The sequence below is a fragment of the Schistocerca cancellata genome, chromosome 6, assembly GCF_023864275.1.
Source record: "Schistocerca cancellata isolate TAMUIC-IGC-003103 chromosome 6, iqSchCanc2.1, whole genome shotgun sequence".
Lineage (NCBI taxonomy): Eukaryota > Metazoa > Arthropoda > Insecta > Orthoptera > Acrididae > Schistocerca > Schistocerca cancellata.
The window spans coordinates 282,882,742-283,171,099 of record NC_064631.1 but is presented as its reverse complement, the minus strand read 5'-3'; the positions used below and the strand labels follow the sequence as shown (position 1 = coordinate 283,171,099).

The 288,358-nt window shown below is 40.9% G+C and overlaps 3 protein-coding genes across 19 annotated transcripts; 1 reads left to right on the top strand and 2 right to left on the bottom strand.

Annotated features, from left to right (window-relative positions):
* Positions 1 to 45,963: 45,963 nt before the first annotated feature.
* LOC126191185 (DNA-binding protein P3A2) lies at positions 45,964 to 164,243 on the bottom strand. Of its 8 annotated transcripts, none has more exons than XM_049931960.1 (13): positions 164,148 to 164,243; positions 154,073 to 154,168; positions 151,718 to 151,840; positions 144,676 to 144,898; positions 130,935 to 131,059; positions 130,564 to 130,680; positions 111,746 to 112,054; positions 110,753 to 111,016; positions 82,267 to 82,404; positions 78,971 to 79,088; positions 66,343 to 66,458; positions 53,099 to 53,303; positions 45,964 to 53,020 (listed from the first exon to the last, which is right to left on the bottom strand). In XM_049931960.1, exons 4-13 carry the CDS (start codon positions 144,887 to 144,889, stop codon positions 52,845 to 52,847), a joined length of 1,782 nt encoding a protein of 593 aa, XP_049787917.1. In that variant the 5' UTR covers positions 144,890 to 144,898; positions 151,718 to 151,840; positions 154,073 to 154,168; positions 164,148 to 164,243; the 3' UTR covers positions 45,964 to 52,844. The 8 variants fall into 8 exon arrangements, with proteins under 8 accessions (XP_049787917.1, XP_049787922.1, XP_049787923.1 ...); XM_049931965.1 differs by lacking the exon at positions 164,148 to 164,243 and adding an exon at positions 163,784 to 163,964 and having other exon boundaries at positions 110,753 to 111,001; positions 144,694 to 144,898; XM_049931966.1 differs by lacking the exon at positions 164,148 to 164,243 and adding an exon at positions 163,784 to 163,960 and having other exon boundaries at positions 45,964 to 49,379.
* Positions 163,955 to 251,274, top strand: LOC126191188 (5-demethoxyubiquinone hydroxylase, mitochondrial). 7 transcript variants are annotated; one of them, XM_049931978.1, is made up of 4 exons: positions 163,955 to 164,091; positions 237,920 to 238,082; positions 242,705 to 242,854; positions 250,516 to 251,272. In XM_049931978.1, the coding sequence occupies exons 2-4, from the start codon at positions 237,920 to 237,922 to the stop codon at positions 250,797 to 250,799; spliced, it is 597 nt and encodes a 198-aa protein (XP_049787935.1). In that variant the 5' UTR covers positions 163,955 to 164,091; the 3' UTR covers positions 250,800 to 251,272. The 7 variants fall into 7 exon arrangements, with proteins under 7 accessions (XP_049787935.1, XP_049787932.1, XP_049787931.1 ...); XM_049931975.1 differs by lacking the exon at positions 163,955 to 164,091 and adding an exon at positions 164,131 to 164,234 and having other exon boundaries at positions 250,516 to 251,273; XM_049931974.1 differs by lacking the exon at positions 163,955 to 164,091 and adding an exon at positions 164,199 to 164,335 and having other exon boundaries at positions 250,516 to 251,271.
* On the bottom strand, positions 216,663 to 280,187 carry LOC126191187 (protein shifted-like). 4 transcript variants are annotated; one of them, XM_049931972.1, is made up of 8 exons: positions 280,165 to 280,187; positions 279,522 to 279,674; positions 279,222 to 279,319; positions 275,167 to 275,311; positions 274,522 to 274,665; positions 270,738 to 270,938; positions 221,586 to 221,681; positions 216,663 to 216,972 (listed from the first exon to the last, which is right to left on the bottom strand). In XM_049931972.1, the coding sequence occupies exons 2-8, from the start codon at positions 279,637 to 279,639 to the stop codon at positions 216,803 to 216,805; spliced, it is 972 nt and encodes a 323-aa protein (XP_049787929.1). In that variant the 5' UTR covers positions 279,640 to 279,674; positions 280,165 to 280,187; the 3' UTR covers positions 216,663 to 216,802. The 4 variants fall into 4 exon arrangements, with proteins under 4 accessions (XP_049787929.1, XP_049787927.1, XP_049787926.1 ...); XM_049931970.1 differs by having other exon boundaries at positions 280,038 to 280,176; XM_049931969.1 differs by lacking the exon at positions 280,165 to 280,187 and adding an exon at positions 279,825 to 280,028.
* Between the last annotated feature and the right edge of the window lie 8,171 nt (positions 280,188 to 288,358).

Sequence of the window (288,358 nt, the reverse complement as noted above, 5' to 3'; positions counted from 1 at the left end):
ACCACATTACCTCTTGCTTTTGGGTAGTCATATTTGCTGGAACAGCTATCACATCTATTGCTGTTTCCTGTCTCCCTAGTTCTGATTTTACTTCATTCTTTGTTCTTCCCCTCCTTTCTTTATTTTCTCATCCACCCTTCCCCCATGTTTTAAACACTTCGTTGATAGTCACTTATTGTTTCTCCAATTTTTTTATCAATTTTCACTATTATTGACTCTTTAATTTCTTTAATATCTTACTTTTGTTTCCTTTGCATTGCTTCCATTAATTACTTTGAAACAAATTCATGGAATGCAAATAACTTGGCTTCAGCCAACTTAGATCAAGATGTATTACCTATTGGTGACATGAAATTTTTGTTGGGCAAGGATTCAAAGCCCAATTTCCCACTTATCGTGTGAGCTTGCCTAAACTACTGGGTCATGTAGGTCTCCTGGATTGAAGCAAGCTTCTGTATGTCACACTGTCTACATCCCTATACCATAGTCTCCTACATTGATCACTAAATGCACATATGGAAATTTTGGTCAGCCCGGGAGGCATGCACTGATTACCTAATGGTTCAGATGACCGCTCGCAATAAGTGGGAAATCCAGATTTGAGTCCCAGTACAGCACAAATTTTTGTATGTCACCAGTAGATAGTATATCTACACCTAGGATATAAACTGTAGACTGGCAATGGTAAGGCAAGCATTTCTGAAGAAGAGAAATTTGTGAAACATTGAATATAGATTTAAGTGTCAGGAAGTCGATTCTGAAACTATTTGTATGGATGTGAAACGTGGACGATAAATCGTTTAGACAAGAAGAGAATAGAAGATTTCGAAATGTGGTGCTACAGAAGAATGCTGAAGATTAGATGGGTAGATCACATAACTAATGAGGAGGTATTGAATAGAATTGGAGAGAAGAGAAATTTGTGGCACAACTTGGCTAGAAGAAGGGATCAGTTGGTAGGGCATATTCTGAGGCATCAAGGGATCACCAATTTGGTACTGGAGGGTAGTGTGGAGGGTAAAAATCGTAGAGGGAGACCAAGAGATGAATACACTAAGCAGATTGAGAAGGATGTAGGTTGCAGTAGGTACTGGGAGATGAAGAAGCTTGCACAGGATACAGTAGCACGGAGAGCTGCATCAAACCGGTTTCTGGACTGAAGACCACAACAGCAATAAGTAGACTAAAATTAGGGATCACATCCTGAAGCATCAAGGAACTGTCAGTTTGGTAATGGAGGAAGTGTGGGGACACACACTTGTAGAGGTTAGACTAGAGTGACAAACTGCATCAAACCAGTCTTTGGACTGAAAACAACAACAGCAATAACAACAACAGTAATAATCACTGGTGAAAGAGTAAGGCCAGATCTATGCTTCATGGATGCTGTTAGCAAATTCCCTGCCAAGAACTTCATTAAGGAGTTACAGTCATTCCTAAGTGTTGCCAACTATTATCAGCACTTTGTCCCTGATTAAGCATGGTTTGTACGTTCTGAACTAAATTGTTAAAAGTGTTTCTGGTGCTGGCATTTGAAGCTGCTAAAACGTCAAGCTAGTCTGAAAGCCTGCCATGCCTGCAAGAAAGCAGTCGACACACAAACAGAGTCAAGTTATTGGAAGAGCACTCAACAATGGGATGTACAAAACCACGTGCATTCTTTTACCTCATGTAGGGAAAGCATATAATAGGAAACAGAAAATCCCATTAGCAGGGTTGGTTAGTTGATTGGTCAGTCGGTTGGTGTGGACTAAGCTGCAAAGTCATCAGTCTGTAATGGGACACCCTCCTCTAACACTACCTTTTATTTTTTTTTTTTTTTAATAGAAATAACCGAAACCATGTATACTAACGAATCTTGTATAGGTGAACATTCTCGGCTGTTTCACTGAAAGAATTTCATTTGATTTTGTATATGATGTATTATATTTCAGACTAAAATGTATAAAAAAAATTAAGTTGTCACAATTGATACAGCTAAATTTATTTTTCTTTTTAGACATATCTGGCATATTTAAAATTCATATTATTAATTGCTCAATCTAACGCCAATTATTAAATTTATTTCTTAATGTATTTATAAAATAATGATGTGGTTTAGTAAAGATTCTTCTTTTGTCAAGAAAGTATGTAAACACTTTTGCTTTGTAAATGGTTTGGAATATTGTGAATACCACATAATGTAAGTAGAACTGGGCATGCCTCTGATGCAGACAGACATATTTATGTATGTGATAGACACTAACAATGTAGTCTGAAATATTAAGTGGAAATCGTAAAAATGGTATGATATTTAATAATGTGACAAAGAGTAAAATTCAAGAAATATACAGGCAAATCTTAATCTGTTACTTAGTCATCACGAACCCACAATGTTAAATCAAAATTTCAGCCACAAGAATGTATCCCTAGATGCAAGACTTGGAGCCAACAACAAGAGAAAATGAAGATAGGTAAAAAGTTTTTCTTTTGTATATCTTACACCTCTTGAAGCTTTTGAAACTAATGAAGACACTAAGAAAAATTTAATAGTGATGTGTTGGAGCATAATATTACAAGTCCCCTCATCCATCAAGTGGCAAACTGAAGCAGTCATCAAAGGAAGGAGAAGAAAGGCAAATCCTGGAAAGTTGAGGTGTAACTAAAACATAAGAAACAGAGATAAATCCCTGAAAAAAGACAGCACAGACAAGTTGTTAAAAGATCAATCAAAATGTGGCACACCAAGAAATGAAAAAGAACAAAGAGAATAACAAAAAGGTGGAAAGAGCAGAGGCCAGGCTGGGCCACCCAGCAAAGGCCACCACAGGTCCCCTGGGAGGGGAGGGGGAAGCCGGAGAGGGGTGCCCGACCAACCCCGTATGCAGTCAATGATGCCAAAAAGCCGTACCTTACAGGGATGAATAGAAACCACTTTTGCGGGCAAAACAAAACACCAGGTCAGCCGAGTTGGCATTGTCTGCTAGCACCAGAGAGAGCATGTCAGGAATGTTCAGAAGCTGCCTCAAAGCAACAAAATTAGGGCAGTCTATGAGTAAGTGGGCCACCGTCAGGCACGCTCCGCATCAGCAGTGAGGGGGCTTATGTCTGAAAGCGTGGCCACAGGTCAGCCAAGTGTGACCAATGTGGAGTCTACAGAGGATGGTGGATTCCCTATAAGAAGCACCCAGAGAGGATTGCCACATTGTCATGGTCTCCTTAATTGTCCTTAGTTTGTTTGCAGAGATCAGGGCAGGCCATTCTGATTTCCAGACTTTCAGCAATCAACAGTGTATAAATGACCAAAGGTCCAGTTCTGGAACCCTCATTTCCAGACTTGGCACCCTGGTGGCCAACTTGGCCAACCAGTCAGCTCATTCATTTCCTGAAATCCAAATGTGACCACGGTGCAAACAAAAACGACTGGCCGCCCAGCTCTGTTGAGGTCTGAAGATCCTGGGTGAGGAGAGCAGCACAGGTCTATAGGCTGAATGCTGCTAAGGGAGTCACTACAGAGTAGGATACTCTTTACAGCGCAAGAATGAACGTGGCTAAGGGCTAATTAAATGGCCATCGATTTAGCAATGAAGACACTGCAGCCATTTGGCTAAGAGTGGGTTCACTACACTGTGCTCTTTCATCTGTTGTCGTCGAGCCATTGCTGAATACTGCTTCCGAAGACTGATACTTCTCAAGGACAACCAAAAACAGGTGGTGAAAAATTGTGGTGTCAGTGGAATCTTTTGGACCAAAGGAGATTTCGAGGCACATCCAAGTCGGGGCACAAGCCGTAGGAGCACATGCAATGTCTCCCTGACCAGAGGTGACTGTGGAGTAAGTTGCAGTTTTGAACAAATACACTAGAGGTATTCAGCAATTGTAAACCCAGTTCTGGGTCACTGTTGTGGAAGGCAGAGCTCCCTACCAGGAAAAAGAACATGGTAGTTGGGTTATTCAGGGAAGCTATGGACGTGTACAGCATAATTCAGCAGCTGTTGTTGTTGACACCTGATAGGAAATGGAGGGATTCCAGCCTCGACTAGTAGGCTGATCGCATGACTAGTTCGGAAGGTTCCTGTCGCAAGTCGGATGCCACAATGATGAATGGGGTCCAGTATCTGCAATTCTGAAGGTGATGCTGAATGATATGCAAGACTCCCATAAGCAAGATGGGACAGAATCAGGGCTTTGTAGAGCTGCAAAAGGGTAGAGTGATCCGCATCACAGCTAATGTTACTGTGACACAAAATTTATTGAGGTGTCACCAGCACTTACCTTAACTTGGTGGAGAGATGGGGAAGCCATGTCAGCTGGGAATTGAAGACTGGTCCCAGAAAGTAGTGCATCTCAACTACAGGAAGTAAGTGACGTCTAGGTAAAGCTCTGGGTGTGGGTGTGCAGTATGACAGCTACAGAAGTGCATGGCATTAGTTTTAGATGGCTGAAGACTGAAAACCATGGATGAGAATCCATGACTATACCTTTTGTATGGTGTCTGTAGGCGATGCTCAGTAACAACCACACTAGAGGAGCAATAACAAAAGCAAAACTTGTCTCCATAGAAGAAGGGCGATGCCAAAGACTCCACAGCCACCGCTAGACCATTGATGGCCACCAGAAAGAGGGCTCTCAGTACAGAGCCCTGCGTGGACCCATTCTTTGAATGTGGGGGTACTGAATGAAGCATCCACTTGAACCTGGAATGTACAGTGCAACAGGAAGTTCTTGACAAAAAGTGCAAGTGGACTCCGGAGACCCCACTCATGTAACCTAGTAAGGATGTAAGGATGTGGTGATGCCATGTCATATCATAAGCCTTCTGTAGGTTGAAAAAGACAGAAATGAGGAGCTGATGATGTTCTAAGGCCATTTAGGTGGTGGACACCAGGTGAACTAAATTATCAGCAGTGGAGCGGCCTTAGTGAAAACTGCCCTGAGATGCAGACAAAAGACCCCAAAACTCAAGGAGCCAATACAGCCAGTTGCTCACCATGCATTCGAGCAACTTACAGAGAATGTCAGTAAGGCTGATTGGGTGATAACTGTCCATCTTGAGGGGGTTATTACCCAGTTTCAGTTCTGTAACTATTGTGCTTTCTTGCAACTGAGATGGGAACTCACCCTAATTTTCAGATCCAATTAAAGAGGGCGAGGATGATATGCTGACATTCCCTGCAGAGATGTTTCAGTATTTGGTTGTGGATGCTGCCTGGCCCTGGGGCCTTATCAGGGAAATGTGTTAGGGCACTGGAGAGTTCCCCTTCACTGAGTGGAGCATTATATGGCTCCATGTGGCAGGTAGTGAAAGATAAGTACATTCGCTTCTCCCACTGTTTTATGAACCGTAAGGTGTAGTGCTAGCTCTCAGAGGCAGATGCAGGAGTGTAATGCTCAGCAAAATGCTCGCCGACAGTGTCTGGATTGGTATAAATGGCACCATCTAAGGAAATACTTGGTACCCCTGTGGGGGACTGGAAGCTGTAGAGTCCCTGATCTTTTCCCATACCTGTGATGGGGAAGTACGTGATCCAATGGTGGAAACATACCATCCCCAGGACTCTTGCTTTTGTCATTTTACGAGTTAGTGAACATGGGCATGGAGCCACTTAGAGTGAAGAAGAGGGGATGGCTCAGTTGGCTGTCAAAAGAATGGCTGCCGTTGTATGCTGAACAGCTGCATCAATACTGCCTCGCAATGAGGACATAAGGACGACAGCAGAGGTGAAACCATCCCAGTCAGCATTACGGACGGGCATTCAAGGGGAGCAGCGATGAAGGAGGGAGAGGAAGATCGGGAATGGATCACTATTGCAAAAGTCATCTGGGCCATCCAGTGGATAGATGATAGAATACTATGACTGCAAAAGGAGAGATCAATAGTTGAGTAAGTCCCATGTGCCCCACTGAAGTGTGTGGGGCTTGGAGCTCAAGAGACAGATCAAGTTGTTCCAGTAAAGTTTCAATGTCTTCACCATGGCCAGTGAACACTGTTGCACCCCACAAAGGGTTATGTGTGCTGATGTCACCCAAGACTAGGAATGGTGGGGGGAGGGGGAGGGAGCTGAGAGAGTAATGCATTCTGGGATATAACGTAGTTGGGAGGGAAGATAAACATTACAGGTGGTAAAATCCTGATGTGCCCATACCCGAACAGCCACATCCAAAGCCTTCAATGAAATATCAAGAGGCACAAGGTCACTGTATATAGAGTCCAGCACATATGTACAAACTCCACCCAACACCCTCTCATTGTCTGTATGATTCTTAAAGCCTCTGTAACCATGAAGGCAGGAGTCCAAGTTGCTGGAAACCACATTTTCTGGGTGGCAATCCAGAAAACGGAGTATGTGCTTAAAAGCTGCTGTAGCTCAGCCAGGTGGTGGAAAAATCTGTTACAATTCCATTGGAGTGACCTGGGGGGGGGGGGGGGGGGAGGAGGAGGAGGGGGAGATTATGACCCAGTGTCATGTACTACCACTGACTGAGATGTCAGGGGATCCACTGACAGAGGTTCTATGGCAAAATGTCTGGGTAGATCTGGTGCCTCATGGGCCACCAGGATCTCCATCTTGGTGGGGGCCACTGGAGTTTCCTTCACCTTTGAGGACTTCTTTATTCCATCTTCTCCTTAGAAGTTGAGGACTGAGTAGGTTTCCCTGAATCGGTTTCAAGTACAGAGAAGGAACAAGAAGTCCAACGGCGAGCAGCCTGTGCTTCCTTTAGCTACCGGCTAGCATCTGGCTACGGACCAGCAGGAACTGTGGAAGGAAGAGTTCCAAGGGACTTCTTTCCAGCTAGAGAAGCCGGAGGAGGATGAGGTGCTTCTGGCTGGGGGATGAGGATTGGTGTCTCCTGCAGGTGGGCAGCCAATACCCCTCCCAAAGTGGATGCAGTGGAAGCACCAGAAGGGCCCCAACTGCCTGGGTGTGGGGGCCAAGTATCAACGGACGGCTCTGAGGGCCCACTGCAAAAGGTGCAACAGAGGAAGGCACCATTGACAGAGAAGGTGATGAGGTTGCAACTTGTAGCATAATATTGCGTCATTTGTCTGGAATTTAGACACTCATACTTTTATCTGGCCTTTGATATGTGAGCTTATCCAGGGTGTTATACTACTGGATTTTCTTCTCAAGCTTAAAAACAGAGCAATCTGGTGAGTGGGGAGAGTGGAGCTCATTGTAATTTACACAGATGGGGAGAGGGGCACAAGGAATGTTCACGAGCAGCAAATGTCAACAATCCCTGCAGACAGGGGCAGCAGTGCAATGCGAAGACATATTTCTGAACTTCATACACCTGAAGCATCTCACAGGAGGAGGAACATAGGGTTTCACATAACACAGGTAGACCATCACCTTGGCTTTCTCAGGCAATGTATCACCTCCAAAAGCCAAGATAAAGGCCCCAGTAGCAACTCTGTTTTCCCTTGGTCCCTATGGACACGACAGATGAAGTGCACACCCCGTCACTCCAAGTTGGCCTGCAGCTCATTGTCAGATTGCAGTTCATGGGACATGATGTGTGGGACCATATTGAGACTTTTGTGGGGAGTGATAGTCATGGAAATGTCACCCACCTTTAGCAAGAGAGCAATGCCTGTGACTGGGCAGGCAATGACATTTTAATGAGGAGGGAACGGCTCTTCATCTTGGAGCTGGCTGCAACTTCCCTATAATTGTTCTCAATATTTTCAACAAAAAATAAAGACTTTATGGCCAAAAAGGTGTCCTTGTCAGTCCTGATGCAGAGAAAGTATTGGGGGGAGGTTTTTGCTCCTTGTCGTTTAGTACTGCATTCCTCCTATAGAATGGAAAGGGAAGGGAATCTTTGGGATTGTAATTTGTTGCATTGTACATCACCTTCCCAATTTGAAGAGACTGCTGGGGCCATGTGAGCACCAGCGGGAGAAAGTTTACGTCGCTTCATGTGCAAACTATCTGCTATGGTGTCACCGACTCCAAACAGGGGCTCTCCCCTTGGGTGCCACCCAGCTACAGCAATGGCTACCTGGCCAGTAATCCACTGCCAGGGGTCCCCGTGCCACAGTCATGATGGGCACATACTCCAGGGTATACATAGGGAGTGTGCAGCATAGGCATCAACAGTGCAAACCCTGCGTGGTCAGGGGTCTACCATTATGCAGGTACATGATGTCTCCCACAAAAAAAGGATGGCTACTGTGCTGGGCTTTGGATATACTACAATAGGAAGAAATCATGCCTGGTTGGAAGGGCACAGTGGCGGTGCATACACCACGGTGGGTGACATTCCCTGCACGACACGCAGTCCTGTAAAATTTGCAAAAGATGGCAGGTCAAGCCCAATGATGGGGACCATATAATTGTTAAAGGAAGGTGAAGATAGAACTGGGAGTAAACTATTAATCAAGACAAAAAATCATGAACCAAGTCCAAACAGGGTCTGCACCAAAAGGGGCATCAGACGGAAAGTCAGAGGAGGGAAGAGATAGTTGAAGTGTAAGTTTGCTGCACAGAAAGAGGAAGCAATGCTGTAAATGCTCCCATGTTGTTTGCAATCAAATGACTAAGTCACACTTAATTGAATTCGTAGTCATACAGTGGGAAACATACCTAGAGCCCAAGAATCTAAGCACTGTAACAATGATTTTCAATGTCAGCAAGCATGCCAGACATGGCTGTGATCGTGTATCAAACATTATGATGGATAGTCATAATGTTTTAATTAGCATCTCAAATAAATCAGACTGTAACCACGAAACTTGCTGATAGTGTTATTCCTTTTCTACATATTCAGTTTTCAATGATGGATGAATTAGCAGAGATCTCAGTTACAGAATGCTGCATTTTAACTATTTCGAAAATTTTCCATTTTGAAAATCAGTTGTCTAATCGTTATTCTGCTTGGATTGGGATGCCAGTGCAGTCGTTATGGTGAGTAGCAATTTATCTCTTTCCTTATACTGTTGATATTCCAACCTGGATTTTCCAATTTTTGAACAAGTCACTGAGTGTCATATCTGGAGAAATCAAGAGGGCGATGGGGAAGGGATGGGAAGCAAAATTTCATAGACCAATAAAGTGTAAATGTGTGACTGTGACCTATGCAGAATGAGCTAGGGTATTGTCGTGAAGTTGAAACAACCATTAGATAATTTTCCACAATACTAGTTTCTGACAAACACCTGTAACCTCATATGGAAATTCCAGTAGTAGCTCATATGACTGGTTACCCCTAATGAGCATAAAACTTCATGGCAGTCCTCAAAAGTCCTCAGCACCATGTTGTCCAATGGTCGCTGTATGTCCATTTTTTCATAGATGGTTTCAAACTTCAGTTGTTCAGTACACAATGTCAAATCAAACACCTTTCAGCTGTCTAAATTTCCAAATTGTTATTTTATTGGGCTATCAGTTTTGGTGCTATACCGACAATCAGCAGGTGATGTTTGAATTGATTGCTGTCTCAAATAGAAATCTACAGACACCAGTCTTTGAATGCAGGCCCCTATTTTGACTGGAATTGAGGTTGGAATCTTACTACACATTGGTCAGGAGGCCTGAAGATTGCATAATATATCGCCAAAAATGGTAGCCCAATAAAAGAAGAATCTGGAAAATTAGATGACTGAAAGGTGTTTGATTTGGCGTTTTGTCCAATGGTGGTTGGTTCTTCATCTTTTTCGGCTGAAGAATCATGTTTCCATTGCTAGCTTTGCTCCTTTAATTTGAATTTATAATGATACTCTCAGCACTTGTCCTTAATGATCAGGCAGTTCAAGAAAACATCTGGGTTGACCAGACACAGATACAGCATTTCTGCTGCCGTCTCAGTTCAGCAGACTTTCAGAATGAGTAGTCACAAAACCCAGTAGGTGGCAACCTTCCTCAAGTTCAAAATGTCATGCTCAACGTGGAAACTGATCCATGATGGATTTTCACTTTTTCCATTATCATCTCAATTGTAATAAGCTGGTCTACATGCAACAGGGCTCCCACTTCTGCTGCAATTTCCAGCTCTTCACAGATTGATTGTCTGCTGTTTTGTTCTTCACCAATCAGACTTATTTTGACCACTTTTTGGAAGCATTTTTGCCAGTTAGCTACTTTTTTATATGATGGTACATTGTTGCTGCACACTTCCATAAACTCAACATGGATGGTTGCAGCACTGTTCCCCTTCAAATGCAAAAAACCAATTACTGCATTATACTCCCTTATATGAAGCAGCTGTGCCATTTCATTTTTGACTCCTCTATCCACGTGTTATGATAGTGTTGTGAGGGTTTTAAGAGAGACAGAACTGCAAGCATGTATCTGGAAAAAAAAGTTTTTTAACTTTGTTAGTATGAAGTGAGGATTAAACTTTACAGCCACTCTGGTACAATGCACTCCTTCAGTTTTCCTCGAGTGACACCACAGCCAAATTGTTCTGAAGCAGAATCTCAATGCGGTTTGGAACAAAATGACTCAGAATGTTTACTCCCATCAATGAAGAGTTTAACTCTGTAGAGTCTCTCAGAATATTTGAGAACTGCCTGCCACATCCATGCAAATCACATACAGAATGACCTTCAGTTCATTGATGCAACTTAAAGTCAGCTATGCATTATTAGTTATGGTCAAAGGATCAAGATATTAAATGATATGGCATGTGCTCTGATATGGCATTTAATTATAACTTATCTTGTAGAACAGTTCTTAGAAGATTTGTACAATCATTCTGTCACAGGTGAAATGTGCTGGGCATTAAAAAATTGAAGTATTACTTTGTATCTAATGATGTGTATTTTTTAGGGTTTATTAATTACTTTGCGACAACTTTTTTATGTTAAGTAACTTGTATTGGTATATTATTTGTAATGGTATGTGACTAAAATTGGCACTCGGTACTGACTGTTGTCATTCATATCATCTGTACTGCAAGACAGCCTGGATGGCATGCCATAGTTGATGATGTTCAAGTCAGATTAAACACATGTGCAATAATGTTAATGCTATAATGTGTCACTGAGGTCCCTGGTGCAGCAGCCTGTTTGCTACAGCATGACACTATCTCCACTTCAGGTTCAGTCTTGTGAACATTGTATTGGTAAGTAGGAAAAGCCAAGGATAACCGCTGGAAGTGTCCGCAAAAGATGTATTTTGCTACGCCGGAAAGCGAGAACAAATGATAAAGACCTCATTCAACTTTTTGTCACCTTATGTCTTGAGTTCTCGTGGAGAGAGGACATGTTTAAATATGAGATGTGTGTAGTAGCTTTCACGGTATCAGAATAATAATTTCTGTCAGTGCAAAAATATGAGGCCTTTCTATTTTCTTCCGCACACCATGAAGAGGTCATGTCACACCTGCTGCCCGTATATGAGGAAGAAGTCCGATAAACGAAAATTACATTACCTACACAATCAAGAATCAGAAGTACTGCGGCGTCGGAAGAAGCAGCACCTAACAGAAGTGTGTAGATCTGGACAACATGGAAATAAGTTCAACTTAATATGGACTCAAAGGAGAGAAGATATAAAGTTACAGAATTTGGCCATTAATTGTAAAACAAAATAATTGACTTCTGGTTATAAAAAAAACTTCCTTATTTAGGTATTTTTATTATTACTAAAAATAATTTGCCCAACTGTCGACCCAGTGACATGACATGGAAAAAGTCATGAAACCAGTTGTGTAAATTATGCAACATTATTTATGACATTGTATAAAAATTTTGCATGTACTAATTATATTTTTAAAATGTTCACGTGCAACGTCACGACTGGGAGCAAAATAACCAGAACCAAAAATTCTTGTGAAGAAAGCTAATCCAAAAAGGAATCAAAAGGAATCGGAATTTGCAAAATATGGTGTTTGTTTCATCACAGTAAAGGTAGGACCACTACGCAACCAATTGCTTAGCTATGCTTAGTAGTGCCTCCTGCTTAATAATTAGATATATCTTTCCTTCATTTCCCTTCCAAAATGCAATGTAGTGAATTTTTTCAGAAATTTTTCGTAATGAGTAATGAGAGAAATGTTTGAAGTTTTTTGTTACAACATTTCGTGTGTAATAAAAAGTAGATAAACAACGCTTGACTACAAGTAAATCGTGTGTTTAAATTCACAACATAATGTATTTCAATTTTCTGTTTTCCAAAAACGTTAATTGTAATATTCAATCAAATATGGCACAAAAATCAGTTTCCATTATTGTTAACAATGGCGAAAACGCAATGAGCCAAGATGGTGTACAATCCGATAGATTGTGATATGTTGAATATGGCTCGAACTTGGGTTTCTCGCCATGTAAACAGCGGCTTTGTCGTGGCCTAATGGGAGACACTGTGTTGTTGTTAATGTGCGCCATCACAAGTACCAATACCCAGCGCCTCCACAAGAATAATGTCATGTAGACAAAGATGTAATTGGATGAATGACGAACACTAACTTCACTTAATGAAGGTTTATTCAGCACTTGTACATACAAGAGCGTGGAGAGAACTGTCTCCGGCCAGAGCACATACGGTATATATACAGGGTGTTACAAAAAGGTATGGCCAAACTTTCAGGAAACATTCCTCACACACAAAGAAAGAAAATATGTTATGTGGACATGTGTCCGGAAACGCTTACTTTCCATGTTAGAGCTCATTTTATTGCTTCTCTTCAAATCACATTAATCATGGAATGGAAACACACAGCAACAGAACGTACCAGTGTGACTGCAAACACTTTGTTACAGGAAATGTTCAAAATGTCCTCTGTTAGCGAGGATACATGCATCCACCCTCCGTCGCATGGAATCCCTGATGCGCTGATGCAGCCCGGGAGAATGGCGTGTTGTATCACAGCCATCCACAATACGAGCACGAAGAGTCTCTACATTTGATACCGGGGTTGCGTAGACAAGAGCTTTCAAATGCCCCCATAAATGAAAGTTAAGAGGGTTGAGCTTAGGAGAGCGTGGAGGCCATGGAATTGGTCCACCTCTACCAATCCATCGGTCACCGAATCTGTTGTTGAGAAGCACACGAACACTTTGACTGAAATGTGCAGGAGCTCCATCGCGCATGAACCACATGTTGTGTTGCACTTGTAAAGGCAAATGTTCTAGCAGCACAGGTAGAGTATCACTTATGAAATCATGATAACGTGCTCCATTGAGCGTAGGTGGACGAAACTAAAATGAGTTCTAACATGGAAATTAAGCGTTTCCGGACACATGTCCACATAACATCTTTTCTTTATTTGTGTGTGAGGAATGTTTCCTGAAAGTTTGGCCGTACCTTTTTGTAACACCCTGTATAGCTACAGAACATTCCAGTATAATGATTCTTGACATTTGTGGATACGTGTAGTAGAACGTACGTGAACCGAATATAGAAATTAAAATTAGCAAATGCTACCAAGTTGGAGCTGCACCAGATGCAAAACTCGACAATATACAACGCTGGAGTAACCAGAGGCCCAACAGAGGTCACAAGCCCATTGATTGTGTTAGGGAGGAACTTGAAACATAACATAGAAACCTGTATGATACAATTCTCCTGGACCCAAGGGGTGCTGAGTGAAGTGACATCAAGCCATGTCATATTCCCTATGTAGGTCAAAGAAGATCACAAGGTGCCATCAGTTAGTAAAAGCCTGCTGGATTGATATTAACAATCTGTGTCAATGGGCAGTTGCACAGTGTCTTTCCAGGAAGCCATACTGATACAGGGACAAAAAGCCCTGAAATTCAAGCACACAACGTAATTGGAAGCTTACTATCCTCTTTGAGCAGTTTACAAAGTACATTCATCAGGCTAATCGGCAGTAGCTGTCGAGAGATGTTGGGTTCTGCCTGGGCTTAAGTACGGGGATAACTATGCTGTCTCACCATTGTGAGGGGAAGGTATCAGTGAACCAAATGCGGTTGAGGACCCTGAGGAGATGTTGCCTCTGGGTAATGTCCAAGTGTTGGATCACCTGGTTGTGGATGGAATCTGGGCCTGAGGCTGTAAGAATTGCAAGAATTCCTGTTCAGTGAAGGATTCATTACAGGATTCATCTTGGTGGGGGTTGAAACAGAGGGGGATTTGTTCAACTCTGTGTTTCTGCTGGAGAAAGGTAGCAGCTTAGAAAGAGGATGCCGATGCCGATGCTGTTGTGAAGTGTGTTGCAAGGTGTTCTGCAAGGACCAATGGATCAGCACACAGGATCAGACATGTTTACAGTTGATTGCCATTGGCGGCCCAGAAGGCTATGGAGCTCGGACCAAGCCTTCGATGAAGAGGCATACATTCCAAAGGAGGGAGCGAAGTGCTCCCAAAATTCCTTCTTACTTTGACTGATAACGTAGCGAGCTTTAGCATGGAGACACTTATAAGTGACAAGGCTGGTCTCTGAAGGGTGTCATTTAAATCACTGCAGCACCCTTCTATGGTCCTGGATAGCGACTGCTACTTTCTTGATCCACCACAGTACTGGTCGACGACTAGGGAGACCTGTGGATAGGGGGATAGCAGTGCCAGCAGCAGGAAGAAGAGTGTCAGAGATGTCTTGCATACAGCCGGCCGCGGTGGTCTAGCGGTTCTAGGCGCTCAGTCCGGAACTGCGCGACTGCTACGGTCGCAGGTTCGAATCCTGCCTTGGGCATGGATGTGTGTGATGTCCTTAGGTTAGTTAGGTTTAAGTAGTTCTAAGTTCTGGGGGACTGATGACCACAGATGTTAAGTCCCATAGTGCTCAGAGCCATTTGAACCATTTTGTCTTGCACAACTGCATCAATGCAATCCAAGAGAGAGGCATCAAAGTCCAAAGCATACATATATAAAGGCCAATTAGCTCTACTGGATGCCCATCGCAGAGGCCTGCCGGCAGCAGGGGAACAATAGAATCACCAGAAAGTGTTCACTGTCACAAAGATCATCATAGGGTGAACAAAGTAGGGAAGCCACAATAGAGGGGAGGAGATCATGATAGCAGAAAAGGTACAGTGAACAGCACTGAAGTGGGTAGGGGAACTGTCATACAGGAGACAAAAATCAAAGTCTGTAAGAAGTTGGTCAATTAGAAGACCCCAACCTTTCAAAGTGGCACTCCGCCACAGGAGGTGGTGTGTACTGATGTCCCCGAATAGGAGGTATGGGAGCAGGAGTCGCTGTATTAAGGTAGGCAAGTAAACAGAAAGAAGTGGCCTACCTGGAGGAAGGTAGAAATTGCAAACGGTGATTGCAGGGGTTGTTCACTCTTGTACTGCTCTTGTTTCCATACTGGTATGAAGGGGGATCCAGCCACTAATGACTGGCATGAACCAAAGTGCAGACCCCTCCAGACACTATCCTGAGGCCGGCACGGTTCCGACAGAACACCCAATAACCATGAAATGTTGGAAAGTGAAGGTCATGGAAATGCATTTCTTGAAGAGCAAGACAGAATGCAAAATAACAGAAAACAAGTTGTTGTATTTCCGGTAGGTGACAGTAATATCTGTTGCAATTCCAGTGGATTATTGTGTGGTTAGAGACCAGGGTAGACATATAGAAGCTGACGAGAGTCATGTCAGCAGGTCAGTGGCCATCACTGACAATGGGGTGACATCCATATAAACTGGGTCTCATTGGGGATGAGGAGGAAGGGGCAAAGCCCCTGGGAAGTCAGGGAAGCCTTATTTTTGGCTTGCACTGCTTCTTTTTCACCATTGGAGGGAAGGCAGAGTGGGGGAATAGGAGGCAGCGATGTTGGGATCGGACAGAGAGCAAGCAGCTTTGGGCCCTCAGAGTGTGGGTCCATTGACTGACTTGAGGTTGCAGACTTACTACCTTGATAACATCGGGGAGGGGTGTTCTGAGAGGGAGGCCCATCCCTAACAGAGCCGGAGAAGAGGATGTCTTCTCTGGCTGAGGAGGAGGAGGAGGAGGAGGAGGAGGAGGAGGAGTCCCTTGAGGGGAAGGGGCAGGAGCCATTGGGACGGGAGGAAAGGGAAGGGGGCAGGATGGGGCAAAGGAGGAGGGGGCAGGAGTGAAAGTTGTAACTGAGGCAAAGGTGGAGGAGAGATGCACAGGGTGAAGTCCATTAGACTTCTTTCAGACCTCAAAGCAGCTGAGACAGTCAAGAATCTTTATTTCCTGAATTATTTTTTTCCTTTATATACATTGGACACTGGTGAGTAGGAAGACTGGAGATAGAGCAGTTTACACAGCTAAGTGGTGGGGTGAAAGGGCTTCCCACATGAAGAGGGCAGTCACAGTCACCACACGTGGGAATGGCATGGCATGGCATTGCATTGCATTGCAAGGACATGTGGCCGAACTTGAGGCAATGGAAGCAACGCTTGGGAGATGGAATATATCGTTTGATTTTGCATTTATGTATCATTACCTTGACCTTCTCAGGAAGGGTAGTCTCTCATATGCCACGATGAAAGTGCTGGTATCTACACAATTGTCCATAGGGCCGCTATGGACACGCTGGATGAAATGAATGCTATGTCATTCCAGGTTAGTCCTAAGGTCATCACCAGGTTGGAGGTCCTTATGGAAAATTACACCCTGTGTCATACTGAGTGACTTGAGAGGAGTGATATTCATGGGGATGTTTTCTAAATGGTCACAGGCATGGATGGAGGACAACTGATTGGAAGAAGTTGTCTTGATAAGAAGGGAGCCAGATCTCATCTTGCTTAACAACTCTGCTTGGTACAGACCAGGAACCTCAGAAACGGTTTAGCCACAAGCTGGTAGGCCTGGCCCTCCTCCCAGGGGGTAGCTGAGGAGGGCAAATGCCAAGAAGACAGAAACAGGAATCGAGACAGAACTATTTCTAGGAAGAGACGCAGCTGCAGCGGCCAGAATGTTTAACCCATTTCATGTGCGAAACATCCGCCCTGGTAACACCCCCCCCCCCCCCCCCCCACTTTGAACAGAGGCTCGCCTCGTGGGTTCCACCCAGTCACAGCAATGGCCACCTGGCAGGACGGTCATTGCCGGGAGTACGGATGGTGCGAAAAGATGACAACCACCCTAGGCTTGCACAAGGCATTCACAGCACAGGCACCATAAGTGTGATCCCTGTGGTGTCAGGAGGCTCAGCCAGATGGGGACATAACAGACGTAACACAAGGACTGGCTACTGAGGCTCGTGAACTAGCAAGGAGGTGAAAGAGCTATGGCGGGGAGGGAGGGGAAGTGGGCTAAAGGGAGAAGGAGAGGATGAGGAGGACCCATGGCAAAGACGCTAGGGAGGGAGGCAGTTCTTCCCCATCTGGCTCACGCTACAGATCTTAAATTTAGAGATCGAGGTCAAACCCCTGAGGGGAACCAAAGAAAGAAAAGGCAAAAAGGAGGAGGAAAAGCGAACCAGCCAAAATTGCAAGGCAAAGCAAAGGCAGAAGGATTGCTGGGCTGACAAAGAAGAACACCAAGAGAGGGAAAGAAAGGGGTAACTGGAAAGGTATAAGGGCAGGGAAGGAGAAGGAATAATAATGTAAAGCAGCTTGGAAAAGAAGAAAGACTGCTATAGCTTGGGCACCCGTGCGTGCCACACATGTACTCACAAAAGAATTGTGGGCCCCCTAGGGGCCAAACCTGTACAGCCCCTTCATTACTCCTGTTCCTGGATTTTTTTTAACTTTACAGCTTTCTTGTGAGGTTGTCCTACAACCTCCCATTGTCTGTTAGACCTATGGGTGAATTTCTTTAATTGCTCAATGTATCTGGAAATCTGTCCATGTACTTTCATCATTAATATGTCTCCCATTCAGTTTTCCTAACTCTACTCGCCAGCTGAGTGGGAGGCTGATCTCCCATTATTAGACACTACGTTTCCCCAACTTTGACATAGTAGTGGATCCTATAACTTAAACACCGTCTTCCTCCTTCTACACACCAATATCGCTGTCTACTAGTACGATTAGGATTAATAATATCACTTATGGCCTCCTTAGGAGAATCAGAAACCCTATTACTTTGAGATGAATGAGATCTCTTGAAATTCCTATTATCGAATGATTCCTGCTGCAGACTAGAACTACTGTTCCGACTAGAACTACTGTTCCATTTAATTATGCCCAATTCACCCTCTAAAACTGTTTCTATATTGGTGCTCACAACAAGTTTCCATTTCTTCAAAATATCTATACATATCTACATGGACATCAGAATGATCACTGTTTAAGAATTCATTTATGCTTTCTTTATAATCATTAAGATCCTCACTTATACTACACTTCAGCATTTCAAAATTATGACCCAGATCTTTAATCTTATTCTCCAAATCATGTTATATCAAATGATACTCTTTAATGTCAGACTCTACTTATTTGTTCAAAGCAAAACCCACATTTTCTACTGCTTCATTCCAGAGTATGTCTTTGATCTGATTTACTCTTTCCTCTAATCCACTGATTTGAATATTGAATTTTTGATTGTCTGAGTAAGAGTTTGCTGTCAATCTTTTCCAACATACTATCCTGTTGTTCAAATTCACGATTTACATCTGTCAATCTGTTAACTAAAACAGTCTTCTGCTGATAACTTTTAATAGTCTGTTACTTTATCTGCTGTAACAATTCTACTCTTGATCTCCACTTTTTACCATTTTGAAATGTTATGCGATAAATCCCTACACAGCAAATTATGATTAGCCCTCTTCATACAATCTTAAATGCTTATATTTACTAAATGACAAACTTTCCGCTGTCACACATTACCTAATTGAGACTGACTCGCAGCATGTGTGAGTGTATAGTGATACCAATGGATGATGCACTGACGATGTAAGCGGCAGTAACCTGGGAGGTGGCATCGGCAGTGGCTATAGCATTGGATGCAGAAACTGGTGAGGCTGTGGTGGTCATGACAGCAACTAATGACACTGAGGCAGTGGTGACAATGACTAAAAAGGCAGTGTAGGCTGCAGCAGCAACCAATGTGACAATGTCAGCTACAGCAGCATACAGAAACCTTACAGTTATCGCACCTCAGGCATGCCTCTGCTTGGCACCCCAGGTGATTGCTTGGGCCTTAAACTGGCACTGATGACCCACATCATGTAACAGATGCAACAAATGTTCAGTCTCTTGTCTCCATATGACTCCGTCAATGAAGATGAAAGATTAGAGACAGTAAGATAATATAAATTATATGCAATACCTTGCTGAAAAGCACACACTGTAACAAAATAGCCATTACTATGAAACCCGCTCCTTCACATGGGCTCTTTGGGTTCCTTGTTTCGATACCACTACCAAAGTTCATGGAGAGGAAATAGCTCTAAACATGTTCTTGATTTCTGCCAGCCTACTGCCCAAAACATTAGCTACTTCCCAGTTCACCTCTCCCTCCTTTCCAAATAAATAAAACATCCTGCCACATTTTCCTTCCAGATTGTTCACAGTTTACCTCTGCCCCATCTTGCTTCTTTTTCCTTTAACTATCTGATTTTTGTCTCATCAATGAGTCGACATTCACACTGTCATTACTCTTGACTTCTGGACTGTCTGTTAGGACACTTCAAACTTATCAGGTATTCAAATCTTGTGTGTTGAAAACAGTACACAGTTAATTTTACAAGAGTTCTGACTTGAGTCTTTCCTCGTTAACATTCCTAAATGTGTAAAAGTTGAGTGTTGTCAAGAAATAGGGGGATATTTCTTGAACAGTCATAACTGAAACCAATAGCTTTCAAAACATGGAATAATAAAATTGTAAAATGAAAGATATGCATTTCACAAAAAAGTAACAACACAGTTAATAGGGGATATAGGCACCCTAGCTAACACACATGTGCATATATGAAATTACAGGCCCTCTAATAGTCATTTCAAAAGCAGTCAGTCCAATTCCTGAGCAGCATGGTGATCTGGAAGAGTCTTCAGTGGTGACCAAAGGTCCACAGTTAGTATCTTCAATACAGGCATGCTGCATATGCTTCACACGTAGAACAGCACTGACAAGTCCATTCAGTGGATATCTTCATCTGCTATGCATAATTCATGAGATCAGATTATTGTGGATGGATATTATCGTTCATGAGGAAGTATAGACCAACTGCAAGCTTTGAAGTCACAAACGTGGTTGCGGTGCTTCAGATCTGAACATTGATAGTATTCTTTTAACTACTACATAAGAACGGACTCTCCAAACACTCATTCAACATCCTGTTTCTCCATCAGTCTGTTGTTTCTTTCCACAATGTTCCTACTCCCATTCCCTGACAATGATTATTATTTTGTAAACAGATGTGGTATTCATTTGGATAGTCCAATCTTGAGATAGTTTACTCTTGAGTAAATGAGGGCCTCTCTGTACCACTGGACTGGGACAATACTACCCGAGATTAGCACACACAATACACAGTTTCTCCTGTAATGGCAGCTTCTGAAGTAGCTATGAGTTTTGGAGACATTGTCTTCCACAAACTAATGAATTACACTGTGTACTTAATGCCGGATTTGTGCTCTGTTGTGAAACAGTAATTCTTGGTCACCCTTGTTCTTGCTTGTGATAAACATTTCTGTCTCTGAACTATATTTCCAACCACTGAAATGATAAAATGTGGTGCAATCAACAACACGAACTGTTGTCTGTGCCTGACATGCTTCAATGACTCTGCAAAGAAGAGGGTTCAAATGGTGACCATGGCATTTGTATTAAAATGTTGTGAAAGGGATAGATTGCTACTCCCCATAAAGTGGAAATGTTGAGTCGCAGACAGGCACAACAAAAGGACTGCTAAGTAAATAAGCTGTCAACTAGTGCCGATTTTCTGTGATATGTGCAGTTCCAATAAAAAGGGTCAAATGATTGTGTACAAACAGTAGAAATTCTGTATGTACTTGTTAAGGGACTACATTATACCAACTGATATAATGTCTTCTACTTCATTCACACTGATCATTTGCACATGCAGATGAAATATTACTGCTGGGCACTGCACCAGTCACACATAGTTTAGTGAAAAAATGAGTAAACAATCTTCAGTCCGGTGCTCTGCAGGTAGGAGGTTGCCTACCATATTCTATAGAAGAACCACCTTTTCCATTGCAAAATCTTACACAAATACCATACCGGCACATTAAGCATTTGCAATACATGCAGCATGCTTAAACAATACAATAGAATTGGAAACAATTCACAATCACAGTTAAAAATTCAATGATTAAACTCAAGTACAACTTCAAACCGAAAGTGAAAATTGATGATAAATAAATAAACCCATGGCAACTAGAGCACCAATATGTGAAAAGAAAACTTTGTATCTAACGAAGAAAAATTGGACACACTATATGGAATGTTTTAATTAAAATTGATCTGCACTCTCGCCTCCTAAAATATTTACTGTTTTTCCTGAATCACCCTGCTTATTTAACTGCAGCATCTAATACAGAAATATTCAGTTATTTTTATGGTAAATATGTCAGTCAAGCTCTTTCCAAAAAACAATGATTACTTTAAAACTTATGTAAGAGGGAGAATCGTAGTTGTTAATTATTGGCTGCATTATATCTACAAAGGTATATTAAATAATTAAAAACTGAAGCACAACACTTAAGACTTTTCTAACACAATCTGTTCTTCAACTGAACAGCAACTGGATTAAAAAAAATATTGTGCTTATTAATGATCCATTCATCAAACTTACTGGCCTCGTATTTGGTTTGTTCAGTCAGTCTTTGGGCAGTTCATGTTCGCGATGTTCACTACTATAAACAAATTCTCTTGGTTTGTTATATTATTAACTAATGGTTGTTTGGTTTGGGAGAGGGGACCAGACAGCGAGATCATCGGTCCCATCGAATTAGGGAAGGCTGGGAAAGGAAATCTGCCATTCCCTTTCTAAGGAGCCATCCTAGCATTTGCCTGAAGTGATTTACGGAAATCATGAAAAACCTAAATCAGGATGGTTGGATGCAGGTTTGAACCGTCATCCTCCCGAATGCGAGTGCAGTGTCCTAAGCACCGCACCACCTCGCTCGGTATATTAACTGTTCCATCAGAAACTAGACACCCTACAGATTGGGAAGTACAGTTCATCAATGGTTTTGATAGCGCCTTACAGTACGTACAGAGTACAACCTAGAATGGTACAAGGAACTCTTCTTTTGCTTCTCTTTACAGAATACATTACTGTCATTCTTAAATTATCCACTTGCAAACATCTTATAGACTATGGCAGTATACAAAACAAAATGGTATATCATTGTGCGAGAAAAGTGTATGATATGCTCCATTAGCTTACCCTAATAGATGAGGGTTTCTCTTGCAGCACAGGTAAATTACAGGCTAGCGCAGAAACTTTAAGAAAAAATGTTCTGCCTAGGGTATTTTCTTTAGGTGCCAGGGTTAATGAGTCATCAAGTGTGAATCAGACAACATCCTTCAGCAAGGTATACAACATTAAGTTTCACAAAAAACTGGAATGTCAGTATTACAACAAACAGTGATTTATTCTCACAAAATGTGTTTTTGTACACTTTACACAGTGAATAAATGTTGTCACAAGGATAGTGTGTAAGGACTATTGTCAAAGAAAAGTGCCAGTGAGTAGTAACAACACTCTACTCACAAGAATACCAAAATGTACACTGTAACTGCCTTTCCCTCCCGTTTCTCAGGTAAAAACATGACAGAGCTACCAACCTGGCCAGGTCTTCAGTTAGATTTACCAGGTAATACACAAGTGTGGTGGCAGGTTTGGACTCCACAGCTAGATGGCAGTACAAGATGGTGTAGCTGCTTATCAGTTGTTCCCTTCCAGCATCAAGTAGTGAGTGATGCACTGCACTGGGGCTCGTCTAACTGCAGCTGCAATCTGTAATGGTTGACATTGATTCTTGCCATCATGCTCACAGCAGTTGACTCTTTGCAGCAGATGCTTCCTTTACATCTTGGTACTAACAGTGCACACTTGAAACAAAGTCATGTGAAAGGCCGAGTGACCGCATGACCTCGGAGATGTAGTGTTCCATGCACCAAGACACCAACAAGATAAAATATGCTGATATTGCAAATTTTGCTGGTCCTGCCCTTGTCTGTCTCGTCAATAATCAATACAATGTCTGATGCTATCCCAGTCATGTGACCTGCCATGGTGATGAGAGAGTTCTTTTGCCTCATCAGAAGAATCAAGACACAGGTGTCGTACAATAATATTTTATATTTTGTGGTATCAGAAGTCAAGTAAACAAGAGAAAGGGCATAGGAGTGTGACATGGTTGTGACCTCGTACATACACTGCTGGCCACTAAAACTGCAGCACAGTAAAGGCTGCATGCAGCATATGTGGTGAACAGCATTGCAGCACAATCACATCAAGTAGATAGGTAAAGAAAGATTACAGAATCTGGTTTCCCACTCACAGCCAATCTGAACATTCGCCAGCACAAGCTGAAATATGTTAGTGGCAGGATCTTTTGGACAAGTCCGAAAGAACAGACACCACATAAATATAATTAAGGAGAGGATGGTCAATGATCTCTTCAGTGTGGATGCACAACCAGGCTCGAACTCTTATGGAAATTGGCAAAATGCCGCAGGTAATGATGATAATGAGCAATGGCACAACATTGGGTCTGACAGGAGGCTTGCTAGGGTAGTCCATACAATTGTGATGACCAGTGTCCAGATGGTTTACTGGTCAGAGCATCTGCGTAGTAAGCAGGAGACGTGGGTTTGAATTCCAATCTGGTACAAATTTTCAACTTTCCCCATTGACTTAAATCTATGCCCACTCACACCCCACGTCTGTAACTCCTTTGTGTCTGAATATAGAATTGTTGAGTTCATGAGAACCATACTCCACACTTCACAGGGTCTCAGGGCCTGTGGCCCGACACAACTATCACTTGACGTGACAGAAATATTGATCGCTTGGCTGCATAGCTTCTTCAACTAAGACACACACCTTGCATCAGAAAATGGGCTCATTCAGACAAAGACAAGTATCCACGAGAACAGTGCGTGTGACAGTGTCAGTAGGGCACCAATTGTTCCAGCTTTCTTTAATGTAGCAGCAGAGAAATGTGCCGTGCATAGTGTACCAAAAGACAACATTGGAGGCTAGCAATAGCACCTCAATGTGTTTTCAGTGAAGTCACGGTTCTGCATATAGCACTACAATGGATGCAGCCGTGTGTGGAGGATTTGTGGTGAAAAAATGTTGCCAGATTGAACTTTCCACTGTTATATGTATAGAGCCCCTCAAGTGATGGTACAGAGTATTCGAGAATGCAATATAATTACCTCTGGTTCACATAAACGCACGCGTGCGTGTGTGTTTAATTCCAATGAAGGCCTTTTCAGCCAAAAACTTACTTGTCTGACAGTCTGTTGTGCCTATCTGTAACTCGGCATCTTCGCTATATGGTGAGTAGTAATCTATCCTTTTCCGTACTAACATAAGAAAGGGAGCACTTGTATGCCAACAGTAATCCGTGTGGAGAATTGAGATGCATTACGTTCCTATAGTTGGTTAATATGAACACAACAATTTTATGCATGTATTACACTTCATATACTGACAATGCTTCTGACAGAAGGCAAAATAGCGAGTCATCACCAAGCCAAAACAAGAAGAGATGGGCGGGGGCAAGGGAGAGAAAGAAATGATGATTGAATCTCTATGTCTTGGTACTTTTCCTTTGCCACCAGTCAGTCCAAGGAATTGGCAATAAGAAATTGCTCCAGTTCTGGAATGAAGGGAAAAAATTCAAGATCATCAGATGGAATGTACAGGGAATGGTTAAAAAGCAACAGTAGGCTAACAGCAAACACATACCCCACTTCCAATGAAACCAAATCACTTTACATCTCACAAATACGTGGCCCAATTACTAGTAAATACTCCTGGAAATACATGTTACCAACTGTAAACCTTTTCTTGAGCATTCGGCTTCCTAGCTAAAATTTTTTAAGTAGTATAAACCTTTCAGGACACAAACATTTTGTCTTCAGCCACTGCCAACCTTAATCATCAAAAAATTCTGTTTTCAACATCAGTGCAGTTAATGAATGTTGCATTTTTTACAACTGAGCAGATAATTTTTGGTGTTAAGTAAGAATACTCAAGTATTCAACAGGTGCTTTCAGTTTTGATTACTCAAAAATTTAAAACATTCATTACTTGCATGGGTAATTTCTATTAGCACAGATGCTCAGTATGTATCACAGTAACTGAATTACAAGAGTAAGGTTGAGCTAGCTACCTTCACACCATTCTCCCTCCTGTTGCAGAGGGGTGCTTGGTTTGTCAGGACCCCCACGCACCTCTCTGACAGTACTAAAAAGAATTTGCACAGAAAGAAAGGAAACGTGTGTGCACAGTTCATTAGTGTGGGTTTTTAGATTATAGTTAAGCAGTTGTATACATTGTCAACAACCTCAGTGGCATTTATTTTCCAGTCAAATCCTCTGACAACATCTCATTTCTGTTTACTAATATTATTGACAATATAATTATCTCAATACCCTTTGCTAAATCTAAGTCTGGTTGAGAAAGGAGTGAAGTATATATCAACAAATTTCTCAAGTAATCCAACCATGGAAACAAAATGCTTGGACACAACATAAATGTGCTTAAATGCTACATGAAAACTTCCTTGCCTTCCATAGCTCACAAAACGTAAGTCAATATTTGCACAGGCACAACAAGTAATCAATTGCAAAGATTCATATAACCAGTATGTGCCCATATAAGAAATAAGTGTGTTACAAATTATGATCTATTGTTGTCCAAATAATAACAGTGATAATATTAAAAGTCTGATACTAATGGGCCATTGGGGGGGGGGGGGGGGGGGAGGGGGTGTTTATACTTCCTACCAAATGTATTTCATGTACAGTGTTTAAGGGAATATGTGTTATGCTCCTGGCATCTAGTAGCAGTCCACTGCACCTGCTGTAGTTTCTGTTTGTTGTGAATTATAGCCTTCAGGACTGTATGAAGTATACATCCCACCAAACAACAGTGTTTTTTTAATGGTCATTGGAAAGTATGCTTACAACAAAACTGATCCGTCATTTGTGGTAGCAGGCGTATGAAAACTGGTACAATAACCACTTTGTTTGCCATGGGATCACTATTGTTGTCAGAACACATTGCTTCGCTTCTGCAGTATACAATATTTTGACCTGTATCAGCTCATGTCTTTACTGTGTGATAAAGTTTCAAGGATTGTTTTCACATTTTGGTAAGCCAACTTTAACACTGGTAACAAATATTTTTAAAATAAAGTGAAAGAAAACATACAATAAAAACAGAAAACATGTTCATTACTTTTTTTATGTGTAATAGCAACACAACAGCTCACAAAAGGGAAGTGGGAAGTCAATTTACACCACAATATTAATACCTCACAAAAGGTGCTGTGGTGATCTATGTACCACCATAGTTTTTCTTTTTTAGGTCCTAAATCACAAAAATAAAATTATCAAAAAATAAATACAGTCAGTTGATCACAATTCTAATGTTGTTGTTGTGGTCTTCAGTCGACAGACTGGTTTGATGCACCTCTCTATGCTACTCTATCCTGTGCAAGCTGCTTCATCATAAGTAACTACTGGGGGTGAAGCTGATTCCTGCATGTGGTGCCCCTGCATAGGTATCTGAAATAGGTATAAACTGAACATCAGCATTCCAGAAGAACTTATGAGTTCAAACAAGATACGTTTAAATGAACGGTTCTTTTTAGAACCTGTTCTGACAGTTATTTCAGTAAATATTGAAGGCATGTCACAACCTAAGCAACAGCTGCTTCAAGAACTGTGCTGTGAACAGAAGTGAGATGTACTGTGCATACAAGAAACTCACAGAGATACCCAGCAAAAACAACCGAAAATACCTGGTTTGCAGCTAGCTGCAGAAATACCTCATGCTAAATATGGAAGTGCCGTTTTCATCAAGACAGAAATCCAGGTCTTGAGTGCCTACTGTACGAGGCGTGTTTTTTTAAGTAAGTACTGTTTCGAAATTTTAAAAAAAAGAAGGGCTAAGATATCTCAATAATTATATTTGTACATGGAAGCGTTTACCTTAATCTACACACTGACACCATTACAGTCTGATTCTTCCTTATTTATGTTGTGCACTGAGTGTTTAAGATGCCTCCAATAATCGTGAGTCCCACCGACTGTGAAGTCGGTTTCTAAGTGCTAAAGGCCTAAAAGTGATCGATATTCATCTTGAGATCTGTGCAGTTTACAGAGAAAACATTATGAGTGATGGAATGGTAAGAAAGTGGGTGAGAGCATTTAAAGATGGCCGCACAAATGTGCATGATGAACAACACAGTGGGCGCTTTATGATTTCCTCCTTGCGGGATGACTTTCCTAATGTTTCTTGTCATGTTCTGTAAGGTATTGTGACCGAGCACTTGAATTACCGAAAATTGTGTGCACGTTGGGTACCAAAAATGTTGACAGATGTCCACAAAACCAAACGTTTAGACAGTGCATTGACTTTCCTTGAGCAGTACCACAATGACAGTGATGATTTCTTAAGCGAAACTGTTGTGGGTGCTGAAACATGAGTGGCCTACGTCACACCAGAATCAAAGCAACAGTCCATGAAATTGCAGCATTCAGATTCACCCAGAAAAGTGAAGTTTAAGCAAACAATTTCTGCCCGGAAAATAATGTGCACAGTTTTTTGGGACAGAAAAGGAGTATTGCTTGCGGAATTTCTGCCTCGTAATGAGAATCAATGCAGCAGCTTACTGTAAGACACTGCACAATCTGCGCTGTTCAATTCAGAACAAAAGACGTGGCAAGTTGAGCAAGGGCATTGTTTTGCTGCAAGGCAATACCCGTCCGCATGTGGCAAATCAGACCAAAGATCTCACCACATCTTTTTGATGGGGAACTCTAGATCATCCTCCGTACAGCCCCAATCTTGCACCCAGTGACTACCATCTGTTCCTGCACTTGAAGAAACACCTGGTCAGTCAGCGTCCTCAAGACGATGACAAAGTCAAAACAGTGGTGATGCAGTGGTTAACAAGTCAGGCGGCAGACTTCTATGAGGAGGGTATTGAAAAACTGGTACAATGTTATGACAAGTGCCTCAATATTGATGGAAATTATCTAGAAAAGTAGATCGAGGTACAGGCTTTAATGAAAAAATAAAATTATTGAGATATCTTAGCACGTCATTTATTAATTTCAAAACGGTACTTACTTAAAAAACACACCTCGCACACATAACAGTAACATCAAGATCATCACCTTGGAACTCAGCAACTGTGTGATCACGTCAGTGTACAAGCCTCCTTCCGAAAAATTCTCCTTTGTTCCTCCTTAAAACTATGATTCGCGGAAGATATCTGTGGCAATAGAGGATTTTAATAGCCACAGCCATGCCTGGGGATACACTCGAGAAGATGAAAATGGTAAAGCTAACTCCCTCTCCCTCAAACTACCTCCATCCTTTGACAGTGGAAGCTGGCAACGAGGGTGTGACCCTGACCTCTTGTTTGTGAGTGAAAATGCAGTGCAACATTGCCACAAATCAGTATGTCATCCCATACTTAACACACAACATAGACCAATAATGTGCCGACTTCTCCCCATCATAAGATCCCGAGAAACTGGTTTTAGACGAAGGTATTATTTCAAGAAGGCAGATTGGCTGATACTTTCTAAAATGCTTGACGATAAAGTTCATACAATTAAGTCTGTGCCTAAAGAGTATGAACACTTTTGTTGAGCTTGTTAAATTCTGCTCGCGAGCATGTATCCCGAGAGGCTGCAAGACAAACTACCTGCAGGGCGTAACTTCAGAAACAGCTACATTGCTTGAGGAGTATTATACCCAATACAATGAAAACGCACTCAGTGAGGAAACCTCCCAAATAGCTAGATCTGTCCTCTCCTCAATCTCCGAGGCCAAGAGAACACAGTGGGATAAACTGATGGAAGACTGTGATATGAGTAGAAGTAGTCACGAGGCCTAGAGGCTTCTAAAACGCTTGAATAATGACCCTTCACAGACGAATATGCATGCAAATGTCCGAGCTGATCAAATTGCACACCAGCTCAGGGAAACCACCTTATTCAACCAGGCCTGGTAAGAAGACATGTGAGAGACGACCTGACCAAGAAACCAATACTCTGCTTCAATCATTTACCCAGACTGAGGTGGATCTCATTCTGAGTAAGTGCAAAAATGGGAAAGCGGCACGCCTTGATGATATAAGAGTGGAGCAGATAAAGAACTTTGGGCCGATAACAAAAGCGTGGCTGAGAGACCTAATGAACAACTGTGTCCTCTCCTGCAAGGTTCCTAAACTCTGGAGGAAAGCCAAAGTTATAGGTATCTGCAAGACAGGCAAGGACCAAATTGATCCTAAAAGCTACCGCCCTGTATCTCTCCTATGTCATCTGTATAAACTTCTTGAAAGACTCATCCTACACCGACTAACGGAGAAGCTAGAGACAATATACATTCCACAGCAGGCTGGATTCACACAGGGAAAGAGCTGCACATCTCAAGTGTTGAAACTAACACAGCACATCGAAGATGGTTTTGAAAGAGAAGAGATCACAGGAGCTGTTTTTATAGATCTAACAGCAGCTTATGACACAATTAATCATAGAAGACTTCTTATGCAGCTGTACAATGCACTAGAGACTACCAGCTAACCTGTTTCATAAGGAATCTCCTTGAAAATAGAAGATTTTTTGTCGAATTCCAGGGCAAAAGAAGCAGATGGAGATCACAGAAAAACGGATTCCCCAGGTAAGTGTGCTTGCTCCAGCTTTGTTTAACAATTACACAAATGATCAGCCACTACCTAAAGGAACACAGAGCTTCATCTATGCAGATGATTGTGCTATCACCGCCCAAGCCTGCTGCTTTGAAACTGTTGAAGAGAATCTGTTTAAAGCATTGAGAGAACTGTCAGCTTACTACAAGGAAAACAAGTTGAGACCAAATCCTGGAAGAACACACACTTGCGCTTTCCATCTTAAAAACCGGCAGGCAGCTAGAGCCCTCAAAATCACCTAGGAAGAAACATCACTAGAACACTGTACGTATCCCAAATACATAGGGGTCACCCTTGACCGTGCATTAACATATAAGAGGCACTGCCTAAATGGCAAGCAAAAACTGGCAGGCAGGAACAAAATCATCAGAAAGCTAACAGGCACAATGTGGGGAGCACATGCCAACACTGTGAGAACCTCTTCCCTTGCATTGTGTTACTCTGCCGGAGAATGTGCAAGCCCAATGTGGTTCAATTCTTGCCATACCAAAACAGTAGATGTCGCTCTTAATGATACTTGTCGAATCATCACCGGGTGCCTGAAGCCTACTCCTCTGGGTAAACTGTACAGCCTCTTGGGAATTCCCCCCCCCCCCCTCCCACCCCACAAAGTCCTTTGCTGTCTCTGACAGAATTACAATGTCATCGGCGAACCTCAAAGTTTTTATTTCTTCTCCATGGATTTTAATTCCTAGTCCAAATTTTTCTTTTCTTTTCTTTCCTTTACTGCTTGCTCAATATACAAATTCAGTAACATTGGGGTCAGGCTAAAACCCTGTCTCACTCCCTTCTCAACCACTGCTTCCCTTTCATTCCTCTTGGTGCTTATAACTGTCTTGTTTCTGTACGAATTGTACATAGTCTTTTGTTCCCTGTATGTGACCCCTGCCACCTTCAGAATTTGAGAGTATTCCAGTCAACATTTTCAAAAGCTTTCTCTAAGTCTACAAATGCTAGAAACGTAGGTTTGCCTTTCCTTAATCTATTTTCTAAGATAATTTGTAGGGTCAGTATTGCCTCAAGTGTTCCAACACGGAATCCAAACTGATCTTCCCCAAGGTCGGCTTATACTAGTTTTTCCATTCGTCTGTAAAGAATTGTTGTTAGTGTTTTGCAACTGTGACTTATTAAACTGGTAGTTTGGTAATTTTCACAACTGTCAACCAATTTTCACAACTGTCAACCACCACCTGCTTTCTTTGAGATTGGAATTATTATATTCTTCTTGAAGTCTGAAGGTATTTCACCTGCCTCATACATCTTGCTCACCAGATGGTAGAGTTTTGTCAGGACTGGCTCTTCCAAGGCTATCAGTAGTTTTAATGGAATGTTGTCTACTCAGGGGCCTTGTTTCAACTTGGGTCTTTCGGTGCTCTGTCAAATTCTTCATGCAGTATCATATCTCCCATTTCATTTTCCTCGACATCCTCTTTCATTTCCATAATATTGTCCTCATGTACATTACCCTTGTATAGAACCTCTATATACTCCTTCTACCTTTCTGCTTTCCCTTCTTTGCTTAGAACTGATTTTACATCTGAGCTCTTGATGTTCATACAAGTGGTTCTCTTTTCTCCAAAGGTCTCTTTAATTTTCCTGTAGGCAGTATCTATCTTACCCCTAGTGAGATAAGCCTCTACATCCTTACATTTATCCTCTAGCCATCCCTGCTTAGCCATTTTGCACTTCCTGTCGATCTCATTTTGGAGACGTTTGTATTCCTTTTTGCCTGCTTCATTTACTGCATTTTTATATTTTTGCCTTTCATCAATTAAATTCAATATCTCTTTTGTCACCCAAGGATTTCTACTAGCCCTTGTCTTTTTACCTACTTGATCCTCTGCTGCCTTCACTATTTCATCTCTCAAAGCTACCCATTCTTCAAATGGCTGAGCACTATGGGACTTAACATCTTAGGTCATAAGTCCCCTAGAACTTAGAACTAATTAAACCTAACTAACCTAAGGACATCACACACACCCATGCCCGAGGCAGGATTCGAACCTGCGACCGTACCAGTTCCGCGGTTCCGGACTGCAGCGCCAGAACCGCACGGCCACCGCGGCCGGCTACCCATTCTTCTTCTACTGTATTTCTTTCTACTGTTCTGGTCAATCATTCCCTAATGCTCTCTCTGAAACTCTCTACAACCTCTGGTTCTTTCAGTTTATCCAGGTCCCATCTCCTTAAATTCCCACCCTTTTACAGTTTCTTCTGTTTTAATCTGCAGTTCATAATCAACAAATTGTGGTCAGAGTCCACATCTGCCCCTGGAAATGTCTTACAATTTAAAACCTGCTTCCTGAATCTCTGTCTTACCATTACATAACCGATCTGAAACCTTCCAGTGTCTCCAGGACTCTTCCATGTGTAAAACCTTCTTTCACAATTCTTAAACCAAGTGTTAGCTATGATTAACTTATTCTCTGTGCACAATTCTAATTTTTTTGCTGACAAAAAAAAACACCTACAAAAGGGTTGACTATGATATTCATAATTGGAATAAAATATGTAAACCATAGTGATATGATATACTCTTAAGGAGGCAATGTCAAAGTTTAACATTTTGTTAACATATAATAGAAACTGGAGCACAATCTTGGGCTGGGTTTAATTATTGTAGTGCAAAATTTGTAACTAACAGATCACAGACATACATCAAGGACTTACATAAATATTTAAAAACTCAAAACCAAATTAAAATTATTATAAATCCTATGAATATTATGGCTCTGGGTTTGGAAGTATCTTGTCTCAACTCTTGTAACAATATCCATCTTAAGACTCCATCCTTGTACAGTTCGGTGGCAGTTACATTTCAGCAACTGTCAATATAATCAGGTAACTGTTCAGTATGTCAAGTGGAAGAACAAATGAATAGTGAATTAACAAATGCAGCATATGTTTTTACACATTAGTACGTTATGTAATTGTAGACTTTTTAAAAAGTGTATACAAAAAAGTTGAGTGACCTTGACATACCACATGTAATAAATCTTCTAACTCAAAGGTGATGTCGGATCTGACATCTTGTTTGTTTTTCTTTGCACAGGAAACCACATTTGTGTGTGTGTGTGTGTGTGTGTGTGTGTGTGTGTGTGTGTGATGAAACTTATTTATAAGGGGGAAAAAACCATTTTTTCGCCAAGTGTCATTTTACACGGCCTTGTGAAAAGTGACGTGACATTCCACTTTGTAGCAGGAAGGTTAATTATATGTATTTCCACATCACTCACTCAATATACAAAAAAACAATGAATGACATCAGTCTTCAGTACAAATTTTGCACCAATTAATGATTAATTTACCTTTGAATGGAAGCTTACATATGAAGTGAAATGTGACCAAACCTTATCTCCAGATTAACCTTCTGCCTGCAATTCAACTTCCGTTAACAACAATTTCTACACCCTATGACATCTTTAACATGCTGTCTACAGTCATTTATACTAACTGATCTACGCATCTGGCATTACCACATTTTGTGAGCTAATATCTAACTGATAAGAGGGCACCATGTGCTACCAAATGTGGTTTGCGGGTTTTAACTATTTCATATTGATGTTCGTGCCAAGATCTTACAACAATGAATAACCACAAACTGAATGTGCCCGTCTGGGTGTTTGAAATTTACATGCCTGAAAACATTATTTTAACCCTGTTTTGTTTAATCAGGGATACTGGTACAGCATACCGGTGCGTACTGCTACAAATCAAGCACTGGTAACAAGGATCTAGGTAGCTGAAGCGAAAAATGTGCAGAAAACCCAAGGAGTGCAGGAACACATTGAAAAGAAAGGAGAAAAAGTGCAAGCCAAGATAACTGCTTGTCAGTGGGTTAAAATGGCAAAGAAGGGCCCTTTGTTACAAAGCAGTCATGGGTCGGCAATGTATGAATTAATACAGAACTCTCTGGGTAGTGAATACTAGGTAATTAGTATCTTAGAAGTCAAGAACAGGATTCAGTGATGCCTCTCTCTTCATCTTTGTCTATCCTTGTCCTCAACAAAGACATGTCCCTGTCATCCTGGGGTCTGAGTGACGTGTTGCTTCTTTTTAACCCTCTTACAACCTATCCTCCTCTCTTTCTGAGGAAGCGACTGCCAGCTCCAAAAGCTCGGTATTATGTCACTTTTATATATGACTACCAACAGTACTACGTATTTCATCTCCTAATGGTACTGAGCAACAATTCTGTCTTATAATTTATTCATTTTCTCAACTGAATTTCCTTTGAGTCTCTGGGGAATTTTGTAAATTACATACGACACATCACAGAGTGCTTTTCAAACAAATGTGAAGACTGTGTCACTGAGTGACATGAAAAGTTCTGGATGAAGCATCCTGTTGAATGTGTTAATGCAGAGCTTCAGGAGTCGTTCACCAGATAGAGGCGACAGTTATGGGTGTGACTGACATGTTCTCGAACAATCACATGACAGATGCCGTGTCTAGAAATCCTGAGAGCCTATAGACTTCCAAGAGGAAGTGTTTTAAACTTAACAAAGCAATTGGAGAAGGCACTAAGACATGGAAATAACTGTGTGTAATGTTACCATACAGATTGCATCTTGCACAGGTCTGACTGAGGACATCTATAGTTACTGCTATCCGGTTCTGGTGTGATCCCATAACACTCCCACACGAACAGGACATAGCACAGCATTGATTTATACTTTATTTTTAATTCCAACTGTCTTTAATTAGAAACTTGTGAGCTACATCTTAAATAATTGTCTGACAAATGATGGTCAAAATGGCAGTGATAAATCATTCACAACATTCTGATTTAATTAAGAAAGTAAACACAAAATTTCACAGAATTGTAAATCCTGACTCAGTTCCACTATTCAGAGACAATTTACAGGATAAAAATGGGAAGAAGTTACCAAGGGCAAACAGTAGATGAGAAATTTAATTTTGTCCTAAAAATATTCTTATAACCTTATGATCCAGTTTTCCTTTACTATGGGTCAGGGACATTTACAATGGAAACTGAGGAAAATGGTGGCTAACTTGTAGGCAACATTATAGAAAGGAAAGAGAAAATAAATGGAAATAGGTAGGAGATATGATTTAGAGAAAGCTTTTCACAGTGCTGATTGGAATACATTATTCAAAATTCTGAAGATAACAGGGATAAAGTACAGGGAGCAAAGGGTTATCTGCAACTTATACAGTAACCAGACTACAGTTACAAGTCGAAAGACATATAACGAAAACTATGGTTGAGAAGCGAGTGACACAGAGTTGCAGCCCATTCGTGTTGCGGTTCAATCTGTATACTGATCAAGCAGTGAAGGAAACCAAGGAGAAATTTTGAAGAGAACTGAAGTTCAAGAATAAAAAGTAAAAACTTTGGTAGCTATTTGTTTATAACATTTTAACTCTGTCAGTAACAGCAAAGGACTTGGAAATCAGTTCGACAGAATTGATAGATTTGAAAGGAGGCTAGAAGGTGAACATCAATAACCAGAAAATAAGGGTAACAGAATACAGTGGAATAAAATCAGGTGATGCTGAGGGATTAGACTAGGAAACAGGAACGAAAAGCAGTAGAGTTTTGCCATTTGGGCAGCAAGGTAACTGATGATGGACGAAGTACACAGGATGCAAAATGTAGACTGGTAATAGAAAGTAAAGCATTTCTTGGAAAAGAGGAATTTGTTAACTTCTAATACAGGGTGGCCCATGGGAAGCAGTAAATTTTCATTTGGTTATTATGAGGCTTAGCATATATTTACACCAATATCACTTATATATTATTGTTCTATACACACTACCAATGCTTAAAACCCAAACAAAAGACTATTTCTTAAAAAGTACGTCATATAAACAGCTTCCATCACTGATGATGAATAACAAGATGTTCACAGAAGCTCCTTATTACATTCTCAATCATCTCTCACTCTCTCCAACATGAAAGACTGTCCTTGAGATGGCCCAAAAAGAAATCAGGGGCACCTCAGCGTATTTATTGAATTATGGGGTATACGAGTTGTAGCCCAAATCTTGCTGAAACTATACCGCATTTAAATGGCAATGTCATGCAGCTGTGGAATGAAGAAATTATTAATCAGGGTCACATACCACTTGGAACCGACACATACTGACTGGGCACTATTGTTCTCATTCTGTCCAGTAATTTTGGGCATAAATTGTGCCTACTTACTATATTTCTCAGCCATAACTGTTAAACTATTTGCAACTTACAAGGGTGAAACTTAAAGTCCCATTTCACAATACTCTGCAAAGACCTAAGAGGGATTTATAATCTGGAATGGTGACTGGCAGATTGCTGTAGGCTTTGCTGCTGATCTGCATGAACTTGTCTGATATTTTCTGGAGTCCTTAATCTTACAAAGATTTGTATTATGTAATTTCAGACCAACAATAATGTTTTACAGGTATCAAAAGTAAATTTCAATGGACATACCATAGAGGAGTCTCCATAGGTAAGGTTTAAAGGCATCCACATGGATAATAAACTTTGGTGGCACTGTGGTGACATGCAGACAGGATTGCCAATCATACTTTCACTCAATACTGTCCTACAGGATAATCTTCTGGTGCACTGCAGCTATGGTGAAAAAGTATTTATTCTACAGAAGTGTGCAATAAGACTTATGTAAATGTGATAACTAAACACATTGGACATGCCTCTTCAGGGACCTGTGGATCTCACACTTATGTGACAACACATATACTCCCTAATGCTATTTGTGGCTAGTAATTAGAGTTAATTTAGGAGGAACTCAGTAATTTACAACTACAATACTGGAAATAATTTCCATATAAATATGCAACCCTTTCTAGGGTTCATAAACGGGGTTTTATTTTTGGGTCAAAAGCCTGTAACAGGTTGCTTCTGGGCACCAGGCAAGAAATAGCAAACGCTCAAATACTTAAAAACATAGTAAAAGAAAACCTGATAAACCACTACTCCTATAATTTATAGGGAATCTTGCTCTCACGACTGTTTAGTTTGCATAGCTGATATTTGTGTTACATAGATCTTGAGTTTGTAAGTACGTACATAGAGACCTAGCGGTGCTGGATGAGAACAGCAACTGAGTAGTATAGGTGGTGGTCCAGTGGCTCTTTCAGAGCAGTTGTTTTTCTCCTAATGTACACATATAAATTAATTATGTAATTATCAGTTTCAGCAGATTAGCAGTAGTCAAACATTTGTCATCAAGCATACTTCGTAGAGGTAGCCAGGATTGGCTGTTTCTGCTTGGTAATGTATCATTTGATTAATTCCAAATCCCTGAAGCCTTTCCTTCATGATGAAATTTAGAAAACATGATGTGTGAATGAACAAATAAATGATGATTTGAGGTGAGTGACACTCAACATCACGGTCATCAGTGCCCTGACGAGAAGTCAGCATGCCAGTCTCATGGGTGGGAACGAAGACTGTCCCCACATGCGGACCAGTTTACAATGTATCTGCTTCCCTTCCCCACCAATTTAGGGAATAGGCCTAACAGTTTACAAAATTTCACCACCATTGTAACACTGGAATCAGTATCTGCGAGGATGGTGGTCAGATCTCCATTGAGACTGATGGCTGCTCTAATATCAGTATATGGGACATACGTTGCCAAAATGTGCTGAACTGAAAGTGGCATGTCACAAACTTCACAGAATGGTGGATCCTCCCACCAGAGGACGAAGCCTTGTGTTAAAGGGCTATGTCCGATACACAGTCTGGTAAGCAGAACCTCCATGCAGCAGTGAGGCTGACAAAGCCCGCCATGCCTTTTTGGTTGATTTGAGCGACTGCATTTTGTTTTCTGTCACCTGTAACCATTCAGTCTCACTGACGCATGTCAAAAAATGAGATGATGGCGTGCAACGGGATGGGACACTGATGGACAGCACCATCCCAACATGCTTCCTTGGCAGCTTTGTTGGCCGTGTCGTTTCCCTGTATCTCAATGTGGCCAGGTACCCAGCAAAAGATCACCTCCTTGCCATGTTATTGGAGCCGCTGTGAGGAGTCACGGATGAGCTGAATCAGCTGGTCTACTGGATACATTTGGTGAAGTGCTTGCAGTGCACAAAAAATTTGAAAACAAATGACTGGTTCAGCACTCAGGCCACATGGATTCACAATCCTAACAACTGTACGAAGTAGTGAGATGAAAACTGGCGCTTCTGATTTTTGCTACCTGAATGGTATTAATTTACTGCAGTATTTACATTCGTGCTTCTCGATCCTCTTCCACCACCGTTTCCCTTTCCACTGCCTTTCATTTTCTTTACATTACATTTTAAATCCACTTGCTATCCCTTCCAAACTCACCTTTTCCTTACCTTGCTTTTGGGATTCCTTCGTTGTTCTGTTATGTATGCTGCTTGTGATTTCCGTCACGTTACACCTTCTCTTTGATCTGTTGACTGCTAGTAGCTCATAATTAGTTGGTTGGTTGATTTGGGGGAGGGGAGCAAACAGCGAGGTCATTGGTTCCATCGGATTAGGGAACAATGTGGAAGGAAGTCGGCCGTGCCCTCTCAAAGTTGTTTCCTATTCTTTTCTGTATTTGGGAGTACAAAATTTGTTTTCATGGATACCAATCATCATCATTCTCTTCCTCATTATACATTCCCACTACATCACACACTGCACATACAATCTACAAGAATAAACACAATGAATACTCAGCAACAATTGTGTGCTCCCTGAAAATATTGTTTTCAGTAGCACATGGAGAAGAGACCAAACTGGACTTGATGACAGAGAAGACAACAACAACAACATTCTTGGGCTAACTGATGAGCATGTGAGGGTTAATGACTTCTGTACTTTCACTTTTGTTATACTGAAAAGTGTGCACACACACACACACACACACACACACACACACACACACACACACACACACACACACAAAACCTTCCAATACGACTGGCTTGGAGAATCTGTGGAAAGCAGACCACTGGTTTAAATTAATTACGACATATAACAGGAAACTGAACAAACCTCTGGCAATAACACTTGTAGACTTTAAGAAGACATATGATTGTCTCCACTAACCTTCAGAATTAAAAATTCTAAGGAATCAAAGACTTAACCCAGCACTAGTTTAACTAACAGAAATTGTCATAACCAGCATCAAATCGAAAGTCAAGTTTAGAGGAACAACTTCAAAACAATTCCCCACAAAAAGTTTTAAGACAGGTGATGGCCTACCATTATTACTATTCAACTGTACATTGGAAGATATGAGATAATGGTACAAGAATAATTCAAAGAAAATAGGGATTGGAAGCTCCGCAAGTGACAAGTTGAAACTGCCTGGTATTTGCTGCTGATCTTGCTCTCCTAGTCAACAATGTTCACGAAACTAGACAAGAAGTTAAATCACTTACAATAAATACTCGTAGTGCAGAAAATGAGTCTTAGAATATTGTCTGGGGGGAAAAAAAAATCCGTGTACGCTAACTCATCCACCACCTGCAAACGAAGTTACAAGAGAAAAACAGAAAATTACTTTTAACTATGTAAGTGAAATCATAACATACAACCTAAATGAGAAACTGATTTGATAAAACAGAATAATTTAACTACCAAAAACACAAACAGGCCTGTCTTAGCTGCAACATTAAAACACTGTTACACAACCAAAAACAGAACTGCTAGTCAGTACAGTCAGGAAGAAATACAAGTCATTCTTTGGTCATCTGATCAGAACACCATAAAACAGAACTGTAAGAGAATAACAGAATGATTGTGGGATATTAAGGCAACATTAAATGGATTACATACATTAGAGGAGGTATAAGGTAACTGAAAATTACAGTAAATGAAAAAGAAAATGTAGTGCAAGACACAAAAACCAGACTACAAAAGAAGTTCAGTGAAAGAACTACAGACTCTATATGTGGGGTTGACAGGAGAGCAAAAATCGCTTATATAACAATAATGTATAACTTACTTACATGCCCCCCCCCCCCCCCAACTACCACCACACATACCTCTGCACCTACAGTGTGACTATTTTGAGAGTGGTCTCTTTTGCTCCCAAATTATTTACATTCTGCCAGAAACTAACACTATTTATACTGTCTTTGTATAACTATTGTATTATAGATAACAACAGAAATTATTGGATATAGCAATCTGTAAAATAAAGGAAAAGCAACCACTCTTACCTGTAGCAGATCAATGTGTGGCTTTGTCTTTCCCTTACTTTACATATTGTATTATTTAACTGTTTAATACTAACTCCTCCTGTAAATCTTTGTATAATTGGCTAGAAGAGTCCTTTAAAGGCCATAAAATGCAAATAATAATAATAATACACTCCTGGAAATGGAAAAAAGAACACATTGACACCGGTGTGTCAGACCCACCATACTTGCTCCGGACACTGCGAGAGGGCTGTACAAGCAATGATCACACGCACGGCACAGCGGACACACCAGGAACCGCGGTGTTGGCCGTCGAATGGCGCTAGCTGCGCAGCATTTGTGCACCGCCGCCGTCAGTGTCAGCCAGTTTGCCGTGGCATACGGAGCTCCATCACAGTCTTTAACACTGGTAGCATGCCGCGACAGCGTGGACGTGAACCGTATGTGCAGTTGACGGACTTTGAGCGAGGGCGTATAGTGGGCATGCGAGAGGCTGGGTGGACGTACCGCCGAATTGCTCAACACGTGGGGCGTGAGGTCTCCACAGTACATCGATGTTGTCGCCAGTGGTTGGCGGAAGGTGCACGTGCCCGTCGACCTGGGACCGGACCGCAGCGACGCACGGATGCACGCCAAGACCGTAGGATCCTACGCAGTGCCATAGGGGACCGCACCGCCACTTCCCAGCAAATTAGGGACACTGTTGCTCCTGGGGTATCGGCGAGGACCATTCGCAACCGTCTCCATGAATCTGTGCTACTGTCCCGCACACTGTTAGGCCGTCTTCTGCTCACGCCCCAACATCGTGCAGCCCGCCTCCAGTGGTGTCGCGACAGGCGTGAATGGAGGGACGAATGGAGACGTGTCGTCTTCAGCGATGAGAGTCGCTTCTGCCTTGGTGCCAATGATGGTCGTATGCATGTTTGGCGCCGTGCAGGTGAGCGCCACAATCAGGACTGCATACGACCGAGGCACACAGGGCCAACACCCGGCATCATGGTGTGGGGAGCGATCTCCTACACTGGCCGTACACCACTGGTGATCGTCGAGGGGACACTGAATAGTGCACGGTACATCCAAACCGTCATCGAACCCATCGTTCTACCATTCCTAGACCGGCAAGGGAACTTGCTGTTCCAACAGGACAATGCACGTCCGCATGTATCCCGTGCCACCCAACGTGCTCTAGAAGGTGTAAGTCAACTACCCTGGCCAGCAAGATCTCCGGATCTGTCCCCCATTGAGCATGTTTGGGACTGGATGAAGCGTCGTCTCACGCGGTCTGCACGTCCAGCACGAACGCTGGTCCAACTGAGGCGCCAGGTGGAAATGGCATGGCAAGCCGTTCCACAGGACTACATCCAGCATCTCTACGGTCGTCTCCATGGGAGAATAGCAGCCTGCATTGCTGCGAAAGGTGGATATACACTGTACTAGTGCCGACATTGTGCATGCTCTGTTGCCTGTGTCTATGTGCCTGTGGTTCTGTCAGTGTGATCATGTGATGTATCTGACCCCAGGAATATGTCAATAAAGTTTCCCCTTCCTGGGACAATGAATTCACGGTGTTCTTATTTCAATTTCCAGGAGTGTAATAATAATAATAATAATAATAATAAACAAGTTAAGACTATCAAGGGTGTATAGTTAAAAACAGGCATTTTCAATTGACAAGAAAACAGAACTGATATCAGCACGGTCATTTCACTTTTAACAATTATTAGTTATACTGAATATTGGTTGACGTACTATCCATAACTCTCAGGACCAAACTAGCTCAGACCTGAAGCCTTAGATGAAATTCTGTACTTAATGCTTTCCACTTATAACACAGTTTTGACTTTCAACATTTTCCATAAGGATGTTGTTCATATTTAAAACAGTTAGACATCTCTTTAACGCAAGTTCTCTCTTGTATATGCAATGGGGCCTAATTAATTAGCAGAGAGAGACTATATATGTGTGTGTATGTAGATCCAGGGAGAATCAGATGTTCACTGACAAACTTGCAGTTGTTCAGGGATACCTTGATGTTAGGGAGCCATGGTATCTGGTGGCTCATTACAAAGTTTTTGCATTTCCTTCGGTTTCTTACCCCAATTAACTTTGTACGTGTACTGCACTGAAGTTAGTGCAAAACAGTGCAACTGTCAACAGTTTGTATGTGTCTCTTGCTTCCATTCACTCAAGGTACCTGCTGTTGATAACAGTTATATCCTCAAGTGCTGCTTGGTTCTGCATAGGGTTATGTTGTCCAGCAGTGTTAGTTGTACGTTAACAGTGATCCACAACAGTACTATGCATACCGTATTTACTCGAATCCAAGCCGCACTCGAATCTAAGCCGCACCTGAAAAATGAGACTCGAAATCAAGGAAAAAAAATTTTCCCGAATCCAAGCCGCACCTGAAATTTGAGACTCAAAATTCAAGGGGAGAGAAAAGTTTTAGGCAGCACCTCCAAATCGAAACAAAATTGGTCCATTGTAATATGAGACACAATTTAGGTCAAATGAATGACTATACAGCTACAGTAGTTTGGTTCGAGTCGTAAGCTTAGCAGCTAAGCTTTACCACGTAACCATTGCTATGCGTCAGGCGCTCCGTCCGTATTTATAAGGGTACCCTTCCTTTTACACGTGCTTCATCTGGTTTGAATTGATTGCTTATTTTTCTTTGATCTGATAAGGGCTGTCCTCTTTGTTATAGGTGCTCATGTCACTCTAAGCTGAAAATGCATTACTGTACTGTGTCATGCATTGTTTGTCACATTCTGATAATGAGTGTTTACGGCTTGTCGCCGCTCATGGCATGGCTTGCCTTTGTGCACGCTACCCCCGCTTACAATTTAAAAAAAAAAGAGAGAGGAATCGTCTCACTAGCGAAGCAATGGCAAGAGACTGCTATTAGTTGTTACTTACACTGCTGCTTACTTTGATAATGATCAACAAGAACCAAATAATAGACTGCGTACGATAGATGTTCTGAACGAGAGTTTAGCGAAAATTTTTCTCCGTTTGAAAATCTTTGCAGACGCCTCTTGAGTACCTTACATTCTGCACATAAATTAGAATCATCTTAGATTTAAAAATCTATTCAATTGCAGTGCTTCATTTCTGACTATATCACTATTAGGCATAAGAGTAATATGAATATAAACATGACATGATATGTATATTCTTCCTCGTTTGCTGTTGTCTCACTCTAGTTTTGTAGTTTATTAGGCAGACAGGATTTAAATGAAATAGCAGCAAACACGAAACAATACATGGCAAAATGTTTATATTCGTATTATTCTTATGGTGAAGAGAATACTGCATGTGATTCACAATTCATAAAAGTTCCTATTAGCAACCATCTCTTCTCACAGGTAGGAAAAAATTCAGAACGTAGAGTTGGCCATATTGACAAACATCCCAAACAGTCTCGCCAGTCGGATTTTCATAGGACATTGAAACGCTGCTACATTTGAAGATGAACAATACGGAATTTATATTTACTTCGTTGGATAATGTATGAGAATGCAGTGGTCGAAACTCGAGGCGGAGAGAAAAAGCTCGTCTTCCACCTTTTTTTTTTAATTTTTTTTACTGACTCAGAGGTTTTGGCGCCAGTATTGATCTTTGTGCCTGCAAAGCATTGCTGTGTAGTGCTACATATATTCGACGCGGAAGTTAGTTGTGGCGGCACCTACCAACATTTTTCAGAACTTCTGCTTACTTTGCACTCGATTCGAAGCCGCAGGTGGTTTTTTTTGATTACAAAAACTGGAAAAAAAGTGCGGCTTATATTCGAGTAAATACGGTAGGTTTACTGATGAAGAGCTGGCCAATATGCACCTTGGTATGGGTTCAGCGAATGCAATGGGAGAGCGGCACGATGATGGTACGCTGGCTGTTCCTGCACGTACATCAAGCACATCACAATACCTTTGTATCTGACGGATCTTGCGTTTCTCTGTTTATGAGTGTTGTACATTTAGGTTATTGCATATTACAGGCTGCTAAATTGTTGTGAATGTACTTTCACAGAAACTAAGGTGATTGTGCTGACAAATCAAATAAATCAGAATTATATTATTAATTTAGTACTTTGTAACGAGCCGCTGGAGACAACGGGTCCTTTATACCAAAATACTCAGGAGGTATTCCTGAACAGCCTCTGAAAATTTGTCAATTCTGGTTCACCCTGTTTACTGAGAATGTCTCTTAAGTCACCAGGCTCATTTTTTCTGTTGCCTTTGCAGACATCTGTACTTTCATTTCTGCAATAAACAGAAAATCCCATTACAAACAAAATGCCATCAAATGGAGTTTTATATGCTCTTTTGACAGAAAGGTCCCAAATTATATTTCATGATACATGTGAACAGGGACAGTAAAACATGAAAAATAGCCGGTATTCCAACAACACTTGTTTACAGCTGCGCACAGTGGTAGGAGGGGGAGAGGTGCAGTAGAGACTGACTGAGAACATGCCTTGTAACTGCAATACTTATACAGCCCACTACGGTGTAACTTCCCACATTCTTAACACGATTAACATTTACAGGATTTAAGGTTGTATCACTCCACACTAATCTGGTACAGTTCTTTCGTGCAGGCACATGTTACTCCTCCCACTCCCTTTTAAAAAATACCCACTATCTTTGAAGGCAAATAACAAACTGATATTTTTACTGACAATGGGCAATTACAAAATATGGAGACCAGCATTTGTTTGGGTTGACGAGGACTGGCAAAATTAGTACTGCCAATTGACACATACAACATGAAATTGATTTACTTCCTAGCTTTTAGAGGTAATAGTTCCTTCTTTGGGTGGTTAGAGGTGGAAAGTTGGGAAAGGTTGAAAAGGAAGGGGAGGTCACTCAGACTCCAGGATGAAATGGAACCCCCTGCACTGAACATGAGAACAGAGCAGGAGAGCTTTCCAAACTCTTGTCAATGTATATCTAGAATATAAATAACTTGGAAATGAACTAATGTCAATAAAGAGATCTCAATTTTATTTGAACCCCACAATTTGGTCATCTCGTACACAGACTATGAATCAGACAAAGAAAGCTGCACAGTCAAATATTCATTGAAAAGTATGCTATCCACAGGAACGCATTCTTGTGAATAGCTATAAGGAAACTAAAACAATTTAGTCAAAATAGGCATAGAGACTATCAACCCAACTTACGGATATACTGAAAATATAATGCACACAAATTGCAAGAAAAACTCACAATATCTGCTATCAGCATTACTGATGACTCTCCAGTCACAAATAATATTGATTTTACACATGAGGATACTATTCCAATATTATATACATAAAAGCACTTGTAAAAAGCATATAATGATTTAGAAGAGAAAAATTCGAGAAGAGAAAAACATCTATAAAATGACTGTATACAAGATGTTAATGAGGTCGTATTTAGCACTGCCAAAGAGTTTAGGACTGTGAAGCCAACTGTTACCAGCTTTTTGTGAGCAGAAAAAATTTACAAATATACAAAATGAATCTTTCATTCAGTAACAGAGGGAACATTGTTTTGATACGTCTTGGCAGACAAACTGTGCCAGCCTCGGGCTCCCAGACCCTTGCCTTTCACATGCAATGTTCTTTCTGACTGAGCTATCATGACCTGCCATTAAGACTTCATTTCAGCCAGTACCTCTCCTCTCTTTTTCAAACTTTATATCTCTCTTGCATACTTAGCAGAACTAGCATTCCTGGAAGAAAGCATATCCCTATTACACAAAAGCAAATCATGTAAGCACAGGTCTAAAATGAAGGACAAACTAAAATTCTAATTTGAATTTAGTCCAAATACATCTCAAGAACTATTTATGAACCTAAGGAATATGTTACTTGTTTTTCACTTCGTTTAAAATCTAAGATGGTGGCATGAAACAAAGATTTTCCCATTATGAAATAGGCAAATAAATGTAATTTCAGTGCTTTCCACTAATGTTTTTCAGTAAACCATTTATCACCATATTCTCGACTGTGAATGTCAACATAAAAAGTGAAGCACTCTCACTTATAAAAACCCATTTATATTCGTTACATTACTTCAATTTTCAGTATCTGAAGTAACATGATCAAGTATCGAGGTAGTAATTGAGAATTAAAAGAACAAATATTTTGAAAATTGTTTCTTAATTTATTTAACACACAGTTATCTGATATAGAATTGTTGAACATCAAATACTACACTATTAAATTCTTCCGTACAATGGTGTAGCTGAGAAAGAGAATAATGGCTTTTTTTCTACAATAGTAAAAAAAAGTCTGTTAGGTAATTTACACAAATAGCATGAACACATGCAACTGCCAGGTTGTATTATACAATTTCAGACACAAACAGCACTTATTCTTAAATAATTGCACATATTCATTACTGAGAGTTTTGAATTAAAAACTTACAAGTCACACGATTTCCAAGAATTACGGTCTAACTTGAAACATTCATCTTTGATCGCCACTACTCACTGCCCACAATATACAAGTAAAAACACAATACATCACATTCAGTACCTGAACACAGTATTTCGATGCTCTGAACGACCATTCTGCTCCTCTCATTTCATTCATCTCTTACAAACATTCATTAATTATTAACCCTTCCCCCCCCCCTCCCCACCTCTCTCCCTTTCGTAACACACGCACACAAATAAGTTATGATGGTAGGGACAGCACCCTGGGACTTAATGGTGTTTCCCCGGGATGTACTGAGTATTTGTTTCCATTTTATGCGTAATATTTCAATGTCCAACCCAGCCATCCTCTTCAGGCGCTAAGAGTTTTGCTGTTGAGCATCCTCACTACCATGGGCTCCTAGCAGTCTCTGTATTATTGTTCGCTCGCACCACTATTTGTAGCTGAGTTTGATTCCTGAGGCCCACTACACCATTTGAAGTTCTTTGGTTTTTCAAAGACTGTACTGATATTCTGTGAAATGCAAATTCTCTCAGTGTTTTCCAGCACTGGTGGAAGTGAAGGCCACTTAGATCTTAACAAATTGAGAACCAAACCACAAGTGTTGTTTAAACTGAAATCTCCAGCCTTGTTTATTACATTTTCTGACATCCATATTTCAATAAAAAACCTGTTAAACAGGGATGAAGTTTCAAATTAAAACTAGCTTGGGATCTGGCATGCAATTTATTAAGATCTTGCTGGCCACCACATCCACCAGAGATGAGAAATGCTGAGAGGATTTGCATTTCATGGAATATCTAGGCAGGCTCTGAAAAACAAAAGGGCACAGTTGGCATTGGGAATCAAACTATGCTACAAATACTGGCATGAGACCAATCCAGTTCACAGTCTGGATGGAGTCCAGGCAGCAAGTACACATAACAAAACTTGCAGCACCTGAACAGGATGACTGGGTTACTTGTTAAAATACTGTGCTCAAAATGGAAACAGCAGCTTGACAGAACAATTGGATGTACACAATTAATTAACCGCCCCGAGAAAACCTGAAAGATCACATCCTAGAACTTCATACACACCACAGAGTTATGGAATATGGGGACAGCATCTTTCTAAATGAAGGTCTTTTAGTTGCAACTGCAGTTATCTGCAGCCAGTTAAGTAACTATGAGAAAGCAATAAAGCTCTTCATTAACATGAAATCCTTAGTGTGAAGGCTGAGTACTGTAAAAATCTTTGGAGGGCTTGAAGTTGTTAACACACCTAAGTCCCATGTGATGCAATTTGTATCACTGTCTCCTTCTGTGCTGTATACATTTCGAAAAATAAATAACTAAATGCACTATTGTTGATCATTTCTAAAACAATCATGGTTAAAATGAAATTTCTGTGGGAAGAAGAAAATAAATCTTAATACTCACATAACAATACCACGTAAACAACATACATCAGAGGCTCTGTGATCTATATAACAGTGATTAAAACAACCAGACACAAAGTGATATGGGAATGACAATTGCTAATGAATAGACTTTTGAAAATGAAAATGTGATCTTTCAGAATGAATGTTATCCAAATTAATTGTCTGAATATCCCTCACCAACAACTGGACGTGCAAATGAGCACACGCATGCACGCTCATACACTCCCAAGCGCACGCACGTTTGCGCACTCGCTCTCGCACTCCTAAGCATGCACACGTTCGCGCACTCGCCACACACACACACACACACACACACACACACACACACACACACACACTTCTCTATTTTATTTATTCCTTTGTGCAGGGTGCCCACTCATATTTAACACTATTAGTAACAATTCTTCAGTCTTTCTCTTTTTTCATGTATGACTAAATTTATGGTACACAGACTGAATATGCAACGTTCACAAAATGTGACAGCTGACTCAATACCTAAGTTTACTACACTAAGTTCCAATTTTGAAAATAGCTAAAGATGCTTCCTTCTGCCATTGTCACTCGTTTCATGATTTGTTTATGAACCTCACCATCATTACATATTTTATTGAATTCCAACAAGCACAGAATACACAATCAAAGCTCAGTGTATCAGGCTTATGTGTTCATTCTTTTTCTGAATATTATATGTATTTATTCATTTTATTTTTAAAAAAATCTTTTATTGTAGCCTAACTGCACAGTGTTTTCACACCCTCACTATTACACTGTCAACTTTTTGACAAATTAAGTTTTCAAAATGTGCCAGGAGCAAAATGGTTTTTTATTCAGTGATACCACAAAAACATAATACAAGCAACAATGACCAGAAACATATTGGTCCTTTTGACAGCAACTCACAGACATCGCGCTTGTTAAATAGAACAGCAGCCCAAACACATTTTATCTTGTTTTGCATTTTTCAGCAACTGCACAAATCATTACTGTTTTTCCATGTGAGAGGACACCCTGTATTTAAGCTCACAAATATAAAATGTAAATATTTCCTATGGCACAAAGATCACAGGAAAATGACTATTCAGTGTCGTGCTTGCAATACATCAGTCTAAATGCATTATTTCATGAACTGTTCAGACATACCCACTGGTCCTCTGGACCATAGAGCTGAGGTTCACTGCTTCATAAAACCCTTTATATTTCTCATAGGTCACTTGTAATGAAAAACATGACTAGGTAGATGCATAACACATTCTACCACCCTCTCCTTCATCCAGTACTATAATACTTTCTAGTTATTTTACATTGTCTGATCAATCACATATTAACGAAAGTATATAACATAATTTGGTACTCACAACAAACTATACATTACACAATTAAAAAAAAAAACAACAGAACTGCACAATAAAGTGCGACAACAGAACATTTCACTATTTGTTGGAACAACAAAATAGTATGTAACACAATTTCAGCTGATACCTTTTTAAAGGAACTTCTTCAATTTTACCCTTGCTCCTGTTTTTAAAAATACCTGAACAACAAGAATAACTCCTACAAACAAAAACGAGAGCAACTGGCAACTTGCTTATTTATTCACTTTCAGTCACATATTAAGCTTCTTATGCCAAAGAAGAACATTACTGGAAGCTGCATATATTGTTGGCAGAGAACAGATCACCTCACATCTTAGGTTCATCCTGAAATAAGGGATTAAAGGCAGGCATTACTATCCCAATGGTGGTTTCTGTGCAAGTCAAGTGCAAGAACCAGTCACTGTATAATTAAAATTCACAAAAGTAAAGCAGAATACAACACAAACAGATGTGGGACAAAGAAGAACATATACTTAACAAAAAAGCTGAGGAAAACCTGACAAAACACAAGTGATAAAACAGATAATGAATCTCCAGCTTTTGAAAATTTATATGCCAGGCAGAAGAAGCCGAGACAGAATCTAAGAGAGAAAGGTGCAGGAAATTAAGCAAAAAGTAACTGTAGAATTTTAATTTCTGTTGGTATAGCCCACAGTGATTTCTGTCAATATCCATACCATCTGACTTGTCTAAATGAGGCTTAGAGGTGTAATTTCCAACTCTCTTGTATCACAGTATATCTCCCTCCTCCTCCTCCTCTTCCTCTTAACTAACTGCCTCATCACTAAGATTTTCAAAATTAGAGATTCAAGATATGTATCTTTTATTCACCTCACTTGTGTCTGATAGTTTTCCACTGCTTTCACATTTTATCAACTGGTAAGTAAATGTCCATTTCAGTCCAACAATCATTACTGCATTATTAAAAATTTTGTTAAGACACTCTTAGGTATATCAAATTACCAGACACACTATTACAATACATTAACAGTCACATGAACTGTTAACACTTCTACCAATTTCTAGCTATTGTGTTCTCATTACATTGCCTGGCTTATTAGGAATATCACATTTCATGCGAACATCATGCTTCTCCTAGAACTACAAACATATTCACAATGAATGTATGTCAGATGCGTAGTAACATATAGAATTTATGTTGCAGTAAATATGCCAAAATAATTCAAATCTTAAAGTTCTTTAAACATATTTCCCAAAATACTGATTCTTCATAATGATATGTGCCTGATGGAGAATTACACAGATGCCACAGTACAATGTTTACAGTGAATGGTTCTTCTAGTTTCCTCTGCAATCAACTGTTAATACAGTAATTTGCCTAGAAATAGTTCCCTAAAACAGACTGTTTTAAAGACAACAGGCACAAGTTAAAAGGTGACTCTACTACTGAAATCCAATGCACGCGTGCACGCGCACGACCACGCGCGCGCCACACACACACACACACACACACACACACACACACACACAGAGAGAGAGAGAGAGAGAGAGAGAGAGAGAGAGAGATATGGACCAGGATAGTAAGCATTCTCAGTATTCTAAAAGTGTCAAAGATTGATATATCTGCAATGAGGCAACAATATATGCAACAGTCCAGTACATTACTAGCAAAAACTGATAAAAGTTACTACTTCATTACAATTAATCAACATTTTGGTAACACAAACTTATTGTGTGTTGGTAAAAAATTTGGTAAAATTAACAATGTCAACAGAGTGCTGATGAGTTCATGCAACTTGCCTGTTACCCTCTACTTTTGGTGGAGCACGAAGTAAAATAACTGTACACTATAAACAGATCAACAAAGTATCACTAGCATTTTATACTAGAATGTATCATAAAATAAAGTTTCTTTGGTAACTTCATTCCCTGCATTTGCTCTTAATGAAGCACTTGGGAACATTATAATGTGCTTTCTGATACCAATTTCTGTTAGAAACCAGAAATAAGTAGAATAAAGACTGGTTGGATTTTATTATGTGCAATGGCTATTCCAACGCAGATGTCAGGTTGATATAAAAACAAGAGAAAATCTTAAATTTCTTTCCAGATGTCCAGTTTATGACATGGCACAAAACTGTAATGAATTCTGTTACCCTAAGAGGCTACTTATGCCTGAACAAACTCAACAGCATGCAAACACGAGGGCGGAAAAAACAAATGTTGTGATGACATTTGTGCAATTATAAGTTTCAGCACTGATTTACTGTTTCATGTTTTTGCAATGAAATGTGAATATGGAGAAGATACAGAAAAAGTGAAAGCTTTAAGCTAAGATATGACAAGCACAATACAAATTTATATCATACTGTGTAAAAATTTATAAATATTAACACTGCAAAGGATTTTCAATAATTTTTCATTATTTACAAATATTTATGGTACAAAAAAATGAAAATTCCAATAAAATACTTGCATAAAATATTAATTGTCACAAGTATTTACATCTGGGAACAAAACACTCAACCCTGACTGAATGTTCAAGTAATATAATTACTGTTTTATAGTGTAACTTATTTGGCCCACAAAACACTACAGCAGTGAGCAGTGGATTCCTGGTTGGCTGTAGACTTTGAAATTAGACGTTTATAGTTCTCACATGACCCAGCATATCATGTACAATTTATTGGTCTATCAAAGTAAACAAATGCTGTAAAGGAAAAATCACTACTGTGTAAAAATAATATTTCATGTACTGAGTCCATGGGAAATATTTTAACTATCACAAGATATTTAATACTAATCAAGAGAAAGACATTGTTTTTGGAAATGTCTTCAAGATTATACTTGATCCCAACAGAAAATGACAAACAACAACATGGTGATCTTTCTCTTTTAACATTAAAGCTCATGGAGATCTGTTTCCATAGCTCCTTAATAATATTAAAAACTTTATCTGGTATGTGAATGATTTAATTCCTATGAACAGATTTCATACACATATTTTGATAATCTCTGTGCAAGATAATGCTCACAGAAATTTGACCAAATAATTTGTATGCATAAGATTATTAGTTCTTGCAAATGAAGGTTGAAGAAACAAATATTATATATGACAGATGTAGTTTTCTTACCATGTAAGTGAGGAACACTTCACATCCACAACTCACAGCTGAAGTAATGTTGATGATTTTGTTTTGAAATAACTGAAGCTCTGTATTCATTACAAAGGGGAGGAAACATAGCACTCTGACCTCTGTCAGATCATAATGGTACCAATAACTTCAGAATTTTTAACTGATCTTTAACTTCAAATACTATAGTTGCACTCTACTAATACTGCAACATTAAATAAAAAGTGAAATTTTTTTCTGTAGCAGTATGTGTTACTAGATGACTGAATAAACAACATAGTTTTACAGATTAAATACCATACACATGTGATACTGCAACATTGAGTGAAACTCTCTGTTTAAAGCTACAGACTTTCTTCATGTGAGAGGAACACACACTTGTTGGTAGTGTCACTCTTCCAAAAGAGAAAGGTACCAAACCAAACTCTACGAGAAGGACTCACAAACTACAGCAGATGGAAAATAAACTACAAACTCCAAAACTCGTCCTGCATTTTGGACATATGGTACTGAGAGAGACAGAAACAGACAGTGGAGCTGTCACCTCTTGACGAGGCTCAAAACAGGTACTAATGTAAAGGAGTCTTCAATTATTTCTCCAGTTCTGGTGAAGTAACCCATTTTCAGGTATCCTCTGCAAGAGCTACACTCCACGACAACTCAAAGCCTTGAGATGACTAGGGGCCGTAAGTCGTCACTGATCAGAACTCGGTCCACCTGTACCGGACACTGATGTCGGAGCAGGTGCCTCTTCCTCTTTGACATCGATGCTGACCTCCACTACCGACGATTCTCCTGGGCCGACAGCCGCAGACCTCTTACCAGCCGGCGTGGTCGGTCTGTGAGGTGGGGTCTGCACTGATGCATTACCTGGAGTTGATGAGCTGTCCTTGAGAGACAGTAACTGCATTGTCGATCTGTGAGGAGGGGTATGTACAGCTGCATTACCTGGAGTTGGTGGGCTCTCTTTCAGAGACAGAACCTGCAGTAGCTGTGGTTCACCAGGGACACTAACTAGCTGGTGCGGTCCCAGCAACTGCTGGGGCGTTACTGTGATAGCCTCCACCTCTGTGGCAGCAGATGCATCACCCCCTGGCTCTGCCTTTGGTACCTGTACCATTGGTGTCACCACCTGGAACAGACGGTCTTCACCCTGCCGGGGAAGAACCATAACCTTGCTTACTGATTAGGTTTGAACACCAAGAGATGCAACCACATGCATCTTTACATAATTTCTGTCAATATTTTCAGCCTACTTTCAGAATGAAACTACAATATTCTGAATTTTTACTATACCTTTCAGACTTTTATTTAAATCATCCTGATAGTTAGTATACAGGGCAAAGTCAACTGATTAGGAAAGAGACTTTGTATTTTTGCACCACCATTTCAGTTTCATTCAGCAAGCAAATGGTGGAAGAGGTTTTCAATTTTCATTATTGATTGTATAGATTATATTTTAAAAAATAATCATAGTAATTATACAGCATGGATTATATAGGAAACACTTATGTATTTGAAAGTACAGACCATAACCTACAGGGTTTTTACCTTGTCTAAAGTAACATTGCTATGGACACATCCTGACAAACTTACAGTCAGCCACTTTACCATTTAAAACTGGTGAATGTCAGCCAATAATAATTAACTTATGCTTTTCACAAACAATATGACTGCCTGTTTACAGACAGCACACACATGTTTAAATATATTTTCACTGACAGTCTAATGAATAATTCTTGGTTAAACTTCGTTACGTAGGTAATATGCAATCCAATCAAAGTTTGCCCCGCATACTAAAACGTGTGTACCAAATATGTTGAACTGGTGATCATAAACTTACTTTAGTGATCAGTGCTTACTGAAGTCATATTTATTAAATCATAATTCCAACTGGTTTTTAGAAGTGCAGTTGTTTTATTTTTAGTGTACCTAAAAAATAACCAATACAGCAGAAAAATTTCCAAAAACTGGAGGCACTGTATTTAGTTACTTATTAGTATTCAGTCAGCTCCAAGTCAATTATTTCTGTTTCAACAAACGTAAATAGTCATTTCTACTTCACGCAATATTTATATTAATTTTTAATTAGTGACCAACTTTGACTTTAAATAAATAATGCATTATCTTTGTCTGTCATCAGTGATTTAAGAACTGTTTTACATGTAGATACTGGGAGGTTTCTCCATACAGCTGACACTTTTTGTTCCAGTCCAGCTCTAAATTCTTTGATTACCCTTTGTAGCAGCTCAATTGTCATTTGCATGTTGTTACACTTATGCATGTAGTAACTGGGTCTGTTGTCAAGAAACAAATCACAGGTTGCTGGGTACCAATCTCTTCAGTTGATGTTTTTACACTCTGGTTTATAAAATAATGCCTATAATTGGAATGACAACATTCTATATACTATCCATGATACCTTTATTTACAAATATCATAAAGATGACTTTTCCCCTCCTGATTAGCAATTAGTACCACATCTGAAAATACACAATGAACCAAAACTCAAAGCATGAAGCAATTTAAATCACAATAGCAATCTAGTCTGCCACTAACTGAAACTTATATACTCGTATGACCATCAAAATTATTACACAATGGAAGCAATAATTAAATCTGATGAGGCACGTGTTTCATTTCATGTTTACAAAAGAAATTATTTTTTAAAGGATTTATATCCCACCAGTATGCTAAGCTGAGGGAGAATTCTTAAAATGTAAATCGCAACTTCATAACACAACAGGCTTGTACTCTTGTTAACACCAAATTTCTATTCATATTTTCACACTGTTAAAGTAAGGAAACACTTCACCTTGCATTTTAATTCTGCTCTTTTAACTTTTCTTTTACTTGCCAAATCCTATAAATGCAAATTGATTTTTCATCCATCTTGCTTCATTATCAATTGCAATGTCAAAACTGCCTCTCTGATGCCTTTACCTTTCCTAAAGCATATCTGGTCATCATCTAACAGATCCTCAATTTTCTTTTCCATTCTTCTTTATATTATTCTCGGCAGCAACATGGATGCATGAGGTGTTAAACTGATTGTGCAATACTTCTCCCACTTGTTGACTCTTGCAATTTTGGGAATTGTATGGATGATTTTCCAAAAACCTGCCAGTCTCGTACATTCTACACGCTGTTGTGAATAACCATTTTGTTGCCACTTCCTTCAATGATTTTAGAAATTACAATAGAATGTTATCTATCCCTTCTGCCTTATTTGATTTTAAGTCTTCCAAAGCTATTCTAAACTCTGTTTCGACTACTGGGTCCCCTATCACTTCACTTCATAAGATAAGTCCTCCCTATTACAGAGGCCCTCGATCTACTCTTTCCATGTATCTGCTCTCTCCTCTTCATTTAACAATGGAATTCTAACTGCACTCTTAATGTGACTTCTATTTCTGTATTCTTGAACTTCCCAAAACATTTCTGTACTACCTTTTTATGTCGATCACCTGAAGTACTACTACTGTTACCCACAGTTTCTCCAGAGTTACCTTTCTTGAACCTATGTTTTTCTCTCCAGCTTCAGTGAGTGCCCTTCCAAGAGATGTTCATTCCTTTTCAACTGAAATGCCTTCTGAGATATTCATTATCACAGAATCTACAGACTCAGAAACATTCCAGTGTATCTCTTTATTCCTTAGCACACCTGTACCTCACTTCTTGGCACACGATGCTTCCCGACTAGTCTCTAAAACTTTAGCCTATTCTTAATCACTACTAAATTGTGATTCAAATCTACAATTGCTCCTGAGCAAGCCTTACAATCCAGTATCCAATTTCGGAATACCAATCTGACCCTGATATATTCTAACGGAAACCTTCCTGCATCTCTTAGCCTTTTCTACGTATACCTCTTCCTCTTGTGAGTCTGGAATAGAGTATTTGCTATTATTAGATGAAATTTATTGCAGAACTTAGTGTTTTTCCTCTTTTATTCTTAGTACCAACCCCATATTCTCCCGGAATCCTTTCTTCTATTTCCTTCCCTACAACCACATTTCAATAGCCCGTGGCTATTAGATTCTCATCTCCCAATAAATCCTCAAGTATCCATTCAATATTCTGATATACTTTCTCTGTTCCTCAGCTTCAGATTGTGACGTCTACATATATACCTGAACTATTGTTGTCCGTGTTTGTTTGCTGTCAATCCTTATCAGAAAAATCCTGTCTACGAACTACTCACGGTAACTACTCTCTGTCCTAGTCATAATGAAGCCTACTCTTGCTATACCATTTTCTGCATATTACCCTGTAATTGTAAGACCACAAATCCATGTCTTCTTCCCATTTAACTTTACTGACTACCACTATATCTGGATTGAGCCACAGCATTTCCCTTTTTGGATTTTCTAGCTTCCCTACCAAATTCAAACTTCTGATATTCCACACCCTAACTCATACAATATTATCCTTTTGTTGGTTATTCAATATTTTTTATCATGGTCACCTCCTCCTTGGCAACCCCCTCCCCTGCCAGAGATCTGAATGGATAACTTGTTGATTGATTTGGGGGAGGGGACCAAACAGCGAGGTCGTCGGTCACATTAGATTAGGGAAGGATGGGTAAGGAAGTTGGCCATGCCATTTCGAAGGCATCATTCCAGCATTTGCCTGAAGTGATTTAGGGAAAGGACGGAAAACCTAAATCAGGATGGCAGGACGTGGCTTTGAACAGTCATCCTCCCGAACGTGAGTACAGTGTGCTAGCAACTGTACCACTTCACGCAGTGGGGGACTAGTCCAGAATCTTTTACCAATGGAGAGATGATCATGACATTTTTTTTCAATTACAGGCCATGTGGTGTCACCGCCAGACACCACACTTGCTAGGTGGTAGCCTTTAAATCGGCCACGGTCCGTTAGTATACGTCGGACCCGCGTGTTGCCACTGTCAGTGATTGCAGACCGAGCGCCGCCACACGGCAGGTCTAGAGAGACTTCCTAGCACACGCCCCAGTTGTACAGCCGACTTTGCTAGAGATGGTTCACTGACAAATTACGCTCTCATTTGCCGAGACGATAGTTAGCATAGCCTTCAGCTACGTCATTTGCTACGACCTAGCAAGGCGCCATTAACATTTGCTATTTATCTTGTGATGCATGTGCCGTCAGACCGATGTTCACCAATTATGGATTTAAGTTAAGTATTCCAACAGCTACGACCTTTTTTGCTAAAATCTAACTTCCTTAAATGTTCCAGACCTCACGCCAGCCTGCGTGAGCTTAACGCATGCCTTTCGGCTACCAATCATAGTGGCTTGGCTGTCTTGCCAAGTCACAACAGGCCACATGTCCGGTGAGTACACATTGTATGTCTTTAATGCAGTGGTTTCCATTGCCTTCTGCATCCTCATGCCATTGATCATTGCTGATTCTTATGCCTTTTAGGGGCATCTTTCCATGCCAAGGACAAGAGTGTGCCATTAGCATCTGTCCGTCCCTCCACCCCCTTTGACAAGGCCATTGGCAGGTTGAAGGCAATTTCCTCTGCCGAAAGTTTTTGGCCACCACTGTTGGTGATTTTTATTCAAAATTTAAGCAGTGACACAGTTCAAACCCAGGATGGATGGTGTTTTGATTATCAAAGGTGCTACCCCTACACCAAAGGTGCACTATAAACACCAGTATAACAACATACTATCTGAGAGAAACATTAACATCCAATTAATTTTTAGACCTTTACTGTTTTTGGAAAATCACCTGTGTAAAGGGGTAAAATTGCAACAGATAAGTTAGTGCTGGGAGTACTGTATGTGACCTTGGACTTTTTGATGCAGAGAAAAATATGCAGTTTGAATATATTAATATATGGATGTGATTGTCATGAATTCTGTATGTGAAATTACTGAGCAACACTACTGGATACTGTGCAATATTTTACAATGAGTAGATATTAGTCTATTAGTGAATAAATGGAGATTTACAACAAATTATACAGCTAGTGTTTTTGTTTGAGAGATGTCAGCAAATATTAAACCTTTCTCCACAATATGAGGACCTTGGGAAACACACCCACACTTTTCAACTTGGAGGAGACCAACATGACCAAGGCTGAGTACAATACCTTTTTTATACACCATTTAGTCGTTCTTGCTGATGTGGAGTTTGTAAATCTCAAATCCTGTGAAACGCACTTGGCACTTCCAGACAAAAAAGCAGAATGCTGTTTCAATGCTAAAATTAAGTACAGGTTTGAAGCTTTCTTTTCTTTTCTTTTTTTTTTTTTTGTACTGCCTGAATATCAAATCCTTAAATAATCATTTCTTTCAGTCAATTTATCAAAGCATACAACAGACACTGAATCCAAAAGTTTAAATCTTTCTGCTGGACATCTATGACGACTTGATAATTTGTGCCAGACCTGGATATAAACCTTACTACAGCTTCAAAACTCTGCAACCGGAAAATGTCTGAAGGAGCATGTGGAAATAGTATCACAAATTTCATCAATTTGATGGAGGCACTGTGTAATCAGTTTTAACAGCTGATTTTGACCAAATCTGAAGTCACATACAGAATATTCATTTCCTAAATACTGATAAATGTATATACATACTGAATTTACATGTAACCGTAGATAGAAACAATACCAAAAGACAATAATACAAAAAAGCCTAACATGAGCACAATTCATGTTAGGGAAATGTTGTGGAAATAATAACTATGTAATAATTTTCTATGTATTGAAATGTACTGCTGACATTTAAAGGAATCAATAAGATCATCTAGATCTTTTGTAATTTGTGAAAACATACACATGAACAATGAGTGCAATGTAATTTAGCCAACATTACTACTGTCATATTTCAGTGTAATATTAACCCAAATGTATTTCTATTAAATGTTCTTAAACTTTTCATGTATTCAAAGCTACAGAAACAAATTAAAATATTAAAATTGTACAATTCATGGTTAGGGCATTATTAGGAAATGTAAACAAATCTAACATTCTGATAGCCTGGTGAGCCTATCTGTTTATATTATATGCCTAATATTAGATATTCATTCAGATCTTCCACCACTAGGCACCCTTGTGTGAACACTCATTAATTTTAAAGCACAGAAGAACCAGTTTTATAATTAGTTTACTGCTTCTCCCTGTCGCATCCTTTGGCTTAACCCCTGTTCAGGGAATTCAGTGAAACTGATGCTCATATTTTATCTCTCAATTTTCTAGAGAGATTCCATAAATTGCACTCCCAGTATCTCTCAGGCAGTTTCCTTTCAAGTTATGCAACTGGACATGAATATATGAGCTCCCTTGAATTTCATTGTTACCTATATTTTCCCTCCTGTACAAGAAGTCTTTCTCGTTTTCAACAAGGACATGTCTGCCTTGATAGCTGAGTGGTCAGTACTGCGGAATGCTATGGAAAGAGGCCCGGGTTCGATTCCCGGCTGGGTTGGAGATTTTCTCTGCTCAGGAACTGGGTGTCGTGTTATCATTATCATCATCATCATCATCATCATCATCTCATCCCCATCAACATGCAAGTCGCCATAGTGGAGGCAACTAAAAAAGACGTGTACCAGGCTTCCAGTCAAGCCAACGGAAGGCTCTAGCCACCAGACATTTTGTTTTTCAACAGGGACATTACTTTTGATAGGCTGTAAATTTTTAACTACGGTACTGCAATTGGATCAACATTTGTTTTATAGTTAGCTTTACTTTCTGGTCTAAAATCCTGGAAAATTACATACACTATCCCTTCTTCATTATACTCTGTAGTAAGCTTCCCTAATCTGTCCAAAAAGCAATTCCTCTCTTTTGACTTTATCTGCAAACTTGGACACTATACAACTACAATGAAACTCTGCTTTTACACTTTTGAAAATACTTAAGTGTAAAATCCGGGAAAATTTAAAATGTGGCAAACAACATTTTAAGCTGTAAAAGTTACATACAGGATACCCCCTAACACTTTATGTATGATTATATATACATAACAGGCATCAAAAGACTTGTCAGGGACTTGTTTATTATTAAATAAAATCCACTGATGTAGCTGGAACTGATAACTGTCAGGGAAGTAGCAATGTTTGACCCAATTCCATGTGTCACAACTGATGTTTTTGAAAGCCTGCAGCTGGTATTCATTATTTAAACAATGAAATACAGCACTAGTTATGTATTTTTTCATGCTTAGCACTATGCATTTTGAGAATTTTTTCTCATTGTCAAGTGCAAATATGTACATAAGTATTTTGTGTGGTGTTCGAATGTGTGTGATTCTGTGTCTCTTGCACTGTAGTCATCTTTTTGAGGTTATCAGTTATTGTGCCTCATCAGTTATGCAGAAAACAACAAACAAACAGACACACACACACACACACACACACACACACACACACACACACAAACTATCACTCACATTGTTTGTTTGCGTAACATCACAAAATGTACGTACGTAAATACCGCACTTGACAACAAGAATAAATTCTCGAAACAAGTTTTGCTCAGCATGAATAAAATATGTAACCGGCACTGTGTTTCCACTACAAACATTTGATCAACTCCAAGTGAATGACAGTGTTAACTAGTGCTCCAAGTGGCCATATGCCGAAACAAGCTCAATATGGTTCGACAAAGGTGTCACGATGAACACAGCAATCACAAAACTGCATTTGCACAGCAGAGACAGTTTGGAAATAGTCATGATATCTTCATTCGAATTAATCTAGTTACTCCCATCAGCTACCATGCCAAGTAGACCTTGGCAGCAGTGGGAGATATGGAGTGAATTGTCCGAACTTTTACATGTTTACCAGTTCAAATCTGCTGAGTAGAGTGCCCTGGTGGTGGAGTGGAGTGTTCCAGGTTAGGCTAAAGAATTAAGTATAGAAGAGAAGACAGAACTTTATGCATTTGTATGGGAATACTGTGGTATTCTCAGGGAAAGACCTGGAAGGGTGAACGATTATAAATGCACCTCGGGATTAAAACTCCATAACCTGGTCTTTAGAAAGCCCTATCGTATTCCCATTTGCAAAAGAGAAGAGGCGGTAGAGAACTTTAAAATAATAATAATAATAATAATAATAATAATAATAATAATAATAATAATAAAATGTAATAGCAGACAGTACAATAACCTGCTGGTTTTAGTATCTAAGACTGATGGGGGCATTAGATTAGTTCTCAACTCAAGACATCTGAAAAAAGTTTTAGAATTTGAGACTGACCATCCTGAAATAGACAAATTACTTAACAAGTTCAACAAAGTAAAATACATGACTTGCCTTGACTTGATATCTAGACATCAGACAGAATTGGAGGATGAATCCAGAAAATATAGTGTCTTAAAATATAATGCCTTCCCCTTCAACGACTACTGTGAGGTGCCTTTTGGAAAATATTTGTCAGTGGAAGAGTTTATAAGGGGGTTGGATTGTATACTGAGAAAATAATGAGTAAAAAAACTGACTATACACGTAGATGAAATTTTACTCTCAACCAAAACTTGGAAAAAATACAAGAGAACTTTGACGGAAATTGACGACAAAATGAGATGGGGAGGAAAGACATTGAAGCCATCCAAATGTAAATTTGCTCTCAAACACTGTAAGTTTCTGGGACATAGGATCACTAAAGGTAGGATTCTCTCTGAGAAAGATAGAGTGTAAGCAGTTGCTGATTTCCTTCCTCCTAGGACTAAGTAACAAGTTCAGTCATTTTTTGGTTTACTAGGGTTCTTTCACAAATACATGAAAAAACAAGCATTAAATGCACCATGTCTCAATAAATTGCTTACAAAGAATAGTGTCTGGGAATGGGTCAATGGATGCCAATCTGCATTTGATGATATCAAAGCACAGTTAATTATGAGATTACACAGACTTGACTTATCCATCCCTTTTTGCCTTTCAACTGACAGCAATGATTTTGGTTTGGTGGTTCATTTCTTACACACACACACACACACACACACACACACACACACACACACACACACACACAGAGAGAGAGAGAGAGAGAGAGAGAGAGAGAGAGAGAGAGAGAGAGAGAGAGAGAGGGGGGGGGGGGGGGGGGAGAGAAATACTCCATTTGAGAAGAAGAACTTCTGGCTATAAATGGAGATTCCAAAAATTTAGGAACTACTTATTGGGTCACCAAGTACAGGCACATAAGATCATAAAGCCTTCAGCTATATTCAAGAATGCAAACACTACCACACTAGACAGACTCAATGGACTATGTTTTTCCAGTAATTCAACTTTTCTGTAGAATACATTAAGGGGAGGGACAACATTGTGGCTGATGCCATATCCAGGTTACCAGTGGGAAATGTAAATGACACTGCAGATGGAAATCAAGAGAAAAAACTTCACCACCATGTAAATAAAGGGGTGAAAGAGGACAGGGATATTAGAATAATTTGCAATCAACTCGATGAAATTAGAACCATGACGACAATTGGAAGCTGGTAAGTAGTTATCTGGTGAAAAAGGGCCATGAAGAGGTACAACAATACTGTCAGGTTTTCAAGAGGATTCTTTTTTACAGGCACAGCCCTGTCAGTGATAGGTGGAGGGTTTGCTGGTCTGAAGAATACACAGACCTCTGAATACTTTACACTTACACCAGTTTTGGGCACTGTGAGTTCCTTAAGTGTACTCAAAAAAATATGGCAGTGTGTGTACTTTCATAACACTGTCTGCAGAGTAACAAAGTGCCTTACACCCTGTGACAGGTATGTAAGTGTCAAAGTTGATAATCACACCAATAGGGGCCATTTACAGAGTTTAATACCTAACAAGCAAATAGACCTCATGGGTACTGACTTGTAGGGTAATTACACAGAGCAGAAGGACGGTATTGCTACATTTTTGTAATGGCAGACCTATTCTCTAAGTTCATTAACATGTACCTTCCAAAGAAAGCAACCAGCAAGAAAAAAATTCAAAAACCAACTGAAGATTACTTTCATACACTACACCAAAAATGTTGCTTTCAGATAATGGAAGCCAGATCACATCCAAAACCTGGAAGGAGTTTACAAGTGAAAACGACATTAAACCTCAGTCAACTCTCCATCCTGTAATCCAAAAGAATGATACATGTGGGAAATAGGTAGACTGTGCAGGACCTATTGTAGAAGGGACCATTCCAACTGGTTAGAAAATACTGAAAACTTTTTAGACGCTGTAAACAGTCTGCAACATACCACCATATGATTCACACCCTATGAAATAATGTATGATAAACAACCTGCATATTTGAACAAAGAACAAGGCAATTTCAACTGTGCAACCACATCTCAGCAGAAGAGAGGGTGCACGTTGTCGGGGTAACTAAGAAGCAACATTGCAACAAAAGAAAACAAAGACATGATGGTAGGGTAAAATAAACTCAATTCAATGTTAGTGACTTGGACTTAAAAAAAATTATATAAGATCTAACTTCATAAAAAATTATATAAGATCTAACTTCATAAACAGTGATATCAAAAACTTCTTTGACATATACAATGGCCCATTTGAGGTTGTGGGAAATCCTCATTTTAATGCATACCAGTTCATCTATCCCAAATCAAGAAAACCGTTTGGGCTCAGAAATGTTACAAATTTACTACTTGATATGAACACTGATATCCACTTCGTTTTTACTTTATTATTTGTGTTCCAACAGTAGAAGAAATTTTTAAGAAGAATTTCAGTCTATCGCAGTGGGATGCATACTCTATGCTTCGTGTGTGTGGCATACACAAGGCCCTAACCATTTGGCATTTTCTTACACAGCTACAATGAAGTCACAAATTTGCACAAACACCTTTACTATATTTTACCTGACTTGAAACTTCATAAACACTTTAATGCAATTTGTTTATCAGTTATTTACTGTATGTCTATGAGCCTCATTTACACATTTGCATGTGTATTTGCTTACAAGGAAACACACTAACTAAAAACAGTACTGATGGTGGAAAATACTTTAATATTTCTATGTAAATATTTTTAGGATTTAAACAAAAGCAGCGATTCTCTGAGTCTGTGATCGGATTAATCATAAACTGATTTTTCAAATCTTCCAAAATGTGGAAACTCTGTGAATAAACTTAGAGGACAAATCTTGAGTTAACCCCTGCACATAAAACCCTTGCTTCCTAAATAACCTTGGGGGGGGGGGGGGGGGGAGACATCTATGAGCAAACACTGTTCCCAGTATTTCTACAAAAAGGGAACCAATCCAGTGACACTGAATATTAGATGATTTACCAGACATTTTTCTGATGTTATGTAATATTTTGATGAAAAGGTATTCTGATCTTGAACATATGTCATTCTACAGTTTACTACATGTTGTTTAACAATATTTTCTATATAACATTGTATCTTTTGAAATTTTTAATTCTGTTTAGGGATATATTTTTTGCATGTAAAAAATATTTGTTGTATTAATCAATTTTTCAATACAAATCAGTTCATTTTGTGAATCAGCTGTTCCATCTATCTGCTCTTAAAGGTCTTGCCCAATCTTCATAGTGTGCAAATTTTTCAGAAGCCGATTTCAACTGTATCTGAAGTCACATACAGAATATTAATTTCCTAAATACTGATGTCCAGATGCTGATGTATGTATATACATACTGAATTTACAAGCAAACACATGTAACCATAGATAGTAACAATATCAAAATACAATAATACAAAAACAGTTTAACATGAATGCAAATCACCTCAGGGAAATATTATGGAAATAGTAAATATGTAATAATGTTCTACGTATTGAAATGTACTGCTGACATTGGTAGGAATGAACAACATTATCTGGCTCTTTTGTAATTCGCAAAAACATAATCATAAGCAATGATTGATGCAATGTAATTTAGCAAACATTACTACAGTCATATTTCAATGCAGTATTAACCCAAATGTATTTCTATTAAATGTTCTTAAACCTTTCGTGTGTTCAAAGCTACAGAAACAAGTTAATATGTTAAAATTGTACAGTTAATGATGAGGGCATTATTAGGAAATGTAGATAAATCTAATTTTCTGATAACCAAGCCAGATACATAAGATTTGCCTATACCATGAAATTCTATATTTTATTTCATATCTCAACATGGAGTAGGAACTTTTTTTATTAATTAGTTTGGCTATAAGTAAAGGAAGAAGTAAATGAATTTTTGTTAAGTTGAACATCTCGTATTTCACTACAAAAACATAAAACTAATATGTGTGTGTGTGTGTGTGTGTGTGTGTGTGTGTGTGTGTGTGTGTGTGTGATGGCTGTTCCACCTGCCAGCATTGCTTTATGTGGGTGGCACTGAAAAACTGCCGTTATTAATACTAGAGAAGTTTAAAGCCAAATGTTATAAGAACATATAAAAACAATTTTACGCTACGACTTCAATAACATTAAATGACTGCAGAAGCTTTGCAAGGTTACATAGAAATTTAGATGCCAATGTAAGAGCAGAGGAAGAACAACTGTTCTTGTTGTGCTCTTTGGTCAGGAGACTGGTTTGATACAGCTCTCCATACTACTCTAGCCTGTGCCTGTGCCTGTGCCTGTGCAAGCCTTTTCATCTCTGAGTAAGTACTGAATCTGCTTACTGTATTCATCTCTGTCTCCCTCTATGATTTTTATTGACAAATGTGCCATCTCTCAGAAAGGAAATTTTGTATTTCCTACTAAATGCCGTAGTCTTCTGAACTTCTGGAGTTTTAGTTCAGAGAGCAATTTCTTTTCTACATAACGACTTCATTAACGGAAACTGATATTTGATTGGTTATTTACACATTGAAGCTAACCTATATTTTTAGCTTCCAGTACATGAAGAGTTTGGGATTAGAGAGGACTTACATGACCTAAGTCAGATTCTGCTCACTACTTCTGTGTAACTCAGTCACTCCTACCTAATTACTGAATACCCGGGTGACAGTACAGTATTTGACATAACCACTCAACAACGTAAGAGCTTGTACAAGACTCCAAATGTCATGTTTAACACACATGTAATTGTGACAGGGAGAATGCTGAAAACCACTACATACATATTTTTTATAGGTATGGAGAGTATAATAATACTACCCTAAACATTTTTAAATTACCAAGATCTTTCACCAGATGCTTACAAATAATACTCAAGAACACTATCCACATACTGCTACTACATAGCTGAATGTTAAGTAATGCTGCAGAATGTAATTTAATTCGTACTCACCTGCAAACTACCTGGCTCCCCTTGTGGATGGAGGTGTTGTAGATTTGCCACCACAGTTTGATACATTGATCCAGTGACTGGCACAGTTATCATTCCAGAGACAGATACTGGATAACCTAAAAGCAAGTTTGTAGGGTGAAGAGGACTGTTTTATGTCACACAAAATATAAACTTGTTAAATTGGCTTGTATCTGTGGTACATATCTTTCAGACAATCCAACAACATAATGGTTTGGTCGGAAACAACAGAAATACATATTAGACCTGTATATGATAGGAGGGGAGGGGGCAGACAGATAATAATGGGAGAGGGGGTGGGGGCAGACTTCATCACCCGCTTTTGCCTCCCCCCACCCCCCTCCTACCCCCATCCTCTCCAACAACCACTAATAGCATCATCAAACATCTATAGGTAGGTAGCTGTCTTTCCAAAATTTTGTTTATTAAAACGAAGTTATTAAGCAAACATCAGATATCAGTATTCAAGATGATATTATCTCACATTCCCACAATTATCTTCAGTCAGACCATCAAGCACTGTTCGTGAGGTTCTATATCTTCATGGACATACATACTCTGCAAGCCACTAAAGTACATGGCAGAGAGGAGAGTTCTTAGTATCACTACCACCCCCCACCCCCACCCCCTGTGGATATGGAGCACTTGCAGGTCACATATTCTATGAGAGTGATATGTAGGGAGGTAGTCAGATGTATATTCTCGGACTCCTCACTTAACGCTGATTCTTAAAATTTCTAAATAAGGATTTCATAGGATAGCGTGTGCCTATTTGCAAGCATTTACCAGTTTAGATTTTTCAGCATTTCATTGATGCTCTTCCCCAAATTAAACAAATCTGTGACCATTCATGCTACCCTTTTATGTGTATGTTCAATGTCCCCTGATTTAGTGGGTGCCTCTCAAACTTGAGCATTATTCTAGGATGTGTCATGCAAGCATTTTTTAAGCTATCTTGTTTGTTGACATACTGCATTTTCCTGGTGTACTAACAATGAACATGAGTCTGCCACCTACTTTACTGACAACCAAGCCTATGCGGTCATTCCATTTTAAGTGCCTACAAATTGTTATACCAAGATATTTGTATGGACTGACTATTCCAATTGTGACCCTAATAATATTTTAACAAGAAGAGACTACGCTTTCCTACTGTTAAGTCCACAATGTTACAGTTCAACATTTAATACAAGTTGTCAGTTTTTGTACAATTTTGTAAGCTTAAAAAGCACGGCCTGAATGAAAATTTATGCAATTTTTTTCAAAAGGTGCTGTCTTATAGATAATTGTATTGTCTGCGAAAGGTGTGACATTACTATTAGTCTCATCTCTTGGGTAACTAACTTTAACATGAAAAGCAAGATTCCAACACATCTGTATTTACTTCTACTTCTGTCAATGACTCTCCATCCATGCCCTTGCTACCAAGAATCCTCAATCCAGTTATAAATTTCATTTGACACCCAATATGTTCATACTTGTATAAGTGGTGAGGTACGGACTGAAAAGTCAAGAAATATTGCAGCCACTTGATAACCTCCTATAGCTTTCACAGGATGTCAGGTGAGAAAAGCTTAGTTGGATTTCACTACAGATGTTTTCGGAATGCATGCTGGTGGGAATGGAGCAGTTCATTCCGCCTGAAATATCTCATTACATTTAAGCTCATATGTTGTAAGATGTGGTACACTTCTGCTGTCCTCCTAGACGCACATGACCTGTGCTGTTTTTCAACAACTGGGCACAGTTTTATGATTAAGTGGACTATGATTCATTACAGTTCAAAGAGTAGCTAACTTGACTGCCAATTCTATATAGAATCTGGTGCAGAGTGCATTGAGCCATGTGTTCTTGTTCATTTTTAGTAATTTCAGTTGTTTCTCAATACCATGCACAAAAAACTGCATCACTTATGTTTGCAGTGCTACTTCATCTTCTTTTGTAGCGAAACATTTGAAAATGAAATTGAGTACTTCTGCTTTTTCTTTGCTACTCTTATTTACAATTCAAGAGTGTCACACCACAAGTTTGGTGTCAATGACAGCCTAGAATTTCTGTGGGTTTAGTGAGAGATCTTTTCAATGAGATCTGCTACGGTACTCACTGAAGATTTCATGCACTAGCCTCCTCACAACCAAACACATTACATTCAGGGTCTCAGTATGTAGAGCACCTAATGTGCAGCAGCTGCTGTTCTTTACAGTGAGTTTATACCACTGAGGACATCTTTCCAATGCTTGTTCAACTATTCCCGACCCACAGTTTCTCTACATGCTCTTGCCCAAAGAGAAATGTTTCAAGTTCCTTCCACTAACATGACACTAGGGCTTCTTTATCTACTTTACCGAACATGAGAAACTTTCTACTTGTTTTAGTTGCCAGTTATACTATACTAATAAATGTTGCTACCACTGCCTCATGTCACAAACACCAGTTCTGATTTGGATGTACATCCTAAAACATGTCAGGTCAATTTGTTGTAATTGATTTTATTTTCATTGTGAGTGGGTTTCAGAACTACAGTATAATCCTGCTTTTATGTTCCAGAAATTAATGATTTCTTGCCATTTACAACATTTTTTATTGATCCTGTCCAATTTCCCATGTCCACAATGTTAATTTGCACCTGATTTCGCGTCAACATATCCATTTGTTTAAAAATTTGCATCAGCCAGGAATCAAACCTGGGCCCCGCATGGGACAAACAAGCTTTCTACCACAGTGTCACACCGCCTACAGAAAAATCCACCTACTTCAGACTATTAACAACACTCAGAAAATGTCAAAGTCAGTTTTGTCGAGAAGTTTTGGGAGTGGTGTCTAACTGTTTTGGGTGTGACATACGAGTTCTGGACTTCACGCACCCTAAATTTAAAAAATTACAAAAACCCTATTGCCATATGGTCTCCTTGTAAGTGGATTTGAGTTTTTTGTCTACTACGATGACAGCACACCCTTCATTACCCATTAGTCTGTCCTTTTTATCTAAGCTTAGATTTACCCCAAAATCTCACTGCTACCAATTTGGAATTTTTTCCAGCTTGCTGTACCTTAGTCCAATTAAAATTACTTTGTAATTTCTCACAGTCACTGGTTACCTGAAACTATCCTCACATTGGCTGCCACTTGCCACTACAGTGTTGACAAACAGTCGACACACAAATACAGTAGGTTGCTTTACAAATGCTGTTAATGTGTAAACATGGAGCAAGGTTGAAGTCACAGCCACAACATATGACAGAAATGGGAGTGCTCTGTCAACAAATAGTTTTAAGTGACCAATGACTGAGCTACAGGTTTTGTAGCAGCGAATTTTAACTCATGCCCTGACCTAACCACAACCTCGTGATGTGCAAGGTATCCAAGAAAACAGAATTCAACAATCTGCTGCAAAACTAAAATAATGTTCGCTTTGTTCATCGCATTTAAGGGTAACCACTATTAGCAAACTCTAGACAGAAAAATTTTGTAATATATTTGAATGTATTGCCATCTTCTGCAGCAAAATTTCAGTTTTAGTGCTAAACGCATTGTAATTTCTCACAGTCACTGGTTACCTGAAACTATCCTCACATTGGTTACACGGGATGATGTGTTACCAATTGATGAGTATACTGGTTGGCACTTGGTTGCAGAATTGAGGCAACGCTAACAGATTCCAAACGACAACAGAATGATAGGAAAATGATGCGACAAAGTATTAGAAATAATTAAGTACATTTAAACCAATTAAATGAATAAAAAATGATAGTCTTTTGACAAGATTTTATTTTTCTAAAGCTTTTGCAGCATTTGACGAGATTTGAACCTTTGACCTTCTACTACACATTAGGTTTATACGATAACTACTAAGCTATGTCATTATACTGTAATAGGCTGTTGTATGTATGACTCTGGTGTCGCAGTCACAACAACTGACGGCCTTCAAAAATTCGGCTTCATTAAATGTCCTGTGAAGCTTATCGACCGTAAGCCAATCTCTGATCATAGTAACTGTATAAACGACACTGAATTGCATCTTATGCAGAAGGATCCAGTACTGCAACAATACTATGAAAACGATAGTTGCTACCCACCGTATGACGGAGATGCTCAGACGCAGGTAGGCACAACAATAGACTCTGTGGTAACCAGCTTCTGGCCAACAAGGCCTTTTTCGGAGACAGAAATTACACACACACACACACACACACACACACACACACACACAGACCGCAGTCATGTGTGTGCGAGTTGGGTTTGCGTGTATGTATGTTCAATCTCCAATGAAGGCCTTGTTGACCAAAAGCTCATTTTCTGACAGTCTTTTTGTTGTGCTTATCTGTGACTCAGCATTCCCGCTTTATGGTGAGTAAACATATCCTTTTCAAAATATTGTCAATGCCAAACAGTTCAGACATGACACTGAGCTCTCTGATTGGACGGAACCGGCTACAACACGTGAAGCATCAACTATCAAGTAATTTTAATTGGTCTACAGTATTAAACACACCTCACCACTTTTTAGGACTGCTTCTAGCTCTGGACTTTTAGTTGACAATGGTTCGGCAGTCAATCACTAGGATTTTTATCGGCTTATCTGCAGAGAGGGGACAGGGAGCCAAATTTCAATGCATCTTACATTAATACTTCAAGGTCTCTAACAGGTATCATTAACTGACATGGATGGCGAGGTCACCTAATCTATGTGCACTCTACACACCGTTCATTACAGCAGTCTCTGGTGTGTAGCACATGCCTGACCCATTTGCTGGACCCTTTACTTCTTAACCATACACCACAAGTCTAAGAGGCAGCATAGACCTGTCACAGAATCTTTGAAGTCTCTGCTTGGCTCAAAACCAGAGGGCCATGACCATTTTTAAGGACAATGTTGAAGATTGTGAGCTTCGCTGAAACATTGTGAGCAAGGATGGCACTCTCAACATCCTCTGCCAGTCACTGCAATGAGTCCAGCATGACTCACTGCCAGAGCCCAGGCTTTCTTCGTTCCAATATGCGCCATAATCTCATTGCATCCTGTTTTTTCAATGGTTAATGGAAAAGCCCCTTCAACATGTTAAATGAGGTGTCCATGGATACATACAGTGTGTGAAGTGATCCATCCCATCCCTTCTTGTCATTTCCATAAGGTCTGATAATATTCATCATAGGATTCAAGTGTTAGCGATCAACAGAACCCTAACCTTTAGAGTTTGTTTCCTCTTGAGATCGGACAATGCAGTTCCAGTTTCAGTGGGAGAGAATATCTCAGACCTGCCGGTAAGTGGGAAGATAGTAGTACCTTGAGTTATCCCTGGTCCCTGACTCCCCTCTGCGGGATGGATCCATAGGCCTGTCACTGACTGAAGCCTCACAGTCTAATAGTGAGTAGTTATAGGTACCATATTTCGTGAGAGAAGACAGTATCGACAGAGAATTATAAGTAATTGAGGCACCTTTGATATCCCTAACAAATGACTCTTGGTAGTTTGCCCAACACACCCATTTGTCACTACTTCCAATTGCTTGAAAGTAATCAGGGTGATTTCCAGCTGCTTGTGAACAGCAACTAATTAATTCTGTGTCCAAGAACAGTATTTACAATGGAATTGCAGTGTGGCTGGTGCAATGTTTATAACTAAATGGAACATAATATGATAGATATACAGGGTGGTCCACTTATTGTAACCGGACCAAATATCTCGCAAAATTAGTATCTAATGAAAAAATAAGAACAAGTCTGTTCGAGTGTAATGGGGGAAAACAGATGGCGCTATGGGTGGCCCACTAGACAGTGCTGCCAAAGCTCAAATTGATATAAACTGCATTTTTTAAAATATGTAACCCAATTTTTCAATACACATTTGTATAGTAGGTAAATAAATATGAATATTTGATTTGGAACATTTGTTTCGCTTTGTTATGGATGGCGCTGTAATATTCTGACAAATGTACCAATGCACCCGATAGCAGTGTGTGCAATTCATTACTTAAATTAGATATGATAATACACTTCTCCAGTCATAATAATTACACAGAAGACATAATCTTGATAAAATGGAAAGTTTAACAGTTGCAGAATAGGTAGATATGGTTTTTGTTTATGGCTATTGTGATCAAAATACTCAACAAGCCTGTGCTATGTATGTTGAGCGTTATCCCGACAGACGGCATCCATGTGTCCCGCCCTTTCATATTTAAAGAAACTGGAAGTGTTCAGCCAAAGAAGAAAACACAACCAAGAACTGCAACAAATGAAGATGCCCAAATAAGTGTTTTAGCTGCTGTTGAGGCTAATCTGCACATCAGTAGCAGACAAATTGAGCGAGAATCTGAATTTTCAAAAATGTCGGTTTTGAGAATTCTACATCATCATACATTTCACCCTTACGACATTTCTATGCACCAGGAATTGCATGGAAATGATTTGGAATGTTGTGTAAATTTTTGCCACTGGGCACAAATAAATTAAAGAGTTCTATTTAGTGAAGAAGAGTCACTCACCAAAAGACGTAACGCAAACTGGCATAACAAGCACTACTGGGCAATGGAAAATCTACAACGGATGCAACAAGTGGATCATCAGCAATCCTGGCAGGTTAATGCATGGTGTGGAATTATGGGAGGACATCTAATTGGCCCTTATTTTATCGATGGCAATCTAAATGTTTTACCGATTCTACAACAAGATGTTTAACTTCATGACATAATGGAGATGTACTTTCAACATGATGGATGTCCAGCACACAGCACACATGCAGTTGAAGCAGTATTAAATAGAATATTTAATGACAGGTGGACTGGTTGTAGAAGCACAATACCACGGCCTGCACGTTCACTGGACATTACATCTTCAGACTTCTTTCTTTGGGGTAAACTGAATGATATTTGTCATCATGATCCACTGACAATGCCTGAAAACATGCGTCAGCGAATTGTCAAAGCATGTACGACAATTACTGAAGGCGATCTCCTCGCTGTTGAGACGAATTTCGTTACGCGTATTACCAAATGCATTGAAGCTGAAGGACACCATTTTGAGCATTTATTACATTAATGAGGTTATTACGGTTGCTCATGCAGAAAAACAGCATGCATTCCCATAATTTATGATAAGGTCACAGAAGTAAATGTATCACATTGGAACAACAGAAATAATTTAAAAACCACATTATTACCAACTGTTCATCTAAATGGGTGAGGCATATTATAAGTGTTGGAATATTACAACGGCATTCGTCACAAAGTGAAACAAATGTACCAAATCAAACATTCATATTTATTTATGTACTATATGAATATGTAATAAAAATGGGGGTACCTATTTTTTTTTTAAAAATGCAATTTCTATCAATTTGACCTGTGGCAGCACCATCTAGTGGGCCATCCATAACGCCATCTGCTTCGCCCCCCCCCCCCCCCCCCAATCACTCTTAAGCTTCCCCAGAGTATCAAATATATATACTTTTCACCACATAAATACCAACTGAAATTAGTAACTAATAACTGCCTGAATAAAGATACCATACACACCAACTTTTGAAATGGGCTATCAGTAAAACTCGCGTGCGAGCAAAAAAAATCTAATGATTTTCGACATTACCCTGGCTTGACGAAAATAACAATATTCTGGGCTACAAAGTATAACAATACATGCTTTAAACAGGATACGTCAATGAAATTACATCTACTTACATCATACGCCAATGATTTGTATATGAACATAACAGTAAAGAAGAAATCCATGTTAAACAGCAGAAGGCATGGTGAATATTAGTTTGGAGCATACATGACTTCCTTGATAAATTAAGCACATATGCAGTAACTGAAAAGCGCTTTACACAAAAAACTTGTTTAACTTTACACAGGCAAGAAATAATATAATTCACACAGTGAATCGCATGATAGTTCAACTTTAAAGTCACAGTTGTGGCTTTTTAGCTTCCTGTAAAAAGTCTTGAGAAAATGTTTTGTCATAACAGGGAACAGAACCCCTGGTCTTCAAAATAGAAATAAGGCTCCAGACATTCATTCACTGGACATAGATTATCTGAACTCTGTTCTATTTTCTTTGCAATGCTGCACACACGTCCACATTGTGCATTGCTGTGGGATATGGTGAGAACAGAGAGCATTACTCTAGAAATTCGGTTATACTTAAGTAGTCCATTAGCTCCACGAATTCCTGATATTTGTGGCCAACTGGAATCACTTGCAGCATGTCCTCTACCTACGAGCAGTGAATTGCCTCTGAAGCTCATTCACCACCTAATCTGTAGTTCACTCTCTTTCTTGTATAACATTACATGAAATTTTCCCAAGAAAAAAGGAATGGGAGAAAACTGTGCATCTTCAATTTTGTCTAACCTAGCAATGTGAGCATGCTTTTAACACTTCACCCTTGAGTGGAAACTTGTAGATCATGTAGTCACAGGCAGTACAAACAGTTCCTCACTGATGAAAAGAAACGGTATTTATCTGTATCCTGGAGATCATTCACTATGTTTGAAGTCTGAATGCCAGTCACTAACTCATCATTACTTCCTTGCTTTTGAATGAAGTTGTACTTAACTTTGAACAATGATGAGCTTTTGACAATTTTGGGCTTAAACTTGGTGACCAACTGTTTTGGAAAATTCGTTAGAAGTCCTAATAAAAAGTGAACTTGTGGGGAAGAATTCTGAAGGGCACACATTCAATTTGTCACATACAGGAATAGTCACATGATGAAAAGTGCAGGCCTTGTTCAAGTTTTCAGCTGCTTGATTAATAAGGTGGCAAATGCAACCTACAATGGCAATAACTGGTTGAACTTCCTTCAGAACTGCTGAAACCCCATTTTTGTGTCCTATCACAACATGAGCAATGTTGGAGCACAATGCCACACAGTTTTCAATTTTTACGTTATGAAAACTCAGTTAAGATAACATCACTTTTTCCTGCAGAATATCATAGAATGTAACAACAACAGGATACAACTTGGCAGTCTTGTCATTGTTTCCACCCATTGCCAAGGAAAATGGCCCATTCTGAAGGCACGTAAAACTTCAGATGATGCATTCTTTGCCATTTTATTTATAGTGTAAGTCATTTTTGTGTGACCACAGCTATATTTCTTTGCAACTTCTGATGTTGTAAACATAATCTTAAATAAAGTACCAGCATGATCAGCCACAGCTAAGGGCACATTATGTTCCACCAAAAAGGAAGTAGACAAACACTCTGCTCTAATTACGTTACTGACATTTCCAGACATAGCAAAAAAGATGTTGATTTCTTGTTATCTCCCTTTGATTTAACATAATTTACTTGTTTACCACACTTCGCATGATTTCTTATACCATTTCTTCCACCATGTGCAATATTAATATCACGTCCACATACTGTGCAAAAGGCAAAATTTTCTGCCTTTCTTGATTTTAGTATGCAAGGAAAATTGACAGAATTTGATTCTTTAAATTTCTGGAAGCATTGTCTCTTGGTGGATTTATTCATGAATTCTACAACTGGAATATGTCACGATATGTATTGGGACATTGAAAGAAACCTGGATCACAGAATGTCACATAAAATAAAAACAAACACTCAAGGCAGTCAAACAATTCATTGAAACAAGTCAAAGCATACACAGTCTTAAACCATTAAATGAAAACACACACACACACACACACACACGCACACGCACGCACGCACGCACGCACTCGCGCGCGCGCGGGGTATGAATGAAATTAGTCTGCATGTGGTCAACAAATATGGATTAAACAACAAGCGAATGGAGCGAACAAAGACTTTGTGGAGCAGAGCCAGTCGATACACAAAATTCACAAGGAAGAACTGTTATCCCAGCTTTAAATTCAATTCCCGTGACAACACGAACATCACATGGTTAAAAGCACAAATCATATCAAAGAATGAGTTATTGACTATAGTAGACCTGCCTTCGGACCCACACTAACAATCGGCTATACAGAAGTGGGGCGATTATCGAATGTTAACATTTCAAATTTTTGTCTGCTATGTTGTAAAATGACACTGTGCATATGTAAAACTGTAAAATGCTGCAATTTCTGTAAATTTTACAGATAAACTGTAAAAGTTGGCAGATCTGGGATACTAATGCCAGAATTTCAAAATGTCTTAGAGAAGCACAAATATAGTTTACAGCTGATGAACAGCATGACTTTTGCTTGGAATTCTGAAATGTTGAAAAATGAATAAGCCTTGACGTAACCAATGACGATAATGGGAAAGAAACTATGTGGCATATACAATCTCACACAAATGAAGAACAAAGTTTGCTTATAAACATAAAATAAATGTGGAACATGCACAAGTTTTTACTTAACTGAATTTGCGACACCTTCTGCATTAACGTGCCAAAGATGAACACAGTAGCATCAGTTTATCTGAATCAAAATAGGAAAAACTGTGGAGCACTAAGAAAACAAGCCTTCTGTTTTTGGCTAAAGATGCAATTCTGAATCTGTTTCATTAAATGTTTTTTCCACATTGAAAGTGGCAAAAGAAATTTTTGCTGATTTGAAACAAAAATCGAAGCGTTTATGTTGAAGGACGCCAACATCATTTTAATAAACATATATACATGAGTGCTACATGAATGTGAAACTAATAAGAGTGTTACATTGAAATTCTAAATATTTGGGACGCAACTGCTGCAACCAACCTCAACATTATCGCACATGTCAATATGAGCAAAAGATGAAGGTAGCCTACAGCTTGATATTGTTTTGTTCTGTTCAATACAGTTTGTCTCAGCCTTTGAGCTGAAATTTGTGCATTCTATGTGATTATTCTTTAATGTTGTCTTGGGTGGAAGATATGCATTTATCTATTGTGAAGTACTATCTCGAGAAACTACACCTGACAGAAATTCGAAGTTTTGCAACTTGCTTTAAGTTCAGAAAGTGTAACTGTGCACTTCACAAAGCACAAAAATTTAGTATGCTATGACGAATCTGACAATGATTCATAATTTGAATCAGTCAAATACCTAGCTGTAACAATTGGTGTCAATATGAAATGTCTCAATCATTAGTAGAGCACGTGACAAAGTTTCTGTTTATTGGTAGCATACTGGAAGAAGTCAGTCAGTCAGAAAAGGAGATGACAAAACAATCACACAGTGTGTGTGTGTGTGTGTGTGTGTGTGTGTGTGTGTTTATTTTTGATGATGGCCTTGCTAGCCGAAAGCTTATTTGTGACAGTCTTTTTGTTGTGCCTATCTGCGACTCAGCATGTCCGTTATACAATATTGTTACATTCCACCCTGGATTTTTCAAGTGTGTATGATCTATACAAAATCAGACTAACAGGGTATAATGAACATACACAATGAAGGGCAGAATGAATGGTCATAGGTTTGCCTGACTCGTGAGATAGCATTGGAAATGCTGAAAAATCTGAACTAGGAGACACCCTCGGGTAATGCTCAAACTATCCCACTATAGCACATTTAAGTGCAAGGACAGGGTTACACTTAGAGCATTTCTGGGTAGGAACCCAAATATGTTGTACAAAGGGAACCTCTTGCCACACACTTCACAAGGACTTGCAGAATAAAAATGCAGATGTACATTTTGTTGAGTTTTCACCCAGCTGTTTGAAAGGATGTAGAAGCTCAAACAACTTCAACAATATCAGATGGACTGTAATAAGTTTTGTAAATCTTGAGTACAATCTGCTTTTGTCTCCCTTGATGTAATCTGAATATTCATCCTACTGTACAAGATAGGGGTTGGAAGTAGAAGTTGAGACTTAATGTTATACCAGGTGTAACATGTTTAAAAATGGATGACAATGTTTGTCCACTAGTGGAATAGTGAGTGAACAATATTAGCTTATGTTTTAAGCACTGAGGAGTCTACAGAATGATGGCTACGGAAACATTAAGAAGTCAGGTAATCTTCTAACAACTCTACATCGGGGAACACTGAATGAAACATTAAAACTACAAGGTAACTGCAGGTTTCAACTGATGTTCAATCAGTTTTATGAATCATTTCTAACAATGTGCCATACAGTGTCAACCAGCAAAGCACTGTTAATTAATGAGACTATTTTAGTTTCACATATTCTGTAAATATAATGTCATGATCAACACAGAACTATTCTCACGGTGAGACACTGGATGGATATATTAAATAATCAGACACAACCAATAATGCTATTTATTAAAAGCAAATTGTGGTGTTTATGATATACGAAGGGACAGTGTTTTCAATATAAGTACCACAAAATGAAAATGGTTCTTATCTTAACAAATCGATAACATTGTTTTAGATCATCATTAGATCAGACGAAAGTAAAATAGTTGTCTTTCTGTTATCTGTTTTGCTAAGAGAGTTGCAGTTGTTTCACATCATCACCCCAAAAAACTCCCACCGACACCAAAACTGGTCAACATCTTGTGTGGAGCACAATTTATGAAACAATAAATGTTAAGAGCAATCTGATGATGAACCCGTTGGTGCAGAACTGGTAAAGGTGCTATTTGTTTTTAATGAGTAGAATTTTATAAGAATTAACCTGTAACTCACTCTCGACTACTAAACTTTACACTACAAATCAGATGCAAGAATGGAAACCATCAGATAGTGTTGATGCTCACCATGACCATCCTCTGCAGTAAGAATGATCTGGCCATCCTGATTAAGAGTGGCTTCTGTTACACTGTTAAGGTCCACAGCCACATTTTCACCTTGACCTGGGCCAACTTCAGCCAGAGCCTGCAACCAGAACACAACAATTAATTGAAATGCAATCTTGTAATGTTAATTCTTTGACTGTAACGCCTAGGTAACAATCAAGCCTTGGATTTTGGGCAATTTTTTACAGTGTCCAAAACAATTAAGCATCCTTGCAAATACAGGTTGATGGCTACAGATGGCCAAAACTGTTTAACACACATGACACAAGGCTTTAATGACTTTGCTGACATATTTTTCATAGACTACTTCATTCTCCTAGGACAATTGTAGGAAGAGATGTCCTACTTGTAAACTGATCAACTGACAGTTCTTTGCATTACAAATTCCATCAACGAGGCACTATGTGGATGAGCACTATTGTGTGTAAGGAATACAGAATTACAAATGTCATTACTATATGGCAGAGTAAAAGTCAGATTATCATCTCTGCACTTTCTAAAACCACTTAGCTTTGTGTAGATTACCACAGATACTCCCAACACTTTATATAATCAAAATACGGGTTCATTCACAAACAAAAGTTGCTACATTTCATGCAAAGCTCTGCATAAGCTAGAAATCACCAGAGTACAAAAACTCAACCCTATGCAGAGCTCATACCCACGATGTTCTTGTGTCTAATGCATCAGTTTCTCAGTATTGTTTTGTTAACACAAGTTCCATAAGTAGGCAAAGACATAATTTTTACTGCTGACAGTTGCAAAAAATCCGTGTCCTACCTCTGCAAGATGCGTCTCTTAAAATGACTCTCATTCTACCAACTATTTCAAAAAGCTATTAGAATTGTCAGAATTTAGTTACTCACACAAGACCTTGTTGTGTTGTTCTTTGAATACTGCCCACTGTTTGAAACTGATACCACAGTATTGAAATTACACTTCTGAATACAGTAACTGGATTTGCTATCCCATGTTGTAACATCAATTTCTATGCTACCAATGACGCATTAGACTACAGATTTTGGTAACTGATGTTACAGAGACACCACCATAGCTCACACTGGATTAAGCAGTAGTACCAAATAACAAGAGCTCACCATACAGTGGACATGATGAATCTCATAGCCATGGCCTTACCGCTATTGAACACTACCTTCCCAATGCTTGACGGATTCCAAACCGACCACCTCCTTTCTATTCTATATGACCAACAATATCCTCCCCCACAATTACTTCTCCTTTGAAGCAATTAACTACAAACAAATCCAAGGTACAGCTAAGGGCACTCGCATGGCAGCTTCCTATGCCAACCTAATCGTGGACTATCTAAGGGAATCCCTTCTAAACATCCAGAGTTCCAAATCCCTCACCTGGTTCAGAGTCACGGATGACATCTTTGTGATCTGGATCGAGGGTGAGGATACCCTATCCACACTCCTCCAGAACCTCAACACCTTCTCCCTCATTCAATTCACCTGGCCCTACTCCACTCATCAAGCCACCTTACTCGATGTTGACCACTTCAAAGATGGCTACATCAGTACCTCTGTCCTTATCAAACCTACCAACCAGCAGCAATATCTCCAGTTTGACAGCTGCCACCCATTCCATACCGCTAAGTCCCTTCCAAAGAGCCAAGCCACCCATGGCCGTTACATCTGTAGGGACAAGCAGTCCCTTCCAAAATATACCGAGGGTCTTACAGAGGCCTTTACAAACCGTAATTACACTCCTAACCTCGTACAAAAGTAAATACACACGCCTTATCTTTCCAACACCTGACAATTCCCATAGTCCCACCGTCCAGCCACAAAGAAGCATTTCCCCCGTGATTTGGTACCACCCAGGGTTTTGATTACCTCTCGTCGTGCACTGAAATGAGGACTGTCTTACCCGCTACCCTTCCCACCACTCCCATAGTGGCATTCCGCTACCTTCCGAACCTATTAAATATCCTCGTCCAACCCTACACAACCCCTGCTCCCAACCCCTTGCCTGATGGCTCATACGCCTGTAACAGACCTAGATGCAAGACCCGTCCCATACATCCTCCTCCTCCCACCACCACCACCACCACCACCACCACCACCACCACCACCACCACCACCAGTCCAGTCCCATCAAACCAGTCAAGTGATCTACAAGCTAAGCTGCAACCAATGTGCTGCATTCTATGTGGTCATGATAACTGAATGGCCACCCACAAACTGTGGCCGAGAAACGATTGGACTACCACATTGCTGAGCATGCCGCCCAGCAAGATGGTGTTCACTTCAATGACTGCTTCACAGCCTGTGCTGTGTGGACCCTTCCCACCAACACCAGCTTTTCTGAATTGTGCAGGTGGGAACTGTCCCTGCAGTATACCCTACGTTCCCATAACCCTCCTGGTCTCAATCTTTGTTAGCCATTGTCCTTACCAAATGTAGCCTCTTCCCTGATCCCATTCAGCACCTCTACTCCAACGCATCCAGTCTTTTTAATTCCCTCCTTTCCTGTTACCCTGCTCTCCATCAAACCTCCAATGCCCTGCTCTTCACCTCGTCCCTGCACGTTTCAAGCAGCACTTTGCCGTCCCCCACCCATACCCTGCTATCTCTCCCTGAGACTGTGTGTGTGTGTGTGTGTGTGTGTGTGTGTGTGTGTGTGTGTGTGTAAGAGAGAGAGAGAATCTATTTCTGACAAAGGCTTATAGATTCTGACAAAGGCTTTGTTGGCTGAAAGCTAATTTTCTGCCAGTCTTTTTGTTGTGCCTTTCTGTGACTCAGTATCTCTGCTATATGGTGAGTAGCAACTATCCTTTTCATAACACTGTTACATTCCATCCTGGATTTTCCATTGTTTAAACAATGAAGAACTCTTTAGGGCTCCAATATGTGATGGCCATTGTGCCCTGGAGTGCATAAATGATGGCTAACGGAAGCTCCGACATCTCAATTGTGTGAAATGCTGAACTACACCATTTGCCATACTGACATGGGTGCTTGCTCTCCTACCACAGCAGCTGTCTTTAATTCCATTTCTCATCAAACAAACGTCATTCAATCTTATATGGTAAAAATGAAGATGATTTCGGAGTAAGAGATATGATAGCAATATGCGGCTTCTCATTTCTGTAAACCCTTCTTTAAAAATAACAAATAGATTTTTTTTTTGTGAGAATTCTCTAGCAGTGCTTATAGCACCATTGCAGTTTCAGCAATGGGTTTTATCCAGCTTTTGTAGGTTAAACATCAATTTATCTACAAACAGCTTACCGTGACACTCTGGACTTGAGCAGTTGTACCATCAGGTAATGTGATGATAGGATTATTTGGGTCCACCTGGATGATGGAGACTGTACCATCTGCATTGCTAATTGTCTGCAGAACTGCTGGAGCATACTGCGCTGTCACCTGTAATGTAAGCATTTAAATAATTTAAAATTTAGAAATGCGGCTGGTATAATGTTAAATATGTTATTGGAGAATCGTTCAGTGAGCTAAGGCCAAGTATTATGTTGACAAGATTGTTGAACACAGTGATTAATAATCAGTAATTATCAGTATAGTGTGAACATTTAATCAAATATTTTCAATTTGACATAACATTGTTTCAAGTATAAGGTAGCTTTGTGGGATAGAAACACCTTTGCCCTCAAGGTTTGTCTACATGTCTACTGTATTGTCCCTTCTCTCCTATCCATAACTCTTAGATGCTGCACATATGAAGGGTTCAGAATTTACACGGACCAAATCCATTAACCCTTTAACACTCGCAATATTTGATATGGTTCTGTTGTTAACAGATGCTGGCTAAATATTTGGACACTTCCATTATGCTCGAAACTCTCTGTAAGTAACCATTAGATTTGAACCTTATCGCCTAAAATACTGTAGCCAAACATTCTGTGGTCAAATATGTAGCCACTTTTGTTGAGGACAGCTTTCACTAGTTAGTGCTGCCACCTACCTGAACTGTGGCTAACTATTTGTTCAATGTTCATTCCACCATTTGGGGTGTCGCCTTTCATCAATGTTTCATAGAAAATGTTCAAAACCATGGAGCCGACTCTTTGTTTACACATTATTTGATACTGTATTTACACAGACACCATTTTCACGAAAGTTGTTATGAAATTTCAAGTTTTACAGTCATAAAAGAGTAAACAACTGATTTATGTTCTGTCAAGTGTTAATCTTTATGAAAATATCCGTGTTGTTCTCTGATCAAACTGCAGTAACAACTTTAGTGTCTGAGGTAAACTTTTGGCTGCTTACTGTTTCTTATGTTCTGCACTAACGAGTTACGGGAACAAATAAATTACTTGACGCATTAAGGCCTTACGACTTTACACCTACTTTTTCATGTTGTGAGTTTCCATGTATTTTGTGTCAAATTACGTGTTGTTACACATGACAAGTGTTATGTGTAATACAATTATGTTATTCGAAGGCTAAGTTCTCATTTATTTTTCTCATAGAGCGTCCAGAAACAATTATACGGCAGATGAACTAGAGAACCTCAGTGAAGAAGGCAGAAATTGCCCTATTGTAGAGACCAGTGATGATCAGCCTTTCAACTCTGATTTAGAAGCTGACAATGATGCAGACAATGTCAACAATATCACTGTGGCCAGTGTCAGCACAAGGTACCGTATTTACTTGAATCTAAGCCGCACTCGAATCTAAGCCGCACCTGAAAAATGAGACTCGAAATAAAGGAAAAAAAAAATTCCCAAATCTAAGCTGCACCTTAAATTTGAGACTCGAAATTCAAGGGGAGAGAAAAGTTTTACGCCGCACCTCCAAATCGAAACAAAGTTGGTCCATTGCAATATGAGACACAATTTAGGTCGAATGAATGATGATACACCTACAGTAGTTTGGTTCGAGTCGTAAGCTTAGCAGTTAAGCTTTACCAGGTAGCCATTGCTATGCGTCAGACGCTCTGTCTGTATTTATACTGGTACCCTTTCTTTTTCACGTGCTTCGTCTGGTTTGAATCAATTGCTTATTTTGCTTTGATCTGGTAAGTGCCGTTCTCTTTGTTATAGGTGTTTACGTCACACTAACCTGAAAATGCATTACTGTACTGTGTCGTGCATTGTTTGTCGCATTCTGATAGTGCGTGTTTACGGCCTGTCGGCGCTCGCAGCATAGCTTGCTTTTGTTCGCTACCGCCGCTTACAATTAAAAAAAAAAAAAAAAAAAAGAGAGGAATCGTCTCATTAGCGAAACAATGGCAAGAGAATGCTATTTGTTGTTACTTACACTGCTGCTTTCTTTGATAATGATCAACAAGAACCAAATAATAGACTGCGTATGATAGAACATGTTCTGAACGAGAGTTAGGCGAAAATTTTTCTCCGTTTGAAAATCTTTGCGACCGCTTCTTTAGTACATCAAATTCTGCACAGAAATTAGAGTCATCTTAGATTTAAAAAACTAGTCAGTTGCCGTGCTTCATTTCTGACTGTATCACTATTAGGCATAAGAATAATACGATTATAAACATGACACGATACGTATATTCTTCCGCGTTTGCTGTTGTCTCACTCTAGTTTCGTAGTTTATTAGGCAGACAGGATTTAAATGAGATAGCAGCAAACACGAAAGAATACATGGCAAAATGTTTATATTCGTATTATTTTTATGGTGAAGAGAATACTGTATGTGATTCACTTTTCATCAGGTTCTTATTAGCAACCATCACTTCTCACAGGTAGGAAAAAATTCAGAACGTAGAGTTGGCCATATTGACAAACATCCCAAACAGTCTTGCCAGTCGGATTTTCGTAGTACATTGTAATTCTGCTACATTCGAAGATGAACAATATGGAATTTATATTTACTTCGTTGGATAATGTATGAGAATGCAGTGGTCCAACAATACGGAATTTATATTTACTTCGTTGGATAATGTATGGGAATGCAGTGGTCGAAACTCGGGGCGGAGAGAAAAAGCTCGTCTTCCACCTTTTTTTTGAAACTTATTTACTAACGCAGAGGTTTTGGCGCCAGTATTTATATTTGTGCCTACAAAGCATGCCTGTGTAGCGCTACATATATTCGACGGCAGAACTTCCGTTTGCTTTGCACTCAATTCTAAGCCGAAGGCGGTTTTTTGGATTACAAAAACCGGAAAAAAAGTGCGGCTTAGATTCGAGTAAAAATACGGTAGTCAGCAGACAATGACGATCAGTTTGTATGATCAACAGAGAGGTGTTGATTTACATATTTCTGTTGCTGAACTGTAGGCCTTCCTTGGGGTTCTGAAAGTGATGGGGTAACATGTTTTACCAAGTTTTAAGCTTTACTAGTCAGCTGATGATGATTTTAGTGTGCCAAGAATTTCTAAGGTAATGTCACTTAAGAGATTTCCCAAAGTTATAAGAAACTGTCACATCAATGGCAGTGAAAAAATGCCACAAAGAGGTAGCCAACACTTTGACAAGCTGTACAAAGTTAGGTTGTTGGTAAAAAATCTTAATAAAGTTTACAACAGTGTTTTCAATCGTAGTAGATACTGGTCTGTAGACGAGTGCGTAGGTTTCAAAGATAGGACCTCTGTGAAATAATACATCCCTGAAGACTGTAAAGTGTGGTTTCAAGTTATGGAGCATTATCTTGTGCAAAAACAGGGTTTTTATTAGTATATGAGGTATATGAAGGGAAAAGTGCAGAAATTAATAAGTTTACCTTGGGTGAAGGATTAGTGCTAAGCTTGACAAATATGTTCCAGTCAAATGGTTACTGTGTCTTCAGATTCCCTCCCCCCCTCCCCGTCCAGCTATACCATTGCTTCAAAATTCTCTCTCTCTCGGACGCCTGTTTGCACACGGAACTACGAAGACAAACAGAAAATTTTACCCAAAACATATTCGTGCAAAGACACTTACCTAAAAATAGTCAGAAAGAGTCATTTTGCTTCAACAGGACAGTTAGCAGTCTGTAAATGGAAGGACAAAAGCAAAAAATGTCTTGTAATTGGATCAAATATTCACAATCCAAATGCACTGACGTTTGGCAGGAGGAGGAAAAAGTCTGGGGAGAAAGAGCACATTCCATGCCTTTTGTGTATACATGATAAAAACAAATACATGGGGAGTGTCGACCTGTTTCATCAACTTATGTCTTTCTACTCTATTTGCTCTAAGTTTAGGAGATTGTGGATGAAACTGTTATATTTTCTCATAGATTCTGCTACTGTGAACTCATACATTATATACAAGACAACTACGCAACTATCAACATTAAGAGAAAAGTCGATAACACGTTTTGAAATTCTGTAAGCTGCTCATAGATGAGCTGACAAAGTTATTGCAGTAGCCTACTGAAAGGGAGAAGACCAAATGTTGCAGTAACAAGTTCAAGTTACAAGACACAAAAGACAAGTGGCAAAGCTTAAAATCATTGCAGAAATTTACTGATGTTGGGAATCATTTACCAGTCAGCGGTAGAGGCAGAAGTACTTACTGAACCACAAAGAAAGTAGTCAAAAGGTCTAACATTATCTGCAAATCCTGTGAAGGGGCCTCGGGTATTGACTGTTTTGTATCATTTCATGGTTAATTTTGAGATTTTACATGTGCTGTAATAAATTCAGCATGGTGTTAAGAGACCTTTGTTTTTTAAACATTTATTGTATGGTTTAAAATTTACATTAAATTACATTCAGCAATTAAGCAATGTTTTCTTTTTGATACAGAATAAATAAACCAATATGAGTAAAGACAAGTTTAGGAGAAAGTGTCCATATATTTGGCCACTTTTTACATGCCGCTTTAAGGGAAAAGTTGTTAAATATTAAGCCACCCAATACTGAGAAAACTAAGAATAATAGTCACTAGACAATTACAGTGTTACCTTGACTGATATGGAATTAAATTTCCCAAAAACAGTCCCTCTGAATTAAGAAGAATAATTTGCCCATTCAGAGATAAATGTGGTGGATAAAAATTTAGCCTGCAAGTGTTAATGGTTTAAGTCAATTATAAGAGAAACAACTGAAAAGGTAAGCCACTTGCATTAATTAACGACATGATTTATGTAATTTTTGTGGTTTAGATATCTTTGGTGTTCAAATGGGCTATGATATTGGTTTATATCTTCTAACTATAGAACTACTGCTTGAGAATTGTTTGATATGACATAAGATTTATCATTAACATTAGTTTTACATTACAAAATATACAAATCTGGTTCCTACTATATTAACAAACAGAGCTTTCATATAATCAGATTTCAGAGAAGTGGTACTTAGAAAGCCTGTAGTACTACTACACTTTTCATAACTGTATATTAAAGTATTTCTATATCTACATCGATAACCCACAAGCCACTGTACCGTGTGTGGTGGAGGGTATCCTGTACCACTACTTGCCGTTTCCCCTCCTTCTGCATTCACAAATAGAGCACGGGAAAAACGACTATCTGTAAGCCTCCGTATGAGCACTAATTTCTTGTATCTTATCTTCATGGTCCTTATACGCTATGTATGCTGGTGGCAGAAGAATTGTCTAGCAGTCAGCCTGAAATGACTGTTCTCTGAATTCTCTCATTAGTATTTCTAAAAAAACAGCCCGCCTCTGAACTGCTTCAGTTTCTTCCTTCAATCTGACCTGGTAAGGATCCCAAACATTCGAGCAGCACTCAAGAATAGGTTGCACCAGCATCCTACGTGAGGTCTCCTTTACAGGTGACCCATTCTTTCCCTGAAATTTTCCCTTTAAACCGAAGCTGACCATTTGCCTTCCTTTCCACAGCTCTCACATGCTCGTTCCACCTCATGTTGCCCTGCAATGTTACACCCAGATATACAAATGACTTGATTGTGTCAAGCAGAACACTAGACATACTGTATCTGAATATTGCAGATTTTATCTTCCTACTCATCCACATTAACTTACATTTTTCTACATTTATGGCTGGCTGCCATTCATCACACCAACTGGAAATTTTGTGTAAGTCATCTTGTATCTTCCGACAATCACTCATGTTCAACAACTTATGGCACATCACAACATCTTCAGCAAACAACTGCAGACTGCTGCCCACCCTGTACACCAAATCATTTATGTTTATAGAGAACAACATTGGTCGTATCACACTTCACTGGGGCACTCCTGATGATATCCTTGTCTCCGAGGAACATGCGCCGTTGAGGACAACATACTGGGTTCTATTACTTAAGAAATCTGAGCCACTCACATATCTGTGAACTTCCTTAACATCTTAGTCATAAAACATGTTATCATTATCATCCTGCAAAGTTACATTACTGAAATGTGTTCAAATCACACTGAATGTTTTTGAAGTTTGCACGATGGTATTGGTGGCTTGTATGTGTGCATACTCAATGAAAGCAGGCTATCTGCATACCAGGCGACAGTGTTCAAATGGCTCTGAGCACTATGGAACTTAACATCTGAGGTCATTAGTCCCCTAGACTTAGAACTACTTAAACCTAACTAACCTAAAGACATCGCACACACCTATGCCCGAAGCAGGATTTAAACCTGCAACTGTACCAGCAGTGCAGTTCTGGACTGAAGCGCCTAGAATCGCTCGGCCAAAACGGCCAGCAGAGGACAGTGTGAGGCTATTTGAACCAGTGCAGTGAATATCCTCATGTTGGCACACAATGGCACCCATGTGGTGGAACCAAATGGTGCAGACAAGAGCCTGCTGGTGAGCCAAACTGTACAAGACACTGTTTGCCAGCACTGGCAGTTAATGATGGTCCGCACTGACAAGATCAAGGTACGCGTGCTGGTGATCTTTCTCGAACAATATTACAGAAACTATTCAGTAAAAAAATCTGATTTTTGTTATTTATTGCTCTATGTGTCAGCTTCATTATAAAGTGCCCATCATTTTGCTAACGGTCATAGTTACTGTGATATTTTGCATTTAAGTAATACATTGTATGAAATTCAAATAGGTTGGAATAAAAAAAATGGGGTTGCTATGTTTTCACTTTTGGTTGCCATTACATCATATACTGCTGCATATGAAATTTAGCTAACATACTGAATTTTTCTTTAAACTGTAGGTGGTTTATATGCGTCTCCAGTCTTGAGAAAATGGATTTTAAATGGTGCATTGAGGTCCACCCATGCATGCCACAATAGTGCAAAGAGAACTATTCATAAACCTGCATCATATTTCATAAATGGTTCTAGGCATCAAAACGAGGTTTTGGCAAGCTGTAATAAGGGGAGTCCTCTTGATGCAAACTTACGGACAAGTGTGAAGTGGCTGATACACAGTAAGCACAGTATGATGGCATCATTCTGAGAGATCTGGGGAGAAGTATGCCACATGTTGGTGGTGCCTTTGATTGATCTCGGCTTGTTAAGGGGCGTAGTAGCTTGCCATACCATATCCCAGGTTTTCAAACTTTGATATCGCAGTTGTAATTGTAGGTCTGTGCTAGATACTCAGAGTTCAAGTTTGTCTCATGCAGTTGCTTCTTTAGCTAATTTGTCAGCGAGTTCATTTCCTGGAATAACCACATGCCTCAGGGTCCAGATGAATGTTGCCATCATTCCAGAGCTGTGGAGAAAACTTGTAGGTCTTGGATGTAAGCAAACAAAACTTCTTTGGGTAGCACTGTATGCAGCTTATGGAGTCTCAAGAAACCCAATAAGCAGGGAGAGTTTTAATGAACTACAAAGCCCATGACATGGCAACCAATCATGCAGTGTATACGCTGCATGCACTCGGCAAAGAATACTTCTCGGACCCCTTTACATGTGCAAAAGCACCCAGGAATGTCAAGAGGCAGCTCTTATGTACACAGATGAGATGCGGCAGTCAGAGGTCCTTGCATAGAGCTTCCAATTGTATCTCTGCTGGTCTACCCATTTTTGGGTATTCTGCACGTAGTCTAAACTGTTGGTTGAGTAATACTCTATGTTGGACAGGTTCTAACAAACTCACAACAGATGGTACTACCAAGCCATAAGCGAAACACACGTAATCTAGACAGGAGCTTTGTAGGATTGGTACAGGTGCTGCTGAGAAATCTGAGGGCATTAAGTTTCCTTGTGCAAACTGAGCTGAGCTTTTGTACACAAGTTAACTTGTTGCCAAACAAAAGGCCTAAAAATCAAAGTTTCAACAACTTCTAATAACTGGTAACTGAAATGAAGTTCTGGGTGCAGGTGGACAGTCCTCAGGCTACGAAGGTGAATAATGCACGTCTTTGTATAAACAAATTGATATTCAAGACTCAAGGCCCAATTATATACTTTACATGTGGCCACTTGAAGTATACGTTCCGCGGTACACAATGGTGCAGAGCTGTGATACAGACAAAGATCGTCCACATACAGTGATGGTTAGACTAAGGCCCACTGCAGTCACTATTCCATTGATGGTGATTGTGAAGGGAGTTACTCTCAAAACCAACCCCTGAGGGGCCCTAGTTTCCTGTACGAGGTGCATTCAAGTTCTAAGGCCTCCGAGTTTTTTTCTCCAGACTGGAAAGAGATAGAAACATGCGCATTGTTTTAAAATGAGGCCGCGTTCATTGTCAATACGTCCCAGAGATGGCAGCACCGTATGGCAGATGGAATTTTACCGCCAGCGGAGAGAATGAGAACTGTTTTAAATACTTAAAATGGAGACTTTTCCTTACTTGAACGGCGCGCAATCATTCGTTTTCTGAATTTGCGTGGTGTGAAACCAATTGAAATTCATTGACAGTTGAAGGAGACATGTGGTGATGCAGTTATGGATGTGTCGAAAGTGCGTTCGTGGGAGCGACAGTTTAATGAAGGCAGAACATTGTGTGACAACAAACCGAAACAACCTCGGGCTCGCACAAGCCGGTCTGACGACATGATCGAGAAAGTGGAGAGAATTGTTTTGGGGGATCGCCGAATGACTGTTGAACAGATCGCCTCCAGAGTTGGCATTTCTGTGGGTTCTGTGCACACAACCCTGCACGACGACCTGAAAATGCGAAAAGTGTCATCCAGGTGGGTGCCATGAATGCTGACGGACGACCACACGGCTGCCTGTGTGGCATGTTGCTGAGCACTGTTGACGCGCAATGACAGCACGAATGGGACTTTCTTTTCGTCGGTTGTGACAATGGATGAGACGCGGATGCCATTTTTCAATCCAGAAACAAAGCGTCAGTCAGCTCAATGGAAGCACACAGATTCACCGCCACCAAAAAAATTTCGGGTAACCGCCAGTGTTGAAAAAATGATGGTGTCCATGTTCTGGGACGGCGAGGGCCTAATCCTTACCCATTGCGTTCCAAAGGGCACTACAGAAACAGGTGCATGCTACGAAAATGTTTTGAAGAACAATTTCCTTCCTGCACTGCAACAAAAACGTCCGGGAAGGGCTGCGCGTGTGCTGTTTCACCAAGACAACGCACCCGCACATCGAGCTAACGTTACGCAACAGTTTCTTCGTGATAACAACTCCGAAGTGATTCCTCATGCTCCCTACTCACCTGCCCTGGCTCCTAGTGACTTTTGGCTTTTAGCAACAATGAAAGACACTCTCCGTGGCCGCACGTTCACCAGCCGTGCTGCTATTGCTTCAGCGATTTTCCAGTGGTCAAAACAGACTCCTAAAGAAGCCTTCGCCGCTGCCATGGAATCATGGCGTCAGCATTGTGAAAAATGTGTACGTCTGCAGGGCGATTATGTCGAGAAGTAACACCAGTTTCATCGATTTCGGGTGAGTAGTTAATTAGAAAAAAAATCGGAGGCCTTAGAACTTGAATGCACCTCGTACATACAGTATGTCGAAGGCTGAACCTATCTGGACCTGAAACAGTTGGAGGAAGGAGAAATTCTTGATACAATGGATAGCAGCACTGTAAGCAATGTGATGGTGTCGGGTAGTATCAAATGTTTTCTGCAGATCAAAGGCGAGCAGATGTTGGCAATGAGAAAAAGCACTGCATACTGTAGATCTGAGATGAATCTGTTGGTTTGTGATGGACCGGAATGTTCAAAATGCAATAAATGTCCTCCGACTTCCAGGCACCAAAACAGGAGTCGATCGACCATTCTTTTAAATAAGTTACACAAACAGTTCGTTAGCCAGACTGGGCAAGAATCAGCCAAAATTTTAGGGTTTTTCCCTGTTTCAGGATAGGAATAATACCGTATTTATTCGAGTATAAGATGACCCTGAATATAAGACGACCCCATTTTTTTAAGAGGCTCCTTGAGAAAAAAATTATTTTTAAAATACTGTGACTAATCAAAATTACAAACTATTTTGTTGACACAACCCCCCCTCCCCCTTTTTCTTCTTCCTTCAAATACATATTGGATTTCACTTGTATACTGACATGATACTATTACACCATCTCTTGCTTCCAAACGTATCACTTGCCTGTCACTCACTCATTGGCTCTGTAGAAACAGCTGACACACCCCCTTTCATTCTTGTCACATGACCCAGCAAGTGTTGACAACATAGTAGCAAGATGTACATAACAAAGCCACTGGCCCCTATTTAGACTTTACTGTCTCCTGGAGAAACTACCTACTATTGTTGAGTATTTGTCCAATTTTAAAGTCACTTCAATTCCGACTACAAACAGATTCAGGCAAACTGCAGTTTAAATGTGATACATGTTCATAATAAGCCAAAGTATGTGGTATACATTACCACAGTTGGCAATATCATGAGATTTGTTGCTTACTCACCGCTCCCCTACCTGGAATTATCCAAGCTCTCAGCCAAGATTGTGTCACTGTTCCCTTCCAACCCTCCTGTAGTGCTGAGCTTGAGCAGCTGTGAAAAACAGACCACAATATCTTCTAATGTGCAGCTCATATGTAAAAACAACTAATACACAACTAAAAGAAAGCTAGTACGATTCAGTCCCATTCTTGAACTTTCACTCATCCTACGATCTAGTGACGCTTGTTGGTACTACCTCCATGACAAGTCTTGCCACTGTAATTTATTCTCACTATAACAATTACAGTCAGTTTAATATGATATTTCTTTTGTTAGACAGCCGTGTGGAGTGGCTGCGTGGTTTGAGGCACCATGTCACGGATTGCGCGGCCCCTCCTGCCAGAGGTTAGAGTCCTCCCTCGCGCATGGGTGTGTATGTTGTTCTTAACGTAAGTAAGTTTAAGTAGTGTATAAGTCTAGGGACCGATGACCTCAGCAGTTTGGTCCCTTAGGGATTCATACACACATTTTTGCTAAACATTTCATTCTAGATTGAGTTTCCTTCTTGTTTCAACTGAATGTCACCACTATGTTATAAAGCTGATTAAAAACTGGTAATGTTCTTACCTGGTATTCTAATATATGAACAGTGACTGAATTTCTCATTGTGATACAGTTAGTAAATCAGTCCCTCATAAACAAATAAAATATTGGTCTTGTTCTGAATCAACTAATGTTGTCTGAAGGACATTTCCATTTTTTAATGTTACCGTTACTTAAAAAGCGACATTAATGTTTGTATATGGTACCCATACATGTGAGAATTGTAAACCTGTTCCAATGCAACAAAAGCTTGTCAGATGATAGAATTTAATGCTATCTCCTCCTGTGTTTCACAAAATTGTCAAATTTTACTCAGAGCAATAGACTGTTGTAGTAGCTTTTTGATAGTTTCCTGCATATCTCTTGCACTAGTGCCATGCAAGTCAATGTCATATTATTGTTCGAGTGATGTTGATACTGCACAAGAGCTTTGGCATATCGAGAAATCTTCAGTCTGTTGGAATGTGAGTGCCATTTACCGACGAGCCCTGGCCTTTCAAATTATTCAAAATAAATCTGCATGTGACCTAAACAGGCAAAGCTTCATCTGAGGAAAATTTAAGATGGCCCCTATAAATGTACCCTTATATACTCTACTAAACTGCAGCAATTAGTTTAATCTGAGAATATAAGGTGACCCTGTATTAAAGAACCAGAGTGTGTGTTTCCTGATGTCACTGCTAAGGTGTTGAAGCATTTGATTATGGATTTTTTTGAGTCCACACACTGCATCTCAACACATTGATAAAGCATTGCAGAACTGTCATTCACTAAATGGAACACTGTATGATTCAAAGCCTTGTGCATGGAAGGATAAGGAGTTTTGCTCTGCCAGGTGTTTCAGGTCAAGAAGGTATGATGTCAGTTACTGTACGAGGAACGCGAGCAGCTGCTCCTGGGTCATCCGCTAAAATTTCATCCAGAGTACATGGCAGGCCAAGATCAATGCATAGTGTATTAAAATTCGGACAGGACATTAAAATGTGGCGTACCATCAGCACTTGCCCACATGGGCAGAACGGTGCCGGTGCAGCTGTGAGCAGATGGCGGTGGCTGAACCGGCAGTGTCCAATCCGTAACCGGGCCAAAACGACCTCCTCCCGCCAAAAAGGGCGTGAAGAGGTCATCCAAGCCATGGGGAGAGGTTTCAAGGCCTGAAGTTTGTTTTCAGTAAGCGTAGACCAACTGGCATGCCACAGCGATAAAATGCGCTGACAAATGACCCTGCTAAAATCAGATGGGGGCACACAACAAGAAGCTGTCCGAGGCTTGAGGACTGCAGCCTTGGCCGCGGCATCTGCAGCTTCGTTCCCAGGGATACCGACATGGCCAGGAACCCACATAAAGGTAACCGGAGAACCGTCCGCTGCCAGCTGCTGAAGAGAGCGTTGGATCCAGTGCATGAAAGGGTGAACTGGATACGGATCACTGAGGCTCTGGATGGCGCTCAGGGAATCAGAGCAGATGACATAAGCAGAATGTTGGTGGCAGCAGATGTAAAGAACAGCCTGATAGAGGGCAAACAGTTCAGCTGTGAAGACAGAACAATGGCCATGGAGCCGGTATTTGAAACTGTGTGCCCCGACAATAAAAGAACACCCGACGCCGTCATTGGTCTTGGAGCCATCTGCATAAATGAAGATAGCATTAATGAACTTTGAACGAAGTTCGACAAACCGTGAGTGGTATACCGAAGCTGGGGTATCCTCCTTTGAGAGCGAGCTGAGGTCAAGGTGAAGGTGAATGTGAATCTGAGCCTGGAGCCAAGGTGACGTTTGGCTCTCACCCACTCTAAAGGTTGCAGGGAGTGAAAAATCAAGGTGCCGACGGAGGCGACGAAAGCGAACTCCAGGGGGTAGCAAGGGCAGATACATACAACCCGTACTGACGGTCGAGAGTGTCATCAAAAAAGGAACGGTAAGACGGGTGGTCGGGCACTGATAATAGCCGACAGGCAAACCAACAAAGCAGTATATTGCGCTGGTAGGTTAGTGGAAATTCACCGGCTCAGCATGAAGATTCTTGACGGGACTAGTATAGAACGTCCGATTGCAAGACGTAACCCCCGATGTTGTATAGAGTTGAGGCGGCGTAAGGCCATGCAGAGGAGTATACAAAGCTCCCATAATCCAGCTTTGAGCGGACGATCGACCGATATAGGCGAAGTAGGACGGTTCGATCCGCTCCCCATGACGTACCGCTGAGAACACAGAGGACATTTAGGGAACGGGTACAACGGGCAGCCAAATATGACACATGTGGAGACCAGCTAAGTTTCCTGTCATATGTAAAAGACCTAAAAATTTTGTTGTCTTCACAAATGGGAGAGCAACGGGACCGAGATGTAAGGACGGTGTGAGAAACTCTTTGGAGTGCCAGAAGTTAATACAGACCGTTTTATCAACAGAAAAACTGAAGCCATTGGCGACACTCCAGGAGTAAAGACGGTCAAGACAACGCTGAAGACAGCGCTCCAGGAAACATGTACGCTGCACGCTGCTGTAGATGGTAAAATTGTCCACGAGAAGTGGGCCTGATACATCAGCTGGAGGCAATCCATTATTGGATTGACCACTATGGCAAAGAGAGTGACGCTGAAAACTGAGCCCTGTGGCACCCCATTCTCATGGCGAAAGGCGTCTGACAGGACAGAACCCACACATACCCTGAACTTTCGATCCATTAAAAATGCATGAATAAAAAGAGGGAGGCGACTGAAGGCCCCATGTATGCATGGTGCGGAGAATGCCCGCCCTCCAACAGGTGTCGTAAGCCTTCTCCAAATCAAAGAACACAGCCACTGTCTGGCACTTCTGCAAGAAGTTATTTATAATGAAGGTCGACAAGGTAACCAGATGGTCAACAGCAGAGCGGCACATACAAAATCCACATTGAACATTGGTAAGTAGGCGCAGAGATTCGAGCAGCCAAACCAAACAAGAGTTAACCATTCATTCCTTCACCATACAGACACAGCTGGTAAGGGAAATTGGTTGATAACTGGAAGGCAAGTGCTTGTCCTTCCCCGGCTTAGGAATTGGGACAACAATAGATTCGCACCAGTATGTGGGAACATGACCTTCAATCCAGATGCGATTATAAGTACGAAAAAGAAAACCTTTACCTGCAGCAGAAAGGTTCATCATCATCTGAATATGAATAGAATCAGGCCTCAGAGTGGAAGACCATGACCGGGCAAGTGCACTTTCGAGTTCCCGCATGGTGAATCAGGCATTATAACTTTCCTGAGTCTAGGAACGGAAGTTAGGTGGCCTTGCCTCCTCTGCCTGTTTTCGGGGGAGGAAGGCAAGGTGGTAATGAGCAGAGCTCGACACCTCTGCGAAAAATCGCCCGAAGGCATTGGAGACATCCTCAGGGGCCACAAGGACGTCATTCGCGACCGTCAAGCCAGAAACTGGTGAGTGGACCTTAGTGCCAGATAGCCGGCGCTGGCAACCCCTGACAACAGGAGGAGTAAAACTGTTGAAGGAGCTTGTGAAAGCAGCCCAGCTGGCTTTCTTGCTTTCTTTAATAACAAGACGACATTGTGCACATAATCGTTTATAATGAATACAATTTGCCATCGTAGGGTGGCGTTTAAAGATGTGTAAAGCACGTCAACGAGCACGTAAAGTGTCTCTACATGCTGCGGTCCACCAGGGGACCGGTACGCGATGTGGAGAAGAAGTAGTATGAGGGATGTAATATTCAGCAGCAGTGAGAATGACTTCCGTGAGGTGTGCGACCTGACTACCGCAGCTTGCAAAGTTTTGATACTGAAATGTCGCCCTGGATGAGAAGAGCCCCCAGTCTGCTTTGGAGATGTTCCAACTAGTTGAGCACGGAGATGGGGATGATGCAGGAGATGGATAACACAAGGGAAGTGGTCGCTCGAATACGTATCAGAAAGAGCGTACCACTCAAACCGGTGTGCAAGTTGGGTAGTACATATAGAGAGAGGTCTAAATGGGAATAGGTGTGAGTTGTGTCCGAAAGAAAAGTAGGGGCACCAGTATTGAGGCAGACAAGATTGAGCTGGTTGAAAAGGTCTGTCACCAGAAGGCCTCTCGGGCAGGATGCTGGAGAGCCCCAAAGGGGATGGTGGTCATTGAAGTCTCCAGTCAACAAAAATGGTGCAGGTAGCTGAGCAATAATTTGCATCACGTCTGCCCTAGTAACAGCAGACGACGATGGAGAGTAAACGGTACAAATGGAAAATGTGAAAGGGGGGAGAGTAATTCGGACGGCAACTGCCTGTAGATCGGTGTGCAATGTGATAAGATCGTAGTAGGTATCATCCTGGACCAGCAACATAACCCCACCATGAGCCGGAATACCTGCCACAGGGGGTATGTCAAAACGCACAGAAGTGTAGTGTGCCAAGGCAATTTGATCGCATGGGCGTGGCTTCGTTTCCTGGAGGGCTACGATGAGTGGACGGTGCAAGTGGAGCAGCAACTTTAAGTCCTCCGGCTGGAGCGAATGCCACAAATATTCCAATGAAGAAGTGCCATCCTGATAAGAAAAAGGAGAAGCAAGAAGGGGTCACCTCGAAGGCCACTGAGGGCCTGGCTTCAAGCGAGCACTGCTGCCGCTATCAATAGGTGGAGAGTCATCGTCCATTTTTTCAATAGTTTCGTCAGCCACCATGTTAAGATGGCCAGGAGGTGGTGCTTCCTCTGCCGGTGAACGGCCAGATGTTCGGCTACCAGCGGTGCGGCCAGGCGAAACGGATGACGGCCTTGGGCGGCAACCACTGGGTGGACCAGGAGAAGAAACACGCCGTGGCGGAGAAGGAGAACTTGGCTTTCTATGAGCCTTCTTGGAAGGTCGTTTAGTCGAAGTACTGGTTGACGGCTGGGAGTTCGGGGTACGTAGGAAGTCTTCACGGGACGGTTCCTTCTTGACAGCCCGTGCATCTGACTTCTGGGTCTTACTCTTGGCAGAAGCCGATGAAGGTGCTTGTGTCTTAGGGGTGACGGAAGGAAGAGGAGACTTTGACCGGGCGATCTTATCACTGGCCGAACAGATGACCGTAGTGCTAAAGGTCAGATCGCATGTCTGCGTCGACACTTCCCTGGTAGGCCAAGGAGAGGCGAGGACAGTACCGTATTTCCCCGTTGGGAGCAGCGTGGGCTTCCTACTAGCAAATAGCTTGCGAGCAGCCGGGGTGGACACTTTCTCTTTGACCCGAATTTCCTGCATACAGCGTTCATCCTTGTAGATGGGACAGTCACAGGAGGACGCTGCATGGTCACCCTGACAGTTCACCCAATAGGAGACGGAGGTGAACAGTCACCCTCATGGGCGTCCCTGCCACAAGTGAAGGATTTAGCCGCATTAGAACAAGACTGGCAGGTGTGATTAAAATGCTGACACTGGTAGCAGTGCATAGGTGTTGGGACATAGGGGCGAATAAAAATAACCTCATAGACCACTTTGATGCGCGATGGCAGCTCAACACTACCGAACGTCAAGAAAAATGTCCGGGTCAGTACAAGGTCATTGTCGACCTTTTTCATGACCCTATGGACAGCTGTCACGCCCTGCTCAGCGAGGAAAGACTGAATCTGCTCGTCAATCAATCCGTAGAGTGATCTAGAAGATACCGCACCACGCGACGAATTCAAAGTGCAGTGAGCCTCCACGCGGACAGGGAACGTGTACAGGAGTGTGGCCAGAAGGAGTTTTTGTGCCTGAAAGGCGCTCTCAGTTTCCAACAACAGGGTACCATTATGCATCCTGGTACAAGACTTGACAGGTCCGGCTATGGCATCTACGCCCTTCTGAATAACGAAAGGGCTGACAGATGAAAAATCCTTTCCGTCCTCAGATCTAGAAACTACGAGTAACTTTGGGGCAGGCGGTAGTACTTTTGTAACTGGTTGCTGGTCAAGTTTCCGTTTTTGGGCAGAAGTCGAGAGAGAAGAATAAGAGAAATTCATTGAGGATGAATCCTCCATGATTGCCAGCGTCTCCCGTGGCACACTCCTTCCTTGTGGGGACACTCTCAGAGGGCGCTCCCACCTTAGGTGGATGTTTACATCTCAGGTCACATCCCCCGAGAAACGGACAGAGGGGCCAATCGGCATGGTCGGAAGTTGTCAGCTCAGGCAATCACCCCTCACTGAGCCTGGCCTTTACCAGGGGGTAGGTGCGTGCCTTACTTGTCTATCCAGGGTGGGGAATTAGGCATTACCCCGTCACTGGCTACGCGTGCGAACGCGTGGGTCGGCCTTCAGGCACGCACAGGGAGGAAAGAAGAATAGGGAAAAAAAAGGGAGGGAGGGAGAAAAAGGACAGACTGTCTCAAATGCTCAGGCGGAGACCATAGGGTGGAGAAAAAGTCAAGGAGAAGTAGAAGTAGAAGTAGTCGGGGGAGGGGGGAGGAGGAGTCGAGGGGGGGTAGGAGAGGTCGGGGAGGGGGGGGGAAGGAGGACGAGGACGCGGAGGGGGGCGAGCACGCGGAGGGGGGCGGGGACGCGGGGGGGGGGGGGGCGAGGACGCGGGGGGGGGGGGCGAGGACGCGGGGGGGGGGCGAGGACGCGGGGAGGGGGGCGAGGACGCGGGGAGGGGGGCGAGGACGCGGGGAGGGGGGCGAGGACGCGGGGAGGGGGGCGAGGACGCGGGGAGGGGGGCGAGGACGCGGGGAGGGGGGCGAGGACGCGGGGAGGGGGGCGAGGACGCGGGGAGGGGGGCGAGGACGCGGGGAGGGGGGCGAGGACGCGGGGAGGGGGGCGAGGACGCGGGGAGGGGGGCGAGGACTCGGGGAGGGGGGCGAGGACGCGGGGAGGGGGGCGAGGACGCGGGGAGGGGGGCGAGGACGCGGGGAGGGGGGCGAGGACGCGGGGAGGGGGGCGAGGACGCGGGGAGGGGGGCGAGGACGCGGGGAGGGGGGCGAGGACGCGGGGAGGGGGGCGAGGACGCGGGGAGGGGGGCGAGGACGCGGGGAGGGGGGCGAGGACGCGGGGAGGGGGGCGAGGACGCGGGGAGGGGGGCGAGGACGCGGGGAGGGGGGCGAGGACGCGGGGAGGGGGGCGAGGACGCGGGGAGGGGGGCGAGGACGCGGAGGGGGGAGAGGACGCGGAGGGGGGCGAGGACGCGGAGGGAAGGCGAGGAGAAGAAGGCGAGGAGAAGAAGGCGAGGAGAAGAAGGCGAGGAGAAGAAGGCGAGGAGAAGAAGGCGAGGAGAAGAAGGCGAGGAGAAGAAGGCGAGGAGAAGAAGGCGAGGAGAAGAAGGCGAGGAGAAGAAGGCAAGGAGAAGAAGGCAAGGAGAAGAAGGCAAGGTAAAAGGTAAGGAAGACAGTGAGAGAGGGAGAAGGACAAAGAAAGTAAACAGACAAAGGAAGGAAGAAACCAGAATAAACGAAAAACCACAAATGTAATTAGTTGAACCATCCGTCTCAGGATGCAGGCGCAAACTACACTCTTGAGGGGGAGGGACTCCTTTTAGTCGCTTTTTACGACAGGCAGGAGTACCTCGGGCCTATTCTTACCTTGGACCCACAGGAGGGACTACTGTGGATGGAGGGTGGCCACAAATGCAGTGGAGTTTAGTCCCTACCTGAGACAATGGAATGTGGGCTCTGATACATGATACATACTTTTCCCACCATCTCTGCTTTCTCTTCTTTATTATGAGCTGCAGTTTTACTTGAGGTCTTTTGAATGCTGTTCCGCACAAGGATGGCGCTTTGTGTTGTAGAAGTGCCCATCAAAACTTTCTGGTAGCTGCAGCCATTTCTTCAGACCCAGCCATTTTTTCAGACCACTGTGGCGCAGGTAACCACTGGTATTGACACAAAGAATAGGATATTGTTATTTCCACAGTGTGTATAACTGTGTCAATAATACCCTGTACCACTCCTTTGATATCCTGCTCTTGACCGGTTTCAAAAGTCACTTTGATGGTGAAAGCTTGCCAGTTGGCTTTCCAAAGTGAGCAATGCAGTGTATGTTCCACTCATTGGTGATTTGACAAAGAGCGAATGATAGGAAAGTTTTTGCCTCCACAAGGGTTGTGATGGACACACCATTGGAACACGGGTGACGTACTTGGGCTGCAGACTGTAAGATCAATGGCCGAGTAAGTTCCATGGACCATACTGAAATGTGTTGCAGCTCCAGTGTTAAGGAGGCAGACTTGCAGTTCTGATATTAATTGTTCCATTACTTGACCCCTTTTAGATATGGTTTCATTGCATCAAAGAGGATTTTGGGCACAAGTCCCCCAGTAGCAGGAAATGTGGACACAGCCATTCAACTAGCTTGAACATCTGGTGATATGCTATAAACCTATTCAGAGATAGGTAGGTGTTCCATACTATTAGTGTAACTGAGACACATGAACACCCACAGCTCCTAACGCAGCGGTTACTGGCACCTGCTCACTGAAGGTGTCACAGCATTTGAAGGTACATACTCCTCCAGATGCCCTCTAGACATTAATGCAAGTTTTACAGTAGGACCTTGTAGCTTTTAATAGTAGTGAGTTGGGCATCTGAGAACCGTGTCTCCTGAAATGCCACACCAACTGCAGAGTAAGCAGCCATTAAGTGATGGAGTTCGGACACATGCTGATGATCGGCATTACAGTCCCATTGAAGGGAAGTCAGGGTTGGGATCTCAGCAAGCTGTGAATGGAAAATGAGAGTATGAATTACTTTTTTGCTGAGTCATGTTCCACCTGAAAGTGAGATTCTTCATATGTGCAGCCTCTAGGTAGATGGGAGACGAGACTGACAAGAAGAAAGAATTTGGCTTAATTTTTGATTTTATGTTCTTTTCCCAGTGAGATTTCGGGTTTCTGTGAGTGTTTTCCTGTCCCAACTACTGGGACAGAAGAGGACATACTTTTTTTATGACATCTACATCTACATCTACATCCACACTCCGCAAGCCACCTGACTGTGTGTAGCGGGGGTACCTTGAGTACCTCTATCGGTTCTCCCTTCTATTCCAGTCTCGTATTGTTCGTGGAAAGAAGGATTGTTGGTATGCCTCTGTGTGGGCTCTAATCTCTCTGATTTTATCCTCATGGTCTCTTCGCGAGATATACGTAGGAGGGAGCAATATACTGCTTGACTCTTCGGTGAAGGTATGTTCTCGAAACTTTAACAAAAGCCCATACCGAGCTACTGAGCGTCTCTCCTGCAGTCTTCCACTGGAGTTTATCTATCATCTCCGTAACACTTTCGCGATTCCTGAATGATCCTGTAACGAAGCGCGCTGCTCTCCGTTGGATCTTCTCTATCTCTTTTATCAACCCTATCTGGTACTGATCCAACACTGCTGAGCAGTATTCAAGCAGCGGGAGAACAAGCGTACTGTAACCTACTTCCTTTGTTTTCGGATTGCATTTCCTTAGGATTCTTCCAATGAATCTCAGTCTGGCACCTGCTTTACCGACGATCAACTTTATACGATCATTCCATTTTAAATCACTCCTAATGCGTACTCCCAGATAATTTATGGATTTAACTGCTTCCAGTTGCTGACCTGCTATTTCGTAGCTAAATGATAAGGGATCTACCTTTCTACGTACTCGCAGCACATTACACTTGTCTACATTGAGATTAAATTGTCATTCCTTGCACCATGCGTCAATTCGCTGCAGATCCTCCTGCATTTCAGTACAATTTTCCATTGTTACAACCTCTCGATATACCACAGCATCATCCGCAAAAGGCCTCAGTGAACTTCCGATGTCATCCACAATGTCATTTATGTATATTGTGAATAGCAACGGTCCTACGACACTCCCCTGCGGCACACCTGAAATCACTCTTACTTCGGAAGACTTGTCTCCATTGAGAATGACATGCTGCGTTCTGTTAGCTAGGAACTCTTCAATCCAATCACACAATTGGTCTGATAGTCCATATGCTCTTACTTCGTTCATTAAACGACTGTGGGGAACTGTATCGAACGCCTTGCGGAAGTCAAGAAACACAGCATCTACCTGGGAACCCGTGTCTATGGCACTCCGAGTCTCGTGCACGAATTGTGCGAGCTGGGTTTCACACGACCGTCTTTTTTGAAACCCATGCTGATTCCTACAGAGTAGATTTCTAGTCTCCAGAAAAATCATTATACTCTAACATAATACTTGTTCCAAAATTCTACAACTGATCGAAGTTAGAGATATAAGTCTATAGTTCTGCACATCTGTTCGACGTCCCTTCTTGAAAACGGTGATGACCTGTGCCCTTTTCCAATCCTTTGGAACGCTACGCTCTTCTAGAGACCTACGGTACACCGCTGCAAGAAGGGGGCAAGTTCCTTCGCGTACTCTGTGTAAAATCGAACTGGTATCCCATCAGGTCCAGCAACCTTTCTTCTTTTGAGCGATTTTAATTGTTTCTCTATCCCTCTGTCGTCTATTTCGATATCTACCATTTTGTCATTTTTGCGACAATCTAGAGAAGGAACTACAGTGCATCTCCCTCTGTGAAACAACTTTGGAAAAAGACATTTAGTATTTCGGCCTTTAGTCTGTCATCCTCTGTTTCAGTACCATTTTGGTCACAGAGTGTCTGGACATTTTGTTTTGATCCATCTACCGCTTTGACATAAGACCAGAATTTCTCAGGATTTTCTGCCAAGTCAGTACGCAGAACTTTACTTTCGAATTCATTGAACACCTCTCGCATAGCCCCCCCTCACACTACATTTCGCTTCGCGTAATTTTTGTTTGTCTGCAAGGCTTTGGCTATGTTTATGTTTGCTGTGAAGTTCTCTTTGCTTCTGCAGCAGTTTTCTAACTTGGTTGTTGTACCATGGTGGCTCTTTTCATCTCTTACAATCTTGCTTGGCACATACTCATCTAACGCATATTGTCAGCCACTGGTTGGTGATAGACTGCTGGTCTGCTTCATCCTGGAAGCAGGGCACCTTGGTAGGTGTCCCCTTCACTGATGATGATGATGATGATGATGAAAGAGGACACAGCATCTCTGGTTGCACCCAAGGTATGGCTACCACTGGTGCACTGCATTTGGGTGTCGAAGAGATGAAGTCCCCTCCCCTAACATACACTGACGTTTGGGTAGAACCAGGAGTCACTGTTTGCAGCCTTGTGTGGATTTCGACACATTTGCGAAATTTCACATCGTAACGATAGGGGGGAGCCACTTATACCTTTTCATATCATCTTTATACAACAGGTGGTCAAGCATTTTATATTCATTGTACTACTACTCTCTTGAAAACTGGATCTCGGCAAACAACAGGGGGAGCCTGACCTCATGTGTTGCCCTTTTGCATGTGCCACATGTAGCCTCCTTAGAACAGTGGGAGGACATGGGTTCAAAACTTTGACACCAAAAACATCTTGTGGGGAGGACAATTGCATCTGACGTCGCACCTATAAACCACAACCTTGACTTTCTCATGCAAAACATTTCCATGGAACACTAGAATGAAAGCTCCAGTGTACACCCTATTATCCTTAAATACTCTTTGGAGTTGCTTTGAGTCATCAGTCTTCTGACTGGTTTGATGTGGCCCACCATGAATTCCTCTCCTGTGCAAACCTCTTCACCTCAGAGTAGCACTTGCAACCTATGTCCTCAATTATTTGCTGGGTATATTCCAATCTCTGTCTTCCTCTACAGTTTTTACCCTCTACTGCTCTCTAGTACCACAGAAGTCATTCCCTGACGTCTTAACAGATGGCCTATCATCCTGTCCCTTCCCCTTGCCAGTGCTTTCCACATATTCCTTTCCTCTCCGATGCTCTGCAGAGCCACCTCATTCTTACCTTATTAGTTCATCTTATTTTCAACTTTTTTCAGTAGTACCACATCTCAAGTGCTTCTATTCTGGTTTTCCCACAGTCCATGTTTCACTAACATACAATGCTATGCTCCAAATGTATGTTCTCAGAAATTTCTTCCCCAAATTAAGGCCTATGTTTGATACTAGCAGAGGTAAGAAATGTTCGTTTTGCCAGTGCTAGAATGCTTTTTATGTCCTCCTTACTCCGAGTTATTTGGCTGCCTAGGTAGCAGAGTTCCTTAACTTCACCTGCTTTGTGATCGCCAATTCTGATATTAAGTCTCTCACTGTTCTCACTTCTGCTGTTTCTCATTACTTTTGTCTTTCTTCGACTTACTCTTAATCCATATTCTGTACTCATTAGACTGTTCATTCCGTTCAAAAGGTCCTGTAATTCTTCTTGACTTTCACTGCAGATAATGTCACCAGAGAATCTTAACAATGATATCCTTTCAGCTTGAATTTTAATTCCACTGTTGAACCTTTCTTTTACTTCCGTCACTGCTTCTTGGATGTACAAATTGAACAGTAAGGACTAAAGGCTACATCCCTCCTTAAAACCTTTTGTAATTGGAGTGAACAAGTCTTACCTCACAGACACATTCGACGTACTCTTTCAACCTACCTGCTCTCTCTCCTCTGTATTTAACAATGGAACTGGAACTCCCACTGCATTCTTAATGTTACTACCCTTCCTTTTAATTTCACGGATGGTTGTTTTGACTTTTCTATACGCTGAATCAGTCCTTCTGACAATCATTTCTTTTTAGATTTCTTCACACTTTTCCTGCAACCATTTTGCCTTAGCTTCCTTGCATTCCTATTTATTTAATTCCTTAGTGACTTATTTCTGTATTCCTGATTTTCCCAAACATTTTTGTACATACTTCCTTCATCGATCAACTCAATTATTTCTTCTGTTACCTAGGGTTTCTTCACAGCTACTCCCTCAAACCTACATTTTTCTCTCCAACTTCTGTTATTACCTTTTTCAGAGATGTCCATTACTCTTTAACTGAAATGCCTACTAAACTATTCATTACACAGTACCTATATCCTCAGAGAACTTGAAGCGTCTCTCTTCATTCCTTAGTACTTCTGTATCCCACTTCTTTGTGTGCTGGTTCTTTCTGACTGGTCTCTGAAACTTCAGCCTACTCTCCTTCACTACGAAATTGTGATCTGAGTCTATATCTGCTACTGAGTAAGCCTTAAAATTCAGTATCTGATTTTGGAATTGCTGCCTGAACTGAAATCTTCCCCTATCTCCCAGCCCTTTTTTAAAGTATTCCACCCCCTCTTGTGATTCTTTAACAGACAATTTGCTGTTACTAAATGAAATTTATTGCAGAACTTCATTAGTCTTTCTCCTCTTATTCCTAACACCAAGCCCATATTCCCCCATAACCCTTTCTTCTACTCCTTCCCCTACAACCGCATTCCAATATCCCATGACTATTAGACTTTCGTCTCCCTTTATGTACTGAACCACCCATTTAACATCCTCATATACTTTCTCTACCTCTTTATCTTCAGTTTGCGACGTCGGCATGTATATCTGAACTACTGTTGTAGGTGTTGGTTTGCTGTCGACTTTGATGAGAACACCACTATCACTGAACTGTTCCCAGTAACTCATTCTTTGTCCTGCCTTCCTCCTCATAAAGAATCTTACTTCTGTTGTAGCATTTACTGCTGCTGTTGATATTACCCTACACTTATCTGACCACAAACCCTCGTCTTCTTTACCTTTCACTACACTGACACAGCGGAGTGTACACAGTGTTACCTTACTAACATCCCAGTGCAGTTCCAATTGCAAACAGAATCCTGAAACAGTGGGTTATAAAGAGAGCAACTTAAGTCATCAGCTTATGAAAAAGCACATCCTCAGTATGAAAATAAATATGGAGTTCCTTCACTATCCTCATTTCACCAGCTATCAATGACACTTAAAAATAACAAAAAAAAAAAAAAAAAAATCTGCACGTTAACCATATGGAAGAATACTCTTCTCTTTGCATGTTGTCATTTCTCCAAAAATCGTTTCAATATCTTAAACCGTTTAGGAGATGCAGTAAATGTTATGAATAGTTCTCTTTTGCTTTATTTCGACGCACGTGGGTAGAACTGAATGCACTACATAAAATCTATTTTCTTGAGATTGGAGATACATATTGGCCTCCTCCTGAGTTAAAAGAAAAATTCAATGTGTTAGCTAAATTTCATAAGTAGCAATGTATGATCTCATACACACCAAATGCAAACTCATTGTCTGCTACATAAATGCAAGATATTACAATAACTATGATTATTAACCCTTGACGGGGCAGGATTTTCGAAACTCAAGCAGATGCGTGGCGTAATTTTTACACACGCACAGAATAGCTGTACTTATGTTACCAAGGTAAACGTATTAGCAAATTCACAGTTTAATCTTAATTTAATCACACAACAACAAAATTAACTTATATTGTATGAGCAAAATAACTGTTTCATAAAACAAAAATTAAAACTTTCACTGTATCACTCAGTGCAACACATAAGTGTTACACCCCAGTAATGACCCCCTTGGAGCATTAAACAGCATAGTTGCATCAGATCCCTTTCAAAGACTTATTTGACTGCTAATTATTTCGCAGACATTTGCCTCACTGTGAGATTGTTGTGCCAGTTCAGAATTCGGGTCTTTTCTTGTGTGTATCTTAATTGTTTTTCCTCACATAGCTCACTTTTTATTTAATATTACTGCTGATCACCCAGACATATGACATTATAAGTTATCCATTTGCCCTCTGCCAGGCACATAAGTATGAATTGCGGAGTAACCTTGCAGATGTAGATGTAGGATAGACTGCTGCTAACTGTAAAGATGACCGACTGAGTTGCAGACAGGCACAGTGAAAAGACTTTTAGCCAAAGTTTACTTTAGGGGAAGGAGGAGAGGGGGGTGGGGATAGAGGGGGGGAGAGGGGGTGGGGATAGAGGGGGAGAGAGGGTGTGGGGTGGGAGAGGGGGAGAAGGAGGGGGTGGGGAGAGGGAGGGGGTGGGGAGAGGGGGAGAGGGTGGGGAAAGGGGGAGGGGAGAGGAGGTGGGGAGAGGGGGGATAGAGAGGGTGCAAGAGGGGGGATAGAGAGGGTGCGAGAGGGGGGATAGAGAAGGGGCGAGAGGGGGGATAGAGAAGGGGCGAGAGGGGGGATAGGGAGGGGCCCAGAGGGGGGATAGGGAGGGGCCCAGAGGGGGGATAGGGAGGGGGGAGGGAGAGAGGGGGAGGGAGAGGGGGGAGGGAAGGAGAGAGGGGGGAGGGAGGGAGAGGTGGGAGGGAGGGGGAGAGGCGGGAGGGAGGGAAAGAGGGGGAGGGAGAGAGGGAAAGAGGGGGAGGGGGGGAGAGAGGGGGAGGGGTGAGAGGGGGAGGGGGGAGAGGGAGAGGGGGAGAGGGGGGAGGGGAGGGGGGAGGGGAGGGTCAGAGGGGGAGGGAGAGAGGGGGAGGGAGAGAGGGGGAGGGAGAGAGGGGCAGGGAGAGAGGGGCAGGGAGAGAGGGGCAGGGAGAGAGGGGCAGGGAGAGAGGGGCAGGGAGAGAGGGGCAGGGAGAGAGGGGCAGGGAGAGAGGGGCAGGGAGAGAGGGGCAGGGAGAGAGGGGGAGGGAGAGAGGGGGAGGGAGAGAGGGGGAGGGAGAGAGGGGGAGGGAGAGAGGGGGAGGGAGAGAGGGGGAGGGAGAGAGGGGGAGGGAGAGAGGGGGAGGGAGAGAGGGGGAGGGAGAGAGGGGGAGGGAGAGAGGGGGAGGGAGAGAGGGGGAGGGAGAGAGGGGGAGGGAGAGAGGGGGAGGGAGAGAGGGGGAGGGAGAGAGGGGGAGGGAGAGAGGGGGAGGGAGAGAGGGGGAGGGAGAGAGGGGGAGGGAGAGAGGGGGAGGGAGAGAGGGGGAGGGAGAGAGGGGGAGGGAGAGAGGGGGAGGGAGAGAGGGGGAGGGAGAGAGGGGGGAGGGAGAGAGGGGGAGGGAGAGAGGGGGAGGGAGAGAGGGGGAGGGAGAGAGGGGGAGGGAGAGAGGGGGAGGGAGAGAGGGGGAGGGAGAGAGGGGGAGGGAGAGAGGGGGAGGGAGAGAGGGGGAGGGAGAGAGGGGGAGGGAGAGAGGGGGAGGGAGAGAGGGGGAGGGAGAGAGGGGGAGGGAGAGAGGGGGGGAGAGAGGGGGGGAGAGAGGGGGGGAGAGAGGGGGAGGTTGAGAGGGGGAGGGAGAGAGGGGGAGGGAGGGAGGGGGAGGGAGAGAGGGGGAGGGAGGGAGGGGGAGGGAGAGAGGGGGAGGGAGAGAGGGGGAGGGAGAGAGGGGGAGGGAGAGAGGGGGAGGGAGAGAGGGGGAGGGAGAGAGGGGGAGGGAGAGAGGGGGAGGGAGAGAGGGGGAGGGAGAGAGGGGGAGGGAGAGAGGGGAGAGGGGGAGGGAGGGGGTGGAGAGAGGGGGAGGGAGGGAGGGAGGGAGAGAGGGGGAGGGAGGGAGGGAGGGAGAGAGGGGGAGGGAGGGAGGGAGAGAGGGGGAGGGAGGGAGGGAGGGAGAGAGGGGGAGGGAGGGAGGGAGAGAGAGGGGGAGGGGGAGGGAGAGAGGGGGGGAGGGGGAGGGAGGGGGTGGAGAGGGAGGGTGGAATTGGCCAAAAGCTACAATGTGTAAAAGTCTTTTTTTGTGTGCCTGCCTGCAACTCAATGGGTTATCTTTATGGCGATCAGCAATCTATCCTTTTCTTAATATTACAACCCAGAGTCTCCACTGATTTTGCCTAATGGATTTCCTTCTAGCCCACAACCTTGTGTTATTTTCCTTTATTACTACCTCTGAAGCATAATCTGTTACGTAAATGCAGAATGCCTTGAGCAGGTGTGCAGATTTTTTTAAACACAAGTGGGTCTGCGATATACTTTGTACCTACGTACAGGATAACTGTCTTTATGTTACCAAGGTAAAGTTGTATGAGTAACTTCACAATTTAATCTTAGTTTGTTCAATGATAAAATAAACTTATATGAGCTAATTCAATGTTGAATCAAATAACAATAAAATAAACTTTTATTGTATACTCTGTAGCCAAATACGAGTGTTACTCCCAGTAATGGCCTCCTTGGAGCATTAAACAGGACAGTATCATCAGATCCCTGCCAAATACTTATTGATTACTAACTGGAGACAAGTGCCTCATTGTGGAATTGTGCTGCTAGCTCGAAATATGGGTCATTTTCTTGCATGGATCATAAATTTTTTCTCACCTAGCTTGCTGTTTATTTTATATTATTGCTGCTCACTTGGACACAAGACAAAAAAACATCTGAAGCAAACAGGTATGCCATGAATTTGTAAGCACAATAAAAGAAGACTTGCGGACTCTGTTCTTTTAACTCTGAAAACAACTGGCTTATTTCCAAGTATAGAAGTCTAATGGCATATATTGGAGGAACTTTAACTATGGACTTGGACATTAGCAATGCTAAGTTCTACTAAACAGGAACAGTAAGCAATCTGTAAAGTATAATGTAAAATCAAATAACGTGATCCTTTATAAGATATTTAACACCAGAAGAGAAAAATAAACCTGTATTGCCTGTCTAAATACTTCTGAGAAACACTTCTCATTCACATTTAAGCTTGTAAATTTTCACACACTTAGATGTTTAACACAGACTATGTCTGTTCTCATTACATAATCTATTACACAGATCAAACAGGAAAACATATACTGTACTGTTGCCTGTGTTGCAGCAGACACTGAACTCCTATTCGCTGTTCCCACAATGGTCGCAGTACCAGTACTGGTAGCAGCAGTGCCCACAAGTGATGCTGAGCCAGTGTTACTAGAAGAGCTGCCAGAAACGACCGCTGTCACAGTCCCGTTGGCCTCTTCATCCTCACTGAATGCAGGGAGCAGATCTTCCCTCCCATGGTACTTGTAGCAGTTGATGACTATTTGGCGCAGAGCATGTGTCCACGATATCTGCAAATTGCGGCACTGCATCTCAGATGTACACGCTCCCAGCACTGCCCGCCAGAGTTTGACGGACAAGTAGGGCGGTACCATTGAATTCATAAGAAACACTTAAAAGTGTGATTCAGTAACAACAGTTACATGTAAATAAGGATGTGGGAACTGCATGCCAAATAAACAATTGCTGGTAAAAGTTAAAGCTGCAGTATTTGCTGCTTTCAATCAAAACTAACTGTTGTCAGCAATAACACAAGGAGAAAATAGTTTTACACACATCACATCTGCTTGCTGTGTGCTACAGACTATCAATTAATGCTTACTAATACTTTTGCTACCACAAAACCACAAAAAACTACTATTGCCACTACTTAATTGAACCAACAGGGACAACTCAAACAAAAATTTCATCACTGTACTGGATGAAGGATTAGGTTTCTTTTCTTTTGCGATTCATGACAAATTTGTTTCATGACAGTGTTTATGAACTGGTCACAATACTTACATATCTGTCCATGCTACTACCAACAATTGATTACAGAGTACATAACAAATTAATTTTGAAAAGAGAAATACTATAATTAAAAGAAAAATATCATTAAATTGGTATCTTTTTGAGAACCGTAGAGAGATTAACATGCAACTAAAAACTGGAATGGTGAGGTGCTGGAAACAATTTCCTTGGACCTTTTCCAAAGACTCCTAAACAGAAGGATGAATCAAGTGGGAGCAAGGGGAAAGGAGTTGTGAGCTAACCTTTTGCTTCTCATCCTCTGTGCGCGCATCCATACGCACATTTGCCCAAGGCAGTTCCTTGGGCCACCAAGGAGGTCTCGTCGACTCACGACCCCACCCTGGTTTCCCACGCCCTGTCGAATATTTGAGCATCAGAGGAATAAAGGCTCGCAGTTGTGCTTGAGTCATCTTTTCGACAGGCGTAGGGATACCATCGATGATAAGTGGAGGTAATTCATACAGCGACGGGTCTTCCTGGACGGGTGGTGGAGCTTGTTGTGCTAATGCAGATTCCAATTCATCCATTATCATTGTGCGGATGTTCCTCATCTGCAGAAAAATTGTGGACAATATCTAGTTCAGAAGATGAATTTTAGAGGTTAATGAAGAAGATAAAAGACATATTTCTCTGCAGCTAAGATGAGTCTTCAGTTTGAGCCAAACTTCTCATTCTTACACAAGTATAATACTGCATGAAATTATAAAACAATGTCCTCAGAATGTATGTAAATAATTTAACAAAAACAAGAAACTTCAAAATGAGCAATCCCAGTTTCTCTGTATAAAATAATTCAGTAACATACATAATGAAAAACTAAATAATCCACATTTGAAAGTAAGCATTTGTTGCCTTCGCAAATGGAAAGGCTCAATGATGCAAACCAATTACTATCTTGTTCCAATATGCGTAACAAAGTTGCTGAATGTTTGAATAAGATTCTGCTAGTTAGATGTGTGCAAATATAATACTCAGAATTTATTTTGCTGCGGTGAAAGTTATTATGTCCTGTTGTAGAGGCTTCTAATGTGTTTACAGTTCAAAAACTTTGTAAATAGGCGAAAGTATTTACAGCAACAGGGCATTAATGTCAACAACTTCACTGTGCCCCTCATCCAAACATATGCCACTATCCATTTAATTTTAATTCTGAATATGATTATGGAAAGACCTTGGTGGGATATAAGTAATGCAAGATAACAACTCTCTGAAAAGTTGAGGCATTGAGTTGTTGACTGAGAATGCTGCTAGCTTCCAGATGAATTCTTCTTCAGATCTGTGTAGGACACACACACACACACACACACACACACACACACACACACACCTCTGCATGGCTACATTATCCCAGCTGACTAATGTGCAAGCACTGCAGCTTCACTTGGATAAGGAGTCTTGTCAAGTGGAGTGGGTGAGGGGAGGAATGAGGATGTAAGCAGCATTAGGGAAGGGTGGCTGACAGTTTAGAGGGAGAGGAAGCAGGCTACAGGGGACAGGAATGTGGCACTGGTGAGTTCATTCTAGCACGAGGCAACTTCTATTCTCAACCCATTGCCACATGGGTCACACCCAGGTGTAAGACCTGTCCAATACAACACCCTGAACACCCTATGCCAATACTGTCACAGACGTATCCTACTTCATCAGAGGCAGGGCCTCCTTTGAAGGCAGTAATGTCACATATGTACCAGCTCTGTTGCAACTTCAGTAAAGTGTTTCACATACGCATGATCACGAACTGGGTGTACACCTGAATGATTGGCCACTACCAAACTGTGGCCAAGAGCAGAGCTAACCACCAAGTGGGGAAATACGAGGGGGGACCTAAAAGTAACAGAATTTAGTTGTGGTGGGGAGGGAGAGTGGAGGAATCCATTGTTCAACCAGATGTACATTACAGTCACGCCTGAGTCAGTGTGCGAAGTTGTGTCACTGTGAGTGCATCGATTTGCCCTTGAAAGTTTTTAATAAAATAACTTTTTCGTTTTCGCAAAAATGTGATGGCAGATTGCTGAGAGCAAGGCGCAGCTGTGAAATTTTGTTTTCTGTTGGGGAAATGTGCTGCAGAAACTAGTGTAATGCTGAGTGGTTTTCACATTTTAAAAATGGAGCACAGGTGACTGGTTCTTCCATCATGACAATGTGCTGGCCCACACCACCCTCTCCATAAAGCAGTTTTTGTCCAAAATCGGCATGACACCTATTGTCCACCAGCCCCATCCTCACCAGATCTACACCCTGTGATTTTTTTTTTTTTGTTCCCCAGACACAAAAGGGACATGGAAGAAAAACATTTTGACACTGTGGAGGAGGTAAAACAAAAATCGCTGGAAGGCATAAAGGACATCCTGATAAGTGGGAGAGGAGGGGCGCGGGAGAAAGGGGGCGCGGGAGAGGGAGCGGGATAGAAGGGGGGCATGGGGGAGAAGGGGGGCATGGGGGAGAAGGGGGGTGGGGGAGAAGGGGGGTGGGGGAGAAGGGGGGTGGGGGAGAAGGGGGTGGGGGAGAATTTGGAGTGGATGAGGGAAGGTGGAGGGGGAAGGGGGAGGTGGAGGAGGGAAGGGGAAGGGGAAGGGGGAGGTGGAGGAGGGATGGGGAAGGGGGAGGTGGAGGAGGGATGGGGAAGGGGGATATTTTACACATATCAAATTTATACGTAAGTTTATGCTGGTGCACAGAACAGGGATTTGAAAATATTCCTAAAAGCCACAATAAACAGCAAAATTAAAGTAGTGCCACAGCACCAAGAACTCAATGCTTGCACATATAAAATCTGAAGCTATGCCATAACGGTTCTGTTAACATCTATATCAAACACTAATTGCTTAAAATGACAGTGATTTTGGAAAGTCTGAAATGATGGAAATCAGTAGGTAGAAGCTGTAGGAACAATATTATTATAATGATTGGGGTAGGATCTAGTGAAATATACCTCCTCTAGATCACAGAAGAAGCAGCTGACTGGTCATCTGTTATCTACATAAGGTTACACCTGATCAAAAACCATCTCATCCACTGAAACAGTGCCCCGTTCACTAGGGTATTCACCTATTCTTAGCAAGGAATGTCCAACCTTCGTAGAACAAAAGAAATGACGTGAATATGTTACAATGTCTTATATGTCAAACAATTCAGACTACAACGCACAGTTGTTCTCAATCAATATGCTTTAATATCAGTTTATATGAGTGTTTCAAAAGTAACCTATCACAGTTTATAAAGCTGTATCAATCTAAAGCTTGGTCTGAGCAAGTTACTGCTTTACTATATATGATACTAATGAATGCAGTTTGCCCTTGCGTTCCTACCATCTATCTGTAAGATGAGCTAATCAATTTTGTGGAAACCAGTGTTTCGCATTGAATCTAAATCATGGAATAGCTTGACAATTTTCCTACACAGAACACATTGGCCTAGATGTGTGGCAGGGAAAAAAAAAAGTTCTAAGAACTATCACAAATTAAGACCATTAAGCCATACACTCTCCCATAAAGTGAGTCAAATGGGGAAAAACATAAACAAGTAATAATTTTAAACACAAAAAATGTTCCATATTCAAAGTTGTGAGTTATTTATTATTATGGTTATGAGGGGTACAATGACTGATGTTTAATGTTACTTTTGCCATTACTCTGTTGTTGTTGTTGTTGTTGTTGTTGTGGTCTTCAGTCCTGAGACTGGTTTGATGCAGCTTTCCATGCTACTCTATCCTGTGCAAGCTGCTGCATCTCCCAGTACCTACTGCAGCCTACATCCTTCTCAATCTGCTTAGTGTATTCATCTCTTGGTCTCCCTCTACAATTTTTACCCTCCACGCTGACCTCCAATACTAAATTGGTGATCCCTTGATGCCTCAGAACATGTCCTACCAACCGATCCCTTCATCTAGTAAATTTGTGCCACAAACTTCACTTCTCCCCAATCCTATTCAATACCACCTCATTAGTTATGTGATCTACCCACCTAATCTTCAACATTCTTATGTAACACCACATTTCGAAAGCTTCTACTCTCTTCTTGTCCAAACTATTTATTGTCCATGTTTCACTTCCATACATGGCTATACTTCATACAAATACTTTCAGGAATGACTTCCTGACATTTAAATCTATACTCTATGTTAACAAATTTCTCTTCTTCAGAAACGCTTTCCTTGCCATTGCCAGTCTACATTTTATATCCTCTCTACTTCAACCATCATCAGTTATTTTGCTCCCCAAATAGCAAAACTCCTTTACTACTTTAAGTGTCTCATTTCCTAATCTAATTCCCTCAGCATCACGTGACTTAATTCAACTACATTCCATTATCCTCTTTTTGCTTTTGTTGATGTTCATCTTATATCCTCCTTTCAAAACACTGTCCATTCCGTTCAACTGCTCTTCCAAGTCCTTTGCTGTCTCTGACAGAATTATAATGTCATCGGCAAACCTCAACGTTTTTATTTCTTCTCCATGGATTTTAATACCTACTCCGAATTTTTCTTTTGTTTCCTTCACTGCTTGCTCAATATACAGATTGAATAATATCGGGGAGAGACTACAACCTTGTCTCACTCCCTTCCCAACCACTGCTTCCCTTTCATGTCCCTTAACTCATAACTGCCATCTGGTTTCTGTACAAATTGTAAATAGCCTTTCGCTCCCTGTATTTTACCCCTGCCAACTTAAGAATTTGAAAGAGAGTATTCCAGTCAACATTGTCAAAAGCTTTCTCTAGGTCTACAAATGCTAGAAACGTACTCTGTATGAGCACCGAATTAAAATCTAAAAGTTGGAAAAGGTTTTCCTATTACAACACACAGGTGAGGCAATGTATTACGAAAAAGTTATTTGTACACTGAAATCTTTATATAATTCAACTACATATATGCAGTATTTTATAGTCAAGTGCACACCAATCCCAAAGACAACATTTAAATACTAGAACATTTTTTCTTAGTCAAATTAATAAATTCAATTATAAATTGTTTGGCAAGCAATGTAAAAGCCAAGTCATATCTATATCACCACAAAGCAGATCATGTAAGCAAAAACGTGTCAACTTTTGGGTAATGATGATCCCTCTATCTCCATCCTGGTCATGTGGCTGTTTTACTGCAAATGTACTTTTCAATATCGATATTAAGTTTGTAATTTGCAGTCATAACAAAAATTGCTTGTCATTAAATAACGAATACACTTATGGAATATGCCTTACTTTAATACACACCTGTGGAAAGGATACTCCAAGATAACAGGGTCATGTAAGATTTCTAACAGAACAAATTAGTGCAAGAAATGAACTGATATGGAGTACGCAAAAGTAAATACATACATCAAAAAAAGTTTTGCATCACTTCAGTTCTGAGAGTTCCGGAACCTGTACAGAATATTGGAATAGTGATCAACATAAATATCATTTCCGCCCTTTTTATTGCTCATGAAAACCACACATTGCATGTTGTACCACCATACAGCGAGACCTTCAGAGGTGGTGGTCCAGATTGCTGTACACACCGGTACCTCTAATACACAGTAGCACATTCTCTTGCATTCATCCATGCCTGTACTTGTCACAGTATACTATCCCCAAGTTCATCAAGGCACTGTTGGTCCATATTGTCCCACTTCAATTCGGTGTAGATCCCTCAGAGTGGTTGGTAGGACACGTCATCCATAAACAGCCCTTTTCAATCTGCCCCAGGCATGTTCGATGGGGTTCATGTCTGGACAACATGCTGGTCACTCTAGTAAAGTGATGATGTTATCCTGAAGGAAGTCATTCACAAGATGTGCACGATAGGGGCGCAATTGTCGTCCAGGAAGATGGATGCCCTGCCAATATCCTGACATGTTTGCACAATTGGTCGGAGGACGGCATTCACGTATCGTACAGCCGTTACAATAGCGCCTTTCATAACCACCAACAGTATATGTTGGCCCCCAGATAATGCCACCCCAGCAGGTAACCTCCACCTTGCTGCACTCGCTGGACAGTGTGTCTAAGGCATTCAGCATGACTGGGTTGCCTCCAAACACGTCTCAGACGACTGTCTAGTTGAAGGCATACGCGACACTCATCGTTGAAGAGAACGAGATGCCAATCCTGAGCAGTCCATTCAGCATGTTGTTGGGCCCATCTGTACCACACTGCATGGTGTCTTGGTTGCAAAGATGGACCTTACCATGGATGTCAGGAGTGAAGTTGTGCATCATGCAACCTACTGCACACACTTTGAATTTTAACACAACATCCTGTGGCTGCACAAAAAGCATTATTCAACATGGTGACATTGCTGTCAGGTTTCCTCCGAGCCATAACCCGTAGGTAGCGGTCATCCACTGCAATAGTAGCACTTGGGCGGCCTGAGCGAGGAATGTCATCGACAGTTCCTGTCTCTCTGTATCTCCTCCATGTCCAAACAACATTGTTTTGGATCACTCAGAGATGCCCTGACACTTCCTCTGTTGAGAGCCCTTCCTGGCACAAAGTAACAATGCGGATGCGATCAAACTGCAATATTGACCATCTAGGCATGGTTGAACTACAGACAACATGAGCCGTGTAACTCCTTCCTGGTGGAATGACTGGAACTGATCAGCTGTCGGACCTCCTGTGTGTCTGTGATACAATATCCACAGTCAACGTCTATCTTCAGGAGTTCTGGGAACCGGGGTGATGCAAAACTTTTTTTGATATGTGTATTTTTGTCAGCCAGTTTGCTATCAGTTACTGAAATCATTTAATTCTGTTTTAAAGTTACCCACATACTGGAAGAACAAAGACATGTTGAGTATTTTGAAGTGCATGGACTATCAGCTGATAAAGGAAACTATATTGTTTACTTTTGAAAGTGTAGCATGAGTTTACAAAGCTCATGTAGAAATCAAATGTGTTACATTCTAGTTAATGGCACCTATTTAATATTATTTGGGCTGTATCAGCAAAATGCAGACCTTTCAGCTATATGCCACTGAAATTTCAAAGCCATGATATTTGAGGGAAGATTCCTACTAGGTACTACAACACGGTCAACCAAAACTTGCAAAATAGCACGTGTGCACAATATGTTGATGTGCACATGAGGCACGACCCAGCCTACCTCACCACTATTTGGCAGTTCTTGGCTTTGCTTGGTCCTTCTCAGAACAAGTAATCATGAAGTGGCATTTCATGTAGCAGTGTGATGTGCCACTGTTTCTTCCAGCATATGGTGCAGATTTTTTGATCAACACAGCTTTCTCCACTTTGGCAGAATCACAGGGCCAATGCTGTTTATTCCTCACTATTTGCTCATGGTTTAAACAAAGTTTAAAGGTACAACTGTTGCAATGAATCACATACTCAAAAAGAGGGAGTCTAGTGAACCATTGTCAAAGGTCTTTAAAACCTCATGTGAATCACAGTCCTTTTTCAAAGAGAAGGATGATAGTTCTCAATGTCTATTATGCACCAAGATAATTGCTGGGCACTGCAAATTTGGTATAGAATGGCATTACAGCACAACACACACAGAATTTAAAGATTTAGTTGGCAATAAATGAGTAAACAAGTTGGTGAATCTAAGAGGATACAGTGCTGCATAACAAGCAAATCCTGGAGAACTACAGAAGGTTTGCAAAATTAGTCTTTCACAAGAAAAAATAACTCTCTGCGTAACTAATGGCAGCGGATGTCTATAGGCAGTAACTGACAATGCCATTGCACTCTTGCCCCAAGTCGACCAATGTTTCAGACATGGCACGACTTGCAATTTATGTTCATACACGTGAAAGAAGAACTGTTAGATTTGGTGCCATTGACAGACACAATGAGAGGGATCAATCTGCTCAAAACTGTTGAAGAGGCCATTGAAGCCATTGACCTGAATTGGAACATGTTGTTCTCAGTACTATCGATGGAGTGCCGGTGATTGGGGGGGGGGGGGGGGGGGGGGGTGTACAACAAAATAGGTTTGTTGTAGCATTGTTAAGCAAACTCTTTGTTCTAAACCTGCAGGTATGGAGGATGTCATTAAGTAGCTGGCCCGAAATGCAAATTTTCTAAGTGGAATGTGTTATTAGATTGTTTCAACAGTTTTTGATGAAATTAAATGATTAGTATGGAGACATTATTTACTATTATGAAGTACGTTGCTTAAGGTGAAGGGCATACTGGGAACAATTATTTGGTTTTAGGCCTGTTATTGTTCAATTTCTGTAGTAAAATGGATAGCAGGGACCAAAATCAGAAAATCCAAAATGGATTGCAGACTACAAATTTTTAGTAGACTTGACTGCACACTTGAGCATCTGTAGTAATGTATTTCAAGGTGTGAAGCAACTAGGCCTATATCTGAACTGATGGGAAAAGTGTATGTATTTCAAAAGAAAATCACAATCACATTGTGGAAGGAACAACTTCACACAAGAAACACTAGCCATTTTCCTTATGCCTCTGGTGTTAAAACGCTAATTTTGAAGACTTCATTTCCATGCTGAAAGAAATTCAGGAACAGTTTTCTAAACATTTTCATGACACTGCCAATCTCTCATCTGTGTCTGAGATAATACTGAGGGCATTTTCCTTTCCAGATGAAAGCACCCCCTCTGAATTTTCAAATGGAACTGATTAATCTCCAGCGTAATTCCCGATCAAAATAAAAATTCTTTTACATTAAAACTGTAAAAGACTTTTACTGTTTTCTTTTGGAGGAGCTTCACATCTCTATAATGAGACTGAAAAAGTGATATCTATGTTTGGATCAACATTTGTGTGAGTGAAAGGTATATTTCGATAACGAAACTAATTAAATCACGATTATGTGGTGTGTCACATACAATTCTATTGTAGTTTCAGTGAACCAAAAATAATAAATAATGGTGGTTTTTTGTGACATACAGGGTGTGTCAAAAAGAATCCTCTGATTTGGCATGTCTATAATTCTGAAACTAACATATGCAATGGATTTTGTTTTTTGATAAACTCAAAAAGCTTTTATTCATACTTTTTCATAGGTATTCAATATGCACCCCTTGAGATGCATGGCATGTGTCAATGCAGTATTCAAATTGTTCCCAGTATTCAAATTGTTCCCACACTGCAGCAAGCATGTTTTGAGTTACAGATTCCACAGCTGCTGTTATGTGATGTCTCAGTTCATTCATTACTGTTGATGTTGGAGGCACATAAACAGAGTTTTTTGCAAACCGCCACAAGAAATAATCACATATAATCAGATCCAGTGACCTTGGAGGCCAGTGATGTAAGGGTGAATCTTCTGGTCCAGTGTGACTGATCCATCGTTCAATAATCCTTTGATTTAAAAATTCCCGCACTTCCACATGCCAGTGTGACAGTGCCCATCTTGTTGGTAAGTGAAGTCATTCAAGTCAGTCTCCAACTGTGTGGGAAAAGAAAGTTCTCAAGAGTATTGCAATATGTGCTTCCTGTGACAGAGTTTTCAGCAAAGACAAATGGACCATACACCTTTTCCTGTGAAACTGCACAAAATGCATTAAATTTTGGAGAGTCCCTCTCATGTGTACAACTTCATGTGGTTGCTCTGTACCCCATATTTGCACATTATGACGGTTCAACTTCTCACTTAAATGAAATATTGCCTCATCACTAAACACTGAGCGTGGAGGAAAATTGTCACCCTCTGTCTTGCAGAAATGAAATACAGAATGCCCCACGTTATTTGTCAACTTCATGAAGATCTTGCAGTAGTTGAATTTTGTATGGTTTCATGTGTAAACATTGATGCAACACATGCTGAACGGACATTGGGGGCATATTGAGCTGCACGGCAAAACTGATTTCTGTGGAATCCTACTGAAACTGTGGCAGATGCGTTTGACATCTGTCAGAAACTCGGGGAAGGTCAGGCGATTTGTCTTTACACAAACAACCTGTTTCACAGGATTGCTCATGTGATAATCGATTGCTCTGTGCTGTAGGATGATCCACACCATACATAGTATGAAAGTCAAGCTGAATAGTTTTTTTACTGAACCCACACTGCACAAAACAAGGAACACAAAATGTTTTCTGTTGTCCCGACACCATTTTTACTAGCACTGAATTCACACACCTATCTCAAATAACGTAATAGTTATGTGTTTTTAATTGGATGATTCTTTTTGATACACTCTGTATTTTGTTGAGGGTTGTAATCAATGCAATATCAGTAGAAATATTCTAGGTAATAAAGTATAGTTTCTTTCACATGTAGCTTGCATTATTTCTTCCTTATTTCATGGCATGCAATAGAGACTATTTGTTTTTGTCTCTCTTTCTATACCTCAGTTTGAAATTTGTTAGAATTTTATGGGGAACATAATAGCACGTACAATATTTCTGGTGTACACGAACTTCATTTTATTTTTGTAGGTGTATTTTCTTGTATCTACAGTCAGTAATAGCATAATATTGCTGTTCATAATGTGTACATAGCTTCAGATTTATGAATTTCCTACTACAGCATATATGCCATTCAATGTTCCTTGCACCTTCTCTGCAATCCAAGGCAATGTGTTTGCAGTTTCTCCCCCTCTTCTCATTCAGACAGTGTGGCATGGTAGTGGGAGAAGTTTACAGTCATATTAGAGAGTTCTGCACACATGTCCCTGCATTACAGTCAAAAGCGGTATGTCAAGGTACCAATTAAACTCTCTATAGGCCACGTTATCTCTCCTTGGACTCATCCCCAGCCAGAAACAGAGAGTGTGAACTTCTGAAACCAAACAAAGGCCAGAAAAGAGGTAAATTATGACTGAGAATTAGTTCCAGTGAAGTACTGCTTCCCTACGCTGACAAAAGGTTTAATTATAGAATAAATCCTCCTAGCCTATCCACGGTCATATGGAGCAACATTGCGCTGAAGCGCCAAATAAACTGGTATAGGCATGCGTATTTAAATACAGAGAGATGTAAACAGGCCGAATATGGCACTGCCGTTGGCAACACCTGTATAAACACTAAGTGTCTGGCACAGTTGTTAGATCAGTTACTGTTGCTACAATGACAGGTTATCAAGATTTGGGTGAGTGTTACAGTTGGCGCACAGCGGGACACAGCAACTCCAAGGTACCAATGAATTGGGGATTTTCCTGTATGACCATTTGATGCGTGAACCGTGAATATAATGAACCCAGTAAAACATCAAATCTACAACATCGCTGTGGCCGGAAATAGATCCTGCAAGAATGGGACTGCTGATGACGACTGAAGAGAATCATTCAATGTAACATAAGTGCAACCCTTCCGAAAATTGCTGCAGATTTCAATGCTGGGCCATCAACAAGTGTCAGCGTGTGAACCATTAAACGAAACCTGATCGATATGGGCTTTCAGAGCCGCAGGCTCACTCTGACTGCACAACAAACCTTTACGCCTTGCCTGGGACTGCCAACACCGACAACGGACTGTTTATGACTGGAAACACGTTGCCTGGTCGGACGAGTCTCATTTCAAATTGTATCGAGTGGATGGATGTGTTTGGGTAAGGAGACAACCTCATGAATCCCTGGACCTTACATGTCGGCAGGGGACTGTTCAAGCTGGTGGAGGCTCTGTAATGGTGTGGGGGCATATGCAGCGGGAGTGATATGGGATCCCTGATGACACATCTAGATATGATTGACAGATGACACGAATGTAAGCATCTGTCTGATCACCTGCATCCATTCCCGTCCACTGTGCATCCCAATGGACTTGGGCAATTCCAGCAGGACAAAGTGACAACCCACACATCCAGAATTGCTACAGAGTGGCTCCAGGAACACTCTTCTGAGTTTAAACACTTCTGCTGTCAACCAAACTCCCCAGATTTGAACTTTATTGAGCATATCTGGGATGCCTTGCAACATACTGCTCACAAGATATCTCCAAACCTTCATAATCTTACTGTTTTATGAACAGCCCTGCAGGATCCACAGTGTCAATTCCCTCCAGCATTACTTCGGACATTAGTCAAGTCCATGCCACGTCATGTTGTGGCACTTATGCATGCCCGCGGGGGCCCTACACAATTTTAGAAGACAGCTGTACCAGTTTCATTGGCTTTTCAGTGTATTTTGAAAATCACAGAAAGCTTCACAGGTAAACAGCTATGGCTTACTGTCAACATATTTTCTCATCCAGGTGACCCACGAAACCCAGATAACAAAAAGTATGTTTGAAACCTTTTACTGGCACAAGGAAGTACTGTGAAGCAATCAAATTAAAGCAGAAACAACATTTTGAAAATATTATTAATTTGATAAATACATTCCAATTGTGGAGAAACTTGTGTACTAATGGGAAAAACCAGGCAAGACGACCCCTCACACACACACACACACACACACACACACACACACACACACACACACCACACACACACACACACCTCACCAAGAAAATATTTCCAGCTGTTACATCCTCAATAGTACTATCGTAAATATGAGCTGACATCTCTATATTACGTATCATTGAGTATATTGTTATGTTATGGAAAACAATAATGAAACTGAGGTACTGCACATTCTACACCTCTGTCACCAGTATGGCAATGCATACCAATACAGTGCACTCATTTGAGGAGTGTACCGTTCGGCTGCTCCAGGCCCCTACCAGAGGCCATTGACCTACATCTGCATCTGCATCCTGCAAACCACCATGAGGTGCATGGCAGAAGAGGTACATCCCACTCTCCAAGTTATTAGGGTTTCTCCCTGTTTCATTTCATATGGGGAGTGGGAAGAACGGTTGTCTGAATGTCTCAGTGTGTGCAGTAATTATTTAAATCTTATCCTCAGGATCCCTATGTGACGGATACATAGGGGATTGTAGTATATTCCTAGAGTCACCATTTAAAGCTGGTTCTTAAAACTTCGTTAACAGTCTTTCTTGGGATATTTTACGTGAAACTTTACTAATAGACTTTCTCGGGATAGTTTATGTCTATCTTCAAGAATCTTCCAGTTCAGTTCCTTCAGCATCTTTATGACTCTCTCCCATTCAATATGTCAAGCGAGAAAAGTGAAAGCTGGGTTTCACATGATCGATTATTTTCAGACACCATGCTGGTTGACATCAAGGAGGTCATTCTGTTCAAGATACCTCACTATGTTTTGAGCTCTGAATATGTTCTAAAGTATTACAACAAATCAATGTCAAGGACATTGGACAGTAGTTTTGTGGATCGCTTCTACTACCCTTCTTGTAGACAGAAGTGACCTGAGCTTTTTTTCCAAGAACCGGGCACAGTTTTTTGTTCAAGGGATTTATGGTAGATTGTAGTTAGAAGAGGGGCTAACTCAGCCACAAATTCAGTTTAGAGTCTGACAGTGAATCCGTTAGGCCCTGGAGCTTTGTTCAGTTTTAACGATGTCAGCTGTTTCTCAATATCACTGACACTAATTCCTTATTTCATTCATCTTTTCAGTGGTATGAGGATTAAACTGGGGCAATTTTCTTGGGCTTTCCTTTGTAAAGGAACATTTAAAAATCAAGTTAAGCATTTCAGCTTTTGCTTTACTACCCTCAGTGTCAGTTCCTGTCTCCTTTGCTAGGATCTGGACACTTTGGTGCCACTAACAGCCTTTACATAAGACCAAAATTGCAGCAAATTGATCTGCAGCCAATAGCAAGTGGCCTCTGGTGGGGAAAATGAGCCAGCAGTCTTGTGTATGTTCTCTAAACTGTATTGTACTTATGCTGCCACACTGTCACTTAACAAGAAGTTGGTTTCTTGTGCCAGTGTCTTTTACTGTGTTTGGCATTAGAACAGAAACTAACAAGAAGCTCTTCTTCCCAACACTGATCTATTGCTCGCGTCACAGAAGATGGCACTTCCACACATAAAGGCGAAGCAGTGAAGGGATGAGAACTGTGTATGCGTGGCAGCAGAGAGCAGGCAAACAAAGTCCATGCTGCCGAACTGAATTGCTGTGGGCAACAGTCAGGCTCATTTGCCTATGGTACATCAGATCTACGAGGGAAATAGTAAATATTAAAACCAATTTCGGTCAGTCATCATGAGAGAAATATTAACTCACGCCTTGACGACACTGCATCCAATGCTCTACACACTTACTCTGTATGAAGTCAGGAGGCAAACTTTGTGAAGATACTAAGTAAAATTTTTCTCAAAATGACAACTGTCAAATGACATGATCATTGAAACTGCTTGCTATAATCATCATTTATTGCAATTTGAACTGTATTATAAGTAAAAATTTAACACGCAACGAAGTTAACTTCAAGCACAAATCGAAATCATTATATTTGCTTGACAACTGTTTCTACACACAATAGGATTTCTAAAAATGTGTATAAGGTGTGTGTGTGTGTGTGTGTGTGTGTGTGTGTGTGTGTGTGTGTGTGTGTTGAGGTGTTTGACTCTAGTTTAGTGTAATCACTGCACATAAAAGAAGAATTATGTGGTAGAAAAGACTAATGAAAAGACTATCGTAATACTGGTTAGTAAGTTGTCAGTTTTCGCTGTTAATGGCCATTATCAGTATAAACTAACTCGTCTGACATTGCAGTCAGGGACCGCATTTATAATCAATTGAACAAGCAAACAATTAACCATCATCTGCGAATATCTCCAGGGAACGATGACCAATAACACTGAAAACCACCGATATCTCGACAAGTAACAGTTACTGTCATTTTAGGGTCTTATCTGGTTTGTGCCTTGAAAATGACAGGGGTTTACATGTGGAAATATTGGACTTTTGACAAATTTATCCAGCTGTATTCTTGTGTGTTATTAGAACATACAAAATGGTGGGAGAAGCTTAACTTCTAATTGGGCAATATGTTCAACATTATAGTCTGCATAATTCAAAGGATACAAAGTCCTAATCAAAATGGCTAGGAAATTCTCATTATTATGTATGCAACTGATATGTTGACAGAAAATTTTTAAACCACGAGTCTTTAAAACTAAGAAATATTATTACTTTGCACCAAAGTCTACATCACAATACCACCATACTTCTACTTGAATATGTTTCCGATCGATCTAATTGTAAATTTAGGATGATAAGTTCAAGGCTTATATGCATCATCACTTCCCTATCAAATTATTCTTTCTGAAGCTTTTCAGCTTGTCGCACACAAGGTGCCCACACTACATGTGGGGTGCTGCCTATTGCCTCATGCACAAGTGATTCAGTGAAAGTTATTATTATTATTTTTTCATTATGGACCGCATACAACTTAAGACTTATGGTGTTTCTTTTTCTTCCGTTCTTCCCAGTACTTCTTCATTTTCTCGCCAACTGCTCGTCTCTGCTCATCTGTCCACACTCAATTGGGTCGAGGTTTTGGCACATCTTCTTCATAGTTTGCATTTTCTATAAGTAGCCTTAAGTTATTCCTGTCACGTATTATTTCTTCTGTAACACCTATTTTGTTGGCGTCTCTTTACTGCTTCTATCCAACCTACAGTGTTTTTCAGCTTACTAACTTAATTAAAAATTTTCTTTGTAATCCGTGTTTCTTCCATTCTTTTTAAATGTCCATAAAATTTTAGCCGTCTCTTCCTCATTGTATCTGTGATCTTTTCTGTATTTTTGTATAAGTCTTCATTTCTCCTTTTAATCCACCTATTTTCCTTGTTTTTCTCAGGACCTAGAATTTTTCTTAATATTTTTCTCTCTCTTTTTTCTAGTTCTCTTAATTCGCCTTTCTTATTCAATGTTAGGCACTCTGATCCATATGTCGCTTGTGTCCTAATAACTGAATTATAATGTTTAATCTTTGCTTGTATGGATATTGATTTCTTATTGTAGTAGTTTTGTGTTAATTTATATGCAAATTCCAAATTTTTTATTCTTTCTTTATTTGTTGTGTTATCCAGTCCATTGGCTTGGATCCACTCCCCCAGGTATTTGAATTTATCAACTCTTTTATTTTTTCCATACTTTGTTTTCATAAACTTTTCTGTATTATGTTTGTGTTCTATATACTCGGTTTTTTCGTAGGATATTTTTAGCCCAGTCTTTTCAGCAATCTCGTGTAACATATCAAGCATAACTATTGCGTCTGTTCGGTTTTCAGTTATCAATGCCATATCATCCGCAAAGGCTAAATATTTTACTTCAAATTTGTTCTTTCCTTGGCCCATGCTTATACCCTTTGTGCCTCTGTTTTTTAATGTGTTTTCCCATGTTTTTACTACTTTACCTAAAACCAAGCTAATCTTTAATGCTTCCCCCCCCCCCCCCCCCCCACCTCCCAAATAGCCTTATTCATTGCCCAAATAAATTCAATATGTCTAAACTGACAGTGTTACGTGGGTAAATGCAAAACTGTGTGACCCCTTTCACACGCAAGGAAGTCAAGTTTGTACATTCTGTCATGTGACTTGTATAAATTAACGAACTGCAGGAAATCGGGACAAGTCTGGTTTACACTATGCTTAATATTTTTATTTTTAATCCAGGGAAGACTACCTACTTCTTTGGTGTTTATACTTGGTGTTTTCTCTGTAACAATTGAATTATAACTGGCAGTGACCGACAAGAATTGTGAATCACGTCACGAAACTAACAGCGTTCATTTCCGAATGGTAGTCACTGCTGTTTTTCTTACACATAAATACAAGTTTACTCTCAGAAACAAAACCAGAAGAAGAGTCAGCATGCAAAATAATTATCCGAGAACCTACTCATATTCCTATGAAAAATTTAAAATTGCCAGTGCCGTCACTCGTTTTCCAGCAGATCTTCCTGGAAAGATCCTAACTGACCTGTGTTTCATCAAGATTAATACACTGTTGAGCTACCTTCTCCTCTTGCATCATGAATGTTTATATGGGATGTAGTTCGTGCTGCACCTATGTCACGTCTTTGAACTAAAACCTCTTCTTAACATATCAGGAACCAATGTCTTTTAAAATTCTTTACATTGACGAACCGCTTACCACTGAAGCTAATTTTCTCCTGCATAACTGTAACACGTTTTTGTGATGTCAGGCATTCATCATTCACATGGAGCACTTTAAAACATTGTTGTTAAAACCATCCATTTGTGTTACAGGTTCCTTGCGATTTCGATGCTTTCCAGGTAACACGAAGCCAACTTACTGTTCCTACAGCTCTGATACTTTCGTTTACAATTCTCTTTTACAGTTCTCTTGCTGACATCACATAGTTCTGCAGTCTGTTCTTGTGTCTTCAAATGTCAACAGTAGGAGACCTGGTTTCAAAATCACATTTCAAAAAGCTATAAATGCGGTAAATAATCTCCACCATCTGCTTATGAAGCACTTCACATTTAATGCTGTCACCTGGAATTTTTTTTTTTTTTTTTTTTTTTTAATGGCATTTAAACATTTACAGATACACATTTACACCTATACTGGAAAAAAAATCACACACACGCCTCACAGTTGAACAAATAATTCACTTATCACAAAGTACAGCAACAATACAGCATGTAGGAGCGAGATTATCACTGTCTAGCTGTAACTTGGTGCTGGCCGCTCGGGAAGAGAATGAATATTACTGGTTGCCAGTGGCTAGTGGAAGGGGATGCGCAGAACGGCTGAAAACTGGACCACCCTCCAACGTGATGCAGACTATAGTTTTCAGTAAATGCCCATGACTATCAAACAATATTTGTAGTGTTGCCACACTGATGAAGATGACTTGCAAACTTCCAAATTTGCCAATATGACCAACATCATGACACGAAACATGATTATATACCTGTAAAAGTATTTCTGAAGCAGACAACATGTGATGAAACCTATGTTTGCAGTAATCTGAACCTTCCACAGACCAATGGATGAAGTGTTTAGTCAGCAACAACTTCATCCTAGATGGAGAACATGCTCGAAATGCAGAAGGAAGTCTGCCTTATACTTTCAAAGAAACCATTACAGCATTCTCCTTAAGCTATTTACGGAAATCACGAAAAACCTACATCAGGATGGCTGGACAGAGAGTCCAGTGTCTTTCCAATACACAACCTTACTCAGTGCCTTGAACAAGGAAGCCAAAAATTTTTTCTTGAAAGGGGTGAGAGTGAGACTTGTGCAAAAATATGGTGCAAGAAAGCACGAAGTATAAAACAGATACAATGAGGATGTATGTGAAGCCTTACTCAGAAGTAATGTTTTTCTCTTGCTCAAGTACTCCATTCCTCCAACTCTTCTCTTTAAACTGTGTGTGAAAATGAAAAACTCTAAAGATAATCCTTGACACACAAGACATCCCCAATCACACCAGGTGCCAAAAATTATCGTCATTTACTTTAACACATTGCTCCAACATCTAATTCTGAATAGTTTTTTTACCAAACACGTGCAATTAGTATTATACCCTTAACCCTCCATGAAGCTCATAGGAGGAACTTTCCTAAGCGATTAAAAACAATAACTCATACCCAAATTTTGGAAAGGCGTTTGAAGACACGCACAAGTAATGACTCCAAACTCAATGTGCAGATATCTTTCTCTGGAGCAGTGATGTGTGATGATCTGAGACCGTCACATTATTTGGAACACAGATCTTACAAATGCTTTAAATTTTTTGAGTGATTTATCTTCTGACTGGTTTGATGCAGCCTGCCACAAATTCCTCTCCTTGCCAACCTCTTCATCTCAGAGTAGCACTTGAAACCTTTGTCCTCAATTATTTGCTGGATGTATTCCAATCTCTATCTTCCTCTACAGTTTTTTCCCCCTCTAGTGCCATGGAAATTATTCCGTTATGTCTTAACAGATATCCTGTCATCTTGTCCCTTCTTTTTGTTAGTGTATTTTTATATATTTCTTTCCTCCCTGATTCTGCAGTAAACACCCTCATTCCTCTGAATACACACAGACAAAAAATACTTATTTCTCTCCATACTATTTGTGAGATCAACATTTTGCCTCAACTTATATTTCACTCCATTATCTTCCTCTATAATGTGCTGATATACTACTAAAATTTTTACCAAAGATAATCAGCCACACACTGCACCTTCTATTTTCTGAAAGTCATCCACACACTATCACTGTGTTACCACGGATTTGTTTCTACCTATAGATATGCTTTCACTTTTAATCAAAGAATTCTAAAATTAAGAATCAAGCAAATTACATTCTTACCACATCTTCTAGTGGTTTAGCCCCAAACACTTTGAAGCTGTTTTGGGGCTTGCCAGGCGTTGCTACAACTACAACAGCCTGCTGTCCTACCCTCGTCGCAAATTCATCGATTGTTTGCTGCAAACAGGAATAATTAGTTTTAGACTTAAGTTTATTGTCTTTCTACAATATAACATGCATACTCTTGCATGCCACAGTATTATGAAAAGTTACATAAACAAAAGAATAAATTCATCCTGCTATAAAAGTAAGCAAGGTTGCTTTCTTGTCACGCTAGAACACTGCACACATATTTAATGAGAATAACACACATTAATATTTCTTTTTTCCTATATCTTTGCTGGAAATGATGAATGTATTTTCCAACATACCCGTAACTTTCGAAGCAATCTATTCTGCTGCCTCTTCCTAATTGAGGGATTGGTCTCAAACGAGTGTGGTCGTTTGCGTTTCTTAGCCGATACTATGGCCGCTGCTGCTGCTACTCCCACAGGGCCTGTCAGCAAGAGCAAATGAATATATTGAACCACTGCATCTCAGTGTCAAAGCAGGATTCATTGAAGCCACAGCATTCAAGTGTTATGGCCTATGAGTTGCCCCTCTGAAATTACATAAATTGATGTCTGCCACTTCAATAAACTGTATGATAAATTTTATTATTCTGTATAGAAGATAATTTCATGGAAATTATTAAAACTGAACTTCTACACTGTTACTTTAAAAGTGAACACACACAATTTTATTGACTATGCAGACAGCACTAGTAATTAGCAAATTGTTACTTCATATTTCTTAGTAAAAAGTGCCACAATTTGTCATTTCAGATTAAGATATCAGTCCACAGCAGAGAATGTACAGTGCAGTGCAGAAGTGGGAAGCAGAAATTTGTCACATTCAGAGTGAGCAATTAAGTACAACCTTGTACTTTTCTTTCACTAATAACACACCTATTGTCACAATCCCACAGTTTTTTGTCATCAGTTCAAAAATGTGAACAATGGAGCTACCTCTGATACTGCCATAGTGATACAAAATGTGAGCACATTTCAAAGAGTGCATTACTTTATGAAGAGCGAATCAACGATCATGTAGGGCTATGACTAAGAAATACTGAGAGTGAGTAAAGTCATGGTTCAACTATGTTTCTGCTCCACCAATCTGTATCGTCTATTCAACACAGCCAGATAGAAATCTCCCCATGCAAAATCATTATAATTCAAAAGCAATTTTTTCCTAACAAACTCATACTTTTTTTTTTTTCTTTCCACTGTCACACCAAGGAGTGATACAATGTGTGATTAAAAAGTAACAGAAATTTTTGTTTTTCATAAAGAATATTTACTTATTCTTCAACATCAACTTTGTCCCCTTCAAAGTAATCCCTCTCAGATATAATACACTTTTGCCAGTGCTTTTTCCAATCTTGGAAGCACTTTTGGAACTCACTTCTCATTATGGTGTTCGGCTCCTTCAGTGATTCTGTTTTTATCTTATCAATGGTGGTAAAACGACATCCTTTCATGGCTCTCTTCAGTCTCAGGGATAGAAAGAAGTTGCAGGGGATCATGTCCAGCAACACGGTGGCTGAGGCAACATATCAGTTTCTTTTTTTGCCAAAGACTCATGAACAAGCAATGAGGTGAGAGCGGGAGCATTATTGTGATGCAATTTCCAGAAGTGGTTTTACCACAATTCTGGTCATTTCCTTCAGGTTCCTCCATGCAAACAGTACATAACTTCAAGGGGGTATTACTGATGGTCTGTACGACCTTAAGACAGGAACTCATGATGCACTATCCCACTGTAATCAAAGAAGACAGTGAACAGAACCTTCACAAGTGATTGACATTTGCGATTTATTTTCTTAGTGCTTCAGGTAGTTTCTATTGGAACGACTGGGTCTTGGTTTTGAAGTCGAACAAGTATACACACATTTTGTCATCTGTTATAACGTTCTTTAGTGAGTCTGGATCATTGACTTCACTCAGCAGGTTCTGAGTGGTGTATTTTTATATATAAAAAATTGGAAATCTGATATATAAAGCCAGTAAAATTAAAAACTTCCTCTCACTTTTTGATCACACTTCGTACATGCGTTTGGACGCTAATGTGAATAAAATAAAGTTGCTTATTTTGGCCAATGAAGAACTCTAGAAAATTACACCAAAGAACTCTCTACACTAAAAAGATTATTTTTTTGACATAATGTTTTGTAAGTGAAGACAATTCAGAACAGGGGCCTCCAGTAACAGTGAATTGGAAGAACTGTGTAGACAAGTTATACAATTTGTTCCACCCAAAATTTTGAGAGCCACAATTCAGCAGAGTAACAACCATAACCTACAAAGTTGAGGTTGTGATGTAAATGTTCAAATACTATTTCTTCTTCATGCAAAATCAGATTTTGAAATAGGACTGAGTTCAAGCTCACTAGATTTATCTTCCTGGAACTTACTTCTGTGAGGTATGTCATATACAAAAATCAGAATTCACAAATCTCATCTAGCAAGATAGCTGAAAGTTACAATTACAGTTACAATTAACAGCCCTTGCAGATACTTATTACTTATGGGCCTTACAACCTCAAAGAAGCTGAAAGTGTCTGAACAGAAAGACTTATTTTTCTGACAGTATTTCAAAATCAAAGTAAACAGTCTTTACTGAAGGATCCCAATTACATTCACCAAAATGACATGACTATTTTAATCGGAATTAAGCCGACTCACTGGTCATAGAAACTTGATTTCATGCTTTTACCAACATCTGTTCTTACAATAAAAAATGGTTCAAATGGCTCTGAGCACTATGTGACTTAACTTCTGAAGTCATCAGTCACATAGAACTTAGAACTAATGAAACCTAACTAAGCTAAGGACATCACACACATCCATGCCCGAGGCAGGATTCGAACCTGCAACTGTAGCGGTCGCTCGGCTCCAGACTGTAGCTCCTAGAACCGCACGGCCACTCCGGCCGGCGTTCTTACAATATAAAGCAACAACTGCTATATGCTGCCTGTATAATCAACTTACCTGGTATTCAAGTATCATCATATAATGACTGCAAATCATTTCTATGGAAATTCATGCATAGGTTTAGGCAGCATTAAAAGTAAAGAACATGTTATTTTAATGAGTGTTACCATATTACCTGATACTTGAGGCAATTTAAGTGAATACATACTATGTATCTGTAAAGTAATGAAACTGTGTGTGTGTGTGTGTGTGTGTGTGTGTGTGTGTGTGTGTGTGTGTGTGTGTGTGTGTATTTCGGGGGGGGGGGGGGGGGGGGGGGGGGCATAAGTGTCTACAGATTTAAATTTCCATGTTAGTTTCCCCACCACACTGCACAAACTTCTTTCGTAACATTGACACACCCTGTCAGTTTATAAAATAAGACAAGTAATGAAACATTAATTACATGTTAATGAGTGACTGGCAAGGATGAAACTTCCTGGCAGATTAAAACTGTGTGCCGAACCGAGACTCGAACTCGGGACCTTTACCTTTCGCGGGCAAGTGCTCTACCAACTGAGCTACTCAAGCACGACTCACGACCAGTCCCCCAAGCTTCAATTCTGCCAGTACCTCATCTCCTATCTTCCAAACTTCACAGAAGCTCTTCTGTGAACCTTGAAAAACTAGCACTCCTGGAAGAAAGCATACTGCGGGGACATAGCTTAGCCACAGCCTGGGGAATGTTTCCAGAATGAGATTTTACTCTGCAGCGAAGTGTGTGCTTGCCCGCGAAAGGCAAAGGTCCAGAGTTTGAGTCTTGGTCCGGCACACAGTTTTAATCAGCCAGGAAGTTTCATATCAAAGCACATTCCGCTGCAGAGTGAAAATATCATTCTGGAATAACAAGAATGTTTGCTAAACAAAATGTGAAATGTTTCTGGTCAAAACATGTTTCAAAGTTGCTGTTCATGGCAGTGGATCTTGTAAAAAAAAAAAAAAACTAGCATTTACAGAAACAGTCTCCTTACTTTACAGAAACATGTCTTACATGACAAATTCAAGTGTTTTGGTTGGGTGGGAGAGAAAGGGGGACAATCTGACTACAATTTCTGATGAACATTTGGTATCACTCATAAAATTTATTCAACTCTCCAGATATAAAAACAAATGTAACAATGTTTAAACACCAACACTCATACAAAGTTTTAACAAACATGGCATGCAAATCAAACTATTACAATGAAATAAAAATTGACTTAATGTTACCATGCACATTTGTACAAAAATGACTAGCGGTAAGTATCACTTATTACACTAATACTTAAGACAACACTAAAAACTAAACTGTTAGTAAGATCATTAGTAACTATTTTGCAACTAACCCCATTGTTTTTACTAAATAATAGCCCAAGAATAGATACAAACGGTAGCTCTACTAAGATATAAGGCAGATCCTGTAATGACACTTTTCCTAGGATCAAGTGAACCAATCAGGATAAGTCCAAATAAGCAAATTAGATGCTCATGCTTTTCAGTGGCTAGTATTTATAATGAAATGCTCGACTGATTGCTTTATGAGGAACAAATAAGGATATGAATCTCAGCAACTTGAATGGAAGAAATGTGGGGAGTGGAACTCTGCTACCTTCTGAATTAAATGTATTACACTACAAACACTCAGGCCTGTGCAAAGTTTGAGGTAAGCATGTTTGCCAATATTTGGCATTGTTTGCCAACCAATCAAACTCCTGGAGACCTGGAAGGCTCAGGTACAATGTACAGGGTTGATGGGAGATATTCAGCATATGTGGATTTATGGGACATTGATATGCCAATACAGATGAAACACTACTGATAATACTTCCATTACTTGATGTAGACACACTTCCATTGTAGAGGCAGGCTGATAATAGTGGAGCAAAGGAACTCGCATGACATCTTTAGCCCATGTGCCATGCGCAGTTACACCTCCACCTACACCTATCTACATTAAGTACGGCTAAGTGACAATGGCATGGACCCTTCAATCACAACTGCTTCTATTAATTTTAATTCAAGGAAAATAAATTACACAGTTTTGGAATTGAAGATAAGTTAATGGAGTTGGAAGATAAAGTAAACAAATGTGATAGAATAGGGTTATTCACAAGTAAAAAGTGAAGCCAAACATAATTGAATTCAGTATACATGTTTCATTACAAAGAAAACAACAAGGTGGAAATTCCTGAGTAGGGTTTGTTGCAAACAAGAAAATTAGAAACAATATTCCCGATCCTGAATGGGTTTCACAATGATAAAGCAAGATTTGTTTAAAAAAAATAAAAATAAAAGATATTCTATGAACATTTCTTAAGTCTGGACCTCAAAGTGCCTACAATCTGATGGGAAAGAAGAAAACCACTATAGAGTTACAGCAGCTGGAAAATAACAGCAAATTTCACTACAAGACGATAACAGTTCATTTTAAAGCAAAACAAAGATGACTCATACACTATACCAGAAATGGCAGAGGTCACACAACAGTAGAAAACAAATAGACTGTCGGGGATTAAAACCGCAACACCAATAAGGATAGTAAACAACGAAATTTTGCTTACTGTGCATATGCAGTATACTAGGAAAAATACATTATTAACCCTCAAGTGGGTGCGGCTGTGTATATAGTGCGTTAATCACATTGCCTTCTACTGTTCCATTGTTGTTTTACAACTGAGCCCATGTCAGATTCCAAGCTAGCAACACAGTCTCACAATGAGGCAATTGTCTCCAAGATAATTAGTAATCGAATAAGCAGTTAGCATGAATCAGATGCAATTGCACTCTTTATGCTTTGAGTAGGTCTTTACTGTGGAGTAATACTTTTATGATACCATACAGAGTGATATAATGAAAAATTTATTTTATTATTGTTTATAACAATGACTTAGCACATATAATGTAAGTTTATTTCATCATCGTTTAATTAAACTACAATCAAACTGATTTTGCTAATACATGTTACCCTTGGTAACAAAGGCAGCTATTCTTTACACGTGTACAAAGTGCGCCACATGCCTGCTCATGTCGTGAAAAATGGTATGCATCCTTGAAGATTAAATTTGTAGATGATCTGGGGGTATACGGGTGCGAAATTTGGTACACAGAGTTGGCAGCAATATAGGTCTAACCAGACTGATTATCAAGGTGAAATGAGCTCGAGTAACAGGTATGGGTGCATCATTCCATGCTTCTTCAACTCTATGCTAAGTTTGTCAGTCAAAGCGACTGGTGAAAGGTGGTATACTAGATTCTGAGCAACCAACCACTAGATGTTTTCAATGGGTGAAAGATCTGGAGAACCTGCTGGCCAGTGCAACAGTCTAACAACCTCTGTATCGAGGTAGGTGAAAGCAGCAAGGCAACATGCAGTCTTGTGTTATCTTGCAGAAAGATAGTGTCAGGAGACCTCCTAAATAACATACAACCACTGGTCTTAACGTGTCAGTAATGTAATGGCTGCTGGCCAAATTACTAGCTGTGAAAACAAAACCGGAGGTGATAGTGTTGTGTATGCAATGGCACACCATACCATCACAAAAGGTATGACAATGATAAATGGAATATGGCAATTACTGCCATCCTGGAAGCCTCCACACAAGGACACATTCATTGTGGTGCTGTACTTACAACCACGACTCATATGGATGGATGTGGAGCCACTCCCGTGTACAGTGTTATCGAGCATATCACTGTTGAGACACCCCTCTTTGCTGTTGCGTGATGGGAAGCTGTAAAACTGGTCACTGTGCAGCTCAAAACGTCATAAAACAGTGTGAAGAAATAAGCCCCTTTCCTGACTCAAAGTACCTGACATTGCTGTACAATCTCTCACAGCAGAGCAAGCTGTGTGTGTCCTCTCAGGTGCTACTGACATGGAGCTGCTGAGATGCTGCATCATCTTCATAGAGATGCCAACATTTAAGAAATCCATTAAATAATGTGCTGGATAGTACAAGCAGGGGAATTATGTGCATGTGAGTGGTAGTGGCAGGATATTTTGATGCATTGCTAAATCAGACATTACTACAAATCAACCCAAAATTGAAAAAATGCAGTATATTCAAAGCTTAATACAGAGCTTTCTTTTTACCTGCTAGAGTTTGATGTTGTCTCAAATCAGCACTATATTTCTGAAGTATAAGTTGAAGGCTCATGTTTTGAAAGAATACTCTAGTTGCCCCCTTAGCAGCTCCTGATTGTTAAAATTACACTGGTGACATGCTTTTTGTTTTGATGCCATGTGTTTGTGTGTTTAATTAGCACACCCATTTTTGTTCTCACACAACCATGCTCTGAAGCTACTTTCAAATCACCAACGTTTTCTTTAACAAACATCTTGCATCGTCACTGCATACTAAAGAGAAGTTGTGTTCAACAAGGAATGTCGTAAATAACAATTCTGCATTTGTTGTCAAACTTTCATCTTACAAGGATTCAGCAAAAACTGTTAAATTCTTGTTTGTGTCCCTCAGCTTCAGTGTACGTCAACAAATTTTGCTACCCACATATTTACAGCAATTGTCTCTTCCATCAGACAACTGAAAAATTCCAGCTATACACACTAATACGAAGCCCGTGTGAATCAGATTTGGAAGAGCGCAGTAGACAGGGCCATGCTTTCAAGTATTCTTCCCTGAATTTTTTTAACAATTCTTGGTTTCTTAACACTGTCACTAGTCCCTGTACTGTCATCACGCACTTTTGCTGCACCTGAAATTCTTTCATTGTTTATTTCAAAATCTTTTGAACATATTTTCCTGACACATGCCTAGTATGCAGTAGAAAAGAATTCTACATTAATGTGTTTATGATAAATGCAATAAACACTTGTTAACATGTCACACACACACACACACACACACACACACACACACACACACACACACACACACACACACCATTAACCACCAAACAGAACTCTACTACAATTTGTCATCGCAACACAACAAAGACATCTCTAGGAGGAGCTTGCCTGGAATAGTCATATGATTAGCAAAGATAACAACTGTGCAAGATATACCACTTCATATCTAGTTATACATTATGAAGGGTGAAGTCATATACCATACATTGCATTTGGTGAAATGAGAAGTCTACAAAGGGCAGAAAAGGACAAGTATACCAAGAAATATTGTTGAGAATTCAAGTTGTAACGAATGATTTTCTCTTGAGCATCCTTTTGAGCACTTTATACGCTTCCTCTCATAAATAAAAAAAAATTTTAAAAATATTAATTTTTGCTACATTATTCATAAAGTCATAATTACGGAAGGAAATTCGTAATTATTTGAATGATTTGTCATAGTTGGCATCTTTTTGTTAAGTATGCCCTACTGAACCCACCAATTCTATATTAACATGACAGCTGTAGGATCTCTACCAATGCAAGCAGCAATATCACAGAACAAAAAACTGCATTCTTGATAGGACGCGTCTTTCTAGTATCAACTTCCAATACATTTGGTAGAGGTTTCTCCTCCTTACACAAGGCATAAAATGAACTTCTCAAAAATAAACATTCAAATGCAATTTCTGAATGAGAAACCTTTTGCGTAAGATTTCCTTGTATACAGAATGTAAATAGCATCACTCCTGTCTGCCTGGTGTAGTTGCACTGAAATGCTAATTATTGGCATATTGCACTATGTAGTGCGCTTCATGTAAATTTGACATTTGCGATGTACCGCTTTCACAGTTCTGTCATTTTAATGGCCAGCAGTACACCAAAAACTTGGTAAGGACAAAAATGGAACTAAAAAAGGAACTGATAAGTTCAGCATCTTAGAAAATGAATGTTATGAAGACATGAAGGAGCAACATGAAGCAATAGATGAAGCCCATAATGCTTGGAAGCCCCAATCCAGTAAGATTTCAAATGGTTGCTGGTGAGCTAAGAACTTGTTTCCACAATCTTATTCAATGTGAAATAACTCATAGTATAAAGACCAGTCTCTTGTCATCCAAACACAGTTAAGGGTCTATGAAATACAAGACTGCAGAATGCCTATCAGATAAAGTAAGATGCATATGTTTCATGTGACAGATTTCAGACATGTAATGGAGGTAGAGGTGTGTGTGTGTGTGTGTGTGTGTGTGTGTGTGTGTGTGTGTGTGTGTGTGTGTGTGTGCTGTAGTTAATAATGACAACATTCTGCCAATGTGCTAAGCAAGAGCTATGGTCAGAATCTCAAATTCTTTGTGCCTACTAAAGCATGTATATGCATGCACAGTAGATGCATACATTTCACAATGACAATTGTACAATATGTTCACTATACATATGTTAATTAGTTGCGGAAACTAACATCTGAAACATTAACAGACGAACAGAAAATACCACACACACACATTTTCCAGCTGAATCAACAGTATCAAAACACTCACATATTATCAACTATGTATCTCCCTGTAAATAAACTACTGTAAAGAAGAAAAACATCATGCTTCTATACTACTCAATAAGCAAGTAAATGCAAATAAAGTTAAAAAAACCAAAACAATCATGACTGTTAAAACAGCCCCTCCCAACATGCATTGCGAAGACTCCACCACAGACCTATCCATTTCCAATGACAGCCACAGTGTGTGTAAAATGGCTAAAATGTCAACTGATGAGGCATATAAAAGGCATACCTGATGGAAAAAAATTAACTGTACAAGTAATAACACGGATCATGTAGTTATTTAAAAAACTGACGAAAAACCACTATATAATAAACAACTCTATTCCAAAATTATGTCCAAGATTGAGAAATAAACAGCCTTTCCTGGTGAAGAAAATCAACTGCACAAGAAAAGTGATAACCAACCTCCCCTTAATCATCTTCGGAAGACATTACATGAAATCACATCACACTCATGATGAAATGCATATAATGTAAAGATAACAGAAGACAGTGCGATTAAAACAGTTGCCACTCTCTGGGATAGTTAAGACGAAATAATTTTTAACTTGGAATAATTTTTCAACATGAAGAAACCTTGAAAAGGTGCATGGGGAGGGGAGAGAGGGGGGAGAGAGGGGAGAGAAAGGGGGGAGAGAGGGGCAGAAGAGGGAGGGAGAGGGAGGGAGAGGGGGAGAAGGGGGAGAGAGGGGGGAGAAGGGGGAGAGAGGGGGGAGAGGAGGGGGAGAGAGGGGGGAGAAGGGGGAGAGAGGGGGGAGAAGGGGGGAGAGAGGGGCGAAGGGGGGAGAGAGAGGGGCGAAGGGGGGGGAGAGAGGGGCGAAGGGGGGAGAGAGAGGGGCGAAGGGGGGAGAGAGAGGGGCGAAGGGGGGAGAGAGAGGGGCGAAGGGGGGAGAGAGAGGGGCGAAGGGGGGAGAGAGAGGGGCGAAGGGGGGAGAGAGAGGGGCGAAGGGGGGAGAGAGGGGGGCGAAGAGGGGAGAGAGGGAGGGAGAGGGGCGAAGGGGGAGAGAGAGGGGGGGAGAGAGGGGGGGAGAGGGAAGGGGGAGAGGGGAGAAGGGGGGCGAGGGGGGAGGAGGTGGGCGAGGGGGGAGAAGGGGGAGGGGGAGAGGGGGGAGAGGGGGGAGAGGGGGGAGAGGGGGGAGAGGGGGGAGAGGGGGGAGAGGGGGAGAAGGGGGAGAGGGGGAGAAGGGGGAGAGGGGGGAGAGGGGGAGAGGGGGAGAAGGGGGAGAGGGGGGAGAGGGGGGAGGGGGGGAGAAGGGGGAGAGGAGGGAGAAGGGGGAGAGGGGGGAGAGGGGGGAGAGGGGGGAGAGGGGGGAGAGGGGGGAGAGGGGGGAGAGGGGGGAGAGGGGGAGAGGGGGGAGAGGGGGGAGAGGGGGGAGAGGGGGGAGAAGGGGGGAGAAGGGGGGAGAAGGGGGAGAGGGGGAGAAGGGGGAGAGGGGGAGAAGGGGGAGAGGGGGAGAAGGGGGAGAGGGGGAGAGGGGAGAGGGGGAGAAGGGGGAGAAGGGGGAGAGGGGGAGAGGGGGAGAGGGGGAGAGGGGAGAGGGGGAGAAGGGGAGAAGGGGAGAAGGGGGAGAGGGGGAGAGGGGGAGAGGGGGAGAGGGGGAGAGGGGGAGAGGGGGAGAGGGGGGAGAAGGGGGAGAGGGGGGAGAAGGGGGAGAAGGGGGAGAGGGGGGAGAGGGGGGAGAGGGGGGAGAAGGGGGAGAGGGGGGAGAAGGGGGAGAGGGGGGAGAAGGGGGAGAGGGGGGAGAAGGGGGAGAGGGGGGAGAAGGGGGAGAGGGGGGAGAAGGGGGAGAGGGGGGAGAAGGGGGAGAGGGGGGAGAAGGGGGAGAGGGGGGAGAAGGGGGAGAGGGGGGAGAAGGGGGAGAAGGGGGAGAGGGGGGAGAAGGGGGGAGAGGGGGGAGAAGGGGGAGAGGGGGGAGAAGGGGGAGAGGGGGGGAGAGGGGGGGAGAAGGGGGAGAGGGGGGGAGAAGGGGGAGAGGGGGGGAGAAGGGGGAGAGGGGGGGAGAAGGGGGAGAGGGGGGGAGAAGGGGGAGAGGGGGGGGAGAAGGGGGAGAGGGGGGGAGAAGGGGGAGAGGGGGGGAGAAGGGGGAGAGGGGGGGAGAAGGGGGAGAGGGGGGGAGAAGGGGGAGAGGGGGGGAGAAGGGGGAGAGGGGGGGAGAAGGGGGAGAAGGGGGAGAGGGGGGGAGAAGGGGGAGAGGGGGGGAGAAGGGGGAGAGAGAATCATTGTAGGCAAACCTTGAAAACAGCACAGCAGATGAGGTTTTTCAATTTCAAATTTGGTGAAGACACTGCAAATCTTGACTAAAACCTGTTGTAGCCTCAGCTATTAACACTGGGTAATTTCCAGTGCATTCTGTATGCCTCTTATTCACAAATTGCATTTTTCTGCTACTGGATAACTTACTACACAGATTGCCCCCCCCCCCCCAAGAAAGCAAGGAAATAATCATATACAGTTATCTTTTATCCATGTTACACTAATATATATATTATTTATCCCGTTTTATTCCCTTCTGCTGTCATTACAATGGTCCCTGATCCCACTGTAATAGCTCCATTGGATGTATCAACATACATACACTACAGAAAAAAATTGGCCACAGTGTTATTTACTGGATCATTCCTGACTTGCTATATGGTATTACAGCAAAATTACAGGTAATCTTGAAGTATCAATTCAGTTTCTTCCACTATGTTACTAGTTAAATAAAATAAATTATCTTTAAATCACTTTAAATAAATATTGCTCCTTCCAATATTTATCTTCCAACACAGAACAGTGTTTACATGATAGTCATATGCATAAATATGAATGAGCCCATTAGGACTTCGTAAAGTAATTAGTGGCGTGCATTTGCCTTTGTTTGTGCCCATACTTTCATTCTTTTGCTGTGGGTTTCTTTTCTTTCTTGAGACCACGTTGTTCCAGTCTTCTTCTTTGGTTTCTCCTCTTGGTCAGCTTGCCACTTGTCAATTTTGGATCTGAAGATTTCCATTTTGGATACCCTCTGGTGTAATTCCTGCTAGTTTCAGATCTGTTTTGATTTTGCTAATCCATTTCATTGGGACTGTTTTAGATTTACTTCAACTATTTGCTTTGTAAGTCTGTCCGGATTCATTCTTTTGATGTGTTCATAGAATCTTAATCTGTGTTTTCTAATGCCACTGTGAATATTAGAGTAATGTTTGCGTTATATCCACAGATTAACACACATGTGCGAAGAAAATATTTTTATTAGGTGGAGCAAGGCCACCACTTAATTTTACAAAAAGATAAACTTCCTTTAAAAAAGCTGCTTCTCCTACCAAAATGTTATAACAAGCCAAATAATTAATCCACCTTATTGAATTGAACTATTATCAACTGATCTGAATTTACGCTCCTTTGTCGGGTTTTCTCTCGATGCTTTCGGTGGATGCTGAGGAAGTAGATGGGCGCAGAGTCAGGGTCATTGGCCAGCGTAGCAAAGACATGGCACCTGGACGTTCTGGCTGCGTCAACGTATCCTCTGGACAGCAGTCCGCAGCGAGTCGAAAGACGCCTGCTTCCCTTTCTTCCGGCTATTTAACACGGCGGCTCCAGCCTTCCTCCGCCGATTCCGGAGTGGTGATTGGCGGCTGTTGGAAATCCCTGACTGGTGGATGGTGATATCATAGTGTGACCAAACGCGCAGAAAAAAGGCTCGTGCACACGCGTAGTTCGCGACTGATTGAATGTTGGGCGGGAATGCCTCTAGCGCCAGCTGGTGGAACACGCTGGTACTACGTTGCAGGTGCCGCTTAACTCTCCCGCGGTAACTGACCATTGCGTTTGTGCAGCTGTGCGCACCACAGCAGTTTGATTTCCTGTTTGCCCCTAAGCCAATACTGTTCATCTACAAGTTGTGGACCTAAATTTTTTCTTATGATCTTCCGTTCCTTTTTCTGAAAGTTTTCTATGTCTGTTTTCCTGTTTAAAATTAGTGTCTCTGATCCATATAGGCATTCTGTTTTTATGACGGTAATGTAATGTCGTAGTTTTGTGTGCTTGAACATACTTTTTATTGGAGATATTTTGAGTGAGTTGATAAGCAATGTCCGTCTTCTGTCATCTGACTTGTTGGCTTTCACTTCTATTTCATTTTTCTGAATCGGTTTGCTGAGATATTTAAATTGTGGAACTCATTGATTTTATTTATTATTATTATTATTATTATTATTATTATTATTATTATTATTATTATTATTATTACAAGTTTTATCTACAGTCAGACCTCCAAATGGTCTTCCCTAGGTACAAAACTGTTTGTCTTGTAGATAATGTGAGCATATTTCATTTTTTGAAGCACTGAAATGATAAAGTAAACAGTACTAGACAAAATGGTGCTGTGAGAGTGATTCGTTTCTTGGGTTTTATAAAAAAATCTTGGTCAATTGAGCTTACATTTGAGACAAATATTCCAGCACCATGATGGGGTGAAATGTGTTATGAATCACCAAAAATGTACAGACATTGACCGGAAATATTGCCAGCACCAGGAATTAAGCTTCAAAGCTACATATATAACATAGTTATGTTAGAAAGACCAATGTTACAGCCAGTTATGAATGAAGAAGTAACTGACCATCTGTTACAGAAAAATTGGGTGACCATAACCAATATCCCCAGTGGACCATCGCAAGCACAAATTATAAACGTAATAAAACTAAAGACAAACAAAGCAAAGTGAAATCACCGTGTGTCTTTTGCCAACCTGCTGCGGCGAGCTGCGCTGTCACCTCATCATTCATAGCAGCGGCCATCAAGTCACCGCCTTCGACATATTGCGTGCTAGAGCCTGGGGAAGATGGACATCCATCATCATCTTCCTCATCAGTAACTACAGCATGAGCATGTGCTGTGTCTGCACCATGCAGCACAGTCAGCGAATCTGCTGTCTGTGCATTCATTGCAGACTCCTGTGGAAGCAAATAATTCATATCAACACGCACAGTCCAGATTTGTGGTAAGACTACCAACAGGTTCAGGACAAGAACAAAGTATTATTTAACAAGGAAATACAACTTTATGTGACATTCCATAAATATCAGTAGGGCAAACTACTTCATGCACATTAATATGTCATTCTATGTTTACTGCCACACCAACAACTTTGTGACTACATATAAGTTTCTCCAGAGATACACACAAGCATACCAAGTTTTTTTTATATTTAAAAAAACGTTTGTGTCACTTAGCAGTCAAATCAGAAATGTAAGCAGTTACTAATGACATTCTGTAAGAAATGTCTGGTGAGGTATTAAGAAAAGAAAGGAGTCTGAAGATATTGTTTCATTACAAGATATCAGAGTGGAAGGAAAGAAGTGCAAAAGGTGCCAGCAAAATAATTTACATAATGCCTGTGAAAGACAAGAAATCACTCAAAACTAGAAAAATGTTGTAATTGTTATAACTCACAAGAAATATAACAGACAAGAAAAAACAGCTGCAGGTCAAAAGTGCTCCCAGGTGTCAGGCCTTTCCTTAAGCTTACTTGGCTGTAGGAGTGTCTCAGTTGTGAAGAACAACTATATGAAAACTTCATGCATGATCCAGCATTTTTCCTCACATCTCAGTATTCGTTGATAGTTGGTTCCCACCCCAACAGCAATTGCTGTCTTATAGTAAGTGATATTTGTACAAAGTTCAGTTGAAATTGGTTCTGTGGTTCAGGAAGAGATGTGGAACATTTATTTTTTAAACACTGTTCTTACAGGTTTATCACAGGGACTGAAAAAATGTTCATGCAAAGAAGGAACTGCTTGAAAGTGGACTTGTTAATGTGGGGTTTTACTGTATCCCTGACACGAGTCATTGACAGACGTAGAAGTAACTTCTAGCATGTTCCACAGGAAGTGTAATGTGACCCATGATGTTTGTATTGTATATTAATGTCCTCACAGACAACAATAGTAACCCCAGACTTTTAACAGATGACACAGTTATCTATAAAGAAGCACTATCTGAAGAAAGCTGCACAAATGTCCAAACAGATTTTGATAGGATTTCAAAGTTGTGCAAAGACTGGAAACTTATTTTAAATGCTCAAGAAGGTAAAAATATGCACCTCACAAAACACAAAAATATATTATCCAATGACTACAGTATCAGTTACTAATGACTCATTACTGGAATCAGTAAATTCATACAAATGCCAGACCAAAATAATGTGTGGGGATGTGAAATCAAATGATCACATAGGCTCATTCATGAGTAAACAGGTCACAGACTTCTACTCATGCATACAATACTGCAAAAATGCCATTAGTTTACAATGGGTTTCTGCTTGCAAAATATCTGTGGAAGCCACTCTACACTATTGTTCAACTGTGTGAGTCGGGGACCCATATCACATAGGACTAACGGGGATACTGGACGCATACAAGGAAGTGCAACACAAATAGCTATGTGTTAGCTTAACTTATGGGAAACTTGGGAGAGCGTCAAGGAAATACCGAAAAAACCTGAACGGCCAGGCACTCAAAGACGGCGTCAACTATCCTGTGACCGCCTACTTTATATATATATATATATATATATATATATATATATATATATATATATATATATATATATATATTTGTAATAGAAGGAAACATTCCACGAAGGAAGGAAGGTAAGTCTTTCCGCTCCCGGGATTGGAATGACTCCTTACCCTCTCCCTTAAAACCCATATCCTTTTGTCTTTCCTTCTCCTTCCCTCTTTCCTGACGAGGCAACCGTTGGTTGCGAAAGCTTGGATTTTGTGTGTATGTTTGTGTTTGTTTGTGTGTCTGTCGACCTGCCAGCACTTTCATTTGGTAAGTCACATCATATATATATATATATATATATATATATATATATATATATATATATAAAGGAGCCATAAATGAGGAATCTAGGAATGCATTATACAGAGACAAGATTAGACCAATTACAGTCCACACACAAAGGCATTTAAGCAGCATTTATATGATCCATATGCAAATGGAATGGGAAGAAACTTTAAGACACAGTACAGTACAATGGGACGTAATGTTTGCCATGCACTTCACAGTGGGCTGCTGAGTATGGATGACGATGTAAATTTTGAAAATCTTTTAGCTTTATTTCAACACAACTGTACTAACAGACATTTAGAAACAAGGTACAGATTCAACCATGTGACGGAAGTGAAGAATATATGTGTCAATGCTACAGCTTCCATTACATTTAATCAGAACTGTGAGAACTTCATAACTGAAGGCGTAGTTAGTCATGGCAATTCCCTACTAGCAAAATTGTTCTTAGCTGTCCTGCAGGACCTCCGACCAGGAAATTAGGTAGTAATAGAATGTATTTTAATCACTTTCATTTTGCTGATAACACTGAGTTTTTGATCGATATGTAATGGAGATCCACACACAAGAAATTAGCAGGAAAAACAGAAAACAAACAGATGGACTAGCAAACACAGTGAAGTGAAAGACTTAATTATGACTGCAATGAAAATGGAATTGAGGTGAGCATGGCAGTTTGCCAGGTAAATGGAGTGTAGAGGAACCTAGGATGATCTTTACTGGATTCTGAGATATAAGAAAATACACTCCTGGAAATTGAAATAAGAACACCGTGAATTCATTGTCCCAGGAAGGGGAAACTTTCTTGACACATTCCTGGGGTCAGATACATCACATGATCACACTGACAGAACCACAGGCACAGACACAGGCAACAGAGCATGCACAATGTCGGCACTAGTACAGTGTATATCCACCTTTCGCAGCAATGCAGGCTGCTATTCTCCCATAGAGACGATCGTAGAGATGCTGGATGTAGTCCTGTGGAACGGCTTGCCATGCCATTTCCACCTGGTGCCTCAGTTGGACCAGCGTTCGTGCTGGACGTGCAGACCGCGTGAGACGACGCTTCATCCAGTCCCAAACATGCTCAATGGGGGACAGATCCGGAGATCTTGCTGGCCAGGGTAGTTGACTTACACCTTCTAGAGCACGTTGGGTGGCACGGGATACATGCGGACGTGCATTGTCCTGTTGGAACAGCAAGTTCCCTTGCCGGTCTAGGAATGGTAGAACGATGGGTTCGATGACGGTTTGGATGTACCGTGCACTATTCAGTGTCCCCTCGACGATCACCAGTGGTGTACGGCCAGTGTAGGAGATCGCTCCCCACACCATGATGCCGGATGTTGGCCCTGTGTGCCTCGGTCGTATGCAGTCCTGATTGTGGCGCTCACCTGCACGGCGCCAAACACGCATACGACCATCACTGGCACCAAGGCAGAAGTGACTCTCATCACTGAAGACGACACGTCTCCATTCGTCACTCCATTCACGCCTGTCGCGACACCACTGGAGGCGGGCTGCACGATGTTGGGGCGTGAGCGGAAGACGGCCTAACGGTGTGCGGGACCGTAGCCCAGCTTCATGGAGACGGTTGCGAATGGTCCTCGCCGATACCCCAGGAGCAACAGTGTCCCTAATTTGCTGGGAAGTGGCGGTGCGGTCCCCTACGGCACTGCTAGGATCCTACGGTCTTGGCGTGCATCCGTGCGTCGCTGCGGTCCGGTCCCAGGTCGACGGGCACGTGCACCTTCCGCCGACCACTGGCGACAACATCGATGTACTGTGGAGACCTCGCGCCCCACGTGTTGAGCAATTCGGCGGTACGTCCACCCGGCCTCCCGCATGCCCACTATACACCCTCGCTCAAAGTCCGTCAACTGCACATACGGTTCACGTCCACGCTGCCGCGGCATGCTACCAGTGTTAAAGACTGCGATGGAGCTCCGTATGCCACGGCAAACTGGCTGACACTGACGGCGGCGGTGCACAAATGCTGCGCAGCTAGCGCCATTCGACGGCCAACACCGCGGTTCCTGGTGTGTCCGCTGTGCCGTGCGTGTGATCATTGCTTGTACAGCCCTCTCGCAGTGTCCGGAGCAAGTATGGTGGGTCTGACACACCGGTGTCAATGTGTTCTTTTTTCCATTTCCAGGAGTGTAGAATGCATCATTGTCCTAACACAAGCGGAAAGATGACATTAAAATTAGAGGCAGGATCAAACATCTGAAGACCATGCTGCATGGGAAAGTCTAAAAAGAGACCTTTATTCACAAATGGATGTCAAGTAGCTAATGAAAATGACAAGATGTTGGCAACACTGCAACGACCCATATTTTAATGTCATGCTGACTTCCTTAAAACATGGTTTTATAATGGTACATACAACTTCCCTACAAGTTACTAAATATTACAAAACTGCACATAAATGAAAAGAAGTATTTGCTCATGTTAGCATTCTCAAAGAGTTTTGAACTGTGGTATTATCAAAGCATGCTTAAGGTAGAAAGAATATACACTCCTGGAAATTGAAATAAGAACACCGTGAATTCATTGTCCCAGGAAGGGCAAACTTTATTGACACATTCCTGGGGTCAGATACATCACATGATCACACTGACAGAACCACAGGCACGTAGACACAGGCAACAGAGCATGCACAATGTCGGCACTAGTACAGTGTATATCCACCTTTCGCAGCAATGCAGGCTGCTACTCTCCCATGGAGACGATCGTAGAGATGCTGGATGTAGTCTTGTGGAACGGCTTGCCATGCCATTTCCACCTGGCGCCTCAGATGGACCAGCGTTCGTGCTGGACGTGCAGACCGCGTGAGACGGCGCTTCATCCAGTCCCAAACATGCTCAATGGGGGACAGATCCGGAGATCTTGCTGGCCAGGGTAGTTGACTTACACCTTCTAGAGCACGTTGGGTGGCACGGGATACATGCGGACGTGCATTGTCCTGTTGGAACAGCAAGTTCCCTTGCCGGTCTAGGAATGGTAGAACGATGGGTTCGATGACTGTTTGGATGTACCGTGCACTATTCAGTGTCCCCTCGACGATCACCAGTGGTGTACGGCCAGTTTAGGAGATCGCTCCCCACACCATGATGCCAGGTGTTGGCCCTGTGTGCCTCGGTCGTATGCAGTCCTGATTGTGGCGCTCACCTGCACGGCGCCAAACACGCATACGACCATCATTGGCACCAAGGCAGAAGCGACTCTCATCGCTGAAGACGACACGTCTCCATTCGTCCCTCCATTCACGCCTGTCGCGACACCACTGGAGGCGGGCTGCACGATGTTGGGGCGTGAGCGGAAGACGGCCTAACGGTGTGCGGGACCGTAGCCCAGCTTCATGGAGACGGTTGCGAATGGTCCTCGCCGATACCCCAGGAGCAACAGTGTCCCTAATTTGCTGGGAAGTGGCGGTGCGGTCCCCTACGGCACTGCGTAGGATCCTACGGTCTTGGCGTGCATCCGTGCGTCGCTGCGGTCCGGTCCCAGGTCGACGGGCACGTGCACCTTCCGCCGACCACTGGCGACAACATCGATGTACCTTGGAGACCTCACGCCCCACGTGTTGAGCAATTCGGCGGTACGTCCACCCGGCCTCCCGCATGCCCACTATACGCCCTCGCTCAAAGTCCGTCAACTGCACATACGGTTCACGTCCACGCTGTCGCGGCATGCTACCAGTGTTAAAGACTGCGATGGAGCTCCGTATGCCACGGCAAACTGGCTGACACTGACGGCGGCGGTGCACAAATGCTGCGCAGCTAGCGCCATTCGACGGCCAACACCGCGGTTCCTGGTGTGTCCGCTGTGCCGTGCGTGTGATCATTGCTTGTACAGCCCTCTCGCAGTGTCCGGAGCAAGTATGGTGGGTCTGACACACCGGTGTCAATGTGTTCTTTTTTCCATTTCCAGGAGTGTATGTTAACAGAAAATCTTTGAGGCACTTCCTGTGAAAAAGACAGAGGCAATAAGAGCCAAATGTGAAATCCAACAGATCAAGTACAAAGGTGGTGTATGGGAAATAGGCATCTAATGCCAATGAACAGGTTTTTTGAGAAAAAGAAATTGCATGTGCACCCCCGCCCCATCTGCTCCAGTTCTTAATGCAAATCGTGACTGTACAATATGTAAAATAATTATGCAGTTCCTGATTAGATTTCATTTTCTTGAAAGACAATAAAAATTGTTATGGCAGCATGTGTGTACCCTTGGAAATCAAAAACTGATTTCTAGAGAATTTTGAAAGGAGTATCATTTGGTGTTCTTTAAATACAGTAGCAGTCTGCTGACTTGGGGAAGGCACATGAAAACTGTTTCAAACAAATACTGTAATATTTTAATAGTGGAGTAATAGTCGAAGTAAATTATTACAGAACTCCAATTGTGGTTATGATGGTTTTTTGTTTTGTTTTGTGAAGTGCACAAATTTAAATTTCTGAACCTCTAACGCAAGCTGCGTATCTTTACAATGCTTTGAAATATCATCAAGATCTAACTCAATATCTGTGTAGACATTTCATGTTGAAGATGGTTTTTGAGAGAGCACCAGCATGACAATTGTTTGCCTGAATGTTGATAAGATATTCTCCATCAAATGAAACTACCCTCTAGTCAGGATGCACCTTGCATATTTTGCAATTGGATCCAGTCATGTATCCAACAGCTCTTTTCTCCAGATTGATCAGTAGCCTAAAAGTAAATACGGAACTGAATTTTTAAGTGTGGGTATTGCAAAGAGAACTGAGAAAATGGTAGCTGCATAATCTATAATACAAGATTTTAATTAAATTTACCAACACTGGTACTTAAAAATCTCCTTTAAAATAATAAGTTATTGAAGTGACTTATAAGTCTGAAACAATAATAGTTCCTGGCAGTTTTCTGCATACTTACCAGATATCTCTCAGTAACTGCTTTACCAGTTCTAACATGTTACAGTGTCACATCACTCTGGTACTTCATATCAGCATAGAATTATTAGCCACATGAAACTGAGAAACATGGCACCTTATTTTGCTGCAAGTGAAAGAAAATGCCAAACTGAACAAACTACATATCAATAAATTTGTTAGGTCTACAGAAAATTATAACTGGCAAAAATTTTACAATCGGCACTAAACAAAAAGCATTCATCCAGCATAGACAGTATTCCACATAATGATAAGGAAGTTCAAATAAATGTGTCAACAATGGTTATACTATGTGTAGTTGAAAGTTAATGGATTAGGTTTTCCTGTTTCCATTCCACTAGCGCTTTTCAAGGACAACCTCACAGCTATCTTAATATATTTCTTATGTCAACAGTAGCACCACAATTGCCAATTTGATAGTTTCTATATATTAGACACCAATTTTGTCCAGCACGGTGCAGCATAATGCAATGGGGCAAATATATACATTACTGTCCTTTATGTAAACTAACGTTTTGCATACCACTGTAGCTCTGCTGTCTGTTTTAATATCTTTCTTTCATTTACTTCCCTATGGCTAAATGCTTCATACAAGTCTGAGATTACTATAAATATTTTCTGACACATTATTAATACACAATACAACGCTAAATTTCTGTTTATTGCAAACATAACTTAGTAGAAACCAATTTAATTTACTTGCATATACTTCAAAAATTTGTTTCACTATTACTATCATCAGTTGCATCATACACTAGGAATAAACATGTTTTACAAATCTCTGTATTAACTTCCAACAAGAAAAGATAGCTTTTTCAAATCCCAAACCAACAGATCTGACAAAAAATATCTATTGGTATGAATTATGTACTTCAATGCTGGCAAAATATTTGTTGTGTGAACACAGTAGTGAATAACAATAACTATTATTACATTTTATTACCTCACCTGAACAATTTAAGCTCTTTCAGAACAATAGTTGACAGACAGCTTCAGGAAGACTTCTGTAGGTGAATACAACTGATGCTCCTGATAATATACAAGGAGATTGCCACAGGCAAAGGAATTTGTCACATTTAGAGAATTGGTTTGAACAAAATGTGTTCCTGAATTATAAATACAAACAGGAAAACCAGTGTCACAATAATATGAAATCATAATGGATGAATGACACTAACGGAGACATATGTCCTACGATAATGGAATGAGGAAAGAGGCTCTCTTCCTCTTGAAGCTTTTTGGTCCATTTTATGTCACAGCTACACAGAAATGTGATGAAATCATGTCTTACAACTGTAACATGAATACCGTGAAAATGCGATGCACAAAAGTGATATATTGTATAATCACAATACCTAGTGGAAAGGTTCGCAGGAAATTTGCAAAACCATTTAGGTGTTTCGTTTCAGAGAGTTTCATTTGATGGAGAATATCTTATTAAATGAGTGGCAAGGCTTGCACAAAAGCAAAGTACCTTCAATAGAGTAATGGAGATACAATGAACTCATTGAAAATTACATTGGTCCCAGTGCTTCTACTTCTGACTGTAATGGTGACTAGCGAATCATTAAGACGTACTAGTAACAGACGCTGACAATGATGAATTTTGTCCTCCTTCTAGTTTTCACACAACTACAATAAAAATGAATTGTTACTTTAAAAAAAAAAGTTATAATGAAAGGTGACATGTATATGCCAGCAGAGGATATTACCAAGCACATAAAAATTATAAAGCTACTACAGTTCACATGAAATAATGAAGTGTTTGTTACCCCTGCAAACCACCTTGAAATAGTTAGTGGCTTTGGTGGGGATGGTGGTGGGGGAAAGTGAGTGAGTGACAGGAGCAGGTTGGGGGGGTGGGGTGTTTACCAATACTATAAGGAGGGAGGTGGTACTTACTTACCCCTCTACACTCTCCACCTTGGGGCAATCTGTGCTTGGGTCACAGCAAATTCTGTCTACTTCCCATATCCCTCTCCAAAGGGCTAAAGAAAATGTGAAAAATTACGTAAATATTTTTATTCCTTCAATAAATTATTTATTTCTGTCTATTTGTAGTCTTTACTATTCTTGTTACTATTTTTGATCTGCAATGCTAAAAGTTCTGATTGCTACACAGACTCCTTCGCACTCATATTCTTCAGTCATAAGACAAAATATCAGATCACTTCTCAGAGACAGTTAACTGAAATAACAGTTTAAGCCCCCTTAGTACTACAACTTTTTGCATCTGCTACATTATTACCTATGAATTATTGTGATAAAAAGATTTAAAAAAAAATATCAGTTTGGTACACCTGTTGTTCTATATTAATATATCTATAATTATACATACCACAAGGTCTCGAAAAGGAATTTATTCCGAACTGTGTCATAAGAATATGAATATCTTCTAGTTCACATTACAATCTGTCATGGTTCACAACCTCCCCTGTTATAAGGACAAAAAATTATATTAATAATGTTTTCACTCACCATTCAAAGTGCTTAAAGCCTCAGGTTTCAGTAAACACAGATCAAGATGAATATTTGAAATGCTCTGTGACCATAACTTAACTGACAATTACAACAGACACAATGAATAACAAGAACATAAAATTTAATTTAGCAAATGGCTGTGGCAAGAGACATTCCACCCACAATGCACCTCCTGCCAACATGATTAAGGGCTAATGATGAATCATGTTTCAGAGCAAAGAATGCCTTCTAACCAGAAGATTCATAATAGTAAAAGTGAGAAAACTAAAGAAGTAACTGACATCAGTTTGGCCAACAATCCTATAACAAGGTGAGAGGAATAATCACCTCAGTGGAAAGGAGGAGGAAAGAGAGTGCACATACAACAGTGGCTATCACTCCTACAGCTTGTGCACACCCATTTCGTTATAGTCAGAGTGTTAAAGAGGGGGACAATACCCACTATTCATTGGAGTGCTACCCCTAAAATGGAAAATAGGATACAGCAGAAAAATTGGGCTAACCACATCTAAAAGACAATTAAAAGAAGAGCTGCCAAAATAGCTAAGGGTGAGGATTCCCAAACCCAGTATGCAACGACAGGCATCCCAACTCCAAACAACCAGCTCTTGCACCAAAAGTAGTTTAAAATGTTATATCTGATAATAAAAACCCTTATCATGGAGAAAACAGGTAACCACTTCAATTGTGCTTGTGTCATCTGCCATCCTGACAGACAAAGAAATCTCCATGCTTAGCATGGAGAACAAAAAGGATGGGGTATTCCACCAGGATAAGAGCAACCACAATGTAGGGGTAGCTAGTTACATAAAATAGACCTATGGGTCAGTCTGGTATGACCAACTAAGAGGCAGCATATGATGGTGTATTCTTCTGGATCTTGACAGTGCACTGTTTATTAGGGGAAGCAATAGCCCATCAGATATCATTCCATCTCCGAGTGAGCAGAGGTTTCACCTCCACCTGAGATCATTGAACTAAATGTGGGATAAGTAATTGCTTCTCACGCCAAAGTTGGCCCGTTAATTCCCTGAGGTACCCACATGACTTGGAACCCAGGAAGACAACTGACCAGGTGGTATGATTATGATCAGAGTGAAAATCATAAATACCGGATATCACCAGGTGACAAGAGTAACATAGGTAATGATATGGAGACTGCTCGCTGACTCACTACATACTAGAATGAGGTTAAGAAAGACCCATTTTTATTACAGATGGCTGTGTTAACAGCTATCAGCTCCACACGTTTCCTACAATGGATGGTATTTCTGTCAAGCAGGATATGTAAAAGCATATCCTGTCTTCCTCCAGTAATTTTTGGGTTTGCAGACAGATCCCATCAACATTCTGCGAAGATATTTTGGCCCAGAGACGTCCGGCCATCCTCAGGTGAGTAGACGAAGTACTGAAGAGACCTGATGCAGTCAAGGTATTTATTGTGAATTCCATGCATGCAAATTGTACTGGTGGTTTACAGCACATGTGTTAGGAGGTGACATGTGCGAGGTAGTCAAGTAGTGTGTGCTGTCCTCAGTGGTGCAGTAAGTTTCCAGCTTCTGGGGCTCTGTACTAAGGAATCCATGGAAATACGTCTCGTTGACAATTTAATGATTGTGATAATGGCTTCCAGCTGGATAAAAACTGGAATTCAATTATTAAAATTATGACGTCACAGCGGAATCGACATGTTCAGTCAATACTCTGTGATTAGACTGTTCTTACTTCATCACTGAGGGCAGCACACACTTCTTGGCTGCCTCGCACATGTCACCTAATGCATGTGCTGTAAACTGCCAATACGATTCGCATGCATGGAATTCGCCATAAATACCACGACTGCATCAGGTCTCTTCAGTACTTCGCCTACTCGCCTGAGGATGGCCAGACGTCTCTGGGCTGAAATATCATGACAGAATGTTGATGGGATCGGGCTGAAAACCCGAAAATTACTGGAAGAAAAATTACACCGGGAAAATTTCAGAAGTCAAGTCATATCTGTCATATTCACAGTTTTAGAGCCATCAGTGTAAAAGATGGTAGCATCCTTAAACTACTAAAAATTGAAAGGAGCAGACAACAAAAGGTCAAGGGACGACAGATATCTTAGGACCCTGAAATAGATTGGTCTAATTCATGGCCTCTAAACCAAAAAAGGGGGTCCATGGGAAAACAAGGGGAGTACATTCTATGGAGAAGCGGAAGTCCTGGCAGAAGGTTGCGAGATGCGTTCGAACTTGTAATCCCACCTCAAGGCAGGTGTTGACCCTTTTATGGAAAGAGAATAGGGTATATGGATGATCAGGAAATTATCAACTAGTGATTGCATAGGAGACCATGAGCTGATACTGAAGAGAGAAGATGCCTGCTTTGGCAAGCAGACTGTCTACATAACTAGTCCAGAAAGCATCAATGGCCAGTCATATTCCAAGATGATAGACTGGGGACAACAATTTCAAATTGAAGATGCTCCTGAGCACTGGTATGCACTGAAATCCCCAATTGGGAGAAAAGGGCTGGGTGGAAAATGGTTGGATTAAGGTTTTAATCTCAAGATAAGTAAGTGCTCTGCCTGGAGACAAATGGCGATCATTAGGGCATCTGAACTTGCACTGCTATTGCTTCCAATTAGGTGTGGAGAGGAATCCACTCCCTGGTGATATCAATGTGAACCAAATTCCAGCCTCCTATAGATGCTCTCTTGGGGTCAGTATACTTCCAACAGAATATATGGGAAATTCAAAGATTTGGGGAATGGTCATCAGTCAGGTTTTTTCCTTGGAGAGCAACACATATAGGAGAACAAGAGGAAATTAGTAGTTGTAGGTCTGGCAAATGACAGTAATATTCATGGCAGTTCCACTGCATCATCACGTTGAGAGTATCCTGATCAGTGGTGGAAGACAGTTCATACCTCAGTATCACTGTGTCAACAGTAGCTGCAGATCATCAATGAACAGTGGTTCAGTATCTGACAGCACAAGCAAATCTGGGGCTGCATGGGTCATAAGAGTAGCCTTCTGCAGAGATTTCTCCTTCGCTTTCACATCATTTTGTGGTCAATATTCCTCTGCTGGTTAATCAATTGCATATATAGGGATAGAAGAAGAGCATGTAGTCCTGAGACCCACAGTCCATGGCTCCTCTAGCCACTGACTGGTGATGGATCTCTGATCTGTAGATTTTTGGGGAGAGAAAGCCCTGTCATCAGTAGATGCCAGAGGAGGGTGCAACTTCTCCTGACAGATACAGGGAACGGTTCTCGAAGATGGTGCAGCAGGAACTATTTGAGGGGAGAGCCTATCCCTGTGGCCAAGTTGATTTGAGCAACTACCAGATGGTCACAGTACACCAAATACTGCTAATGACTTGACAACAGTAGTGGCAAAGGTCAATATAATTAACACTAGCTAGAAATATTTTTGTTTTTTTCGTTTTTTGAGTTTCAAAATTTGAAAGCCCAACTGTGACCTGAGGAAAGCAAAGCAAAATCTCAGTTTTTAAATGCTTTACAAACAAATATCCAGTGGGATTACTGACCCAATTTAATTCTCATACCATGGCTATGATGACTGAAACAGCAAGTCAATGACACTAAGGAACAGCTGAAATAGTTAAAGCTGAACGGAGATCCAGGGCCCAATGGAGTTCAATCAAGGCAGTCAGGTAGACGCAGAATTTTGCGGACTTCATGAAAGTATTTAACACAAAGCTACACCTATAATTATCATTGGAAGTTTAATCATATGCAGTATCATGCACTATTTGTGAATGGATTGAGAATTTCTTGACAGGGAGGATACAGCATACATCTCAGATGGAGAGTCATTGACAGATATAGAAGTAACTTCAGATGTGTCCCGGGGAAGTGTGTGGGAATTCTTGCTGTTCATGTTTTATGTTAATGACCTCGCAGATGATATTAATAGGAAGTTAAGGCATTTTGCAGATTACATGGTTATCTGTAATGAATTACTATCTGCAAAAAGCTGCATAAATATTAAGTCAGCTCTTGATAAGATTTGAAAGTGGTTTTGGCAACTTGCTTTAAATGTTCAGAGAGGTAAAGTCTTGCACTTCACAAAACAAAAAATGTGGTGTACTATGACTAGAATATTGATGAGTCACAACTGGAATTAGTCAACTTATACACACTTGTGTGTAACAATTTGTAGCAATATGAAATGGAATGAACATATAAACCTAATCTTACATAAAACAGTTTGTGAACTTCGGTTCACTGGTAGAATACTAGGGAAATGTAAACATTCAACACACAAGATTGCTTACAAAATACTCATGCAGTCCATCAGAAAATATTGCTACAGGTGGGGTGGGGGGGGGGGGGGGGGAGGGGGTCTCATACCAAATCTAACAGGTGATACTTAACATATACAGAAGGGCAGCACGAAAGACAAAAGATCAATGGTTTGTTTCATCCATAGGAGAGCATCATGGAGATTCTGAAAAAGCAACTGACACATGCTTGAAGATAGATGTGAATTAGCCTGTAAAATCTTTCTTACAAAGCTTCAAGATCCAACTTTAGGTGATAAATCTAAGCATATACTATAGCTCCTACATATCACTCCCATAGCTATTAAGCCAAAATTATACTAATTACAGTGTATACAGAGAAGTTTAAGCAATCACTCCTCCCATGTGAATGGAAGGGAAGAAGCCCAAATAATGGTGATCAGTGTAGATAAATTTTTAGGCCAGTACTGCCTCAATCTTCTAAATTTCAACAGCACCCAAACGAATTTCCCCTCATGTTGACTTACACCAATCTTATTATTGTCTGTAAAACTGCATCTGTACTCTGCAACCATGACTTGTTAAATGGATGGTTTGTTAATATCCACACTTATCAATTAACACCCTCCCCCCCCCCTCACCCACCCTTTCTTTTCTTAATAATTAAATTTTTCTTGAAGTGTGAACTCAATTTTTTTTCTTTTTTTTGCCTGCCTTGTGTATTGCATGCCAGGAGAATAGTTCTGTCACTGTTGATTCTCCCAAAGACAATCATTCAGAGGGAATGTCATCTATGCCAGTTTTCTAGTTTCAACTTGGATCTTTCAGTGTTTCTGACAAATTACACTCACAGTATCAAAACTTGGCTCTCTCATCATGTTTAACTTTTTCTTCCCTTAATGTAATATTGTCTTTGAGGTTGTTTCCTTTGAATAGTCCCCCTACCTGTTCCTTCCACCTTTCAGCCTTCACTGCCTTGCTTAGTACTTCCTTTCCATCTTAGCTCTTTGTATTTGTACAGTAATTCTCTTTGTTCAAAACTTTCTTTTTATTTTCCTATATGCAGCACCTACCTTTCCCACTGTGATGCATGCTTCTGGAAATTTTAATCTCTACTGAAGTCATTCCTGCTTTTTTCCATTTTGTGCTTTCTCTCTGCCCCCCAAGATTTGTATGTTTGCTTCATTTTTATATTTTTTTAACAGTTAGCATAATGTTAATGCATGCAATGTTTTAGTCATTTTTAAGATTTATTGTGCATGACTGAAGAAGTTATGTATTAGGAAATGAATCAAATACATCTTGACATGCATAAAACACTTGCCTATTTCTACATCAACACTCTAAACAATCTGGCTTTAAAGTTATATACCAGCATTTTGACCTCATTTACATAAAATTTTGTCAGTGTGTCTTCCTTAACTGGCCAACACTGCAAATAGGCACCACTGTACACTTTTACATTGAAGTATTCTGAAAACGAGTTTCACCCTCACTGTTACACCCACAACTTCTAAACGATCTGAAATGTCGGATGCCTGCTTAATTGTTCTGTAGGGCCAATTAATGTGTTTCAATGTACATTCTCAAAATTGGATAGCAGTGGCAAAAATAAGTAGGACTATTACTGGTATATTTTTCTCTCATAAAACCAATGTTTGCTGCTACTGCAGTCAGGCACTTATCCACATTAAGTCATAGAGGGAGTGTGTCCTTGTCATTTAAAACAGTGAACAAATGTGCAACATCTTAGAAAGGTCTGAGAAGGATTGCAACAGTCAAGCAGATTAGCACACAGCTTCTGGGATCCAGGGAGTCAAGCGTGCTCATGACCAAGTATGCCTCGCAGGTCAATGGCGAGGGCTGGTGAGCCAGCCAGCTGAACATAGTTTTCAATTAGTTTCCAAAATCCACTTGGGTAAATAGCTACATCCCACCTCAGGTACCCATTAAGCTGTAGGCAGACAGAAGGGATACAGATTCCGCCCTGTGGGTAGAGGTGGTGAATGAAAGGGCATCCAGCCAATGTCACTAACATTAAATCAAACCATATAAGAATGCCAACCCCATAGAGGAAAAGGCGGAGGGGGGTGAATTACAAGGGAAACTCCCCACCACAACACCCTAATATTTAGTGATAAGGTGGCCCATTGGGCAGCCTATCAAAAACCGAACACAGATCAAGCATGAAAACAGGAAGGAGGTATACTGAACTGTCAAAAAAAGAAAAATAAATAATAATAAAGTACTGTACACAGGACGAGCTGTGTTTGAAACTCCCCCCTGAAATTTATTTTTCTTTTCACACTATTATAAACTGTATCTACATTGGTTATAGAATATGAGTCATGTGGTAAGTATTAATATGTTACCGTTGCAAGTAAATGTGATGAATAGTGAGAGCACGTGAGATACAATATAGAATTTTTTTTTTAAGAAGGTGTGAGCTATGTTACACCAAGGGAATTCAAGAGTCAGAACTTCCAAAATGAAACGAAACTTCAAAAAGTTAAAAAACATATGTTTTGACAGAGAATAGCAAAACTGTGAGATAGTGTAACTATTGTCTTCATTTGTTGCAGCCTAAATCAGGCATGGAGGCATATCTGATACACATATCAGTCTTACAAATTAGGTGCGTCAATAAGACATTCCTATCATGGCACATACTGTCACTAATGCCATCTATGACATACCAGATGTGTTCCGGTGAAGGATTCGGTTGACTGGTTGCCTTGTTAATAAAGCGTTTGTGGTTCCCATTTGAAAGCCACTTCCTTTCAGCTGCTAACAGAGTAGTTTTGCAGAATCAACTGTCACTAAGTCCCTACACAGGCACAAATTTCAATATAGTGAACCGCGTGGAAAATAAAAAATTCAACACCATTACCACTTAACCAGGACGCTGTTGCTCTTCCAGGCTGCTCTATGTTGCACTTCTCCTTGGAGTGTTTCTATTTTGCTATTTTTTCTTAGTTTAATCCAACTACTACCTGTTCTCATGCTTGATCTGTGTTTGGTTTTGACAGGTTGTCTACTGGGCCCTCTTACCACTAAATCCAGGAAAGTAAAGGGTTGTGCATGTGATGGGGAGTTTCCCCTCGTTAGAAAGGTCTAAGAATAAACTTGACATTTCAACAGGCAATGGCTACCACCCACGTGTCTTAGATTGTTATTCACCCATTTATTCATTGTGTAAACAGGATCGAGGAATATTATGAAAGGGACAGACTGCTACTCGCCATACAGAGGAAATGAGTCGCAGATAAGCACAACAAAGATACTGCTACACATCTGATGTTCAGCCGAAAGGCCTTCTTCTAAAGAAGAAAACACCCACGTTCACAAAAATATGATGGTGTGTAGTAGCAATCTATCCTTTTCAAAATACTATCGCTATTACATTCTGGATTTTGCACTGTTTGACAGGATAAAAGAAATAAGTTTGGTGAGTGACATCTCATTACGATTATTACACTATGGCAATGAGAAGAGCAAAAGCACAATTTTCATTGTCCATTTAAACTGCCAATGCAATACAATGAAAAGTAATACAATAAAAAAACAAAAATTTAGAATAATAGCACCATGTATCAGCAAATATCTATAACAACAATCACTGCCTCCAACAATATAAAACACTGTCATTTTAGTAAACAGTTACAAAATTTCTGCATTATCATCTATTCGACGAACATGACAGTGTAAGCTTCTTTTGTAACATTCTCCAATGTCAGGCACTAAGATTTTTTTTTTTTTTTATGTGCAGCAGACGTGCATACAAATAAATACAATACTTAACAATCTACATCTACATCCACATCCACACTCCGCAAGCCACCTGACTGTGTGTGACAGAGGGTACCTTGTGTACCTCTATCGGTTCTCCCTTCTATTCCAGTATGAACAGGGAAGACAGTGATTTGTGAAAATGATTTACTGTTTATTGGAAGTGCCAAATGTTTCATAATTTAATAGCAGCTCTGTCAAATGTAATACTTCAATCTTTGTTCTTCAGTACAAAAAGCATTCAAAACAAGTCCATAAAAATCTATTTTGGCACTATGATAGTAATTTCACTAAAAATCTGGTTGTTTCACATAAAGGAAACTACCTTTCTTCTGTTTACTACCGGTCACGAAATGAAGTGAAAGTTTTGACACTAGATCCAAGTAAACAATGTAGGAGACATTTAATTTTTCATGCTTGTGGAAGTGTTTGTTTATCAATACAATATAGCAATATGTGAATGTGCTGCTGCTATGCGTTATCTGTTCAACATTCAATGTGAAAATAATTACGGGTGGGAATAAAACTGTCTTGACTGAACGAACACTAAGGCAATGTGGGTAATGCATGAAGGAATGGTATAAATCGTATTAGTAGGTGTTAAATATTCGGAATTAAGTATTTTTTGAAGTATATTCGTGACATTTCGTAGGAATTAAAGAGAAGATCTGATATATTTTAAGCGTGGTGATACAGACTGTGGATGCAAAACTTATGTTTATATTATAGCAATGAATGTATTGCGTATTTCCTCTTGAGGCTCCGAGAGAGAAGTGAATTTTTTCTGTAACACGAAAAAGGAGAACGTACCACATTATAAATGAACATATCGGCACAACAGTGCCCCATAACGATCCACAAGTGTTAGAAGTTTTATTTTATCATACGCTAGCACACAAAGGACCTTAATTCAAAGCATAAGCACCACTTTTTAATATTTTTTTAAAAACCGTAACAACAGGCCTATGACAATGCTTTTCCCTAGATTCGAATTTCGCACTTCCGATGAGCAATTTATAATACACTGCACCAAATGAGCGGGAATAAACTATAAGCATGACGAAACAACAACATATATCAATCGTGAAAATCAATATTCCGTAAACAGGGCTGACTTGGAACTATGGGATGAGACATTATCTCGATTAGCAATCACCTTATCACTGTAATAAATGCCAAGTGTAACAGAAAAAGCTATATTTTTCTTTACTTACTGAGAATATCACTACCGAAGTGATACACTGAGTATCTCGTCTTGTCTGTTCAAGGGGGTTGATAAGCCCATATTTGAGGACAGACAGGGATAAACTGAAATATGGCCACCCTAAATTCGAATAATTTAAACCACAACAGATTATGAACCATTATAACGCTTATATTTATGTTTCTCAGGCCTACTATCGGCTCAACTGGCGGCGCATAAGCTCAACGAGTGCTTTAACTTACGCTACACAACAAGAAATGCGCGGCACAGCACTGAGCAGGCCCAGTTAAAATCCAGATAGTACGGCTGCGTACGCACCTGCGTGAAGGGAGGGTCATTTCAACATGAAAACATGTCTCCGGTTCCACTCCGAAGAAACTTAGGGAGAAAGTAATCACGCCAACCACTAATTATGTATCTAAATGGTTCAACGACAGCACCATGTTTGTAAAACACCTATAGCTAAAAAATCCAGCAAGGTTCTATGAATATCGATCGAAACCTTACTTTCCGAGGAAATGTCCAACAAAATATTCACAGGCGCCATTTTGCCCGAGCCTGCGCACAAGCCACTTCAGCAGACGATACGAAATGTTTGAGTGGTGAAGCAGAAATCTGTCATAGAAGTCAGTAATAATCACTACCGCTATCGCACTATGCGCAATAAGACTTATAGACATACCTGATTGTCTCTGTCTGTGACATAGGCTGAGCTTTTGGTTCCCGCGTTTTTACTTCCTCTCTTATGCGCTCTCGTACGCCTGTATGTGTGAGTAGATCGCGCAATATGCCTGCCATCTATCAGCGAAAGACAAAAATTGTGTCAGACGCTGAAAAGTGTTTGTGATGGTTGTTGTTCATATCAAAACAGTAAGCTCTAAGTTTCGTTGGCTATCAGTATACGACTACTATTTTTACTAGAAAGCAGTGGATAAGAAGGTTGTGCATAATTACTGTCGGTATAAGGTTACTGAATGAATCAGATATACCGACGTATAAATTTGAAATGAGCGTCTTATGGGATGCTGCTTGTATGTAATTCTAAGGTGCTCAGATTGGTCTAGGCTGCAATCAAATATTTTGCTGCGGAAATTGCATATTCTATAACCGTAAGAGTTTCGCGGTTATGGATGTTTTTACCGTTCTGGGTTTCTCGAATAGAAATGCGGAGTTGAGACTGGAATTACCTTGTAACGCGAGGATGGTTTGACCAGTGAATCTTACAAGTAGTTTACTATATTGGATGTAAGTATTGTAGGGGTATCCATGTCAGTTGTTAACTGATGCGTCTACATTACTGATCTTTCGACATAACGTCCGCCGTCTATAGAGGAGGAAGAAAGCGCCAGGTTGTGTTTTAATTCCTAAGTTAAACTATAATGTTCAGCATTACTTCGTACGAGTTTTTCTTCTTCTTTTTTTTTTTTTTTTAAAAAAAAGAAAACGTAATTTCGTCCATTCACAAACTTTCCGTCATTACCGCGTATCGTGTGTCTTGTTGTAATAGGCAGTTCACCCAGAACTAGGTTCAAATTGCAGTACACTTATTTTTCCGTCAAAGGAAGTAAAATGTGAAGACTTCTGTTAACAACCACAAAGACGGGTGGTGTTTTTAGATATGCAAAATCTGACCAGTAAATTAAGTTTAAGTGTAAGCCAAAATGCTGGTCTACCTGCTACTGATATTAAAGTTTCACGACAAAGTATGTGATTTTTGAGAACATAACCAACTCCAAAAAGAATTTGTTGTCAGGTAGTCAACATCACAGCATTTCGACATAAATAAATATAATACCTGGCTTGCCTTCAGGAAGTTTTATAGGAATGTTGATCTAGTAAGAACTGTCGTTAAATTCAGTGTTTAGCAGTAGATTTGTGTAGAAACAAATACACTGACAGACGTAAGTTAGGAAAAAAAAAGTGCTGTTTTAAAGTAATTGCTGATTGGCCAGATAACTTATTAGGCACCATCTTGAAATGAGATAGAACAACAACATGTAGCGGGGAATGCAAAAGCCAAAACTTGTTTTAGTAGCTTCAGTTACATGTCTATTCTGATGCTGTTTTAATTAGAGAGTAGAGAGAGAGAGAGAAGGGGGGGGGGGGTAGGAGAGCGCCTTGCTAGTATTGTTCATTGGTGGCAATAGTGTTGATGGTTCTACAATGAAGATGCTGTACATTATAGCCTATTAATAGCAGCTTTAGGAGCTCTAGTAATTGATCTATGCAGAGGACATTAAAAACACTTTATGTCCCCTCTTCAGGCACTGGCCACTGATCACAATGCAATAATACAAAGGCGCTTGAGAGCTATTGGCAAGTGTACTGTTACTCTTTATTCATGTTCTCATCTTCAGTCCAAAGACGGGTTTGATGGTGCCCTCTGTGCAACGCGATCTTGCGCAAGCCCCTTCATCTCCGAATAACTACTGCAATGCTCATCCTTCTGAATTTGCTTACTGTATTCATTTTTTGGTCTCCCTCTACAATTTTTGTCACCCCCCCCCTCTCTCTCTCTCTCTCTCTCTCTCTCTCTCTCTCTCTCTCTCTCTCTCTCTCTCCCTCTCCCTCTCCCCTTCCAGGACTAAATTGCTAATTTGGTGATCTGATGTGTTTTATCAACCAATCCCTGCTCCTAGTCAGGTCGTGCCACAAATTTCTTTTATTCCCAGTTCTGTTCAGTACCTCTGCTTTAGTTACGTGATCAACTCGTCTAATCTTCAGCATTCTTCTGTAGCATCACATTTCAGAAACTTCTATTGTCTTTGTGTAAACTATTTATTATGCATGTTTCACTTTCATACATGGCTGCACACCATACAAATAATTTCAGGAAAGACTTCCTGACACTTACATCCATATTCAATGTTAACAATCTTCTGTTCTTCAGAAACGCTTTTCTGGCCATTGCCATTCTACATCTTTATCCTTTCTACATCAGCCATCATCAATTACACTGTTCATCTACTACTTTTAAGTTTCTCATTTTCTAATCTAATTCCATCAGCAGTACCGAATTTAATTCAACTACTACTCAATTATCCTTCTTTTGCTTTTCATCTGCATCTTCATTCTGCAAACATCCATTATATGAGAGGGTTTCTTCCTGTTCCATTCACATATGGAGTGCGGGAGAAATGATTATTTGGATGCCTCTGTGCATGCAGTAGTTATTCTAATCTTACCCTCAAAATCCCTATATGGGCGATATGTAGGGGGCTGCAATTTATTCTTAGAGCAATGATTTAAAGCTGTTTCTTCAAACTTGGTTAGTAGACTTTCTCATGATAGTTTACGCCTGTCTTCAGAAGTCTGCCAGTTCAGTACTTTCAGTATCTCTGTGACACCCTCCCATGGATTAAACCAACCTGTGATCATTCATACTGCTCTTCTCTGTATACGTTCAATATCCCCTGTTAGTCTTATCTGGTGTGGATCCCACACACTTGAGCAATATTCTAGGATGGATCGCATGAGTGATTAATGCGATCTCCATTACTGTGTAGACTGATTGCCCTTCCCTAGTATTCTGCATATAAACTGAAGTCTACCTCTTGCTTTACCCATGGCGTAGCCTAAGTGATCATTCAATATCGGGTATTTGTGTGAGTTCTGGCTGATTCCAACAGTGAATTACACAGTTTTGCATTTCTGAACATTTAAAGCAAGTTGTCAATCTTTGCACCACATTGAAATCTTATCAAGATATGACTAAATATTTATGCGGCTTCTTTCAGATAGTGCTTCATTATAGATAACTGTATCATCTCCAGAAAGCCTTATGTTACTATCAATATTGTCCACAAGGTCATTAGTAGGCCTATACAACATGAAAAGCAGTAGTCCCAACACACTTCCCTGGGGTACACTTGAAGTTACTGCTACGTCTGATGATGACTCTCCATCCAACATAACGCGCTGTGTCCTCCCTACTTAAAAGTCCTCAATCCAGTCACATATTTCCCTTGATGTCCCATAAGATTGAACTTTTGACTGTGAACATAGATATGGTAATGAATCAAATGCTTTTCAGAAATCAAGAAATACTGCATATACCAGATTGCCTCGATACAAAGCTTTCAGTATGTCATGTGAGAAAAGTGGTTTCACATGATCGATGTTTTCGAAATCCATGCTGGTTGGTATTGAGCAGGTCTTTTTGTTCAAAATACCTCATTACGTTTGAGCTCAGAATATATTCTAAGATTCTACGAAAAAATTGATGTCAAGGATACTGGGTATGGTTGTTTGTTCAGGGGGGTGTACAATAGTTTGTAGTTAGAAGAGCAGCTAACTCGGCTACAAATTCAGTATAGAATCTGATTGAGGTTCCATCTGTGTTGTATTGTTGATTGTGTTTACTTAAACTTATTACTTTTATGTTATAATTTCATGTACTGACATGTTTCATGACCTTGGAGATTTGCTCATCAATTTGGTCCTACAGAACTTGATGTGTAAATACATAAAATAAATCTGGCTCTGGAGCTTTGTTCAGTTTTAATGATTTCAGATGTTTCTCTGCACCACAGAGACTAATATTTATTTTGTTCATTGTTCATCTTTTCAGTGGTACAAGGATTAAATTGGACTATTCTCCTGTCCCCCCCCCCCCCCCCCCCCCCTTTGAAAAGGAACATTTGAAAACTGAGATAAGCATTTCAGCTTTTACTTTGCTATCCTCAATTTCAGTTCCTGTTTCATTTGGTTGGTACTGGACAATAACTTTGGTGCCACTAACAGCCTGTACATATGACAAGAACTTTTTTGGGGTTCTGTGAAAGATCATTTGACAATATTCTACTACAGTAGTAACTGAAGGCTTTGCACATTGCTCTCTTGTCAGCCAAACACGTTTCATTCATCATCTCTCTGTCTATAGCCCTATGTTTTGTTTTACACCAGCAATCTCTGTTTCTTTAGGAGTTTCTTTATGGTGACACTATATTGTGTAGGTTCCCTCCCATTGTGGACTGGTCTTCTGGGTACGTATCTATCCAGTGCGTGCATAGGTACATTGACATTTCATCTAAATGCTCCTGCCCTGTGCTGAAAGTTCCAAGTTCTTCATTGAGATATGACACTACTGATTCTTTTATCTAGTTCCCTGAACATAAATATCGTTTTGCTTGTTTTAGTTGTCCTTTGTACTTTGGTAATAATTGTTGCCAAAACTGCATTTGGTCGCTGATACCAGTCTCAGTTTGGAACCCTCGAAGAGGTCAGGTCTATTTATTGCCATTAGATTCAATATGTTTTCATCATGAGGGGTTTCCTATCTACCTGTTCTAGGCGGTTTTCGTAGAAGACATTTAATACTGTTTCACAGGATGTCTTATCATGCCCACCACTAACAAGACTGTAAATTTTCCATTTAATTGTTGGATGATTAAAGTTGTCACTGATGATTACTGTATGATTGGAGAAGTTTCGTACATGTGGACTGAGGTTTCCTCTAAAGTTTTAGTTTTTGGTTACATCGGAAGATGAGTGGTGGGTGACAGAAGATTCCAATTATCATTTTATGCCCACCCCTGATATTGAGCCTCGCCCAATCAATCTCACATGTGGCTTCAATTTCTACCATTTGAGTGTCTTGTCTCCTGCAGCAAAAACACTACCTCCATTTCCCATTTGCCTATCCTTTTGGCTTACACACAAATTTTCTCCAAAAATCTCACTGCTCTCAATTTCAGGTTTCAACCAGCTTTCTCTACCTAGTATTATGTGATCTTCACTGCTTTTCGTGAGCACTTTGAACTCTGGCACTTTGTTGCGAATGCTTCAGCAGTTTATGATTAGGATTTTAATACTCTTACCTGTGGGAGGTATTTCTTGTGATCTTACACTGATACTTCTGGGTTTCCTATAGCTATTGTTATCTGGATTGAATGGAGGGTCGACTAATGTAAAAAAAAAAAAAAAAAAAAAAACCTTGTGTGCATCCCACACGCAGTCAGCTACCTGAGAAGTAGTCTCTGATGTGTAGTGCACACCTGACACATTTATGGGGACCAAACAGATCTCAACCTATGGCGCAAGTCCAGGAAGTCACAGCCAGCCTGTCACAGAATCTTTGAAGTCTCTGGTTCAGTCCTTCCACTTGATTCAGAACCAAAGGGTCATCATCAGTTCAGGGGGCAATTCTGCAAATTGTTAGCTTTATTGAAACTCCATGTGCATGACTGGTCTTCTCACTGACAGTTGCTGGAATGACCCAACTACCTGTATGTCCTCGGAGGCCAGGTGGCAGGCATCATTTGTTTCAACTTACGCCATAATCTGCAATTAATTGCACTCTACCCTTTTGTGTTTGCATCCTCGTGACACCGGATAAAACAGGTTTCTCCAAATAAGGTGAAAACTGGCTCAGTTTCAGTGAGAGAGAGCACCTCAAACTTGTTTGTTAGAGATATCAGTACAACGCCCTGAGTCCTCCCTGGTCCCTGTCCACCCTGCACATTACGGCTTGATCTACCATTGACACACCACTCTCAGTCAAGTGGACGAGTAATGACAGATCCTGTACTTTCTGCAGAGGAGGCAGGATCTACAGGAAAATATAGTACTTGCAGTAACACTGGTACTGGTATCAGAGACTCTCGGGAGCTCTTCCCACACACCAATTTTCGGCAGTTGCCAATCGTTTGACACTAATCAGGGTGTTTTCCAGCTGCTTACAAATGTCAACCAATTCAGTCTTTCTTCGAGAATAGCATTCACAGTGGGGCTGCGTTTGGCTCTTGCAGTTTGTTACAAGGCAGTGAAAAAATAACTTTATATTGAGCCTGCTGATTATCTTTTAATGTGTGAGCTAAAAAGTTGCTAATTCCCTATAAGAACTGAAGCAAATACACAAAATGATATTTCTATTAAGGCAACAAAAACCTGCGGTACAAAATTATTAGTTTCTTAAAATGTTTTGAGGTTAATTATATTTGCTTGCAACTTGAATATAGAGCTGTTGTTGTCGTTGTTGTTGTTGTTGTGGTCTTCAGTCCTGAGACTGGTTTGATACAGCTCTCCGTGCTACTCTATCCTGTGCAAGCTTCATCTCCCAGTACTTACTGTAGCCTACATCCTTCTGAATCTGCTTAGTGTATTCATCTCTTGGTCTCCCTCTATGATTTTTACTCTCCACGCTGCCCTCCAATGCTAAATTTGTGATCCCTTGATGCCTCAGAATGTGTCCTACCAACCGGTCCCTTCTTGTCAAGTTGTGCCACAAACTCCTCTTCTCCCCAATTCTATTAAATACCTCCTTATTAGTTATGTGATCTACCCATCTAATCTTCAGCATTCTTCTGTAGCACCACATTTCTTCTTGTCTAAACTATTTATCGTCCATGTTTCACTTCCATACATGGCTACACTCCATACAAATACTTTCAGAAATGACTTCCTGACACTTAAATCTATACTTGATGTTAACACATTTTTCTTCTTCAGAAACACTTTCCTTGCCATTGCCAGTCTACATTTTATAACCTCTCTACTTCGCCCCTCATCAGTTATTTTGCTCCCCAAATAGCAAAACTCCTTTACTACTTTAAGCATCTCATTTCCTCATCTAATTCCCTCAGCATCACCTGACTTAATTCGACTACATTCCATTATCCTCATTTTCTTTTGTTGATGTTCATCTTATGTCCTCCTTTCAAGACACTGTCCATTCCGTTCAACTGCTCTTCCAAGTCCTTTGCTGTCTGTGACAGAATTACAATGTCATCGGCGAACCTCAAAGTTTTTATTTCTTCTCCTTGGATTTTAATTCCTACTCTGAATTTTTCTTTTGTTTCCTTCACTGCTTGCTCAATATACAGATTGAACAACATCGGGGAGAGGCTATAACCCTGTCTCACTCCCTTCCCAACCACTGCTTCCCTTTCATGCCCCTCGACTCTTATAACTGCCATCTGGTTTCTGTACAAATTGTAAATAGCCTTTGCTCCCTGTATTTTACCCCTGCCACCTTTAGAATTGGAAAGAGTATTCCAATCAACACTGTCAAAAGCTTTCTCTAAGTCTACAAATGCTATAACGTAGGTTTGTCTTTCCATAATCTTTCTTCTAAGATAAGTCGTAAGGTCAGTATTGCCTCACGTGTTCCAACATTTCTACGGAATTCAAACTGATCTTCCCCGAGGTCGGCTTCTACCAGTTTTTCCATTCGTCTGTAAAGAATTCGCGTTAATATTTTGCAGCTGTGACTTATTAAACTGATAGTTTGGTAATTTTCACATCTGTCAACACCTGCTTTCTTTGAGATTGGAATTATTATATTCTTCTTGAAGTCTGAGGGTATTTCGCCTGTCTCATACATCTTGCTCTCCAGATGGTAGAGTTTTGTCAGGACTGGCTCTCCCAAGGCAGTGAGTAGTTCTAATGGAATGCTGTCTACTCCCGGGGCCTTGTTTCGACTCTGGTCTTTCAGTGCTCTGTAAAACTCTTCACGCAGTATCGTATCTCCCATTTCGTCAGTTTTGATCAAAACAGCATCCTCTGCTCAGTCACGGAGGTTACTTCCTTTGTGACAAGTGGGGGATGTTTCAGTTACCATCATGCCCCATAAGAATTTAAACATGTTGCAGGGTATTATATGCCACAGGCATCTTCTTTTGCAGTCAGACAATAAACTGTGCGCCAACCTATTACGATGAGGTGTTTACTTTGTCCGGCATATCCATCGGGGTCTGAGGTGTAATCGGGTAGCCACCGGTGCCTTCATCTTGACCTTCGAGGGTGAAACCTTACCCGAAAAGGTCAAGGTGATGGTTTATCACTGTGATGTGAAGCCATATATCCCTCCCCCGATGCGGTGTTTTGAATGCTGGAAGTTTGGGTATATGTCATCCTGATGTACTTCCGGCGTCACATGTCGAAATTGTGGACGTCCTTCGCATCCCAATACTCCATGTGCCCCGCCTCCCATCTGTGTTAACTACGGAGAACGCCATTCCCCTTGCTCACCGGACTGTAGGATTTTACGGAAAGAATGAAAAATAATGGAATATAAGACCCTGAACCGCCTGACCTACACTGAAGCTAAGCGTAAATGAGAGAGACTCCATCCTGTGCCAATGACATCCACCTATGCCGCCGCTGCGACAATGGTTCTACTGTCTCCCGTTTCATCTCTTACAGTTGGCTCTCTGATCTGTCAGACTCCACCTGCCCCCTTGATGGCTGGGGGCACGTTACTCCCTGTTGCTCCTGCTCCATCTACTTCAGGAACGACATCCCCCCAACCATCGGGGACATCAGTTCCTACTTCTCAGCCAGAGAAGCGTAAATCTTCTTCAGCTCCTCTCGCCAGGAATGGGTCCCATGGGGCTCTCCCTTCCCAGGTTCTGACCAGTGGAAAAGCGGACACCTGCCAGTGGCTGAAGCAACCACAGGCCGCTGGTCGTAGGGCTTCACGGTCCTTGTCTGTCCCTGAGACTGACCCACTGTGAAGCCCTCCCAGCCAGAACCACCAAAGGCATAGCGAGAAAAACAGAAAAAGAAGAAGGCACCCAAGAATCCAGACCTTGCGGTGGTCCCAATCCCACCGCTCCCTACTAGCTCAGTATCTGAGGATGAGGTAGAGATACTGGCATCCGCTGAGGACGGTGGCAGCAGGTGACCCAGCGGCGTAATCTACCTCTTCAGTCTCGACACGCCTTTTTCGGCCATGGACAATGTCATCCTCCAGTGGAACTGCAGTGGTTTCTTCCACCATCTTGCTGAGCTCCGACAACTTCTCAGCCTTTACCCTTTACTCTGCATTGCTCTTCAGGAAACTTGGTTTCCAACGATGCAAACCCCTGCCCTCCATGGCTATCGGGGTTATTGTAAGAACCGGGCTGCTTATGAGAGAGTATCTGGTGGCGTCTGCATCTACATCCTTCACGCCCTTTACAGCGAGTGTGTCCCTCTACAAACACCTTTAGAGGCAGTCGCTGTTCAGGGTGTGGACGCCTCAGGCTGTTACTGTCTGCAGTCTCTATCTTCCACTGGATGGTGATGTCCTGCAGCATATCTTGGCTGCACTGATAGCCCAATTGCCACCACCTTTTCTGTTTCTGGGCGACTTCAACGCCCATAACCCTCTGTGGGGTGGATCAGTGGCAGCAGGCCGAGGCAGTGTTGTTGAGCAAGTGTTGGCACAGCTCAACCTTCCTCATTTAAATAATGGTGCCTTTACACATTTCAGTGTGGTGCATGGCACATACTCTGCCATCGACCTTTCGATCTGCAGCCCTAGCCTATTACTACCTGTCCAATGAAGGGTGCACGATGACTTGTGCGGTAGTGACCACTTTCTGATTTTCCTGTCCCTGCCATAACGTCACTCTCCTGGACGCCCCTGTAGATGGGCTCTGAATAAGGCTGACTGGGACTTGTTCACCTCCATTGCCACTATTGAGCTTCTTTCCAATGATGCCATTGATGCAGTGGTTCACTTGGTTACCACCGGCATCATTACTGCCACAGAATCTGCCATTCCCTGTTCTTCTGGGTCCCCTCGGTGGCGGACTGTGCCTTGGTGGTCGCCAGAGATCACTGAGGCAATTAAAGATCACAGGCGGGCCCTCCAGCGTCAAAAGCGGCATCTCTCATTGGACCACCTCATCACCTTTAAACGGCTCTGTGCGTGAGCCCGCTGCCTCATTCACCAATGCAAGCAGGAGTGCTGGGAAAGGTATATCTCCACCATTGGCCTCCGTACCTCTCCATCGCAGCTTTGGACCAAGATTAGGAGAATTTATGGCTATTGGACCCCCGTCAAGGTACCTGCGCTTTTGCTGAATGGAGCAGTCTGTACTGACTCCACCACACATGCAAACTAGTTAGCAGAGCATTTTGCTCAGAGTTCCTCTTCTGTGAATTACCCACTAGCCTTCCACTCGCTGAAAGAGCGGTTGGAATGTTGGAGCCTTTCATTTCACACAGGCCACCCTGAATCTTACAATGCTCCGTTCAGTGAGTGGGAATTTCGAAGTGCCCTAGCTGCTTGCCCTGATACAGCTCCCGAGCCAGATTGCATCCACTGTCGGATACTCAAGCACCTCTCAGTGGACTGCCAACGATGCCTCCTAGACCTTTTCAACCATATCTGTATTGAGGGTGAGTTCCCGTCGCCATGCCGGGAAAGCATCGTAATCCCCGTTTTGAAACCTGGCAAGAACCCACTGGAGGTGGACAGCTACCACCCCATTAGCCTCACCAACGTTCTTTGCAAGTTGCTCGAACGCATGGTGAGTCGGCGGTTGAGTTGGCTACTTGAGTCTCAGGGTGGGTTCAGTAAAGGCCACTCTGCCGCCGATAATCTGGTGAGCCTGGAGTCTGGCATCCGTACGGCCTTTGCCCACCATCAGCATCTGGTTGCTGTCTGTTTTGACATGCAAAAGGCATACGATACGACATGACATCACATCCTCTCTACACTTCATGGTTGGAGTCTTCGGGGTCCACTGCTGATTTTCATACAAAATTTTCTGTCGCTTTGTACCTTCCACATGCAAGTTGCTGCCTCCCGTAGTTCCTCCCGAGTTCAGGAGAATGGGGTACCGCGAAGATCCGTCTTAAGTATCTGCCTCTTTTTAATTGCAAGCAATGGGCTTGCTGCGGCAATGGGAACGTCTGTATGTTGACGACATCTGCCTATACTGTAGCTCCACTGGCATTGCAGCTGCTGAACGGCAGCTGCAGGGCGCTATCCGCAAGGCAGAGTCTTGGGCTGTAGCGCAAGGCTTCCAGTTTTCGGCTGCCAAGACCTGCGTTATGCATTTCTGCTGGCGACGCACTGTTCACCCTGAGCCACGGCTTTATCTTGACGGTGAACCTCTCACTGTGGTGGAGACGCATCGTTTTTTGGGATTGGTTTTCAATTTCCGGTTGACTTGGCTGCCCCATATTTGGCAGCTTAAACAGACGTGCTGGCGGCATCTTAACGCTCTTCATTGCTTAAGCCACACCAGCTGGGGTGCCGATCGGTCTACCCTTCTATGGCTGTACCAGGTGTTACTTCAGTCCCATCTAAATTGTGGGAGCCTGGCTTATGGTTCGGCATCCTCTTCCGCATTGCGGTTGCTGGACACCATCCTTAACAGTGGGATCTGACTCGCCACTGGAGCTTTCCGGACAAGCCCTGTCAACAACATACACCTGCCCAGGTATCCCTCCATTGCGGTTCTGGCACCAACGATTACTGGCAGCTTATGCTACACACGTTTGTAGCTTGTCTGAGCATCCCAATTATCGTCTCCTGTTCCCTCAGTCCGTCGTCCATCTTCCAGAATGGCGGCCCTGGTCGGGTTGTACGATCGCAGTTCCCGTCAGAGCTCTTCTCTCTGGGCTTGAGGTTTTCCCTCTTCCACCTCTTTTCCAGGCCCCTCTGCGTACACCCCCATGATGTGTGCCCCGCCCATGCCTTCGGCTCGATTTGGCACTGGGCCTGAAGGATTCAGTTCCTCCTGAGGCCCTCCGCCGCTGCTTTCTTTCAAGGCTCTGACATTGTCTATACTGACGGTTCAATGGTTACTGGTCATGTTGGTTATGCTCTTACTCTAGGGGATCAATATAAACAACACTCATTGCCGGCTGGCTGCAGTGTTTTCACTGCTGAGCTGGTCGCCATCTCTCGCACTCCTGCTCAGGTGAGTCCTTCGTTATCTGTAGTGACTCCCTGAGCGGTTTACGAGCTATCGACCAGTGTTTCCCTTGCTCTCGCCTGATGATGGCTATCCAGGCGTCCCTCCATACTCTTGCTCATTGCGGCCGCTTTGTGGACTTTGTGTGGACCCCTGGTCATGTTGGCATCCCGGGAAATGAACGAGTTGACATGCTGGCCAAACAGGCTGTTAGTGCACCAGCCTTGGCGATTGGCCTTTCAGAGAGTGACCTCAGGTCAGTTTTGTAGCAGAAGGTACTTCGCACCTGGGGTGAAGACTTATGCACCCTGCCTTCACCCAACAAACTTCAGGCCATCAAGGAGGCTACCGGTGCGTGGCGCACTTCCTTGCAGGTCTCTCACAAGGGGTCTGTTGTTCTCTGCCGGCTGCGCATTGGCCACACTCGGATGACACACAGTTATTTATTGCGCCGTGATGACCCACCTCTATGTCGCTGCAGGTCAGCTTTCACGGTGGTCCACATTTTGTTGGCCTGTCCCCTTTTAACTGCGCTCAGGTAGATGTTTGCATTGCCTGATACACTCCCTGCACTTTTAACAGATGACACTGCCATGGCAGGCATAGTTTTGCGTTTTATTCAGTCAGGAGGCTTTTATCACTTGATCTAAGTGTTTGTCCTTATTTTGTGTTGAGTCTGGCCTTTGGCCTATGATTTTAGACTGGGTTTTTTAGTGCGTTTCTTGGTGGTTGGCTTCTCCTTTTTTGTCTCTATGGTCTACCTACCACTGTCACACTCTGTGTGATTTTAATTCCTTTCGTCTGGTCTCTGAGTCTTTATTGTCCTGTATCGTCTCTTGTCATCTCCATTTTTTGTGTTTATTCTTTGTGAGTGTTTCAAGTTCGTGGAAAAAGGGACTGATGGCCCTAACAATCTGGTCCCTTCAATCCCACAAACCACCCAACAAAAAATTATGGCTGTAGCTTTCCCTTGCTTTCAGCTGTTTGTAGTACCAGCACAGCAAGGCCATTTCTGTTGTTCATACAAACTCATATCAGTCAATCATCCAGACTGTTGCCCCTGCAACTACTGAAAAGACTGCTGCCGCTCTCCGGGAACCACATGCTTGTCTGGCCTCTCAACAGATACTCCTCTGTTGTGGTTGCATCTGCAGTATGGCTGCCTGTATCACTGAGTCACACAAGCCACCCCACCAACGACAAGGTCATGGTGGATGGGGGGGGGGGGGGGGCTTTATTCTTATGGTATCTTTGAAATTAATAAAAAAAGGGTAGTAAAATGAGATTTACAGTAGTGAAATTTAAAAAATAATGGTAAACTACATTTCACATTTTGCTTTTCATTATGTAACTGGTCTGCATATAGTTTACTGTCAAAATAGCGAGATTCCTCGGTACTTTTAGTCTCTCATATCATAATCTAATTCCCTCAGCAGTGCTTGATTTAACTTACCTTTGTTCTACTGTTGTTGATGTTCACCTTGTAATCTGTTTTCAACACACTATTCATTCCATTCAGCTGCTCTTCAAAGTCATTTTTGGTCTCTGACAGAATTACAGTGACAGCTGCAAACCTCAGGACTTATATTTCTTCTGCCTGAACTGAATGCTTTTTCCAAATTTCCCCTTGGTTTTCTTTATTGTGTGCTCAATATACAGATTGAATAACATCGGAATAGGTTACTACCCTTCCCTGACTATGGCTTCCCTTTCATGTTCTTCCACTGCAGTCTGGTATCCGTAAAAGTGTGTGTAACTTTTCAGTCCCTATGTTTTATCCTCACTGCCATCAAAATTCCAAAATAGTGTAATTCAGTCAATATTGTCAAAAGATTCATGTAAATCTAAAATATTATAAATATAACAGAGGGAAACATTCCACGTGGGAAAAATATATTTAAAAAGAAAGATGATGAGACTTACCAAACAAAAGCGCTGGCAGGTCGATAGACACACAAACAAACACAAACATACACACAAAATCTAGCTTTCGCAACCAATGGTTGCCTCGTCAGGAAAGAGGGAAGGAGAGGGAAAGACAAAAGGATTTGGGTTTTAAGGGAGAGGGTAAGGAGTCATTCCAATCCCGGGAGCGGAAAGACTTACCTTAGGGGGAAAAAAGGACAGGTATACACTCGCACACACACACATATCCATCCTCATATACACAGACACAAGCAGACATTTGTAAAGGCAAATGTCTGCTTGTGTCTGTGTATATGAGGATGGATATGTGTGTGTGTGCGAGTGTATACCTGTCCTTTTTTCCCCCTAAGGTAAGTCTTTCCGCTCCCGGGATTGGAATGACTCCTTACCCTCTCCCTTAAAACCCAAATCCTTTTGTCTTTCCCTCTCCTTCCCTCTTTCCTGACGAGGCAACCATTGGTTGCGAAAGCTAGATTTTGTGTGTATGTTTGTGTTTGTTTGTGTGTCTATCGACCTGCCAGCGCTTTTGTTTGGTAAGTCTCATCATCTTTCTTTTTAAATAAAATATTATAAATGTAGGTTTGCTTTAAGTTAATGTATCTTCTAAGAAGAACTGCAGGGGCAATATTGCATTGTGTGTTCCTACATTTCTCCAGAGCCCAAAGTGGCTGTTCCCATGGTAGGAATCACTCTATCAATTTTTCCGTTCTACCATAAATAATATGTATCAGAGTTTTGCTACCATGACTTGTTGAACTGATAGTTTAATAATATTTACACCTGTCAGTACTTGCCTTCTTTGGAATTGGAATTTGGTGTTCATCAAGAAGTTTGTGGGGATATTTCACCTGTCTCATGTAGCTCACACACTGGGCAAAATAGTTTCGTTGTGGCTGGCTCTCCAAAGGATCTCAATAATTCTGAGGGAATGACATCTACTCCAGGGAGCTTTTCATTGCACGCTCTCCTTCAGTTTGAGTCCGTATTTTGAATGAGGAACCCTTGATGGAGTTAGTTCCAGTAATTTTATTTACATCCTAAATACTTTGTGTGCTTGAGTGACATTGATTTGCATGGTTGTGTGTTTCATGACAGTGAGTGGTTTAAGTTCCAAAATGCTATACTTTATGTATTATTGAGGACTGCATGTTCCAGCATCTGCTCTGTAATAACAATAATGGAAATTCCTGGAGGGAAAAATTCATGAAATAAGGAACAGGCTACCATTCACCTGTACCATAGTGATGTGTGGTGCAAAGATACTCATGACAGATACCAGTTATTTTATTTACACCCCAATGTACTTTGTGTGCATGAGCCATGTTGTTTTGCATATTTGTATGCAAGCTGTCATATTTGTTTGTTTTTCAGTCCATAGTTCATGTTTTTAACTTTTAATAATGCAACCATAAAACTTACATTCATTTGTGGTAAAAAAATAAGTCAATTTGCATACATAGTGATAACAATTTGATTATGTTGAAGTTAGATTACTTTCACTCAGCTTAATATCCACTGGATTACTGTTTAGTGTTCAAGAAACCAGAGTAGATCCATAGCAGCTCTAAGAGTCTTGCCATATGTTATTTCTTTTATGGCCTTTGTAATTTTTTTGCCACTCAGTTCTAGTTAAATACACTTTATTTGGATATTCACACATTACCCTAGTGTAAAAGAAAACAACCTACTCTTTACCTGTTATTCCATATATTAATATTTGCTAAATAAATTATTTATATTGGCTGGGCATATATTTCAACAGTGTTAAAAATGTACTCCCAAGGGTTTATGGAAATCTGCCCCATGTGCAGCCTTTAAGGTGAAAGCATTGTTACCTTCTTCTTCTTTTTCTTCTCCTTTTGGAAAAGAAGTTTTGAGTGGTTTATAGTAGATTTTGAAGCAGAATCTTGTAATTAATTTGGCAGACAAATTTCATTTACCTCAGTTAACATTAAGTAACAAAAATATGTCTTTGGAAACAGAAATGAGCTTGTACTTTTCACACCATGAATTGATATTAGCATATGAGGAGTCCTCCAGTGATTAAAAGTGAAGAGGAACTATTGTTTTGAGAGGGAACTTGATCGTATACCTGTTGCTCAATTAAACAGAGGATCCGTTGGGGAAGGTTGGAATGCAGGGGCAGAGGCTTTTTCTTAAAAACCAATGTATCAACTGTGACGAAGCTCTGCTGAAATTCATACTACAGCAGATGGCATAAATAAAACGGAGACATTTATATTGGACAAACCAGTGTTTCGGCTACAATTACAGTGCCCTTCTTCTGGCTCTACTGATGTGCTTTAACTACATGGAGTTGCTTGTATTTTGCCACTGCTGGTCACTGAGCATGACATTACATCACAGTTTTAAAAAGGTTGTTGTGGTGATTATCATCTTGAGACAGAAGGACTGGAAACTTTATTATAATAGGTTGCTGTGGTGGAGGGAATGGGATCTGCTAGTTGTGTATTGCTTCTTGTGTTGTTTACTATGGTTGATGCTCATCAATGAATGAGATGCGGGTTGCAGTTTTCCTCTTGCTGGATGCAGATTGCGCAGTGCCAGTTACTTGCAGGTAGTGCTTGTATCACATGTTGTTGGTGAGGCTTGTTGGACCCTGAAGACTGGCAGCCAGGATGAGGCAAGCCTGTGTCCATTCTCTCTGTTCATGTTGTTAGGATGCTTTATTATTTCGATTGTTCCTCTGATCTTGTGTCAAAGCTGACTGTCTCATATGTGTGTTGCTGCTGGCCATCTGGCCTCACGAGTGTAAACTTGTCCACATTGGCATTCCACCTTGTACACATATGCAGTGTGTAAAGCATACATCTTGTCCTTTGTGGAGCCTAACACATCCTGGATCTGGGGCTGCTGTGGTGTATAGGCTGGACACCAAGCTGGTCAGTGACATTTTTCACATTTTGAATACTGACCAAGCGATCGGCTTTGATGAAATGCAAGATCAGAGAAGCCATAGAAATAATAAAGCACCCTAACAACATGAACGGGCTTGCCCCATCGTGGCTCCCAGCCCTTGAAGTCCAACTGAGCACCCCAACAACAGGTGACAAAGAGTGCCACTGGCAAGTAATTTCCACTGTGCAGCCTGTGTCCAGCAGGAGGGAAACTGCAGCCCACACATTCTTCGCTGATGGACACCAATTGTAGCAAAGAAGCAACACGTCACTATCAGATCCCCACCTCCTCCACTGTAGCAACCTATTATAATAAAGTTCATTTTCCTTTTGCCTCAAGTGGCCAATCATAACAATGACCTTTTTAAAATTGTGACAGAGCGTAATGCTTAGTGAGCAACATTGACAAAATATGAGTGACTCCACACAGCTAAAGCACACCAGTAGACCCAGGAGGAGATCATTGTAACCGTGGCAAAAATGTTGATTTGTCCAGTGTAGCTTATTACATTATGGCGTAGTAGGACAAGAAAACTTTTATGTGAATTGACTCTGGTTGCAGAAGCCTACACAGTTATATATGTCAGAGCATGTTTGATTTGAGTGCAGAATCAGCCCACCAGTTTGGTAGAACACAGTTACAGGGTTTGGACAAAAATATGGAAACACTACGAGAAATCCATGCTTGAATATATATGCAGATGCTAGCCAAACCTGCAGGTTGCACTGTTGTGTTTGACCATGAATGGCATGTGTGCAGTATCCTGAATACATTGCAAATGTCAGTCATGGTCAGAACAGTGCTGTTGTATAGTTATGAGTGTGTATGTCGGAGCTAAGTGAATTCGAACAAGGACAAGTTATTGGTGCTCAAATGGTGGGTGGTTCTGTAACCAAGGGAGCTGAGGAGTTTGGCATTTCAACAGGCACCATATCGAATATTTATAACACACACAGGGAAAGCCAAAAGATCTCAGCTGTTAAGTTGCAGTGCTGACGAAAATGTGTGTTGAGTGATCGTGACACTTAGGCCTAATCATTGAAGATAAGTGTGATGAAAAATAAGGGTACCACAGCTGTAGAAGTCACTGTAGAACTGAACATCCCAGTTGCAAACCACCTCAGCACCAAATCAACACAGAGGGAGCTCCATAAGTAAGGAATTGTAGGTTGAGCTGGAATTCCAAAATCACTCATCAGTGACGCAAATAGGAAAATGCGAAGCAATGGAGGAATGTCATTTGGTCTGATGAGTATTGTTTCATACTGTTTCCAACTTCTGGCGAAGTTTACATCCCAAGAATGAAACAAGTAGTGAGTTTGGTGGTGATTTGGACAGTGATATTGTGGTATTCCATAGGCTCCTTTGATTACTTTGAAAGGTCCCATTACTGCTAAGGATTATATGACCATTTTGGCTAGTCAGGTCTATCCCATGATACAATTTTTGTTCCCCAGTCATGATGCTACGTTCCAAGACTACAAGTGCACTGTTCACCTAGCTTGCATCATCCAGGGCTGGTTTTGTGGGCACAAGGATGAATTGTCGCATATCTTCTGGCCACCATAGTCACCAGACCTTAATATTGTTGAGCATTTGTGGTCTACTTTGGAGAGCATAACCACTATCCACCTCCATCATTTTCACATGAACTTTTCACTATTTTGCAGGATGAATGGTATAAGATTCCTTGGAACGCATACAGGACCTGTATTTATCCATTCCAAAATTACTGAAAGCTATTTTGAATGCCAACGGGTTTCCTACACCATATTAGTCATGGTAATATGTTGCATTTTTGACGTTTCCATAGCTTTGTCTACTTTCTGCTCCCCCCCCCCCCCCCCCCCCCCTCATATAATGTCAATATGAAGTGTGGTTACCTTCAGTAACAACACTGCACCTAGAGCAACGCATGATGTGTTATGATAAACTGCATGGGATTCAGGTTGAGAGTTTGTGAGCTCCCAGGGCAACTGAGAGTAACACTATTCAGCAACACGCATAGAATTACAATAATATGGAGTATCAGGAATCAGTAAGTATACTAATCTTCGACTGTGTGCACCTATCATATGTTTTCTTAATGTCCACATGCTATTCATCCCAGGTCTTGATCTTTTCCTCATTGTTGTTGAACTACTGTTGGACTGTGGCAGTTCCTGGTCAGTGTTCCTCCCAAAAGAACACTGCTTGATGCCTGATGTGCATCTGACTCACTGTACTTCTGTATGGATTTGTACCTCTACGATGCCTACTGTAGGATGAAAGTGCTGTTTGTATTTAGGTTCTTGCCCATAAAGGTGACAACTTGTGTAAAGCCATAGGAGTCACAGCAATGCCGATGTCAGAAATACCTGGTGTCTCCACCAAATTCTTTCATGTAGACCCCACAATCAAGTGGTAGTTACAAGAGCAGGGTTGTCAGCAAGACTTAAGCTGTAGTCAAGAGTTGAAACTGTAATACACTCCTGGAAATGGAAAAAAGAACACATTGACACCGCTGTGTCAGACCCACCATACTTGCTCCGGACACTGCGAGAGGGCTGTACAAGCAATGATCACACGCACGGCACAGCGGACACACCAGGAACCGCGGTGTTGGCCGTCGAATGGCGCTAGCTGCGCAGCATTTGTGCACCGCCGCCGTCAGTGTCAGCCAGTTTGCCGTGGCATACGGAGCTCCATCGCAGTCTTTAACACTGGTAGCATGCCGCGACAGCGTGGACGTGAACCGTATGTGCAGTTGACGGACTTTGAACGAGGGCATATAGTGGGCATGCGGGAGGCCGGGTGGACGTACCGCTGAATTGCTCAACACGTGGGGCGTGAGGTCTCCACAGTACATCGATGTTGTCGCCAGTGGTCGGCGGAAGGTGCACGTGCCCATCGACCTGGGACCAGACCGCAGCGACGCACGGATGCACGCCAAGACCGTAGGATCCTACGCAGTGCCGTAGGGGACCGCACCGCCACTTCCCAGCAAATTAGGGACACTGTTGCTCCTGGGGTATCGGCGAGGACCATTCGCAACCGTCTCCATGAAGCTGGGCTACGGTCCCGCACACCGTTAGGCCGTCTTCCGCTCACGCCCCAACATCGTGCAGCCCGCCTCCAGTGGTGTCGCGACAGGTGTGAATGGAGGGACGTATGGAGACGTGTCGTCTTCAGCGATGAGTCGCTTCTGCCTTGGTGCCAATGATGGTCGTATGCGTGTTTGGCGCCGTGCAGGTGAGCGCCACAATCAGGACTGCATACGATCGAGGCACACAGGGCCAACACCCGGCATCATGGTGTGGGGAGCGATCTCCTACACTGGCCGTACACCACTGGTGATCGTCGAGGGGACACTGAATAGTGCACGGTACATCCAAACCGTCATCGAACCCATCGTTCTACCATTCCTAGACCGGCAAGGGAACTTGCTGTTCCAACAGGACAATGCACATCCGCATGTATCCTGTGCCACCCAACGTGCTCTAGAAGGTGTAAGTCAACTACCCTGGCCAGCAAGATCTCCGGATCTGTCCCCCATTGAGCATGTTTGGGACTGGATGAAGCGTCGTTTCACGCGGTCTGCACGTCCAGCACGAATGCTGGTCCAACTGAGGGGCCAGGTGGAAATGGCATGGCAAGCCGTTCCACAGGACTACATCCAGCATCTTTACGATCGTCTCCATGGGAGAATAGCAGCCTGCATTGCTGCGAAAGGTGGATATACACTGTACTAGTGCCGACATTGTGCATGCTCTGTTGCCTGTGTCTATGTGCCTGTGGTTCTGTCAGTGTGATCATGTGATGTATCTGACCCCAGGAATGTGTCAATAAAGTTTCTCCTTCCTGGGACAATGAATTCACGGTGTTCTTATTTCAATTTCCAGGAGTGTACTACCAGTGTTACAAAATCATCCCATCAGTTGTTAAAAAAAAGAATCACATCCATATTCTAAAAATAACACAATAGCAATTAAACAAGTAACAAACATAAATAGTGATGCAGATGAAATAGAACTACCAGAAGATAACTGTCAAAAAATGATGATACCCTAATATCATTGGCCTCTGGATTCATAAATTAGCTCCTCATTCTAGCAGCAAACATTATATCCACTAATATATAACCAAGTACAGATTAATTGGATTTAGTTTTGCACACACTGCGTGCATTACCAACAGACATTAGTTTCAAAAATACAACCTATAAGGAGATTATAAAATTCAGTATGTAACTAAAGAGCAGTGATTCTGTTGTATATTATACAACTTCCAGTAGCATATTAAAAACTTTAGCTGACTTGTTAGGCACCCTTAAGTTATGTTTGTAATTATTATGACTTAGAAATATTTCTTGATGTTCTTAAATATGCTGTAGTACCACCTATCTATGAGACCACCAAACAGCCTTTACTTATAGATCAGTTTCAGCACTTCCTGATGTTTTTCATTTTCGAGAAAGTGGCCTGTGATACAACACTCTTTTTTTATGAGCAGAACTTGATAATTACTCACCGTTGAGCTCTTTGAAAATATTCTGCACATTGAAAGACAATCTGGTACAGGATTTCACAAACCAAGTCACAGCAGAGTTAAACAACATAAGTTATTCTGTCGGTATATAGTGTGATGACTGGCTGCACCACAACATTCTGCTTGGCAAAGTAAGATGATGTAGCATTAATGACATCCCTTTAGTGTGGTTGGACTGTTACATTCATAACAAAAGCTGTGTCACATTGGCTGACTTTGATAAAGGGGTGAAACTAGCCTCAGCATGGCTGAATGTGACATGTGGGGTCCCCACATGGATTGGCACTCTTGTTTTTAACCAACACAAGTTGTCTTCCAGTTCTAAAATTATATTGTTTGCTGATGACACAAGCATATTAATCGTGGGTCTGAATCCAGTCTTCTCAGACACAGCTCAGATGATAGCTGAACAGGGCTACAAGTGGTTCACAGTTAACATTTCAAGTCTGAATCTCACATAGACCCATATTATACAATTTAAAAGAAGCAAAATGACATGTTGGCACCAAAGGAAGACATTAACGGTCACACAAAAAGAAATGCTCTGTATAAAATTCTTACGGTTGTAGCTAGATAACAAGTCAGAACGGATTTACCATAGATAAACTAAACAAGTAGCTCAGTTCAGCTTGTTCTGTCTGTAGAAGCACCTCTCATTGTGATGATTTAAAGATGAAAGTGTTGGGTTATTATGCTTATTTTCACTCTTTATTGTATTATGGAATTACCTTCTGCAATATTTATTCAGTGTAAGGAAGGAGCAAGGATTTTTGTCAAGTAATAATAGTACATTCAGTAGAAGCCTTTTTAAGAATCTTGGAATTCTTATACTTCTTTGCTCATACATTTATCCTGTAATGGTTGTTTGCTGGTAATAAAAAACAATTTCATGTGAACTGAGATTTGCACTATCACAACACAAGCCATAAAAGTAATACACTTATAGACTTTGCCTCCGTGTCTAGTTTTCAGAATGGAGTTATGTACTCTGATGCAAAGCTACCATCCAACATAAAGAAAGAAATTCTGGACCTCTATGATTACAAAAGAAAAAAAAAGTTATACCTCATTAATTATCTCTCATCACTTCACTTTAAGAAGAATATAATAATTCCAATCCCAAAGAAAGCAAGTGTTGACAGGTGTGAAAATTACCAAGCTATTAGTTTAATAAGTCATGGCTGCAAAATATTAATTCGAATTATTTACAGACAAATGGGAACACTGATAGAAGCTGACCTCGGGGAAGGTCAGTTTGGATTCCGTAGAAATGCTGGAACACGTGAGGTAATACTGACCCTGACACTTATCTTAAAAGATAGATTAAAGAAAGACAAACCTATGTTTTTAGCATTTGTAGACTTAGAGAAAGCTTTTTACAATGTTGACCGGAATACTCTCTTTCAAATTCTGAAGCTGGCAGGGGTCGAATATGGGGAGTGAAAGGCTATTTACAATTTGTAAAGAAACTAGAAGGCAGTTATAAGAGTTGAGGGGCACGAAAGGCAAGCAGTGGTTGAGAAGGGAGTGAGACAGGGTTGTAGCCATCTCCGATGTTTTCAATCTGTATATTGAGCAAACAGTAAAGGAAATGGAAGAAAAATTTGGACTAGGAATTAAAATCCATGGAGAAGAAATAAAAACTTCGAGATTTGCAGACAACATTGTAATTCTGTTGGAGACAGCAAAGGGCCTGGAAGAGCTGTTGAATGCAATGGACAGTGTCTTGAAAGGAGGATATAAGTTGAAAATCAACAAAAGTAAAACGAGGATAATGGAAAGCAGTCAAATTAAATTGGATGATGCTGAGGGAATTAGATTAGGAAATGACACACTTAAAGTTTTTGCTATTTGGGGAGTAAAATAACTGATGATGGTCAAAGTAGAGAGGATATAAAATGCAGACTGGCAGTGGCAAGGAAAGTGTTGCTGAAGAAGAGAAATAATTTCTTAACATTAACTATAGATTTAAGTGTCGGGAAATCTTTTCTGAAAGTATTTGTATGGAGTGCACCCATATATGGAAGTGAAACATGGACGATAAATAGTTTTGACAAGAAGAGAATAGAAGCTTTTGAAATGTGGTGCTACAGAAGGATGCTGAAGATTAGATAGGTTGGGGAGAAGAGGAATTTGTGGCACAACTTCATTCAGAGAAGGGATTGGTTGGTAGGACACGTTCTGAGCCATCAAGGGATCGTCAATTTAGTATTGGAGGGAAGTGTGGGGGGTAAAAATCATAGAGGGAGACTAAGGCAGATTCAGGAGGATGTAGGATGCAGTAATTACTTGGAGATGAAGAAGCTTGTGCTGGATAGAGTAGCGTGGAGAGCTGCATCAAACCAGTCTCTGAACTGAAGACCACAACAACAACATCACTTATACAAATTATGTGATTATTTGTATTCAGGGGTTAAAAAGTTCTGTGTTGTAAACAGGCCTCTGTTGTAGAAGATGTAGGTAACTTTTTTCTTTGGGAAATGCCAGTGGAATGACTTAAACATTAAGCTGTCAATAGAAGAATAAACAGCAGCTGTTTAATAAAACAATGAGGCAGCAGATTTTTTGTTGTTGTTAAGTGCAACTTTTCTTCTTATTTACTAGTCATTTTTGGACTGCATAAACACAAATAGAATTAAGCAGTGTGTTGACAGTTTATTGTTAGCAGCGTGTGGTTAAATGGTTAGTGTTGCTGCTTGAAGGTTGTGGGGTCCCAGGTTCGATTCCTGGCTGGGTTGGAGATTTTCTTCATATGGGAACTAGGTGTTTGATTTGTCCTAGTCCATTCATCTCATCTTCATCACAAAGATGCACAAGTTGGCGAAGTGGCATCATAAAGAAATACTTGCACCATGTGGCTGAACAAATGTACTACATTTCTTGATGACCATCTATAATGCACATTTTTGAATCCATGTTACTTCTGTGTGAATTTCATGCCATAGCAGCTGATCAGTAAGAATCATTCACACCTGTGAGTTGTCAGTTTTGGAAGAAAAACAATAAAACATTCTTCCCTTCACCTCTTCTAACCCCCCAGTGATTACACTACTTATCCCCCTGCCCCTGAGGTAAGTGGCCATCTTTACTCATTGTTAGCTCATGGCCAAAATCACCAGCTTTAATTAAAATTAAGCACATCTTGAAACATTATTGTATCTATGAGTATTTTTGTTTGCCACTGAGCAGGAAAACTGTATTCTTAAGAAGTTGTTAATGTTGGTTCATGTTTTTGGATTCAGCTGTTAGTTATGAGATGCATATTATTATAAAATATGGCAGAGAGCCACATGAATACTTGATAGGGGCCACATGCCACCCATGGGCTGCAGTTTGATGACCACTGTTCTTCAGTGGCGGTATCAACAAACTGGTCTCTTGTTGGGAGAAAAACACATTAGCATGAAGAATGTTAACAAAGCTTGTTTTGTTTAAAAAGCTGTAAGAGTTTTCATACAATAAATTCAGAGGCATGCCATCATATCTACTGACTTGACAGAAAATCCTAAGAAGGTTTGGTCCTAAGTTAAATCAGTAAACAGATCGAAGCCATCTGTGGTCAAAATGGGACTGAAATGGAGGATTAGACAGAAAAGGCTAAAATACTAAACACCCTTTTCCAAAACTATTTCATACAGGAAGTACTGTGTTTAAATCATAGCAGGAATGACAAAATGACAGTTATTGAAATAAATGACCATCAGATAGAAAAACAACTGTAGTGGCTCAACAGAGGAGAGGTCACTGGACATGACGGGCTGCGATACTGTTCTACATAGGGTGTGCAAAAGAATTTGCCCCTTCTCTAGCAGGAGTTTGCTGTAGGTCTCTGGAGCAATCTAATGATTGGAAAAAAGGATGGAGCATTCATTTTTTCAAGGAGGGTCGTCAGCCAGATGCACAAAACTATAGGACTATGTCCCTGATGCCGATCTGTTGTAGAATTTTGGAACATGTTTTATGCTTGGGTATTATGATATTCCCTGTGGCTGGAAATCTCTTTCTGTTGGAATCAACATGGGTTCTGAAAACAATGAACACTCGGAACCCAGCTCACTTTGTTTGTCCATGATATTCAGAAAGCAGTAGACATAGGTGCCCAGATAGATTCTGTGTTCCCCGGCTTCCGGAAGGCATTTGATGCAGTTCCACAAAATACGAGTGTATGAAATATCAGACCAACTATCCGACTGAATAGAGTTTCTAGCAAACCGAACACAGCATGTCACACACAACGGAGAGATCTTCAGATGTAAAAAGTAACTAAGGGGATACCCCAAGAATGTGTTATAGGACCATTACTTTTCACTTTATACATAAATGATCTTGCAGATGTTGGAAGTTCTATGAGGCTTTATGTGGGTGATGCTGTTGTATACAGAGATGCCACAGTGGTAGAAAAATGTAGCAAAATGCAGGAAGACCTCCAAAGGATCGACACTTGGTCCAGGAAGTGGCAATTGACCCTCAACATAATAAATAAATATAATATACCATGTATACACAGACAGAAAGACCCATTATTTTGTAATGATGCAGTTGTGGAACAGTCACTGGAAGCAGCTCTAAGAGTATGCGTACATAGTGATTTAAAGTGAAATGCCCCACAAAACGAATTGTAGGTGAGATGGGTGCTAGACTGAGATTCATTGGAAGAATCCTCAGGAAATGTAGGCCATCAACAAAGGATGTAGCTTACAAAACTGTCATTCAATCAATACTTGTATATTACTAGTCAGTCTGGTATCTGCACCAGATAGAATTGCTAGCATAAATAGAAAAGATCCAAAAAAGAAAAGCATGTTTTGGTTACAAGTTCATTTAATAAGCACAAAAGTGTCATGGAGGCGCTCAGCAAACGCCAGTGACAGACGCTGTAAGAGAGACATTTTGCAACTCTGCGTGGTTTACTTTTGAAGTTCTGAGAGTGTGTGTTTCTAGAAGAGTCAACCAATATATTTCTTCTTTCTATCTATATCTCACGGAAAGACCATGAAGATTACATTAAAGATGTTAGAGCCCACACGAAGGTCTACCAACAATTGTTCTTCCCGCAAACTTTTCATGACTGGAAGAGGAAAAAGGGGAAGTAAAGTGATGACCAAAGTACCCTCCGCCACACATCCTGAAGTGTCTTGCGAAGTATGTAGATTCAATAATCATACTAATCTTTCATCTTTAGAGATAATTACATACCCATAAATTATACTTGTTGCTATTCCATGCAAGTTAAAGTAGTGGTAAAGAAGAAAAACTCAAAAACAAAATAAGACTGGTAACTCTTAGAGCATGGAGGGTTTTTGATCAGACATACAAGTAGTTTTGGATGAGTTCAGATGTTCTTGTCTAACACTGTTTCACATTCTGGTGAACAACAGGTCTGGGAATTTAAAAGAACATGGCACCATGCTGACATCGAGAAAGTTCTTAAGACAGATCCATGCAGTATGAGGGTAGGCATCATCCTGACAGATTTGATGGCTCTGGAATTGCTTTATGGAGGAAAAGACGATATTCTAGATATTCCTTTGACACATTGCTGGAGTGTCGAAAAGTACCCTGAACCATAGCAAGAAACCACATGTTACATACCTGTTTTGACTGTAAAGTACAGTTTGGAATATCATCAATGTTATGGAAAGGATAGATTGCTGTTCACAGAAAAAATGACACATTGAGCTGCAGGCAGGCACAACAAAAAAACATTACACAAAGAGCTTTTGGCCAAAGCCTTCTTTAGAAAGAGCACACACATGCATTCACACAAGCAAGCACTCCTCATGCACCAATTACTACTGTCTCTAGTCCCTGTGACCAGGATTCAGTTATCACAGTAAACGAAAGCAGCAATGCAGAGTGGGATGGTGGAAAAGGAAAACAGAAGAGAATGGGAAAATATCAGTGGGTGCATTGGCAGACAACAGTGCACAATGAGATAGAGGGAATGTGAACTGGGAGGTGGTGATAGTACAGAGGGGGTGGAAAATATGGGGTGGAGGGGGGGGGGATCTCCAGTAGATTACCACAGGTTGAGGCCAGGATAGTTTTGGGAGTGGAGAACTTGTTTTAAGGCTGTCTCCCATTTGTGCAGTTCAGAAAAGCTGGTGATGGAGGGGAGGATCCAGATGGCATATGTTGTGAAGCAGCCATTGAAATCGAGCATATTATGTTCAGCTGCATGTTGTGCTGCAGGATGCTTCATTCTGCTCTTGGCCATAGTTTGTTAGTGTCCATTCATTTTGTGGACAACTGGTTGGAAGTTTATAACAATAAAAAAAGCTGTGCAATGATGGCAACAGAGCTGGTGTATGATGTGGCTGCTGTCATAGGTGGTGCAGTCTCTGATGATATGATCCCTTTGGCAAGGGGTTGGGACTGGGATTGGCAGAGTGATGGACCAGGAAGTTGTGGAGGGTGAGTGGGTTATGGAACACTGCTTTAAGAGGATGGGAAGGATCTTAAGTATGATGTCCCTCATCATGGCATGATGATAGATAAAAAAAAAGCCCTGACAAGGGACTTGGTTCAGTTGTTCTTGCCCGGGGTGGTACTCAGTGATGGGGGTTTACTGTAGATGCCCCATGAACAGGATGTCAAAGGAGGGTGCCATGCAGGTGCCCTTGACTGTGCTGTGGATTTGTTTGTATACATTCCCTTCAAAGGAGAAGTAGTTGTGTGTTACGATAAAATTAGTAAGGTGTATGATGAATGAGGTAGTGAGTTTGGAGTCTGAAGGACGCTGCCAGGATTGTTGTGTTTGTAGATTTTGGGCAGCATGTAGAAGTTGTGTATGTTGGATGTCATAGGAGAGACAATAGAAATTCATTCAGGGGAGTGGTTCTGGGAAGGGTGAGGCTTTAAGTGTGGACTGGAGGTTACGTTGGACTTTTTGAATGGGATCAGTTTGACAGAGTTTATAGGAGGAGTAGTCAGTCAGTTGGCTTGGCAGATCCATTCCACCTTATAGTCACTGTGGTTCATAACAACAGTGGTGGAATCTTTATGTCTGCTGGTAGGATGATTACGTCATGATCTGTTTTGAGACTGTATGTAGCTGTACTCTCTTCTGCTGAAAAGTTGTTGTCTGTGTGAAGGGACCTGGGGAAGAATGGTGAGGTCAAATTGGAGATAAGGAATTCAGGGAAGGTGGTAGGGGAGGGGGGGGGGGATCACGGTTGGATGGTGGTATGAACTGGGAGAGAGGGGGTTCGAGGTTGGATTAGGTTAGTTTTAGTTGGAGGGATTGGTGGCAGAGAAGTGTTTCCATTGCAGGGTTTGGGGGGGCAGTAGGTCTGAAGATGAGACCTTTGGATAGAACTGAAACTTCTGTGGGACTGAGGATTTTGGTGGAAAGGTTAACAACAGTATTCTGGGATTATTTCAGCTCTGAATTTAGTGGAATGTTGGTAGAGAGGTTTGGGTGATGTGAGAGGTTGAGGAGGTCAGCTAGGCAGGATCTGAGTGCTACGAGGGGTTGACAAGGTGGAACACCACGGTTAGGGTACGGGTTGCACAGTGGTGCCACAAGGCAGCAGTAGGCTGGCAGCAGGTTGGACAGCTTATGGAGGTGGTGTCTGGAGTGCTCTTTCAGGTGCTGCAGAGTAGGGGGTTCAGTTTCAGAGATGTCATGTATGTAACAGGGATTGCACACTAGCAGTATCTTGAGGAGGGGAGGGAGCAGAGGTAGTTCTGGGATGGCTGTGCCATGTAGATGTGTTTTTACAGAAGCAGGTTTCTGAGGGACAGGATCTGAAAAGATGAAGGCATAGGCCATTGGGGAGATTCCATGGTTGAGCCAGCATTTAAGGAACGGGATGTGGGACTGAGTGTTAGCCATGGAGTGCAGAAAGATGGAGTAGGGGCTAGAGACAGTAGTAATTTGTGCATGAGGAGTGCTTGCTTGTGTGAATGAATGCTTGTGTGTGTTCTTTCTAAAGAAGGCTTTGGCCAAAAGCTCATTGTGTAATAGTCTTTTTGTTGTCCCTACCTCAAATGGAAAATTACATATGAAATTGGCAAATGAAAGTGTTAAGTGGTTGTGTGGGGAGCTGAAAAACAGAAGAAATGGGTAAAAATACGCACAGACACAAATGTTGGCACAAGTACATAGAAATACCCACAGATACATGAAAATACACATAAAAAAGAAAAAAGAAATGGAACAGAATGGCTGGGCTATGTGCATGTGAGGATACGGGAAGAGATTGAGGGGAGAATGTTTGATTAGGTCGAGGTTCAGCAGTTCATGTGGTACTCATAGGAGAGGGGGAGGGGGGGAAAATGCAAAAACTCGCAAGTATGAGGGAGGAAATCTCATCAATAGGAATAATTTGAATTATGGCTGGGAAGAATTGTGGGCAAGTGATACTGCATCAACAAGATTCATTGTGGCTCGGTTGTCAGAGAGTCTGCTATTTGGAAGGTGATGAAACATACAGAAATGAAGAGAAAAAATGGACCCTGGGTTTAGTAATGCTGTAGAGAATAGTGATAAATTAGGCAAAATCAAACAATGAAAAGTCCAGATTAGGATATCAACATCATCGTGAAAAGAGTACCTTGCTACTCACTGTAAAGGTGACATGTTGAGTTGCAGACAGGCACAGTGAAAAGACTGTTACACAATGAGTTTTCGGCCAAAGCCTGCTTCTTCAGAAAAGAAAACACACACGCATTCGCACAAGCAGGCACACCTCACACATACATGAACCATCTCTACTCCACTAAATCCAGAGATGGAACAATCCCAGTACACTGGTTTAACCTTCCCATCAAAATTCTCATCCCCATAAAAGTTTCAGCCCTACACTCAATCTAACCATGTTGGATTTGTCAAAGACCTACTCTCCTTCTCCTGATCTCTGCAGGGGAAACACTTCCTCCAACCATAGCCAACCTAATCCCATTATCGAAACCTTCCCCTCCCAGTTCATATTACCATAAACATGTGATCCTCTCCCCTCTGGGTCACCTGCCAGAAATTCCTTACCGCCAGCCTGGCCCCACCATTCTTCCCCAGGTCCCTTCCTAAGAACACCAGTCTTTCAGCAGAAGAAAGGACAGTCATACACAACCTTAGAACATATCCTGACCTAATTGTCCTAACTGTAGACAAAGGTTCCACCATTGTTGTTATGAATTGCAAAGACTACCTGGCAGAAGGCAACTGCCAGTTGTCTGACTCCTCCCCTATAAACTCTGCCAGAGTGATCCCATCCCACAAGTCCAACATAACCTCCAATCCATGTTTACAGTCTTAAGCCTTTCCCAGGACCTCTCCCCTGAATCCACTTCCCTCCTCACCCCCACTTTCTACTTGACCCCCAAAATCTGCAATGCCAACAATCCTGGAAGCCCTATTGTAGCTGATTATTGTGCCCCCACTGAAATAATTTTGACCCTCATTGACCAATACTTCCAATTAATTGCCCAAAATCTAGCCTCTTATGTCAAAAATACCAAAAACTTCCTTCACGGACTGTCCACTGTCTCTACCCCTTTACCTCCAGGATCACTACTTGTCATTATTAATGCCACTTCCCTGTGCACAGACATATCTCATGCCCTTGGTTTTACTGCTACTGAACACTACCCCTCCCAACGTTCCTGAGACTTGACCCACTACCGCATTCCTTACTATCTTTGTCCTAAAACACAACTACTTCTCCTTTGAAGGGAAGGCGTACAAATATGCACCACAGCCTTGGGCATCCATATGCCACTCACCTGTGGCAACCTGTTTATGGACCTTCTAGAGGATACCTTCCTAGCTTCCCAAAACCCCAAACCCTTGGTCTGTTTCACCTTCATCGATGATATTTCATGATCTGGAATCAGGGCCAAAACACTCTATCTTCATTCCTTCAGAACCTCAACACCTTCTCTCCCATCTGTTTCATCTGGTCCTCCTCAACCAAGTGTGTCACCTTCATGGACATTGACCTCCTCCAAATCTGATTGCCCTAACCACACCTCTGTCCATGGTAAACCTACCAAATACCAACAGTGCCTGCATTTCGATAGCTGCCATCTGTTCCACACCAAGGCATTCTTCCCATACAGTCTGGCCATCCAGGGATTGGGTATTTACAGTGACAAGAACCCCCGTGCCCAGTATGTTGACAGTCTAACAAAAACCTTCACAGGTTGGCGCTATCTCCCAGACCTAGTTCAAAAACAATTCCCTGTGCCATATCCCTTCACAGCCCCAACCCTCCCGCCACCCCTAAGGACCAGGTGCAAAGGAGCACCCTCTTCGTCACTCTTTATCACCTCAGGCTAGAGCAACTGAACCACATCCTTTGACAGGGCTTTGATTATCTATCATCATGCCCTAGTATGTGGGACATCGTACTCAAGATCCTTCCCACCCCTCCTAAAGTGGTGTTCCATCACTCACACTACCTTCACAACATGTCACTCAGAACCCCAACATCCCCAATATGCTACTCACAATACCAACCCCTTGTCACACGGATCATACTCCTGTGGAAGATCCAGGTGCAAGACATGTGCAATCCATCTACCCAGCCCTTCCTATTCCAGTCCTGTCACAAACTTATTCTACACTATCAGAGACTGGGCCACCTGTGAAAGCGGCCGTATCGTACACCAGCTCTGCTGAAATCCTAGTACAGCTTTTTTTATTGGTGTGACTACCAACCAGCTGTCCACAGGATGAACGGCTACTGCCGAACTGTGGCCAAGAGCAGAGTTGACTACCATGTGGCACAGCATGCAGCTGAACATAACATGATCAATTTCAATGACTACTTCACAGCCTCAGCCATCTGGATCCTTCCCTCCACTACCAGCTTTTATGAACTGCACACATGGGAGTTATCTGTAAAACACATTCTCCACTCCCAAAATTACCCAGGCCTCAACCTATGGGAACCTATTCCCCTCCACCCCCTTTGTCCTATCACCTTCATCCAATTCACGTCCCATCTACCTCATTGTGTACCACTTTCTGCCAATGCAAACACTGCTCTTTCCCCCATCTCTGCTGCTCTCCTTTAGCTCTACCCACTCCTCCCTGCCCCTCCTTCCCCTACAGCCTCCCACACTGCACCTGAGTGCCTTGTCTTGCTGCCATCTAGTTTCTACATCTCCACCAGACAGTGCTCTTCTCCCCACCCCTTCCCCTTCCCCAAGAGCATATTCAAGAATTCATTACAGAAGATTAGTCAATGCCATGCAAAAGGCAGCCATAACAGAAACATCAGACTTGTCAATGTGGGAGCAACATGAGGGGCTACAAAGCAGTGTCAGAAAGCTACTGTGATATTGCACTGATCAACATAACGTTTCGCAGTGTTGACGCAACATGTAAGGACGATGATCGGTCGTGACAAGGAACTAAAATATGCTTTCTTGTCTAGTAGCCAGATGGCAACTTGCAGCATATTGTGTGTGTGTGTGTGTGTGTGTGTGTGTGTGTGTTATCGAGCTATGTCCAGACACAGCATCATTACAGTGTAGCTGAATAATGCAGGGTGTTACTACTTTAACAAAGGGATGAGCTATCTTTTCTGCATCATATTTATAACAATCATTGCTCAGATATATGCATGTTGTAGGCTTAGATATATGTATGTTGTAGGCTTGATCATCTTTATTTAGGAAGGCTGCACTCGTGCAACAACATTAACTTCCAACAGTTTAAATAACTCTTCTTCAGTAGCATTTATGGCCTTTCTTCTCTTCTAAGAAAAGTCCTATAACCGCAATATAACCAGTGGCAGATCTAAATGTAATGATGATTTCTCTGTTTGGAACTACATGCCGCAGATGCTTAATATTGAAAGTTACTCATGATTCACTTTGGAAAATAACACATGCCTCATAATCAGTCTTTTATTAATGTACCTAATTTTATGAAGATGCAATTCGAAAATTATCTTCATTTGGAGTGTTTGGGAGTTGGATCACCAGTGTTAAATACTGTTCACACAATTGCTAGTCACAATTTCTTGTGCTGGCAGCTGTGGCTGAGTGGTTCTAGGCGCTTCAGTTCGGAATCACACTGCTGCTATGGTCGCAGGTTCGAATCCTGCCTTGGGCATGGATGTGTGTGATGTCTATAGGTTAGTTAGGTTTAAGTGGTTCTAAGTCTAGGGGACTGATAACCTCAGATGTAAAGTCCCATAGTGCATAGAGCCATTTGAACCACAATTTCTTGTTTCTTGTGGCTACAAAAATGAAGACCTGGGAGCAGAGGAATGCTTAAATAGAAGTGAAACTGTTTGCATAAAATGTATCAGCCCATTCTGACATTCATCCTATAATTTTCAGATTCCAAAATTTATGATGGGGGCAGTTAGGAAAAAATAAAAAGAAGTGTGTCAATAATAATTGATAGTATTCAACTACTTTAATCATTCTTAACACAAATTAACATCTTCATAAGAGAGACACTGCTCGCGTCATCTTGTCAACACTCAACACTTAGGGTTAAAACACAGGACCTAGCAACACATTTTCAGAATTCATGAAATAAAATAAAAACATGTTTGATTATGGGTTCTCCTCTTCAGAGCTGCTTCTGGCTTTTTCACTTTTACCTAAGTATTAGTTGGTGCATAAGTTTGTATCATTTTTTTATTGCATGTTGGTATTCTGGTTGCTGTGGGTTTATTTAATGATTGTCATTTTTTATTTGTAGTTCATTGTCACTGTTTGAATTTACATATTGTCATTTTGTGATAATAGAGATAGTGAGTGGAGAAGAATGCTAGAAAATGGAGTGCCAAGTAGAGAAATCTAAACATTTCTGACACACTGATCCGCCAGAACATTATGACCATGATGAGCTCTGACGCCACATTCAATTTCATCCAAGATGTGTTTGAACGGATTCAGATCTGGTGAGTTGGGGTGCCAGTACATCAATTGGAACTAGAACATCAAATCATTCCATCACGTGCCTGGCCTTGTGACAGGGTGCATTATCTTATTGAAAACTGCCACTACCATTGGGAAAAATGATCATTATAAAGGGATGTACATGGTCTGCAACCAGTGTACAATACTTATTAGCCATCATGGTGCCTTGCACAAGCTCCACAGGGCCTATGAATGCCCATGTGAATGTTCCCCAGAGCATAATGGAGTGGCCACCAGCTTGCCTCCGTCCCACATTACAGGTGTCGAGGAGCTGTTCCCCTGGAAGATGACAGATTTGCACCCTCCCACCAGCATGATGAAGAAGATATCGGGATTCATCAGACCATACAATGCTCTGCCACAATGTCCAGTGCCGGTGGTCATGTGCCCATTTCATAGTTGCCGGTGTTGTGGTGTTAAAATTGGCACATACATAGGCTGCTGTCTTCGGAAGCCCATTGTTAGCAGTGTTCAGTGCACTTTGTGTCCAGACAAACTTGTACTTGTACTCTGCCCAGAATTAAAGCCTGATGTTAGTTCCATCACAGTTTGCTGCCTGTCCTGTTTTACCAGTCTGTCCAACCTACAATGTCAGACATCCGTAATGAGGGGTGGCTGCCCAGCCCCACAATGTCTGGACATGGTTTCACTTGGTTTCACCACATGTTGAAGACACTTACCACGGCTCTCCTCGGACACCCAAAAAGTCGTGCAGTTTACGAAATGCTTGTGTCGAGCCTCTGGGCCATCACAATCTGCCTTCGGTCAAGCACAGATAGATCACCCTGGAAACATGCTTACTGATATTACATGCACCATGTGTGTGTCTGACTAGCAGTCATTCCTCCCCAGGTGATGTTGCTGTCGCGTGGATGGGTTTATATCGATAGCAGGCTGGTGCTCATAATCTTCTGGCTGATCAGTGTATTCTTCTGTTTGAGCTCAATAGAGGGGTGACAGCAGTGGAGGCAGACAGAAACATTTGCCCTGTGTATGGGGATAATGCTATTGGACAGCTGGCAAATGTGATGAACTGTGACCATTTCACCATCGGCAACATTTGCAGGGAATGGGAAGGTTCAAAAATTGGGCGTATGGGTACTGCTTGCTCCAAGCCAAAATCACAAAAATCAGTGGGTGGCCATACAAGCATTTCTGCTTGCTCATCGCTAGTTGGCTCATGAACAATACCAACCATTCCGATCCTGTATTATTACAGGTGATGAGAAATTGTGTGTATGTGCTAACATAAGAAAAAGAAAGGAATGCTTGAGCCCAAGCAAAGCAGCAACTCTCCATACAAAGACCTGTGCACACCCACAAGAGATAATGTTATGAATCTGGTGGGATAGAGACGGTGTGGTGCATTATGAATTGCTTTCCTAAGGTGTAACCATCACTGCTGGCATTTATTGTCAACAACTAAGACCTCTTGCAGATGCTTTTCAAGAACAAGAACAAGGAAGACTGTGAAGTGATGCTATTCCATGATAATGCCCACCAGCATTCTAATCAACCAACAAAAACACTGTACAGGCATTGGGTTGGGAATTCACTCTGCAGCTACCTTATTCACCTGATCTTGTGCCCTTAGATTTTCACCTTTCCCACTTTCTATCAAATGACTTTCAAGGAACTTCCTTTCCAGATGAAAATGCACTCCAAATGTTGCTCGAGGAGTTCTTTGCCTCGAAACCACGTGAACAGTCGTGGCACTGAAAAGGTATTCCATTGGAGGAAGGCAAGAGCATACAATTTCCAGCAGAACCATGCCTAGTACACCAGAATAGTGTTCAAACTACTCTCTGGTTTGTGAGCAGCTTCAGCTTTGTCTTTTACAGCTGAAAAAAAAGTTTTGTACCACATTCATTACTTGTGTAGTTTGGTTGGAAACCTCTCCCTCAATACTCTTTTGAATATAGTAAATCACTACATATTGTTACCTGTGTTATGGAAGTAAAGGCAAACCTGTCTGCTGTGTCTTGAATCATGAATGGGTGTGAGCTAAGGCATATGTACACTGTAGTCTGTCAACAAGCCTCGAGAGGCCATCTCCAGTTTAAAATGTGTGCTCAATGTAATTTTATGGGAAATTATCTGCTGAACTGGTGTACACTTCAGTGGCTTCATTTGAACATTTGACCACTGTTGTGACACATGAAACACTGCTGTGTAGTCTGGTCCAAAATATAGTGGTAGTGCAATTTTTTTTTTTTATCAATTTACTCTGCAGTCACAGATAATATATTAAAAAAGATGATTTGATTCCTGTTATAATTGATATAAATTTGTTTGGCTCTCAGAACTGGCCTGTTTGGGGGAATATACATGATTGTGCAATCTTCTTGAATAATAATAATAATAATAAAAAACACTAATCCACTGTTGCTGTCTTCTTTCCTATGTTACCTGACATTTCATGAATGTTGTAAGAGGCTCATGCCTTGTGAAAATGTTGCCGGAAAATTTATTTGGCCTTCATGATATCTAATCTTCAGTGTGTGAAGTGCACTTTTTTATGTTTAATACTGAAATATAGATATGCTTTAGCTTCAGCTACTTGTTAGGTTATTCTACATAATATTTCTTTTCATGAGTGTGCTTTGAGTGCTTTAACTGATCAGTGTCAGTGATGTAAGTGGAAACTAACTACAACATACTTTTAAGCATTTTAATGCTCATTACTTCTTGTTGCCTGCCAGATACACAATGACCATTGTAATTAACATTCAGATAAAATAGCCACAGGTTGCACACAGTTTGAATCAATGTTATTGGTTTCTCTTTTCAGTCCCTGAGAATAATCAGATATCATTGCCCTGGTGGCAATGTTAAAATTACTTTTCTGTACCACAGTCAAAATGCTTACAGACCTTTGAGGCATGGTCTTGGAGAAGCATCCTGAAGATCTCATGGGCAGACAGAATGACCAGTGAAGTAGTTTTCAGTAAACAAGTAGAGAAAAAATGTTTTGAAGGATCGTCTAGGAAAAATAGTAATAGATCAACTCAAAATCAAACACTGGGAAGTCCAGAATGGAATAACAATAGTATTATGAAAAAGGATAGATTGTGTAATATAATAGAAAATAATTTAAAAAATGACAGGAATGAATGAAAGAAATTGGTTGGTAATTGTCCTTTTGCTTGCAGTGAAGGGAGAATATTAATACAATTGCATTATTATGAAATGTTCTGCATGTACAAAATTGTGCTATTGTTCATTCACTTTACCTTGTGACATTTCTTTTTCTGTGTCCATCACTATATTTCTCATCTACTGAAAGCTTCTCCTTCTGTTAATTTTACGAAAATATGACCGTGGACTTCTTTTCCTCCATTTCAATTGTAGACCCAGGCAGCCGACTCCAGTGAACCCAAGTGACTCCCAAGATGATGCAAAATATGAAAGAATTTTTCTTGACTTGGTTCTATTTCACTTTAATAAAAATGCTTAACATTGTCATTTTAAGTCTTCTCTTATTCGGAAAACACACATGATACAAAAGACTCGTAGCCCATCATACTCCGAGCATTACAGCATAACAAAACTTCTAAATATGAAAGAGCCTGATTGAGACTTTCTAAAAAACAAAATCATATACAAATAATTGAATGAAAGTCCTTCATTTGTCTGCGTCCCACCGTGCATTCACAATTAACGTCTTTGCCAATGCTTATGATCGATCGGTGCTTCAATTTTTTTTTTTTTTAAATAAACATTAACTTTACGGTATCCTGGGGGTCCTTCATTATGCACCTACACAATTGATAAACACCATGTGTAGGAAGTGTTGAGTCACAGGTATAATGCTGCTTGTGGGAGCATGCAAGAATCCAATGGGGACATGGTACTGTTGCTAGGTGAAGCTGAGAAGTTTGAGGGCAGGGTAGGGAGTAGTGGAATAGTAGATAAGGGGATGAACACTAGTGGGCGTGTTGGCAGAGTTAAAGACTGTGTGGTGCCAGAGTGGGAGCAGTGAAGAGGATACGTAGGTCAAGGACAGGGAATAGCACTAGCAAAGGTTGAGGCCAGGGGTTACAGGAACAAAGAGTATACTACAGGGACAGTTCCCAACTGCGAAACTCGGAAAAGTTGGTGTTAATGGAAGGATCAGATGGCGCAGGCTGTGAAGCAGTCGTTAAACTGAAGAATGTTGTGTATGGCAGTATGTCAGCAACTGAGTGGTCCAGCCCTCTCTTGGTCACAATTTGTCAGTGGCCAGACAACTTGTTGGTTGTCATGCCCACTAAGGATGAATCACAGTGGTTGCAGCTTAGTTTGTAGATCACATAACTGATTTCACTGATAGTCCTACTTTCAGTAGGATAGACAATGCATGTGACCAGACTAGAGAAGGCGGTGGTGCTGGTGCTGGTGCTGGTGATGGTAGTGGTAGTGGGAGGATGTATGGGACAGGTCTTACATCTAGGTCTATTGCAGGGATATGAGGCAAGGGGTTGGGGCAGGGATCGAGTAGGGATGGACAAGGATATTGCGCAGGTTCGGTGGATGCGGGAATACCGTCATGGGAAGGATGGAAAGGGTGATGATCCAGAATCACATTCCCTGCCAGGGTTTCGACTAGTTCTCTCTTCGTGCCCAGAAATGGGGAATATCCTTCCCTCCCCTTCTACGGTGGTATTCTGGTGCCCACTGAACCTGTACAATATGTTTGTCCATCTCAGCTTCACCCCTGCTCCTTACCCCCTTTCCTCACGGCTAATACAGATCTACACGCAAGACTTGTTCCATACCTACTCACACCACCACCTACTCCAGTCCAGTCACATGCGTCTCCTATCCATCAAAGTTGGGGCTACTTCTGAGAGCAGCCATCAACCTAAACTCCCAACACGGTGCTGTATCCTATGTGAGTATGACAACTAACAAGCTGGTTATTTGCATGAATGGCTGCCATCAAATTGGGCAGGAGACAACTGGATCATCCAGTTGCTGAACATGCTTTCCAACACAATGTGCTTCATTTCAATGACTGCTTCACAACTTGCACCTTGCACCATGTGGATGAACCCCCTTCATACTAATACCAGCTTTTTTGAACTGTGCAAGTGCGAACTCTCCCTGCAGTGTATCCTACTTTCTTATAAGCCCCAGCCTCAAGATTTGCTAGTTCTTGTCCTCCACCTACATACCCCCTTCCTTGCTCCCATTTTAACAGTACACAGCCTTCTTTTCCACCAACACAACCACTAGTCTTTTTTCTCATCTCTGTCTCTCCTTTTCTGCTCCCGCTCACGCACCCTCCCCTTCCCACCCAAATTTCCCGACTGCACATACCAGCCCTACCATGTCCTCCCTGCACATTGGTGCTCCTGGACATTAATCAGACTCTAGTAATTCTGATTCAACATTACTGGAACTTCACATCACAGATTCAGCAAGTCACTGAGAAAATATGCGATAGCATGTTAAAATGAACATCTTGTGGTAGGTTTCTCCTTTCACGTTTTATAACATAAATGCATTTGAAAAGAGTTACCCAATGGTCTTCGCTTTCACCTTTTCCCAGCTGCCTCTACTTCCTCAGTTGCTCTTTTCTTTTTCTTGAGTAGTTGGTGATAAATTCCATGCAGAGCTCTGGCCATCCTCTCAACTGTTGGTTGATCAGAAGCTGTCTGTCTTCTTTAACAGTAGTGATAATACAAGCATTACTTTGTACTATGTCAAAAATGTCATCCCGTTCTGAACAAAATTGGTCATCTGACGATCACTTGGCAAGCTTTGTAGATGCGTCCATTGTTGATATGACATTTATAATTTTGATGCTCATTTTTCAGTTACTGTGTTGGAATTTTTTTCTTGTAATAAATCATCAATTCCTGCACCACAAACAGTAGTAAGACACCTTTATCATTTGTTAGACAGATGTAATTTTGCTTCCAGTTATTTCATGGGAGTAATACCTGAGTAAATAAATTTTCTTCCATAAACGAACTAAACAAGGCATTATCCTTGCTACAACTGCTACAAAGGGTGTTCGAAAAGTTTTGCACAGTCGTCTCTGATTTTTTATTTTTTTGGAGGAGGAGAATGAAATTTTTTGTGAACATACTTGGAACATTTAGCTATACGTTGAGCCTACTCAATGTAGCCTCTATCAGCTGTGATGCATCTGTCCCAACATTCTTTCCATGATGTAAATGCACTTTGGTAAAATTCTGGGGATTTACTTTTACACCATCGTTTGACACAGGAAATAAGGTCTTTCTCACTATCAAATATTTCACCATGCAGGTGGGCCTTCAGATGACCAAAGGGATAAAAATCAGACGGAGCCAAGTTCGGACTGTAAGGGCTGTATGGGGGTTTGGCATTGTCATGGTGTAGTGTGATGAGCCAGTGATACCACACTACCCAATCACAAACGAGTCATTTCAGCAAGCTGTCATGTCGTCACACATCTGTCATTTTGGATGATTTGATGAATGGTCTCCTTATTCACATCACTCGCTGCCATCGATGGTCTGCCGCATCGTGGATTGTCCAGTAGAGAGAAATCACCTTCTTTAAACCTCTGCAACAAATTCTGGATTCTGCTGTGAGCCACTGTATCCTCCAGATAAACAGGGAGCAACTTCCTGTGAACCGATGTGGCAGAGTCATTGCTGGTCTTGAAGAGGGGCTCCATCACCGACCATTGTCGTAACATGACATCTACTTCATGGACCATTATGGCTCACCTGTAAATAAAAGAAAATACTTTTAATGATATGGTTATAATAGAAGAAACATTCCATGAAGGAAAAAATATACCTAAAAACAAAGATGATGTGACTTACCAAATGAAAGTGCCGGCAGGTCGACAGACACACAAACGAACACAAACATACACACAAAATTCAAGCTTTCGCAACAAACTGTTTTCTCATCAGGAAAGAGGGAAGGAGAGGGAAAAATGACTGGGGACTGGAATGACTCCTTACCCTCTCCCTTAAAACCCACATCCTTTCGTCTTTCCCTCTCCTTCCCTCTTTCCTGATGAGGCAACAGTTTGTTGCGAAAGCTTGAATTTTGTGTGTATGTTTGTGTTCGTTTGTGTGTCTGTCGACCTGCCGGCACTTTCATTTGGTAAGTCACATCATCTTTGTTTTTAGGTATAAAGAAAATACTTTTATATACCAACTTATAGCTAAATGTTCCAAGTATATTCTCAAAACATTTCATTCTTCTTTTGCAAAAAATAAAACAATTAGAGATGACTGTGCAAAACTGTTTGAACACTCTTTGTATTTTCTCTTGAAAGCAAAAGATTGTTGGGGTGGAAAGGGTTGGGGTATGAAAATGGATAAGCTCTACTTGATCTGCCCTTTATCTACCCGTCTAAGGGTCAGTGTTTGGTCATATCATCCAACCATAGCAGGCTGTGACATGAGAAGTCAGTCAGTTTATGAAAATGAAGGATAATGAACAAATTTGTCATGGGGAAGTAATATTTTACGAAGATGATTGTTTTATATTGTGGACTTCCCGATTTTGAAGCACCAGGGACACCACTTCCCCTTATCCTACTGAACCCAAATGTCACGTAGGTTAGGCCGGTATTACACTATCAAATTTCTTTGCCAAAGATTTGATCAAAGCTGTGATCAAATATTCCGTCAAATATATTTGACAAAGATCTTTGACGTAGCACTAGAAGGGGTATTACATTGTCATCAAATTTTTCGTCAAAGTTCAAGATGGTTGACAACAACTTGTTATTAACCGCAGCAGTTGTATGTACCCCAATTGCATTGTGTGCACATGCGGAAAAGAAGTGGGGGAAAAATGGAACTATACATACGAGGTTGACAGTCTTAAAAGTCCTGGGAGTACAACTTGATAATAAATTCAGTTGGGAGGAGCACATCCCAGAACTGCAGAAACGCCTTAACATATCTGTTTGCAATTCGAGTGTTAGCAGACATAGGCAACATAAAAATGAAAAAAGCTTGCATACTTTCATTCCATAATGTCATATGGTATAATATTTTGGGGTAAATCTTAAAGTCAAACAAAAGTTTTCAGAGTCCAAAAGCGTGTAATACGTATTATTTGTGGAGTAAATTCACGGACGTCATGTAGAAACCTCTTCAAAGAACTGGGTATACTAACTACTGCCTCTCAGTATATTTACTCCTTAATGAAATTTGTCGTAAATAATATATCTCTTTTTCCAACAAACAACTCAGTTCATACATACAATACCAGGAAAAAAATGATCTACACAAGGACTTAAAAGCACTTACTTTAGTTCAAAAAGAGGTCCACTACTCAGGAACACTCATCATCAATAATTTGCCAGCAAACATAAAAAATTTAGTTACAAATAAAGATCAGTTTAGAAGGAGCCTGAAAGACTTACTAGTGGCCAATTCCTACTCCACTGACGAAATTTTTAATAGAAACAAATGATGTATTGTATTTATTCATACTATTAGTGTTGTTATTTCAGCTTAAAAAAATTGACATGTTCCACATCCACGAGGATCTCCTCAGCACGGATCTATGGAATGAAAAACTAATCTAATCTGGGTGAAGCCGTGGGTTTTACGACGACACGATAAAGGAATTTAACGAAACTTCTTACGTGAGCTTACAGTGGAAGACGTCAAGTAGTACATCAATTACTTAAGAATGGATGAGCATACATTCCTGTATGTGCTCAGTGAAGTGAAGTGTATCCTCATATCACAAAGCACAATATTGACTTAAGAACTGCTACATCTTCAGAAGACAGGCTCATTGTAACACTCCTTGCTACAGGAGAGGGTTATGTTATGTTATGTTATGTTATGTTATGTTATGTTAGGTCAGGTCAGGTCAGGTCTCGTCTCCAATCTTCTTATTTTATTTTTGTATTCAGGGTGCCTCACGTTGTAAAGTGCCTCATCAGCATCATACATCTCTATTAATTTTGTAGTTGTCAGCACACACCGATTGTATTTACCGGCAATGTTTATAAAAACACTACAGACGACAGAATGTTGCAGCAATGCTAGCGCTTCATGTGGTAACATGTCACATTGCAGTGAACAGAAGGCAAGCGATTTCTTTGATCAAATCTACAGCGAGGCCCTACATTTGATCAAATATTGGACGACATTTGACAAAGTTCCTATTACACCATCAAATATCTTTGACAAAGATTTTGGACAAAGATATTTGACAAAGAAATTTGATAGTGTAATACCGGCCTTAGCAATAGATTGAATAACTATAAAAAATTTAAAAAAGTGCCAAATAAGAAACATATATAGCAAGTGGTACAAATGAAAGTTTTCTTTTAATTCTTGTGATTCTTCAGAGTCATATGATAGTGAGAAATGGTGAGAGGGTTCAGCTCTGCTACTTTTACATACTTTTTACATGAACTTTTGTATATTCAGAAATGGATTATGCTAACTGTTGTTTTTTAACACTCCCAAATTTTATGTGATATACCTTATGATGTAACATTCAATTAATGTCATCTAAACCTATTATTATTCTGCTTTATACTGGTAGCATGAAATCTGCTACACAATTTACAGCTTGTCATAGATTTGGAGGCTATGGTGTTTCTCCTTTGTTTGTGTCGATGTGACATGCTTATTTCTGTCACTCTTGCAGTTGCTTATGGGTTTTCTGAGGTCAATGCTGTAGTGAGGTCAAGAATAAAATAAACATGCACAAGCAGATGACAAATTCAGTATAGTATTACTACAATAAAATTCAACTGTATCAACGTAATAGAAATAAAGCAAATTATCTAAAAAGTTACCAACAATATCCCTCATGATACGTCTGCTTGATCTTCAAGAAATGTTTTTCATATTAAGTCAGTTAAAGTAAGTATGTCACATTTTATAGTTCTCTTTGCAGTTTCTACCACAAAATAAAGCATGAAATAATTCCAAATGTGTGAATTTTAATGAAATTGAAAATGAATTGTCAATAAGAAAAACTTATAAGCACCAAAAAACAGATTAAATAAAAAAGCCACAGTACAAATAAAAAAGGAAATTATAACGTTTTTAAGTTCAAAAGGTTTGTTTTTTTTTTTATTTTATTATTATTATTATTATTATTATTATTATTTTTTTTTTTTTTTAAATCTGGCTGTCTAATGCTTGAACTACTACTTGCTTTTCACCGAGTCTTTTTATGTAGTGCATTAAACTGTGAGCAGCAAGAATGATGCTTGGCTTTTCCGCAACCTCTGAAAGTTCATCAGCTGATTTAAAAAATGTCAGAATCAAGGTGCATTCTTTTCTGCTTTAAACCTTCCCAATTCCTCTTGCAATCTGCACTTCTTTTCGGATAGTGACTTGGTCTTCTCCACTTGTTTTTGTTGAAGATAAGCCCACATATTTTTTCTTGCAGAAGATGCAGATGCCAAAAATCCTGAATAATTTTTACATTTTGCACTCCCACCGCAAAATTTATGGTGGTCTTTAACTTGCTGCATAGCAATGTGGGATCTTTCTTTCAAATCTTCTATTTCTAGACCTAGAACCTTGTTGATTGAGACTTCATCTCTACTGTTGCCTGACCATATGAACAGATTAGAATTTTCTTGCAAACCATCCAGATTTCTGTGAAATCTCTTGAATACTTATTCTTGTACAGAAAGTCACCTAATCATGAAATTTTCACATCAGAATCTCTATATTCTTGGTATGGAATTTGCTGTAAAAAATCTCTTAAACTCCAAAAGAGAGAGATTATTCAATATTAATTTCATCTTTTTCTAGCCACCACCTTTATTTTCAAGAATAACTTTTGTATCCAGACATGCTTAATAATGTACATAGGAATGCTGTAATGGAGGTTTTTCAAGAACACTTTCAACTATTTTCATATTAAACAATTGTGCTTTTTGTTTTATGGTTAGAACATCATTACTGGTAATCTTTTCCTCCTTAACCATGCTAGGCAAAATTTTGTCTCCATTAAAGCCTAAACCAGCTTTACTTAATTTACTGAATGAAGATGGCTCCACTTCATGAGTAGCAAGCTTATCTGAGGAATCCATTTTCTTGACATCCTCTTTCTTTAGTGCATGAACTGAGAAAACAATGATTTACTAATTTTGTGAGATCATTTGCAAAAAAAGGCAAGAATGGTTCATCAGATTTAATATAGTCACAAAAGGCTGAACAGTCTGGCCCACAGCAACAAAAAATTGAAGTTTTATTTGTAGTAACTTATCCTTTACTGCTGACAAAACAACGTTATAGGAATTGGAAGCTGGCATGGTAGTTTTCTCCTTTTCTACATTAGCAAAAACAGAGAAATGTCGTTCAAAAGAGCCCTCAGAGCTGCAGGAAGGTTTTCTAACCACCTATGGTGGCAAAATTTCAGGCTTACCTTCTTTGAATCTGAAAGTTCGATGTATGTTTCAACTTTTGCAGATGAGTCACAAAATAGATAACATAAACTTTTTAAGAAAATATATATGTCCCAAATGAGCATATTTTTCAAAAGAATCATGTAGTGTGTGTAAGCCACAGGAGCCCTATTCCAATCATTTCTTTCCATCATCTTGTTTAAAATCTCCTGCAGCATCTTAATGAATTTTTTATTTACTGCAGGTCCATCCATAGACACTTGCAGTAGTTTTTGAAGTGTAATACTTTCCACAGCAGCCATAAATGAATTTTTAATATCCTCTGCTGTTACACGGGCCATAAAAGTTGGAAGTAAAGTGTCTTGTAGGAACCTGATTTAAGTCTGTCTTCCAAAACCTGCTTGGTCTGGGTGGATGTATAAAAACTTCCATCAAATAAAAGTGTGTACCCATCTACAGAATCTAAGCATTTAAATAAACTGTTTGAAATGTGGGGCAATAACAAAACAAATTAGATACACACATTGTTTCTCTCCACAAGTGAAGTGTTTTGCTATTTCACTATCGCGAAACATATTTATAAATGATGAAATAGTTGTACATGATTTAAAAGAATAATTTAATTCACAGTATTTCATTGCGCAAATTATTTCAGCCTTCAACAGCAAAATTATACATTAAAAAAAGTACTGGCGAAATTGCGTGTTTTGGCATATAGTTTGTAGTCGTAGCACGTGTCTGAGAAAAGAAATTCGCCGTACCTTGTGAACAGCGGAAGTGCCAATAATTATTTTTAAAAATTGATTTAGGGGGCTATATTAATTACTAAGAGTATTACTAAAAATAATACCAGCATATTTTTTCTTTTCTTCTAGAACAGAAAAACATTGCACTGATGAAACAGCAAGAAAGCATGCTGCATTTTTAAAATCAACCACAAGAACATAAAAAGTGTCGATAATTTACTTTCATTTTCTGAAGACCTGCACTCAAATTCAGAAACACATGAAGCTTCAAGCTTTCCATCTTTGCCAACAGTAAAATTATTCTTTTTTTAAATAGTTTCCCTGGAATTGGCCAGATATTTGCATTTTGCAGGTGTAAGGAGCCTAGAAGTCAATAAATGTACCTCCAGCCTGATGATTTGATGCCTTCCTGTTGTCGCCAATGTTATATCATGTAAAGGTAGTTTTCGGTATGTCTGATAGATGGACCCTATAATATTCTTAAATGTATGCACTCTGTAGTGTTCCTGTTTTGGGTTTGATCTGCTGCCGGTGCAGTTCTTTTGTCACGTTACCCAGCTCCATCCTCATTAGGTTTTGATAGCTGCTGAGGAACAATCCAGCTTATGCCATATTGAACTTGAACGATTTGGTCTGTAATTCATACTTTTAAGCTGAAATCATCTTTCTGTGATAATTCTACTTCTTTGTGTCATTTGTATAATGAAAGTGCTCGCGAAATTACGAATTTTGTGATATACAGAGAAGGGCAGCACAAATGGCCACAGGTTTGTTAAATATGTGGGAGAGTGTCACAGAGGTACTGAGAGAACGTAACTGGAAGAATCTTGAAGATAGATGTAAACTATCCCAAGAAAGTCTGTTAATACTACAACCCCCACATATCGCTCACATAGTGATCGTTAACATAAGATTTGAATAATTACTGCACACACAGATGCATTCAGTCAATCATTCTTCCCACACTCCATACATGAATGGGACAGGGAGAAACCCTAATAACAGTTGTAATGTATCCTCTGCCATGCACCCCACAGTGGATTGCAAACTATAGAAGCAAAGTGTCTTTACCTTTGTTACTTCTTATTTTTATTCTTTTGATTGTAAAATACTTCATCTTTTTTGTAAATTTTCACAGTTTCAAGAGATTGTGATTGCATGCAAATATTTTGCTGTTTATGTTATCATTAATCATATACTTCATTTATACCTCACCTTTATGTGAAATTTTGGTTGGTTCATTTGGGGGAAGGGACCAAACAGTGACGTTATCGGCCCCATCATATCAGGGAATGATGGGGGAAGATAGTTGGCCATGCCCCTTCTAAGGAACCATCCCAGCATTTGTGTGAAGCGATTTAGGGAAATCACGGAAAACCTAAATCAGGATGGCTGGACATGCGTTAGAACCATCGTCCTTTCGAATGCAAGTCCCGTGTGCTAACCACTGCACCAGCTCTGTCAGTTCCAATAATTTTTAATACTCGCTTGCTCAGGTAGTAAACAATAATTACTATCCAAGTATTTTTATACAGATGATGTGTATTAACAACTCATTCCCAATTTAGTGTGTAACGTGCATAATTTAAGCACATTAAGTTACATATAACTTGAAATAACACTTAACTTTCATATGGGCTTTTAATACTGCTTCTCTTATCAACAACATATCAACGTCCTTACACTTTACTTTGTGAATGTCTCTCGATGGCACTAGCCATTGTTTATATTCATTTTCCACAGTTGGCTTCAGGCACATTCTCAAGGAATTTTAAAAATACACCTGTTCTGCAGTGTTCCCAGCAAACGAGTTTTACGAGTAGGGATGGCTGATGAATCACAGATTGATACTTTGCCACAGATATTTTCTTGTCACAGGTGTACTAAGTTAGTTAAGGTTTCCATGCCCCTTGCTATTGCTGCCAGTGTATAATATCTCTCACTACCGGCACTGTAGTTTATGTACAGCAAATGGTGTCAATTGCCAGTACTGCGTGTAATCATACTGCACTCTATTCTACACGCCTGAGGCGAGATAGCCTTGCCCCTCTCATCCGACATGTCACACAGCTGAGCGATCCTCATAACTGATTTGACCTTCAACCTAAACATCCAGTCTTTTTTCCTTCTTCTTAACTTCGACAAATTAATTTATTTATAAGTTTGAATAAAATTGCCAAGACAAAAATAAGGTCTTATAAGAACTGTAAATAAAAAAAAGACAAAATAAGCACTTAAAAGGACTTTTATTACACAGTACAAAAATTAAGTACTTTTAAGAAACATATGAACCCTGAAAATTTGTTCGCAAAAATATCCAAGCCTCTTGGCAAACAATTTACTACAGCTACACTGAAAAGCATGTTTCGATCTCTAACCTTTGGAGTCTTCCAATTTCCTTCTTCAAAAGACAGGAAAATAATTAAAACAGAAAAAGAAACAAGTAAATAAATGTTTAAATGTACACTCTACCACTTCCACAAAGCAGAACACTAAAATAAATGCAATTCAAAGGGGCAAGCCCCCATTATCAGAATTAGTAAACAAGAATCAATGGGGGACAGTCAAAAAGTTTGCGTTTGAAGGCCTTACAGTCTAGAATCGGTACTTCAATTACAGAAAATCGCTGTGAGCACTGAAGCAATCATCCTACTGACACACCAGGTAGAAGATACCCAGTTGGTAAAAAAACTTACCTTGCTGTTAGAAGTAGTTTGTGTGACACACCAGGTTGAAGGTACCCATTCGATAAAAAACTGTGTCCTGCAGCATGAAGAAGAATGTGTTTTCTGCTCCACATTCTCATCCAAGAGGAAATGTCAACCCTTCAATGCCTTTTTTTAAGGGATTGAAGGCGTGATAATTGCATGGGGAAAAATCAGGACTATAGGGCAGGTGCTCAAATGTCACATATTTGGCCATAATGGATGAGGCTGGCCTCCCAGACTGACTGGCGTCTTGTGTTGAACCACGAGCAGCATGGAACTTGCTGCGCCATTCCACAATGGTGGTTTCCAACAGACACGTTGCCCCTGTGCACATTTGTCATTTTCAATGGATGTCTACCGGTTTTTATGCTTCAGCAGCAAAGAAAAGAATAGCAGCACATTTGTCCTGTTTGGACACATTTGGTAATAACATTGTCATAGTTCACGTTTCTGCATTTACTGCACGCACATCAGGAAGGCATGAATGTCACACTAATCTGTTGCCTAAATGTCATGCTTATATACCCACATCTGAGACGCACTACATATAATGGCCTTGAACAAAAACTTTTTGACTGATAAAAAAAATAAACAAAATAACTACATTTTAATATAATGGAGGGAAACATTCCCCGTGGGAAAAATATATCTAAAAAGAAAGATGATGAGACTTACCAAACAAAAGCGCTGGCAGGTCGATAGACACACAAACATACACACAAAATTCTAGCTTTCGCAACCAACGGTTGCCTCGTCAGGAAAGAGGGAAGGAGAGGGAAAGACAAAAGGATTTGGGTTTTAAGGGAGAGGGTAAGGAGTCATTCCAATCCCGGGAGTGGAAAGACTTACCTTAGGGGGAAAAAAGGACAGGTATACACTCGCGCACACACACACATATCCATCCGCATATACACAGACACAAGCAGACATTTGTAAAGGCCTTTACAAATGTCTGCTTGTGTCTATGTATATGCGGATGGATATGTGTGTGTGTGTGTGTGTGTGTGTGTGTGTGTGTGTGTGTGTGTGCGCGCGCGCGCGAGTGTATACCTGTCCTTTTTTCCCCCCTAAGGTAAGTCTTTCTGCTCCCGGGATTGGAATGACTCCTTACCCTCTCCCTTAAAACCCAAATCCTTTTGTCTTTCCCTCTCCTTCCCTCTTTCCTGACGAGGCAACCGTTGGTTGCGAAAGCTAGAATTTTGTGTGTATGTTTGTGTGTCTATCAACCTGCCAGCGCTTTTGTTTGGTAAGTCTCATCATCTTTCTTTTTAGATATATAACTACATTTTAATATTTTTAACCTTATCACTTTTATACATTCTTGTATAATTATTTTGATGATGGTTTACTCCTAAGAAATACATCAATTTTAGTGCTTTTGCATTGTGAAAGGTTGTTGAGCCTACATTTTCACACCGATTTTAACAATCAAAATGTTGTATTAATTTTGGATTAAACCGAGGAAATTTTTATGAATGTTGAATTTTAGGGAAATTAGTGCAAATCTTGGATCAGGTGAGGAGAGGGAGAAGATATAGGTCAAAGTATTCATATATAATAATAATAAATTATGAGCCAAGATTCAAATTTCAGTATGCTGACATTAGTGAGTTATTGGTAGTTGGTAGATTATATGTAAGAGCTAAATTTGAAAGAAACCACAGGCTGTAATTATAAATGAAACACAAATAAATGCAGCTGAAATGTGCAATGGTGTGTGTGTGTGTGTGTGTGTGTGTGTGTGTGTCCACATCCCAACTGGTTAATTCAGTAACATGCTCAGCAGCTTGATACTGGATGTTGTCAGTATGGACAGTTCGTCTGTCGCAATTCATGCTAATATATGAGGGCAATTCAGAAAGTAACAGCAAACTATCAATATTAAATGCTATTAACACATCAGGGATTTGAAACTGCCAGGAAGTGAAAATGCATGGTTTGAGAAAGTTTCGACATGCCAAGAGGTGGACTGAAAAGCTGAAAAGGAAAGGCAGTAGAAACAAAGTGGCAATACTCCTAGCTCTGTGAACCGTAGAAGAGCAGCTAGCAGTAATAAGATTTTTGTGGTCAGAGGGCATAAAACCTCAACAAATCCATAGAAGGATGTTGGAAAGGTATGGGGAGAGCTACATTAGTAAGAGAAATGGATGAGTGGGTAAATGCCTTTAATAATGGACGTACATAAGTAACAAACAAGCAACACTCTGGTTGTCCCAGCAAGATTGTTACTGATGAGAATGTGGGATGCACTGACACCATGACTCATGAGAAATGGCATACTTCTGTAGAAGCTTTAGCCAGTGAACTGAGTGTCAGTGTCAGGTCTGTTCATACCATTATTAGTGAGGTTCTCAAGTACAATTTTTTTGTGCATGATGCTCACTGGTGAACACAAGATGATGCGTTTTCAGGCTGCCACATCATTTCTGGCATGATATAATGTTGAAAGACACGTATCGTCACTGGTGGCAAAACCTGGGTGCATCACTTTGAACCAGAAACCAAAAGACAGTCTTCAGAATGGTGACAAACATCTTCTCCAACCAAGAAGAAATTAGTCTCAGCCCTCTGCTGGAAAAAAAAAATGGGCTCTGATTTTGGAGCACTATCAGCAAAGGTGTGAGACAGTGAACAATGCCTGATACAGTGCCATGTTGGAGAATGAGCTAAAGCCAGCAATACAGAACTGTCGCAGAGGGCTTTTGTCTAGAGGCATTCTTCTCCCTCATGACAATGTGTGTCCCCACACCACCACTGAAACTCTTGCCTCCATTTGGAGATTGGGATTTCAAGTTGTACTTCATCCCCAAACAGCCCTGATTTTGCTCCTTCAGATTACACATGTTTGGACCCGTGAAGGATGCTCTCATAGGACAATGATTAGAAAGTAATGATGAAGTGGTGCACTCTTTGTCGCAGGCACAATCGAAAACCTTTTATTCGAGTGGAATAGAAAATTTGGTGCAATGGTGTGAGAAGTGTATCAAAAAGGAGATTAGTTATGTTGAAAAATGGTATCTTGTTTGTATTTGTAAGTGAAATATGTGCTTTGCAAAAAATTGTGTGCTGTTACTTTTTGAATCACACTCTTACACTGGTCAGCAAACTTGGTTGAAAAGATCATTTATGCACTCTCACCAACATCCATGTCTTTGATTTCATTGACAAACCTCTACTGGTGAATTGGAGTTTATAAAAATATGGCATAATCCTTTCTATAGCATACTACTCAAACACACCCATATCATTTGTAATTTCACATACAATGTCCTCTCATGTAATTAACTTTTTTTGGTAGTGCAGGGGAAATGGGGAAGGGTGACAACATATGTGTATATTACTCCTTAACACATCGACTGCCGAATGCACAGTAATGGATGTTTCACAGCCAAATCAGGCACATGGCATCAAGTGTGAGGCTCTGTTGTGGCAACTAGGTGCTGTTTGGGAGTCAGTGTGTAAATAAGGTGCAGGTTTTATAGTTCTCTATTAAATTTTAATAAGACTGATGGATAATATCAAACATCTTTACTGGAAAAAAAGCAATGGTTGCAGAATGTCCTTTATCATTACATGTTTGGCAATTGTTCAAGAAGATTAATAACAGTGCATGGGTACAAATTTTAACAAACAGTTGAAGCATTTGGTGGTGTTTAAAGTGTTCCACGTAATCGTCTTTTCCTTCTTTCTTCTCGACTGTGTGAGCCACCGGATGAAGAGCGGCGTCCGACCTCACAGTGTTCGCCCCGGAAGTCTGGAGGACATCGACATTTGTTCACCCCACGACAGCGTCCACCATTCAGGCATGGGATGATACACTTTGCTGCAATGTACACAATGGAACTTCAAACATATTAGTAAAACAACCATGCCACTTTTTCTTCAGTTTTGTATATTCAGAGCTTAGTTGCTATATACCGTCAGGTTTCTAAGATAGTGAATCACAAACTTCTGCTAAAAATTTTAATTACACAAAAAATTATAAACAAACACAATAAGAAAATATGTCTCGATTTTTTGTGGCCATGTTGGAAACTCTAAACTGCATTAATATTTATAGATTAACTGCACTATAATTCTAGGATAGAAAGTTGAAACAAATTCCATGGAATGTGCAGTTCTTGGCATCTTTTATGTGGTCAGATCTAATATATATTGAACAAGACACAGGCAAGAAGACTATCATTTCTTATGTTCTCAGCAACGTACATTTCAGTTATAAATTGTGTACAAGTACTAGATTCGTGGAGGGGTTACAATACCATGCACAGGGTCCTTATGCAACTGGTTTCAACTCCTCAGCATTTTTCAACACATCAAGAACATTTTATTTGGACTAGAATTGTACTTCCATGGGAACACATGCACAGTTAATGGTAACCTACTTTTAGTTTGCAGGCAACGAACACTGATTCGCTGTAAAACATGTTTTTATACACACAATGATAATGGGAGATTTTATTCAATAATTATGCCCAATATCACAAACTTCAAAACAAAGAGGTATAATTTATTATTACAAAAACCTATAGAGATATTCTTTCAAATGAAGGGGTAGGTGTGGGTGGGGGGAAAGGAGGGGCAATGAGACAAAATCTGTATTAAAACAGTGAAAGGTCCATTTGGTTTAACGTTTGTATCAAATGATAAAATTGGCAGCAGTAGCTATTTGAAATGCACAGCCAGATACAGGTGTGGCTAGGAGTTGCACAACAAATACAAAGGTCTACGGTTCAATCCTTATTCACCCCAGATCTCATTTTGAAACAATGGAAAATCCATGTTGAAATATCAAAAATATAATGAAAAGGATGGATTGCTACTTACTGTAAGGATGACATGTAGAGTTGCTGGCAGGCACAATGAAAAGACTGTTACACATTTAGCTTTTGGCCATAGCATTCTTCAGAAAAGACACACATGCGTGTGTGCGCAAACAAGCACACCTCAAGCACACGTGACTGTTAATGAAAGCAGCAGTCCAGAGTGGGGAGGGGGAGGGGTAGCAAGGTATGGGTAATGGAGCGTGCTGGGACTAGATAGCGACATGACAAGGCTGCCAGGTGCAGCATCAGGAGCCTGTGGAGGAGAGAGAGAAGAGACTGATGCGGACTTAATATGTAGGGCAGGTTATAAAACGGGGCTGCTGTGGGATAACAGGACATGATCAGTCACAGCTTGTAGGAGATTAAATATAACTTTGTGTGTGTTGATGGTACTCTGCATCCTGCCTCATCACCAATGCTCCAGTGCTTGACAGCACGCAAAAGAAATATGTTTTGTTACAGGACTGAAAATTGTAACCAAGAATACCTATGTCACGGAATACCACTTTAGTTACCAAAAGTCACACTGATACCCTCGTACACATAAATGTTTACCTGTCTTTTTGTTGTGCCGGTCTGCAACTCAACATGTCATCTTTATGGTGAGAGAAATCTACCCCCCTACTAACAGTGCTCATAGAAAGATAACTTACTCAAAATCCTTATTGCTCTATAAATATTAAAGAATATGAACAGAGATTTCTCAATTTTCTTTAGTATTGCTGCTATTATTAGTCTGATTTGCACGGAAGTCTATTTGTTGTTGGTTTGAAATATCACTGCAACATTCACGTGTGCCCTATTAGCATGCTAATTGCTACTGTGCATCAATGTCATGTAGAGTTCTACTTTGCCTGAGGATAATTAAAACTGGTTGTGGGTGATAAATATAGCTCTTCAAATAGTGGAAGTGTCTGTCTAGTGCCACATAAAGACGTATGTTGGGTTGCCCTAGTGTCACTTGGGAATAAAGGACAGAATAGTTAATTTTCCCAGCAGTAAATCTGTGAAAGGTAATCCTGTGGCTTGATGCAAAACCAAATAACAAAGATAGACTGCTCCACTCCACATTCTAAGTATGGAAAACTAACTCTGGCAGTACATACTTAATGAGTAAAGACCGGAAAAATATGCATTTATAGTAAATGCGAATATAGGTGAGAATTAGGCCTCAAAAAGCAAAAACGTGAGATTACCTAATACATGCTATTTCACAGCAAACTGCATCCAGATGAATGAAATTATCTTACAAGTTTGAAAGCTGTTTTTTCTGGATATAAACATTGAAAATAAAATTAATTTTGATGACTTGCACTCCACATCATCTGCTAAAGAGCCCAATTTAGAAAGATAAAACAGTGTAATAATGTGTTTGCAAAGTAAAAAGAGTACAAACACAAAGACACATTAGTGCTAGCAATGCTCTAGTGCCACTCCACTTGTGGGTGGTTGAAAGGCCTATATAAGATACACACTGCACTGCACTGCATTGCATTGCACAACATAGGACTCAGCCATGGCACCCATCATCTTAGAACAAAGAAAAATGCATTTGTTAGCTGAAGTTCAAAGGTTGGTATAAGGTGAACACTTTAAAATGGTAGTTGAGTGATGGGTGTTTTGAACTGTCAAATGTTGAATTCCAGGAGATGTCAAGCCTGAACTACCTCACTTATTACACTGCCAGTCATTACTGAATGCTTTCTGTATACCATTTTTTTGTTCTGTGTCGTGCATTGTACATTGTTTTCTTCTCTAAGAAATGAGTGAAGAGACTAATCCTCCTCTAACACGAAGTTCGACAACAAAAACACAGAACACAGGTGTCAGCTGGCTGCTCAGAGAGGGGATCGGGTGGTTGGGGGGGGAGGGGGGGGGGGGGGAGGGGAGAAAGAGGGCTTGTTACCTCGCACTGTGCCTCACTTCCACAGGTGGTCGTAGTTTTAGTTAATTTACATTTGCAGCCAACTGCCATTTTATAGTGTCCAAACTATGCACTATAGGGACTGGAAAATAAAATCTGTCACTATATTCTGACTGTGCTGAAAGTCTTTCTGTAATGTGTGAACGGAGCTATTTTTAGTTCTACTTTTGTGTTGAAGTTTGGTTCTAATCTGTAGCACAGTCCCAAGTCCGAATTGCACGGCTATGAGATCAATATTCTACAGATTTTATAATTACTAAATTGGAATGTTACATTTTCAGGTCCCAGTTAATGACATATAATCTTAAACAGATCTGTCAGCAATGGAAAGTGCAATTTTTTTCCATTTATTAGTTACATAAACATTCACATGTTACAAAACTTTTTTGTACAGGGGTAAACTGTCACATTTTTCTGAATCTGAGATAACATGCCATTTCTTAGCTCAATTGGTTGCTCTAAAGGCCACCAACCTTATGACATGCATAGCACAGACATCCAAGTCTCTTTCTAACATCCTTGGTGTGTTTTGAATGTTGCCTCAAAGGGCTTTTATTTAAGCTACTCATCCCTTCACACCAGAATTACATCACCTTACAAACTGGTAATGGTGTGGTTTCCAATACCTTGGATTAAACACTCTGCACAATCTGTGAATACAAAAACTAAACAGATTGTACAAAACAGTGAACAGTCCACTCTACTGGCATAGATTGGTAAGTCCTGCCTCCTTAAGATGACTCCAGATATCCAATTAAAAACATTCAGTACATCACTCTAAGTTTTATTTTCACATTTAATTAACTTAACACCTCTGTACAATGTACAGTTGCAACATTACAGCATAAAAACCTGGAAATTTATTTAAGGTTCAGTTAAACAGATAGCAAGCCAAACTGGCAATATATATATATATATATATATATATATATATATATATATATATATATATATAAATAAAAATACAAAGATGATGTGACTTACCAAATGAAAGTGCTGGCAGGTCGACAGACACACAAACATACACACAAAATTCAGCTTTCGCAACAAACTGTTGCCTCATCAGGAAAGAGGGAAGGAGAGGGAAAGACAAAAGGATTTGGGTTTTAAGGGAGAGGGTAAGGAGTCATTCCAATCCCGGGAGCGGGAGGGGGAAAAAAGGACAGGTATACACTCGCGCACACACACACACACACACACACACACACACACACATCCATCCGCATATACACAGACACAAGCAGACATTTTGATGAGTTGTCAAATGTCTGCTTGTGTCTGTGTATATGCGGATGGATATGTGTGTGTGTGTGTGTGTGTGTGTGTGTGTGTGCGCGCGAGTGTATACCTGTTCTTTTTTCCCCCCTAAGGTAAGTCTTTCAGCTCCCGGGATTGGAATGACTCCTTACCCTCTCCCTTAAAACCCACATCCTTTCGTCTTTCCCTCTCCTTCCCTCTTTCGTGACGAAGCAACCGTTGGTTGCGAAAGCTTGAAATTTTGTGTGTGTGTTTTTTTTATTGTGCCTATCTACCAGCGCTTTCCTGTTTGGTAAGTCATGGAACCTTTGTTTTTAATATATTTTTCTCATATGGAATGTTTCTTTCTATATATATATATATATATAACAAAATTATCCCACCTCCTAGACTAAATGCTGGCAAAAAAACAGAAATAATCTTACTTACAGAATTCACAACGCAAGCCATAGAAACCTTTGGGGCAATCACAGGTGTCCTTCTGTATGCATTTTCCGCCATTGAGGCACTTTTCGGCACAAATACCTGAAAACAATTACAATTGCAACACAGTCACTAGCAACAGATATTTATTACAGGCTGTTTGTAACATTATAATCACAGACAATGTAGAATTCCAATCCTTGAATCTCAAATTTTTATATAAGAATGTAATAGTTTTCTGTTAAAATTATTTTAATATTACATTAATAGTATTATATATATTATATTATTATATATTAATATTATATTAATGATATGGTTATAATAGAAGGAAACATTCCACGAAGGAAAAATATATCCAAAAACAAAGATGATGTGACTTACCAAATGAAAGTGCTGGCAGGTCGACAGGCACACAAACGAACACAAACAAAATTCAAGCTTTCGCAACAAACTGTTGCCTCATCAGGAAAGAGGGAAGGAGAGGGAAAGACGAAAGGATGTGGGTTTTAAGGGAGAGGGTAAGGAGTCATTCCAGTCCCGGGAGCGGAAAGACTTACCTTAGGGGGAAAAAAGGACGGGTATACACTCGCACACACACACACACACACACACATATCCATCCACACATATACAGACACAAGCAGACATATTTAAAGACCAAATAAAATATGTCTGCTTGTGTCTGTATATGTGTGGATGGATATGTGTGTGTGTGCGAGTGTATACCCGTCCTTTTTTCCCCCTAAGGTAAGTCTTTCCGCTCCCGGGACTGGAATGACTCCTTACCCTCTCCCTTAAAACCCACATCCTTTCGTCTTTCCCTCTCCTTCCCTCTTTCCTGATGAGGCAACAGTTTGTTGCGAAAGCTTGAATTTTGTTTGTGTTCGTTTGTGTGCCTGTCGACCTGCCAGCACTTTCATTTGGTAAGTCACATCATCTTTGTTTTTGGATATATTAATATTATATTAATATTATATTAATATATCAGCTCAAGTCCTTTGACTTTCTACTTTAACCGTAAACTCATATGACTTCTAATTAAGAAGCAACACACACAGACAAAAATACTGACAATATATTTTAGAAAGAAACTTCTGTGCAGAATACTGAAAAGGCTTTTCTACGTGTTATTTATAGGGTTCTCTACCTCAATCGGTAGGAAACACAACCCGCACATGAGCACTTTGTTGTCCATGTGTGTCTGTCTGTCCAGCCACCTGTTAGGCCCCTATTTTCTCAGGAACGGGTACAAGTATTTAGTTGAAATTTATGTGAAGTGCTAAAATCTATGGTCCCTTGACAGTATAATGAACATTAACTTCTAAATCAATGCAATCAAACAATATAACCATTTTTTGACACACACATACTCACTCATCAGAACTTACAGGGTTACTTCCTGTTGCTCTAGAATCATGAAATTTGGCAATAAGAAAGATTTCACTGTACATGTAAAGGGAAAAAAATCTGGAAACTGTGAATTTGTTATTGTATCATATGAAAAAATTGTTTGTTTGTTTATTTATTTACAACATGCTCCACTACCATATTTGTAATACTACATGTATGTATTGTGTGTGTGTGTGTGTGTGTGTGTGTGTGTGTGTGTGTGTGTGTGTGTGTGTAGAGTAATGTTTGTGTTGTATGATGGTTATGATGTTCATATGCCTTCACTTCTTGAGATGCTGTGGAGAGGTATGGTATTTAAGCCACGACACTGAGTGAAGTCTGATGATCAGAAACTTTATGCCACCACCACCTCCCCTCCTCTTGCTGACCAAACACTGGCAGTGATAATTTTTCCCACCACTAGGATTTGATATGCCTTACCTCCAGGTCAAGTGCCACAGTGCAAGCACGTGTTAGCGACCTCGGCCATGGAGGCAGATTCAGAAAAAAATAATTTTTTTGGGGGTAATTTGTTAACTATCCATCTGTCCAGCCACCTGTTAAAACTTCTTTTTCTTGGGAAAAGGTAGATGTCTCAAGTTAAAATTTATGTCGCATACTAAGATCTGTGGTGGCTTAGGGGCATAATAAATGTTAGCTTCTAAGTCAATGCAATCAAAAGATTCATTATTTATGTCACATACGAGGGGGTCCCAAAACGGAACTGATATTTTTTAAAAGCTATATATTTTCAAACACTGTTTACAAAACCACCTTATCTCTTTCAAAATACTCTCCATTACAACTAATACACTTGTCCCACCAGTGCTTCCACTGTTCAAAAAACGTATTGTAGTCAACTTTAGAAATGGCTGACACCCCTCTTTTTTCCCCCTTCTGGACTAATTCAAAGTTGTCAAATCGGTGTCCTTTCATGCCCCTTTTCATGAGTGGAAATAAGAAAAAGTCACACGACTCCATGTCAGGTGAGAAAGGTGCATGGGCAGTGTAATCATGCCATTTTTAGCCAAAAACTGTCTAACAGTGATGGTTGTGTGTGCAGGTGGGTGGTCATAGTGGAATAACCAGTTTCCTGTCTGCTACAAATTGGGTCTTTTCTAACGAACTAGTCTCTGACAGTTGATCAATTGTCTGTCAGCATTCTGTGAGCAAAAGTTTTCGAATTTTTTCAATATTTTCATTGATTAGGGCAGTTGATGGACGTCCAGAATGAGGTTTGTCATTGATTGGCATGTTGCAATTTTTAAATCGAGTGAACCACTCGTACACTTGAGTTTTTCCCATAGCGTCATCTTCGTAAGCTCTTTTCAACATTAAAACAGTTCCAGGACCATTTTTTCCAAGTACAAAACAAAATTTCACAGCCGTATGTAGTTCACTTAAACTTGCCATAGTAAAAATTGGAACAAGAACAAAACAGCGCTAGCAAAAGCAATCGCTACAGACGAAGAGAACAAGCCAGGTCAACAACATAGGCATCACTGAACTGGCAATGAGTTGTGCTACACACGTTTCGCGGCAGAAAAGCACTCTACACAAGCTTCACCCACAGAAATGTTATTTCTTTTTTTTTTTTTTGGGTACCCCTCGTATTTTTATACTTGCAAACTCACTCATTAAAACCTATAAGGTACTTCGCCTTGACATAGCATCATGAAATTTGGCAAGAAGAAAGGTTTCAAAGGGGGGAAAAATCAGAAAATTGTTAATCTGTAATTATATCACATGAAAAAATTGTCATTTGTTATCTGACTTCAGACTTGAAGTTACAACATTTTCAAAATGTTTGGAATCCCTGGGACTGATATGTTGCCAGTATCAATGTTGATAACAAGAAGAAAATCTTCAAGATCCTAAATTCCCGGAATGGATGAAGTGTCTATATACATAATTAAGTTTTTATGGAGCCTTTAATGTGCGAGTCCTACTCATACCTGGCCAATTTTTCTAAAACATGGGGTACTGCAGATCAGGATAAAACATGATTCAAGAGATAGAAATGACAAAACTTAGAAGGGAAGTAAGATAGAGGTTGTTACTGCTGCGGTAAGCAAGGAAAATTGTATGCAAAGTATTTTTACTCAATCAAATTGTATTGGGGATAAATTTCCTATACATTACAAAAGACATCTCGGACAAGAAAAATCTCATAGACCTCATTTCCATGCTTTCGGAGGAGACAATGTGTGTGTTTTCTGGAGTCACTGTTAGATGCTTTTTGATACATTTTTTTACAAGGGAGGTTGTGGGTTGGAATGGCCCAATTTTATCTCTTTTCTTCTGAAGGTTTGAGCCTTAACACTCATCACTAAGTGTACTGAATGAACTGCTAATTATTTACAACATTTTATCAGAAGTCTGTCTCTTTTACATATAGCTGCAGACTTTTTTTTATCGGGTTTTGTAGGTATCACCAAGAAGAACCTTCAGAGATGTGGGATGAGTCAAGGTATACATTAACAAAAGACAGTGAAATCATAGAAACTTAATCTTTATACAGCATTACGAATAAAATATATATCTCAGGGAAGACCACATAAAGATGTTTGTTTGGACTGTGTTGCTGTATGGATGTGAAACACAGATATTCAGAGAATTAAAAAAAATTAATAATAGCCTTCAAGATGTGGTGTTCCTGCAGAATGCTCAAGATTTTTTTGATAGGCAAGATATCAAAAGAAGATATGCTCTACAGACGGGAGGAAGAGAAGCCATGTCTTGAAGCCTATCCGACACATGGGACACTTGGGTTGGCCAACTGCTGAGGTTTGATGGTATCTTAAAAGTATTGTTGAAGGGACATTAGAGAGGAAGAACACAAGAGGCTGAACAAAACTAGAATACCTCAACTAGATCATGGAGGATACCAGCTGCACCACTCTCATGAGAAGGCCAAAGACAGAAATGCACGGCAAGCTCTGACAACAAACCTGATGACAGAAGACCCAAGAAGAACAATGAAGTATCACTACACTGCTTAGAGCTATTCACATTTATGCCATCTAGATTTAGTCTAGTAAATTACTAGGAAGGCTACTACTTTGAAAACATAAGCTGCTATCTCTTCAGTTTTGCTATATAGCTGCTGTTTATTAGCTACTAGTAGCTTAATATTTACTGGAATACAATGGCATTTTTTTTATAGAAAATATTTCCCACATCTGTAAATACTGAGTCCTATTTACAGTACGTTACTACTTGTCATACTGCTTTATAAGAAACACTGCAACTTTTAGTAGCTCTTGAAAGAGGTTTGTGTTGCAATTCAATTGAGTTTATCTACAGATATCATGAAGCTATATACCAATTTTGTAAAATTTAATAATTCTTGAAAAGACCTTAGTTTTGCAGTTCAATATTTCACAAAAAATAGTTAAGGAAAGTACTAAAGAGTTTGCTGCACAGTCTTCTTCTGTTTTGATACACGAGGCTGAAGTGAATACTAAAGTAAAACTGCCAGCAGGCAGATTTTGTCTTCAAATTTATCTCATTCCACCAATTCGCTGAAAAGTTTAACATGATTGTATTGCTACATTTTTCTTTTCTAGATTTACTGAATATTGTTAAAAATGTATTATTCTGATCAAAAAATTGCAGTTGATTAAATTCTTGAGTAAATGTTACTCATACAGTAAGCTCTTGTGTACTATCAGTTGTTGGCATCTAGAACTACTTATAAAATATTATGGGTGTACACATTACCTGAGACACACTACATGTTTAACTATATCTGTTCAATGAATATGATTTTTCTGTTAATTGGTATTAGCATATGTGAAGTCTACTGTAATCATAACAGTAAACTATTGGATCTCATCATGTCTATACAGGACATTATAGTCAAGAGACTAACATGTATTACCATGTCAGCCATTCTTTTCTTTTTAGTTGTGCCACTTTAAAAGAAAAAAAGATAATAGTACACACTGGCACAAAAAATTTTGCAAAGATCTGAAAATTTGAAGCAACATAGGTTAAAGTAAAAAAAAAGGGAAAGTTAATTGCATACTTGCTGCCCCTGATGTGGTAGTTGACAGTTAAACATTCCTGTACCTTTTTGGGCTACAAGATCCTATTGTATCTATCTCAGAGCTACAGAACAACTGTATCCTTATAAAGTGTATTAGCGAATAAAAAAACAAAATAACTAACAATAAACATTTGATCATTTTCTGATGTCATACAAATGGTAAACTGAAAATCTGACAAATATAGCTGGAGTAAAATTTTCATTCTTTGGTGGTCTGCCTACCAAGTTCTCATTATTGAAGATTGCCTTGCAGAGTTACAGGGGCAGCCAAACATATTTATATAGGTTCTCTATTTAGAGCTAACTACACCCAGATATTGTGGTTAAAACTGGATTATTTAAGTTTGGAAATATGGTTTACAGAGCCTTCATGAAAGCAGTCTATTTACAGAGAGTTAATTTATGTATGGTCCATTGGTAACAGTTTAGGATGCTTTGCAAACTGGAATTGTATTTTATCCTATTGAGGTGATTGCAGCAAGATCCCATGCAAAATTGAGCTCAGGAATATGGGGACGATACATCGAACTAATGAGGAAGTATTGAATAGGATTGGGGAGAAGAGAAGTTTGTGGCACAACTTGACCAGAAGAAGGGATCGGTTAGTAGGACATGTTCTGAGGCCTCAAGGGATCACCAATTTAGTATTGGAGGGCAGCGTGGAGGGTAAAAATCGTAGGGGGAGACCAAGAGATGAATACACTAAGCAGATTCAGAAGGATGTAGGTTGCAGTAGGTACTGGGAGATGAAGAAGCTTGCACAGGATAGAGTAGCATGGAGAGCTGCATCAAACCAGTCTCAGGACTGAAGACCACAACAACAACAACATCGATGTTGATGCTATATGATCTTTGCATGTACAATATGGAGTAGGAATCATTTGCTACTTGTTCATAGCCATAGCAGATGATGTGAACTTCTGAAGAAAGTTGTGGCCAACCTAAATATTACCACTTTAGCTCTTTGTGAACCTCAAAGAGCTGTGCATCATTCATAACGAAGATGCTACCTTGTTTTGTTTAGAGGTAATATTGCTACTCAGCTTCATGTTTCTTATCACAATTCACTGTATCTTAGGTCCAAAAATTTTTTCTTTCTTTTTGATAACTTTTATTACATTTTATTAACACACTGTGAACTTGTCATATTCATTCAGTTATAAGAAAACCAAGTGAACCTAATAATTTTTGCAACAGTGTTACACTGTCCCAGCACTGCAGCTCGGCCAAGCTCAAGTGTTGGAGTGCTGGAGAGGGGGGGAGAGAAGGGAGATTGTCAGCTAGGAGAGAGATGTTGGAATGTGGTGTAGGTGATCTACCCTCCAGCTGTGATGAAGTGGATGAGTGCGTTTGGTGGTGCAAGGGTTGGAGTAAGGGGGGTGGGGGGCTGGGGAAGCAGAACAAACAGAGGACACTAAGGGTGTAAACTAATATAAGTGGAGGGGGGGCGGCAAAATGCCAACAGGGATGGATGCGAGTGTGGGATATGTCCTTACAACACATATTTCTATCCCTCAATCCAAATGGCCACCGATTTCCACATGTCTCATGGATCCCCCTCTGTTGTATCTGCTCTCCCAAACTCTTACATTTCATTGTGTGCCACATGCAACTTCCTCTGCTTACATTAACATGGGCTTGCCTGTCCCACGTTTCTGTCCCATGGCATTGTTGCCTCCCTCTCATAGTTGCCAGCCTCTCTTCCCTCCAACTCACCTCTCATCCTTGTAGTCACTTCAGCTGGCATCACAACCATACTGTTTTCAGTTACCTTTACTTCTTCAAATATGCACCTTTAGTGAAAGTTAGTCCTCTACAGGGTGGGTACAATAGAACTGGCCCAAAAAAGTTTTCATTGTTTTATGACAAGGCAATCTAAACAGCAAGATTTTTCTGGATTGATTTCTATGGTAGTCCTTTCCAGTCTCTTCTGTAAAGAGCAGCCTTCTTCTTTGGTGTATCCATCTCTGCACGAGTACCAGCTGAATGCTCTGGTGGACAAGTCTCTTTAGTAGACCTGTTGCACTTTCTAAGTGTTCTGCCAATAAATCACAGTCTTTGGTTTCCCCCCATGGCATTATCTATGTGATTGTTCCAATTTAAGTTATATATAATTGTAATCCCTAAGTATTTAGTTGGATTTATAGCCTTTAGATTTGCACTATTTATCATGTAATCAAAATTTAGTGAATTTCTTTTAGTATACATGTAGATGACTTCACACTTTTCATTATTTACAATCAGTTGTCACTTTTTGCACCATACAGATAACTTGACTAAATCATTTTGCCATTGGTTTTAATCATCTGCTAACTTTAAAAGACCATAAATGACTGCATCATCTGCGAACAACCTAAGAGGGCTGCTCAGATTGTGTACTAAGTTGTTTATGTAGATCAGGAACAGTACACAGTCTTATAACACTTCCTTGAGGAACACCAGACATTAATTCTGTTTACTTGATGACTTTCCATCGGTTACTATGAACTGTGACCTTTCTGACATGAAATCAAGAATCCACTCACACAACTGAGGCAGTACTCCATAGGCATGCAATTTGATTGGAAGTGTGCGAGAAATGGTGCCTGGAAATCTAAAAATATGGGATCAATTGGACATTCCCAATTGACAGCACACAATACTTTGTGAGAATGAAGATCTAGTTGCGTTTCACAAGAATGATACCTTCTGAATCCGTGTTGAGTATTTGTCAATAAATCATTTTCTTTGAGGTAATTCATAATGTTTGAACACAGTATGTGTTCCAAAATTCTACTGCAAATCAACATCAGTGATATGGGACTGTAATTCAGTGGATTATTCTGCTTCTTTTCTTGAGTATTGGTGTGACTTGGGTAACTTTCCAGTATTTAGGTATGGATTTTTCAAAGAGTGAGCAGTTGTATATGATTACTAAGTATGGAGCTATTGTATCATCATACTTTGGAAGAAACCTGACTGGTATACAATCTGGACCAGAGGTCTTGCCTTTATTAAGTGATTTAAGCTACTTCACCACACCTAGGATATCTACTTCAAAGTTTCTCATGTTGGCAGTTGTTCTTTGTAGATTTGAATTCTGGAATGCTTACTACTTCTTCTTTGGTGAAGGAATTTCAGAAAACCATGTTCAGTGGCTCTGCTTTAGTGGCATTGTCATCAGTGACATTACTGTTGTTATCATCCAGTTAAGGTATTGCACTTCCCTGAAATCATTCCTTTGATGACACTCTGTTGCAGGCAATTTCTTTGCCTTATATGCTCCAGCCAAGATGTTTTCCTTATTCATATCCGTATCAGTAGTTTTCTTTCCTCTCATATTCTTAGAAGCACTTCTTCTTCATTCATTCTGCTGGTCCATTTCACTTTTAGGATTTTTCTCCAGAACCATATTTCAAAACTATTTTACTTTCCGTGATTTGCTGACATATAATTCTACACTCTAGACAAAATATGTGGTGAAGCACTTTTGTAATTCTATCAAACTTCTTACTTCTGTTAACAAACCTATCATATTTTCAACAGATCTTTTTACCCATAGATACTCTGCTTATTATTTCCTCCCCATAGCTGCCATTTCCTGCCACAAAACTTCTAAGTACCTAAAAGATTTTACTTGTTCCAAGATATTTGTTCCAAAGATATGTTGAAGGAACCTTCACATTTGCCATTTCTCATAACTGTGGTCTTTCCTACATCCGTTCTCATTCCATATTCTTTTCTTACTTTTATGATCCTCTCCATCACAAATTGTAGCTTTTCCTCCAATTCAGTCAACCCTGCTTGACCATCTGCATACTTATATGTGTGTATCATTTCTCCTCCTACTATTATATCTCTTTTTTTCCTCCTTCTAAAGCTTGCATCAGCATAAATATTTGAAAAGTATCAGCAATGAATAACACACCTGCCTAACACCTCTTCCAATACCTGTTTTGTTTGTTTCCTCAGTAACAATCTTTACCACCACTTACAACCACAGGTCCTTCCAGTTTACACCATCTTTTAAGGTTTTCAGGGGGATACTCCAGTCAACTCTGTAAAACGCCTTTTCCCAATCAAAAAAATGATGTAAATGTCCCAGTTAACTCCAAGCACTCTTTGTACTATGCCTCTCAAACATCCAATAGTACCTTATGTTCCTCTCCTGAATCCAAACTGGTGCTCTCCCCATGTTTGTCTCAATTATTCTTTCTAATATTCTGAGTAAAATAGTTAACGCCTAAACATGCAATGTCACAGTTCCACGTAGAGAGATTTACAAATCTGTTCATTGGTTTCAGTGCATACTACCTGACACAAAAACTCTGTTGCACCAAATACTGTACCGTTCACACATTTATGATGGATGATACAAGTTACCATGTTATCTAATATACAAGACGCATATGCAATTTTTTGGAAGTCAAATGTTGGTTCATTGAGCTCGCAGCCTGTATAATGTTGCCTATGAAATTAACTGACATATAATCTTGGCCTTGTATTTCTTTGGTAAAGATACTGCAATATTTTTAACTAGATCAAAGCCAAATATCCTCATCCCATATCTGATTGATAAAGCTTTGGCTGATGTTTTATTACAGCCCATTGCTTTCCTCTTTCTGAGATCCTTAATGGCTTTCTCCACTTCACATATCTTGGGCCTACAGTTCATTTTGTCACATTCCAATTTCAGCTACAATCATAGCCATGTATGATCTCTCTGTGTTTCGTAGAATTCTTCAGTATACAGATACTCTTTCCATACTCTTTTTTTTCTCTCTTTTGCATGCTGTCATCTTTCCATTTTTATTTTGTATACCCTATTTGCTGATTTTTCTTAGGTCTTTGAGAGGTACTTACATGTACTGCACTGCACATTGCTTTTACATTATCCTGCCTTTCCAGTTCTTAAATCTCGTCACAGTTACTTTTCAGCCATTCCTTTCCAGCTTGATCAATTAATTGTCATATTTCTTTAGTCTGCTTTCTATATTGTTTTTCCTTCCTTCCACAGAATGTCAATTCTTCCTTTTCCTATGTTCATCCACTATATCTAACATACTGGATGTAATCCATTCCCTCTCTTCTTTACTTTTCCAGTAACTTCTTCTAAGGCTTTCCGAATAGTATTTTTCATTGTAATCCACTCTTCTGGTACACTGGCACATTCTGCTCAATTTAAAAGTTTTTCTTCAGTATTTTGAACTGTGGCCTTACATCCTTCAGGGTCCCATTTGACCACACCCCAGTTTCTTCTTCTAATACGCTTCAGCTTTTTTGCAAACATCTGCCACTAGCAAGTTCTGATCTGCATCGGCATCTGTTCCAGGAAATGTTTTCGCCATATTGATACCATTTTTAAATATTTGGTTGGTTATAAAATAATCATCTGATATCTTCACTATTACTAAGAGCTGCTAATGCATACAGCCCTTGATGATGGTGCTTATAATCCAGAGATCAAAGCTATCATAGCAGACTATTAGGTTTCACCTCTTTCATTTTTTTCCCTAGTACAGATTCTTCCACTATGTCCTCCTGTTTTCCTTTCCCTACTAAGCTATTCCAGTCTCCCATCATAATTTTTATTTTACTCTTTCCAAAGTGTTGGAAACTTCAATGGCTAAGATAACTTATTTTGTATCAGACATATGAACATTTTATGGCCCAGTTTTATTTTGGCCACCCTGCATGCAGTCAAAAAAGTAACAGTAAAGTCCCTCATTCTGCCTCTAGATGGGCCAATCAGATCTGACCGACTGCTGTTTCATTCTCTGTCAGTGACACCACTGGATGCGGCATGAGGGAGCGTGTGGTCAGCACACTGCTCATCCAGCCATCTCTTTTCTTGACATAGGAACCATTAATAATTGACCGAGTAGCTCCTCAGTTGGCCTCACGAGGCTGAGTGCACCCTTTACCAGTCCTCCCACCAAGGAATAATTCCTGGCAGTACTGGGAATCAAACCTGGGTGCTCCACATGGCAGTCAGCCCCATACAAATTAACTGTGACAAATTATTTCGGTGATTTATGTTCAGTAATTTTTCACCTGCTCCGTTCCGATGCAGATCATTGCTGTATTTTCTTCCTCTATTATGAAATGAATTTTACTTTGATGGAGCAAAGCATCTTTGTTGTTCTGACATTCCCATGCCTATACTCGTTTCCTCAAGAGATCTGTTGTTTCTTTACCCGTTATTATCCATATACAGTGTAAAAAATAAATCTTTTTTGTTCATTGTTTATGTACAACATGCTCCATTACACACTATTTGTAATACTTCATGTATGTATTTTGTGTATGTATGTAGTGTGTGTAGTGTAATGTTTGTGTTGTTTGATGATGATGACGATGATGATGATGATGATTATGATGAGAGGCTGTAGAAAGTGAAACCCAGTGCTTGCACATAGCCTACTCCCTTACGATTAGGACCAAGGGGGCCGCCAAACTTAACGTCCCCAACCAATGGATGGATTGCCATCAACAGCATCACATGCCCTCACGTCATGAGACCCTGCAGAGAGTTTTGGTATTTAAACCAGGACACTGGCACACAGTTTGATCATCAGGAACTTTATGCCACCACCTCTCCTCCCATTGCTTGCCAAATACTGTCATAAAATTATTTTTACCGCCAGGATTTGAATCGGCTTACCCCCGAATCGAGCACCACCACATAAGTGTGCATTAGAGGTCTCACCCATGGTAGCAGGTACAAGTAAATGTATGCAAAATATAATTGCAGACGGACTAAAAATGTCAAATTATCCATGTGAAAATGAAGACAAATGTGGGAATGTGAGAACAGCACAACAAAGCTACATCATCACTGATGATGGCTTGCAAATAGCATTAAGGAAAAAAATGAAGTAGTTTCCTGAATTTGACATTCCTTTAACCTTATCAATAACATTTTCCTCATGTTACACTTTCCACCTTCTAATACCATGTCACCCTCACAACACCCCCACAACGACCCCATTAAGTTTTATTTACATTCCCTCCGCAAACATGCCTTCACCCTAGCCAGATTACGCTCACATATTTTATTTTCTCAGGCCTGTCTGAAATTTGGCATTACCCCCAAAAGCCTCACACTTAAAGTTCCCATCTCTGGCTGCAACTCTTCTTTCCATCAGTCCCTATACCAGTTCCAAACTGAACAATCCATTTCTCTCACCCACCTAATCCTTCACCTACACATCAGCCAATGAACACACCCGTCAACTCCTATCCTTAATAAAAGTCCTCAATCTTTCCTCTCCCACATCCACACTGGCTGTTCAGAGCATCCTCCTACAGGCCAACCGCAAATCAGAACAGCATGCCACCCTTCACCTCAAAAAACTATCCAATCTCCTGGTTTCCCACCTCCGGAAAGGCAACTCACTCACCCTTCACAACCTTTCCAGCAAACCTCAACCTCCTCTCATTGCACACAAACCCAGTCTCTCCCATCAACTCAATCTCCCATTTCTAGCTCCACTCCCTCCAAAACCTCAAAATTCCAATCAACACAATCTGGAACCACAACACCCTAATTCAGTAGTTAACCTTTCCTCCAAACCTCTCTCCCAATCCGAAACCTCTGTCCTATCCAAAGGACTCACCTTCAGCACCCCACTCCCAGATTCAACCAAACAGCCCTTGTCAAAGATTTACTGTCCTACACTCGTACTCTCTGCTGGAAATATCACTTTGCCATGAAGAAAAATGATCCTAATCCTACTCCTAACGCTCCAACTCCCCAAGACACTATCCAAATTGAACCCTGCCTGGAACAGTTCCGTCCTCCGTCACAGTGGGAGCCACCTCCTCTTCCTCAAAATCACCCTCTCCAAACCTTCCAGGAATTTCTGACTTCCAGCCTTGCCCCTCAATCCTTCTTAAAAAACCTTAATCCTACTCCCAACATCACCACTGCTGAAGCCCAGGCCATCCGTGATCTGAAAGCTGACCGATCCATCGTCATTCTTCCGGCGGACAAGGGTTCCACGACCATGGTACTTGATCGTCGGGAGTATGTGGCTGAGGGACTGCGTCAGCTTTCAGACAACACCACATACAAAGTTTGCCAAGGTAATCCCATTCCTGATGTCCAGGCGGAGCTTCAAGGAATCCTCAGAACCTTAGGCCCCCTACAAAACCTTTCACCTGACTCCATCAACCTCCTGACCCCACCGACACCCCACACCCCTACCTTCTACCTTCTTCCTAAAATTCACAAACCCAATCATCCCAGCCGCCCCATTGTAGCTGGTTACCAAGCCCCCACAGAACGTATCTCTGCCTACGTAGATCAACACCTTCAACCCATTACATGCAGTCTCCCATCCTTCATCAAAAACACCAACCACTTTCTCGAATTCCTGGAATCCTTATCCAATCTGTTACCCCCGGAAACCATTCTTGTAACCATTGATGCCACTTCCTTATACACAAATATCCCGCATGTCCAGGGCCTCGCTGCGATGGAGCACTTCCTTTCACGCCGATCACCTGACACCCTACCTAAAACCTCTTTCCTCATTACCTTAGCCAGCTTCATCCTGACCCACAACTTCTTCACTTCTGAAGGCCAGACATACCAACAATTAAAGGGAACAGCCATGGGTACCAGGATGGCCCCCTCGTACGCCAACCTATTCATGGGTCGCTTAGAGGAAGCCTTCTTGGTTACCCAGGCCTGCCAACCCAAAGTTTGGTACAGATTTATTGATGACATCTTCATGATCTGGACTCACAGTGAAGAAGAACTCCAGAATTTCCTCTCCAACCTCAACTCCTTTGGTTCCATCAGATTCACCTGGTCCTACTCCAAATCCCATGCCACTTTCCTTGACGTTGACCTCCACATGTCCAATGGCCAGCTTTACACGTCCGTCCACATCAAACCCACCAACAAGAAACAGTACCTCCATTATGACAGCTGCCACCCATTCCACATCAAATGGTCCCTTCCCTACAGCCTAGGTCTTCGTGGCAAATGAATCTGCTCCAGTCCGGAATCCCTGAACCATTACACTAGCAACCTGACAACAGCTTTCGCATCCCGCAACTACCCTCCCGACCTGGTACAGAAGCAAATAACAAGAGCCACTTCCTCATCCCTTCAAACCCAGAACCTCCCACAGAAGAACCACAAAAGTGCCCCACTTGTGACAGGATACTTTCCGGGACTGGATCAGACTCCGAATGTGGCTCTCCAGCAGGGATACGACTTCCTCAAATCCTGCCCTGAAATGAGATCCATCCTTCATGAAATCCTCCCCACTCCACCAAGAGTGTCTTTCCGCCGTCCACCTAACCTTCGTAACCTCTTAGTTCATCCCTATGAAATCCCCAAACCTTGTAACCGCCCCCAGTGTAAAACCTGTCCCATGCAGCCTCCCACCACCACCTACTCCAGTCCTGTAACCCGGAAGGTGTACACGATCAAAGGCAGAGCCACATGTGAAACCATCCACGTGATTTACCAACTGACCTGCCTACACTGTGATGCATTCTATGTGGGAATGACCAGCAACAAACTGTCCATTCGCATGAATGGACACAGGCAGACAGTGTTTGTTGGTAATGAGGATCACCCTGTGGCTAAACATGCCTTGGTGCATGGCCAGCACATCTTGGCACAGTGTTACACTGTCCGGGTTATCTGGATACTTCCCACTAACACCAACCTATCCGAACTCCGGAGATGGGAACTTGCTCTTCAATATATCCTCTCTTCCCATTATCCACCAGGCCTCAATCTCCGCTAATTTCAAGTTGCCGCCACTCATACCTCACCTGTCATTCAACAACATCTTTGCCTCTGCACTTCCGCCTCGACTGACACCTCTGCCCAAACTCTTTGCCTTTGAATATGTCTGCTTGTGTCTGTATATGTGTGGATGGATATGTGTGTGTGTGCGAGTGTATACCTGTCCTTTTTTCCCCCTAAGGTAAGTCTTTCCACTCCCGGGATTGGAATGACTCCTTACCCTCTCCCTTAAAACCCATGTCCTTTCGTCTTTCCCTCTCCTTCCCTCTTTCCTGACGAAGCAACCGTTGGTTGCGAAAGCTAGAATTTTGTGTGTACATTTGTGTTTGTTAGTGTGTGTATCGACGTGCCAGCACTTTCGTTTGGTAAGTCACATCATCTTTATTTTTAGATATATTTTTCCCACATGGAATGTTTCCCTCTATTATATTCAATCATTAATTTAATTATGTTTTCATTGAAAAGACATTAAAACTTAATCCTCCTTACATTGTTTTCCCATTAAGTTTCACGCTCTCTAAGGATTCAGTGGTCTAGGTTGTTCTCTCAAACTCCAGACACTAACATTGCTCTTTTAAGGCTTTTCTCTTGATAATGCAGATCATGTGCCCTACATTTAGTCTGCCTGAGTTAACTGATTGATGTAAACAAAGAATATGTACAACATAACATGACTTTCACACTGTGCTTATATGGCTTATATGTTTCTAAGTTTTGCAGTTTTATGATTTTGACAGCTCTCTGGAAAAGGAAACTGGTTCTTGCACATGTGCTGTATACCATATTCCATACACCATTGGTTCACAACGTCATTGGTTAACAGGACAAAAGAAGATGCACCAGCTTTTATCAGTTATATCATTATGTAGTTACACTTTGTTGTGAGACTGGTTGTGTGGTGCAAACATGGTGACAATTATATTGCCTGGATAGGTATTAAGAAAATACATATGAGGTGGCGAGCTCACTGTATGAGTAGATATTAAGAAAATACTTTTGAAACATGTACAGGCTACCTCAGAGACAAAAGTTCTGGTTGTTCAGGAACTTGGGTGCTCTTCATGCGGAACTACAGCACTTGTATCAAAAATGTCATTTATTACTTTAAACTGTATTATTATTATTGTTATTATGCTGTTTCTACAGATGCAGACTGCACTGATACCTCGAGCTTCATTTCTTTGTGCCTTTCCTGCGCGAAGATTGATTTCAACTAAAGCAGATTCCACAGTTGATCGAATATTACGTGTCGACCATGCTGGTGAACTTGGCGCTGATCGAATTTATGCTGGGCAAATGGCTGTTTTAGGTGAGAAGTTCTAACATATTATACATTACCAGATAAGAAACAATGATATTTGTCAAAATAGAAGCTTAGTATTTCATGGTGGAAATGATATATAGATTTTAATTTATTTATGAAAATACTGAAATGTAACAGAGAAAACAAAACGTAACACAAATTATCTATACAACATTAAACACAATGTGTGATTAGACTGTCACTCTTATTCTGATGCTTACACTGATACCAATATGTTGATCTATGTTATGGCCTAAGAATTTTTATTACTTTTCACTTCAGAAATTATTTATCTGTCTCTGTATATTGTGACATTTGAAGATATAAAACTTGATTTTTATATCAGAAGAAGGATAAAAGACGGAACCTGCAAAACTACTGATCATTATCCTTGACATTAATTTGCTGCCATGTTCTTGAGCATACTCTAATTTCAAATATAACAAACTTTTTTGTGGCAGGAAAGTTTCTGTCCAAAAATAAGTACAGACTTAGGAAAGCTTCACTTGTGTGAAACTCAGCTGGCACTTTTCTCACACGAATTGCATGTGAAGCAAGGACGAAGGACAACAGGCACATTCCATATCCCTAAATTTCCTGAAAGCATTTAACACAGCACCTCATTGCAGACTATTAATAAAGTTCCAAGCGCATAGAATAGGTTCCCGTGTATGTGAATGGGTTGAAGACTTGTTAAGTAATAGAATTGTGGGTGTTCATCAGAGACAAGGATAATATCAGGAGTGCCTGCAGGAAAGTGTGATAGGACAGTCTCTCTCTCTCTCTCTCTCTCTCTCTCTCTCTCTCTCTCTCTTTCTGCAGATAACCTGAGCCGCAGTCTGGGACTGTTAATGACATTGTAACGTATGGGAAGTGTTGTCATCAAATGACTGTAGGACAATGCCGAATGACCTAGACAGAATATCTATTTTATGCGATGAATGGCAGTTTGCTCTACATTTAAGAAAATTTAACTTAATGCAGTTGAGTATGTAAAAAAATGATGTAATATTTGAGAATACAGTATTAGTGGTGTGCTGCGCGCACGCGCACACACACACACACACACACACACACACACACACTTTGATTAAATATCTAGAAGTAATGCTAAAAAGTGACATGAAATGAAACAATCACATAAGGCAGGGAAGGCAAGTGGGTGATTTCAGTTTATTGGGAGAATTTAGTAAAGTATAGCTCATCTAAAAAGAAAATAATGTGTAGAACACTCGTGCAACCCATTCTTAAGTACCTCTTGAGATTTCGGGATCCCCACCAGGCCAAATTAAAGGAAGTCATTGAAGCAATTCAGAAGACTGCTGCTACATTTGTTACCCATAGATTCGATCAACATGCAAGTGTTACAGAGATGCTTCACGAACTCAAATAGGAATCTCTGGAGGGAAGATGATGTTATTTTTGTGAATTACTATTGAGAAAATTTCGAGAACAGGCATTTGCAGCTGACTGCAGAATGATTCTAATGCGGCCAACGTACATTTCATGTAGGGGCTATGGAGACAATATAACAGAAATTAGAACTTGTACAGACAAAATTTAGACAGTTGTTTTTTCCCTTGTTCCATTTGCAGGTGGAACAGGAAAGGGAAGGACTAGTAGTTGTACCATATACCCAAATGCTAATTGATTTGATTTGTTTCAGCACAAACACTTACTTATTTATTAAGTGCCCAATATATTCGTATACGACAACGAAAACCAGCTACTATGTAAACGCTGTTCAACCTTCTACATCATCATGACTACCACCAAATTATCATTGAGGATGAATGGGCATAGGCAGAGGGTATATACTGGCAACTCGCATATTCCTGTTGCAGAGTATGCTCTATAACATGACATTCATGACCTCTGCACCTGTTTCACCACATACACCATCTGGATTCTCCCCCCAGATACCACTTTCTCAGAACTCCAGGTTAGCACTACAACATGTAGTGGTTCTCACCACCCACCCAGCATTAATTTACGTTAATTTCTTCTGTCTCAGCTTTTCTTCACTGTAACTACTCTTTGCTTCACTCTGTTTTTGTTTTCTGCATCTTTCATTGTCTTTCCCGTCTACTTTTCACCGCTCCCTCCCACCTCCATTACGTACAATGCACTTAGCTTCTCACTCATATTAACTCATGCACGATGTTTTAGTAGTAATCTCTGTCTTGCATATTACCCTGTCTTCCACCTTTAAGCTCTCATGTTTTCAAATCTCGTCCGATGCAGTCCCCAACAATCAGTCTTTCCTTCTCATCCTGTACGGTAAGTTTCCCCTGACTAACGGTTCTTAGTGACTTTCCCAAAATCTACCGCTTTTCCTAGATCTCTCCAGTCCTTTTCCTTCACCCTTCTTGCTTCCCCTTCAACCCTTCTGCCTGAAGGAGGAGTCACTGGCTCCCAAAGATCTTTCATGTGTGTGTTCTGCCGCCGCTTGATGAGTAGATTTTTTACCTGTCCAATTAAACAATATATTGGTATGTTCCACAGCATGCTGTTACCACATTTCCATGTGCTCCAATCCATGTAAAACTTTCTCGTATTTGTATGGGCATGCACATTCAAGTAACTTCCCTTGCCTTGCGCATGTGCATACATAGCGGGACAAGCTTGTAAATGAGCGACCGTTTGTAGCTGCAGTTTGGCGGGTCATGGCCCATCGAACATAGGCCGGTGTGAGGTGGAGCGTACACCATTAAGTTAAGTAGTGGTTTTGACTTTGTACATATGTACTGTTTGTGTTTTCCTTTTCTTTTTCGTTTATAAATGTATAGCTATGGTATTCTTTTAATCATTGACAAAGGTCTTTTAGTTTTTTAATATATTAACCAACTATTGCTGACGTGCTGTGATGTTGAAGGTTCTCCTTGACATATTTTTGAGCATGTCCAGTGGTATAGTGTGAAACACATCCTCAGCAGCATTGCACAGTCTTCGTTTGTAGCTTAACAGTATGCTCCCGTAATGAGTTATCAGGTGTGATGAAGTCAGGACTTCTTGGTTGCCATATCAAGAGACCAGGTAAGCATTCTGTGAGGCCCCTTTCCTCAGCCTGAGGTATTAAGTATGTTCGTAACATGTGTAAATAATTTCCACCATTTACAGTCCCTTAAAAAAAAGTATGGCGCAAGCAGATGTTGTGATGTCATTGCTGCCCATATCACTACATGAGACAGATTCCTTTCTAACTTGATTGTGTGATGAGGATTCCCTTTGGCTCTGAATGACAATATTTCTAGCACGTGAGCTGCAATAAATGGCGTACTCATCTGAAAACACAATCTTGGCACAGTTCACTGAGTTTGGAAACTGAGTTAACAAAGCACAGAATGTTAAAACTCACTTATTTCAGGCTGTACCTGATAACTCCTTTATGAATGTTGGTTGTTAAGATCTGACCTTAAGTCTTTTTTCATGTGATCTCGGATTGCTTTGTCCTCAGTATACTGAGCTCCAAAGTATGTTTATTGTTGACTTCATAGGAGATTTTTCAATGAATGAGAGATGCCAGCACTTGTTTCTTAGACTCTGGCACATATTTCTTCTCATGTCTTCTTCCTTCCACTCTGTGACCTGTCTTTAATACTGCCAATCCAGAAGTTGTTGCTTTTCGCAGTGGAATCTTATTAAATCTTTTCTGGAAAGGTCCCCAAATCTGTCTCATTATCTGCCCTGTGTATTGTCATTCGTGCACCCACTAACTTATCACTAAAATGCTGCTCAGTAGTTTAACTATTACCGCTCACATCTGCCATAGCTACAGATTAAAACTTGACCTTGAATGAAAAAACACTGAACATGACTTCCAACAACTGACAAGAAGTAACATAGATACCAACCTGCTTAATAACATTTGAGACTAAACTTCTCGCCCACCCTGTAGATGTAGAGTAGACAGTTGCTGTTACCTATACTTCAACTAGAAATTTCCTTTCATCAGAGCCTTAAGCGGTTAATTCTATAATATGCTCACTTTAAAAGTGAAGATGGAAACAAAATTAAATAAGCTGTGCTTTTCAGTATCACTCACTCATCTGCTATGCAATGTAAACTTTGTACTGCATTGTGTTATTTGAACATCTCCCCCCCCCCCCCCCCTCCATTACACTTAACTGTTTAAATTCTCTATTTCAAGAACAGACACATACCCTACTTCAGGTTTATTTGTAAGCTGGATCACTAATTCCCATACAGAAATCCCAGATAAAAATTGTACTAATATATGTGAGACTGTGTTAACACCATGAACCTCAGTCTTTGGCATACTCTTCCATTTGGGAGCACATTTACTTCACAAGACAGAAACTTCATTCTCTTGTTTTTCTTCTTGTGGTTGACTGAACTACTCCACAACATTTTGTTTTATATCTGTATGCTTATTTACTTCACACTTTCTCTGCCAGTGTATTTAATTTTTACTAGCTTGCACCAGAATAGAATCTACAGTGGGATATAAAGGTTGTGTCACACCCTTAACTCAAGATAACTGCTGGATCTTGCCCTTGCCTATACAACAATAATTCTTGTTGTGCAAGACACTGCTTACAGAAAAAGATTCAGCTGATGCTCAATAGCAAAAATTATAGAACACACAATACCTAACCTGTTTACAGGAAACAGCCCTGTCGGTGCAACAATTCAACACATGTGGGATCAAGAAAAGGCTCACCTGGCCAAATTTGAAGATTTAATTCGTAAACACCGTGCAAGGCCGACTGTCATGCTGCCACTGTGGAATATTGCAGGATTTGCACTTGGTGCAGGTTAGTCTGATGTCTGTGTGGTTATAATTGTTATAATATTGAAATATCATATCTCTGAAAACACTGAATTCTGTGACACAAGTGAATTAACATGTTAAATGTAACAAAAATTGTTTTATAGCTGTATGTTAATATTTACAATTAGACTGCTATATTATGTTTGTTTGATCTTCTCTTTCTTTAATTAATTTCAGTAAGCTTAAGAGAAATTTACATCAGACATGTTTCACTTTTATTTACGAGGCACGTTCTTTTGCCATTCTTGAAATATGGATAGGCACACTGAGGTGATGAAAGTCATGGGATAGTGATATGCATATATACAGATGGTGGTAGTATCATGTACACAAGGTATAAAAAAATCAATGCATTGGCAGAGCTGTCATTTTTACTCAGGTGATTCATGTGAAAAGGTTTCTGACATGATTATCATCAGACTTTGAATGCGGAATGGTTGCTGGAGCTAGATGCAGGGGCACACTATTTCAGAAATTGTTAGGGAATTCAGTATTCCGAGTTCCATATTGTCACGAGTGTGCCAAGAATACCAAATTTCAGGCATTACCCCTCACCACAGACAACACAGTGGACAATGGCCTTGACTTAACTACTGAGAGCAGTAGCATTTGTGTAAAGCTGTCAGTGCTAACAGACAAGCAACACTGCATGACATAATCACAGAGATCAATGTGGAGTGTACCATGAACATATCTGTCAGAACAGTGTGGCGAAATTTGGTGTTAATGGGCGACCGACATGAGTGCGAGTGCCTCTGGTAACAGCATGACATTGCCTGCAGCACCTCTACTGGGCTCGTGACCGTGAGACCATACTGGTTGAACCCCAGATGACTGGAAAATTGTGGCCTGGTCAGATGTGCCCAATTTCAACTAGCCACTCTCGAACCTTACAATAATGTAGAGTTCGAGAGTGGCGCAGACTCCATGAATCTGTGGACCCAAGTTGTCAACAAGGCACTTGCAAGCTGATGGTGGCTGCATAATGGTGTGGGCTGTGTTTACAAGAAATGGATTGGGCCCTCTGGTCCAACTGAACCAATCATTGACTGGAAATGGTTATGTTCAGCTACTTGGAGACCCATTTGTAGCCATTTGTGGACAACATGTACCCAAACAATGATGGAATTTTTATGGATGACAATGTGTCTTGTCACTGGACCACAGTTGTTAGTGACTGGCTTGAGAAACATTCTGAACAATTTGAGTGGCCACCCAGATTGCCTGACACGAATCTCATCAAACATTTATGGCACACAATCAAGAGATCAGTTCATGCATGCACAAAGTTCTGTACAGGCAACTTAGAGGCAGCATGGATCAATATTTCTGCAGGGAACTTCCAACAACTTGTTGAGTCCATATCACATTGTGTTACTGCACTACGCCAGGTGACAGGAGGTCCAACACGGTATTAGGAGGTATCCAATGTCTTGTCTTTGCAGTGTATGCCAGAATTGTTGTTAAAATTAAAAACAGTATTTCTTTATAAAGGTGGTGTGCAATTTACTTATGGTGTTTGCGCCTCTTGTTCACTTATTCTGCATACTGCTGTCTTTTTCTTCTTTGTTAGTGGAATTTGAAGTTGAAAGAAACTTTGTTGTACATACACACTTGATAGTTTGTTGAATTTTTGCACTTTCTCTTATCTACATTGGTGGTATTTGCACTGCACCCCACTTTTGGAGATAGATCTACAGTCATGTGTGTTCATAATCAGCACAGTGTTTATGTTCTTTTGTTTCTTGTGTAGGTTGTGAGCATTGGCAACCTGTGATTTTTTAAAACGTTTTTTAATAATATATAATGTGTGTGTGTGTGGGGGGGGGGGAGGGGGGGGGGTTAGTGAGTATGGGTCGGTGAGTGTGAACTAGTGTAAATTAATTGTATGATCAACAGAGATGTGAGTGTGGGGAGGCTTGAGAGAAGCAGTTTGATTTTTTTTTTTTGTGATTGTGGGACAGTTAATATAGGAAAGAGACTGGGATGAGAGGATAGTGGTGAATGGTGTCTGGCCATAGCTATATATTTAATGTTGTATTAAGTGGTCAGTTACGTTAAAGGGTGTGTGGTTTGTCTGATCATTTATGATCTGTTATGATTTTCTGAAAATGGTAGTTTTCTTGTAAGGTGAGGCAGTGTTTTTTGCTGTAGTTTATCCTTATGATTTTAATGTTTGTATCTCTGGAGGTGATTTTATGTCGGTTTTAATGTAAGTGTTCTGCAAAAGTCAAGCAATTTGTCCTGTACTTCCAGGCTCATACATGTTCCTAGTATCTGGTGTCAAGTGTCTTCCTATTTTGAGCTATGTATCTTCCATCACGTGTATTACATTTCAGTCAGTCTGTGTTTTTTCAAAAGGCAGCAGTGGCAGATTCACCGACAGATCTGCCTTCTCTTTTGAGTAACAGTCAGACGAATGTAGCGAGAGTTTTAAGGTGTTGTGCTTTGTCCAACAAGTTTTTGAAAATTTTAGGGAGATGTTTTTAACGTGTTTACAGGGTGACTGGCTCAACCACGTCCCCCCCCCCCCCCCCCCCGCCCCCCTCTCCAACCAGTCAAATTTCCTTGCACCTCTCTTTTAGCTCCTCTGTTGTTTTGCTTGAATTTTAATCCCATGTATACTACCATTCGTCCTTTCTCCATTGCCTGAAGATGTGTGAAACAGTGAGCATGTGAGTGAGGTGGGAGTGAGTCATGAGTGTTATTTTACAGGGTTGCTCCTCACTGTGTGATAACATGTTAACATAAGCTCCAAACACACACACACACACACACACACACACACACACACACAATGAAGCATTAAAATTGACCAGTTATATACAGGTATAAATTCCATTCAAAATAATATAGCTTTTACAATAGAAATAGACCAAAATAGGCAGTTAAATTTCTTGGTCATTATCATAAACATTCAGTACAATCAGTACTCATTTACCAAAAACTGACAACAACAGGTACAATCATGAAGCAGATATCATAGCACCAAAACTGTCAAAAGCAGGCAGCACTTAGATACATGCCCCACAGACTAAACAATACCATTAGATACACACAACTAGCAAAAAGAAATGAATATCAGAGCCCAAAATAGCCACAGACAATAGATACAAAGAAAACTTAGTGACAAAGCTGAACAATAAAATCAAGCAACAAAAATGAGCAAACACTCAGCTATTACCAACACGTGGACAGACACACACACACACACAAACAACATATAAAACACAAGACCAGGAACAACACAAAGTGAGAAACAAACAGAAAACAAAAATGGTACACAATGACATACAACCACAAATCCAAACACAAAATATCCATCACTTTTAAAAAAAAAAAAGGCATAAAAATAGCCCACCAAACCAACAATTCATTTCAAAAGTACTTTCCAAAAACAAGAGAAAAACTGGTCTATATCAGAAAGCAGGAATATAACAACTGAAATTTAATACATGTGATGAAAGACACATAGGTCAAACTAGGAAGGCATTTGACGCCAGATATAAAGAACATCTATGAGCATCGAAGTATAGGACAAATCATTCAACTTCTGCTGAACACTTCCACCAACCTAAAATCACCACTAGAGACCCAGACATGGAAATCATAAGGATAAACAACAATAAGCAAACTACCACATTCAGAAAACCATAACAGAAAAGAAACTATTCACAAATGATCAGATCAACCTGACAAATCAAACCGTCTTTAAGCCAACTGACCACTTATGTAACATTAAAGACACAGACTAGGCACCATTCCGCATCTTCTTCCTGTTTCTTTCCTAGAATCACTACCCCCCCCCCCCCCACCTCAAAATTGAAAATTTGAACCACAAGTCCATGTACACCCCCCCCCCCCCCGCCCCCCCCCACTACTCACATCTTTATTGAACATGTAAGACATCTTCACTAATTCACTCTAGTTTACAGAACCCCCCCACCCCCCCCCCCACACACACACACACACACAACATATTATTTAAAAATATCGCAGACTGGCAACACACACACACACACACAAAAGTGTAACACATGCTGAATGTGAACATATATAACTGCAGTTCCACTTCCAAAAGTGAGATGAAGTGAAAATAACACAAATGCAGAGTAAGAGAAAAAAGACAAAAAGCCCAGTGTAGATGTACAATGAAGTTAGTTAGGTCTGTTTTTTTTTTTCCTCCAAACTCCACTAACAAAGCAGGAAAAATCAGTGATTTGCAGACTGTGTGTACAAGAGGCTGAAACACTGTACATAAATTGCATGCCAACTTTATAAAGAAATGCAGTTTTTAGTCTTTAGTACAAATATTAATAGAATGACTAAAGAAGATTGGGGATGGGGAGAGAGAGAGAGAGAGAGAGAGAGAGAGAGAGAGAGAGGAGGGGGGGGGAGGGAGGGAGGAAGGGAGACAGCCGTACAAAGGGAAGTTTGGTATGGCCCTGGAGGTGTGCTTGGATAGCCTTATGGGTTAAGTTGATTACTTGCACAAAGTCGGAAATTAGGTTTGCATTATGGTGTGGCACAAATTTTATGTGTTGCCAATAACTAATACGGCTGAAGTCAATTTAGATTTGTAATTTGTGAATCTAAATTTTACAATCTCTAATGAGCAGCTATGGATTTTCATGCAGTGTCTGTTCCTTGAGACATGCACGCTTGTCTGAATGAACACTGTTTCACACGAATTGTCAGCACAGGCATTGTACCATTGCATAATACATAGGAAAAGTCATGGGATATCCCCTAATATTGCACTGAGCCTCCTTTTAACTGACTTAGTGCAGCAACTCGATATAGCATGGACTAAAAAAAGTCTTTGGAAGCCCCTGCAGAAATATTGAGCCATGCTGCATCAATAGCCATCCATAATTCCGAATATGTTGCCTGTGCAGGATTTTGTACACAAAGTAACCTCTTGATTATGTCCCATACATGTTCAGTGGGATTCACAATGGGTGATCTGGATGGCCAAATGATTCGCTCGAACTGTCCAGAATGTTCTACAAACCAATTGCGAACAACTGTGGCTCACTGATTTGGCACATTGTCATCCAAAGAGGTGTGGTTGTGGCTTTGTCAGCAAATCGAACGTTCTACTGTGACAGTATCAACAAACTGGTGTCTTATTGGGAGAATGGGTTAATCACCAGGGTGACTATGTAGAAAAAAAAATATTTAGACATGGAGACTAAAGATGTAGACCATTATGAAGTTTGTTTTATTTAAAAAGCTTTAAGAGTTTTCTCATAAAAAATTTGGAGGCATTACTTTCCAGCATGCCCTCATATCATAAATGACATTTGACTTCATCAATATCATTCTAGAAGGTGCATCTCCATGTACTCTGGTCTATTGTTAGGTGTTCATAAGACATACCTATTTTTTTACCAGCCCATTTTGTAACAAGTATATTATTGCCTGATGCAAATACATTTCTCTGGGTACTTCTGCTGAACTGAGGCTGCCTTGTTGGTCTTACAGTCCCAATAACGTGTGCTTTGTGTATATATTCCTCGAACAAGTTAGGAGAGCTATACCAATTGCCCAGGTGAACAGTTAATCACTGCCCAAACAGAGCCTGACGTAGTCTGTTCACTGGCTGGATTTGCAGAAAAATCACAAATTTCCTTCTCCTTTCCCATATGGCATCAGACTTTGATATAAATTATATACCTTTATGCCAAATCTAGCCCACTTTGGTGGATTGTACTGAACACATTAAAGTCTGCTCCTTGGTGTCATGTGACTCATCAGTGCCGACATATACTGTCAAGCAACTGTGAAATAACTGATCTTACTTTCCTCAGTTTATCATGTAGTGTTTCTGGTTAGTCAGAATCAAAGTATAAATACTTTGAGAGAGCTGTGAAATGTCTCAGTGGTATTGTTTCAGCAAAAACTGGAATCTCAATTCTTTTTCTTTTTATCTGTGAAATAAAAATGCCTCTGGCTCATCTATTGTTACAAGAAACCAGCATGTGTTCTTGTTTGAGTAAAAAAGGCAATGTTTTGGCTGCATAAGAGATTGTTTCTCTTGCAACTGACAAAAACACAGTGTTGTCCGTTGATTCATTAATGATTTGAAGTTGTATTTTGTCCAAGACTTTGTAAAACTGTACCTTCTATTTCAGATATAATATAGTAAGTATTTTTTGGGGGAGATATGCTACATTGTCCCATTTCCAACAGTTTCTCTTTGAACAGTCTGCAGGTCATTTCGTTGTGTCCATTCAATTTTCTCATGGCTAAAAACACTACTGTTTTCATTGCTTTCCAATGTGTCACTTGCACTGTCAATCCTGTTCATCACTTTCATATCACTAAAGTCACTTGACACACACACACACACACACACACACACACACACACACAGAGAGAGAGAGAGAGAGAGAGAGAGAGAGAGAGAGAGAGAGAGAGAGAGAGAGAGTGTTTTTGTCAAAAATAACACCCAGAACATCACAGATTCTTTACAGTTCTCAATTTCCTCAATTCAGGCAGATTATTTTTATTAAACACAATGTGCAGTAGGTTTTAATTAGTTCCAAACTCAAGTTATCGTCATTTTTGTAGTGAGATAGTGTTCCTTTTTAAACTCGATGATGTGATACTCACTTCAAGGTCCCCGAATATGGTGCATTGACAGCTGTTGCTGGGGTTGTGATATGTCTAGAGTGAGCATATTCTGTGATTTAGTCCATGAGTTGCCAACTTTGTGTACTGGTTTTCTCATTTTAAGGACGAGTACTTTGACATTAGTGATTCTCCATGGTCAGAAAGACCTTTGGGATTTGATGGATATCGTTCAAAGGCATTAATCCACAGTGATCTATGTCAGTGAACTTGAGGACTAGCAAATGTGATGAACTGTGATCATTCCACTATTGTACGACATCTGCAATGGGGAAGTGTCAAAAATCGGGTATATGTGTACTGCATGTTCTAAGCCAAAATCACAAAAGTAAAAGGGTGACTGTATGTGTCTCTACTTGCATGTCGTCAACTGACTTGTGAACAAAATTGCCCATTCCTGTCCTGTATCAGCACTGATGACAAGAAATGATGTCTTTATGCTAACATAAGGAAAAGAAAGTAATGGCTGATCCCCGGAAAAGCAGCAACTACCTGTACAAAGACCTGTGCGCAACCACAAAAGATAATATTATGCATCTGGGGGAACAGTAATGGTATGGTGTATTATGAATTGCTTCCCCAAGGTGTAACCATCACTGCTGAAGTTTATTGTTAACAACAGAGATGTCTTGCAGGTGCAGTCCGAGGACAAGGACCAGGAAGACTGCATTCCATGATAACCCTGCCTGCATCCTACTGGGCTGACAGAAATGCTATACAGGAGTTGAATTGGGAAGTCATTCGATATCAACAAAATACCTACTAAAAATCTGTGTATGGCAAATACTATGGAACAACTTTACAGTTATATTTATGACTGCCATCTGCAGGAAAAAAAAGTTACTGCATGTATTTCAAACATAAAAGAAATGGAAATGATAAATCCATTTAATAAAATTTAGGATTTACAATACACTTTGTAGAAACTGACTCTGCCTCCCAAAGTATACACAAAACAGTCTCTGATTCAGTATGCATTTTGTTTATATTTCTCTTTTCCATTGGCAGGTAGTGCTCTCTTAGGTCCTAAAGCTGCAATGGCCTGCACAGTAGCGGTAGAATCTGTAATTGTTGAACATTATGACAGCCAACTGCGTGAGCTGGTTGGAATGCCGAACGAAGCTGTGGATCAAGAACTGCTGGAGACTATTCGACAGTTTCGAGATGACGAGCAAGACCATCATGATACAGGCCTTGCACATGAAGCAGAAGCTGCACCCTTCTACAATGTACTCACTGCTGTCATCAAAGTGGGATGTCGTACAGCTATTGCCATATCTGAGGCTGTGTAAGAAATTGTTGAATTAACTGTTATTGTAAACCTGTTGTCTGCTGTTTACCAGAGAGTTTCAATGTAATTATTCTAAAATTGTCAGGATAAGGTCTGTAAAACAGAAAATTTTGCACAAGAAGAAATGCATTAAGTTTTTTCACCCAAGAAAATAACATGACGGTGTGTGCAGGTAAGTCTTGGAGATGCACTGTAACCATGTTTCATTAAAAGGAAGTATGAATGCCAGCAATTCTTATGCACAATGACAACAATGCTTGTTCCAATAACTTTTTTTGTCTTGGTGTCTTAATAACATGTGCTTAATACTTCAAACTAAATCTTAAATTTTGAGGTAGGACACAAAGAAAAAAATATCTGACTGGGTCTCTGTGAATGTTTGAAAAATATTAATTTTTTGCACAAGCAAATGATGAGATTTTCCATAAGGTTACAGAAAAAACTTATGTAATCATTCAAATAAAAGTTTCAGGCACTTTCAGCCTACAGTTGTTTTTCCTTGTGTGACCTGGTAGGTCAGTGACAACCAGATTAAAGCCCTAAGGTTTGTGATAAATCCCCAGTCAATCCTGCGATAATTTCTGTCACTTACCACTTGCTTCATTTCTAGCATGATTTGTTAACATGAAAAATGGCAAGATGCTTTGTATTATATAGGCTCCCTCTAACTGGGTGGTTGTGCCAGTTCGAAGATCAGAGGAATGCAAAGGCATAACACCTCCAATTGAACCACAGCTAATAAAAGCACTGTATTTTCAAACTAACCTCCTGGCTGACGGCAGTTTTACTATGTTTCTGCCACATTTAAGTCCACTATTTGGCCTCTACATATCATATCAAAATTGACTATACAAAAGCCAATATTATAATAAAGGAAATTTGTTGATAGAGAAATACCTGAAATAAGGGAAAGGCAACCACTGGTTGCTGTCTGCAGTTTTCTTTTAGTTAATATTACCTTAACCCTCCAGCAGGCTGTTGTCACACAAGCAGGCATGCATTGTAAAGTTTACAACTCGGTCATTTGTCAGTAAAAACAAACTTGCCTTAAACTATTATATTTATTGAAGAAAGCACTTCATATTCACTATCTTCACTATTTATAACAAAAAGTTTTTGCTCTTTTAGTTCTTTAAAAAACAATGTATCCAGTTTTTCTGACAGATGTTCACTTTCATAACACCTTTCATAAACAATTTGTGTGCAGATTAATTCTGGCAATGTTCAGAAAAATGAAAAAGTAGCCAATGGCCATCTACTTGTAATTCTTGAAATGGAGTATCAGGCACACATTTTAGCTACATCAACTCCACCTTTTGTCATTTTGTACTCAATTATGATTTCAGGTTTGTGTGTTTCTTCATCCACTGTTTACATGTCATGCACAGCAGACCAAAGTATGATAGCACAGTTTTTACAAGGAACATATGAAACTAAGGTCTTATCCTACCGAAATCCAAACATTGCACTTCCAATTTCTTTTGTTTTGTTTGGGAGAAATACTGGAAGAATTTCATGTCTGTTCTTTGTCACTGTACCAATGCAAGTGACAGTCTTCTGCAGCAAATATTCAGGAAGGAGGCAGCTTGTGTACCAATTGTGAGTTGTAAGGTTCCTGCTAGAATTTTTTACAGGCACCACACATCTTTTCACTATGTCCTCAGGAGCAATAGATACCCGATATTGTCCTTTGGTTGCATGCCTCAATAAATCTCCAGATTACTGCAGTAAAATATTTTTGCATCACACAGAGCAAACATTTTTGTCCCATATTTAGCTGGTTTGCTGTGTATGTAGTGAATCTATCTACAGTGGTCTCCATAGGGGTGAAGCATTTCATCTATCTCGGGGAATTCACCAGGCTGTGTAAGAATATTGACAGTTAGCAGCTAAAAGATCCAACACTGTACAAATTGCAACCAATTTATCAGTTTTTCTCCTGTCATTCCTCGTTTCCATATCAACAAATCGCATACGGATTAGAAAAAATAGAAACCTATTGTAACTCATGGCAGTCCTAAGCAGTAGCATTCTTGTTCTGTCTGCTGGCCAGAGTTCCAGTACATTAATATGATAGCATTTTCTTCTTCTTCTTCTTCTTCTTCATATATTCTTCGGGAATCCTGAACACAGCCACTATTTCATCACTTTATTACCTCTTTTGCATGAGAATTGATGTGTCTCTCGCTGTTTATTTATATACACTCCTGGAAATTGAAATAAGAACACCGTGAATTCATTGTCCCAGGAAGGGGAAACTTTCTTGACACATTTCTGGGGTCAGATACATCACATGATCACACTGACAGAACCACAGGCACATAGACACAGGCAACAGAGCATGGACAATATCAGCACTAGTACAGTGTATATCCACCTTTCGCAGCAATGCAGGCTGCTATTCTCCCATGGAGACGATCGTAGAGATGCTGGATGTAGTCCTGTGGAACGGCTTGCCATGCCATTTCCACCTGGCACCTCAGTTGGACCAGCGTTCGTGCTGGACGTGCAGACCGCGTGAGACGACGCTTCATCCAGTCCCAAACATGCTCAATGGGGGACAGATCCGGAGATCTTGCTGGCCAGGGTAGTTGACTTACACCTTCTAGAGCACGTTGGGTGGCACGGGATACATGCGGACGTGCATTGTCCTGTTGGAACAGCAAGTTCCCTTGCCGGTCTAGGAATGGTAGAACGATGGGTTCAATGACGGTTTGGATGTACCGTGCACTATTCAGTGTCCCCTCGACGATCACCAGTGGTGTACGGCCAGTGTAGGAGATCGCTCCCCACACCATGATGCCGGGTGTTGGCCCTGTGTGCCTCGGTCGTATGCAGTCCTGATTGTGGCGCTCACCTGCACGGCGCCAAACACGCATACGACCATCATTGGCACCAAGGCAGAAGCGACTCTCATCGCTGAAGATGACACGTCTCCATTCGTCCCTCCATTCACGCCTGTCGCGACACCACTGGAGGCGGGCTGCACAATGTTGGGGCGTGAGCGGAAGACGGCCTAACGGTGTGCGGGACCGTAGCCCAGCTTCATGGAGACGGTTGCGAATGGTCCTCGCCGATACCCCAGGAGCAACAGTGTCCCTAATTTGCTGGGAAGTGGCGGTGCAGTCCCCTACGGCACTGCGTAGGATCCTACGGTCTTGGCGTGCATCCGTGCGTCGCTGCGGTCCGGTCCGAGGTCGACGAGCACGTGCACCTTCCGCCGACCACTGGCGACAACATCGATGTACTGTGGAGACCTCACGCCCCACGTGTTGAGCAATTCAGCGGTACGTCCACCCGGCCTCCCGCATGCCCACTATACGCCCTCGCTCAAAGTCCGTCAACTGCACATACGGTTCACGTCCACGCTGTCGCGGCATGCTACCAGTGTTAAAGACTGCGATGGAGCTCCGTATGCCACGGCAAACTGGCTGACACTGACGGCGGCGGTGCACAAATGCTGCGCAGCTAGCGCCATTCGACGGCCAACACCGCGGTTCCTGGTGTGTCCGCTGTGCCGTGCGTGTGATCATTGCTTGTACAGCCCTCTCGCAGTGTCCGGAGCAAGTATGGTGGGTCTGACACACCGGTGTCAATGTGTTCTTTTTTCCATTTCCAGGAGTGTAGTTTACAATTTCATCAGTAAAGTCAAGGTCAGTTACTTTCAAAAAAGCACCAACTTCATCAGTTATACCCATCACCTTTGTTTTCAGATCTGGTGGAATTTGCACAATGTTTTTTCTGTTGGTTTTGATGTTTTAGCACACTTGCTTTTACCCCAATGTGAAACTTTGTCTTTGCAATAAAGAACCCTCATACATCTGCTGTCTCTTTGGGATCATCACCATCCTCACCTTTAAGTTCAGACTCACTGCCATGGTTCTATTCAGTGTTTTCATAATTCAAATCTACTTTACTTCCCTCCAAGTCTGAATAGACTTTATCATCACCTTCTTCAAGCAGTCCGAAAATTTTTTCGTGTGATACACCCTTTGAATTGGAACAAAACATCAAAGAAATGAAATGAATAAATACATTCAAATGTCAGTGTAACTGAAGTAATGTTCAATTTGCATCTAAAAATAAAAAAAGAGCAAGTATAGTTAACTTTTTAGTACACTTTCCTCTGGACATTGACTGCTGGAACAAAGCTTGCAACTGTCACACCAGCAACCGCACATTGTACTTTTTACAACATTCGACAGTTTGTTGCTTACAGTTCAGAAAACAATCTGAGAAAGCTAACCAAATGAACTGAAGCCACTTTGGCATTGTCGAGAAAACATCAACAATGGAATACATGGCAGCAATGGTGCAATAGCTCAAGGTTAAGGCATAGTGCCCGCTCGAGGGTTAAACTGATTTAAAATGACTGATCGTTTCCTTTCAGTTTATAATGCCATTCACACTGCTCACCAAATGTCATGTAAACTAATGTAAAATATGCTGAAAAATTTCATTCTTTCATTGTTTTTAAATGATGTGCAAAATGGTATGTTCTCATTGTATAGTCAGCAAACAAAAAATTTAAAAATAAATAATAGCTCTTAGTCAGCAGAACACAAAATCAACAAAACCAAGGTGATTAACTGATTAATGTTGAGAAAGATTTATTAGCTGCATTTTACACACACTCCTTGGCAAGCTGTGGCAAAAAGGGGCTGGGGGGGGGGGTTGAGATGATGAGTTTTGCATCTTAAGCAGTTTCACAGTGTTCTTCCTATTTTTTTGCGTGCGAGACTCTCTGCCTTTGATCGCCAGGTAGATACAACCAACATCCTCTGCAATTTGTACAGTATATTTACTGTCATCTAAAAATTTTCCCATCTAATGCTCCCTCCATTGGTAGATATGCCTTGGAATATTTTCTGCCATCAGGCAGTTTCCCCTGGCCACCTTTATCTTTGCACATTTTGATGAATATATCTTGATCTTACACAACATTTATCCACTAATTTTTAACTTATGTATGTGTAACATGTTTAAGATGCCAACAGTTTTGTTGTTTTTGATCCTTTTATGGTCTAATGCATGGAAGGGGTATCTTCGGTGGCCCGCAAGCCTCAGTCACATACGTACTTACTTAAGCTCGCGGGCTACCCTGTCATGTGATGCAACAGCACTACTCTTAGCACATAAAGTCAAAACTATAGCTTCCATTATGTTAATGTTTCGGAGGACGTGCATCAATTTGAATGGAACTTTTTTCCTGACATGCCATGCAAAAAAATTATGCCTCAAAAAACACATTTTTGGAGTACCTTCATTTTATGTTCACCACATTTTCAGATGTTTACACTTATTTACACTTTGTGAACATTGTTTCTTTACTTACAACATTTTACAATAGCTGTCTTAAAAATACCCACTGCAAAATTCTGCAACACTTTTTGTAAAGAAGCAACGTTCGCAGCTTGTAAATAAATGTAAACATCTGAGGCTGGGATGACAGGCATCTTTGAAATGACATTAAGGAAAAATAAAAGCCTATAAAAGCACCTGGTTGGAGCTAATTCATTATAAATTACTGTAATCTTCAACAGTTGCACTGTTCTAATTTATTCACAAGTGACAAAAATTAATTACTATGGTAATGTGAGAAAGAATAATAAAAAAAAAAATATGACAATGAGATAGTCAATCCCGGTCAAGGAACAGTTAGAAGAAAATTTGCAATTTTTAGCCACAGGCAGGTCATTCAAATGTCCAAAATTTAATATTCAGAAATACTATTAGCAAGCATTTTTTAAATATTTGTCCAAAAATACTGACTGCATAGGCATGGGTTGTTTCTGTAACACTACATAAATTAAGCCATCATTTCTTTGTTCTTTTTGAAAGTTTAAAAATCTAAATTGCTTTAACTTCATGTGTATCACCTGTATTATAAAGAAGCCAAACTGGAGGACGTGAACAACAGTATGGTGAGTTATAAAACCCAACATTTCTACTACTGACAACACAACAATACTTGCCCTCAGTCTGTCATCATATTGACAATAATGCTGAACATGTGAATGCCCCTTAACTTTTGTGTGACATTTCTACCACTACAAATGATATGTACAAAGCATATGTCATTAACAATGCACAAAATGGCTAAAACTGTTCACTCCTAACAGTGTCACTAAAACATTCACAGGCTGTCCGGCCAATAAGATAGCAGTATTCATGTGATGTGACAGTAGTGCCCCCTACACGTGACAGTAGTGCCCCCAACACACAATGCAAAGTTATAGCATTCATAATGTTTATGGATAATATATTTTAACTCAGTGATAAGCTTTCCGACATGTCATCACAGTGAAGTTGTACCTCAAAATATTCTTTTTCAAGAGAACATGAATATTAATAAGCATACAAACTCATGTATGAAACACAGCAACTTTTGTCTAAATCCATTACGCTAAACACACAAATTTTGTCACCAACTATTATGAAAGCAGGAAGTTGCACTTAATAAAAACACAGATAATAGTCTTTAAAGTGGTTTATTCATTTTTTTAAAAAATAATAAATAGTAGGTTGATGCAAACTCTGAGTTTGAATTTTTAACGCCAGATTATTCCTACCTGGATTTATATCACTGACACAGAATCACAAGTTACTTTAGATGCTGTTGTCTGTTAACTTTGTACATATAGTGCATTTATTTATTTCTATGGGAGAACAAAATTGTTCACACAAATCTGCACTTCCAAAAAGACAACTTTTTCTTTGTTTGCAAGTGGTCTCTATTATGGGTAATTTCCTTCAGTCAAGTAAGTTTTATAAAATTTAACTATGTCTACTTCCACAAATTTAGCTTTAAAAGAAAAATCTTCCTGAAGTTCAATAAGATCCATTTGAAGGTTTCCTGGGACCTTTTGTTCATCACATTTTCTTGATCTGGCAAATATAGCATAAGTGCTGTCTGTGTTCCTAGACTCACAAAATGCTGGACAACGTGCAGTAATAATGATTTCAGTCCATCAGCATAAAAGACATAATCAACATTTTCTTGAGCTGACGCTGTAGCTCTCATGTGCATTTATCAAATGAGCATCTTGGCCTAAAAAGCATTTAAACAGTTGTGTAATTCATGAACTGTGCGGCCTTGTTTCTGAAGTTTTAATTCAAGTCATTTAAATGGCCTGCGATAATCAAAAATACTATATCACAAATCCATTGTGGCTCATTTACTTTAGCCAATGATTTTTCTTTGATAGCCAAAAAATCTTATTTCCTTCTGACAATCATAAAAAGATTCAGAATTTTGTCCTTACTTAACCATTTCACTTTGCAAAGGTAAGTCAAATCTTTGTGACAGGAGCATACTTAATCCAAATACTGTTTTAAATCGCAGTGATTTAGTGCATGGAACTTTATAAAATTCATGCTTTTGGTAAATACATACATGACATTTTTCATTTAAATCAGTGTAGCACACAAACTTTGTTGATGAATAATTCAGTGAAGAATTGTTAAACTGGCTTTCTCATTAATTAATTCAGCAGATTTTTTATTTTACACTGAGGTGACAAGTCACAGAATAGTGATATGCACATATACAGGTGGCAGCAGTATTGCTTACACAAGGTATAGGACGGCAGTGCATTGGCGGAGCTGTCATTTGTACTCAGGCGGTTCATGTGAAAAGGTGTCCAACATGATTATGGCCACACGACTAAAAGTAGCAGCCTATAAACATGGAATGGTAGTTGGAGTTAGATGCATGGGACATGCAATTTCGGAAATCATTAAGGAATTCAATATTCTGAGATCCACAGTGCCAAGAATACCGAATTTCATGTATTACCCCTCACCATAGACAATGCAGTGGGCTATGGCCTTCACTTAATGACTAAGAGCAGTGGTGTTTGTGTAGAGTGGTCAGTTCTAACAGACAAGCAACACTGTTTAAAATAACCACAGAAGTGATGTGGGACATACGGCCTGTGCCTGACATCAGTGCTCTCGTCTAATGTGATCACAAATACTTCAAATGTGGCCACATGACAACATTAACATCTTTTAATGTCATGAGCTATTGTATCAATTCAATGAACAACTGTTAATCTCCTTATTTTTAATGATGATATTATGACAAAGTATATATGTAATGTCCAAAAGGTACTACTTTATGACTTTGTCTTCAGCAAAAGGCTTTAGCGGTTTGGGAATTGAAACTTCCTGGCAGATTAAAACTGTGTGCTGGACTGAGACTCAAACTCGGGACCTTTGCCTTTCGCGGGCAAGTGCTCTACCAACTGAGCTACCTAAGCACGACTCACCTGGAAGAAAGGATATTGCGGAGACATGGCTTAGCCACAGCCTGGGGGTTGTTTCTAGAATGAAATTTTCACTCTACAGTGGAGTGTGCGCTGAAATGAAACTTCAATGGAACACGCAGGGCAATACTGACCCTACAACTTATCATAGAAGATGATTAAGAAAAGGAAAACCTATGTTTCTAGCATCTGTAGACTTAGAGAAAGCTTACGACAATGTTGACTGAAATACTCTCTTTCAAATTCTGGAGGTAGCAAGTGTCAAATACAGGGAGTGAAAGGCTATTTACAATGTGTACAGAAACTAGATGGCAGTTATAAGCATCGAGAGGAATGAAAGGCACACAGTGGTTGAGAAGGGAGTCAGTCAGGGTTGTAGCCTATCTCCGATGTTTTCAATCTGTATATTGAGCATTCCATTTTAAATCACTCCCAATGCCTACTCCCAGATACTTTATGGAATTAACTGCTTCCAGTTGCTGAACTCCTATATTGTAGCTAAATGATAAAGGATCTTTCTTTCTATGTATTCACAGCACATTACACTTGTCTACATTGAGATTCAATTGCTATTCCCTGCACCATGTATCAATTCGTTGCAGATCCTTCTGCATTTCAGTACAATTTTCCATCGTTACGACCTCTTCATATACTATAGCATCATCCACAAAAAGCCTCAGTGAACTTCCGATATTATCCACAAGGTCATTTATATATATATTGTGAATAGCAGCGGTCCTACGACACTCCCCTGCGGCACACCTGAAATCCCTCTTACTTAAGAGGACTTCTCTCCATTGAGAATGACATGCTGCGTTCTGTTATCTAGGAACTCTTCAATCCAATCACACAATTGGTCTGATAGTCCCTATGCTCTTATTTTGTTCATTAAACAACCGTGGGGAACTGTATCAAACGCCTTGCGGAAGTCAAGAAACACGGCATCTACCTGGGAACCTGTGTCTATGGCCCTCTTGAGTCTCGTGGACAAATAGTGTGAGCTGGGTTTCACATGATTGTTTTTTCAAAACCCATGTCGATTCCTACAGAGTAGATTTCTAGTCTCCAGAAAAGTCATTATATTCAAACAGAATGTGTGTTCCAAAATTCTACAACTGATCGACATTAGAGGTATAGGTCTATAGTTCTACACATCTGTTCGATGTCCCTTCTTGAAAACGGGGATGACCTGTGCCCTTTTCCAATCTTTTGGAACGCTTTGCTCTTCTAGAGGCCTATGGTACACCGCTGCAAGAATGGGAGCAAGTTCCTTCGTGTACTCTGTGTAAAATCGAACTGGTACCCCATCAGGTCCAACGGCCTTTCCTTTTTTGAGCGATTTTAATTGTTTTTCTATCCCTCTGTCATCTATTTCGATATCTACCATTTTGTGATCTGTGCCACAGTCTAGAGAAGGAACTACAGTGCAGTCTTCCTCTGTGAAACAGCTTTGAAAAAAGACATTTAGTATTTTAGCCTTTAGTCTGTCATTCTCTGTTTCAGTACCATTTTAGTCACAGAGTGTATGGACGTTTTGTTTTGATCCACCTACCGCTTTGACATAAGACCAAAATTTCTTAGGATTTTCTGCCAAGTTAGTACATAGAACTTTCGAATTCATTGAATGCCTCGCGCATAGCCCTCCTCACACTACATTTCGCTTCGCGTAATTTTTGTTTGTCTGCAAGGCTTTGGCTATGTTTATGTTTGCTGTGAAGTTCACTTTGCTTCCGTAGCAGTTTTCTAACTCGGTGGTGTACCACAGTGGCTCTTTTCCATCTCTTACGATCTTGCTTGGCACATACTCATCTAATGCATATTGTATGATGGTTTTGAACTTTGTCCACTGATCCTTAACACTATCTGTTCTTGAGATAAAACTTTTGTGTTGAGCCATCAAGTACTCTGAAATCTGCTTTTTGTCACTTTTGCTAAACAGAAAAATTTTTCTACCTTTTTTAATATTTCTATTTACAGCTGAAATCATCGATGCAGTAACCACTTTATGATCGCTGATTCCCTGTTCTGCATTAACTGTTTCCAATAGTTCGGGTCTTTTTGTCACCAGAAGGTCTAACATGTTATCGCCACAACTCGGTTCTCTGTTTAACTGCTCAAGGTAGTTTTCAGATAATGCACTTAAAAAAATTTCACTGGTTTCTTCGTCCCTGCCACCCGTTATAAACATTTGCGTCTCCCAGTCTATATCCGGCAAATTAAAATCTCCACCCAAAACTATAACATGGTCAGGAAATCTTCTCGAAACATTATCCAAATTTTCCTTCAGGTGTTCTGCTACAACAGCTGCTGAGCCAGGGGGCCTAGAGAGACATCCAATTACCAAGTTTGAGCCTGCTTTAAAATCATAGAGGGAGATCAAGAGAGGAATACGCTAAGCAGATTCAGAAGTAGATTGCAGTAGTTATTTGGAGATGAAGAAGCTTGCACAGGATAGAGTAGCATGGAGAGTTGCATCAAACCAGTCTCTGGACTGAAGACTACAACAACACTCCAGTCTACTGACCAGCAGATTATTTCTAACTTTAAGAAGCTCTACACTAAAGCACTCTTCGGACATTGCTTTGAGTTGACTGAAGCTACCAATCTCACTCTCAGAGAGTTTTGGGAATATCACTTCAAATTCATTGCCTCTGTCAAGACGATCAAAAAGGCGTGGAAAGGGGTTACCGAGAGAACTCTCACTTCTACTTGCAAGAAGCTTTGGCCAGCGTGCATTGTCAAATGTGACTCTGGGGCATTTGTGTTAGTTCTTGTGGAGCCTGTAGTCAATGAGATTGTCTTTGGCGAAGAACATGGGACTAGAAAAGGATAACAATGATATTGATGAGGTTGTGGAAGATCACAGCGAAGAAATGACCACCAAAGAGCTTATGGCATTGCAGCTTATTTCAAGCAGCAAGTTGTGGAGAGGAAGTCTTCAGAAAAGGGGGAGGAGGAGGGAAAAGGGGGGGGGGGCTATCAGTAGTTGAGGGGGAGGAGGAGGGGGATGGTTGGTTGGTTTTTGGGGGTTGAAGGGACCAGACTACAGAGGCCATCGGTCCCTTTTTCCACCATCAAGAAACACCCACAAGGAACAAAAACAAGCAACAGAGATGACAAGGGAAGACACGGAACAAGAAAGACATAGGCAAAGACCAGAAAAGAGAAATTAAAACCACACAGAGTGGTACAGTGGTTGGCCAACCATGAAAAAAAAAACCAACCACCAAGAGACACTATAAAAACCCCAACCACCAAGACACACAATAAAAACCCCAATCTGAAACCGTAGGCCAGAGGCCAGACTCAACACAAAAAAGAGAGACAAACCCTCAGACCGAGTGATAAAAGCCCCCTGTTCGAATAAAACTCAAAATGAAGTCTGCCATTGCAGCGTCATCTGTTAAAAGTGCAGGGAGCGTATCAGGCAGTGCAAACGTCTGCCTGAGTGCAGTTAAAAGCTGACGGTCCAACAAAATGTGGACCACTGTCAATGCTGAACCACAGCGACAGAGAGATGGGTCCTCGCGGCGCAATAAATGACCATGCGTCAGCCAGACGTGGCCAATGCATAGCTGGCAGAGGGCAACGGAGTCCTTGCGAGAGGCCCGCATGGAGGAGCGCAACACACCGGTAGTCTGCTTGATGATCCGAAGTTTGTCAGGTAAAGGCAGTGTGCGCCATTCATCACCCCAGGTGCCAAGGATCTTCTGCCGCAAAAATGACTAGAGATCACACTCCAGAAGGCCAATCTCCAGGGCCGGTGAGCTGATAGCAAGTTTGGCCAGCTGTCAACACATTCATTACCCGGGATGCTGACATGACCTGGGGTCCACACAAAGACCAAGGAGTGGCTGCGGCCAAAAGTATGGAGGGACTCCTGGATAGCCATCACCAGACGAGAGCAAGGAAAACACTGGTCGACAGCTCGTAAGCTGCTCAGGGAGTCACTACAGATAATGAAGACTCACTGGAGCAGGAGCGGATATACTCTAGGGCACGAGAAATGGCGACAAGCTCTTCAGTGAAAACACTGCAGCCATCCAGCAATAAGTGTTGTTCAGATTGTTCCCCAAAAGTAAAAGCATACCCAATTCGACCAGCAACCATCGAACTGTCAGTGTAGACTATGGCAGAGCCGGGAAACGTGGCAAAAATGGAAAGAAAGCGTCTGCGGACGGCGGAGGGCCTCAGGAGGGATTGAGTCTTTCGGGCCTTGTGCTAAATCCAGCTGAAGGCATGAGCGGGGCACACACCATGGGGATAGACAATATGGGCCTGGAAAAAGAGGTGGGAGAGGGAAAAACTCAAGCCCAGAGAGAAGAGACTGGACATGAACCGCAATCCGACATCCTGACTGGGCCGCCTATCGATAAGACAGACGACCGAGTTGGAGAATAGGAGATGGTAACTTGGATGCCCGGGCAAGCTAAAAACATGTGCAGCATAAGCGGCCAGTAGTTGTTGGCACCGGATCCGCAATGGAGGGACACCAGCCTCCACAAGTATGCTGTTTACAGAGCTTGTGTGGAAAGCTTCAGTTGCGAGTTGGATCACGCAGTGAAGTATGGGATCAAGCAACCGTAATGCTGAACCATAAGCCAGGCTCCCATAATCGAGACGAGACTGAATCAACACCTGATACAGTCGTAGATGGGCAGACTGATCGGCACCCCAGCTGGTGTGACTCAAGCAACAAAGAGCGTTAAGATGGCGCCAGCACATTTGTTTAAGCTGTCGAATATGAGGCAGTCAAGTCAACCAGGTATCGAAAAGCAAGCCCAAAAACTGACGCGTTTCCACCATGGCAAGAGGTTCGCTGTCAAGATAAAGCTGTGGCTCAGGGTGAACAGTGTGACGCTGGCAGAAGTGCATGACACAAGTCTTGGCAGCTGAGAACTGAAAGCCATGCGCGATGGCCCAAGACTGCACCCTGCAAATAGTGCCCTGTAGCTGCCGTTCAGCAACCACAATGCCAATGGATCTATAGTACAGGCAAAAGTCATCAGCATATAAAGAAGCTAATATGGGCGTTCCCACAGTTGCAACTAGCCCACTGATAGCAACTAAAAAGAGGCAGACACTCAAGACAGAGGCTTATGGGAGCCCATTCTCCTGGACTCGGGAGTAACTATGGGAGGAACCAACTTGAACGCGGAGGGAACGAAGCGACAGAAAATTTTGAATAAAAATCGTGAGCAGGCCCCTAAGACCCCACCCATGAAGCATGGTGAGGATGTGATGTCGCCATGTTGTATCATTTGCCTTCCACATGTCAAAAAAGGCGGCAACCAGATGCTGACGGCGGGCAAAGGCTGTACCGATGGCAGACCTGTTTATCGGTGGCAGAGCGGCCCTTACGGAACCCACCCTGAGACAGAGCCAGAAAGCCACAAAACTCAAGTAGTCAACTCAACCTCCGGCACACCATGCATTCGAGCAACTTGCACGGAACATTGGTGAGGCTAATGGGGCAATAGCTGTCCACCTCCAGTGGGTTCTTGCCAGGTTTCAACATGGGGATAATGATGCTTTCCCACCATTGTGATGGGAACTCACCCTCAACCCAGATACAATTGAAAAGGTCTAGGACGTGCTGCTGGCAGTTCACCGAGAGGTGTTTGAGCATCTGATAGTGGATGCGATTTGGCCTGGGAGCCGTATCAGGGCAAGCAGCGACAGCACTTTGGAATTCCCACTCACTGAATGGAGCATTGTACAATTTGGGGTGGCGCGTATGGAATGAAAGGCTCCGATATTCCAACCGCTCATTCAGGGAGTGGAAGGCCAGCGGGTAATTTGTAGAAGAACTTTGAGCATAAATTCTGCTAAGAGTTCGGCAATTGTGTCTGATTCAGTACAGACTGCTCCATTCAGGGAAAGCCCAGGGATGCTGACAAGGGTCTGACATCCATAGAGCCACCTAATCTTGGTTCAAACCTGCGATGGAGAGGTATGGAGGCCAATGGTGGAGACACACCTTTCCCAGCACTCCTGCTTCCGACGGCCAGGCTTGGGTGTGGAGCCGTTTAAAGGCGATGAGGTGTTCCAATGATGGGTGCCACTTATGATGCGATCTCTAATTGCCTCAGTGACCTCAGTTGACCACCAAGACACAGTCCTCCTCCGAGGGGACCTGGAAGAACAGGGAATTGCAGATTCCGCGGCAGAAACGACGCCGGTGGTGATTGTGTGAACCACCACATCAATGGCATCATGAGAAAGGGCTTAATAGTGGCAACAGATGTGAACAAGTCCCAGTCAGCCTTATCCAAAGCCTATCTGGGGAGGCGCCTAAAAGAGCAACACTGTGGCAGTGACAAAGGTCGGGAAGTGGTCACTACTGCACAAGTCGTCATGCACACTTCATTGGACAGATGGTAGAAGGCTACAGCTACAGACTGAAAGGTTGATGGACGAGTACGTGCCATGCGCCACACAGAAATGTGTGGGGCACCATTACTTAAGAGGGGAAGGACGGGCTGTGCCAACACTTGCTCAACGACAGTGCCTCTGCCTGTTGCCACTAAGCCACCTCACAAAGGGTTAGGAGTGTTCAAGTCACCCAGTAACAGAAAAGGTGGCGGCAGTTGGGCTATCAGCACAGCCAATACATGCTATCGGACATCACCATCCACTGGAAGATAGATACTGCACAGTAACATCCTGAGGCATCAACACCCGAATAGCGACAGCCTCTAAAAGGTGTTTGAAGAGGTACACACTCACTGTAAAGAGAGTTAAGGACACAGATGCAGACTCCACCAGATGTTCTCGCATAAGCTGCTTGATTCTTATAATAACCCCAATAGCCATGGAGGGTGGGGGTTCGCATCACCGGAAACCAAGTTTCCTGGAGAGCAATGCAGAAGAAAGGGTGAAGGCTGATAAGTTGTCGGAGCTCAACAAGGTAGTGGTAAAAACCGCTGCAATTCCACTGGAGAATGACATAGTACGCGGCCGAAAAAGGTGTGAAGGGACCGAGGAGATACATTATGCCGCTGGGTCACCTGCTGCCACCGATTGAGTACCGGTATAATCGACATCCATTGTGTCTGAGGGTCTGGCAAGATCTAGGTCCTCAGCAGCTGGAGATTATTCCAGCTCATCCTCAAACACAGAGCTTGTAGGTAGCGGTGGGTTGAGTGCCACTGCAAGGGCCTTGGTCTTACAGGTCTTATTCTTGGACTTCTCTCGCTGCTCCTTGGGGTTCACTGTCTGGGAGGGCTTCACTGACTCAGTCTCCAAGTCTGAGGAGGATTGTGAAGCCGAACGACCAGCTGCTTGTGGGCACTTCAGCCACTGGTGAGTGTCATCTTTTCCACTGGTGGAAATCTAGGAAAGGAGGGACCCAAGGGACCCCTTCCAAGCGAGAGGAGCCAAAGAAGTTGGATGCTTCTCCGGCTTAGAAGTGGGGAGGGACGTCCCCGGTAAGTGAGGGGACATTTCCTCCAAAGTAGGTGGCACAGGAGCAACAGGGAGAGTAGTACCCCCCATGGCCAAGGGGGCAGGTGTAGTCTGGAATTCGCTTCCCTGATGGGGCTATCACTGTTGTCGTAGTGGCGGCATAAGAGGAAGTCATTTGCACAGGATGGAGTCATTCGTATTTCCTCTTAGCTTCAGTGTAGGTCAGTTGGTCCAGGGTCTTATATTCCATGATTTTCCTCTCTTGATGTAAAATCCTGCAGTCTGGCGAGAAAGGCGAATGGTGCTCTCTGCAGTTGACACAGATGGGAGGCAGGGCACATGGGAGTATTGGGATGTGATAAGCATCCACAATCTCAACATGTGAGACTGGAAATACAGCGGGAAGACATATGGCCGAACTTCCAGCGCATTGGGGGAAGGATATAGGGCTTGACGTCACAGCGGCAGACCATCACCTTGACCTTCTCAGGCAATGTGGCCAAGATGAAGGCACCGGTGGCAATCCGATTATCCCTCGGACCCCGATGAACACGCCAGACAAAATTAACACCTCGCCACTGCAAATTGGCGTGCAGCTCGGCATTGGACTGCAAAAGAAGGTCCCTGTGGAATATAATGCCCTGGACCATATTTAAGCTCTTATGGGGCGCAATGGTAACAGAAACATCTCCCAACCTGTCACAAGCGAGTAAAGCCACTGACTGGGCAGAGAATGCTGTTTTTATCAAAACTGCCCCAGAGCGCATTTTGGACAAGCTCTCCATCTCCCAAAACTTGTCCTCTAAATGCCCTAGAAAGAAGTGAGGCTTCATCATCATGAAAGACTCCCCATCAGCTCTCGTACAAACTAGGTACCGGGGCGAATAAGTCTCGCTACCATCCTTAACTTTCACTTCTCCCATGGTGTGGCCAGGGAGGGGAACTATTTCCATATCCATTATCCATACAGTCTGGACCTCTCTCCCTGTGATTACACTATTTTTCGTCTGAGGCGCAGACGATTCACCTCGGACGAAGACGTCCAGCTGTACTTACGGAATTTGTTAACATTGCAGCCCCGGGAATTTTATGAGACAGCCATTCACTGCCTTTTGTCACAGTGGAACAAGTGTCTCAACAGCTCGGGTCAATACTTCTAACATACAGGTACTGGTTTCTGTAATTATGCCTCCGGCTCGTTTCTTTTTGAACACCCCTTATACATCGAAAATCATCAACCGAATGATGCAGTGGCTACGTGCTCTTCAAATTTATTTGACAATAATCCTGTGTCGCATTTTTGCCAAGTGTTGAAGTGTTGGCAGAAACAAATGACTGTAGGTAGCTTGCTGGCAAAAAAGAATTAGTTCTTTATTGTGAATAATAAAGTACCTAATACTGCAAGTATAGTTTTCTCTGAATAAATGGCATGAGTAAGATAAAACTTTTAGTACTTTGTCTGCATGGAACACATTACTGTTTTCTACATACTTTATATGAGATAAATTGTTTCACTTAACAAGTGTTTCGCACTACAAGTAAGATCCTGGAACAAATTATGCTTGCTACGTCAGTTCCACTGTAGTTCATTAACAAAGTTATGGCCCCTGCTGCTGCTCTTCAAGTATGAACTGACAACAGATAAGTAGCTTGTTCCCCGAGTTATGGCCCCTGCTGCCAATGTTCAAACCTGCACATTTTTCAAGATCTGTCAATGTGTAGCACAGATGTAGGCAGTAAGCAGTAAATGATACATACTTGTTGTCAGCAATGATCCAGAGACTATCTCTACAAGGTAGTTGTTTGTTTCCACCACTTTCCACAAGTACATGAACAAATGGGCCGTAACTTTGCACTCAGTCTGGAAACATATTTCTCTTTGTTGTTGAAATCCATGTAACGGCATGGCACATGCGTGGAGTAAGCAAACATTTCACTGGTCTGTACCATGAGCTGCAAACCTGAGGGAAACCGAGCATCGACAGAAATATTCGAAAATATGTCCTGGATGGAGTAAAATGTCCTTCTCTCTCTCTCTCTAAAACATGTGCGCACACACGCGTGTACACACACACACACACACACACACACACACACACACACACACACACTCTCTCTCTCTCTCTCTCTCTCTCTCTCTCTCTTTTAAAATCCTTGGGCTAGTCCATCTCTGCCTACAGTATTTCAAAAAATAAGCTACAGTACTTCAAAAAATAAGTTAAGTAACTGATTAATATGATCTCTCTTCACTGTGCCTACAGCACTAATTCCATAGTTTTCAGGCAACGTTCACTGTACTAATCAAACATTTTGATGTGGAAAGGAACTCTAGAAAATTTTATTGCAATCTCATGCCACAAAAATCTTCATCAGCATAACAATGATTTTATTTTTAATGCAAATGACATCTGTTGCCAGATTATTCTCAAAAAGATTTTTGATTCATGTGATTTGCTGTCTCGTTTAGAGGACTCCATTGTAATGCTGGTCCAGCACATTACCACTTTCACTACCATTTAAATATCACTGAAACGGCATAATGTGTTAGGAATTGTGCTATGCTGGCAGTCTTAGCTTTCACACTTCCATTAAAAATGTTACACTGAAAGCTTTAATAAGTATCACGGCACTGAACTCTCTGATGTCATTATAAATGTGGCCTTGTCATTCTAAGTTTTACTATGACAGTGAAGGAATCTGAAAAGTTAGGAGTAGCTACCACACAGTTAAATACCTGTGTGTTTAATACTGTTATAATGGGAGCTAACAACACAAAGTGCATTTTCATGGCAACTAGTTCTCTGGACTACAAGAGGCAGTATTTATTTATCGACATACATGGAGGAACTTTGAAGGAAACAACCTTATTAAAGAAATAGATAAGAGCTCCTTAAACATGTACTTTGAAGACGCAGAAGAAGAAAAACTATGGACCAAATTAAGTGGACAAGGGGAAGTTCATTCTTATTCACGGGATGAATAAAGACAACATTAAAAAATTATGCTATACAAATAAGCCCATACCATATTTAGCAATATTTACCACAACTTCAGGTTGCTAAATGTGACTGTCATAGAAACTGGGAAAGAGCCCTAAATTACACCCTAATAAGGATTAATGGAATCTGCCAGGGTACTTTGAATTGATAACACTGATTGGAGTGATCCAAGTATTACATGATAAGCATGCAAACTGATTATATTGTCTGAAATTTATAATCTCTCAGACAACAGCTGAGACTCACATGCTACATCTCTGCTGAGATTTAGCACTGGCCACATATCCTCTGTTGTGAGGATGAGGGAAACAAAGACTAAAATTTTACATCTCCCCTCCATCTGTCCCCTCATCTTCTCAACAGGTACCTCCTCCTGGGATCTGAGTGACCTGCCCTTCCTTTCAAGTGATCTCTCTTTCCTGCATTAGGAAGGAACTACTAGTTTCAAACACTAGGATATGTTTAATCTGTTTTAATCGTGTCTATCAGCAGCACTGGAATTTTGCCTCCTGCAGGTACATATTGGTCAGCCCCTCTATCTCTTTGCAAATTAATAGATTTTCTCAAATAGATTCTCCTTTTAATCTAGTTTTATGGGCTGTGATGATCCTAAAGCAATGTTGAATTTCAAATTTTCATATGCACATAAGATGCAGAATAAAAATAGATGACATTTAGAAACCCATTAAGCATGAACTTGTTTATGGTTGTGGTTACTTAAGAATAAGGAACTAAATTACATTAAATTAAGCAGAAAGTTCGGTATCATTGAAAACTGAAAGTTATGCTGACATAAATAAAAGGGCTAATTATTTTTTTTTAAAAAAGGTAAAAGGACTTGAAATGGAGGTGTGAAGCATTTAGTCTTGCACATAGATAGTAGATGGACAAAGTAAACTTTTTGTTGGACTGCAACAAATAAGAAAAGACAGTATGAGGACACAAAGAAAAGAGGGAAGATGACATTAAGAAACCTACACAGATGTGTAAACATCCAGACTAAAACACATGGTAAAGTCTAGAGGAGACCTTTATCCAGCAGCAGATGTCTTTTGCCTGACAATGACAATCACTGCATAAAGAAGTCTATTACTGTGCAATTGTTCATTTTAGCACTTAAAAGTGATTACACGATACATCTTATCGCCATTTCTTGTTTTACTCTAACATTGTTTTTATCATTGCCAGTTTTTGCTTTTTGTGCATCACTATCTTGAAGCTAGAGACAGACTCAGTATGATGATGCGAGATATCCTGACTTACCCCCTTCACAGTGACGACCCTGAAAGCCATCTGGGCATGAGCATATGCCAGGAGAGGTGCAACTGCCACCATTCATGCACTGTGGGTAGCAGAGGGCTGTATGACAGTGCTGTCCCATGTAGCCCTCAGGACACTGGCAGATCTTGTCATGATTGCACCAGCCACCATTTGCACACTTCTTATCACACTCTGGGTCAGGACCTGCAAACACATTGCAAGCTATTGTAATGTTTAGTTCTTTCTAAATTAATGGTAGATAGACTGCCTAATATGACAAATTATTTTATATTCTTATTTATGCCTTTCTTTTTATATTATTTAAAATATTTGCAATAACCTAAATAAAATATATTACAAATTGCTGTAGTCTCCCAGGCAATCAATTGGAATACACACGTGTGTGTGTGTGTGTGTGTGTGTGTGTGTGTGTGTGTCCTGTTTTTTCTCTTCCCTCCTCCCTTTTCTCCCCATGTGACCGACAGCCGTGGGAGTGGCTCATTCTCTAGATATGAACGGTGCATTTCAGTCTGTGCTCCACATTCATCCTGCTCAGCCTCCACCGTGTGTGAGGTAGTTTCAGTGCTGTTTTCTATGCTAGTATAAGCTCAGGTCCACAGTCCTTGTTGATTGGTTCTTTCGTAGCCAGATTTTGACGGCCTCCTCCTATGCACAGTCCAAAAAGAGGGCCATTTTTCACCAAAACCTTTTTGTCTTCATACTTCACTTCATGATTTGGCTCTAAGCAATGCACAAGCAATTGCCGATTTCATTTGCTGCTGGAGGTCACCGAGCATCTTTTTTCAACCTTGCAAATGGTTTGTCCAACATGTGTTTCCACACTCACACTCAAGGTACACATCAGGTTTGAGGCCCAGGTTATTTTCAAGGGACATAATTGTGGTTGGCAGGTGGTACAAGCATTTGAACTTGTGCCTGCATAAAATTCTTCCAATTTTTTCTGATATGTTGCTGACATATGGGATGTAGGCTTGTCCTCCTCTGACCTCATGTATCCTGTTGTCATAAACCAAAAGGCATGCCAAATGTGGCAGTCACTATAGCCTTTTTCTGGAACATGACCTCGTGGTAGGCTTGTTCTGGTGTTAAACTTTCTCTGTTGGAGATCACACGAGCACTGTGGACCTCTGTGTTTAGCACTTCCTCCACTTGTGATGAGAACTACAGGCATACAGGGGTAATGGTTTAAGTGAGTTGCCTTCCAGTAGATACTGTCTTCCAGTATTCTGTGGTCTTCTCTATACCAGAACATCCAAGAATGGTTACCGGCCAATTTGCATCCTCTCCATAGTGAACTGTATTTCAATGTGGATGGAGTTCCGGTATTGTAAGAAAACTTGTAGCTCTCTTTACCATGTGGCCATTTGATGAAAGTATAGTCAGTAAATATGAATAAAACTCTCAGTTTTAATGGTGGTAAGTATTGTGCCTAGACCTTATACTCAACTGTGTACATATTAGTAACCATGGGTGACAGACAGCTACCCACAGGCTTGTCGTCAGTCTGTTCAGAGTAATGTCACTCAAGGAGGAAGTATGTGGACATCAGCACAAATCTAAGAAGTTGGGGATGTGGCCCCAAATAATTGTAGTGATTCTTTAAATGGAGCCCTGGTGAAGAGTGAAAATGCTGAAACTGGCCACACGATCTAAGATGACCGGTCTTACAGGTTGTAAACATTCCACGGACTGAGCAGAGTTCTTAATGTGATGCTCAAATTTGCCAACCAAGAGACTCAAAACCGATGTCAGATGCTTTGCAAAGGGGTATGTTGGCATTCCTATTGTGGTTACTATGGATCTCAGGAGTATGCCCTCCTTGCGCATCTTTGGAAGCCTGTAAAGCCAAAGTTTCTTTGCTGCCTTGTCTGTAAGTGAACTTCAAGTCAGTTCAATCATTTTCTGCTGCATCCAGTTGGCTGGATCTAATGTCATCTTCCTGTAAGAAGCAGAAGTAGGACACTGAGCAAGACAAAGGCAGAGTGCCAATGCAAGGTCCATGAGTGGAGGGGGCAACTATGTACATCATTCACTACCGATCAGGGCGTCTGTGAACATGAGTAATCTGATAGTCACAATGGCACAATACAGCACTGGAAGTTCATACTACAAACATTCAATGTGGCTGTATGTCTGAGAGACGTTCAAGCAGCATATTCACCAGGAACACACACTAGTACATTTATTACAAATTATTTTAATTTACTTATATTTGTTCCCTTAACTGAGCACAGCTCTCCAAAACACTGATGAGATTTAAAAAGCAATATGTACCATTTCGTTAATGGCTTGCATGCAGTTAGTTGTACATACATAAATGAACACACTGACACAATTTCTTGGAGATGAGCTGACAAAGAAGAAGGGTGACGTCATTTCTTGTTCTATAACAAGCTTGTTAATGCATCACATGACTCAAGACAGTTTGACCCTGCTAATCACCTTGTCTGTTCTAACTCAACACTTGGTTTGGACGTGCCTGTGTATCTATTAAACAGCGCTGTGGGAATTTCCTGCTCATTTGTAGCAGATGTGCTAAATATATTTCGAATGTGGCGCTACCAAGAAAATAATTGAGGTGTCTGTAACTGTGCAAAAGAAGGACACCAGATGCAATCACAAGAATCAAAAGCAGGCTTCTAGAAGAATGAAATCCTCTACAGAGCAAGGCAACATGTTACTCCCACTCAAAGAGACGTCACAAAATGATCACAATGTGAAAAACTGAGAAATTAAGTGCTCATATGAAGGCTCACTGACAGCCTTTCTTCCCGTGCTGTTTTGTGAATGCAACAATGAAGGCCAGAAATGGTAGGTACAGATGTACCCACCAGCACCCGCAGTAAGGCGGCTAACCACATTACAGATGTAGACATATCACTCTAAAATTTTTACAGGTATTTACTCTGAATTTGTTATTAAAATAAAAGACATATTTCATTATATTCTTCCTATCAATGTTTGCAGCTATCGACTGGACAAAATTAATTCATATGATATTGCAGGGCTGGTGTTATTCTGATAACGATACAGTGCGGCGACCACAGTCATTACTAAACACATCAGATGAATTCGCAACTGCAAATAATGACTACCATCAGCTGTAGAATGGAATGATGACAATGAAAATTTTTGCCAGACCAGGACTTGAACCCGGATTTCCTGGTTTTCACGAGCAGTCACCTTACCATTTGGCTATCCATGCACAACTCGTGGCCAGACCCAAACTTTCATACGTTTATGATCTGTACTCGCACATCCATTATGTGTATTCCCATACAGATCAGACGTTATGCTTGAAAGTTGCATGCCCAGCATTGGCAGATAAATACAATATTGCAGTGCCAGTGTTATTCTGATGATGGTGCACTGCGGCGACCACAGCCGTTACTAAAAGCATCAGATGAATTCGCAATTGCGAATAATGACTACCATCAGCTTTCCGTCACTCCATTCTATAGCTGAAACAATATAATTAATATTTCAGAGCATTTGTCATGAGTTAACAGGCATCAAATGTAAACGTCTCTTCAGATAAAACTGGACTGGACCATGAAAAGTGTAAACGCTATTTTGAATTTCTGGAGAAAAAAGAACAGGAAACCCATTTAAGTCATTCATGTGCTGGTTCAATTACATAAACAAATGAACAATTTTACCTGTGAAAGATGAACAATGTACTGGAAGTAGTAGGAGTACAGGGGATACAACAACGCAATATGAAAGTCCTTGATAAAAAGGACAATTTTTGCAAAAGCAAACATACCCCTCTGTGCGCACTCCTTCCGTAGTCGAAGACGAAGAGGTGTGCCCGGCAATGGCTTTCCTTTACGGCTTTCAATTATGAGGCCAATGCCGAAAGCTGCAATACCAGAGCTGTTTCCTGAGCATGGCAAGGAGACACTGAAACCTACAGCAAAAATTTAAAATTTTAGGAACAGTCATGTCACTTACAACACCTGCACAGATATCATGGGCAGGGGATGTAAACTTTTTAACTAGCATATAATTTATGAAAATATCTTTCCTCTCAATTTAGGATGGATATTTTTATTTAAAATTATTTTTTCACAACATATCAACAGCAGGTATCTTTCACACTTTCCCAACCTACACCTCTAGGACAATTCCATGTGTTTTTATATGTGCCTGCTCATATTTTTGCTATTGCCTCTTGACATTAAGTAATGGCCAGAAATTCTGTTTCATAATTTAGTTTTCTGGGAGGAATTTTCCTTTTTATGCATACAAACAACACACACTAATATTAGCACAGTTCATACAGATTTTTGTGCACTAAAAATGGTCAAGGTTACAAACTGCTTGATATTCACAATAAATACATGTGCAAATTATGAAACTTGAGGAAACTGCTTATCCACAAAGTTATTCTTCTTGAATAACAACCTACCTTTAGGTCTACGTGGTATTCTGCCCTTTGTCTTGATAGAGATAACAGGAGGGTCTAAAATTGCTTCATCGAATGACTGTAATCGATCGAAATTGTAAATATATTTCTTTGACCCTGATTTCCAGGTAAAATTCACATAGCCAACCTACAATGGACAAAACCATAAACATGAGTACCATACAGAATAACACAGAAAAATGAATTTAAGTGTGTACCCAATGGTTGACTTGAGTGATTTGTTTGCTGATGACCATTGTGGGGTTTAACACCGTGAAAATACAATAACTAAGTTATCAACATTCTTACAAATATGTGAAGGGAGAAATGGTAGGATTGCAGGTGAGAGCTGAGGGGGCATGGGCAGGGGAGGGGAGGGGAGGGGAGAGGGGCAAGGGAGGGGAGAGGGGCACTGGGGTCTTCTCCTCTCCCCCCCCCCCCCCCCAAACTCCTGCCATACAAATAATCATTCTTGAAGCTTAAAGTGTCATCTCTCAGTTGTTGGAAAGATAAATTGAAAAAAAATCAGCAAGGAAGAAGTTAACTGTTTTTCAGTCCATTACAGCAGTGTACAAAGTAATATATTTGGCTGGCAAGATTTAGCATGGAGTCTATAGGTATACCAAAACATGATGATATGGTGTGGAAGAAACTTGCTGAAAGTGTCCCAAAAATGGCAAATGTCACACATTCGATAAGGAAAGTTAGGGTAACCATCTTCTGTGACTGTCAGAGGATTTTGCTCGTTCACTATCTGCTTCATAATAGTGCAATGAATGGAGACAGGTACTGTAATGTCTTGAGGAATCTGTGAGCTGCCCTCAATGTTCTCTCATCCTCCATGTTCACCAGACCTTTCCTTGTGATTTCCACAATTTCCCCCAACTAAAAGACCATTTTTTTATTTTTTATTTTGCATGTCTAGTTCCATATGACCACACTGAGGAGTAAATATCCAAGGTCACGGAACATATGAGTAAATTAAATTACAACATAAAAGTAATAACAGATAAAATAAAATGTTTATGAACCCAAAAAAAAGACAAGCCATGAGTTTATGTAAGCACAATCAATACTATAACATAGGAATGAGCTTAATATTTCAAGCAAATCCTTTACAGAATAGAAGGAGTGACTCATGAGGAAACTCTTCAGTTTCGATTTGAAAGTGTGTGGATTACTGCTACGATTTTAGAATTCTCGTGGCTTTTTATTAAAAATGGCTGCAGCAGTATACTGCACTCCTTTCTGCAGAAGACTGAAGGAAGTGCGATCCAAATGCAGACTGGATTTCTGCCTAATATTAACTGACTGAAAGCTGCTAATTCTTGGGAATAAGATAACATTGTTAACAAGAAATGACAGTAAAGAATATATATATATTTATAGGCCAATGTCAGAATATCCCGACTAATGAACAAGGGCTGACAAAAGGGGTGTGAACTTGCACCACTTATTGCCCGAACTGTCCATTTCTGAGTCAAAAGTAACCTTTTAGAATGGGATGAGTTACCCCAAAATATAATACCATATATCCATAAGCGAATGAAAATAAGCAAAGTACACTACTTTTTGTAATGTACTATCACTTGCTTCCGATGCCATTCAAATTGTAAAAAGTGGCAGCATTAAGTCTTTGAACAAGATCCTGAATGTGGGCTTTCCACAACAGTTTACTATCTATCTGAACACGTATAAATTTGAACTAACACCTATAAATTTGAAATGTTCAGTTTCACTAATCATATGCCCATTCTGTGGAATTAAAATGTTGGGTTTTGTTGTGAATTGTGTGTTAGAAAATGTAAAAATTGGCTCTTACTGGGATTAGCTTTACTACATGGTTTGTATTCATATATAACATTTGTTTGAGTACAAAAATCTTTTAGTGTTGAAATTTGTGCATCATGGTCTGAAAGGGCATCTTGGAGCTACGCATGCCAACAGCGATGATGTTACAACAGTGAATGGCTTATTACGAGCACAGGACCTGGCCCGGTACAACACTGGTTTGGAAAAACTTATGTCACATTACAAAAAATGCTTGGAAAAACATGACAACCATGTAGAAAAGTAACAGAAGCATTATGCAATGTCAATATAATTATTTCAACATACTAAGCTGTATGTAGGTTTTTTTAATTTATTTTTTTATTTTTAAATAGGGAGACTTACTGTTTTTCAGAAATCTTAACCCATGACTTTTTTTAAAATAATCATCCTCCTTGCTTTTTCAATAAAATCTAAAATGAAGGCCAGTATCTTGATTATTGGAAGGTGGTGTTAAATCTTTAACTTATCAAACCAGGCACGAATTGGACCCATCAAAATATTTATGGGTTATTGCCCTTACTAGCTCTGTAGGAAAGTCAATAAGAGATGTCATCAACGTCTGTGCAATTTGCACTCTCTGGAATCAACAAACTTACTGAGTTACTATCAATGAGCAATGGAACATATCATTCTATTTACAGCAACCTAATGCCATGAAAAAAAAAGTAAAAGGACAAGCAGCAACTAATATCTGTTTCAGCATTTTAAAGTTATGTGATATAACTTATATAACTTGACTGGATATTCCTTGAGCATCTCTCCTGTTTTCCTCAGCCAGTGTACACCAAATACTATTCTAGAACGGCGAAAATTAAAATATATGGTTTCCTGTTGAGAATCAAAATTTTGCTCCGGAAGGAATGAAAGATGTGATCTGTTTTCTACTCATGGAAGTAAAGTTCATGCTGGACAGCAGAAACATTTTTAAATTAAGACTGACTTTGCTTCTCAATGATGAGTCATGCAGCACAACTGGTGCATGATAGCTATGCCAACCGTCACAAATGTAACAGGATACAGGGGAGGAGTGGTGCCACCACATAGCTTTTACCTGGAGTCGTATGTGCTTCCTTGACAACTCTGTGCAGCTGTTGCAGCAGTGGCACATTCCAAATTATAGCATTTATAGTGAATACAGTCTATTTTTCTTACTAACTCTTTAATACATAATCTCACTGTTAAGTTTTCTTGGCAGTGGAAATAACCTACAGTAACCAACCAAAAGCATGTGAAACGAGCAGTAACTGGAAGTACTACTTACACAATCAATGTTCTACATCTACAATCTGCAAACCCCTGTGACGTGCATGGCAGAGGGTACATCACACTGTGCCAGTTATTAGGGTTTCTTCCCATTCAATTTACTTATGGAGCTAGGAAAGAATCATTGTTTAAATTCCTGTGTGTGTGTGTGTGTGTGTGTGTGTGTGTGTGTGTGTGTGTGTGTGTGTGTGTGTGTGTGTGTGCTATAATTAATCTAATCTTGTCCTCATGATCCCTAAGTGAGCAGCACATGGGGATTGTAGTATTTTCCTAGAGTCATCATTTAAAGCCAGTTCTTGAAACTTGTAAGGTATTCTCAGGGTAGTTTACGTCTCTCTTCAAGAGCCTGCCAATTCAATTTCTTCTCCATCTCTGTGACACTATTCCACAGGCCACACAAATCTGTGACCATTCATGTTGCTCAGCTATGTATACATTCAATACCCCCAGTTAGTCCTGTCTGGTACAGGATCCACAAGCTTAAGCAATATTCCAACATCAGTTGTACGAATTATTTGTAAGCAATCTTCTTTGTAGAATGATTGTATTTCCCTAATTCTACCAATAAACTGAAGTCTGCATCTACTTCACCTACAACTGAGCATATGTGATAGTTCCATTTCATATCCCTACAAAGACTTGCATCCAGGTATTTGTACGAATTGGGCTATTCCAACTGCAACTCATTAATATTATAGCCATAGGAAACTACATTTTTATTTTTATTTTATGAACTGCATAGTTTTACATTTCCGAACATTAAAAGGAAGTTGCCAATCTTTGTACCACTTTGAAATCTTATCAAGATCTGAGTGAATATTAGAGCAGCTTCTTTCATACAATTATGGATTACAGATGCGTGTAGCCTCAGAGCTGTCTATGAATTCAAACTCTGTATGCTTAGTTACAAGAAATAATAGTAGAATACTACATATTCTAAATGTCTATTGCGTAAAACATACCTCAGATGGGATAATTGGAAGATATTTCTCAAAGTTTGGATCCAATATGTATGGGAGTACCCTACCATTAGCTATTGCATAAATTTCCATCGAGAACCCTGCAAAAATGATGAAAATGCTAATTTTTGCGGCAATTTTTCACTAGTATTGTTATTTCATTGGTAATAAATATTTTAATGAGATTTCTGTCTTAACACATATATTTCATTTAACTGAATTTTGCAAGATGGGTAAATAAATGGAATAGGCCTTGTACTATAAAGGCAAAGCATTATATCAAAAATAAACTTTTCCACTTACCACTAAACATTTTTACTTGCTGTTCGTCAATCCACAATGAAAGGTCATTGTTATTGTCATTGCCGCGTGGTATACAGGTGACAAAAGAAATTAGGAAGGCAATGACAGTTATCTGCATTTTGAATCACCCTTTCTAGACATGAGAAACTGCGTCTATAGAAAAGAAAGACAAGCGTAAATGTCATCGCAACTAGTAATATCGGAAATCACAGCACGGGACGGCAAATAAACACAAAAGGGGTACAGTGAAAGTTGCACTTTATAACACATGATGAAATAATGACAGAAATTCCTTCCACAAACATTTAATTACTGTGTGAGCACAATACGATCCGTCGTAACACCATCCGATACAAGCGGACTGCAACGGTGCATTGCTAAGGCGCGGTTTTTAAAGAATCCGTATCTACGACTTCTGTTAATTCAACACTGACTGGTTTTTATTCATCTGCAGCTTCATTTGCATGACACGAGAAAGCTATGTTACTGAATATCACAAATACAAAATCCTCCTACCAGCTTTGTTGCGAATTATATAACGTGGCTTTCACCAAAAGAAACAACCAAAAAACAAAGCTTGCAGCTGAGAGCCAGGGTTATCGACAGCGCAATGCATTAATCGCACCAAAACATGGTACTTCACCCTGCATCTCTGCTCGCGTGCGTCCAATCTATTGTCACCGGTAACCCAGCCGGCTACACGAAAACAAAGGTCACGTGACCCTCACACCTGTTGCACCGGGCAGAACAGGAGATTTGCGGTCAGTTCACTCAGTTGATACTGATACAACTGATAAAGAGATGGTGACTTCAGTGAACAGGATGCTGCACATTATAATTATAACGGATAATAATTTCTGGTCCTTCCCTGAACGCATTGCTTTACAATAACGACATACTGTCACTGGAGAGGAGAAACATTTCGGATTAAAGCCGTGGTGCATTATAGCACAAAAAATGAATGATTCTGTAAAAAATGTCGGAAAGACACCTCAGGTTTGTTGCATGATGACTCTCAGTACTCAAGATCAGTCACAAAGACGACGTATATCGGTACCACATGTACTTATCCACCTATCAAGTCGATTGTAAAGGAAGTAAAACAACTAATATTGTGAAAATAGAATGCTGGAGCTGGTAATAATTCCAACAATACCACCAGATACCGGTAATTTTTATTCAAAACGCATTGGTGACCTACGAATGGAGTCACTGCTGTCTTTTTGAGTGAAATATCAACATCTTTAGAGAATCATTTTAATGTTACTGTACATTTCAAATTAGTATAGTCTTTGAGTTCCTAATCATGACATTACAGTGCATAAATTAATAATAATGAAAGTACTGACTTGGCCATCACTATAGGTGTCTACTAATGCAAAGATAAATAAAAGCACAAAAACATACTGTATTACCAGTTTGCACAGTAATGTATCATAGCGTAAGGCATGGAGCCTGTCAGAGGACAGTTCTCAGTTCTGCCCTCTTACTTCTCCATGGAAACAACTAAGCAGGAAAAGCATACATTTTGCAGATAACAGAAGTAATTATAAAACAGTCCCACAGTAATTAGAAGACAGCAGCAGCCAGTTTTCACACTGATCAAAAACTGTGCCCTGTAACACCAGCTTTATACATTGCAGGAAAAAGTGTTTTAACTGCATGACATATTTTGTTTATGTGTTCACGTTTAGGAAGAACTAGAGTGGGAGATGTGCCTGCAAAGTTAATTAAAAAATTCAATATGCAGTTCAAATTCTCACACAAAAACACAAGCTGCTCATTTGTGGTAGCAATGTGCCATAGCAGTATCAAGTCATTATTCATGTATGACATTATTATTTGGATAAACTCCTAAAAAGTAAAAGAAAAAAAATGGATTGAAGAAAAAATTATCATAATGCTAAAACAAGAAACTAAAAGAATTCAAAGCCAGTTTAAAAATCTGACAATGCCTTCCAGTTTTGTTTGTATAGCTATGGAATACTGATCTTTACCAAAGGAGCAAACCCATACTGAGATAAAACTGTGCCCTTGGCAGAACTGACAAAGGTCCCTCCACCCCACCCTCCAAAGAAAAACTACCTTTCTGTGGTTTTTTTATGCACACATCAAAAAAAGTTTTACATCACCCCGGTTCCCTGAACTCCCAAAGACATATGTTGTGTGTGGATAATGTATCACAGAGACAGTCCCTTTGACTGTTCAGAGATGTCACTAAACCCACCCAAAGATGTAAACAACCAAGCATGAACAGTGTCTATTAGACGGAGGGGGTCTGACAGCCTATCAGTTCCAGTCATTCCACAAGGAAGGAGGTACACGGCTCATGTTGTCTGTAGTTCAGCCATGCCTAAACGGTCAATACCGCAGTAGTTTGATCGCATCCGCATTGTTACTTTGTGCCAGGAAGGGCTCTCAACAAGGAAAGTGTCCAGGTGTCTCGGAGTGAACCAAAGTGATGTTGTTCAGATATGGAGGAAATACAGAGAGACAGGAACTGTCAATGACATGACTCACTCAGGCTGCCCAAGGGCTACTACTCCAGTATATGATCGCTACCTATGGATTATGGCTTGGAGGAACACTGACAGCAATGCCATCATGTTGAATAATGCTTTTCGTGCAGCCACAGAACATCGTGTTATGACTCAAACTGTGCACAATAGGCTGCATGATGCGCAACTTCCCTCCCAACGTCCATGGCTAGATCCATCTTTGCAACCACGACACCATGCAGCACGGTACAGATGTGCCAAACAACATGCCAATGAGTGTCGCATATGCCTTCAACTAGACAGACGTCAGATACGTGTTTGGAGGCAACCCAGTAAGGCTGAACTCCTTAGACACACTGTCCTGCGAGTGAGGCAAGGTGAGGGTTCCCTGCTGTTTTGGGGTTGCAGTATGTGTGGCCGATGTACACCACTGGTAGTCATAGAAGTTGCTGTAATGGCTGTACGATATGTGAATGCCATCCTCCAACCAATAGTGCAAACATATCGGCAGCATATTGGCGAGACATTCGTCTTTACGGACGATGATTTGTGCCCCCATCATGCACGTTTGGTGAATGACTTCCTTCAGGATAATGAAATCGCTCGACTAGAGTGGCCAGCATGTTCTCCAGACATGAACCCTATCGAACATGTATCAATGCAAGATGATGTGCTACTGGACATTAGAGGTACTGGTGTGTAGATCAATCTGGACCACTATCTCTGAAGGTCTCGCTGTAGTGTGTTACAACATGCAATGGGTGGTTTTCATGAGCAATAAAAATGGCGGAAATGATGTTTATGTTGATCTCTATTCCAATCTGCTGTACATGTTCTGGAACTCCTGGAACTGAGGTGATGCAATACTTTTTTGATGTGTGTACATAGATTTAGGACATTTTGTAATTTGTAAGGTGGGTTTAATAAAAATGAAGCACTGAAAAGTATTACTTAAATGAACCATATTGGTGAAATGATAAAGACCTGATAGCCATATGGCAGGTACAATCACAAAGGAGTATCTGTGAAGAAGCCAGACTAACTCATGGTTTCCATAGAGGCAGAAGAATCAGCAATGATCAACATCATGAGGGTGCAGGAGGCAACGGAAACCACTGAATTAGGACATGTGGCCTATAATTGAAAAAGCGTCATGATGATCTATCCATTGGTAAAAGATTCCGGACCAGTCCCCCATTTGGATATCTGGGAGAGGCTGGCAATGGCGAAGTGACCACGAGAAAAAGATTGTATAACCAATGAAAAGATAACATTCTATGAGTTGGGGTGTGCAAGACAGAAGTTTGAACATCCAGAAAATCTGAAAATGGAAATGCTAAGGCTTATTCTAGATATAGTGGGGTCAGTGAAGTGACATGAAAAGAAGGTAAGAGTTTCTGATCAGATGAGTAAAGGGTAATATCAACAGCAGCAGAAAATAGTACAATGGGAGTAGGATTCATTATGAACAGGACAGTAGGGCTGAGAGTGAGTTACTGTGAACAGTTCAGTGATAGGGTTTCGCTCATCAGAATCGACAGGAAACCAACACCGACAGTGACAACTCAGTTATACATGTCACCATTGCAAGCTGAAGATGAAGAGATACAGAAAGTACATGAGGATATACCCACATTGAATGGATATACCCATATTAAATGGGTAACTCAGTACATAAAGGGAGATGAAAGTTTAATAGTCAGGTGGAATTGGAAAGCGGTTGTAGGGGAAGGAGCAAAAGAAAGAGTTATGGGAGAACATGAGCTTGGTACTAGGAATGAGAGAAGAGAAAGAGACTAATTGAGTTCTGCAATAAATTTCAGCTAGTAATAGTGAATAGTGAACAGATTCAAGAATAACAAGAGGAGGTGGTATACTTGGAAAAGGCCAGGAGATATGGGAAGATTCCAGTAAGATTACATCATGGTCAGGCAGAGATTCCGAAGTAAGATAATGGATTGTAAGGCATACCCAGGGGCAGATATAGGCTCAGATTACAATTTAGTAGGGATGAAGAGTAGGCTGAAGCTTAAGAGACTAATTAGGAAAAGCTAATATGTGAAGAAGTTGTGATATTCGCTATTTTTGACTTCATTAAAACAGCAAATACGAGTAGTTAATACTTTCAGCCAGAAGACAAATACTTGTTTATAAATAATGATTAATGTATAATGAGGCGTCGCATGGCGACGGTGGAATCTTCTAAATAATGTAAAATTTTCTATGTGCTTGTGTTAATAAATGTTCTGTCGTTTCATGTACACATCGTCTCTCTGTGAGAATAACGGATAATATGCTGGTCAATATCGCAGTTTAATTACCGAGAGAAAAGAAAAGAAAAGAAAAGAGACGTGAATTTGCTGAGACAACATAGCGGTAATCAAGCCATCAAAAAGTAAGTCAGAATTTTGCATACGCAGTGTAGTGCTTCAGTAGCAACGTTGCTTTTCCAAGTCGATCCACATCCTTTCTATCTCCTTCCCGCTATAGAAAATCTGCTTTATTTTATCTTTCAAAGTAAAATTCTTCGTAGTCTGATAATAGAAATTATTTCTCCCCATTGTTAGTATAGCTGTATTGCATTTTCAACGTGGTGGATAGTGTGCGCAATTTGCAGTGAAGAGCATCTTCGTTCATTTGTCTGAAACGGTTAGGTTCCATCTTGTCTTCTCGCCAGATAGAATTTCATTTGTTGCTCACGCGAGAGCGGTGCTCTTAGCGGACTCACCACGTCACTGACAAATGACGAAAGCCTTGCGTAGCACCTGATTTACTGACGAAAATGGCAGATTGTAAACAGAGACAGGTGACAACAGGAGACGGGAGTGAAGACGTTAATAGTATTCCATACCCTTTACGATCGCGAACGGTAGGTTCCCGAGTGGAAACTGAACTAACCATGTCTGTAACAGGGGAAAGTGACCCTAAAGTCCAAACTCTTCCCGCTGCAGCTACAAATGACCTCGGTGCGTTAATGGAAATGCTGAAACAACAGTTTGACGCAGTAAATAAGACTATAAAAACACAAAATGAGACTGTTAACGCCCGATTAGATGCTGTAAGCGTATCATTAAAAACACAGCTAGGCACAATCAAAACAGATCTGCATAAAGAAATTACGGCTGAATTAAATACACATTTGGGTGAGGTGCAAACTAAGATCAGTGATCAAATTCAGAAAATGCAGAAACAGGTGAAAAGTGAAATAGCTGAAGTATCTGGAACATTAAACACAAAAATTCAGGCAGCTACCAAAGAAATAAACTCAGTTAGAAATGCAGTATCTGACATTGAAGGTGTAGTGGAGGATCTGTCGAGGCAGATCGACTCAATCAATATTGAAGAACAGGTTAAGAGCACCGTGAAAGCACACGCAGAGGCATTGTCGGAACACTACGGTGAATGGATAAAGGGTAAAGATATTTTTATCGAAAAGAAGGTCAGGGAGGAGCTTAGGGAGACTGTCAAGGATGTAACATGAAATCTTAGCTGCTCCTGGTAAGTCGGGAGACACAGTGGTTTCTGAATTGGGACAGATTCGGAGGACACTCACACGGGATCTTCCCGAGTGGAAGCAGCAAGTAGTGGACGAAGTCAGAATGCTGAGAAACTGGGTAGAAAATCCGCACACACATACGCAAACTATAGGGAACAACTCTTTAGACGGTGACGAATGTCAGTCAACTCCTTATCGTTCACCGCCTGATTACATGCAAAACAACAGTCCTGTTGAGTCCCGAGTAGGGAAACTAAATGATCCGCCCACAATTGTGAGTTTAATGCAAGAGGAAAGTGTGATTGAGCATCGCACTTTTCCTGTTTTTCATCCGCAGAAGCGAGAAATATACCCCATCGTGTTCCTAAAGAATTTTTCCGGGATATTTCCCAGGAGCTGGACAGACAGACAGCGTATTCAGTTCGTCACTGGCTTTATTTCTGGTGATGCAGCATTATGGGGAACGGAAATGGTAGACACGTGTAGGAATTATGAAGAGTTTGAGAAAATGTTCTTGGCAAAATTTTGGAGTAATGGGGTACAGCAAAGATTAAGGAAGGAGGTGTATGGTGCGGAAATTTTCAATGAGAAGCATGGAAGTCTCCGGCGATACTTCGAGAAGTATCTAGCAAAAATTAAATTCTGGGATTCTCCGATTTCTTCCAAGGACGTAATTATGATTCTCAAAAGCAAACTCCCTGTGTCTATTAGAGAGAAACTAGTAAATGTGTCCGAAGAAGACACGGATGTATTCCTTTCTGTGCTGGATTCCTTAGGTTTAATTAGCGAGGATGTGCGCTCCAAGGTTGGCAGCGACAAATTCTTCCCTGGCAGCCAGCAGAATGCATCGCACGCGGACAACAATGCGCCGAAGGAGAGAGCGAGCTACTGCGACCGCTTTTACCAACCTGCCAGCGGTTATCAAAACGCAAACGGCAATAACTTTAAACGGAAGCAGAAAACCAATTACAGTAATCAGCAGAGATACCACCCAATTTACAACCACCAGGTACAACATCAGTACGGAAACCCACCCTTTAATTCTGCGCCTGAGCAGTATGGAAATTCTCCACAAACGATTGGTAATTTTTCAAATGGGCCAGTGTACAATCAAAGTTATAGGTCGAAAAATAGCAAGTGGCATGGGAAAGGCGGAGGCCACCCAGCACAACATTAGAACAACTTTTCACAGGACAGAGGACCGCGGAACAATTTTCAAATGGCACCAAATGCGAACTTTCCTTCACAAGGAAATGGTTTTGCCGGCAACCAAAAGATCGGGCGACATCAGCCGTCTCAAGTATTCTATTCACAAGTGAATGCACCCAGTGGATTTTACCCCTTTACACCGGCATTTGTACCACATAACCAGCACCAATATGAAACGGAACAAACACTTAAGGCCATGAATGACAAACAGGTTAAACATCCTGCGGAAAATTAGAGGCAGCGCCTTTCAGCCTCCTAGAGGTCGCTGCCGGTTCCAGTGGGGGTACTAACGAATACTCTGATTCTGAGTATGTTAATGCGATACGGTACGACCATGAGACCGACTTACGAGATGACCTTGCACCTGACCTAGAAGCTCAAGACATTAATGACATTTATGATGAACAGGTCCAGGCTTCGATTAAGATTTCTATTGCCAACATTCCTGTCACAGCCATTGTTGATACAGGAGCAAACATCAATGTGATGTCATGTCTTTTCAGACAGGTGTCTTCTGTTTCAAAAGTTTTATCATTGCCGATTCAGGGTTGCTCCATATCGGGAGCGATTGGTCCATTGAAACAGAGAGTTAGTTTACAGACACAGCCTCAACTGCAGATAGAATCTGTTTTGGTTTCCTACCTCTTGCGTACTGGAAATTTCCTTGTGTGAACTGTTAATGGCCGGCCGAAGTGGCCGTGCGGTTAAAGGCGCTGCAGTCTGGAACCGCAAGACCGCTACGGTCGCACGTTCGAATCCTGCCTCGGGCATGGATGTTTGTGATGTCCTTAGGTTAGTTAGGTTTAACTAGTTCTAAGTTCTAGGGGACTAATGACCTCAGCAGTTGAGTCCCATAGTGCTCAGAGCCATTTTTTTGAACTGTTAATGATAAGTATTGTGTTGAAGAGCGCACTGACTACTTGGTAACGGCTACTACATGTAAGCTTTAAGTATTAAATGCTATGTATGGAAAAATTGTTTATAGTGATGGATATGAACTGATATTTCTTCAACAAGCTGAAGCAGGAAATTAAGGTTGCAGAAAGAATTTCAATTTAGCTTTAAGTTAGTATAAAAAAAAAATGTGCTTGCGAGGTGATTGCCCGGAGCTATATAAATATGTAAAGGTGAGAAATGGAGGAGGATGCGTAAATAAGCACTTTTCTCAAGGTACAAGAAGATTTATAGATTTATATTTAGTAATGTAAGTACTTGAAATTCTGTTGTAAAAGCCCAAATTACCTGCTTAAAAAAAGAGGTACATGTTCAAACAGTCCAGACAGTGGACAGGAGTAGAAGAAATAGCTTAAAGTTCAGTTAAAGCGTGCTGTTAAATGGAAAAACAAGTGGTAACCCACATGTGTTCACGCAAGGACACAATAAGCTGTAGTAAACTAAGTTAGGTGAAATACAGTACAAATAGAGGCAAACCATGAAGCATCAATAATGTAGCGTAAGTACTCCACGAGGCCACTAATTGCTATGAAAGTAAACTATTTCCCTGTGATCTGAGCCCAATGTAAAGAGTATATGAGGAATGTTAGCTGACGAATTGATCTCAGTAGAATCGAGGTACTAAATAACCACACAGCAAGCCCCCTGTATCATAAATAAGTCCAAGTAAAGATCTTCAG

Excerpts from the sequence above, each read along its gene's own strand:
- LOC126191185 (XM_049931960.1), bottom strand. The coding sequence starts at position 144,889 with ATGAATGCACAGACAGCAGATTCGCTGACTGTGCTGCATGGTGCAGAC. Across the intron at positions 111,017-111,745 it reads CAGAGGATGAGAAGCAAAAG|TGCCGCAATTTGCAGATATC; the intron begins GTTAGCTCACAA and ends TCTGAGATGCAG. Across the intron at positions 53,021-53,098 it reads AGAGAGCCCACCAACTCCAG|GTAATGCATCAGTGCAGACC; the intron begins GTAATGCAGCTG and ends CATCAACTCCAG.
- LOC126191188 (XM_049931973.1), top strand. The coding sequence starts at position 190,537 with ATGACTGGAAGAGGAAAAAGGGGAAGTAAAGTGATGACCAAAGTACCC. Across the intron at positions 238,083-242,704 it reads TGGGCAAATGGCTGTTTTAG|GAAACAGCCCTGTCGGTGCA; the intron begins GTGAGAAGTTCT and ends ACCTGTTTACAG. Across the intron at positions 242,855-250,515 it reads AGGATTTGCACTTGGTGCAG|GTAGTGCTCTCTTAGGTCCT; the intron begins GTTAGTCTGATG and ends TTCCATTGGCAG.
- LOC126191187 (XM_049931972.1), bottom strand. The coding sequence starts at position 279,639 with ATGCAGATAACTGTCATTGCCTTCCTAATTTCTTTTGTCACCTGTATA. Across the intron at positions 275,312-279,221 it reads TTCCAATTATCCCATCTGAG|GTTGGCTATGTGAATTTTAC; the intron begins GTATGTTTTACG and ends TGTCCATTGTAG. Across the intron at positions 221,682-270,737 it reads GGGTCGTCACTGTGAAGGGG|GTATTTGTGCCGAAAAGTGC; the intron begins GTAAGTCAGGAT and ends AATTGTTTTCAG.